Below are 241964 nucleotides of genomic sequence, written 5' to 3' on the forward strand. Positions count from 1 at the left end.
AAGTACTCAATAAATACTACCTAGTAAGTAAAGAGAAAGAGGGAGAGGGAGAGAGAGGAAGAGAGAAACAGAGTGTGGTCAGCAGACAAGGGTGTCTTGTTAGGAATATTCAGGAACTTCAACATGAGATCAAGAAACAGCAATTATGTCCTGGCACTGGTGGGCACCATTTTGACATTTATCATCTACCCTGCTAGTACTGCTCACCCCACTCTGGTGTTCCCCTGCAGACTTGCCCACTCTGACCAGCATCTCTCCAAAGCAGCTGCCCCCCTGACACATCCAGTGGGCGGCCAAAGTGGCTCCTGCCCCACCACATCTGGTGGGTGGCCACAGATGGAACAGACACCGCCTCCAAAGAAATTCTTGCTTTGCACACACAACAGACAGCCTAGACCTGTCAAGTGTCTCTCCAAAGCAGCTCTTACCTTTCATACCTAGCAGGCAACCTTGCCAGAGACTGGGTCCCCTCCAAAGTGGCTCCCACCCCACCCAGGGCACCCAAATAAAAACCACCTTGAGACAAATGAAAATGGAAACCCAACCTTTCAAAATCTATGGGACACAGCAAAAGCATTTCTAAGAGGAAACTTTATAGCGATACAGACCTACCTCAAAAAATAAGAAAAATTGCAAGTAAACAATCTAACATTACACTTAAAGAAATTAGAAAAATAAAAACAAACGGAGCCCAAAGTTAGTAGAAGGAAGGACATAATAAGGATCAGAGAAGAAGTAAAAGAAATAGATACTAAAAGAAAACAATAGAAAATATTAATGAAACTAAGAGCTGGTTGTTTATCTGAAAAGATTTTAAAAATTGACAAATCTCTAGCCAGACTCGTAAAGAAAAAAAGAGAAAGGGCTCAAATAGTAAAATCAGAAATGAAGAGAAGTTATAACTGATACCACAGAAACACAAAGAATCATAAGGGACTGCTGCAAACAATTATACACCAACAAATTGGAAAACCTAAAAGAAATGGATAAATTTCTAGAAACATACAAGTTCCAAAACTGAATCAGGAAGAAATAGAAAATCTGAAGAGACCAATTACTAATAATGAAAATGAATCAGTAATCAAAACAATCCCAACAAACAGAAGTCTAGGACCACATAACTTCACAGGTGAATTCTACCAAACATTTTAAGAAGTGTTAATACCTATACTTCTCAAATTATTCCAAAAAACTGAAGAGAAAGAAAAATTTTCAAACTCATTCTACAAGGCCAGCATCATCCTGATACCAAAACCAAAGACAATACAAGATATATATATATATCTCCAGTATTTTTGATGACATTGATGCAAAATTACTCATCCCAATATTAGCAAACAAAATTCAGCAATACACTAAAAGAATCGTACACCAAGATTAAAGTGGGATTTATTCCAGGGATGTAAGTACGGTTCAGTACCTGCAAATCAATCATTGTGATATACCAGATTAACAAAACAAAGGTTAAAAATCATATGATCATCTCAATAGATTCCTGTGTGATACTATACACAGGAAACCCTAAAGACTCCACCAAAAAACTATTAGAACTAATAAATGAATTCAGTAAATTTGCAGAATACAAAATTAAGAGAGAGAAATCTGTTGCATTTCTATACACTGATAATGAACTAACAGAAAGAGTAATTAAGAAAACAATCCCACTTACAATCGCATCAAAATGAATAAAATAGAGGACTGATGTCAGTATCTTGGTGGCATGAGATGTTCCCATTGTCTCGCCCCTTCTATCCACAATGAGTAAAACATCCATAACTCAACAAAGGTACCTGTGCCCAACACACCAGGTCATGAGAAAATCCTGCACATCGTATATATAAAGGTGGGTGAACTGGACCACCCAGAGGAGGTGGGACCATAGAACAATGGAGGTGGTGCTTGTAATCCCAGACCCCCAGCAACATTGGCTGAACTTGCAATCCCAGAGAGCTGGGCAGCTTCAGGGGAGGCAGCACACACCACACTGACCTCACAGCCAAAGTGGTACCTGCAGCCACGGGGAACTTGACAGCAGTGGCAGTGGAGTCTGCAACTTTGTCCCTCCAGTTGTGGAGGTGCCCATGACTCCACCCCCTCCTGCTTACAGTGGCAAAGCCTGTGAACCTGACAACCCTGCTCATGGCTGAGACACCTGCAATACTGGCTCCCTCTCCTTCTCTTCCTCCCCTTGCAGTGTCAGAGTCTGTGACCCAGGAGACCCCAGACAAGGTGGAAAACACCCACCATCTTGGTGCCCCAGGCAGTGACACCTGTGACACCAGCAGCAGCGAGGCACCAATGACCTGGTATCACAAGCAGCAAGGAGGGCGCCAGGCAACACATCTGACAGAGGTGGTAGAGGGTAAAAGATGCCAATTCTAAAATATAACCAGAGGCAGCGCAGGTATGAGAAAATAAAAGCTTGTGCTATAGCACCACCTACCGGAAAACAAAAAACGCATCCAATTACTAATCTGTTGAGTCAGTAGAATCAAGTTTAAAAAAACAGATACATTTAAGAAGAACATTGTTCACTACTTCAAATATGCTAGCACAAGAACAACTCATCAAGCACAATGAAGAACCCGTGGAACACAGTGTCACAAAAAGAAAATGACAGTTCTCCAGGAACCAAATTTAAACTCATGGAATATTGCGATCTGAGAGAGAATTCAAATAGCTGTCATGAAAAAAATCAAAGAGCTACAAGAAAACTCAGAAAGGCTGTTCAAGGAGAATATTAGTGAGCAGAAGTAATACTTTATTAAAGAGATTGAAACTCTAAAAGAGAACCAAACAGAAATTTGGGAGCTGAAGAATTCAATAAGTGAGATGAAGAATGCACTAGAAAACACTGGAAGTATTGCAGACCATATGGAATTAGCGAGCTAAAAGATAGAAATCTAGAAATTATACAGGTAGTAGAGGAGAGAGAATTAAGATCCAAAAAAACATGAAGAAATTCTATGAGAACAATCCAACTCTATTAGAAAGGGCAACATTAGTATGCAAGGAGAAGGGAGGGAGAAGGGGGCAGAGAGATTATTTAAAGAAGTAACAGGTGAGAACTTCCTAATCCTGGGGAAGAAACTAGATATACAAGTCCGTGAAGCTACAAAAACAACTAATTACCTCAATGCAAAAAGACCTTCTCCAAGACATATTAACAACTGTTAAAGTCAATGGCAAAGGCACATTATATGAAAAACTGTCAGTGACAAAGGAAAAAATTTAAAGGCAGCCCGGAAAAAAAGGGTGGCAACCTACAAAGAAATCACCATTGGGCTATCAGCTGATTTCTCTGCAGAAACTCTATGGGCTGGGAGAGAGTGGGATGCCATGCTTAAAATATTGAAAGATAAAAGCTGTCAGCCAAGACTATCCAGCAAAGTTATTCAGATATGAAAGAGAAATAAAAGCTAAGGGAGTTTATCAACACTAGACCTGCCCTACAGAGAAAAATATTGTTGAAAGGAGCTCTTCTACCTGAAAGGAAAAGGCAGAAGTACACAAAACTTTGAGTAAGGTGATAAATAGACAGAATTAGAAAATTGCAACTCTAACAAGTTATTAAACAATTAAAGCACGAAGGCTAAAGGGTATAGACAGTAAAAATCACTACAGCTGCTTCAATTTGATAACAAACTCACACTATAAATTGGAATAATTTGAGACAACAAAAACCCAAAAGGGGAGGTCAAAAAGGATGGAACTCATATAAGCAAATGAAGATAAAACACTATCATGACAGGAAGAGGACTATTTTATCTATGAGATATTTTACAGAAACCTCATGGTAACCACAAAATATAAATCTACAGCAGAAGCACAAAATGTAAAAAAAAAAAAAAAAAAGACAACACTGAGAAAAACATCATAGAAAACCACCAAACTAAAATGGCAGACAGAAACACGGGAAAAAATGGAGATACAGAGCAACCAGAAAAAAAACAAAAGATAAAATTGGCAGTTCTAAACTGTCATTTATCAATAATCACCCTAAATGTAAGTGAACTGAATTCACCAATCACAAGACAGAGTGGCTGAATGGATTAAAAAACAAGACCCAACTATATGCTGCCTGGAGGCGACTCATCTCAGTTCTATAGACAATCACAGGCTCAAAGTGAACAGGTGGAAGATTACTCCAAGCAAACAGCAACCAAAGGTAAATGGGTGTAGCCATGCTCATATCTGACAAAATAGGCTTTAAGCCAATAAAGGTAACAAGAGACAAAGATGGACATTATATAATGACAAAGGGGGAAATTCGTTAAGAAGGCATAACAGCTATTTTAATATATGTGCACTTAAGACAGGAGCAACAAAATATATAAAGCAATTATTAACAAACCTATAGGGAAAAATTGACAGCAACACAATAATAGTAGGGGACTTTAATACCCCACTTACATCAATGGATAGATGTTCCAGACAGAACGTCAACAAGGAAACAGCAGCCTTAAATGAAACATTAGACCAGATGGACATAATAAATTTGTATTGAACATTCCACCCCAATGCAGCAGAACGCACATTCTTCTCTCTCAAGGATAGACCATAAATTGGGACACAAAACAAGTCTCAATAAATTTAAGAAGACTGAAATCATATCAAGCATATTTTCCAATCACAATGGTATGAAACTAGAAATCAATTGCAAGAAGAAAGCTGGAAAAATAATAAATATGTGGAGACTGAAAAACATGCTACTGAACAACTATTGGGTCAATGAAGAAATCAAAGGAGAAATTTTTTAAATACCTGAAGACAAATATAAAGGAAAATGCGATATAGCAAAATCCATGGGATGCAACAAAAGCAGTACTAAGAAGGAAGCTTAGAGCAATACAGAAAAACCGAGAAACAAGAAAAATCTCAAATAAATATTACAACCTTACACCTAAAGAAACTAGAAAAAGAACAAACAAAGCCCAAAGTCGGCAGAATAATAAAGTTCATAGTGGAAATAAATAAAATAGACACTAAAAAGACAACAGAAAATATCAATGAAACTAAGAGCTGATTCTTTGAAAAGATAAACCAAGTTGACAAAACTTTAGCTAAACTCACTAAAAGGAGAAAAGGCACTGAGAAGTAAAATCAGAAACAAAAGAGGAGAAATAATAATGGATTCCACAGATATACAAAGGTTTATAAGAGAATATAATGAACAGCTGTAAGCCAACAGATTGGACATGTGACTGGTGTCCTAATTAAATCATCATATGAAAACTGAATCATGCTGCCTCAAGGCAGGGAACTACCAGAAGCTAGGAGAGAAGCCTAGAATAGATCCTTCCCTAGTGGCTTCAGGAAGAATAAGACCCTGTGGACACTGACACTGGACTTCCAGTCTCCAGAACTGTCAGGCAATAAATTTCTGTTAAATCACTTTTTGCCTTCTTTGTTAGAACAGCCCTAGAAAACTAACAGAAAGATGAACAAAGTCATAGCCAAATTTGGTCGTTTAAAAAAGTAGCTGTGATGAAAGCCAGAGAGAAAGTGAAATTTTCCAGTATTGGAAATAGTACAGATATGGACGTCCTAAGGTGGAAAGGCAATAGAAAGACACCAGCAGACACCAGACTTACAGACGTTGCCAACCTTCTCTTTGTCCCATGCATAAACTCTCAAGGATAATAAATACCTAATCTTGCTTCCTTGATTTACCCAGGCCAACTTGCTAATTACTGTTAACTTATGATATCAATTTTTAAATGCCAGCTAGTCAATTTACCTATTAAATTTATTCCCATGCTGTTCTTTACTCATTTCTTCCTCTAAATTTAGCTTGCCTTTTTTAATGACAAAGGTTCCACAAGAGATGAACTGTATGTGCACACATGCCTCTGAGTTATTCATTGACCTACAAAGAAATAACAGTATGATCAAAATTACTGAAACTAAAGTGCTTATACTGTATGTTGGGAGCTCAGGGGTTGCAGATAAGGAATATAGTCAGATTTATTCAGATTGAAGAGTAATTAGAATTAAAGTTTGATGGAGATGGTGGAGCCACAGTGAGGAGAGACTTTAGCCAGTTGTCATGGTCTACAGAACTAGGAGAATCTTGTTGCTAAGCAGCTAGATCTAGAATTTAATCAAATTAGAGACAAAACAGAAAGGGGTTTAGATCGCTCTTTGTCATGTGAGCTCTGGAATAAAAACTTTGTTCACAGAAATAGGCAGTACAAACTCTATGAATATGGCTATAGCTAGAAAGGACCATGGGAATTACTAATTCATCTGGTAAGTCATTCAAAGAATTTAACTGTAAAGGACCCAAGCACTAGCATTTGTGTATGTCTGAAAACACACACACACACACACACACACACACACACACCCCAAGAGTCTTTACCAAGTATTCAGATCTTGAGAGGGAACTATGACATTTATTATTTCATATTCTACTCTAATTTGCTTGGTTGAGAGCCACAAAGTTATGTTACTCATCTTCTGGATAACAGTGAATGAAGCTATAAATGAAAGTGAGAAGGGACATGGTAATTAGGGTACAGAGATTGATGACTCTGATGAAACTGTAGGGAGATAAAAAGAATTTGTAAAAGATGATGTACAACAGTCTACTTGGCAGTCTCTGCACCATTGTACACTATAGCACGTTATTAATGATAACGTTATATTCTCTCAGGAGGTGTAGCCTCTGTAGTCATTGTAAAAATAACGTAATGGGGGTAAATGTAGTATTGCTTTAGTATTCTTTGGAGTTTGTTTTCCTATTACCTGCTTGCAAGCTGAGATCTTAGGAATAAATTCTGATGATATCATGCTGTTTCAGTTTACTCTCAACAGTACTCTATTATTCATAAATAATTCTTTTTCTTATCACAATAACAATTCATACTCCATAACAATTACCAAATATATATCAAGAGAGACATGGAGAGTAAATCCTTATATTAGGATTATTCTAATAATCCTAAGAGGTATTGGCCTCAAAATGTTCATTTAGTGACCTTGCTGTCTTCTCCTGGGCTCTTAACATTTTGTGAAACAGTCCTCCCATTTAGTCCTAGAAAAGTACCCAAGTACCCTAGGAACTCAGGTCACTTTAATGGTGATGATAACGTTTGTCATGAAACAAGTCTCCCACCAAGTAACTGCAACAATAAAACAAACACAAAGTAACATACCAGATCCTGTGTTAAACATCACAAAACGGAGAATTATTGGAATTACAGTTGAAACTAACATTTTTGAAATTTAATAAAAACAACTTGAGAAAACAAAGATAATGTAGTTTTCAACTGAGGGCCCTATGCATTGATGAATAAATTTAGAATCAGAAAGTTAAGGAAAATGTGGACAACATAGCTCAAATTACTACAAGCATAGTATGTTGAAATAAAATATCTGTTCAGGACTTCATCCTTCATCCTAAAGTATCAGGCTATGTCATCCCAATTGGTAGTTTCCTCCTTTTATGCATTCCCCTGCAAGTACTCAATTTATTTTCCCAACAGTGTTGGCAGTTTGTTGTAAGAATGGAGAAAGCAAGCAAAAAGGGTTAATCTAGCTTGAGTTGAGGATTTTAGGTGACAGTGGTTGAAATGATGCAGTCTAGAACTAGCTGTGAAGGTTAAAAGTAAGATAAACAAAACCTAAAATGTGCGGGAAATTGCAGAAAGAATATTTAAGTCCTTTATTAACTTGAAGAGTAAATATATTAAGAATAATAGTTATGATTAAGTTTTACATGTAAGCATGAATGTAGTCATGGGTTCTAATAAGATAAAGTTTATGGTTAGAGGTGAATGGCTACACATTGTTGAAACTGAGTTCCAAAGGTAAAATAACCTGAGTGTTCTGTGGGTTGTCCACATACTTGCTTAAAACACGAGATGGCGAAAATTATCGCTGGAGAATAAATTAGTAAATCAGGTGCCCAGACTCTGAGGCTTCCACAGGATTGATTGGGAGTGGGTATAAGAGTGAAAAAGAAAGATAGTGGTGTAATGAGATGGCTACTTGTTTAGTGGACTGAAAAGTGGCTTAGGTAATCCAAGCAAATTGCAACCAGAGATCCAGTGTGTATGGCATATGGGAATTCTGAGAATGAAAATTTTCCTCTTTGCTGGGCTTCACATTGTTGACAGGTTTAAAAGAATTAAGTAGGAATAAGGATAGAAGTGTGAGGAGAGAGGAGGTTTTTGTTGCTTTCCATGAAAGTAAGATTCCAAAAGGGAAAGAAAAGTGATTCCAGAGAAAAGAGGTCAAGGTATATAGAACCAAGATTTTTTAAAAATTGAGCAGACATGGGTACATGGTCCAGGAGATGATAGGTCCTGAATCAGGCAATTATCACTTTTATATGACCTACTATGGAATCTGCATTTGGTCAGGGTGTTCTACATCCCTCAAAGGTGACTTCACTTTCTTCTGTTTTTTCAATTTGTCCAGTTGTTCTTGATGTCATTGCCTTAAGCACTCTCTGTACTTCAGTGATTTGATGAAGACTGTGGATATTCATTAGATGAATAAAAATAGGCATTTTATACATAAAATGTTGAATGCGATTTTACAAATACCTAATGTGTATCTTTGCCCCAACCAGTATGTCCAAATTTGTACTCAGGACCATCAAATTATTTAAGCCTGTTTTACTCCTTTATGTTTCCTATGTGTGTAGAACAATGATTGCAGATTATGTGGTTTATTAATATGTTATTCAAGGAAGAATGTAACGCATCAGTGTTGGCAGACAGGCATTGTGCTAGCACCAATTTCTCATTTTCACAAATGTGTGATAATACGTTTGTATCATTCCCATAAAATTTTGTGTATATGTATTTTTCATATAGGATACGTTCTTTTTATGAAATAGGTACATGTGAAGGTTGAACTTGGGAGTTGGCTGCCTTACATCCTAAAAATGAGGGAACTTATATGTCTTCAACCTTGTAGGAAAATATAACCTTCCCCAACATTTTCCTCCCTTTTTTTTGTGATTGATTGATTTTCTCTGCCTTTATTTTGCCTTCAGTATATAGTCACCCCTTGTTATCCATGGGGGACTGGTCCTAGGATCCCCCATGGATACCAAAATCCACAGATGCTCATGACCCTTATGTATAATGGTGTAGTATTTGCATATAAGCTACTACGCACATCCTCCCGTACACTCCAAATCATCTCCAGACTACTTATAACAACTACTACAAAGTAAATGCTATGTAGAGTTAGACATAGAATGTGAATGTTATCTAAATATTTGCCTGTGTGCAGCTAAAGTTTTGCTTTTCAGAGCTTTCTCTGAAAGCTCTGTGGATTTTTGATCCACAGTTAGTTTAATCTGGAGAAGTGGCACTTGTAGATACAGAGGGCCACTGTACTCCCATCTCTTAACTCTCACTTTCCCAGCTAGTTTGATTTCCTTCAATTTTATATTTCCAGATGATTTGAAAATGTTATTCTTCTTAAGAGAATAATCAAATATAAACATATCTGAACAACACCTGTAACGATCCATGGTCTTCCCACCTCAAATATAAAATTGCCTATTGTTGAGTGAACATACTAATATATGTGTAAGACAATTGATACTTTGACCCTTGCAGTTGGACAGAATTAAATGAAAAAGGGAAACAGTAAGAAGGTAGGACAAGTAATAATTAGTTACATGAATGGGACAAAATTATGATATATGTGAGTATTTTTAAAATATCTCTAAGTAATGTGTCTAAATAATTTACCACTGGAAATTGAAAAGAATCACTACAAAGTGGTAATTAATATGTATAAATGAAAACTCCCTCTCAAAACAGGATATATGTTCCCCTTTCCAGTAAGAACCTTTTGTCTTACCTATTTCTATGGAAATGTCCACACATTTTCATATATTTAGAGAAAAGAACAATGTGTCCTTCATCTAGGTTCAACAAGTGTCACCCTAGGCCAATCACCATTCCTTTGGACACCCATGGTCTCTGTCTCACCAGTACTTAAGAGCAAATGCAATGCAGTAAACTCAGCCATGTCTTTAGCCAAACACTCATCCATTTTAACCCACGCCCTTCTCTTCCCCCTCTGTCTTGGTTTGCTCATGACTCCCAGCCCTGTCTCTGCTTTTTTTTGTTTTAGTGCTACGGCTCTGGCAGTGTGACTCTGACAGAAAACAGATTAAAGGTCAGTGCTGCATACAGTCAGCTTACAGGGATGAGACAGAACAGTGATGCGTCCTGCTCTACACACTTTTGCTCTCACCACTGGTTCCATATCGTGGCGCCATAATGGCCGTGGATAAGGCCTTGGTGTGTGTGAGGATCACTCTCCTGCTGCTCTGGTTTGGGGTGTTTCTGCTCCTTTCTGGATCATTCTATGTTGGGCACTCCCAACACCATGGTCCTCCAGAAGTGGTCATACCCTTGAGGATAACACACATTGGCAGAGGCATGAAGCCTCCTGGCTGGCTCTCTTACAGCCTGCGTTTTGGGGGCCAGAGACACGTTCTTCACATGAAGGTCAACAAGCTTTTGTTCTCTAAACACCTCCCAGTGTTCACCTACACAAACCAGTATGCTCTCCTGGAGGACAAGCCTTTTATCCAAAATGACTGCTACTATCAGGGTTACGTGGAGGGGGTCCCAGAATCCCTGGTTGCCCTCAGTACATGTTTGATGGGCTTACAAGGAATATTACAGATAAATAATGTTGTTTATGAAATCAAGCCCAAAAGTCTTTCTACCTCATTTGAACATCTGCTGTATCAGATGGAATATGGAGAGACAGAATTTCCACCCAGAAGATGTGGATTAACAGATGAAGAAATAGCACGACAACTGAAGTTTCAAGAAAGTGTTAATTACACTTTGAAGCAAAGTGGGTATGAAGGCTGGTGGACGCACAGGCGTTTCCTTGAACTGGCAGTGGTGGTAGACCACAATCGATATCTTCATCACCAAAGTAATACCTCAAATGTGCAGTATGAAGTATGCCTTGTTGTCAATGAAATAGGGAACTTTTTACAACTACTGGATGTTAATGTGGTTTTGACTGGAATCGAGATCTGGTCTAAAGAAAACCTCCTTCCAACAGAAAACATACGTAATCTCTTGCGAGAATTTTGTCAATGGAAGAAAAAGAGTTTTAATACCCGCTTGCCACATGATATTGCACATGTTTTTGTAAAGGAAAATTTTGGTACCCTACTTGGCTTAGCCTATGTTGGAACCGTATGTCAACAACGTTATAATTGTGGAGTTGATAGTTTTACAGATGATAAATTGTATGATTTTGCATATATTGTGTCACACGAGATTGGTCATAATCTGGGTATGCAACACGATGAAAACACATGTACGTGTGGGGCTAAAGCATGCATAATGTTTCCAAGTAAATCTCTGGCAACTCGATTCAGCAACTGCAGTTATGCTGCATATTGGAACACTGTTGCAAAAATAAAGTGTTTGCACATTTCACCAAATCCAGAGAATATCTTCACACAGACACGCTGTGGGAACAGTGTGGTTGATGAAGGAGAAGAGTGTGACTGTGGTTCCATGTATATGTGTGCAAAAGATCCCTGTTGTCAGCCAGACTGCACTCTGAGACTTGGGGCTACTTGTGCTTTTGGCCTTTGTTGCAAAAATTGTGACTTGATGCCAGCAGGTTACATGTGTAGAAAAGAAGAAAATGAATGTGATCTTCCAGAGTGGTGTAATGGGACATCCTATCAGTGTCCAGAAGATGTGTATATGCAGGATGGGACCCCTTGCACAGGTGGTGGTTACTGCTATGAAAAGAGATGCAATAACCGCAATGAACAGTGTAGAAAAATTTTTGGCAAGGAGGCCAGGAGCACAAACGAGACTTGCTACAGGGAAGTGAATACCCGAGGTGACCGTTTTGGTAACTGTGGTCTCACAACCACTTCATATATACAATGCAGAATCCCAGATATCCTGTGTGGGAGGATTCAGTGTGAGAACGTGAGAGAAATTCCCCTCCTGAGAGATCATTCTACTGTGCATTGGACTCACATCAATGGAGTCGACTGCTGGGGTACAGACTACCATCTTGGGATGACCATACCTGATATTGGTGAAGTGAAAGATGGTACAGAGTGTGGTACAGAACATATCTGCATCGGAAGGAAGTGTATTTTTAGGCCCAGTTTTGAAAGTGGTTGTTCACCTAAGAGCTGCAATATGAACGGAGTCTGTAACAACAGACATCACTGCCACTGCAACTCCGAGTGGGACCCACCCAAATGCCTGGTAAAAGGTAGTGGAGGCAGTGTTGATAGTGGCCCACCCTCTGGCAAAAAGGAAGAAAACATGAAAGGCAAGAGTTACCTGCTGCTATTTTGCTTGAGTCCTTTTTTTGTTTTATTATTTTGTTTGTTGCTTTTGTTGTTTAAGAGACAAAAAAGATCAGCTAAGCAAAAAGGGAAAAGAGCTCAGACTTAACCTCAGTAAGAAGGGCAAAATGTTGAGATGTTACCTAAGGAAAATGTACAAAATGTTCTGATTTCACCTAAGGAAAAAGAGAAAAACGTTCCAACTCCATCTAAAAAGCCAAAATTTGTGATTTCAAAAAAAAATCCAAAACCTATGAAATTTCTCATGTTTTAAGTTTTAGTTTCCTGGTGGTAGACATGTTACAGCATGTGTCACAGATCACTGACAGAAAACCCCAGAGATGTTATTCTGGATCATAAACATTACCAATTAAACCATCAGTAAAATATGTTAATTCCTAGAACACTTTTACTTTCCGTTATTTTAAGCAACTTAGTGGTTAATTTTTCTTGAAATTACTCTGTGTTTCCTGAGCAAAGGCACAGCTCATGAAGGTGTGTGTATGTGTGTGTGTGTGCACTTTTAATTTGCTATCTCTCAATTCTAAACATCCTTCCCCTTTGTACTTTGTCACACCGGGAATGGGAACCTACAAATCCCATTTCTTCTTTGCCAGTCCCCTTATTATTTGTTTCTGCTAACAGAAAGAACTAGAGGGAGACTAGATACATGGGAAATATTTTGTCGCTGTTCATGTCAGTGTTGCATCATTAACAGCTCTCACCATGACAAGAAAGTAAACCTCAGTCTGCATATTACTATATATACATACATACACTTTTGTCTTTACATACAATTGTATATTATATATACTCCCTAATGGACATTACTTTTCAGCCTCACAGATACTGGCACAGCTACCAAGCATCTTAACTTTCTTAGTTCTGAGTCCCAGGTCCTTGAGTCTTCTACCAAATCCCTGAGTCCTAGCCTGAGTCCTAGATCCATGGGACCTATTCAAAACCTGTAGGTTTATTAATGCCACCTCTTTCCTGCAAGCCCCAGCCCTAGGAGTAATAGCTACATCTTCATAACTCATGATTATCCTCATAGTGTGGGTTCCTCTCTTGTGACTGAACTCTGACTGATACAGTACTTAACTTGGCATAAAGGAGTCTGACATCAGAAGGTTTGAACTGTTCACACCACTGCCCTTACCATCTCGGGGATGTGATTTAAACTTAGAATTACTTTAAAATCAGAAAAGAGAGAACAATTATATGTGCCACTCAAATCCTTCATAATTTTTACTTATAATATGTATAAAGAATATACTTATACGTCTCTTTAGGATATGCAAGTCATAGCAACCTTCTTTCCTCTGGAAAAAACCTAAACAATACTAATTATATTTTAAGAACCAAGTTTAGGGGCACCAGAGAATTAAGGTAACAATATAGAGTAGAAGAACTAAAATTTCAGGCATCAAAATGAAATTCTGAAAACTGTGAACACCTGCCACCTATTTTTTCCCCTGAGTACTTACTGATGTTGCATTTGATTTAAGCATTAGGTTTGGCCCAGTGAAAGGACCTCTGCTGTTAGTTTTTGTTATTCTCTAAGTGGAAAAGAAGAATCTATAGGAAAGGGAAAATCCCACTAGGAAAGGCAAATATTATATAAGGACTGAGGACCAACCACTTAAATATGCCAGTACATAGATTAAAAAACAAAATAATGTAAAAGCAACAATAACTAAAATTAACAGTCAAGGAATAAGCATGAAGATGTAAAATATGACATCAGAAACAAAATGTGGGAGAGGGGAGCAAAAAATATAGATCTTTAGAATGCATTTGAACTTAAAATAACTACCAGCTTAAAACAAGTAGATATAATTATACACCAACATATATGAACCACATGGTAACCACAAATCAAAAACCTGTAACAGATATGCAAAAACTTTCTATTTACAGAAAGGAACACAAGCACAGTACTAAAGAAAATCATCAAACCACAAGGGAAGAAACAAAAAGAAGAAATGAACAGAGAAGAATTACAAAAACAAGTAATAAATGGAAACAAGTACATATCTCTCAATAATTATTTTACTTTACTTTTTATTGAAGTAGAGTTGATTGATTATATTAGTTTCAGTATACGGCATACAGATTCAGTGTTTTTGCAGATTATACTCCATTATAAGTTATTATAATGACTATAATGCCCTATGATATACAAAATATCCTTGTTGCTTATCTATTTTAGACATAGTAGTTTGTATCTCTTAATCCCATACTCCTAATTTGTCCCTCCTCCTTTCCCTCTCCCCTTTGGTAACCACTAGTTTGTTTTGTATAACTGTGAGTCTGTTTCTCTTTTGCATATACATTCACTGGTATTAATTTTTAGATTCCATATATAAGTAATATCACACAGTATTTCTCTTTGTCTGACTTATTTCACTAAGCATAGCATTCTTGAGTCATTCAACATTGTTGCAAATGGCAGAACTTCATTCTTATTTATGGCTGAATAATATTCCATTATACATACATATACCACATCTTCTTTATCCATTTGTCTGTTGATGGACACTTGGATTGTGTCCATGTCTTGTTTACTGTAAATAGTGTTGCTGTGAACATTGGGTGCATGTATCTTTTCAAATTAGTGTTTTCATTTCTTGCAGATATATACCCAGGTATGGAATTGCTGGATCATATGGTAGTTTTACTTCTAGATTTTGGAGGAACCTCCATACTGTTTTCCATAGGGGCTGCGCCAATTTATATCCCCACCAACACTGTCCAAGGGCTCCCTGTTTTCCACACCCTTGCCCACATTTTTTATCTCTGTTCTTTTTTTTTTTAAGTAATCTTATTTTATCTATCTATTTATTTATTAGCTGCGTTGGGTCTTCACTGCTGTGCGTGGGCTCTCTAGCTGTGGCAAGCAGGGGCTACTTTTCGTTGCAGTGCGCAGGCCTCTCATTGCAGTGGCTTCTCTTGTTGCAGAGCACAGGCTCTAGGCATGCGGGCTTCAATAGTTGCAGCATGTGGGCTCAGCAGTTGTGGCTCTCGGGCTCTAGAGCGCAGGATCAGTAGTTGTGGTGCAGGGGCTTAGTTGCTCTGTGGCATGTGGGGTCTTCCCGGACCAGGGCTCGAACCCATGTCCCCCGTGTTGGCAGTCGGATTCTTAACCACTGCACCACCAGGGAAGTCCCAATCTGTGTTCTTATGATTATAGCCATTTTGACAGTTGTGAGGTGATATCTCATTGTGGTTTTGATTTGCATTTCTCTAATAATTAGTGACACTGGGCATCTTTTCATGTGCCTGTTAGCCATCTATATGTCTTCATTGGAAAAATGTCTATTCAGTCCTTTTGACCAGTTTTTAATCGAGTTCTTTGATTTGTTGACTTGTATGTGTTCTTTGTATACATTGGATATTAATTTCTTATCAGATGTATCATTATAAACTATCTTCTCTCATTTAGTATGTAGCTTTTTCATTTTGTTGATAGGTTCCTTTGCGTGAAAAACTTTAAAGTTTGATGTAGTCCCTTTTTATTTTTTCCCCTCTCCTGAGGAGATATATGCAAGAAAATATTGCTAAGGTCCTCTGGTGCAGAGTGAGCTGGACCAGGGCTTTAGTTCAAATAGGGCAGGGAAGCACAGCAAGGCAATCAAGGGTACCCTTGCAAAAAAAAACAAACAAACAAAGGGTAACCTGGCAGACACTAGGGAAGGAATCTCTCCACCCGGCCTGACAGTAACCCAGCACCCACATACTCCTCAGGAGTTGAGTCCAACTTTCTCAAGCCTATCTGTCCCACTGGTTCTCCACATACCACAGAGCTTGTCTCCTATGTGTAAGACCCCAGTACTGGGAGGCCCAGTCTGTGGCTCAACCTGCTCACAACCTGGGGTGGGGGAAGCGGCGGGTAATTCCCCCATGCAATCTCCCTTTTCCTCTCAGCCCACTGCCAGGGGCACAGATCCTATCCCTATTGCTTTTCCTCCCATCCTACACAATTACATGTATATCTTTTCTACAGCCTTATTTGTACAGTAGTCCTTCAGCCAATTTGCAGTAAGTTTCAGTGAGAATTGTTCCACATGTAGATGTCTTTTTGGTTTATTTGTGGCGGGAGTTGAGCTCCACATCCTTTTACTCCACCATCATTAATTGCTTTAAATGTCAATGGATCAGGTGGCAGAGTAGAAAGACCTCCTCTCATTGGCACACCAAAATTATAACTATTGGCAAAACAACTCTGGATGAAAGAAACCAGAACCTAACAAAAAAAAAAAAAAACTTCTACAATTAAATATATAAAGAAGGAACCACAACAACATATGTAAGAAGGGCAGAGTAGCCGGACAATCAAGTTCCATAGCCCCAGGTGGCCAACCCACAAACAGGAGAATAATTACAATTGCATAGGTTCTCCCCAAGGAGTGAGGGGTCTGAATCCGACATCAGGCTCCCTACCCCAGGCATCCTGTTCCAGGAAGAAAAGCCTCCACAACATTTGGCTTTGAAGGCCAGTAGGGCTCATCTCTGGGAGTGCCTGAGGACTGTGTGAAACAGAGACTCCATTCCTAAATGGTGCACACAGGTCCTCACACACTCTGGGACCCAGGGCAGAAGGAGTAATTTGAAAGGAGCCTGGGTCAAACCTACCTGCTGATCTTGGAGCGTCTCCCAGAGTGTCAGGACAACTGGAGCTCACCCTAGGCACACAGACATGAGTGACATCCATTTTTGGATGGATGGAGCTCATTCTACAATGTGGACACCGGTACTGGTAAGTGCCATTCTGGTATGCCTCCTCTAGATTTATTAACAGCAGGACCCAGGCCCACCAAAGCCCAAGAGCCTGTTGGCAACAGTGTTGGGATGCCTCAGGCAAAGCAACTAACTAGGTGGGGACACAACCCCACCCACCAGCAGACAGGCTGCCTAATACCCTCTATCCCACAGATGACCCTGATCAAGATCCTGTCCACTAAAGGGCCCAGGTGTCATCCCCACACACCAGTGTGCAGGCACTAGAACTGGGACACCAAGGGCAATGAAGCCAAACACCCAGGGACTCATCCCCAAACACAAGGGGCCAGGCACCAGCCCCAGAATCCCAGGCCCTGCCCAGCAGCAAGCCTTTCTTATCCTCAGAACCACCTTCACCCACAAGTGGGTGGACACCAACCCCAGGAAACCACAGCCTGGCAGCCTGTAGACCCAGCCTACCCACCAGCAAGCCAGCAACTGCTCTGGGACCTGCAAGGTGTGGGCCCTGCTCACCAGTGAGCCTGCCCTAACCTTGAGACCAGCCTTACCAAGAAGCTGCCATACACCAGCCACAGGGCAAAGAAAACCAAAACACTAAATCAAGAAGATACGTACACCCCAATGTTCACAGCAGCCAAAGTAAATGTCCATCAACAGATGAATGTATAAAGAAGATACGGTATATATATACAATGGAATACCACTCTGCCATAAGAATGAAATTGTGCCATTTGGAACAACACGGTTGGACTTGGAGGATATTATGTTTAGTGAAATAAGTCAGACAGACAAAAACAAATACTATGTTATCACTTATATTTAGAATCTAAAAAATACAACAAACCAGTGAATATAACAAAAAAGAAACAGACTGGAAGATACAGAGAACAAACTCATGGTTAAAAGTTGGAGAGAGAAGCAGGGAGGGGCAAGATAGGAGTGGGTGATTAAGAAGTGCAAACTTTTATGTATAAAACGAATAATCTAGAAGGATATATTGTACAGCTCAGGGAACATAGCCAATATGTTGTAACAACTATAAATGGAGTATAATCTTTAAAAATTGTGAACCAGTATATTGTACACCTGAAACTTATGTAATACTGTAAATTAACAATAACTCAAAAAAAGTCAATGGACTAAATGCTCCAATCAACAGACACAGAGTAGCTGATTGGATTAAGAAAACGAAGACTTTCAATATGCTGCCTACAAGAGGCTCACTTCAGAGCTAAAGAAACACAGAGACTGAAAGTGAGGGCTTGGAAAAGATATTTTATCCAAACAGAAACAAGAAAGTGTGTGAAGCAATACTCACATCAGAAGAAATAGGCTTAAAAACAAAGATTATAACAAAAGACAAAGAGAAATTATATAATCATAAAGGGATGAATACCAGAGGGATATTACACTGAATATATACACACCCAATACAGGAGTATCTAAAACAAATCCTAACTGAGATAAATGGAGAAGTCATAATAATACAATAACAGTAGGAGACTTTAACACTCCACTAACATCAATGGACAGATCATCCAAACATAAAATCAGTAAGAAAACACTGGCCTTATATGACACAATAGATCAGTTGGACTTAATTGATATATACAGAACATTCCTTCTGCAAGCAACAGAAGTAAATGAAACAGAGACTTAAAAAAACAATATAAAGGGATCAGTGAAACTAAAAGCTGGTTCTTTGAAAAGATAAACAAAATTAATAAACCTCTGCCAGACTCATCAAGAAAAAAAGGGAGAGGGACAAATCAATAAAATCAGGAATGAAAAAGAATTTACAATCAACACCACAGAAATACGGAAGATTATAAGAGTCTACTATGAACAACTATACGCCCCCAAAAAATACACAACCAGAAGAAAATTGACAAATTCCTAGAAAGGTATAACCTCCCAAGACTGAACCAGTAAGAAATAGAAAATGTGAACAGACCAATTACCAATAATGAAACTGAATCAGTAATTTAAAAACTCCCAACAAACCAAAGTGCAGGACCAGTTGCCTTCACAGGTGAATTCTACCAAACATTTACAGAACAGTTAACATTTATACTTCTAAAACTATTCCAAAAAATTGCAGAGGAAGGAACACTTCCAAACTCATTCTATGAGGCCAGTACCACCCTGACACCAAAACCAAAGATATAACAAAAAAAAGAAAAATATAGGCCAACATCACTGATGATCATAGAAGCAAAAATCCTCAACAAAATATTAGCAAACAGGATCCAACAATACATTAAAAGGATCATACACTATGATCAAGTGGGATTTATCCCAGGGTTGCAAGAATTTTTCAATGTCTACAAATCGACTGATATGAGCACCACATTAACAAAATGAAGAATAAAAACTATGTGATCATCACAATAGATGCAGAAAATGCTTCTGATAAAATTCAACATCCTCTTATGATTAAAAAAAACTTTCCAGAAACTGGACATAGAGGGAACATACCTCAAAATAATATAGGCCATATATGACAAAAACGCAGCTAACACATTCAACAGTGAAAAGCTGAAAGCATTTCTTCTAAGATCAGGAATAAGACAAGGATGCTTGCTTGCTTGCTTGCTTATTGACTGACTGATTGATTGATTGATTGCTGTGTTGGGTCTTCATTGTTGCGCACGGGCTTTCTCTAGTTGCGGCGAGAGGGGGCTACTGTTCCTTGCAGTGTGCGGGCTTCTCACTGCAGTGGCTTCTATTGTTGCGGAGCACAGGCTCTAGGAACGTGGGCTTCAGCAGTCGTGGCTCGTGGACCCTAGGGCACAGGTTCAATAGCTGCGGTGCATGGGCTTAGCTGCTCCACAGCATGTGGGATCTTCCCAGACCAAAGATCAAACCCATGTCTCCTGCACTGACAGAGGGATTTTTAACCACTGCACCACCAGGGAAGTCCCAAGATGCCCACTCTTGCCACTTTTTATTCAACATAGCTTTAGAAGTCCTAGCCACAGCAATCAGAGAAGAAAAAGAAATAAAAGAAATCCAAATTGGAAAGGAAGCAGTAACTGTCACAGTTTGCAGATTTCATGATATTGTACATAGAAAATTCTAAAGACACCACCAGAAAACTACTAGAGCTTGTCAATGAATCTGGTAAAGTTTCAGGATACAAAAATAATGTACAGAAATCTGCTGCATTATTACACACTAACAATAAACTGTGAGAAAGAGAAATCAAGGAAACAATCCCATTTACCATCACATCAAAAAGAAAAAAATACATAGGAATAAACATACTTGAGCTCCCATATGCTCCAGCAATCCCACTCCTGGACATATATCTGGAAAAGACTAAAACATTAATTCAAATAGATATATGCACCCCCAATGTTCATAGCAGCATTATTTACAACAGCCTAAAACCTGTACTTGGATAACTATAAGACACTGATGAAAGAAATGAAAGCCAATACAAACAGATAGAAAGATATATGGTGTCCCTGGACTGAAAGAATAGTACTGAATAGTATTGTTAAAATGACCATACATCCCAAGGCAATCTACAGATTCAATGCAATCCATATCAAAATACCAATGGTATTTTCACAGAACTTAGACAAATTTCAAAATTTGTAAGGAAACACAGAAGACCTCGATTAGCCTAACAATCTTTAGAAAGAAATTCAGAGCTGGAGGAATAACAACTCTAAGACTTCAGATTAGACTATGAAGCTACAGTAATCAAAACTGTATGGTACTGGCACAAAAAAAACCAGACACTGTAACAGAATAGAGGGTCCAGAAATAAATCCATGTACTTATGGACAATTAATCTATGACAAAGGATACAAGAATATACAATGGAGAAAAGACAGTTTCTTTAATAAGTGGTGTGAGAAAAACTGAACAGCTACATGTAAAAGAATGAAATGAGAATATTCTCTAACATCACATAAAAAATAAACTCAAAATGGATTAAAGACCTAAACATATGACTGGATACCATAAAACTCCTAGAGGAAAACAGGCAGAACACTCTTTTTGACATAAATCGTAGCAATATTTTTTTTTTGGATCTGTCTCCTAAAGCAAAGGAAATAAAAGCAAAAATAAACAAATGGGACTTAATTGAATTTAAAAGCTTTTGCAAAGCAAATGAATCCACTGACAAAATGAAAAGACAATCTACAGAATGGGAGAAAATATTTTCAAATGATATGACTGATAAGGGAGTAATATCCGAAATATAGAAACAATTCATACAACTGATCAGCAAAAAAAAAAAAAACCAAACAACCCAATTAAAAAATGTGAAGAACTGAATAGATATCTTTTCAAACAGAACACTGTGACAGCCAACAGGCACATGAAAAGGTGTTCAACATCACTAATCATTAGGGAAATGCAAATCAAAACCACAATATGATATCACCACACACATCAGAATGACTATTATTAAAAAGAATACAAATAATAAATCATTGGTCAGGACATGGAGAAAAGAGAACCCTCGTACACTGTTGGTGAGAATGTAAATTGGTGCAGCCACTGTGGAAAACAGTATGGAGACTTCTCAAAAAACTAACGAGGGCATTAAGAGGTACAAACTATCATGTATAAAACAAGCTACAAGTATACAATGTACAACACAGGGAATACAGCCATTATTTTATAATAACTAAAAATGGAGTATAACCTTTAAAAGTTGTGAATCACTATATTGTATACCTGTAACTTATATAATATTATATATCAACTATATCTCAAAAAATAAGGAAATAAAATTAAAAAGTAAATAAAATTAAAAAGTTTAAATGAATCTTCAAATATTTGTAAGAGTGGTAAAATATTTTTCTCCCAACTGGCTTGTTTTCATCACAAAAAAGATCACATTATGTGTTTCAAGCATGCAAATCTCAATCAATTTAGATAAGCAAGATAAACCAGAATTAAATGTCTCCATATAATTGTGAATTTATTCCGAGTGTAGTAGATTTCTATTACTGAATTTTTAAAGAAAAAGAAAAAAAGAGAACACACAACCCTCTGATAGTGTGAAACAAATGACAAAACATTAAGAAAATTCTCATTATTAACATGCACGTTAATTCTTGTTTGTCTTAAAAGGTGAATAACAAATGTACCCATACAGTGGGCTCTATGTGAAGCCCTTCATATAAATTTTTTCATTTAACTTTCACTATAGCCTCATGGGAAGGTAATTGTTTTCACCTTCTGCATGTAAGGAACCTAAGGTCTAAAGAGGTTTTACTCCTTCCTTAAAGTCATGCATTTACTAGGTGGGAGCTCTGATATAGCTGATTCCAAAGCCTAAGCATTTATTCATCACCTACTACTTTTCTAAATAAAGGACTGTAGCACTGGCCTCAAAATGCTAGGCTAAAAAAAAGTAAACCTAAGGGAAATTAGGGGGCAGGAAATAATAAAAAGAAGCAAATATTAATGAAATGGAGGCTAAATAAACAGAATAGAAACGATCAACTGGATGGAAATATATTCATTTAAAAAAAAGCACAACAGGCCAACTTCCAGAAATATAGATGAAAAAGAAATAAAACCACCAGTAAAAATATGTCATGAAAAATTATAATATTTTTATATATATAGTGTAGCATATATTTACAGCATTATAAATAAATGCTATGAACAAATTACTTAGATGGAATGTGTCACTTTAAGTAAAAATATAAATGAATAATATCAATTTGTAAAAGATAAAAATCTGATTGACCAAATGAAATTAATAATAGATGTATTATTTTCCCTATATTTTACCCAAAGAGTACATATACTCAGTTTACTTTTCTCCCCAATAGTAAACTGTTGAGCGTTGAACCTTAAGGAATAGATCATAATTATTAACATGCAGAAATTATTTTATAGGAAAAAACTAAAGGAAAAGGTATTCAACTAATATTATGGGTCTAGTAAAAATTTGGACAAGAACCAATACCAGAAAGAAAGACTGATTTCGCAGAGATTGATACAAAAATCATAAATAACAAGTATAACAAATACAGCAAAAATGAGGAAATAACATTTTAAGCAGGGGGAAATAACATTTTCATAAAGTATGGTTCATTTTTAAAAGGCGAGGGTAATTTAATACCAGAAAATATAATTTCTTACTGGATTAAAGGAAATAAAACATATGCTCATTCCAATACATGCAAAAAAATAATTAAATAACTTTTAAGCTCTATTGACAATGAAAAGAATTTCTTAGCCAAGTAGGAATAAAAGGAAACTTTCCTAACCTGATAATAAATATTGTTGAGAAACGTAAAACTGAACACTTTAAAATGAATTTTTCAGAGTTCACAGTGAAATTGGGAATAAAGCAATGTTGTTCTTTATCACCACTTAATATTAACTTTTTGTTTGAGGACCCAGACAAATTACATTGAGAAGTAAAAACTATGGAACTGGAAAACAAATATAAAAACTGCCATTAAATGTAGCTTACATGAATTTCTACATATAAAATTCTAATATACAAATTCTAAAAGCTAAGAAGGAAATTTAGAAAATATAAAATATTATAAATAATAAAGGATTCTTACAAATCAATATAAATGACAACCATAAATTGGTTTGTCATATATATTAAAAATCAATGAGTAGAGAAACAAGAACTCACGTTAGAGAGAAAGGTAAATGCTTATAACCACTTTGGAAAAGTATTTGGCAATATCTCAAAGCTGGACATATGCATATAAGCCATATATGCTAGTAATTCCAATCCTAGCTATATATCCATCCAAAATGTGTATTTATATTCTCCAAAAACATGCACGTGACTGTTCATGGCAACACTATCCATTACAGCCAAAAACAGTAAAAACTCAAATATGATCTATACAGATCTTCCTCAACTTACAATGGAGTTATGTCCTGATATACCTGTTGGAAGTTGAAAATATCATAAGCCCAAAGTGCATTTGATACACCTAACCAAATGAACATTATAGCTTAGCCTAGCCTACCTTAAAACGTGCTCAGAACACTCACATTAGCCTATAGTCAATCAAAATCATGTAACACAAAGCTTATTTTATAATAAAGTACTGACTATCTCATGTAATTTATTGAATGCAATGCTGAAAGTGAAAAACAGAATGGCTGTCTGCGTACAGAATGGTGTAAGTGTATTGGTGCCTACCCTAATGATCACATACATGGCTGACTGGGAACTGCAGCTCGTTGCCACAACATGAGAGAATATCTTACCATGTATCACTAGCCTGGGAAAAGATCAAAATTCAAAGTGCAGTTTCTACTGAATGTGTATTGCTCTCCCACCATTGTAAAGCTAAAAAACTGTTAGATTGAACCAATGGAAGTCCAGGACCATGCACCCCAACGTTCACAGCAACACTATTTACAACAGCCAGGACATGGAAGCAACCTAAATGTCCATCGACAGATGAATGGATAAAGAAGATGTGGTACATATATACACAATGGAAAACTACTCGGCTATAAAAAAGATGAAATAATGCCATCTGCAGCTACAGGGATGGAACTAGAGATTACCATACTAAGTGAAGTCAGAAAGAGAACGACAAATACCGTATGATATCACTTACATGTGGAATCTAAAATATGACACAAATGAACTTATTGCAGCTACAAACTACTATATATTAAATAGACAAGGTCCTACTGTATAGCTCAATATATATATCCAATATCCTGTAATAACCCATAATGAAAAAAAATTTTTTTAATGTATGTATAACTGATTCACTTTGCTGTACACCAGAAACTAACACAACATTGTAAATCAAATATACTTCAATTAAAAAAAAAGTCAGGGACCGTATGTATAACAAATGATGTTAGAGTAGTTAATGTCCATACAGAAAAACAAAATATAAGAAAATTAGAATTCCACCTAAGCCATACATAAAATTAATTCCTGGTAAGTTAAAAGACTTAAATTTGAGAGAGAAAAAAAGACTAAATCTTGGGGTTTTTTTAAAAAAAAAAAGTGGGGGGGGGGAGAATATCTGATCGGTCTTGGAGAATGGAAGCATTTCTTGAAAAAGATAAAGTAAAAACTAAAGATGTATAAATTAGACTACATTAAATTAATGCATGTTCAACTAAAGACACTCTAAGATTAAAAGTTAGTCACGTGGGAAGCAGCCACATAGCACAGGGACATCAGCTCGGTGCTTTGTGACCACCTAGAGGGGTGGGATACGTAGGGTGGGAGGGAGACCAAGAAGAAGGGGATATGGGGATATATGTATACGTATAGCTGATTCACTTTGTTATACAGCAGCAACTAACACACCAGTGTAAAGCAATTATACTCCAATAAAGAAGTTTAAAAAAAAAAAGCTTAGTCACAAAGTAGAACAAAATGTTTGCAAGAATTATGTTATTATTGAGACTATATAAAGCATTCACATACATCAATAAAAAAGACACACAATCTAACAGGAAATCATCTCCAAGTTTTGGACAGAAATATGCAGAAAGAAAATTCTCATACACTGTTGCTGAAAGTTTGAACTGACACAACTATTTTGTAGAGTTATTTAGGAATAGCTACCAAAAGTAATGGTTTGCATTCACTTTGATCTGGCCATTTAATGTATAGTACATCAGATAAATTGTTGCACATGTGCATATAAAAAAAGAGTATTTATTATAGAATGTTTTAAAAAGTTGGAAACGTTTTAATTGTCCATTACCTGGAAGGAAATATACACATTTTTGAATACTTATATAATGCAACTTTGGTAAATAAATTAGAGGTGCATGTAGCGGTAACGCTAAATGTCTGAAATTACAGCATTGTATGAAAACGCAAGTTGCCAATAATTTGTACAGTATTCTGTCATCTATACACAATTTGAAATACACAAGTCTATACTGTTTCTAAATACATACCAGTGTACCACGGAATAATATGACTCCAAGTCACTATCAAATTCTTAATATTAGTTACTTCTGAAAAGGCAGAACACAGTGTGATGCAGTGAAGTAAGGGAGTGTCAGGGTACAGTACTCTGGAAATTCAGCCATCTCTAACTTATGTTTGTGTTTAAAAACGTGAAGCAATGTGGTAAAATGTAGAAACTTCATGGAAATATAGGAGATGCATGTTTTATATACAATCTACATTTTCCGATAAATTAAAATAAATTCATCACTTTTTTAAAGAAGTATTCTACTGAGATTTCAAGTAATTATTTGACTCGGGTCAGAAGGAACATAAAATTGTGTTACTGAAAACAACTACAAAACAAGTAATTATAATTTGGGGTGATATTAGAACAATTTATTTGCATCAGTCCAGCTTCAGTTGTGAAATAGAAAAACTTCTCTACTACATTAAAAGGGAATATTTAATACTAGGAATTGGTTGCTTACAAAATTCACAGGAAGGGCTAGAGAAAGAGAGTCTAAGCTTGAGCCTAAAGTGACTCACGGACCATAATCATGAAGCTGGGTGTAATAGGCAAGGCCCTCCTGAGAAACAGAACCAAGAGGAGATACAAATATGAGTGAACCAGAAAAGAAATAAACATACTCTAGAGCTAGAGACAATAACAAATGGAATACCTAAACTTTTCGTTTTTTTGAGGTAGGCCTACCTTCACAGTGGACGCGAAACAGCCGCTCTCCTCAAAACTCAGCCCGCGGTTTCCCACCGGAAGTTACACTTCCCGCTCTCAGGTTCTCGCGCTCTTTGACGGCAGAGCTCGCGGAATTGGTTACGTGAGTATGGAGAGCGAGAGGTCCCAAAATCTGCAGTCCGCAAACTGGAAAACCGAAGAACGAGCGGGAGAACCCTTGGCTGGGGTAACTTCCGGTTGGGAATTCAGCCTGCTTGAGAACAGAGAAGAGCTGGTGTTTCAGTTCCACGACGAAGGTAGGACAGCCTCAAAAATAAAAATCAAATATCCGGGTCACTCATAATCTCACCTTGATAACCTGCGTTCTCAGTACCAGATTATAAAGTTCACCACCGCCAACTCGCCGTATCTCAAAGTAGGAGAGAAGAGAAAGGAGGAAAAAAGGAGAATGCTGCTTAATTTATAATATATACAAGGATACCTAACACGGGGAGATATGTATGTGTATTAGGCTGAAAGAAATTCCTTCCGTTTCCATTTCTTGTTCTGCGTTCTTCTTGCCCTCAGCCTACGTCTCTTGGCTGGGACCTCTACGTCATGGGGTGACTCGCTCAGAATTTTTTAAAAAGCCAGTTTTTGTCTGATGAAACAGTAGAATTTATGAATTTTAGTGCATATTTATTCTTGAGTACACATCTTTTTATTATTTGGGGTGATAAAATGGGAAGATCATGTAAAGCATTTCTGCTGAACACTGAGGTATGATGGTTATCTTAAACAAACAAAGCACTCGTGTGATTGAATTGCAAGCTGAACTAGCTACTTTTTATAGAATTCAGTTTTTACTCGGAAGAACAACAGACAAACAATGGTTTATTCAGTCCCAGTTATCTGGCGGGTATTTTCTTTTTAAAATGAACAAAGCCTATCACTTCAATGACAGCAACTGACAGTAATTTTTGCTAATGATAACGTTTGAGCTTTCAAATAAATATTAAAAGTTTGGAAAATTTGGAACCACCACATCTTCTAACACAATGGCTTCCCTGATGAGATTAGTTGTGAAATTAAAAAATGATTTTTTTCTCATTTTATTGAAATGTATCAAATGTGGAAGTTAATTACTTAGTGGAATATTTTCCAAAGTGGTAAAATATCCATCCAAAATGTAAGATATGCCAATAAATTTTAATGTAACAGGATAAAAATGGTTATTGATATGCTTTCAGCTTCATTGACTGCAACTAACATTTAAGAAACTACCACTCGTTGAGTTTTGAAATAGTACTGGAGAAAAATATCTATAATTATCCAAAAATATTAAGATACTCCTCTCTTTTCCAAATGCATATTTCTGTGAGGCTAGATTTTGTTCATATACTTTAACCAATAAATCATATGGCAATAAATTAAATTCAACAGCAGATGCAAGAATCCATCCAGTGTCTCTTCTATTAAGCCAGACAATTAAAAATGTTACTTTTCTCATTTCATTTTTGCTTTGGAAAATATAATTGTTCTTCATGAAGTATATTAACATGTAATGGGTTTATTATTGTCATTTTAAATTAGCTAATACATATTTTTAATTCCTTAGTTTTAATTTTATTACAGTAAATATCAATATATATATGTAGCCCAGTGTTCTCAAATACATTAATTTTATATTATTTTTCAATATAACCTAAGAAATCTGTCAGTAAGGATTAAATTCAGCTATTATAATTAATAGAGAGCTGAAAACAGTGGCTAAGATATAAGTTAAATTTCTCTTTCATGAAATATTGGGGATGTAAGCAATAGAGAGTTAGTATAAAGGACCCACAGTAGTTTTAAGACTGGCCGTACCAGGTCAAGCTTATGGTATAGAACTTACTATCATTATGATCTGATATGGAGTTCCAGCTATTAATTTCTATTCCAAGCATCACCTTGAAAAAACGGGGAGAAAAACAGCGAACACTCATACCAGCTACCTTTTAAGAAAGTCAACCAAAAGCTATCACAGGTCACTTCCTCTTCAGTTTCATTGCCGGGATCTAGTTACATGGCCAGCCATAGGTGACTGCTTGGAGGCTGGAGAACGTAGAGTTCATTCTGGAAAGCCGTATGTATACAACCTAGACATTCTGGGGATTAGTAATTTGAAAAGGATTCAAATTGCAGGTTAAAACCCTGTTCTTTCCCTAATTTGCTACATGACCTTTTTCCTATTACTTAAACTTTCTGAAGCCCCTCCCCTCAGGTCCTCCTCTCAGGCCCTCCTCTCAGGCTCTCCTCTCAGGCTAATAATAGTACCTACCTACTGGTATTATCAGTATGATAATACTTGTAAACAGCTTGGAAAATTGTATAGCACGTTATATTCACTATTCAAGTATTGTTATACTTGAATATATGCAAGTTTTGTTATTACATACAAATAACATGTTTTAAGAATTTTAAATAGGATGGTGTTCTGGGAGTACTGCAGGATAACCGAGATGACTAAGATCCATGATATTCCTAACATATTTTCTTCTTATTGAAAAATCTGTTAAAACACATTCTAATGAATTTAGGAAAAAAAGAGAAAGAGAAAAATCTCCAGTTATTATTTGTAAGAGAAAGGACTTTGGGGAACAGACATATCCAATATAGAGTTTTTGCTGTGGACTGTAAGATGTAAAACACCTCTGTTAATTCTTGTGGATTATTTAATATAGTTTGTGTTTGTCATTTAAAATAAAGCAAACATATTCAAAACCATTCTAGCCGATGGAATGAATAGGGCATCAGCATCCTGCATCTGGGAGTTCGACCTTCTTAAACTCTTAATCTGTAACCTATGTTTGAGCTAAGAGAGGAAACATGAGGGATTTAGAGATGCCAGAGTACTGCAGGTTGAGAGCATCTGCAGATCTATCATTAAGTTTTTGTACACAGATTAGCAGGCATATAGAGCTTAAATTTGTAAGGTTAAGCATAATGAAGTGAATAAGTTACTTTTGTTAAATTTCAGTCAGAAAACAACCTTTTGGAATGAGGTCACCAACATAAGCTTCATGGACACAATTTTTTTCCAGCTTTATTGAGGTATAATTGATAAATAGAAATTGTATATATTTAAGGTGTACAATGTGATGATTTGATATATATACATTGTGAAATGATTACCACAGTCAAGTTAATCAACACATCCATCACCTCACGTAGTTATCTTTATATGTGTTTGTGTGTGTGTGTAGAGAACATTTAAGATCTACTCTCAGTGAATTTCAAGTATACAATACAGTATTATTAACTAAAGTCACCAAGTCACCATGCTGTACGTTAGATCGCCAGAGTTTGTTCATCTTATAACTGAAAGTTTATACCATTTGACCAATAACTCCCATTTCTCCTCACCCTCAAGCCCTGGATAACCACGATTCTGCTTCTGTGAGTTCAGTTTTTTTAGGAACCAGGCTGTGGTTCTCTCTGTGTCTAGCTTATTTCACTTACCATAATGTCCTCCAGTCCATCCATGTTATTGCAAACGACAGGATTTATTAATTCTGAATAATATTGCATTGTGTGTCTGTGTGTATAATCACATCATCTTTATCAATTCATCTGTCTGATTATAGTAGTACATTATGAGTAGGATTTAGATAAAAAGAGGAAAGAAATTCATCCCAGAAAATAAATATTATCAAAATCATAAGAGTAGACAATGTGTAGAATTTGTCCCCAAAGAAAATTTGAGTTGTGGAATAATTTGAAGTGATAGGGTATACAGTTGGGCTTTCAAATCTTGTATGACAAACTAGCGAGTCACGTGTGCCAGTTACAGGCATCAGAATACTGTTACAATTATTGACTATATGAGCAAGCAAGTTGCGTGGTGTAAGCCATGTTTTCAGTGTATCATTCTAAAGCAATATGAAGCAGGAAATGGAGGATTTTTTCTAAAAAGGCTATAAGGACACAGAATAACAAAGTATGATGTGGACATGATCAGAAGTTAAGGGAATATTAGTTTCAGGATAACTGCTACTGTCAGAAAATTTTGGAGACTATCCCTCAGGAGTAACAAAGTTTTCCCTGTCATTTCAATGTTCTAACAGTGTAGTAGAGAGAATATATCACTAGTTTTAAAACCACTCATAGGGTAAAATTCTTTCTTTCTGTATTTATTTTTTAACACAGGCTGTCAGCCTATTCCCTTGGACCACTAAATCCAGAATGGAGATCAGAAATCTGTGTTAAATCCTCAGACAATGTTGGGGGGGGGGAGGGTTTGTTGTTGTTGTGTTGTTTTGTTTTGTTTTTAACCTTAGCCATGTATGAAATTGGCCTGATTAAATCATCCTTAAGTGTTCTTGCAACTCTTAATTTTAGTAAAAATATAAAGGCACTCTAAAAAATTATCAATTGAAAAATACAGTATTTTTCAATTTATTACCAAGCGTGAATTTGCTATCTCCTAAAGCATAAATCACTAGTATCAAAATACCAAAACATAGATCTTTGTAACTGGGCTCATGGATGTATAAATCAGTGATTAATTATGAATTTGGTTGAAATATCATAACATAAAGTCAATTTGTACACATGTCCTAGGGGTACATCAAATCCTTTGCCAATCGGCTACGATTCATCCATAAGAAATTATGTAACTTGAAGGTTTTTCCCACACTATGTGTATTTAAATAACATATTTTGATTTGAGATTTAGCTTCTACTAAGAGAGCTAATATTATTTATTTCTTCACCTCAGAATCTGTCCTATTTATTGTTAAAAACCACCTGAAACATATTATCTATATGGTATCTTAATCTTGTCATGTTCCATACTTAAGTTATAATTAGTTTAAAAATGGACTTTAGTAAATCTGTAAAGTATTTTTATCTGACCAGCCTTGTTAATTTTGTCTATCCTTAGGTCATCTTGGAGTCTATTATAATTCATTTTTGTATAGGCTCAGTTCAACAAAGTAAATATACCGTTCATAGTTTCAAAAAATTTAATATTCAACAATGTGCAAATAGGTTAAACTGCATATAAATGAGGGACAAGATCACTTTTTAAACTGAAACTTGAAAAAAATCTGAAATGAGAATATCACCATCAGTGCAATATGAATAAACATGTTTCATTCACTATTATGACTTTGTTCAATTAACATTTGTTTATTAGAGCCCAGGGTACCACATAGTGAGTTGTGGTTCAATAACAGACCACAAGAGAAATTAGAATAGAGAAGTTTATTACTCACAGGTCCTGAAGGAGGTACAAGGCACTCCCCAAGAAGCCACCTACATGGGGAGGTCAGGATAGAGAGCCAGACAGGACCTGGGGCATGTCCTAAGGGGAGCCTAAGGGGAGCGCAAAGGGGTGAGGCTGTTGGGGAAGTCCTATTAAGAACTTATATTTGCTTGTGACTCTTCAGGCTGTTATCTGTGGTGTGGGCTTGCACGCACTTGTCAGTTTAAGGCCCCCTCAGACCACGTGGCCAAACAAAATGGACGCTGAGGTGGCAATATTATGGAGTAGCTTAGCTAAACTCTCGACATTCACTAACTACAGTTTTTAGACTTCAGTGTTGAGAGAGCTGAGCAGCAATTTCATGAGATCATTTTAATATCTTGTTCAGACAATATTATGAACATTGGCATTCAGTGAGATAGCCCGTCTTCTGACAGGACACCTCACAACAGGAATGCCTAATTTGATGCTTGTATCAGCAGAATGAACATAATAATGATGTCACGTATCATTTGCAAATGACTTTACAAAGGACTTTTTAATGCGTTACCTTTCATAATGAGCTAAAATGAAGGAACATTTTAAGGGCTTACTGAAATGTTATTTAATCATACTGGTTAATGAACAATATAAATTACAGAGCCAAGACAAGACATGGAAATCAGACTTTTAACATGTAACAGAATATAGGAAGGTAAGAAAATGTTAGATAAGTGGATTTGTTGGCTTTTTTTTGTTGAGGTCCTTTGTATACATGGCTACAAAGAGTGTACCAATGAGTTATCTTTGAACATAAAATCTGATATTGGTAGTAGCAGAGACTAAGCACGAAGTTCTTTATGCGGATTGAAATATTATAACTGACAGAAAATATACACTTCTAATTTTTTATTAAATATCAACCAAGTTAATTCCTTAAGAGTCAGCAATGTCAAAGATTACAGACACTAAATACTTTACATTCTATAATAAAGTTTTAAATTTTCCCTTGATTCACTCCATCTACAAAGGTAGTTTTCCACGTTCTAACCTTAGTTTGAACAAAACAATCAGGCTATAAATGATGCCAAGCGAAGGAAAAGTAGTCAAAACAAATCCCTAAGTGTTTAATTAGCATGCTGGCTTACTAACTCAAGAAGACACCAAATAACCTATTGGACTTCATTATACAAAGAACTCATTTAAGGAATCACTTCTGTAAGCTACCTGCTGAAGCTTATCCTAATTTTATGTCTGCACACATTGGTGATTGAAGAATAAGTCCTAAATAGCTTCAGATAGTAACTATTATAATATTATCAGTCCCTGTAAGGGGTGGGGAGGGGCGCTCATAATATTCAGATAACTGGGATCCTATTTCCCAGAGGTTTTTCCTCTAGAGTAATGAACAGTTTTCACACAGCTCACACAGCTTATGACACAAACTGCTTAGCTCAAACAACTTAGCAAGCCAATCTGAGCCAGTCTTAAGAAGACAGCTTGGTCCCAGAGGAGCCAGGTCAAAGGCTTGTTTTTAGCCAGTCTCGAGAGGACAGCCCTGCCAAAGGGAAGGCCAAAGGCTGAAAAACTGGCAGTCTGATTTGAAGCAACCCCTTCCTGAAAAAATTGGGTCAAAGGCATTTTCAGCCAGCTTCAGTTGAAACAGTCTGATCTCAAGATCAGACCCAAGTGCCAAACAAGGACTTGCATACAGAACAAGGCCTTAACCAGACAAACCTGTAAATGGAATCCGAATACAGCCTGAGAGCTTTAAAAGCAAAGAAGGTGTGAGCTCTCAGATCCAGGAGAAAGATACACCTTCAAACTCCAGGATGGCAGGAAAAGCAGTGAGCAACAGTGGGTCAGTTTGGGGTACCGCACCTGTTGGTTCACTGTTGGGGGCCTTCTCTGGTTCCCATAAGGGCCACCAAAATGGTTACCTGAAACAAATAAGAGTGCCAGATATTTCTCCAGCAAACCTGGTTATACTGGGGATCAGCAGAGACTTGCAATTTGGGGTCTGCATCCATGGTGAACCACATGGAAGTCCCCACACAGCAAGGGAAGGAGAGCACTTTTATAGAGAGGAAAAGGAAGTTGGGAGAGCTATAGTTAACAAAGAGCCCACAGCTTTTCAGTCAGTCTTTGCCAGAAAAGGAGAGAAGTCTCTCTTCTTTCTTTTGGGCTTGGCTATACTGCAGGGCATGAGAGCTTCCCCTTCTGGTCTCTCAACTCTATTTAATTGAGGTTTCTGTTTATTAATTTTTTTATAGGTCTTTAATTCCAGAATTTTAAAAGTGCATATGCAGTAGGTTATTAGACATGTTGCTGGCCAGAAGTAAGAAGATCTTATTTATAAGCCCAGCTATACATAGTATCTCACAGTGCAGCACAGGACAAGCCTTCTACTGCTCTGATCTTTCATGCTCTCTACAATAAAATAGAGTTAATGATCTTTACGACACTGTCTTGTTCTTCTTCAGAATGATATAATATATAATGGTATATGCTAAGTAGGTGTGCCTAATTGTTGTAAAATGGCTGAAAAGGAACAAGTTAAGGAAAAACTAATCTTTAAAGTTTTTAACTATGGTCCCCAAATTGTACTGAATATACTATGAGGTTCTATCAAGATTCTTTCCTCATCAAGAGGCCACGCTTTGCCCCACATGGTCCTGCTATCTGGCCATGGGTAACTGGATCAAAATCCAAGGTAAACTCAAATAAAGTGAATCCTCTGAAAGTGAAACACATGGAGATTTTCGTAGACAATAAAGAAGCACAGAAGTAGACAGGCACGGAAATAGGATATAGTAAACAGAGCCGGTAACATTTCAACAAAGAGTCAGTAGTAAAATAAGGTGAATTCTATGATATCAGAGGCTAGACTGGGTTTCGATTCAAATTTTAGGATTCAAAAGTCAACTAAGTGAAATAAAATGGGTTCATTTCAAAAGAAACTTTTTGATTGGCACTGTTCAGAGTAGCGGAGAGTAATCCCTTTTCTATAACAGTGCTTTAGTGCTGGACTGAAAATTCACAAGTATACTCAAATCATGCATTTTCACCAAAACAAGTCAGTAGAAATAGTTTCAAACTAATTATTTAATTGTAATTATTTCTGCCCCCAGTGTTTCCCATTCCTGCAAACATGGGGAACCCATGCAATGGGAGACCTTATCAATTGACCTGGGACACTAAATGAAGACACATTTCTCAGAAATTCAGTTTTAATAACTTGTAAATCAATAAAACAGATTCCAAGTTTCTCTTGACACCAGAAGAAATAATATAAGAATATAGGCCCGTGGTGTGCTTGTAATTTTAAACTAGTTTCTTTTCCAGAGCTACCTCTTAAGAAATAATTACATTCGGTAGCATTTTGTTTTCTTTTTTTGACAAAAACTGTTGTCAAGGACATTGGCAGCTACTGAAGATCTTTTTGTTTACAAACAGCTGGCGGTGCTTAAGTACCTCCTTTGCATAAATATGAAACTATCTTAACACGCTCGTACTGGAAGAGCACAGACATTTCTCAGCCTTTAAGTCCTCTCCTTCCCTACAATCTGTCTGAAAGAGCTGACTTTCAATGCAAGAATTCAGTCTAATCAAAATAATTGGGTTTCTGTTGCAGATGGGTAATTCTGCCTAGTAAAGAGTACACAAAGCAAAAGGCATTACTGAATGTAACACATCCCGAAGATCACAATAAGGAAGAAATAATTGTGATAATCATTTTTAAAGTACAATTAACCACATAAACTCAAACTTAGAAATGCTCTGGTTTGTGACAACAAAGAGAAGTCCCCAAATCAAATATTACTCCTGTATGTCCTTGTGTATCAAGGATTTCTCATCATTATCAAACATCAAAATTTTCTGTTCTTATTTGCCATCCAGGAAGTGTAAGTACGTAGGTAACTTAGAAGCATTTATAAAATACAGAAATACGGAAAGTGTCTTACCACAGGGTATTTCTTTTGAATAAAGCATGACTTCTATAATAAAATAGTATTGTTTAATCCCTGATAACTTCCTACCTTTATATCATTCTCAATATTTACAAAAGCTGGAAAGATGAAGAACAGCTATAAAACACCTCTGCCCCGCTGGTGTAATAGATCCAAGGTGGAATTTCCCTCCCAATCAAATCAGAGCACAAATTTTTAATATAATCAACAGGTTTTCTTTTTGTTTCATATTTTTACTACAGATTTGCATTTTGTGAGTCCTTTCCCACTTTATGATTTTTGCCTGAATTTTTAAAATTTATGTATTTATTTTAAAGAAACTAATGCTCTGTTGAAGTAAAAGTTGTTTGGATCTTTTATTCATATAACTAATTGTTAAGCATATGAAGTTATACAATTCTTGTACGTCTCTCCTAGAACAGAAATAGTAAGCTACTAACTTCAAAATCTCCATTTCTAATGAGATTCTCACTTTCATGCTGAATACCTTAGGCCTTTTGAGGTTTCACTGTAAACAAATTAAAATAACAAACAAATAGTCCACAATGGGACTTATATGTAATTTTGTGTTCATACATACGTTTACATCCTTCTAGTGATGACTATGCAATGAATACATGAATGAACAAACTAGGTGAATACAAGTTTCCCACTGCGGTATGCTATGTGACGTTCTAGACACAGTAAACAAAGTTTTCACCCAAAGATTCTCTGAATTTGAATTTTGCTGTTTTCAGTTTTGGAGATAAGTTCTTTGCCATTCTTGTTTAAACATAGCTTTGACTTTCTAAAAGTATACAAAATATTTCAGAAATAAATTACATTTACTCGTAGCTGTTTCATGCTACAAGAATAGCTCTAATTATTTCTTCTCTGGTAGTTAAAAATCCTTTCAACAGCTGGCTGAGAAAAATCAAGTGCATCTTAATTTCAGTTTTTCACCTTGGTATCCATTTATGGATTACATTTCAAAAGAACGTGCTTATAATGAAGAAAAACCATGCCAGTGTCAAGATTTATTCTTTCAGCTGATAGTTAATTAAATAAAGTCAACATTCATGTATTTTCATCAGTGAGGAAGAAAAAACAATTAGAAAGCAGCCCCAGAGGAGAAGGCATGATCCTGTATACATCAGTGTCAGCTCTGCAATACTTAGTTGTTTAATGTCTGGTGAACATACACTTCTTCTGAATTTTAGTTCATCTGTAAAGAAAGTCAGGATGGACCGTATCTTCTCAAAAAACCCTCCTGGTTTAATACCGTGTATTTTAAGTCAGAAAATTGAAGAGCGTAAACCCAATTTGAACACTCTGAAAACATGTCATATAAAATGAGCCTGAACACCCAATCCACTGCAGATGATTCAATTTACATAATGTGGCAGGGAAACTTCTCCGTAACTCTGCAGGCATGGTCACGCATTGTTTGTTTACACATAGATCAAGGGTTTCCTGCTGCACTTTGAAGAAATGGAAGGAGGCAAGATTGCTGGTTATGAAATTCTGTAAGAACCTTCTATAAACCTTTCCTGATTCAACATGCAGTGTTATACATAGCTAATGTAAAATCAATTTATGAAGTGTATGTTTAGCAATGTCCAGACAGGTAGCTTAGGTGTCTGGGCTACAAGAATACATGCCTAACTTTAATGTCTTTCTGCTGACTTCTTGATCTCAGAGAAAAGATCTGACTTTCAATGTGTTTTTAAATTGTAGGTCTCTGAGACAGAGACCTCCTTCTCATACTCTGATCTTCCTCCAAGACTTTAGAATGTCAACCTGAAACAAATCATTCTGAGTTTTTAGAGGCAGTTAGCTGTCCACTAAAAATCCCCATGCTCCTTCTGCAGTGTAGAGCTGTGTCTGCAAAATGACTGCTCAGCCCATCTGTATTTCCCAACTCCTCTTCCTGGGGAACTGTACTGTGGCCACATAACTAATTCCGGCCAGTGCACTGTGAATGGAAGTTACACGTTACACCTCTAGGCTGACACGGTTAAGAAGAGCATTTGCCTTGTCCATCCTCTCTTCTTCTATTTGCCAGCTGAGAGCAAAGGACTTCAGTGTCCCAGGAGGTGGCAGAATCACAAGAGAGAAAGCTGGCTTTCTGAATTACCAGATGGAAGGCAGACCTTACACATCCCAGAGGACTGTCACGTGAGTGAGAAATTAATTACTATTGTGTTAAGCCAAGGACAGGCAGGGTACTGGGTCTTTTTTTTTTTTTTTAGCACTTAAGACTTCCTTGATTCAAACACTATAGGCAAAGACACTTGAGGATATACTTTTCATATTCATTAAAAAAAACAATTGATATTTATTTTCATTTTGTAAATAAGTTATCCTGTAGAGATCTTCCTTATATCTAACATTGAAGAATTTTAAAATACCAGCCCTGTGCCTCATATTGATATGTATTTACTCAATATTATACCTATGGTTGTCTGCATTGCTTAACCTGTTATGTTCAGTGGTAAGCCATGACACTTTGGACAGAGATAACATGACACCTTGGACAGGAATAAAAGTAAGTGAAAAATTCATGCTCCATTCCTGTTAAGGCTACCCTTTAGGCAGCCACTTTTCTCCCTCTTTTCAGCTCAATTACTTCCCTGATTCTGAGTGTGGTAGGAGGTATTCCTCGTGGAGTAGCTTTCGCTGAAGCAATCCTGCAGTATCTCTAGAAAATTTTCTGGTGAGGAGTGGGTGGGAAAATCAGTGTTTATCAAAATGTGTACTTATTTTTTTAACTTATTCTCACATCTCAAAACAAGATACAAGTATTATATATGGCCAAGCACTGCAGAAAATGTTTGTCTAAATTTTGGTGTATATATATTTAAGAGACTTCCTCGGGGGCACTTTCCCGGTCATTACAACAGCAAAATCAACAACAACAAAAATCTCAGCTTTAAAATGATTTCCTTCAGTAACCTCTCCATTGTGATTCCAACCAGCTTGATGGTATGAAGTTATGCTTTTCACTCTTTTACAATGCTAGCATTGCACAGATGCTCCTTTCAGGTGGAAAGCACAGCTGTCTATTAACATTAACATTTCCTCCAAAAGTACAAAGATATACACTGCAGGAAAGCCTTTTACAAAATTATAAAAGAAGCTTCTTTTTTCCCCCAACTCTAGGATATATGAAGTTTCAACCTTAGCGACTATAAAACAGTAATTGCTTTATAATTGTTAGGATTTTCTTGTAAACCAAGAAAGGATCAGATGAAATTTCAAGAATATGCATAAACCATTCCCTATAACAATACTTTAAGAATTGATTTGTATATGTGTTTAGTGACTTCAGTTTTCAAGACTCAGATGTCCAAGTAGAATACTAAATCCAAAAGCATAAATTTAGTTGCAATTCTTCTTGTGAGGATATTGCCAAAGGAAACAATTCTAAACTTAAATGCACTTGTACATACCATTACATTGAATGGATCAACTTGTTTAACATTTTCTGAGTACTCCTGTGTGTAATTACTGTTTTGCATGAAGAAGCAGAGACCCTTCCTGAAAATATGCAGCAACATTTAAGTATTGTATTAGAAGAAATACATACAGGAATAATGTTTGATGGGCCACTGGATATACTATATTTACTGAATATCTATCCTGTAAATTCCATTCCCTCTGCACAAAATGTGTTTCCTTCATTTTCTCCTGCCTCATCAATGGTAGGTTTTGTACCAAAGCCTCTGATACTCATCTGTGAATTAATATTGAGACCCATCTGGTTCCTTCTGTGACAGTATTTCAGTTCCCACAATTTAGATCCACTTGCACACTCGACTCCACCTCATATTCTGGGGAAAACCTCATGGCTAGTCTGGGAAATGTAAAGGGAGGTACAGACTTTAAATTGGCTCAGTACTGTCAGCCCAGCTAGACTCATTCTTTATTGCTGTGTGTGAGCAAGCCACGACTCCTTCTACCAGATCTCACCGGACAATCTCGTCTTCTGCCCTTCTGTATGAGTCCTGTCTTCCATGGTTAGCGACACAGTCTGACTGGGCTTAGGGTCCTACCCTATAAACTCTAGTTTCTACACATGGGACTTTGCCACATAATACCAAAATTTCTTAAATACTTACCAACTACTGGGGTCTCAAACTTCATCTCCCTGGGAGTTAGGTGGCTGCAGCTCAGCAACCTATTTGAGAACACGAGAAAAGGTCAGGAGACTTGCAGAGAGCTGGCCCTGACACTCCTAGCCGGAGAACCAGCACCTTGACTGCCTATCCCCAAACATCTCGCACGTGAGGATTCACCCTGATGTGTGAATTGGCCATTCTACTGTGTCTGTTACTAACAGCTAGCTCTAGCCAGCTATTAGTAACACATACAGTCCAAGACCATCTTGCTTTCCTCTGAGAACTGACATTTTTTTCCCTTTTGATAATCAGAGCAAAGCACTTAACCTCTTGCTCTGGCTGCCAGAAATCTTAGTGCCAACTTTTGATAGTTAATCACAGCAACTGTGGTGCTCTTTATCATTGTTTCACATGTTCTCTTATGCACTCTTAACTGTTTTTCTCTTCCTATCTCTCTCTCTCTGAAAACTCTCTATAAACTTATTTGAAAAGAGAAAAGACGTACGGATTTAATTTTTAATGGATTTATTTGCAGCTCTTCATAAGAATTATATAAAATCCCCTAGATTTGTAACTTGATCCTTTTTATGGTTGATCCTCTTATTGTTCTGGATATCAGATGTCATTAATCATTAAACTAAAGAAACATTTTAAGCATGTATGCTTCACCAGGCCCCGGGCTAATGTCAGGGAGAGGGAAGTAAACGACAGTTATGGACCTACTGCTCATACAGTTTATAGGATCAAGTACACCTTACAAATAATTTGTTTTACTTTTATCAGTTAGAACAATTAAGTGAATATTTAAACCAAGATCTCACTCAAGTTTACTTTAAATTGATGCTGACTATTAAATACTTGAAAAATAAAAATGAAAGTTGTTTTTTTTTTTTCTGAAAACATCAGAAGGTAGAGCTCCCACTTGTATCATGATTTCTTCTTCTACCACCTTGATTTCAACTTTGGTCTCATGAATGCTAATGATTTGGGGTTAGCTTTCGTGAACTCACATCTTTATTAATATTCAATGCCATATAACTCCAAAGATAAAAACTGGAAACTACTTACTGAAAGCATTTTAAGAGAACTGTCTGAGCTGGTGATCTACACAGGGACAGCATTCCCTGTGTACCTTGTTACTTGAAATGTACCCTGAAGTAGGAAGAATATACATAAAAGAGATGATTTGTTCTCCAGAGTAATGAAATGCTATTGTTTGAAAATAGGGCAGTAAATATAAACTAAATGAATGCACAAATAAAAATGCAGAGTGTTAAAAAAAAACTGCAGTTAATCCAGAACCCAAATAAACAGATAATGCAAAGAGCCAGAAGTTGGATCTTAACACTGTATAATGATAATGTTTTCAGTACACAGCAGAATACTCAGGTTTCTTTGGAGATACCAAACAAAGATTAAATTGGGCTCATTAAAGAGTTGTAATAAGCATTTCTTATAAAATTTCAAAAGTCTATTTTTTGAAAGTTGGTAATTCATGTGATAAATACTTTTCAATAAACCAGAATATCAGTTCTGTAAGCTATCTCTATTTTTAAAGTTTACATTCACTGCAAGAACATTTACCTAAACATATCCTAGAAGATCCACTGTTTTCTTTTTAAGCGTAGCGAACACAGTCATTTCTAAATGGAGAAGGCAAATACCTTGCGTGAACACTTGTCCCCTTCAAGGGGGATCGGGCACATGTCCCACCACAGCTTCTTAGAAAGCCGCACGTCGTCTGGCCTTTTTGCCGCCTCTGCGTTTTGCTCAGTAGAAACAGGATCTGCTCAGTTGTTCCTAGATTGCTGAGGAATGTGCTTACACAAGTCTGGAGAAGAACAAAGCTTCTTGTGTGCCCTCTCAACTGGGGGTGAGCTAGCAGCCCTCAGTACTTTGATGCTTGAATAGGAAATTGCATATTAACTGATGGCAGGGGACATGTTCCATTCCTAGAAAAGGATAGAATATGCAAATCATCCTGTTTAGTGTAGTGTGGTGAAAAGAGCACAGGGCCGTGGAGATGACTGACCTTGTTTTTAGGGCCTGCTCTGTCACAGAAAATTATGTGACCATCCATCAAATAGAAATGTCTCACCTACATTACAAAACTAGTGGAAAATGAGATGTGGTAAAGAGATGAGGACAGATCTTAAAGATGCAGATTCCTCTGTAAATACTAACTGACCACAGGGATCCCATGGAACCTCATCCTTCACACAACGATGGCTTAGAAAACCACACTTTCCAAATGAGTTTTCCCTCCTTCACCTACTTTCCCCTAGATAAATCCTCAAACTGATTTGCCTTGAAGGTTTAGACACATTCATTGTCTGACCCCTTTCTCTCAATGTTTCACAAACTCTCCCTTGTCTTTTCACCTGCCACTAATATATTCCAGATACTATAATGACCCAAGACATGCCCATTTAGTCAGAATATTGTAGATGCTGACTTCAATTCAGTTCCAGTTATTTCCCAATAATTTAATCATTATCTTTTGTCAGTATAAGAAACTCTTTAGACTATAAGAACCTTCAGCTCCCAATTACTTACTGCCCTTTTATGCCTAAATAAGTGGTTGTCAACCAGGTTTCCTTTCTTAGTGATGGTTAAGGTTTTTTAAGATACATGGGCTCATAAGACTGAAAGGCTGGAGGACATCTATCTTTTACCTAAGTGTCAGTTCATCATTTTTAAGCAATATCATAATAGATATAATCAAAGATTTGACATGGAGACTTCCTGCCTGAGTTAATACTAATTAGTTTTCATATTTGAATACTGAGGAATGGGGTTCTCAGGGATTATATTTGGCCAAACACAGAAAAACAAACAATTGTTACTAACATCGCTCCTTTAAACACTTTCACTCATTATCTCTTACTTTTCATTTAAACAAATTATATTGAATATATCTCAAAGTCTCAGAGCCTCAATAAGAAGGGTAGAAAAAATACTGTACAAAGATATCCAGAGAGTAATTGTCACATTGATGACCTCGGAAGAAGCCTACCTTGGGCTTTTCAGGGAACTTAGACCACTGCTTCCTGGGTCAAGGTGTCCTTTTAAAGGCAGACTGAGGCAGAGGAGTTCCTCTACTGCTTTAATTTCTTTCTGTCACTGCCTCTCCCATGGGGCAATCATGCTCCACTCTCCTGACTGCTACGATTATATCTTTGAATGCTACCAGGTCTCACCTGAGGAATCAGTGTATCCTGGGAGCATTTCTCTACTAGGTACCCTGTTGGGACAGGAGGTAAGAAAAAGAAAAAGGAAAGGAGCTGATTTACAAATGGTTCCCTTCACAAGAGATTAAGTTCAGATATAACCTGAAACGTGAAGATCTCAGTTTATTCAAACTGACAGACCTTCCACTGTAGCATTTTTGTATGCTAATAACTGGCCAAATTATCCTTATGAAAAACAAAGGAGCATTTCCACTTAGATAAGTCAAATCTGTTGTGTTTGTGAAATTTCCAGAGAGTTAATCATGCCTAGATTTAGCTATGCTCTTTTAAATAATGTATGCACAATAACATAAAATTAGCAGAAGGTGACAAATTCAGCCAGCAAATTGATGAACTCTACCCAGGTGCTACATTTTGCATCAGATATTACTTTGAAGAAAACTAGGACAGAAATATTGAACCAGGAAATAATATTTTGCAGAAGATTATGTATGGAATAAAATCCATGTTGGATTACTTAAACCCAAACCATTTGTATTAGTACAATATTTATATTAGCACAATATTCAGTCAGGCAAAAGATTGTTGTGTCTAAACTGTCAGCTGTTTTGCAATGAAGTGTGGCCATATGTAAAAACATTGTTTGAGATTCCAAAACATTATTTCTCTCTTTTGCATCAAGTTCCAAATGCACCCTATCATCTGTGCATATGCTTGAGCATTCCTACCTCCCAATATGATCAATATCATCCCATCAAACCAAACTATGCCTTACATATCATTTGTAGTACATTTGATAAAATATACCTTTATAATTCCAGTCTTCATATTATTTCATATTAACAAAAAAAAAAGAACAGGAAAAAGAAATGATCTTTTCAAATGACTTACAGTCAAGAAAACATGCCCCTTTTACCAAGTGGAAAGTATAAACAAAGAAACCACACCCAATTTCATAACCTGTCAACAGCGCTGATACCTGCACCCATGCCTTTCTTTATACCTTGTGAACATTAATGGGTGAGGAATGTATAGAGTGAAGAATGTATAGAGTGTATAGAGTGAACATTAGCTCTCTGAGAACAAAATATATTTTAATAGCTATTGAAAGTAGAACAGGAAAAGTGAAGGAAATAGGTTATGCAGAAGAGATTAAATTTCATCAAATTTCTCGGTTATCACATATAAATAACTAAATCCATTTTATGTAAATCAAAGTCCAATCTGAAATATGCTTCTTTATCCATTCATCTGTCAATGGACACTTAGGATAAACAAGATGTGACACATATATACAATGGAATATTAGCCATAAAAAGAAATGAAATTGAGTTATTTGTAGTGAGGTGGATGAACACAGAGTCTGTCATACAGAGTGAAGTCAGTCAGAAAGAGAAAAACAAATACTGCATGCTAACATATATGTGGAATTTTTTTTAAAAATGGTTCTGGGACTTCCCTGGTGGCACAGTGGTTAGGAATCTGCCTGCCAATGCAGGGGACGCGGGTTCAATCCCTGGTCTGGGATGATCCCACATGCCATGGAACAACTAAGCCCGTGCGCCACAACTACTGAGCCTGCGCTCTAGAGCCCACGAGCCACAACTACTGAAGCCCACGTGCCTAGAGCCCGTGCTCCGCAACAAGAGGAGCCACTGCAATGAGAAGCCCGTGCACCAAAAGGAAGAGTAGCCCCCGCTCACCGCAACTAGAGAAAGCCCGCGTGCAGCAACAAAGACCTAATGCAGCCCAAAATAAATAAAATAAAATAAATAAATTTATTTTTTAAATGCTTCTGATAAACCTAGGGGCAGGACAGGAATAAAGACGCAGACATAGAGAACGGACTTGAGGACATGGGGTTGGGGGAAGGGTAAGTTGGGACGAAGTGAGAGAGTGGCATGGACATATATCCACTACCAAATGTAAAACAGCTAGTGGGAAGCAGCCACGTAGCACAGGGTGATCAGCTCGGTGCTTTGTGACCACCTAGAGGGGTGGGATAGGGAGGGTGGGAGGGACATGCAAGAGGGAAGGGATATGGGGATATATGCATACATATAGCTGATTCACTTTGTTATACAGCAAAAACTAATACAATATTGTAAAGCAATCATACTCGAATAAAGACGTTAAAAAAAAAAAATGGAACACGCTTCTCTCCCAGAGTCTACCATATATTGTCAAGTACATTCAAACACAGAGGAGATAACATGGTTTGATTCTTGGTGTACTCTATATCTGTAAAATCTAAGCAGCACATGAAATGTGGAAAATGTGCAGGTAAGATGTCATGATTGAATGCAGAGGCAATCACCTGGGCTTAGTACTCAAGTCCCTACTATGGAGAAAGTGGTTTTTTTTTTTTTTTTTGCACTTATTTAAAGGTTTAACGTGACTGGCAATTTTGAATTTGTTTAAGTCATGAGTAAATGCTTCTAGATTCCCTATCCCAGTGCATTTCATGGTAATATACTGGCATTCATTAATCCTGTGTTTTAAAATTTTCCTTTGTGCCCATTTTTCTAAGGGTATAGGGATGCAGAGGGTAATTACAATTAAGGAAGTAGGCAAATTAATGTACTAAAATAATCAAAGCCCTCAATATTTTGTTATACATTTTCCATCTCAGAATCCCTTGAAAGCATTGTCCCTCCTTTCATTGTCAATAATAGTCATTTTATTTTCCACACTTTTCTATGAACTGCTGACAGATAAGTAAACCAAACAAGGTTTTTAAAATATTCTGAACTTCAGTTACTATTTCCCAATTCCAAGCTATGAAATGAAGTTCTTGCTTGAGGATCATGAATTTAATAACTTCAGTGTACCCTGGAATGCCATCCAGGAAAAAAATTAAAGTGTGCATTGCATCCTGAAAGCCAAGGAGGGCCTCTCAATGCTCTAGATAAAGCCAAGTTCAATTTCCAAAAATCCAAGTTAGTTAGGCTTGGTATAAGCATGCCAAACCTCTTAATCTTCACGATCTTTGGGGATTTTTTTTTGTTGATAAATAGAGAATTAGTGAGACAGTGTCTGAATTGCTACAAATCCTTTCTACAATTCAAAAAATAGCTAAAAGCAAATAGTATCAATGATAAAAGTGGGTCAGTGACGCTATTCTTGATCGTGAAGGACTATAAATAAATACTATTTTGCAAACATTTTCTCTCTATTGTGAAAGAAAATTGAATGTCTGTTTGCTGAAGTTTAAAGCAATCTGAAATTCAATTTGTAGGCTATAGATCTGATTTAGTAGCATGTACACGAACACCTTTAGGCCAGGATAAAGATTTATTTCAGTGTGCGTCCAGCTAACTCGTTTTCTTTCCCTTGACAAATTGTAGTTTTGCACTGACTTTCTGAGAATAACTGGGATGCAAAAATTAGTGTTTATCTGGGTAGTGAATTGACTCTATCACTGAAAATAAATGGCCTACTTTTCTTGTTAAAGTCTTCACAGATCTATACAATAAAATATGTTTATAGGTCACTGAGTGAATGGTAGATTCCCTGTGAAATCTCAGAGAGTTAAAAAAAAAAGTGACTTTTCTCAAAATAAGTATTGAAGTTCAAAAGAGATACACATTTTTTTCTTTAATTGTTTTTAGAGTATATTTGATTTACAATGTTGTGTTAGTTTCTGCTGTACAGCAAAGTGAATCAGTTACACATATACATGTATCCACTCTTTTTTAGATTCTTTTCCAATATGGCATTACAGAGTACTGAGTAGAGGTCCCTGTGCTATGTAGCAGGTTCTTATTAGTTATCTATTTTATATAGAGTAGTGTGTATATGTCAATCCCAATTTCACAATTTATCCCTCCCTTTCCCTTTCCCTTTCCCTTTCTCCCCTGGTAACTATAAGTTTGTTTTCTACGTCTGTGACTCAACTTCTGTTTTGTAAATAAGTTCATTCGTATTGTTTTTTAAGATTCCACACATGAGAGATATCATATAATGTTTGTCTTTCTCTGACTTACTTCATCCAGTATGACAATCTCTAGGTCCATCCATGTTGCTGCAAATGACATTATTTTCTTCTTTTTAACGGCTGAGTAATATTCCATTGTATGTATGTACCACATCTTCTTTATCCATTCATCTGTCATTGGACATTTAGGTTGCTTCCATGTCCTGGCTGTTGTAAATAGTGCTGCAGTGAACACTGGGGTGCATGGCTCTTTTTGAATTATGGTTTTATCTGCATATATGCCCAAGACTGGGATTGTAGGATCATATGGTAGCTCTATTTTTAGTTTTTTAAGGAACCTCCATACTGTTCTCCATAATGGTTGTACCAATTTACATTCCCAGCAACAGTGTAGGAGGGTTCCCTTTTTCCTACACCCTCTCCAGCACTTATTACTTGTAGACTTTTTGATGATGGCCATTCTGACTAATGTGAGGTAATACCTCATTGTAGTTTTGATTTGCATTTCTCTAATAATTAATGATGTTGAGAATCTTTTCATGTGATTTTGGCCATCTGTATGTCTTCTTTGGAGAAACATCCAAAGATTTAGATCTTCCGCCCATTTTTTGATTGGGTTGTTTGTTTTTTTGACATTGAGCTGCATAAGCTGTTTATATATTTTGGAAATTAATCCCTTGTTGGTCGCTTCGTTTGCAGATACTTTCTCCCATTCTGTGGGTTGTCTTCTCGTTTTATGGTTTCCTTTGCTGTGCAAAAGCTTTTAAGTTTAATTGGGTTCCATTTGTTTGTTTTCATTTTCATTACTCTAGGAGGTGGATCAAAAAAGATCTTGCTGCAATTTATGTCAGAGAGTGTTCTGCCTATGTTTTCCTCTAAGAGTTTTATAGTATCTGGCCTTACATTTAGGTTTTTAATCCATTTTGAGTTTATTTTTGTGTGTGGTATTAGGGAGTGTTCTAATTTCATTCTTTTACATGTAGTTGCCCAGTTTTCCCAGCACCACTTATTGAAGACACTGTCTTTTCTCCATTGTATAGTCTTGCCTCCTTTGTCATAGATTAGGTTGCCATAGGTACTTGGATATATCTCTGGACTTTCTATCCTGTTCCATTGATCTATATTTCTGTGCCAATACTATGCTGTTTTGATTACTGTAGCTTTATAGTATAGTCCGAATTCAGGGAGCCTGATTCCTCCAGCTCTGTTTTTCTTTCTCAAGATTGCTTTGGCTGAGATACACATTTGAATGTCATTTTAAAACCAGGAATACATAGATATTATCAAAGGCTTCAATTTAGTTTTGTTTTCCATTAGAAATGGACAATCTTTTTTTTTATAACATCTTTATTGGAGTATAATTGCTTTTTTTTAAAATAAATTTATTTATTTTATTTTTGGCTGCATTGGGTCTTCGTTGCTGCGCACGGTAAGGACGGGCTACTCTTCGTTGCGGTGTGCGGGCTTCTCAGTGCAGTGGTGTCTCTTGTTGTGCAGCACAGGCTTTAGGTGCACAGGCTTCAGTAGTTGTGTCTCGCGGGCTCTAGAGTGAAGGCTCAGTAGTTGTGGTGCACAGGCTTAATTGTTCCACAGAATGTGGGATCTTCCCAGACCAGGGCTTGAACCCGTGTCCCCTGCACTGGCAGGCGGATTCTTAAACCACTGCACCACCAGGGAAGCCCGACAATCTCTCTTTTAAACAAAAAATCAAACTGAGACACTGAAGCTTTATACAATGATAGACTTTAGTATTTTAATTTAGTGTGTGTTTGATTGTTTGCTTGTTTAATGTGGGAAATTGAAACCTGCTAGGAGAGGTCAGACGAGAAAGTCGATGTCACTGGGAGAGACTGAACAAAAGCTAAAGTAGTGGTACCCCAGCACCAGAGGCTCACAGGAGAAACAAAGGAAGGTAAAGAGAGAGAGAAGGAAAGCAAAGCAAAGTCACTGAGGATGATTCAAATTAAACCTCTAGGTTTCTGCTCTATGAGAATTGTTCTAGCTGAAGTACACAGAAGGAAGCCAAATGCACTTACTGGTGACCCAGACACAAGGTTGAGTGTATTAAAAAACACATCAGGCAAAGTTGGGGTCTTTTTACTGTAACCTGATTTTTACCTACTGGCTGCAGCAGTTTTGGACAAGTTGCTCAAACTCTCTGAGCCTCAATGGCCTAATTTATAAAAAGGAGTGTATGTGGGTATAAAATTAGCCATCTGGAGGATGCCAACAGCATTGTTATTAGGCTTGTGTTAGAAAATGGAGAAAGAGCTAGCCAGTGTTACCTACTCTTATTAATAACATCAGCGGTTAAACTCCTTTCCTCTCTTTTCCTTCTTTGTTGGTGAGAAGCTTCTTCCGTTTCCTTTGGTTTCTGTTTGTCAGTTTACACCTCTCATAGGTGTGACAATCTCATGGTGACAGTATTCACGTTCTCTCCATTTTAGCCACCCATACTTAGAACAGACAGTCCTTCTAAAACTGTGGTCCTGACTGTTGGCGTCAGAAATCACCCAGATGTGTGCTTTCAGTGGGTATTTATGTGGCCATCCCAAAACGACTGAATCTAAATCTCTGTGGGTGAGACTTCGAAATATGCTTTCATAACAAATCCTCGGATTATTTTAACTGCAGTTTGGAAACCACATTTCACTCTCTGACTTGTCCTTTGACCTATCTGACCTAATCCGACCTCATCACTTATCCTTTCTTCACTTTGAATAACTATTCATAATATATATCTTCTTCACCTTTTGCTGGCAATTTCAGCACATAGACTGCTCTTCACCCTTTTTCCAACCATCTCATGAGAAATCCGACTCCTGGCCAGAGTAACTGTGTGTGATTTTTCAGGCCTGAACAGAGGCAATTACAGAGGCTTTCCTGACAGGCCTCACAGGGGAGAGCTGCCCTCCCCCACCAGGCTCCATGCATAGCCTGTGCACTGCAGGCTCTGGAGGGAGTGGCAGGCCTTCCTGGCTGGCCTTGCTCTTCTGCAGATCTGCATTCCTGGCCCAGTGCCTTCATTTGAGGGCCGCTTTATTTGGGGCCTTCCACAGAGGCCGTACTTAGACATCTCTGTGAAAACCTCCTTACAGGAGAAAGTGGGGAAAACTTGAAGACACATCTCTGTATTCTAGCTCAGGGCTCAGGACTGCTAACTCTATCCCCTCTCTCTCCCCTGGGCCCCCAGGTTAAGAAAACCTCTGGAACCTTTTGTTTGAGGCTCCCTCAGCAATGAGGTGATCATTACTTTTGCGCTGACCCACCTGCCCTAAACCAGGGGCCCTCAAACATGGGAAAAAGGGAGCAGGGTGGGAGTTGGAGCTTTCTCCAGGTTAGCCTCTTGTGGACACTATCACAGTAAATGATTAAAGGCTTGACTGTTACTTTCATTTTTGGCTCATTTTTAATTGGCTGCTCTGACACCTGGCAGCTCATCTCTCTCTCCAGTTCAGCTGAGCTCCTGATACCACCATGCTCCAACTCTTTTGCAACTCTTCCCAAATCTGTTATTTAGTATTAGAGGACATCTGGGGAAAAACAAAACTTTAAAAAAGAATTAATCCTGGTGGAGCCTAACTGTTTTCCTTCCCAGAGCCTACATGGGGCTGCTGACAGCTGCAGGAAAAGCACACCACTGTCCAGACCTTTGAAACTGCAACTTGATCAGCACCACCCTCAACCAGGGCATCAACATGGCCAGCAATCCTGCTACTTCCTCCTTAGTCCTGCTGTGTCAGCCATCATCACCTGGTTTATATTTTCCACCATATCTAACTTCTAACCTCACTGTTTCCCCTGTGGGTCCCAGAAGATTCTGTGATTCACAGCTGATAAAGAAAATAGGAACCAAAGGATAAAAACTTCCTCAACTTCCTGCCTCCAATCTTAAAACCCATCTTTCCCACCTTCCCTTATTTATAGTGAAGTCTCCTTTCTATTTTCAACACGTAATATCTTTATCTGTGCTCTACTCATTATTTCCCACCTTCTCAAGGACTTTATTATATTGATATTTCCCCCTCTTTCCTGCGTTGACAAACCTCTTGCACTCTGCAGGCTGCTTGACATTAACCTTTAAACATCCTCAGATTTCTTCCCACTTTAAAAATAAAAATAAAAAATAAGCAGCCCCATATCTCCCCCTAGCTAGAAGTAATTCTTTCAACTATTTGAAAATTCTAGCCTATAGATAGCTCTGCTTTCTTGCTATTTAGTACTTGAAATGTAGCTGGTGCAACTGAGAAAGTAATTTTTTAAATATTATTTAATTTTGATTAATTTCTGCTTCAATTTAAACAGGCATAAGTGGCTAGTGGCTATCATATCAGACAGGCAGACCCAGATAAACACTGAAACTTACATTTCAAAGCTTATCATGACAGCATAACTAGTAATAACAGTAATATCTCAATATAAACAGAAGTTATCTCTTAAGACCTTAGTTATGATATGAAACAGACATAAAATGAGAAATTGACAGTAACACAATAATAGTAGGGGACTTTAACACCCCACTTATACATCAGTGGACAGATCATCCAGACAGAATATCAATAAGGAAACACTGGCCTTAAATAATACATTAGACCAAACGGACTTAATTGATTTTTATAGTGCATTCCACCCAAAAGCAGAAGAATACACATTCTTTTCAAGTTCGCATGAACATTCTCCAGGATAGATCACATGCTAGGCCACAAAACAAACCTCAGTAAATTTAAGAAAATTTAAGTTATATTAAGCATCTTTTCCAACTACAATGCTATGAGAGTAGAAATCAACTACAAGAAAAAAAACTGCAAAAAACACAAACATGTGGAGGCTAAACCATATGCTACTAAACAACCAATGCATCACTGAAGAAATCAAAGAGGAAATCGAAAAATACCTAGAGACAAATGAAAACAAAAACACAATGATCCAAAACCTATGGGACACAGCAAAGGCAGTTCTAAGAGGGACGTGTATTGTGATATGAGCTTACCTTAGGAAACAAGAAAAATCTCAAGTAAACTATGTAACTTTACACCTAAAGCAACTAGAGAAAGAATAAACAAAACCCAAAGTCAGTAGAAGTAAAGATCAGAGCAGAGATAAATGAAATAGAGACTAAAAAAACGGTAGTAAAGATCAATGAAACTAAAACCTGGTTCCTTGAAGAAATAAACAAAATTGATAAACCTTTAGCCAGACTCATCAAGAAAAAAAGAGAGAGGGCCCAAATCAATAAAATCAGAAATGAAAAAGGAGAATTTACAATTGACACCACAGAAAAACAAAGGATCATAAGAGACTAATATGAGCAACTATATGCCAATAAGATGGACAACCTAGAAAAGATGGGCAAATTCTTAGAAAGATACTATCTCCCAAGACTGAACCAGGAGAAATAGAAAATATGAACAGACCAATTACCAGTACTGAAATTGAATCAGTAATTTAAAAACTCCCAACAAACAAAAGCTGGGACCAGATGGCTTCACAAGTGAATTCTACCAAGCATTTAGAGAAGAGTTAACACCTATCCTTCTGAAACTATTCCAGTTTAATTCATTTTTATGTCATTCTCTCCCACCTTCCAACTCTTGTCTCAACAATCTGTACAGAAAATAACTCCAGTATTTGCTCAATGACCCTATGACTAGCAATGGCTATGTGATAATTAACAATAAGCATGAAATAATTTTAAAAAATCATAATCAGATATCTTACTAGGAAAATGGAATACGAATTGCATGAGCAAAGCTGATGCTGTGCTATTCATGAACTTGGGAAGAACAGTAATCCTGAGAAGAGCTGCCCTGAGATGCACTCAGCAGAGCAACTATTAACAAACTACACATAAGCATTTTCCCACCATCAGACATGGAGGCCATTTTGTGAGCAGCACTAAGAAGCTCATTGAGAGTTCAGGGGTATTTTTCAGAACTGAGTTCACGCTATATCACAGCATATACTCTATGAGGACCCTTGGGAAAAATTCCCTTCAGTGTAAGAACCAGACGTACTTCTGAAAAATTAGTTTGCTTTTCTTTTATGGACATTAAGTATTGTGTAAATGATCTTGTTTGCCCAGTTTTTTGTAAGAAATCCTGAAGCCAGTTTCTCAATTCACCATCAGCAGACATAGCTGCCCCGCATGTTTTATTTTTGTGATAAAAGCACATTATGGGGCTTCCCTGGTGGCGCAGTGGTTGAGAATCTGCCTGCCAATGCAGGGAACACGGGTTCGAGCCCTGGTCTGGGAAGATCCCGCATGCCACGGAGCAACTGGGCCCGTGAGCCATTATTACTGAACCTGCGCGTCTGGAGCCTGTGCTCCGCAACAAGAGAGGCCACGATAGTGAGAGGCCCGCGCACCGCGATGAAGAGTGGCCCCCGCTTGCCACAACTAGAGAAAGCCCTCGCACAGAAACGAAGACCCAACACAGCCATAAATAAATTAAAATAAATAAATTTTTAAAAAGCAACACCACTTATAAAAAAAAAAAAAGCACATTATGGTTTTATCTTATTTTTTAACAAAAAAGAAAGATTGATTTTTTTCTTGATTTCCCCATTTCCTTGGTTAATTTTGGATGTCATAGTATCTCACTCTGCATAGTCTCTCAACACACAATCCAATTTAAACATACATATTTCTCTTCTCTTCTACTAGAGACCCATAGTTCATAACCCATTTACATTAATTAAATATTTCAGATAAATAAAATAAATCAATGATGCAGTTATTTTAACATTCTGTTGCACTAGAAAATATACAAACAGTAAAATAAATGAGTTCAACCCTGATAAAACTCTTATTGTGTTACTGCTAGTGCAAAAGCAAAACAGAAAATGCTACCCACCAGCATTTATGCATAAATATCATCTATTCATTAGGTAATTTATTTCTCCAAGTGCTTTGCCTAAATAAGTTAACTGAGCTCAGAAAACCGAATAGTTTGAGAAACAATTCAGGTGTATCTCTTAGGCATCAAATACCATACAAAACAAAACACGCTTAGGCTAAGCAAACCAAGAGCCAGAGGCAAGCTCTTGCGAATGAATTTCTCTCTGTGCCAAAGGAAGGAAAAGATTTTCTTTTAAGCACTGTGATGAGGGGAAAGGAGGGTAGTAAGACAAGCTTACACGTCCCCAAAGATTGTTCAACGTCAATGAGAATTATGCCATGCCTAGACAGTAATACTATCTCTATGCCTTCAATGCTTTCAAGTACTACAAAGCTGGAGAAAAATATTTACTAAAATAAAACATGAGAAATGAAAGATATTTGCTCAGTTGTGTGACGATTAAGTTACTCAACACATTGATGGTGACAATATGTATCTTGAATGTTGCACTTTTCCCACAATATATGGAAAAGTCTTAGGGAAGTCAATATTTATATAAATACTCTCTTCTGTGGAGTACCACAGAGGAAAGGTAAGCAGGCACAGCTTTCCATGATCAAATTTTCCTTGTGTCTTCTCTTTTATTTCTAACAACTGCTGCTACCACCACCACCTTCCCACGAGGGCGATCTTTTTAACTAGATGTATGTAAATTCCATTTTTCCTTGGTTTAGCTAAGGAAGACTTAGCTAAGGAATTCTCTAAAAGATTCTTACTATTAAGTTCAAGGAACATAATACAAGATGAAATAAAACAGAATTACAAAAATAATAAAACAAACAACAAACTTTAGAAGTCCAGAAACATAACTGTTGACAAAGAATCTATTTATTTTCATTCCATGATAAATAAAGTTCAAGCAAAAATCAAAAAATGCTCTGGCATGCAGAAGTTTACAGGTTTATTTCCCTCCTGAAAATCTCTCCAGGGGTTTCACTCAGTACAGTCAAACTCCTTCATAGGTTTTTCATAAGCTGGCCCCAATACACCTTTCCAGCCTACCCCAACTGTGCCGTATTTGTGTGTCACTTTCCTTGCCTTACCAGCTGTTCCTTCCCTCATGAGAAATCCCGACATCTACTCTCACCAGAAAAAATGTCAAGTCCATAGCACCTTATGTGAGATGCTTTCCTTGAAATTCCATGGCAGAGGTAACAGCTTTTTTATGTCACCACTTTTTGAATATAATTTCCATATTTATTTACCCCTCATTATAATGCATTTTCCTCAGCAGTTGCTTTGAAGATTGTCTGCCCTACCAAACTATAAGCTCATTATCCTACATATGAATTATCTTTCTATTCTCAGGAATTAACAAACTAGCTGATCCACTGTAACATGTCCTAAGTCTTTACTGAATTAGTAAAATTGAAATGTAGGATGCTTCAAATCCCAATACAATTTTTTTAATCTTACTAATATTTTCCTGCTCATCACAATCATGTACTATTGAGTTTTGTTCCTCTTCCACTTCTTTTTACCAATTTTATAAGGAAAATGTGTATTTCAATGATCATTAAAAGATAGGCACTGAATATAGCATATCATGCTATTTCAAAGTAATTCAGGTTAGGTATTTTTCACCTTGATGTTACTTTGATCTTAAAAAGCTAATAAAAGGCCATAATATCTGTAAATTGTATTTATTATAGAAAAGCAAAGGAGCAATATTATCTTTTTTTTTTTTTTAAACATCTTTATTGAAGTATAATTGCCTTACAATAGTGTGTTAGCTTCTGCTTTATAACAAAGTGAATCAGTTATACATATACAATATGTTCCCATTTCTCTTCCCTCTTGCATCTCCCTCCCTCCCCCCCTCCCCATCCCACCCCTCTAGGTGGTCACAAAGCACCGAGCTGATCTCCCTGTGCTATGCGGCTGCTTCCCACTAGCTAGCTATTTTACATTTGGTAGTGTATATATGTCCATGACACTCTCTTACCCTGTCACATCTCACCCCACCCCCTCCCCATATCCTCAAGTCCATTCTCTAGTAGGTCTGTGTCTTTATTCCCGTCTTGCCACTAGGTTCTTCATGGCCTTTTTTTTTTTTTTTTTTTCCTTAGATTCCGTATATATGTGTTAGCATACTGTATTTGTTTTTCTCTTTCTGACTTACTTCACTCTGTATGACAGACTCTAACTCCATCCACCTCATTACAAATACCTCCATTTCATTTCTTTTTATGGCTGAGTAATATTCCATTGTATATATGTGCCACATCTTCTTTATCCATTCGTCTGTCGATGGACATTTAGGTTGCTTCCAGGTCCTGGCTATTGTAAATAGAGCTGCAATGAACATTGTGGTACATGACACTTTTTGACCTATGGTTTTCTCAGGGTATATGCCCAGTAGTGGAATTGCTGGGTCGTATGGTAGTTCTATTTGTAGTTTTTTAAGGAACCTCCATACTGTTCTCCATAGTGGCTGTATCAATTTACATTCCCACCAACAGTGCAAGAGGGTTCCCTTTCCTCCACACCCTCTCCAGCATTTATTGTTTCTAGATTTTTTGATGATGGCCATTCTGACCGGTGTGAGATGATATCTCATTGTAGTTTTGATTTGCATTTCTCTAATGATTAATGATGTTGAGCATTCTTTCATGTGTCTGTAGGCCATCTGTATATCTTCTTTGGAGAAATGTCTATTTAGGTCTTCTGCCCATTTTTGGATTGGGTTGTTCGTTTTTTTGTTATTGAGCTGCATGAGCTGCTTGTAAATCTTGGAGATTAATCCTTTGTCAGTTGCTTCATTTGCAAATATTTTCTCCCATTCTAAGGGTTGTCTTTTGGTCTTGTTTATGGTTTCCTTTGCTGTGCAAAAGCTTTTAAGTTTCATTAGGTCCCATTTGTTTATTTGTGTTCTTATTTCCATTTCTCTGGGAGCTGGGTCAAAAAGAATCTTGCTGTGATGTATGTCATAGAGTGTTCTGCCTATGTTTTCCTCTAAGAGTTTGATAGTGTCTGGCCTTACACTTAGGTCTTTAATCCATTTGGAGTTTATTTTTGTGCATGGTGTCAGGGAGTGTTCTAATTTCATACTTTTACATGTACCTGTCCAATTTTCCCAGCACCACTTATTGAAGAGGCTGTCTTTTCTCCACTGTATATGCTTGCCTCCTTTATCAAAGATAAGGTGACCATATGTGTTTGGGTTTATCTCTGGGCTTTCTATCCTGTTCCATTGATCTATATTTCTGTTTTTGTGCCAGTACCAAACTGTCTTGATTACTGAAGCTTTGTAATATAGTCTGAAGTCAGGGAGCCTGATTCCCCCAGCTCCATTTTTCGTTCTCAAGATTGCTTTGGCTATTCGGGGTCTTTTGTGTTTCCATACAAATTGTGAAATTTTTTGTTCTAGTTCTGTGAAAAATGCCAGTGGTAGTTTGATAGGGATTGAATTGAATCTGTAGATTGCTTTGGGTAGTAGAGTCATTTTCACAATGTTGATTCTTCCAATCCAGGAACATGGTATATCTCTCCATCTATTTGTATCATCTTTAATTTCTTTCATCAGTGTCTTATAATTTTCTGCATACAGGTCTTTTGTCTCCTTAGGTAGGTTTATTCCTAGATATTTTATTCTTTTTGTTGCAATGGTAAACGGGAGTGTTTTCTTAATTTCACTTTCAGATTTTTCGTCATTAGTGTATAGAAATGCAAGCGATTTCTGTGCATTAATTTTGTATCCTGCTACTTTACCAAATTCATTGATTAGCTCTAGGAGTTTTCTGGTAGCCTCTTTAGGATTCTCTATGTATAGTATCATGTCATCTGCAAATAGTGACAGCTTTACTTCTTCTTTTCCGATTTGGATTCCTTTTATTTCTTTCTCTTCTCTGATTGCTATGGCTAACACTTCCAAAACTATGTTGAATAATAGTGGTGAGAGTGGGCAACCTTGTCTTGTTCCTGATCTTAGTGGAAATGGTTTCAGTTTTTCACCATTGAGGACAATGTTGGCTGTGGGTTTGTCATATATGGCCTTTATTATGTTGAGGAAAGTTCCCTCTATGCCTACTTTCTGCAGGGCTTTTATCATAAATGGGTGTTGAATTTTGTCGAAAGCTTTCTCTGCATCTATTGAGATGATCATATGGTTTTTCTCCTTCAATTTGTTAATATGGTGTATCACATTGATTGATTTGCGTATATTGAAGAATCCTTGCATTCCTGGGATAAACCCCACTTGATCATGGTGTATGATCCTTTTAATGTGCTGTTGGATTCTGTTTGCGAGTATTTTGTTGAGGATTTTTGCATCTATGTTCATCAGTGATATTGGCCTGTAGTTTTCTTTCTTTGTGACATCTTTGTCTGGTTTTGGTATCAGGGTGATGGTGGCCTCGTAGAATGAGTTTGGGAGTGTTCCTCCCTCTGCAATATTTTGGAAGAGTTTGAGAAGGATAGGTGTTAGCTCTTCTCTAAATGTTTGATAGAATTCACCTGTGAAGCCATCTGGTCCTGGGCTTTTGTTTGTTGGAAGGTTTTTAATCACAGTTTCAATTTCAGTGCTTGTGATTGGTCTGTTCATATTTTCTATTTCTTCCTGGTTCAGTCTCGGCAGTTTGTGCATTTCTAAGAATCTGTCCATTTCTTCCAGGTTGTCCATTTTATTGGCATAGAGTTGCTTGTAGTAATCTCTCATGATCTTTTGTATTTCTGCAGTGTCAGTGGTTATTTCTCCTTTTTCATTTCTAATTCTATTGATCTGAGTCTTCTCCCTTTTTCTCTTGATGAGTCTGGCTAATGGTTTATCAATTTTGTTTATCTTCTCAAAGAACCAGCTTTTAGTTTCATTGATTTTTGCTATTGTTTCCTTCATTTCTTTTTCATTTATTTCTGACCTGATCTTTATAATTTCTTTCCTTCTGCTGGCTTTGGGGTTTTTTTGTTCTTCTTTCTCTAATTGCTTTAGGTGCAAGGTTAGGTTGTTTATTCGAGATGTTTCCTGTTTCTTGAGGTAGGCTTGTATTGCTATAAACTTCCCTCTTAGCACTGCTTTTGCTGCGTCCCATAGGTTTTGGGTCGTCGTATCTCCATTGTCATTTATTTCTAGGTATTTTTTGATTTCCCCTTTGATTTCTTCAGTAATCACTTCATTATTAAGTAATGTATTGTGTAGCCTCCATGTGTTTGTATTTTTTACAGATCTTTTCCTGTAATTGATATCTAGTCTCATAGCGTTGTGGTCGGAAAAGATACTTGATACGATTTCAATTTTCTTAAATTTACCAAGGTTTGATTTGTGACCCAAGATATGATCTATCCTGGAGAATGTTCCATGAGCACTTGAGAAAAATGTGTATTCTGTTGTTTTTGGGTGGAATGTCCTATAAATATCAATTAAGTCCATCTTGTTTAATGTATCATTTAAAGCTTGTGTTTCCTTATTTATTTTCATTTTGGATGATCTGTCCATTGGTGAAAGTGGGGTGTTAAAGTCCCCTACTATGATTGTGTTGCTGTCGATTTCCCCTTTTATGGCTGTTAGTACTTGCCTTATGTATTGAGGTGCTCCTATGTTGGGTGCATAAATATTTACAATTGTTATACCTTCCTCTTGGATCGATCCCTTGATCACTATATAGTGTCCTTCTTTGTCTCTTGTAATAGTCTTTATTTTAAAGTCTATTTTGTCTGATATGAGAATTGCTACTCCAGCTTTCTTTTGATTTCCATTTGCATGGAATATCTTTTTCCATCCCCTCACTTTCAGTCTGTATGTGTCTCTAGGTCTGAAGTGGGTCTCTTGTAGACAGCATATATATGGGTCTTGTTTTTGTATCCATTCAGCCAGCCTGTGTCTTTTGGTGGGAGCATTTAATCCATTTACATTCAAGGTAATTATCGATATGTATGTTCCTATTCCCATTTTCTTAAATGTTTTGGGTTTGTTATTGTAGGTGTTTTCCTTCTCTTGTGTTTCTTGCCTAGTATTATCTTATTTTTACTGGACACTACTTTTTAAAAAAACCGAAAGGAATAATAATTAGCAAATGCTGATCTCAGCTTCATTTTATCTACACGGACTTCCATAAAAGTCATATAAAATTATAAAAATTTATATTTGATAATAGTTAAGATGGAAGACAATGTCATAGAAATAATTTTAAAATGTAATCATTGTATCTCTTCAGGGTTTGGGAAGTGAAGTTATAAAAAAGTATATAAAATATCATGTTAAAATGAAAATCATTTTAGATAACTACTACTCTTTTTCCAGATGAAATAATGAAATGAACTAAAAAATATACATTTTGTTCATCTAGAAGTCAAGTTTCTCCCCACGTTCTATTTATTCCATTACTTTCTGAACAGCCTTATCTCAATTTCAGGAATATAATTTATATTTTAAAAATGAAAATGCCATGAGAGAAAGCATTCATAAATTGTATACGAAACAATAAGAAAATATTTGTACAACATTTTCTACTTTGACAGATATGCAATATTTGAATATTGTCTCTATGCTATCTCTCTTTTTAACATAATCCAAGGATAACACTTTTAAGGTTAGAGCCATAATGCATCAGTTTCGATACTGAGAAAACAGCGAAGATCATATTGTAGTTTTATATTTTAAGTCGGTAGATCCCCCCAGTCCAATTCTCCTAAGCTGAGACTCAGCCAAATCCATGTTTAGATAATCCTTCCATTTCTTTAAGATGTAATAATGATAGCCTTGGACAATTTTTAGGCTGGCATTAAATCTTATAGTTGTCCCTAGTTACACCAATAAAAGTGGAGAGGAAGGTAAAATAAAAAACTGAGCATCTTTAGCAGAGATGATTCTAGAGTTACTGATCAGTGTAAGTCTAATTACTTGCTGTGATACAAAACCACATGCAGTTTTCTGTCTACCTGGGACAACTGGATATCAATGACATCATCATTGATGGCTTTACCTTCCCACATAAATACTGTAAAATTTTAGGCATTCCAAAAATATTCAGTAGTTGCTCCTTCCTCAATTCACACATTATTGACCTGGTAAACCTTTTTAGACAAGAGAAATTGTTTGTGTGCTCATTAACTATATATTCAGGCTGCACAGTTGAGTTAAGGGATACATTAACTATGAAGTAAACACTTTTGATCTTGCCCTTAAGGTGTCATAATAACTCTGCTGTACTAAATACCTAACCAGTTGTTTGCTCCCGCTTTATAATTTTGTCAATTGGCAGCACTGACCAGCATTGTTGCTGCAGTTGTTTTCTGATACGTTTTCAGCATAAAACTTTGTTCAGAATGAACATATTTCTACCAAGAAACCTGAAAATGTCTTGATCCACACTTCCTAAATGTCCAAAATGTGCACTGAAATTTTGATACACAAAGTTTCCCCCTCCATCCCCTAAAGCTTAAAAAATTAAATCACAAGAGAAAAAGATGAGGGCTGATCCATTTTTTCACATCAGGAGTCTCGTATTTATTCTATTTGCATGTTTGTTCATTTATTCAGTAAATATTTATTGAGTTCCTGTTATGTACCAAACACTGGACTAGGTATCAGGGATATGGTGCTGAACTAAATGCAAATGCCCTCCCCCCGTCCAGCTAAGTTGCCATCTGATTAGATAGAGGTACTAAATCACTAATTCATCAAACCAAATATACAATTTAAAATGATGGATATATTCTAAGAAGAAAAAAATTAACAAAATAAAGAGGTATGGTTTAAATTTAGGGCTCAGGGAAAGCGTCACACATACAAGTAATTCCTACTCTTGTTGAGGGTCTCTATGTATACACACGCTGTGCACACACACATATTTGTGTGTGTGTTTTAAAATGTGTAGAGATCATATATATAAATATGTATATATATATAATATTTATGTACACACATAGATAGTTTAACATAAGTAGGAGTTAGATGAGCAAAGGTGGAGAGAAGAGGGAGGAAGGAAGATACAGAATATGCAAGAGCCCTCGGGTCAGAAAGAATTGACAGAACAGGAAGAGCCCACAGGAGGTAAGCCCAGGATGGAGTACAAGGCCAGATGATGCAGAGCCTTATTGGCTGTATTAGTGATTTTAAATTTTATACTAATGCAATGGGAAGGCTCTGAAGGGTCTTAAAATAGTAGAGCAGCAGGTTTCCTGTCACTGTAATGTATTAAATTATTAGGGTGGGCCTGGGAGGTAATTATGCAGGTGGGGAAACCAAGTATAAAATAGTAGAGACAAAACCTGCTGGTAGATGGCCAAGTTTTTTATACAGAAAGAGTGAATAGAAACCAGAACTTTTTGAGGTAAAGACAGGAAATTGTTACGGATTGGTGAGAGGTGAAAGAAAAGTTTCTGGCAAAAGCAAGTGGATGGGTGGATTTTTGAGGAAATACAATGGAGAAGGGAAAGATTTGTAGGGACACCGTGACGAGTTGAATACATCCCTGTTCATTAATTTGAGATTAATGTGAGCCGTCTGGTAGAGATGTCGAGGGGGAATTAAATGTCTAAGTCGAAAGTGCAAAAGAGAGGCTTGAGATTTACATGTGGGTTCTTCTGATGATGTTTAAAGTCAGGGAATAGATAAGATTGCCAAAGCTGAGAGTACTGATTGCAAGTGAAGACCCACTATCAACTATAAAGGAACCTAACATATAGAATAAGGGTTCTCATGCAAATCAAAACTACAATGAGATACCATCTCACACCGGTCAGAATGGCCATCGTCAAAAAATCTACAAACAATAAATGCTGGAGAGGGTGTGGAGAAAAGGGAACCCTCTTGCACTGTTGGTGGGAATGTAAATTGATACAGCCACTATGGAGAAAAGTATGGAGGTTCCTTAAAAAACTAAAAATAGAACTACCATACAACCCAGCAATCCCACTACTGGGCATATACCCTGAGAAAACCATAATTCAAAAAGAGTCATGTACCACAGTGTTCATTGCAGCTCTATTTACAAGAGCCAGAACGTGGAAGCAACCTAAGTGTCCATCAACAGATGAATGGATAAAGAAGATGTGGCACATATATACAATGGAGTATTACTCAGCCATAAAAAGAAACGAAATTGAGTTATTTGTAGTGAGGTGGATGGACCTAGAGTCTGTCATACAGAGTGATGTAAGTCATAAAGAGAAAAACAAATACCGTATGCTAACACACATATATGGAATATAAAAAAAAAAGTTCTGAAGAACCTAGGGGCAAGACGGGAATAAAGACACAGACCTACTAGAGAATGGACTTCAGGATACGGGGACGGGGAAGGGTAAGCTGGGACAAAGTGAGAGAGTGGCATGGACATATATACACTACCAAACGTAAAATAGATAGCTAGCGGGAAGCAGCCGCATAGCACAGGGAGATAAGCTCAGTGCTTTGTGACCACCTAGAGGGGTGGCATAGGGAGGGTGGGAGGGAGGGAGATGCAAGAGGGAAGAGATATGGGGACATATGTATAACTGATTCACTTTGTTATAAAGCAGAAACTAACACACCATTATAAAGCAATTATACTCCAATAAAGATGTTAAAAAAAAAAAAAAGAATAAGGGCTCTCAGTTTTTTTGTGTATAAAATTTCCCTGGGTGTATGATAAAGTACAGTCCACTCACAGAAAGTCTGGTCCAGTAGTTTTGGAATGGACTCAGAAATATGCATTTTAAAAATATTCCTTATAATTCTGAGGTGGTTGTTTGATTTTAACAATTCTGAGGTAGTTGCTGCATTGTTTTCAGCTTGAAAAAAACAGGAGGTTAAAAACAACAAAAAAAAAGGATCCTGCACAGTTCTATGTGGTATCTCTTATTTTCAAAAAATGAAAAACTAAAAGTCAATATGCCTGAAGCATGGAGAAAAGTGACAAAAAAATAAGGTTGGAGAAACATGCAAGAACCAAATCGTGTTGGGTCTTGTAGGCTATAAAAAGAATTTGGGACTTTATCTTTAGGATCAGGGGTAGGCATAAAAGGCTTCAAACATAATTGATATGAGCAGATATATGTTTTAGAAAAAAATAACTGGTTGTAGAGATTGGTTTTCATGAAGAAGACTGAATGGAGGGTCCAGCTAATAGTTGCAATTGTCTTGGTAATTAGAACTAGGATGGTGATGGTGTAAATGGAAAGAATATAGGTTTGAGGGAAATGTGGGAAGAAAAATGGCCAGCATTTACTGATGTATATGATATGAAAAGGGGTAAGAGTGAGGGAAATGTCAGGGTCAGTTCAGCAAACCCAGTTTTGGCTTATCTATGTGTTTGGAAGATGGAACCCATCATGGTCACAGGAAATGCTGGAGGAGAAACTGGCTTTGGGGATGTCAGGTGGTGGAGGGAGGACCATGTGTGTTGTTTCTCATATGATGAGCTTGAATGAGACACCAAAAGAAGGATGTTAAATGGGCCCTACAGTGGAGATGCATAAATATATGAATGTGCAGATAGTAGCTGAAGCTGTGGGTGTGTATATGACCATCTGTGAAGAAGAAATGGCAAAATAGGAACCACTCTCTGAAAAAGAAAGGGATTCCTATGGTGTCACCATCAAGAAGAGCATTGCTTCCCTGATAAATACCTATTATAATGGACTTATTTGTTTAAGAAACAGGAAAGCATTAGAAAGGACAGCCATAGAAATCCTCAATTATAACTAATGTATATGACAGCGATGTGAATTAATACTAGGAATTTTATCAGAATCATTCAAATCCAGCTACCTTTTTCTTAAGTAACATTAATTGACAAGGGAAAAGTTACAGTTAAAAAACTTTATTATTTTTCATCTATTTTAATGTCTATTTATCTGAAGTGCAAAACTTTATAAATCAGGTTTATATTGACCTCCCCCCAGATTACCATAAAACATTGTAAGTATATATTACATTTTATTACAGTTTGTCAACCCCTTAATTGTGGCTTGTGTGTCAGTTTATCTCCACAACTTGAATATATATCTATTATACCAAGAGCCAGATTATTTGGTTCTTTGAATCTTTTTAAACACTTGGCTCAATGCCGATTATATAATTAATATTCAGTAATTTTTATTCGTTTCTAAATAAAAACTATTAGAATTTTTAGTGCACTAAATGGAAAATGATGTGAGCTTCTCTTTTGACTTAATTTTATAAATTTAAGGAACCGACAGCCAAATTATCCCCTATTGTTAAAGAGAGATATATCTACTGAAAAAGGGAGAAACATTTTATTGATATAGATACATTTAATTTTTATTAAATTTAATACATGACAGGCACCATGAATGATTACTAAGGAATTATACTCTTTAAGAAAAATGGAAAAGCCTTTCTTTACCTCTAGTTAGGAAAAAAAGAAAGTTAATCTCTCACAGCACACACACAAACACAACCATACACACTATTGTAGGTTATGTGTTTCCTATTTGGGTTTTAAAAATATTGAGCAAATCACTGTATCTCTCAAGACACCAAGACAAAAACCAAATTATGGGGTTTTTCAAGATCCTAGAACAGCTCACTCTTAATTCATTATTTGGAGCCTGTGAAGAATAAGGTAAAAATGCACAAGTCAGAAATATAGAATTTTCTACCTCATAGGAACTCCAAGAACAAATGGCCATGGAAGAAGGGAAATAATAATTTTTTAAAAAAGAAAGTTGGAAGAAAAAAGGGAAGAAGGATGGAATGAAGGAAGGATTGGAGGAGAAAGGGAAGGAGGGAGGGAGGGAAGAAGGGAGAAAGAGAAGGAAAGAAGGAAGGAAACTGGACCCCTGTACCCCTCCCATAGTTCTCACCCTTCACAGAGAAGGTCACATCTACCACCGGCGCTGGTGCTTTGTAAACTCCAGCTGAGGAACGCAGTTCACATGTTGTTTCTTTTGGCTCGCTCCTTCCTGATAATTCACTATCCCTACTCCCTCAACCACTCTCTCCCATTTCAATGCTGGGTATTCAGAAGAGACAAGGAAAACAGAATTTCCAGGAAGCTATAGCTATGTCCGAGTCCCTTACTGCCGATGAAAGGGACAGAACATAGTAACCAGGGGAGAGCTAACCTTTGTAAAGAAAACATGATAGAAAAATCCAGCCCCACAGTGTACATGAAATGGTCCTTTTTATGTTTCCTCCACATTAGTTCTCTCCTAGAGCAGTAAAGTAGTATCTGGTGGCTCAGACTAGTTGAGAATTTCTAAGCACACCAGCTGCTCCTTAAATTCTTCTAAGAAACCCCTAGGATAACATTAAGTTTAAAGCTCACAATTCCCTTGTGCGCAGTAGCCAACAGTGCAGAGTTTCATCATCAGAGCCTGTTTGAACCTGTGGGAATATCCATTAACATGTGGAAAGAGCAATATATATTGACTACAAATTGACAGCGACCGAAGTTACAGCTTATAGAGATCAAAGGGAAAAAATCAGGTTTTTTTTCAGCAGGTTGGTGCCAGAAAAAAAAAAACTAAAGAACATGTGTCTCCACATTCTCTTTTTAAAGATAAGGAAAAGTATCAGGGAGATTAAGTGCCCGAGGTGAGTTGACAAGTTGAGACCACAACAGTGAAGAGCCTCCTGTGATTCTCAAGTTAATATGCTTTCCACTGTATCACACTTCTCCAAACCTAATAATTTTTTACACATTATCATTGAGGAACTGCAGAAAAGACTATTGTCCTCTATCATCATCATCATTACTGTGTTAAATACGGGTTGAGAAAAAATATTACAGAAAATAGTTGTTAATTGCCTACTAGTTGCTAGATGCTGGGTTAGGCTTTTAGAGGTGGGATGGGTAGGAAGAGCATTAAAATCATCAGATAACAGCTTATTTGGGAGATGAGAAACTGATAGCTAGAGGATAAATAATAATTCCAGAAGGTAAAGGGAAATCCCTAAGTGACCATTGTCTGTAGTTCCCTCAACTAAAGTCCAGAGAGGACAGAAATCACTGCGGTTGGAATTGTCTTGAAGGACTTCATGGGCAGGTTGAGCTCTCTGTACTCTGGAAGGCTGGGGAAGATTTGGATAAGCAGTGGTATTTACATAAACATGGCTTAATGAGTAAGGATGATACATGCAGAGACTTTTTTATTAAGCCTTCTAAGACCCTGACACTTGTGGATTTGTCCACATATATCAAATGACAATGTAGAAGTGAAACTTTTTAAATGTTATAGTTCTTATCTATATAAAAAACAAATAAAAAACAACAAAAGAGAGCAGAGGACATTTTTAGACCGGATAATATAAGAACTTGGTGGTAGAATATTGCCTCAGAGAAAGAGAGAACCTTTTATGCAAAGGCATTGAGAAGCTTCTAGACAGTGTCACTGGGTATTCATATCAACTTGAGAAAGGATGTGTAGAGAAGAGGCCCTTCTATTCCCTCGATCTATTTAAGCAAACGACAGAGGAATTCTTTTGTACACTAGGAGAAAGGGCATTCTGGTGGCTTCAGAAATATGTGGGAAATAAGGGTTTTTTTCTCAAAATGACTGAAAACATTGCCTAAAGCAAAATAAAAATAAAAGTCAACTGGCTGCCCTGGTTTTACCCTTTGAAAGCAAATGAGCTCACAGTCTCTCTCTTGATCTCACTCCCTAGCTTCTCCTTTGTTCCTTCGCATTTCCCTTTCATTCTTTCTTCTTTTCTCATAAATTTATGTATTATGTAATAATGGAAATTGCATATTTAGAATGGTGCTACCATCAAGATAAATGCATCCAAATGCCAAAAAGAAAAAGAAACAAGAGAGAAGGAGAGAGTATAACACAATACAGCAGCGACAGCAGAGGCAGATAAATTTTTATATGCATATTTATATGCAGATAAATCTAAATGCATATTCCCATTCACCTACATTCGATTTGTGTGACTTGAGGCTAGTTAATTAATCTCATTGAGTTTTCTACTCAACACAGGATGGTTACAAGAGGCCTCATGCAGTTCTGGGCTAGTACAGTAACAAAAAATTTTAATTCTTATTCTTGCCTCCTCACTAGAAATCAATAAATAGTTCACATTTTTTCCTTTATGATAAAAAAGTAGATCCTTGTGAAATTTTGCTACATATTAGGTGCCAGTGAAAAGCTGTATTTTTAAACTAATCCACTGACATCAAAAGAAGACGTTTTCCCAGTGGATGAAACACGGTTAATTCTTTTCAATGCGTATAAGTTAGTTTTGAATCAATGACACTATTTTCTGGGATCCTTATTTTTTTATTTTTAGAGAAGAATGAAAACATGCAGCTGTTTTAACATATGCACATAGGCACTTGAACTAAACTCACACATCTCATTGAATGTTAATGTGAATGTGAATATAAATGTAAATATTACAAAAAGCCGAGTTTAATTTTCCAAACATGCTTTGCCCAAGATACTCCTAAATTCAAAACAATGTCTATGTCATATGACTTCACTCTGAGTAAAAATAAAACCCAGAGTAATAGTGTCAATATCACACAAAAATTTTTGAATAGTCTTGTGAACAATTTCAGTTTTGGAATAGTGAGTCCTCAGTATTATCTTTCATATGACAAACGTTCCATTTTTGTGAGCTTTTAGAAAGTTTAGATATCATGGAATTTCACCACCAATAAAGAATATAAAGTGTCAATATCTCAGAGCTTTGTAGCTACTGGTATACTTTATATTCAGGATGATGGTCAAACCAGAAAGACCTGGGAAAAACAATTAAGTAGAAAGGAAAATCTGAAAAAGAAATGAGTCAAATATATATAGCTATATAGATATATCGCCATTCACTTTATCCAGGCAACCAAAAATAAATAAAACAGTAATAATTTCTAATTGAACTATATTTTAGAGGAAACAAAGAAATTAACATTAAAATGGGAAACAACGATGCTGTAGGTTTGCTATTCTTTATCTGGATTCAGAGCTCCATGAATTGGATAAATGAAATTTTCTGATGAAATCAACCACATTTCTTGTTCGTCCTTAAACAAATTCTACCACAAAATTTAAAAATCTCATTGTGCTAACCCAAATGATACTTTGCTTTAAGCTCTAAGGTATTACATATCTTTCTAAAGTATTAACAACTGAATCTACAACTACATGAGAATAAAAACCAAATGACTCAATAAAATACAATATGTCAGAATAATAGTGTTTTTACAAAGTCTTTATTTCATTGTACTTGTATACACCCCAGAGGTAACATGCACAGAAGTGGCCTGTAATGTAAAAAGCAATGTAATGATATTAACCATCATTTAGCCTAGGTGTTCTTTCTTTTTTATACTCCTTATTTTTCTTCTCTTTCTTTTTTTCTTTCTCTCTCTCCCTTTTCTTATTTATTCGGCACATATTGAATACCTACCTCCAGGTAGAGAACAGGTGAGAAAGCTGTGCATTTTACCTTTAGAGATTTATTTCATCACTATACATATTTTCTACTACTGCAAGGCCTCTTTTGGACTTGTTTTCAAAGGTAGTTTATGAGCCTTACAAGGAAATGACAGTGATAACTTGAGTTTGATCAAAATCTTATCCTCTAACATGATTCTGTGTGTTTTTTGGATATTTCAAAAATTAAGATGCATCATTAAAGATCAGGCATTTTCCAACTTAGAAAATATGAAAGGTAATGTACAACAGATTCTGAATACAGTTCTATGTGAGTGATTCATGAAAACAAGTATAAATGTGTTGTTCAAATGACTGATGTTCTGCACTGAATAATTATACCTCAATGAATTATATCTTACGCCTTTGATGATCTATGCCTTTCTCAAAATGGAAGAAAATATTAGCAGTAATTATGTAGTGATTTATTACCACGTTTCTTTTTTAATTAAGTATCTTCAAATTCACCCAAACTCCACTCATTCAAGCCGGTGGCCACAGAAACTCACCATTTTTCTTTGCTCTTCTTGACCTCGTCATCCTTCTTTTTACATATACTGTTCCTTGTTCCTAGACTGTATCTTTCCTGCCTTTCACTCAGAAGCAGTCCAGACTACGTGGGCCAGGGCAGGGGGAAGAGAAAAAGAGTAAAGCTTCAGAGCTGCTGCTTTTCTACTTTCTCACACCTGGTTCATTTCTCCAGGTATCTCAACATATCCATCGCATAGACCTTTTCCTGTTATTCCACTCAGAATCCTCACCTCAGCCTCACAAACCACAACCTAGGCTGTGAAGACTCTTGAGGTGTGGTCCCCTCACTATGCTACAACTTTGCTATCTGCCTCATTCCCCCTCCTCCTAAAGCATTTATTGCTCTACTTGCCAACACCTTAAACCACGGACTTGAAGGGTTTCGGGACTACATTTCTGTTGTTATTTTATCTTTAAAAAAATTATTATTTTTCAGTTTTAACCTACAAACTGCTTTTAACAGTCACTCCTTCAAAAATGTCATTGAAATGACAAGGGTTTTTATAAAAATAAAATTAAGTCCAAACCAACATTGGAAGACCTGGAAAGCTGCAGTGCAGTTACAATACCACAGGGTTAGAAACAGAGCTGAGAAAGAAGTGGGTCAAGGGGAGTCAGGTGGGCAAATAGACAGACTGTCATCAGCTACACTCCACATGCCCAAAGCCACACCTCAGGGGATGACTGGCTCTGTCTTTCAGTTAGAATCGGGAGACAAACTCTCTTGAGTGGGGTTTCTGCTGTAGAAGACTAGTAAGTTGGGCTTTGTGGAAAGATGGCCAAGTGACCAGAAAACCTATGATGACAATAAGAAATGGAAGATCCCTGCACGCCTTAAAGAAAGCCTTACCTCTTCTGCAACACCTCAAATCAGTAAGAAGATTTATGCTGTATAAAAGCAGAGAGGTAAAGGATATGAAAAAAGAACTCTACCAAAAAGTTGCCAATAAAAATAAGAGGGATACTTCAACAAGTAAACAAGAACATAATACTGCTATTACTATGACTACTATTTAGTTTAAATTTACATATAGAATTTATTAGTGCCAGACATGGTACTAAGCATATTATAAGCATGAATTCATGTAATTATCACAACAATCATAGGTATTGTCCCCATTTTATAGATAAGGAAAATGAGGTCTAGAAAATTCTAATACCTTCACCAATTTCTTATAACAAATACATGAAAGAGCCACAGTTTGAGCCACAGTTTCGCTGGCCTCTAGCGTATTTGTTTTCATGAATAAGTAATTTCTACATTAATATCTGCAACTCAGCAGTTTCTAGACTCTAGAAGCTTATATAAGCAAACAACTCCCTTGCTAAATCTCGTTTTAAAAAACATTTCTGCTAGCTATCCAGAATTCTCATATGTGATCTAAGTCAGTGCCTGAGCCTGAACTTTATAAACTTCCTCCAATGACTCTCCTAATGGGGGCCCTGAAACCCAGCCTCAGAGACTGAACTCTCCCATCCTAAGGCAACCTACCATACTTGACAACGTATGTGTATGCAACTTGATTTTTGAATAGGGTTTGATATTTTAATTTCCAGGTTGCCTTAGTCTGCTCAGGCTGTCATAACAAAATACCACAGACTGGGTAGCTTAAACAACAGAAATTAATTTTCTCGAAGTTCTGGAAGCTGGTAAGTTCAAGATCAAGATGTTGACCAATGCAGTTCCTGGTGAGAGCTCCTTTGCTACCTTGAGGACAGCCATCTCCCTAGTGTGCCCTCATATGGCAGTGGATTAGAGCACACCCTATGACCTCATTTAAATTTATCACCTCCTCACAAGCCCTATCTCCAAACACAGACACATTGGGCTTTAGAGCTTCAACATATGAATTTGGGGGGAACACATTCTGTCTATAACACAGACCCTAAACAAATTAGAACAGGCGAACAGAAATTCTCAAGAAAAACTATTAGTGTCAGCTCTAGCCTTGTTGACACTCCTGACTTTGGAGAAACACAACCGTAGGTGCAGTATCATGGCCATGACTGTGCTGCAGATTTGACTCTGCTTCCCTGTCTCCCAATTCAAAATGGGAGGAAAGATCAAAAATATTTCAAGATAGAGTATACTCAAAATGTTCTTTTTTTGAGATTCAGTGGAGTTCCTTGATTTTCTTTTTTTTAACCTTCCCAAATAAACATAAATCCTTGGATCACAGGAAATCATTGTTTTTAGATATTTCTTAGAACTTTCTGACATTTTTCTTGCTCAATTAGTGATCCAATATGCATAATTATTTTTATACAAAAATGACTAAAACTTGCCCAAAAGTTTGAATTTAAGCAGTCGATATATAATTTTTTATCCATTTGTTAACTTGTTTACAAAATAATGTGCTGTTTTACTAAATTCAACTAGTTTTGTTTTGTTTTTTAATTTGCTTGCTTGTTTAACCACTGTGTGTGTGCAAACATAAAGACAGAAAAATCAAAAAGGGTAGAATAAAATCCATTTTAAATGCCCTAGAATTTTTCCAGAGCCTCTAAAGGATTTGAGTATAAGAGAGAAAAATTGTATTTGTATTGCTTGGAAGTAGCTGCAATGGCAAATTTAAGCAAAATAAGCCATTCTCTGTCTCTTCTCATTATGTGAAAGCAAAAGGAGTTGGGGGAAAAAAAAGATGTATCTCATGGAGAAGAGTCTTCTCTTTTCTCCTCATTATTTTAACAAGAATATCATTTTCTCATGGTGACTGTGAGAGCATGACCATGTGTTACCTACCACTTCTCATTATATATATTTTTTTTTTTAATTTATTTTTGGCCGCGTTGGGTCTTCGTTGCTGCGTGTGGGCTTTCTCTAGTTGCGGCGAGAGGGGGCTTAGTTGCTTTGCGGCATGTGGGATTTTCCTGGACCAGGGCTTGAACCCATGGTTCAAAAAAAAACTATATAATGAAGCAGTGTTTTATTTTTACATAAAGCATTTTTTCTTGCTCTCTACCTGCTCTTTTGCCAAAAAACATTTTCCCTCACTGAAAACTCACAGTATAGTGTTCATCCAGGAAAACAGCCTCAGCTATTTTTATACTTTATGACTGTGAATTCTCCAGGAAAACAGCCTCAGCTATTCTTATACTTTATAACTGTGAGTTCTATTTCACCAGGTTTGTTGTTGTTTTTTTTTTTTTTTTGGCTGGATTGTGTCTTCGTTGCTATGCACGGGCTTTCTCTAGTTGCGGCGAGCAGGGGCTGCTCTTTGTTGCGGTGCTTGGGCTTCTCATTGTGGTGGCTTCTCTTGTTGTGGAGCACAGGCTCTAGGCACACGGGCTTCAGTAGTTGTGGCTCGCAGGCTCTAGAGCGCAGGCTCAGTAGTTGTGGTGCACGGGCTTAGTTGCTCCGCGGCATGTGGGATCTTCCCGGACCAGGGCTCGAACCCGTGTCTCCTGCATTGGCAGGCAGATTCCTAACCACTGCACCACCAGGGAAGCCCTCACCAGGTTTGTTTTAATCTATTCAGACAATATACATATTATTGTATAGGAATGGCAGGGAGGCCACTCAGAATAAAAACCATGTCATGTGGAAGCTTCAGCTCCCTCTGTAAACAACAAGCCATTTCACTGCCTTGGCTCTGGACTCAATGGTTTGTGGTCTGTACTCATGCTTGGTTTATTGCTTTGTTTCCCAGTTCATTCACTGCCCAGTCACTTGTTCTGTGCCTCAAAGTCTCAGTCCATTTATATGAGTGAATTGAAGGCCCACAAATCTGCTGTTGATTCCCTCTTGTGTATTTTCCATTTCAGTTATTGCATGCATCAGCTCTGATTGGTTCTTTTTAATATTTACTCTTTGTTGATGTTCTCACTGTGTTCCTCCATTGTTCTCCCAAGTTCAGTGAGCATCTTCATGACCATTGCTTTTAACTCTTTATGAGATAATTACTTATCTCCATTTTCTTAAGGTTTTTCCCTGGGGTTTTATTGTTCTTTCTTTGGCACAGATTCCTTTGTCTTCTCATTTTGTTTGACTTTCTGTGTCTGCTTCTATGAATTAGGCAATAGAGTTGCCTCTGCCAGTCTTGAAGGCATGGCCTTGTGCAGGTGCACCCGTACGTAGACTGCATATGCCCAGTGGTTTGGGCAACAGGGCTGGAGCTGGAGCCTGACATGGGCCAGGACTTTTCCTGGGGCCCGCCAGGGGCCGCCACCTTGGCAGAAGGGCTGGAGCTAGAGCCAGCTGTGGGCCAGGGGGCATGCTAGGGTGGTCCTGGCAGGCTGGCTAGAATGCCAGGTTCTTTTCCATCTGCTGCCCCTGAGCTGGGACTCAGAGCAAGTGAGTTTGTGCGTGAGGCCATACAAGTACAGTCTCAATTTCCTATAGCTCTCTGGCTCTCTCCCTAAGCCCCACTTGTTTTCAAAGTCAATTATGGGGGCTCATCTTTCCAATGCTGGTTCCCAGGGATGGGGGTACTCATTGTGGGGCTTGAACTCCTTGCTCCTTAGAAAAGACCTCCAAGTTTGTAATATCACCCCCTGCTTGTGAGTTACTTTGCCGTGGGTGTGGGTCCTGACTAGATCATGTCTCTCCCCTCCTACACATCTAAATGTGTTTTTTTCTTTATATCCTTAATTGTAGAAGAGCTGTTATGCTAGTCTTCGGGTCATTCTCAGAGACAGCTGTTCTATATGTAGCTATAGTTTTGGTATGTCTGTGGGAGGAGGGGAGCTCAGAATCTTTCTACTCTGCCATCGTGATACCACCTTTCTTAGGATATACTTCTCATTAAGACCATCCAAGTTCAAAGATTTAAATTTCAAAAGAGAGAATGAAAAACATTGTCAAGGCATTGCTGCTTAGATTATAGAACTGTGCAGTCTAAACACTGGCGCCACTATGTTCTAGTCATAATGCACATCTACCCATGTGCCTTTTTACTGAACTTTAACATTTATAACAAGGAGCAGCTTCCAACATACACACACAAAAAACTCTATAGCAGGCAAACAAAGAGTTCAGTCCTACAAATCAATATTTGCATTCAGGCTCTACAGTATATGAAATTAAGTTCAACAAGACCAATTTCTTTCCAAAGTGATTCTTAAATGTTTAGTAATAATAACAGCTAATATTTGTTCAGCACTTCTAGGCAGACCTTAGAGATATTGCAGGTTCAGTTCCAGACCACCACAATAAAGTGAATGTCACAATAAAGCAGATCACACAAATTTTTTGGTTTCCCAGTACATATAAAAATTATGTTTACACTATACTGTAGTCTATTAAGTGTGCAATAGCATTATGTCTAAAAAATGCACATACCTGAATTTTAAAATGCTTTGTTGCTAAAAAAAGAAAAAACAAGTGCTAACCATCATCTGAGCCTTCAGTGAGTTGTAATTTTTTTTACAATAGTAATATCAAAGATTACTGATCACAGATCATCATAACAAATATAATAATAATGAAAAAGTTTGAAATACTGTGAGAATTACCAAAATGTGACAGAGACACAAAGTGAGCAAATGCTGTTGGAAAAATGACACCAATGGACTTGCTTGATGCAGGGTTGCCACAAACTTTCAATTTGTAAAAACTACAAAAAAAGAGTATCTGTGAAGCTCAATAAAACAAAGAACAATAAAATGAAGTATGCCTGTATTTTGTGCAGACATTGTTCGAAGTACTTTAAATGTATTAAGATATTTAGTCCTTACAATAACTCTATGAGATAGGTACTTTCATCATCTATTTTTTATAGTTAGGAAAACGGAAAATGGAGAGAAGGAGAGGTAAGTAAATGTTCCCAGGACATGGGAGCCAATATTCAAATCCAGGCAATACGACACTAGAGTCTTGTGACCTCAACCACTAGACTGAGAGGCAAGAGAATGCCTTTCAAACCTCATTAGACTTCAGTAAAATGAAGTTCAAAACTGTCACAACAATTAAGAATCACCTGTTATTATGTAACCTTATTTACACAAAAGCTAATAAAGCACAGAGTTGTCAGATGACACGGGACATGTACTGTCATTTATAATAGTGCACATCAAGATCAGTGCATGCAAAATGCAGAGAGATTTGGCTTGCATTCAGTAGACAATTCATTTTTTTAAAAAATCAGTAATAACAATGCTACACTAAAGAGAAACATATGATGCTCCAGGTGACTCCCGTGCCATCCTTGTGAACACAAGGGACTCTCCTGAACCTGGACGAATGGACCAGGGATTAAAGCCCAGGCCACATTTGCAGCAACATGGATGCAACTAGAGATGATCATACTAAGTGAAGTAAGTCAGAAACAGAAAGACAAATACCATATCACTTACATGTGGAATCTAAAATACGGCACAAATGAACCTACCTACAAGACAGAAACAGACTCGCAGACATAGAGAACAGACTTGTGGTTGTCAAGGTGGCGGGGGGAGGGAGAGGGATGGACTGGGAGTTTGGGGTTGGTAGATGCAAACTATTACATTTAGAATGGATAAACCACAAGGTCCTACTGTAGAGCACAGAGAACTATATTCAATGTGCTGTGATAAACCATAATGGAAAAGAATATTTTTAAAAAATGTATATATGTGTATAACTGAGTCACTTTGCCGTACAGCAGAGATAGGCACAACATTGTAAATCAACTATACTTCAATAAAAAAAAAAATTTTTTAAAGCCCAGGCCATAAGCAGGAATCCGTAGGATAGACAAAGGTTTTTAAGATTACCTGGGCAATAACTCTGTCCCCAAAGAAAAATAACCAGTATGACTACTCAGATACCTTCTCTTGGGGACCCTGAATGTGAGATACTTGAAAAATTAAAAGTAGTTATTTGGTAGGCAAGTGAAAGAAGAGTTATTTCAAGAAAGTTATTAGTTTCCTACCGCTGCTGTAACAAATTACCACAAACTTAGTGGTAAAACAACACATATCTATTATCTTACAGTTCTGGAGGGTCAGAAATCCAAAATGGGGTTCATTGGGCTAAAATCAAGGTGTTGACAGGACTGGTTCTTTCTGGAGGCCTTCTAGGGGGAGGATTTATAAATCCACGTGTATTAGGGTTCACTTACAGATACGTAATAATGTTTAGCCAAATGTTTAGGTGCTTCATGGCCCAGTCAAGTTGACACCCAAAATTGACCATCTTACCACATAAGCAGGAAAAAATGTTATCCCTAGCAAATTGTGGTGGAATTGTTAAGGGCAGAGGGTGATTCATGTTTCCCACCACTCTGGGAATAGCTACACGTGCACTCTGACTCATTTCATCAAAATACTTGTGAGAGGAAGAAGTTGTGGAAAGATCCAAGGACATAGAAAGCAGAAGCATCACTCCCTTTCACAAAGGTCTGCTGACGCAGCAAGTTCAGGTTAGGCACTGTATACGTCATTCTGTGTGCAGTCATGCTCTATGTCACCATGTCCTCAATTACAGAAATAATGAACAATTGCCTGCTGCTTATCAGTGTTCTTTGCTAGGTGGCAGGAAATGCTGAGGACAGTTGCAATGTCTGTATTTTCATTATGATTCCCCAGTGCCTGGTGTGTAATACTAGATGTTGAATAAGTTCAATCAAAGGAAGGAAAATATAGTTAGGGTCATTAAAATCAATTTAAACTGGTGAAAGAGCTAAACACAAGGAATTACCCACACAAAAGTGTTTAGAAAAATAGAGTACCTTTGGTTAGAGACAGGCAAGTACCGGAATAGGTGATATTATAATAGATGGAATTATTATTTATATTAAGTTATGTTTATATAGTTTATTATTTATACAAACTTTATATTATTATAAACACAGGATGAAAGTACAAAACTAAAAAAGCTATGTGCTGAATTTTATCGGGTGCTTTCAGATTGGTCTGAGCTGCCATCAAAACTAGTGGACCTATTGAGTTTTGTGAGCTCCTGTTGGGCTTTTGGTCTCCTAGTTTTCTCTTGATTACCATATCATTTTTAGACTAAGAAATACCTCCTGCTGAGGGGTTATTTTTATGATGCTGAGTACTAGAGTGGTCAGACTTGGGTCAGAAGAATTGGTAATTGCAAAACTCAATGCTGCTGAATTAGAAGGAATGATTATTAGAGTCAATCATTTTGTTTTATTTTTATATGCAGTTTCCGACCTTCAATTTGCCATTTTCACAAGGGTTCACCAGGAATGTTCCAGCCTTTGAGGGTTTGATTTGCTGGTTTGTGTTAACCTAAGGACTTAATCGACAGCCCTCCTAGAGGACAGCAGATTGTGGTGGGTGGATGAGCTTCATATCTGAGCATGTTCTGAAAAAATGTTTAGCTACTATGGAAAGTTCAAGTATGCAAATACAGAGGCTCCAACACATGTCCTGATTTGGAAGAGTTTAAGGAACTTTGAGGGACTTTAACCTGATCCACAATTGGGGTTCACCCTTGAATAGATGAGGTCTTAAAGAAAGTCATACTGTGGGATAGGAAAACCAGCTTGTGAGGAAAATACCCCCAAAGAGTCATTATGAGTAATGACAAAGTAAGGAACCATGGAAACTAAGTTAGACTGACAAGCTTGGTCTGGTTCTTAGAGAGGAATAGGGGCGGGCTGTGCATTGCTATCCCCCTAGCCAGACTCTGCCTCTCTCCCCAAATGTTGACGTTAATGGCAAGATGAGGTCTGTGGCATGGGTAAGGGCTTCCAAAACCTCTGCTATGAGAAGCTCCCTTGAAAGAAGAAGTTGTTCACCACTAGGTCAAGGAGAATCAGGAGAATAAAGTGAAGCCCTGGGGAGGGCCTGGAGTTTGGCTACAGTGCTGGCAGTGACTAAAATTAGCTCTATTTTTCAACATGTGTTGGTGATTGCAAAAGAACAAGAATGCAGATGCAAAGAAATGAAAATTGTTTACTTATACTTGCTATTCATTTTTAGTATAGGCAAATCTAAATGTCAAAAATGGATATATGATCTTTACAGTGAAAGGGCCAGAAACCCTTACAAGATCAACCATAAGAAATAAATTAACACTGTAGTCATGGAAATACATGTTGCATTTTCGAAACTAAATATGTACATTTGACTCTAACAGTGAAACTAGGAGCTGTGTTGGGTTGTATCCACAAGAAGAACTTGTTAAAAAAATGTGATACAATTTTCTCTTCAGCATCAGCTGGGGACAGTCTTGGAGCATGAAGGTTATCAGAGAGGAAGAGCCCTCTCTAGCAATTATCCTCTGCCAAGCTGCCTCCACATTATTATTTTTTTTAACATCTTTATTGGAGTATAACTGCTTTACAATGTTGTGTTAATTTCTGCTTTATAACAAAGTGAATCAGCTATACGTATACATATATCGCCATATACCCTCCCTCTTGTGTCTCCCTCCCACCCTCCCTATCCCACCCCTCTAGGTGGTCGCAAAGCACTGAGCTGATCTCCCTGGGCTACAATGCTGCTTCCCACTACCTATCTACTTTACATTTGGTAGTGTATATATGTCAGTGTTACTCTCTCACTTTGTCCCAACTTACCCTTCCCCCTCCCCGTGTCCTCAAGTCCATTCCCTACATCTGTGTCTTTATTCCTGTCCTGCCCCTAGGTTCATCAGAACCTTTTTTTTTTTTTTTAGATTCCATATATATACATTAGCATACGGTATTTGTTTTTCTCTTTCTGACTTGCTTCACTCCTTATGACAGACTCTAGGTCCATCCACCTCACTACAAATAACTCTATTTCATTTCTTTTTATGGCTGAGTAATATTCCATTGTATATATGTGCCACATCTTTATCCATTCATCTGTCGATGGACACTTAGGTTGCTTACATGTCCTGGCCATTGTAAATAGTGCTGAAATGAATATTGTGGTACATGACTCTTTCTGAATTATGGTTTTCTCAGGGTATATGCCCAGTAGTGGCATTGCTGGGTCATATGGTAGTCCTATTTTTAGATTTTTAGGGAACCTCCATACTGTTCTTTATAGTGGCTGTATCAATTTACATTCCTACCAACATTGCCAGAGGGTTCCATTTTCTCCACACCCTCTCCAGCACTTACTGTTTGTAGATTTTTTTGATGATGGCCATTCTGACCAGTGTGAGGTAATACCTCATTGTAGTTTTGATTTGTATTTCTCTAATAATTAGTGATGTTGAGCATCTTTTCATGTATTTGTTGGCAATCTGTATATCTTCTTTGGAGAAATGTCTATTTAGGTCTTCTGCCCATTCTTGGATTGGGTTGTTTGTTTTTTTGATATTGAGCTGCATGAGCTGCTTGTAAATTTTGGAGATTAATCCTTTGTCAGTTGCTTCATTTGCAAATATTTTCTCCCATTCTGAGGGTTGTCTTATGGCCTTTTTTAAGGTTTCCTTTGCTGTGCAAAACCTTTTAAGTTTCATTAGGTCCCATTTGTTTATTTTTGGTTTTATTTCCATTTCTCTAGGAGGTGGGTCAAAAAGGATCTTGCTGTGATTTATGTCATAGAGTGTTCTGCCTATGTTTTCCTCTAAGATTTTTATAGTATCTGGCCTTACATTTAGGTCTTTAATCCATTTGGAGTTTACTTTTGTGTATGGTGTTAGGGAGTGTTCTAATTTCATTCTTTTACAAGTAGCTGTCCAGTTTTCCCAGCACCACTTATTGAATAGGCTGTCTTTTCTCCATTGTATACTCTTGCCTACTTTATCAAAGATAAGGTGACCATAAGTGCATGGGTTTATCTCTGGGCTTTCTATCCTGTTCCATTGATCTATATTTCTGTTTTTGTGCCAGTACTATACTGTCTTGATTACTGTAGCCTTGTACTATAGTCTGAAGTCCGGGAGCCTGATTCTTCAGCTCCATTTTTCTTTCTCAAGATTGCTTTGGCTATTCAGGGTCTTTTGTGTTTCCATACAAATTGTGCAATTTTTTGTTCTAGTTCTGTGAAAAATGGCATTGGTAGTATGATAAGGATTGCACTGAATCTGTAGATTGCTTTGGGTAGTATAGTCATTTTCATAATGTTGATTCTTCCAATCCAAGAACATGGTATATCTCTCCATCTGTTTGCATCATCTTTAATTTTTTCATGAGTGTTTTATAGTTTTCTGAGTACAAGTCTTTTGCCTCCTTGGGCAGGTTTATACCTAGCTATTTTATTCTTTTTGTGGCAGTGGTAAATGGGAGTGTTTCCTTAATTTCTCTTTCAGATTTTTCATCATTAGTGTATAGGAATGCAAGAGACTTCTGAGCGTTAATTTTGTATCCTGCTACTCTACCAAATTCACTGATGAGCTCTAATAGTTTTCTGGTAGCATCTTTAGGATTCTCTATGTATAGTATCATGTCATCTGCAAGAAGTGACAGTTTTAATTCTTCTTTTCCGATTTGGATAGCTTTTATTTCTTGTCCTTCTCTAATTGCTGTGGCTAAAACTTCCAAAACTTTGTTGAATAATAGCGGTGAGAGTGGGCAACCTTGCCTTGTTCCTGATCTTAGAGGAAATGGTTTCAGTTTTTCACCACTGAGAACGATGTTGGCTTGTCATATATGGCCTTTATTATGTTGAAGTAGGTTCCCTCTATGACTACTTTCTGGAGAGTGTTTATAATAAATCGGTGTTGAATTTTGTCAGAAGCTTTTTCTGCATCTATTGAGATGATCATATGGTTTTTATCCTTCAGTTTGTTAAAATGGTGTACCACATTGATTGATTTGTGTATATTGAAGAATCCTTGCGTTCCTGGGATAAACCCCACTTGATCATGGTGTATGATCCTTTTAATGTGCTGTTGGATTCTGTTTGCTAGTATTTTGTTGAGAATTTTTGCATCTATGTTCATCAGAGATATTGGCCTGTAGTTTTCATTTTTCATGACATCTTTGTCTGGTTTTGGTATCAGGGTGATGGCGGCCTCGTAGAATGAGTTTGGGACTGTTGCTCCCTCTGCTATATTTTGGAAGAGTTTGAGAAGGATAGGTGTTAGCTCTTCTCTAAATGTTTGAAAGAATTTGCCTGTGAAGCCATCTGGTCCTGTGCTTTTGTTTGTTGGAAGATATATAATCACAGTTTCAATTTCAGTGCTTGTGATTGGTCTGCTTATATTTTCTATTTCTTCCTGTTTCAGTCTCTGAAGGCGGTACTTTTCTAAGAATTTGTCCATTTCTTCCAGGTTGTCCATTTTATTGGCGTAGAGTTGCTTGTAGTAATCTCTCATGATCTTTTGTATTTCTGCAGTGTCAGTGGTTACTTCTCCTTTTTCATTTCTAATTCTGTTGATTTCAGTCTTCTCCTTTTTTTTCTTGATGAGTCTGGCTAATCATTTATCAATTTTGCTTATCTTCTCAAAGAACCAGCTTTTAGTTTTATCGATCTTTGCTATTGTTTCCTTCATTTCTTTTTATTTCTGATCTGATCTTTATGATTTCTTTTTTTCTGCTAACTTTGGGGTTCTTTTGTTCTTCTTTCTCTAATTGCTTTAGGTGTAAGGTTAGGTTATTTGAGATGCTTCTTGTTTCTTGCGGTAAGATTGTATTGCTATAAACTTCCCTCTTAGAACTGCTTTTGCTGCATCCCATAGGTTTGGGGTCATCGTGTTTTCATTGTCATTTGTTTCTAGGTATTTTTTGACTTCCTCTTTGATTTCTTCAGTGATCTCTTGGTTATTAAGTAGTGTATTGTTTAGCCTCCATGTGTTCGTATTTTTTACAATTTTTTTCCCGTAATTGCTGTCTAGTCTCATAGTGCTGTGGTCAGAAAAGATACTTGATATGCTTTCAATTTTCTTAGATTTACCAAGGCTTGATTTGTGACCCAAGATATGATCTATCCTGGAGAATGCTCCATGAGCACTTGAGAAGAAAGTGTATTCTGTTTTCTTTGGATGGAATGTCCTATAAATATCAATTAAGTCCATCTTGTTTAATGTGTCATTTAAAGCTTGTGTTTCCTTATTTATTTTCATTTTGGATGATCTGTCCATTGGTGAAAGTGGGGTGTTAAAGTCCCCTACTGTTATTGTGTTACTGTTGATTTCCCCTCTCATGGCTGTTAGCATTTGCCTTATGTATTGAGGTGCTCCTATGTTGGGTGCATAAATATTTACAATTGTTATACCTTCTTGGATTGATCCCTTGATCATTATGTAGTGTCCTTCTTTGTCTCTTGTAATAATCTTTATTTTAAAGTCTATTTTGTCTGATATGAGAATTGCTACTCCAGCTTTCTTTTGATTTCCATTTGCATGGAATATCTTTTTCCATCCCCTCACTTTCAGTCTATATGTGTCCCTAGGTCTGAAGTGGGTCTCTTGTAGACAGCATATATACAGGTCTTGTTTTTGTATCCATTCAGCCAGTCTATGTCTTTTGGTGGGAGCATTTAATCCATTTACATTTAAGGTAATTATCAATATGTATGTTCCTATTACCATTTTCTTAATTGTTTTGGGTTTGTTTTTGTCGGTCTTTCCCTTCTCTTGTGTTTCCTGCCTAGAGAAGTTCCTTTAGCATTTGTTGTAAAGCTGGTTTGTTGGTGCTGAATTCTCTTGACTTTTGCTTATCTGTAAAGTTTTTAATTTCTCCTTCGAATCTGAATGAGATCCTTGCTGGGTAACCTTTGTTGTAGGTTTTTCCCTTTCATCACTTTAAATATGTCCTGACACTCCCTTCTGGCTTGCAGAGTTTCTGCTGAAAGATCAGCTGTTAACCTTATGGAGATTCCCTTGTATGTTATTTGCTGTTTTTCCCTTGCTGCTTTTAATATTTTTTATTTGTATTTAATTTTTGATAGTTTGATTAATGTTTCTCAGCGTGTTTCTCTTTGGGTTTATCCTGTATGGTACTCTCTGTGCTTCCTGGACTTCATTGACTATTTCCTTTCCCATGTTAGGGAAGTTTTCGACCATTATCGCTTCAAATATTTTCTCAGACCCTTTCTTTTTCTCTTCTTCTTCTGGGACCCCTATAATTGAAATATTGGTGCGTTTAATGTTGTCCCGGAGGTCTCTGAGACTTTCCTCAATTCTTTTCATTCTTTTTTCTTTATTCTGCTCCCTGTCAGTTATTTCCACCATTTTATTTTCTAGCTCACTTATCCGTTCTTCTGCCTCAGTTATTCTGCTTTTGATTCCTTCTAGAGTATTTTTAATTTCAGTAGCTGTGTTGTTCATCACTGTTTGTTTGCACTTGAGTCTTCTAGAGCCTTGTTAAATGTTTCTTGTATTTACTCCATTCTGTTTCTGAGATCTGGATCATCTTTACTATCATTACTCTGAATTCTTTTTCAGGTAGGTTGCCTATTTCATCTTCATTTATTTGGTCTTCTAGGTTTTTACCTTGCTCCTTCGTCTGTAACATATTTTTTTCTTGTTTCATTCATTTTTTTTTAATTTTTATTTATTTATTTATTTATTATTTTGGGGGGGGCTGTGTTGGGTCTTCGCTTCTGTACAAGGGCTTCCTCCAGCCGCGGCAAGCGGGGGCCACTCCTCATCGCGGTGCGCGGGCCTCTCACCATCGCGGCCTCTCCCGTTGCGGGGCACAGGCTCCAGACGCGCAGGCTCAGCAATTGTGGCCCACGGGCCTAGTCGCTCCGCGGCACGCGGGATCCTCCCAGACCAGGGCCCGAACCCGTGTCCCCTGCATTGGCAGGCAGATTCTCAACCACTGCGCCACCAGGGAAGCCCCATTTTTTTTTTTTTTGATGGGTGGTGCTGTATTCCTGTCTTACTGGTTTTTTGGCTTGAGACATCCAGCACTGGAGTTTGCAGGCATTTGGATAGAGCCGGGTCTTGGTGCTGAGATGAGGACCTCTGGGAGGCCTCACTCTGATGAATATTCCCTGGGGCCTGAGGTTCTCTGTTAGTCCAGCGGATTGGACTCAGAGCTCCCACCACTGAAGCTCAGGCCTGACCTCCAGTCTGGGAACCAAGAACCTGCAAGCTTTGTGGTGCTGTGAGAAAAAAAAATAAGAAAGATAGAAAAAAAGGAGCAGTACGATATCAAAGAATAAAAAACAAAATAAAACTGGACAGATAAAAAATATATTGGGAAAAATAAAACTATAATTGAAACAACCGGTCGCTGGGGTTTTCTCCCATCCCCTTAGGTGTCCGTGGTTCCCCACCGGTGCCTAGTAGGTGCCCTAGTTGTGCGGAGACACGAATTCCGTGTCCTCCTAGTATGCCATTTCCTGACTTTTAGAAAACATGAAATAAAATAAAAGAACATTCCTTGAAGGAATCCAGACAATTACGTTTTACTATTTCCAATCTTCACAAGATAATTCCTAGAAATGAAACGGATTCTGGCAAACCAATGGAAAGTTTACAACTATATTACATTTCTTTTACAATGAGAAATCTTTGACAATGTTTTTCCTTACAGTGGAGATTTTTTCTAAGAAAAAAAATATACACGCATGGTAAACCATCTTTTTAACCACATTTCAATCCACTTACATCAAATTTAAGTAACTTTTGATTATTCCACTTTCCCCTACTAAATGGAAAATATCTATTCCTAGAGAGATTAGGAACATGCATATGTTAATTCTAACTTAATTCTCTGTGCCTACACAATTCATTAATTCATGAATCCTGGATTTACTTGTAGCTTTAGTATGAAAAATAAAAAGTCATCTTATGAAAAAAAGACATAAGCAAGGTGCATTAATTTTTTTACTAACATCTTTACTTTTTAGTATAAATTCTGTTGAATTTTCGTTCTAGATATTCACTGAACCAGATTAAATATCTGCATACTGAATTGAGGCAGTGGTGAAAAAATAGTTGAGATATTTTTCTTTCTTTCTAAGAACTTTCAATATTTTTGTATACCAATATTTACTTTTCCACATATGCAAATGTAATTATTATTGCTAAAGTGTACTAATAACCACTATGTTTAAAACCGTATAAAACTGAAAATGAAAGGCAAAAAAGCAAGCATGCTTTATTTTAATAGTACTTTTAGAGCTACTCTCTGGAATGCAAATATCAAATTTAGAATGCACCCTCACCTTGAAAAAAGAATAAATGAAAAGAAATGACGTGAATGAAATTCATGAAGTGAAAGTGAAAATGGAATTTGAGCTTTTAGCAGTCCGATGTGTGTTTACAAAGATGATGTTCAGTGATCTGGAAGAGCCTGGCTAGAAGCTAATTCCCTGGGCTGCACTCACCTCTCCTCATCCTATCGAGAAGCAACTTAATAGGGTAAAGTTATTTGCCTTTTGAAAAGGCAGAGAAAGAACTGTGTAAAGCAGCAAAGCAGTCTCACCAATGAATGAAATATTCAACTATATTAAAAAAATAAATTAAGTAGTACTTGTTAAAGTATACTTGGCAAGAATAGTCCCCTCAGGAGATGATGGACTGGATGGCACTGCTTAGAAAAGATGAATAATTGAGCTGAAAGAGACCTTTCTGACTTAACCATTCTAAAGGTGTAAACCTCTCCTCTGAAGAATATTTTGGAAGTCTCAAAGTTTAATATCAATTATTTGCAACAGACTGTTTGAAGTTTCAAAAAAGCAGGATTTTAGAATTGAAAGTTCTCTAGCACATAAATTTGGTGGAAAATCTATAAATTAATACCATAACTATAATTATAAATACATATAGCTATAAACATACATATAATTATTCCTATTTAATTATAGCAAAAAGTCAGGAAAATTATATGTGACTATGTTAATGACATCAGAAAAATACCAACTCTTGAAGAAAATTCAGTTGAAATGATGAAATGTAGATCTTTTTTACCATATATATTAAAAAGGCAAAACTCTTTAATAGCCAATTGTGGCAAAATAATAGTGAAAATATTCTTCTATATTTATTCTTTCCCTTAGTATAAATAAATAGTATAAATAGACTTAATTAACTGATTTTAGGTAGAGCCTCTTAAATTGCAAAATTCAACTGTACACAAAAATTGATGAGCATCATCAGCTTACAAAAAAAAAGCTATAATGCAAAGTGTCAGACAAGATCATTGTTCATACACCTGAGATACTCACTTATAAACCATAACAGAATACATACTTGCTTGATTTTTCTATCTTAATTAACCATATTGATTATATGTAATATTGCCCATGTACCAAGAGTTTAACTGAGTATTGGAGATTCAAAGAAAAATAAGACTCTCTCTCACCCTTAAGAAACACAGTCAGACTGTTGGGTGGGAGACAAGATGGTGAGTAGAAGGAGCTGAGCTCACCTCCTCTCACAAAAACACCAAAATCACAACTAACCACTAAACAACCATTGACAAAAAAGACTGGAACCTACCAAAAAAGACATTCTACATCCAAAGACAAAAAAGAAGCCACAACTAGATGGTAGGAGGGGAATATTCATGATACAGTCAAATCCCATACTTGCCAGGTGGGCAACCCACAAACTAGAAAATCATTATATCACAGAGGTTCTCCCACAAGAGAGTTCTAAGCACCACGTCAGGCTCCCCAGTCCTCGGGTCTGGCATTGCAAGGAGGAGCCCACAGAGCATTTGGCTTTAAAGGCCAGTGGGCCTTGATCACAGAACTCCACAAGACTGGGGAAACAAAAACTCTACTCTTGGAAGGCGCACACAAGGTCCTGGGCACACCAGGACCCAGGGAAAAAGCAGTGACTTCATAGGCGACTGGGCCAGACTTACCTGCTGGTCTTGGAGGGTCTCCTGGGGAGGTGGGGGGTGCCTGTGGCTCACTACAGAGACAACGACATTGGCGGCAGAGGTACTGGGGAGGACTCATTGCTGTGAGCTCTCCTGGAGGCTGTCATTTTGTCATCAAGACCTGGCCCCATCCAACATCCTGTAGGCTCCAGTGCTGGGACGCCTCAGGCCAAAAAACCAACAGGGTAGGAACACAGCACCACCCATCAGCAGACAGGCTGCTTGAAGTCTTCCTGAGCCAACAGCCACTCTAAACACACCCCTTGACACAGCCCTGCCCTCCAGAGGGACAAGACCCAGCCCGACCCACCAGTGGGCAGGCACCAGTCCCTCCCACCAGGAAGCCTGCACAAGCCTCTTAGACCAGTCTCACCCAACAGGGGAGCAGACACCAGAAAGAAGAGGCACTACAATCCTGTAGCCTGTGGAACAGAGATCACAAAGACAAAAAGTTAGACAAAATGAGACGGCATAGGAATATGTCCCAGATGGAGGAAAAAGGTAATACCCCAGAAGAACAACTAAGTGAAGTACAGTTAGGCAATCTACCCAAAAAAGAATTCAGAGTAATGATAGTAAAGATGATCCAAGATCTCAGAAAAAGAATGGAGGCACAGACTAAGAAGATACAAGAAATGTTTAACAAAGAGCTAGAAAATGTAAAGAACAAACAGAGCAGAACAATACAATAACTGAAATGAAAAATACACTAGAAGGAATCAAGAGTAGAGTAACCGAGGCAGAAGAACAGATAAGTAAGCTGGAAGACAGAAAGGTGGAAATCACTACCATGGAACAGAACAAAGAAAAAAGAATGAAAAGAAATGGGGACAGTTTAAGACACCTCTGGGATAGCATTAAATGCAGCAACATTCGCATAACAGGGGTCCCAGAATGAGAAGAGAAAGAGCCTGAGAAAATATCTAAAGATGTTATAGCTGAAAACTTCCCTAACATGAGAAAGGAAATAGTCACCCAAGTCCAGGAAGTGCAGAGAGTCCCATACAGGATAAACCCAAGGAGGAAAACACCGAGATGCATATTAGTCAAATTGACAAAAATTAATGAGAAAACGTTAAAAGCAACAAGGGAAAAGCAGCAAATAACATAAAGAGGACTCCCCATAAGGTTATCAGCTGATTTTTCAGTGGAAACTCTGCAGGCCAGAAGAGAGTGGCACAATATATTTAAAGTGAGGAAAAGGAAAACCAAGAATACTCTACCCAGCAAGGCTCTCATTAAGATTTGATGGACTAATAAAAAGCTTTACAGACAAGCAAAAGCTAACAGAATTCAGCACCACAAACCAGCTTCACAACAAATAATAAAGGAACTTCTCTAGGCAGAAAAGAAAAGGCTAGAACTAGAAACAAGAAAATTACGAATGGGAAAGCTCATTAGTAAAGACAAACATACAGTAAAGGTAGAAAACCATCCACACACAAATATGATATCAAAACTAGCAATCATGAGAAGAGGAGAATACAAATTCAGGATATTGGAAGGACATTTGAAGTTAAGAAACCAGCAATTTAAACCAATCTTGTATATATATAGACTGCAATATCAAAACCTCATGTTAACCACAAACCAAAAATCTACAATAGATATGCACACAAAAAAGAAAAAGGCATCCAAACACAACACTAAAGTTAGTCATCAAATCACAAGAGAACAAAAGAGGAAGGGAAGAATAAAAGACCTACAAAAACATATCAAAAACAATTAACAAAATGGCAATAAGAACATACATATTAATAATTACCTTAAATGTAAATGGATTAAATGCTCCAACCAAAAGACAGAGACTGGCTGAATGGTTACAAAAACAAGACCTGTATATATGCTGTCTACAAGAGACCCACTTCAGACCTAGGGACACTTACAAACTGAAAGTGAGGGCATGGAAAAAGGTATTCCATGAAAATGGAAATCAAAAGAAACCTGGAGTAGCCATACTCATATCAGACAATAGAGACTTTAAAATAAAGTCTGTTACAAGAGACAAAGCAGGACACTACATAATGTTCAAGGAATCAGACCAAGAGGAAGATATAACAATTGTAAATATATACGCAACCAACATAGGAGCACCTCAATATATAAGGGAAATGCAAACAGCCATAAAAGGAGAAAATGATAGTCACACAATAATAGTGCAGGACTTTAACACCCCACTTACATCAATGGAAAGATCATCCAGACAGAAAATCAGTAAGGAAACAGAGGCCTTAAATGACACATTAGAGCAGATGGACTTAATTGATATTTATAGAGCATTCCATCCAAAAGCAGCAGAATACACATTCTTTTAAAGTGCACGTGGAACATTCTCCAAGATAGAGCACATCCTAGGCCACAAAGCAAGCCTTGGTAAATTTAGCAACATTGAAATAGTATCAAGCATCTTTTCTGACCACAAGGCTTTGAGATTAGAAATCAAATACAAGAAAAAAAACTGTAAAAAACACAAACACGTGGAGGCTAAACAATATGCTACTAAACAACCAATGGATCACTAAAGAAATAAAAAAGAAAATCAAAAAATACCTAAAGACAAATGAAAACGAAAACATGATGATCCAAAACCTATGGGATGCAGCAAAAGCAGTTCTAAGAGGGAAGTTTATAGCAATACAATCTTACCTCAGGAAACAAGAAAAATCTCAAATAAACAACCTAAACTTACACCCAAAGGAACTAGAGAAAGAAGAACAAACAAAACCCAAAGTTAGAAGAAGGAAAATAATATAAAGATCAGAGCAGAAATAACTGAAATAGAGACAAAGAAAACAATACAAAAGATCAATGAAGCTAAAAGCTGGTTCTTTGAAAATATAAACAAAATTGATAAGGGAGAGGGCTCACACCAATAAAATTGCAAATGAAAAGGAGAAGTTATAACTGACACCACAGAAACACAAAGGATCATAAGAGACAAGCAACTATATGCCAATAAATTGGACAACCTTGAAAAAATGGATAAATTCTTAGCAAGGTACAATCTCCCAAGACTAAACCACGAATACATAGAAAATATGAACAGACCAATCACAAGTACTGAAATTTTGATTATAAAACTTCCAACAAACAAAAGTCCAGGAACAGATGGCTTCACAGAACAATTCTATCAAACATTTAAAGAAGAGTTAACAACTATCCTTCTGAAACTATTTCAAAATTGCAGAGGAAAGAACACTCCCAAACTCATTCTATGAGGCCACCAACACCCTAAGACCAAAACCAGACAAAGGTACCACAAAAAAATAAAATTACAGGCCAATATCACTGATGAACACAGACGCAAAAATCCTCAACAAAATACTAGCAAATCAAATCCAACAATACAATAAAGGGATCATACACCATGATCAAGTGGGATTTATCCCAGGGAGTTGAAGATTTTTCAATATCCTCAAATCAATCAGTGTGATGCACCACATTAACAAATTGGAGAATAAAAACCATATGATTCTCTCAGTAGATGCAGAAAAAGCTTTTGACAGAATTCAACACCCATTTATGATAAAAACTCTCCAGAAAGTGAGCATAGAGGAAACATACCTCAACATATTAAAAACCATATATGACAAACGCACAGTTAACATCATACTCAACGGTGAAAAGCTGAAAGCATTTCCTCTAAGATCAGGAACAAGACAAGAATGTCCACTCTCACCACTTTTATTCAACATAGTTTTGGAAGTCCTAGCCATGGCAATCAGAGTAGAAAAAGAAATAAAAGGAATCAAAATTGGAAAAGAAGTAAAACTGTCACTGTTTGCAGATGACATTATACTATACATAGAAAATCCTAAAGATGCTACCAGAAAACTACTAGAGCTCATCAATGATTTCGGGAAAGTTGCAGGATACAACTTTCTATACACTAGTTTCTATACACTTTCTGTACATTTCTATACACTAACAATGAAAGATCAGAAAGAGAAATTAAGCAAACAGTCCCATTTACCATCACATCAAAAAGAATAAAATACCTTGGAATAAACCTACTGAAGAATGCAAAAGATCTGTACTCTGAAAACTATAAGATGCTGATGAAAGAAATCGAAGATGACACAACCAGAAGTAAAGATATACCATGTTCTTGGATTGGAAGAACCAATATTGTCAAAATGACTATACTACCCAAGGTAATCTACAGATTCAGTGCAATCACTATCAAATTACCAATGGCATTTTTTGCAGATCTAGAACAAAAAAATCTTAAAATTTGTATGGAAACACATAAGACCCTGAATAGCCAAAGCAATCTTGAGAAAGAAAAACAGAGCTGGAGGAATCAGGCTCCCTGACTTCAGACTATACTACAAAACTGCAGTAAACAAAACAGTATGGTACTGGCACAAAGACAGACTTATCGATCTGTGGAACAGGATATAAAGCCCAGAAATAAACCCACACACCTTTGGTAAATTAATCTATGATAAAGGAGACAAGAATACACAATAGAGAAAAGACACTCTCTGCAATAGTGGTGCTGGGAAAACTGGACAGCCACATGTAAAAGAATAAAATTAGAACATTATATATCATCATACACAAAAATAAATTCAAAATGGATTAAAGACCTAAATGAAAGACCCAATTCTATTAAACTCCTAAAGGAAAACATAGGCAGGACAGTCTTTGACATAAATCGCAGCAATATCTTTTTGGATCCACATCCTAGAGTAATGAAAATAAAAACAAAAATAAATAAATGGGATCTAATTAAACTCAAATGCTTTTGCACAGCAAAGGAAACCATAAACAAAATGAAAAGACAACCCACAAAGAATGGGAGACACTATTTGCAAAGGATGTGACCAACAAGGGACACAAACAACTCATGCAGCTCAAAAGCAAAAGAACAAACAACCCAATCAAAAAGTGGGCAGAAGATCTATTCATAAATGGACATTTCTCCAAAGAAGACATACAGATGGCCAAAAGGCACATGAAAAGATGCTCAACATCACTAATAATTAGAGAAATGCAAATCTAAACTACAGTGAGGTATCACTTCACACGGGTCAGAATGGCCATCATCAAAATGTCTAGAAATAATAAATGGTGGAGACAGCGTGGAGAGAAGGAAACCCTCCTACACTGTTGGTGGGAATGTAAATTGGTACAAGCACTATGGAGAACAGTAAGGAAGTTCCTTAAAATACTAAAAATAGAGCTACTATATGATCCAGCAATCCCACTCCTGGGCATATATCCAGAGAAAACCATAATTTGAAAAAAATACATGCACCCCAGTGTTCATTGCAGCACTATTTACAACAGCCAAGACATGGAAGCAACCTCAGTGTCCAGTGACAGATGAATGGGTAAAGAAGTAGTGGTACATATATAAAATGGAATATTACTCAACCATAAAAAAGAATGAAATAATGCCATTTTCAGCAACATGGATGGACGGAGAGATTATCATACTAAGTGAAGTAAGTCAGACAGAGAAAGACAAACATCATATGATATCACTTATATGTGGAATCTAAAAAATGATACAAACTTTTGTAAACTTATTTACAAAACAGAAACAGACTCACAGAAAACAAACTTATGATTACCAAAGGGGAAAGGTAGGGGGAGGGATAAATTAGGAGGTTGGGATTAACATATACACACTACTATATATAAAATAGATAACCAGCAAGGACCTATTGTACAGCACAGGGAACTCTACTCAATACTCTGTAATAACCTATATGGGAAAAGAATGTGAAAAAGAATAGATATATGTATATGTATAACTGAATCACTTTGCTGTACACCTAAAATGAACACAACATTGTAAATCAACTATACTCCAATACAAAATAAAAATTAAATTAAAAAAAAACAAAAAACAGTCCAATAAGACAGGCCAAAAACAGACTTTGCTGTGCATTCTAATATCCATGATGATGATAATGGTGAGGATGACGATAAAAACAATTACAAGCTGAAATGTAACAATACTCGAATCCTATTAGATTGGCAAAAATTAGAAAACAAAAGAATAGCACGTATTAAAGGGATATGGGGAAATGCAATCCAGTACATACTAAAATTAAGAAGTTGTAAACCCTATAATGCAGCAATTCCACTCTCTATCCTCAAGATATTCTCACAATCATGAGTTGCCAATACAAGACATTAATTAATTACAGCAGTGTTGTGAGAGTGGTAACTCTGAGGTTCATCATAAAGAGAATGGATAAATAAAATATAGCAGATATGCCCTATGAAAAACTATGTAGCAGTTAGAATGACCGAATAGATGTACATGGATCTATCTTATAAGCACAGAGTTTAAAAAAGGCAAAACCAGAATGAAGTATGTAACACAATACTATTTATACAAAATAAAAAGACCCCAAAACATATGTTTTCCAAGAATACATAAATATTCAATATTTCACTTATTCACTCATTCTTTAATTTAATAAATATTTATTAAATTTCTATTCTGCATATTAGTTGCTGGGAATATATTGATGATCAAGAACAGACACAATGTACACCTTCCTGGATTTGAATCTAGTAGGGTGTTATGAGCTGAATTTTGTCCCCCCAATATTTATATGCTGAAATCCTAACCCCAGTACCTCAGAATGTGACTGTATTTGGAGGTAGGACTTTTAAAGATGTGAATATGTTAAAATGAAGCCATTATGGTGGGCCCTAACATAATCTGACTGGTGTCTTTATAAGAATAGGAAATTAGAACACAAAAGAGAAACACCAGGGGTGTGCATACCCACAAAAGGACAACAATGTGAAGAGGCAGCAAGAGATAAGACAAATGTAAGCTAAGGAGAGGGTCTAGGTAGTATCTCAGACATTTTAAAAATTTTTAGTAATTGTTTTATGTTTCCTGTATCATATGCAATATGGAGAACTAGACAATCCAGTTTACAAAAAAAAAAAAGGGGGGGGGGTCAGAACGTGCATTAACAAACTCTCCCAGAAAAAACAATTAAAAATTCCAGGATGCTGATATACTAAAAGAAAATTGCTTGAAAGCATCAGATAAAGAACAAAAGTGGCAAAAACTGAGGAAATTTGACACTGGAGGGATCTGCACTGGATAAGATTAGTATTTACCCTTGGTCACTCCTCAGGGCATTCAAAGAGAATGATGCAGTCTTACTGGCTTAAGGAAACAGAGAATGAATAACCAGCTGGAAATTAAGGAATACTTAGAGCAGGAAAAAACAATCTAATTAAAAAATGGGAAGGGGACCTGAATAAACATTTTTCCAGAGAAGACATGAAAAGATGCTCGATGTTATCAGAAAGAAATGCAAATCATCAGAGAAATGCAAATCAAAACCACAGTGAGATACCACCTCACACCTGTCAGAATGGTTATCACCAAAAAGACAAATAGCAAGTGATGGCAAAGATGTGAAGATAAGAGAACCCTTGTGCACTGTTGGTGGGATTGTAAATTGGTGCAGCCACTATGGAGAACAGTGTGGAGTTTCCCCAAAAAATTAAAAGTAGAACTACCATATGATCCAGAAATTTCACTTCTGGGTATTTACCCAAAGAAAACAAAAACACTAAAATGGAAAAGATATATGCACTCGAAAGTTCATTGCAGCATCATTTACAATAGGCAAGATATGGAAGCTATCTAAAGGTCCATCAATAGATGAATGGATAAAGAAGATGTGGTATATATATTTATATAATGGAGTATTACTCAGCCATAAAAAGGAACGAAATCTTGCCATTTGTGACAATATGGATGGATTTAGAGGGTTTTATGCTAAGTGAAATAAGTCAGACAGAGAAAGACAAATACCATACAATCTCACTTTTATGTGCAATCTAAACAACAAAAGAAACAAACAAAACAAAACAAACACAGATTTATAGATACAAAGAACAAACAGGTGGTTAACAGAGGGGAAGAGGGTGGGGAAGGTGAAATACATAAATGGGGACTAAGAGCTAGAAATGTCCAGTTATAAAATAAATAAGCCACAGGGATGTATAATATACAGTATAACATACAGTATAAGCAATATGGTCAATAATATTGTAATAAGTTTGTATGGGGACAGATGGTTACTAGACTTATTGTGCTGATCAATTTGTAATGTATGCAAATGTCAAATTACTATGTTGTACATCTGAAACTAACATGATATTGTGCATCAACTATATTTCAATTAAAAAAGAAATAGAGCAGGAATTGAATGCAGGTGGAAATATACTTAATGCAATAAATACAATTACAAATGCTCCATATTTTTATGAGAATCACATGAAATAGAATTTATCAGAATTCCTGTGTATGTAGGGAACAAATTTTAAACAGTAACAAAACAGCAGGTATTTCTGTGTGTGAATATTTATGTTTTATTCATGCCAAGGTATTGGATTGTATCTTAGCAAATCTGACACATGTGGTCCTGACAACCTCTGACAGTGCTAGATGAAATGGCCTTAGCAAACAAATGTCCAAATGACAAAATGCACACATATTCATGAATAATGCAGTGTATTTTGAATAAAAGTAATCTGATTACACAATTATACAGCTCAGTAAAACACAGCAGCAATTTTAAGATGAGCAATTTGTGCAAAAATAGGGCACACCCAAAGGGCAGTAGCAGCTTCATCTGGTGAATACATACATTAACTTGATATGCACTGTGGTCTTTCATTATGGCTTGGTACAATGAACCATAATTCTATTCAGCTCTCTTACTGAAAGGCAGGTTTTTTTTTTTCAAAATCACACTCCCAATAACTTTTATAGAAAATTACATAGAACATACAATTGACATAATGCTTCTCAAACTGATACATTTTTAATTCAATGATCAAAATGTTTTGAGATCCTACACGGGGTGGGGGAGGGGAAGGCTAAGCCTGGACAAAGTGAGAGAGTAGCACTGACATATATACACTACTAAATGTAAAATAGATAGCTAGTGGGAAGCAGCCACATAGCACAGGGAGATCAGCTCGGTGCTTTGTGACCACCTAGAGGGGTGGGATAGGGAGGGTGGGAGGGAGAGGCAAGAGGGAGGGGATATGGGGATATATGCATATGTATAGCTGATTCACTTTGTTATAAAGCAGAAACTAACACAACATTGTAAAGCAATTATACTCCAATAAAGATGTTTAAAAAAAAAGAAATGTTTTGAGATCCTAGCTAGCCTATTCCAGGACTAAAGGCTATATAGCAGTTTTGTTCTAAACTTTTTTCTGTAAGAGACTTCTAAACCTGATGAGTTATCAGACCAAAATATTTTGAGACCCTGCAAAGGTCCAGAAGAGTCCAGAGAGCATGAGAAGTTTATGTTTACTTGGAATGCATGTAAATCAAAAAATGAACTAGGTCAACATCTTCTCAAATAGCAAGAAAGAATATTCAGTGTTATTTTAAAACACTGTAATAAACGTAAAAAAATGTAATAAATAATAAAAAATGTAATAAATGTAAAAAAAGAATAGTTACATTTATTACAGTTTTAAGTTGAAGAGATTTGCCTGTCAGAAGTTACCAAAAAATGGTGTTCTCAAATTACAGAAATTTTATAAAAATTATCCAGTCCATTCCAGTTGTGGTCCATTTTATGGGTCAACAAATGTTTATATGAGTTACATCAAGGGGATTGCACAGAATTAGTCAATTCTTTCTTCAATTCTGTGTTTAGTGTCAAGTTGGTAGCTTGAAATCAAAACTGACATAAGCTACAAATGGCCAACAGGTACATGAATAGTTTCTCAACATCACTAATATCAGGGAAATACAAATCAAAAGCACAATGAGATATCACGTTTTACCTGTTAGAATGGCTGTTATCAAAAGGCCAAGAGATAACAAGTGTTAGCAATGTGGAGAAGAAGGAATCCTTGTGTACTACTGGTGGGAATATAAACTGGTGGGGCTACTGTGGAAAACAGTATGGAGATTTCTCAAGAAATTAAAAATAAAACCACCATATGATACATCAATTCCACTTCTGTGTATATATCCAAAGGAAATGAAATAACTATCTTGACAAGATTTCTGTACCTCCATGTTCATGGTATCATTATCTACAATAGTCAAGACGTGGAAACAATCTACATGTTCGACAGATGAATAGATAAAGAAAATATGGTATATATGTATACAATGGAATGTTTTTCAGTGATAAAAAGGAAGGAAATCCTGCCATTTACAACAACATGAATGAAACTTGAGGGCATTATGCTAAGTGAACTAAGACAGACGGAAAAATACACAGATTTCACTCATATGTGGAATCTAAAAAACCCAAAGTTATAGGAACAGAGAATGTATTGGTAGTTGCCAGAGATGAGAGGTAGCAGGGAGGGGGAAATGGGTTGGTTTAAAGATACAAACTTCCAGTTATAAGATGAATAAGTTCTGGGGATGTAATATACAACATGGTGACTATAGTTAACAATACGGCATTGTATATTTGAAATTTGCTAAGAGAATAGATCTCAAAAGTTCTCATCACACACACAAAAAAGGAACCATGTGAGGAGATGGATGTGTTATCTAAACTTATTGTGGAAATCAGTTCACAATATATACATATATCAAATCATTATGTGTATACCTTAAACTTATACAATGTTATATATCAACTATATCTCAATAAAGCTAGAAAGAGACAGAGTCAAAAATTATATAAACTTCAGGTCCCTCAAAACTGGGATTCACCCTTACAATGACAGTAGAACCTTTAATGTTAATCACACTCTTACTCATGTGCTTTTGTTGTCGTGTATTTTGTGTACTTTAATTTAAAAATGTTTTTTACAAAATCTCACAAAACATTAAAGTAAGATACAAAATCGTGACATAATTCATTTTTAGATTGGAAAACCCAGAACTGAAATGTGGCCAATTCTTCCCAAGTTGATTCAATGCAATTCCAATAAAACAGATTCAGTTCAATTCCAATGAAACAATTTCAGTTTAATTCCAATAACAATTTAACTGACAAATTTAGGAGTTGGATGGGTTGTTTCAAGAATGTAATAGTGTAGGGACTTCCCTGGTGGCACAGTGGTTAAGAATACACCTGCCAATGCAGGGGACATGAGTTCAATCCCTGGTCCGGGAAGATCTCACGTGCCACGGAGCAACTAAGACCCATGTGCCACAACTACAGAGCCTGCACTCTAGAGCTTGTGAGCCACAACTACTGAGCCCATGTGCCACAACTACTGAAGCCCATGTGCCTAGAGCCCGTGCTCCACAACAAGAGAAGCCACTGCAATAAGAAGCCCGCGCACCGCAACAAAGAATAGCCCCCGCTTGCCACAACAAGAGAAAGCCCGAACGCAGCAACGAAGACCCAACGCAGGGAGGGAGGGAGGGAGGGAGGGAGGGGGGGAGGGAGGGAAAGAAGGAAGGAAAGGAGGAATACTGTAAAAATAAAAAATGTCCAACACATACTTAAAGCTGAAAAACACATTGGGGGTAACTGCTCTCTACTGAATATCAAGACTTATGAATCTGTGTTAAGACATAAATTAGTTGCTTCCTTAAGGATGGTACCTAGATCAATTAAATCAACTAAGAAGACCAAAATTATGTCAGATTGTTAGATTGGATCAGTGGTAAAATGATGACTTCAATAACTGTTGCTTGAACACTGGGTTATCCATGTGGGAGAAATTATCCCTAATATCACCATTATTAAAAATCAAATCCAGTAATGTCCCTAATCTCATTATACACAAAAATAAATTCCAGGGGTACTAATTAAAAAATAAAGATGAATATAATTTTAGGAGACAACTAGAAGATTATGACATCAAGGCAGAGAAGGGAAGCTTAAAACACAGCACAAACTACAAAGCTAAACATTAATACATTCTAACACATTAAAATTCTGTTAATGAGGAGACAATATAAAGACAGTGAAGAGATAAGCTACATTTCGATAGAAGATATTTGCAAAACACCCAGTAAAATGGGCAAAATGGCATTTTTTTTATTTTTTACAAATAACGAACCAAAATTTTTCATAACAAAACATTTAAAGGTGGAAAATATCAAGTCCCAATGAGATCTGGAACAATAGGAACTCCCTTTCTCAACTGGTGCAAGTGTACCTATGTTTAAGTTTTTTGGAAAACATATGGTATTACCTAATAATACTGAACATATATTTACCCCACAGCACTCCTGGTTCTAGTTATCCCTGCACAGAAGTCTCTCTTATCTGACTCCTGTCCTTAATTTTCCTCAATTCCACTCAGGCAACAGCTCAGACCGTTGTCCATGTCCTGGGTTCTAGTTGCGTTGATTTAAGGGAAACTAGGATTAGTGTTGCCATCTTAAGTGGATTTTTTTTTTTAAGTTTACTTACTCTACTTTGGAGAACTTAAATGCTTCATACTTAGACTATTTCTGAGTTCACAATTTGGGAGATTTAAAGAAAGAAAAATCAGCTAATTAATAGTAGAAACACAAAAAGAGCATAGAATTTATAAGGAGGCCAGATGATGCATGTTCTAAAATCAGCGGTAAGCAGAAAATTGTTTTACTGATGTGGGCCGATGTCAGTGAAATGTGTTACAGCTGTGAATTCACTGGAACAGGTGGATTATTTTTTGTATGGAATAATTTTTAGCTTCTTTAGATTTCATCGGCCATATACAACTTTTTTTTAAAGTGTATCAGTATAGGCTAAGGGGGGAAATCAAATAACTAAAAAGTTTATGTTTTCAAGTAAGTACTTTAACACTGTAAGAGTTAGCATTCCCTCAATACGAACATCTTTGTCTCAAAAATATTGATTCTTCTTATTCTTCTTACTGCAGATACTAGAATTCAGTATTTTAAAGAAACAGACAATGAGAAAAGAGAGAAAACATGGAATTTCTGACCACCTTAACATTTGATGGTTCCAAGTTCAGAATAAACTAATTTCTGTTTCAATTTCAATGTTCAGTGTCCTCCAAAGTCCTTCTCTTCTCCCTTACTTTTTCCCTCTTTTGTTGTACTTCAAGAGTACAAAGTCAATATAAAAGGGGCTATAATTCATTTCTTTCTTTTTCTCTCTCCCTTCACATCCAATTTCCCACAAGATACTAAATATCTCTCAAGGTTGTCTTTTTTTTTTAAGTGTCAACATTCACAAGCCATTGCCTGAGCTACTGAAATAGCCTGTGAATTTGTCTGCCTGCATCTGATTTTGTTCCCATCAAATTCATGCAAAACAGTGCTGCTCAACTGATCTTTTCAAATGCAGAAACAATATAATTCACATGATTAAAATGTCTGTTTGGCTTTCATCAGCTACAGCACGAAGTGTGAGCTCTTTATCATCACATCCATCATCTGGTCTCTGCTTATACTTTCAGCCTCATCTCTAGCTATTCTCGGCCTCAAGATTTATACATCTGTAATTCCATAAACTTCATTCCCTTCTTCTCCTGATCCCCCTGCCTCACATTCTTCAAAAGGAGCTCAGATACCTCTCTACTAGGAAGATTTTCCTGCCCAGACCATCTCTCCAAACTGCCCCCAATGACATATAACATTAGAGGTTAACATTTTTTGGTTTCTTATATGTGATAATTATTTTTTCCCAAAGTAGCTTCGTTTCTTTTTCCTTATTTTGGCATTGACCTTATGGAGGTTTATTATTTTTATTTTTTGTCATAATGAAGATTAAATTTTCATAGGTCAAACTCAGGTACTTTATTTTTGGAATCCTTGGTTTCATAACATAATCAAAAAATGCTTTGTTAAAAATACTAATGTATATATTCTTCTCAGACTTATATGATTTGAATTTGTATATTATATGTTGAATGTGTTCTGGTGTAAGGAATTAGAGACCCAGCTTCCTTTTCTTTCCCATTATTTTAGTATCCTGATATATTTTACCAGCAGGCTGTGTTCACTGTTCTCGGTGTTAGTCCTTGTCTCCTCATCCTCTATGGCTAGTCACTTATTTTTATTCTTCAGATGAACTTTAGAATAGTTCTGTGAGGTTTCACTCCCGAGTCTGAAAAAGAATCTTGATCTTTTTATTGGGTTTACATCTTCTCTGCAGACCCTTTTAAGGAAAATTCATCTATTTAAAATATGGAGTTTTCAAGAATGAGGTGGTTCCTTCAATGTATTCAAGTCTTCTTTTAAGCGCCTCAGCTTATTTCAAAAGTTATATTTGCATAGGGGTTCTACGTACTTCTTATTACACTCATCACTGGGCATAATATTGTTCATATTCATAGTGTGAATATAATATTTACTTCCTTATATTTCCTTACTAGCTTCATTCTAGTAATGCTTTGATTCTGATATATTGTCGATGTAACTATGTTAATTATCTTCCTGTTTTTTTTCCATTTTTTAGTGAAGTCTCTTGGAATTCAAAGTGTTCTGTCATATAACCTGCTGATAATTTTATTTTTCCTGTGGGTTTCCATTATTTATATCACTCATTGTATTCTCTTTTCTAAGCGCATTCGTTGACTAATATTTCGAGGACAGAACTAAGTAAGTTTTGGAACAGAAGCAAAACTTAGAATTAGCTTCAGATACAACATTGTTTATCTGCAGCAGTAGAGAAGGACACTAAGCTGAGGTTTCTGCTCATTTTTCCTCTGGTCACCAGTACCTCTAACCGGTTCTTAATTTTCTTATTCCCTTTGTCTTTGCTTCCTCCATTCTCTGAAGTCTCAGTTTGGTAATCAGAAATAGGAACTTTGAAATTTACCAGGCCTCTCCCACTTTCTTCCTTTTCAGAGAAAAACAAACTTGCTAAACCCTGAAGTTCCCTGACCCAGGTTAAGTGCTATTCACCTGTACTGGTGGTCTGTGGCTTACATTTTGCATTTGTCCCTGTTCTGCCAACTTACTGCCACCCCACAGCCCTGTGCTGGATTCTTCCTTCTAGACCTCTGTTTTCCTAGGTGTTTTAAGAAATGTGTCCACTCCTTTTTCTCCCACTATCCTATTTCAGAAGGAATTGGAGAGGAATCAGCAATTCATGGAAAATTCTGTCTATGGATGACAATTTTCAAAGTTTATGGAAAGAACTTGTACCCTTTCTTTCATTTGTGTTCTACTGCTCCTACCTTTTTTTTCCCCAACTTACTGAATCTTAGGGAAGAAAGTTTGTTGATCTGTTTTATGCAACTATACTTCCCCAGAGGACGAGGGTTTGGTTTAGGAAAGATGGCTAACTCTAAGAGAAAAACTGTTGACCAGCTATGGCCATAAGCCAACTGAGACATGATGGAGCAGATGAAGAAGAAAGGCTGCATGAGGGCTCATCAAGACTGAATACATGCAAAACAAATGCATCTCTGGTTCAGATACCATCTGCTAAATACATGTCATGTGATGTACAAAATGCTATTATTGATTTTACATGAAAACCCTGTGAAGTAGTTAATAGTATGTATAATTCTAAGACGATGACCCTAATCCTCCAAAAATATAATTAATTCACACCCTCATAGCTTCATAAATATATAGTAATTTCAGCCCAGGCCTCCAAATAATGGACACTATATGATTTGAACCTTATATTGGTACAGCATTTTCTTCAATTAATTGTTTTGGTAATCATCTTTTCTAAGCAATGAAAACTAAAAAAGCCTTTTATTGCATCAGATTTTCTTTTGTTCCTGTTAGTACTCTATGGACCTGAAACAAGGCTTGAGACAATCAGTAATTTTGAAACTATATAACCAAGATAGGGTTTCCTAGCAACTGACAATGCCTAAAAGCTTCCCTCTGTTTCAAACATGTTTACAGTCTACAAATATTTTCTCTCATATTTTAGTTTTACGTTTATCTTTTCAAAAACGTTTTATTTTAAAAATTCAGTTATTATTCAGTGTTCAAAATATTTAAGACTGAAGGTCATTACATCTGTATATAGCTTCACAGGAGGTAATGTACAAAAAGGATTGAAAATTCACATTTAAAAACAAAATATTTCATGGTTGAGGTTGAAGTATGTGCAAATTTCCTGTGTAAAGAATCTCAAAGCACTCAGAGCTGCTATTAGAATGAGTAACATGGGCAAACTCTAGTGGGTGATTATTTTGGTCCTTAAAATGAAATAGAGATACAGTAGCAGGGACCCCTCAGCAGCAAGGCAGAGAGAAAATAATAAGAAGTGTACACTTGTGACTTCTAAGAAACAGAAATGAGGACTACGGGAATAGCTCACCAAACCAGAAATGGATGGCAGGAAACTACCAGAACACAAGGGGGCTAGGAGCAGAGATTTGAGAAATTTAGGTTCCAATCAAGGTTCTGCCAGTTAATAACATGTGTGTCTCTTTGAAAATTATTTGGTAGTTCTGGGCTTCAATTTTCTTACCTGTACAATGGTCACTAGTTGTTCTTTTAGACCACTTAGCATCTGAGTCTTCCAAGCTTGATGAAAATTCCCCACCATACGATCTTGATGGGAAACAGAGCCTCCTCTCAACGCGGGAACTTAAAATGCCAGATACTGCCCTGCCTACTTCGATGCTAGCGACAGGCACCTGTTCTGGACTAAGGACCTCCGATGATTATCTCCGGGGGTGGAGGCAGTTACAACCAAGTCCTGTTCCTCGTTCCTCGGGGAGCAGTGGCAATGCTCAGAGGGCAGCAGTGCCCAGAGCCCCGGCCATGCAACGTGCAGCAGCTCCTGTGTGCCAGTGGTGCTGGCCATTTTATCACTGCACCAGTTACCTGGTATTATCGTAGGACCTAAGGCTACGTAAAGCTTTATTCCTTCATATATATCCTCCAAGACTGGATTTCTAGGCACCTGGGGAATTCTGTCAGCTCTCCAACATCACTTTAATTCATTTATTTTTTTGCCTAAGTCAAAGTCTACTGTCAGGTGCTATCATTGATGATTCAAAATCGTCTTTCATACAGCACCATTATGAAAACTGGGTAAGATAATGCAGGTTATATAATTAACACAGGAACTGGAAAGAAGCATGTGTTCAAAAAATATTAATGTTATTATCAATTAATATGACATTATTCCTTGGCCATTTAAGTGCTATTTTCCAGGAGATAAAAATATCAGTCATATACTAAATAACTGCAGCCCCAATTCTTCCGAAGGTTTATAGCAAAAGAGAAAAGCCACAGTTAAAAAAAAAAAAAGCATCAAGGTGAAGCAGCAAGAAAATGAACACTGGAGGCAGGTCGAGTTTAATTCAAATCTGCTTTTTTTACTTTCTCGTAGTTTGCCATCTGTTAACTGTGTATAAATAATTCCTAACTTTAAGGCTGTAGTGAGGGTGATAAAAATATACTCAAGACATTTAGCATGTTGCCAAATTTGGATAATGAGACTAATAAATGGTAAGCTATTGTTGTTGCAAGAATTTTCTTTTCCTTCATTTAACGTATGCAATACTCTCACACACCCTGCATAACAAGTCAGGAGTTGTAAGGGTTTCTGCTGGATATTAGTCTCTTCATATAGTTTTCACTCGAATGTTTATGTACAAGTGGAAAGCTTAGTATGTCATTAGATACAGCAGGATATCGCAAAAACTTATAGTATATATATATTTTTTTAAATTATGGTTGCAAGTCATATGGGGCATTTGTTTGACAGAGTAACCCAGGGGTTATTTAATTATATATACATGTCACCTATGTGTGTCTTTGCTGTAAATTATTTTAGAGCTCAGATACTGTTATCTAGTATTCTTCTGTTCAACCAAAAAGGTAATCCCAAAGATTACCATTTTATTGCCATGTAGGGCACTGACCAGTTTGTACATATTAGCTAATTCATTTCATCATGTCTTTGAATGACTATGTAAGTCTCCATTCTTGACTTCTCCTTAGAACATTTTACCATCTTACTGATACTTCATCAATTAATGAGCGAAATAAAATCTTTGGCATGTGTTCTTTCTATATTTGCATGAGAGTCATGATTTTAACTTTTTGAAAAACATGCTTTAGTATACTTTAATGGATCTTAGAAAACATTATCTTTCAGCAAACATTGAATCTCATAATGTGTGACCATACTAAAAGCAGCAGCTATTTATGTTATCCAGGTGTTTCAAAACTTGTCAAATGAACACTGTGGTGATAATGTTTGTGGCTGATTCTTATTATGGCCAGACAATTTCATTAACAAGTAGTAAAAATTCATTCATTTAAGTGGATTCCAAGATGAATCTCCTTAATCGCTAGTGTGCTGTGTGATTTGGGTAATCAACTTAACCATTGAGACTTCAGATTCTTCAAAATAAAGGGATTAGACTAGGAAAATCTAATCCCTCTTCCATCCAAAAATCATATTTTTAAATATAATTGCTATTAAGTAGCATTTTGGATTACTATCAAATTTTTTATGTATTTTCAATGAATGATATGATGAGTTAAAACAAATCAGAAAACATCTTAAGATTGTAAAATAGAGACAGAAAAGTTGCAAAAATTCCTAAACTCTATCCACTTAGAAATTTTGCTTGAGTAGAAACTCAGGAAAATACGAAAGAAACTTATTCAATGAAAATGCATATATTGAATCCTAGGACATGCTATTCCCAGTGACTAGCAATCATAGACCCTGAACCCTCATAGCTTGGTTACCTGGCCTGACAAAGACAGTTTTGGTAAAGTTACAGGAAGAGTTCATCTTTTCTACCTCTCCACTTACCTCACGTGTTCCCTCTCAGAGTGCACTTCCTCACAAGTCCCCTGAGTTCTTATTTAATCCGTCATTCAACAAAAATTTATGTAAAAGCATTACTATGGCATGATACCATAAGCTAAAATCAGACCAGGATAAGATGTGCTTTTGCCCTCAAAGAGCTAGAGTTTCCTGAGGAAAAAGAGACAAGTAACTGGTGTAAGTAAAATGCAATGCATTGTGATGGAAAGGATAAGAGTAGAGAAAGGGGATCTGGCAAAAATCCAGAATGCTCTCTGAAAGAGGCAATACTTAAACTGAAATCTGAGAAAGAATTACCGTAATAAATGAGGTGAAAAGGGAAGAGCCTTCCAATCAGAAGAAATACCACGGATAATGATAGAGAGTGAAAAAGCATTATACATTTGGGGAACTGCTAGTATTTCATTATAGCTGTATCAAAAATAACTGTGGCAAAAGTTAAAAACAATAATAATTGTGGCAGTAGCAGAAAGTCAGCCCAAGAAATAGGATGGAAGAGATAATGAGGAGCTTAAGTGAGAAACTTGATTACTTTTAAATGCATCTGATATGAATGAACAGCATGAAGAGGTCTGAATAGGAAAGTGAAGCGTCTGTGTTTCCACTTATAAAGCTGCCTACAGAGAGGCAGGGCCAAGACGGACGGGTAGGAAGACCCTGAGCTCACCACCTCCTACAGGTACACCAAGACTACAACCGTTTACAAGTAACTGTGAGAACAACCTAAAGACTAGCAGGAATAATCTTCCAAAACTAAAGATACAAAGAAGGGCCCACAAGGAGACAGACAGGAGGGGCAGAGAGGCGGCACAGTCAAGACCTACACCCCTGGGTCAGGAACCCACACATGGGAGAACAGCTGTAACTGCAGATGCTCTCCCCAAAGACTGAGGGGTTCAAGCCCCAGATCATAAAATATCAAAAGAGAAATATGTCACTTGTTTTTCATTGTGATTATTCATAAGGCAAAAGAATCATATATCGATAACAGTCCTCCATTTCTTGTAATTCTGCAATGAATATTATTCCAGATTACTCTCAAGCGCAAAGGAATATACGTTTAGTTCTTCCTGTGCGAGGACATGTATGTCTAAGAAACTCTTCTCGTTTCTCCTAGATTCCTTCCACAGTAACTACTCAGCAGTGTTGTAGACTCAAAAACAAACTGTTCCGTTCTTGTTCATACATTTTAGTTGCTTCTGTTTCTCTTGTTCTTCCAGCTTGCCAAGAGCAGTTGCTGAGCATCTGTGACCTTCACAAGGGACTGTGAAAAAATAAATGCGCATACAAAAGTATGGATTTATGAATGTGTTAATGAAGTTGTAGTAACATGGCCTGTCGCTCTACTTTCTCAACCTCATTTTCATTTGGCACTCCGACACTATTAAGATCTTTCCTTAGATGTTGTTCATCTGTTGGCTGTCAGAGCAGGAGGCCGTATAACGCTATATCCCAGGGCAGCAGTGCTCAGACCACAGCATCCTGGGGGACTGGAAGGCAGAGGTCCTCTTTAGCGGCCTCAGGCTGCTGTGCGCTGGGCAGCCCCTGGGCCTACTAACACAAGCCGTGGCACCACCCAAGTACTACAAATTGCAGAAATGAATCCACATTTGGAGAGAGCCTTGATTTATTTGCTTTGTCATCTAGATTTTCTTAAAATAAACTGACAGCAGAGGCATCATATTAAACTTCATTAGCCCACCCTGATCTTTTCTTTCTTCAACATATCCTGCTAAGGAATAAGCTTCTAAATTTTTTTTTTCTTATTATTGCCCGCTTTACTTCAGTGTGTATCTTCCCTGTATGCAGCAAGGTCAGGATAGCAAAAGATGTAACACTGGACTTTATACTCAGCGTTGCCTTTTACTGTTTGCTCATTTTTATTTCCTTTCTATTTCATACTCACGTTTTTGCTTCCACTCATCACTATATTAACCAGTTGTCTTTAATCATGTTTCCTCAATGCCTCATATTCTCTTGTAAGGAAACTTAACTCATTCCTTTAATTAAAAATCTGCCTGAAAAAATATCCACAACTCACTCATTCCATAAGACAGCTTTTCAGAGCTCATTTCCCTTGACTAGAAGCTGCTAGTGTAAAACCACAGAAATGTAATATTAATAGTGAGCTGTCCAGTACAGATGGCTTTGAGCTCATATCTGCAATTTTGTAACAGACTATTTTATATATTATAATTGATGGAATAAAATTCACATTTTATGGCAAGACGAGAAAAATTTAAACATAAAATTTTTCTTTGCCTGTTCAGGCCTCCTCCCTCCCCTTTAGTGTATATTGTGCATCTGTGCTAATCAAACCTCCTTAGGAGATAATATTCTTTCTTAATTTCATCAAGGGTCACAACTTCTTAGGAGGTAACCTTCCTTTTTAATCTCGTAAGGGGGCCACTACGCGCTTTGTGCATGTAGATCTGGATTGTATAACCTGTCAATAATATGTCATTTAACGTATAACCCTCTGTCTCAAAAACTTATATAACTTATATAATTGTGCTTTGACCTCTAATAATCCTCAGTCTGGCTCAAATAAAATTTTCCATTTCGTTTTTAGACTGGTTAATTTTTTTTGTTGACATAATGTACAAATAAGATTGTACTAAGGTACTCATGTACTAATATGTACATGAAGAAAACATATTTTTATTTTATTATTTTTTTTTTTTTGGATTTTTTCTTTTTTTAATTCAGACAGAAAGTCACAAAAATTATACTCATCCTCATCAGTTCACTCAGTCCCATGTAATTAATTTTTTTTTTCATCTTGATCTTTTGTTAGCACTTTTATGAGTTCATCAGTTTTTCATTAGAGTTCTGAAAATTCAGTTCTGCTTATTCATTCAGTTCAGCAGTACAGTCAGTTACCAGATACTCTGATAATAATATTACCCTTATAATAATTGGGGTAACCTTAGACAGTCTGTTATTAAAGGTAACTGACTTATCCTTAGCCCCTTTTTCATTGCATTTCTGTGCCATTATATGCTAAGTAGCATTTGGTAATTCATATAAACATTATCAGCTTCCATATATTTTTTAAATTTGGTGGTATTTTTTAAATAAAACGAAATATTTATAAAGAAACTATGATATAGCATTTAAAGGTAGACATGAAATGGAACTCACATTTAGGTCATTTCTTCCTTTTGAATACTACAAAAGAAGAAAAAACAAATTGTAAGATAGTGCTTACTGTGATTCCAAGAATTTCTAAAACACTGTAGTGGTATCAACAATTAGCAAAGCCTTCCACTCCTATCCCCTAAAAAAAACACATCATCATATAAACTTTGATCAAGAACTTCAAACCCAACAGTCAGCATTTTTTTCAAATATAAAATAGGACTTTGCTCTATCATTAAATGACTCTTTACCCTTCATAAATTAAGTGAATTTGATTTTTATAGAATAAGTGTATTTAGAATTATTGTGTTTTAAAAAGTTATACGATCACACAAGTGACTTACATATAGGAGCTTTTATGCCTACCAAGGAAATAAAAGGCTATCTTTCACTAGCATAAGGCTATTAGGCCAATCAATTCTAATGTAGATGCAGGAAAGGCAAATTTTGCCTCTGATGGGTTTAGTTGACATCATTACATGATTTTTTTAAATTTTTTATTTATTCTTTTCTAAATTGAAGTATAGTTGATTTACAATGTTGTGTTATTTTCTGCTGTACAGCAAAGTGATTCTTTTATACATACATATTTTTTTCAGATTCTTTTTTCCCTTATAGGTCATTACAAAATATTGAATATAGTTCCCTGTGCTACACAGTAGGTCCTTGTTGGTCATCTATTTTATATATAGTAGTTTATATATGTTAATCCCAAACTCCTGATTTACCCATCCCCACCTCTTTCCTCTTTGGTAACCATAAGTTTGTTTTCTATGTCTGTGGATCTATTTCTGTTTTGTACATAAATTCATTTGTATCATTTTTTTTAGATCCCACAAATAAGCAGTGTTGTGTGATATTTGTCTTTGTCTGTCTTATTTCAGTCAGTATAATAATCTCCAGGTCCACCCATGTTGCTGCGAATGGCATTTATTTCGTTCTTTTTTATGGCTGGGTAATATTCCATTGTGTAAATATACCACAGATACATTTATCCATTTATCTGTCAATGGACGTTTAGGTTGCTTCCATGTCTTGGCTATTGTAAATAGTGCTGCTATGAACACTGGGGTGCATGTTATCTTTTCTGGATATACGCCAGGAGAGGGACTGCAGGCTCATATGGCAATTCTATTTTTAGTTTTGAGTTTTTTAAAAAACCTCCATACTGTTCTCCATAGTGGTTGTACCAATTTACATTCCCACCAACAGTGTAGGAGGGTTCCTTTTTCTATACACCCTCTCCAGCATGTATTACTTGTAGACTTTTTGATGATGGCCATTCTGACCAGTGTGAAGTGATAACCTCATTGTAGTTTTGATTTGCATTTCTCTAATAATTAATGATGTTTAGCATCTTTTCTTGTGCCTTTTGGCCATCTGCATGCCTTCTTTGGAGAAATGTCTATTTAGATCTTCTGCCCATTTTTTGATTGGGCTGTTTGTTTTTTGATCTTGAGCTGTATGAGCTGTTTGTGTATTTTGGAAATTAATCCCTTGTTGGTCGCATCTTTTGCAAATATTTTCTCCCATGCCATAGGTTGTCTTTTCAGTCTGTTTATGGTTTCCTTTGCTGTGCACAAGCTTTTAAGTTTCATTAGTTCCCATTTGTTTACTTTTGTTTTTATTTCTATTACTCTAGGAGACAGATCCAAAAGATATTGCTGCAATTTATGTCAAAGAGTGTTCTGCCTATGTTTTCCTTTAGGAGTTTTATAGTATCCAGTCTTACATTTAGACCTTTAATCCATTTTGAGTTTATTTTTGTGTGTGGTGTCAGAGAATGTTCTAATTTAATTCTTTTACATGTAGCTGTCCAGTTTTCCCAGCACCACTTACTGAAGAGACTGTCTTTTCTCCACTATATATTCTTGCCTCTTTTGCTGTAAATTAATTGACCGTAGTGCATGGGTTTATTTTAGGGCTTTCTATCCTGTTCCGTTGATCTTTATTTCTGTTTTTCTGCCAGTACCATACTGTTTTGATTACTGTAGCTTTGTAGTATAGTCTGATGACAGGAAGCCTGATTCCTCCAGCTCCATTTTTCTTTCTCAAAATTGCTTTGGCTATTTGGGGTCTTTTGTGTTTCCATACAAATTTTTAAAAAATTTTTGTTCTAGTTCTGTGAAAAATGCCATTTGTAATTTGACAGGGATTGCACTGAATCTGTAGATTGCTTTGGGTACTATAGTCATTTTAACAAAAATATCCAGAAAGTGGGCATAGAGGGAACATACCTCAATATCATAAAGGCCGTGCATGACAAACTCACAGCTAACATCATACTCAACAGTGTAAAGCTGAAAGCATTTCCTTTAAGATCAGGAAGAAGACAAGGATGTCCACTCTTGCCACTTTTATTCAACATAGTTTTGGAAGTCCTAGCCACAGCAAACAGAGAAGAAAAAGATATAAAAGGAACCCAAATTGGAAAAGAAGAAAAACTGTCACTGTTTGTGGATGTATGATACTATACATAGAAAATCCTAAAGACGCTACCAGAAAACCACTAGAGCTCATCAATGAATTTGGTAAAGTCACAGGATACAAAGTTAATACACAGAAATCTTTTGCGTTTCTATACACTAACAACAAAAGATCAGAAAGAGAAATCAAGGAAACAATCACATCAAAAGAAAAAAATACCTAGGAGTAAACTTACATGATTTTTTTAAGATAATAATACATCAATATATTTTTAAAACATAAAAATTACTTTAAAATTCATTTACTTTATCACATTTTTATAATTCAAAGTTATGGGGATATTCTTTTTTTTAACATCGTTATTGGAGTATAATTGCTTTACAATGGTGTGTTAATTTCTGCTTTATAACAAAGTGAATCAGCTATACATATACACATATGCCCATATCTCCTCCCTCTTGTGTCTCCCTCCCACCCTCCCAACCCACCCCTCTAGGTGGTCACAAAGCACCAAGCTGATCTCCCTGTGCTATGTGGCTGCTTCCCACTAGCTAGCTATTTTACATTTGGTAGTATATATAAGTCCATGCCACTCTCTCACTTCTCTTGTTTTTGGATGGAATGTCCTATAAATATCAATTAAGTCCATATTGTTTAATGTATCATTTAAAGCTTGTATTTCCTTATTTATTTTCAATTTGGATGATCTGTCCGTTGGCGAAAGTGGGGTGTTAAAGTCCCCTACTATGACTGTGTTACTGTCGATTTCCCCTTTTATGGCTGTTAGCATTTGCCATATGTACTGAGGTGCTCCTATGTTGGGTGCAAAAATATTTACAATTGTTATATCTTCTTCTTGGATTGATCCCTTGATCATTATGTAGTGTCCCTCTTTGTCTCTTGTAATAATCTTTATTTTAAAGTCTATTTTGTCTGATATGAGAATTGTTACTCCAGCTTTCTTTTGATTTCCATTTGCATGGAATATCTTTTTCCATCCCCTCACTTTCAGTCTGTATGTGTCCCTAGGTCTGAAGTGGGTCTCTTGTAGATAGCATATATACAGGTCTTGTTTTTGTATCCATTCAGCCAGTCTATGTCTTTTGGTGGCAGCATTTAATCCATTTACAATTATCGATATGTATGTTCCTATTACCATCTTATTAATTGTTTTGGGCTTGATTTTGTCGGTCTTTCCCTTCTCTTGTGTTTCCTGCGTAGAGAAGTTCCTTTAGCACTTGTTGTAAAGCTGGTTTGGTGGTGCTGAATTCTCTTAGCTTTTGCTTGTCTGTTAAGGTTTTAACTTCTCCGTCAAATCTGAATGAGATCCTTGCTGGGTAGAGTAATCTTGGTTGTAGGTTTTCCCCTTTCATCACTTTAAATATGTCTTGCCACTCCCTTCTGGCTTGCAGAGTTTCTGCTGAAAGATCAGCTGTTAACCTTATGGGGATTCCCTTGTATGTTATTTGTTGTTTTTCCCTTGCTGCTTTTAATAATTTGTCTTTGTATTTAATTTTTGATAGTTTGATTAATATGTGTCTTGGCGTGTTTCTCCTTGGATTTATCCTGTATGGGACTCTCTGCACTTCCTGGACTTGGCTGACTATTTCCTTTCCCATATTAGGGAAGTTTTCAACTATAATCTCTTCAAATATTTTCTCAGTCCCTTTCTTTTTCTCTTCTTCAGGGACCCCTATAATTTGAATGTTGGTGCATTTAATGTTGTCCCAGAGGCCTCTGAGACTGTCCTCAATTCTTTTCATTCTTTTCTCTTTATTCTGCTCTGCAGTAGTTATTTCCACTATTTTATCTTCCAGGTCACTTATCTGTACTTCTGCCTCAGTTATTCTGCTATTCATTCCTTCTAGAGAATTTTTAATTTAATTTATTGTGTTGTTCATCATCGTTTGTTTGCTCTTTAGTTCTTCTAGGTCCTTGTTAAACGTTTCTTGTATTTTCTCCATTCTATTTCCAAGATTTTGCATCACCTTTACTATCATTACTCTGAATTCTTTTTCAGGTAGACTACCTATTTCCTCTTCATTTGTTTGGTCTGGTCAATTTTTACCTTGCTCCTTCATCTGCTGCATGTTTCTCTGTCTTCTCATTTTGCTTAACTTACTGTGTTTGGGGTCTCCTTTTCACAGGCTGCACATTCGTAATTCCCGTTGCTTTTGGTGTCTGCCCCCCAGGGCTAAGGTTGCTTCAGTGGGTTGTGTAGGCTTCCTAGACTAGTGCCTGTGTTCTGGTGGATGAGGCTGGATATTGTCCTTCTGGTGGGCAGGACTGCATCCGGTGGTGTGTTTTGGGGTATCTGTGACCTTATTATGATTTTAGGCGGCCTCTCTGCTAATGGGTGGGGTTGTGTTCCTGTCTTGCTAGTTGTTTGGCATACGGTGTCCAGCACTGTAGCTTGCTGGTTGTTGAGTGGAGGTGGGTCTTAGCATTGAGATGGATATCTCTGGGAGAGCTTTCACCGTTTGATATTATGTGAAGCTGGGAGGTCTCTGGTGAACCAATGTCCTGAACTCAGCTCTCCCACCTCAGAGGCACAGGCCTGACACCCGGATGGAGCACCAAGACCCTGTCAGCCACACGGCTCAGAAGAAAAGGGAGAAAAAAAGAAAGAAAGAAAGAAAGAAAAGAAAAGAAAAATAAATAAAGTTATTAAAATAAAAAAATTGTTTAATTATTAAAAATTTAAAAATTAAAAAGTAATAAAAATAGAAAAAAGAAAGAAAGAGAGCAACCAAACCAAAAAACAAATCCACCAGTAATAACAAGCGCTAAAAACTATATTAAAAAAAAAAAAGGACAGACAGAACCCTAGGACAAATGGTAAAAGCAAAGCTATACAGACAAAATCACACAAAGAAGCATATACATACACACTCACAAAAAGAGGAAAAGAAAAAAATATATCTATATATTTTTAAAAAAGGAAGAGAACAAGCAAATCAGTAAACAAATCTACCAATGATAATAAACTCTAAATACTAAACTAAGATAAACATAAAACCAAAAAGAAATCAGATGCAGAAAGCAAACCCCAAGTCTACAGTGGCTCCCAAAGTCCACTGCCTCAATTTTGGGATGATTCGTTGTCTATTCAGGTATTCTACAGATGCAGGGTACATCAAGTTGATTGTGGGGATTTAATCCGCTGCGCCTGAGGCTGCTGGGAGAGATTTCCCTTTCTCTTCTTTGTTTGCACAGCTCCTGGGATTTAGCTTTGGATTTGGCCCTGCCTCTGCTTGTAGGTCGCCTGGGGGCATCTGTTCCCCACCCAGACAGGATGTGGTTAAAGTAGCAGCTGATTCGGGGGCTCTGGCTCACTCAGGCCAGGGGGAGGGAGGGGTATGGTAGTTATAATTGGAATGTGGGGAGAGCCTGCGGTGGCAGAGGCTGGCATGAAGTTGCACCAGCCTGAGGCGCGCCGTGTGTTCTCCCGGGGAAGCTGTCCCTGGATCACAGGGCTCTGGCAGTGGAGGGCTGTAAAGGCTCCCGGGAGCGGAGGTGTGGATAGTGACCTGTGCTTGCACACAGGCTTCTTGGTGGCTGCAGCAGGAGCCTTAGCATCTCATGCCCGTCTCTGGGGTCTGCGCTGATAGCCGCGGCTCACGCCCGTCTCTGGAGCTCATTTAGGCGGTGCTCTGAATCCCCTCTCCTCGCACACCCTGAAACAATGGTCTCTGCCTCTTAGGCAGCTCCAGACGTTTTCCTGGACTCCCTCCTGGCTAGCTGTGCTGCACTAGCCCCCTTCAGGCTGTGTTCACGCCGCCAACCCCAGTCCTCTCCCTGGGATCTGACCTCCAAAGCCCAAGCCTCAGCTCCCAGCCCCCACCCGCCCCAGCAGGTGAGCAGACAAGCCTCTCGGGCTGGTGAGTGCTGGTCGGCACCCGTCCTCTGTGTGGGAATGTCTCCGCTTTGCCCTCTTGCACCCCTGTTGCTGCGCTCTCCTCCGTGGCTCCGAAGCTCCCCATTCGCCACCCGCAGCCTCCGCCCGCGAAGGGCTTCCTAGTGTGTGGAAACCTTTCCTCCTTCACAGCTCCCTCCCACTGGTGCAGGTCCCATCCCTATTCTTTTGTCTCTGTTCTTTTTTCTTTTGCCCTACCCAGGTACATGGGGAGTTTCTTTTGCCTTTTGGGAGGTCTGAGGTCTTCTGCCAGCGTTCAGTAGGTGTTCTGTAGGAGTTGTTCCACATGTAGATGTATTTCTGATGTAGTTGTGGGGAGCAAGGTGATCTCCATGTCTTACTCTTCCGCCATCTTGAAGGTCTCCCTTATGGGAATATTCTTGATTTATTATTCTTACATCTTCTTTTACTCCTAGAGATACAAGTATCACAGTGAAATTTTTTGCTGACAGCTAAAATTCTTGCTTAATATTCTATTTCCTGTAAAAAGGGATTAGATTATATAAATGTGACATGTGTCAAAAGGTAATTTCAAACATTAAAAGTATCATCTTAACTGGAGGCTACCACCTACCTGAGTTTAAAGAATAAAGTTTTTAATCATTTAATAATATTAAACATTTTCAATTTCAATCATTTTAAATTTTATATCAAAAGCCATCTTTTCAATGTTTGATATAAGATACAAATGTGTGAATGCTGTTTTTCAGCATGTTACCAGACGCCAAATCACATTTTGTCCTTTCTGGGTTTGGATGTTGGTAGCACATAGTTTTTATCAGAATTAGAACTCCAAGTCTGTGTTCCACATAGTACCAAATCTGCAGAATAAACCATTCCAACACATAAAATGCACTGATGACCTGTCTATCCCTGACAGCGATGATTTTGACAGAGCAGAAATGAAGACAGCTAGGGCTGTATGCCCGTTAAAAGCAGTCAAAATTGTTCAACATCAAGAGAAAAAAAAACCCAAACTGTCACAACGCAAATGTTTATTTCAACTTAAACAGTCTACTATAACCAAATACACAAATAACTGACTTCATTTTGTGTATATAGAAAGGTAGGCAGTCTTTAGAAAACACAAAGAATTGATAGTGTTAACTTACTGTAGAAAATCAGAATCGATGAGATAAAGGAAAATAAATAAATAATGTTAAACCAGTTTCCTTACCAACTAGCCAACTGACATTAAAAAGAAAAGGATTTTTTTTTTGTCTGCTCTGAACTATATGCTGCTCCATAAGTTACTTTTATAGACTCCATACAGAGTAGTATCTGATTTAGGGTTTTTTCATTACCTCATTGTCCAAAAGTCATGGGATTTTATCAGCATGTAAAAATCATTTAAATACAAATGTCTCTGCATCCATTATTTAGAGTAAGTCTATAAGAAACATAAACAAAACCAGAGAATTTCACTGGATGGTCAACATTATACTGAAATACATGATTTATTTTTGTATTCTTTATTGTGTGGAATTGCATTAATATAAGAAAAGTCATGGAGAGAATGTCTGGAATTGTATTTGTATGAGAAAGGTGGTGGGCAGATAATTTTGCAATATTGATAAAAATAAAATATCTTAGTGACAAAGCAGCGAGCCAGAATCTGTTTGGAAGTGCAGAGCGAGAAGTTTCTCCATGCTCCATGGAGACTAACAGTGGACATCCAGAAGGACATTCAACCCCCAAAGCAACAGACAGTGATATACATCTGTAGAACATATGGCATAGAAAATAAAATAAAATCCAGGGATGCAATCAGGTGCAGAGCATGTGGATACAGAATAATGTAAAAGAGAAGGACTAAAAGATTGGTGGTTTTTGATGCTGGATGAAACATGGAATTCAGAGGAACATCATTTGTATTTTGATTTGCTGTCAATGTTTCTTTGCTGTATGGCTTTTTTATTAGCATCCTTAACCTTAGAAATACAACTACCAACATGATTTCATTTTAAGAGCCATATTGTATTTAAGTATCAATTAATAGCTTATATAAGAAAATTACTTTTTGTTCAACTACATGATGTGTAATTTAATTTTATTATATATGTAATCTAACACACAATGAAGGTTAAAAGTGAATTGCCAAACCACACTTTTGATCAAAACCTACAATCATCTGGGGCCCTTGTTAAAAATAAAGGTTTCTAGGGCCTCTAAAGGTCTGATCAAGTAAGTTCCTTGGAAACCACTGACATCAACTGTTTGTAAGCCCTCTAGCATCTTTCTGTGTAGAATATACCACTGCACTTACTGTCAGTGTGCAGACATAATTTCGAGTTACACTTTTCATTTGTTACTTCGTGTAGGCCTTTGTATATCTGTATACAGTGCTTGACTTTTTTTTTTTTTTTTTTTAAATCTTGGGAGATGAAAAAGAAAATGTAGGACCTCCCTGGCGGTCCAGTGGTTAAGACTCCGTGCTTCCAATGCTGGGGGTGCGAGTTCGATCCCTGGTTGGGGAGCTAAGATCCCAAAAGCTGTGTGGCATGGCCAAAAATAAATAAACAAAAAAAATTTTTTTAAGCCAAAGATACAATAAAGCAACATTATAAAAACAAAAAGAAAGAAAGAAAGAAAGAAAAAGAAACTGTAATGGTGGCTTTCTGTGAGGCAAAATCAACCACAAGTGGATGAAGCTGACTGTTAAGGCAGGTGTAGTCTACCAGGTGTAATCTTTGACTCAGGTAAAAAATTTCTGCTTTCAGGATACAAAAATAATAGGGACTGGTTTACACTGAATTACTGGATAAATGTTTAAAATTTTGCCTTGATCCTAGGGATATGGAATTGATGGTCACACCTATACTCCATTTGTTTCAGGATTCCATCACTGTGGAAATGTCATGTTGGCCTCCTTAACATTCATTTTGAAGATTAGATACATTCTAACTTAAAAAATTATCTATGCCGATTTTTGAAAACACCTGTGTTTTCAAACACTAAGCTCTATAAATTTATTCCATACTATACAAAGTACTACCATGCTCCAAGAGCTCTAGTATAATGACATCACCATACATTGGGGATTATTATTTAAAACAGCCTTTGAAACCCTGTAAGATTACTGTCCCAGAGGTTTGGGGAAACACTTTTACACAATTACTTCTTTAGGTTGAATGGCAAGAGAAATTCCTGCAGAATCATACCTCATATTTCATCTTGTGAAATTGCTTGCATTTATTTTCTTATACTGTGATTTGGTTACTAGCCTGAATTCCTCAGTCTCATCATTGCTAGTCACCTTAGAGCCAAACTTGTACCCCTCTCATAGTCAGTACAGAGGTTATAACAGTGGGGGGGCGGGGGGGCCTCATTCTTAAATACTCTGTTGTACTCACCCTTATTCTACTGTCTCCCTTTGTCTCACCTCAAATAATGAATTGAGGCATTAATTGGTAACACTAGTTATAGTAATACAGAGTAATAAACATGCTGCAAAATCTCACCAATCTCACGCTGACATGAACAGTCTAGGAGAGATGTTTCTGGTAGTCTGAGTCTACCTCTATGTGGTCATTCCATAAGCCAGCTGACAGAGACTTCGCCGTCTTCAACACGTGGCTTCCAATGTCATCTTTATCCCACTATATAGAAGGAACAAAGAACATGGAGGAATATACACAGAAGCTTCTTATGGGCCAGCCCTGGAAGGGATACCCATCACTTCTGTTCTCATTCCCCGTCTGGAACTCAGTGGCATGGCCTTGCCGACCTGCATGGAAGGGGTGGGATGTATAGTCTAATTATGAGCCCCAAGCAAAATTCAATGGCAATTTTCTTTTAATAGCTAGCAAGGAGTATCTGCTACAGACATATACTGTCAAGTCCCAAACCCTTACTGGACAGGCAGAGAAGATTAAATAGAAGTACCCATATGGAAGAATGGTTTTAAAATATTTATGATGCAAGCATAATGTGTTAGGTAAAAATGTGAGTTAAATACTGTAGGATATAAAAGTAGTTAAAATTTCAACATTCCTAAATTTCAAACTTTTGTTACATTTGCAGAAAATTAAACATTTAAGAAAACGAGTAACAAGTGTTGTTTACATTAAGTAAATGGAAACTTTGTTTTTTATTTAGATTAAGTAAACTCGGGAAGAGAAAACATAACTAAAACTGAATTGAAGTTATTGTATAGGGCTTATATTTGTAGAACATATTTTTTTTCAGATTTAAGGTTGACTTTGTTGATTCATGTATACAGAAAATTTTACAAGAGATGAGCATAATATTTTGTTAGCAAAGCCATCTTGTTACACTGAATTACGTAACATTTTAAAGAACAAGTCAAATAAAGAACAAAATCTTTTTTACATAGTATCAACAGGGAGATAGATATATTTTATAAACCTGTATTATAATATATTTTATATACCTATAGTGTATGAGTTACTTAGAATAGTCAAAATCATAAAGACAGAAAGTATAATGGTGATTGCCAGGACTGGAGGCAGGGGAGAATAAGGAGTTATTCTTTAATAGGTACAGAGTTTCACCTCCATTTCAAATCTACATGATGAAAAGAGTTATGGAGATGTCTTCACAACAATGTGAATGTATTTAATACCACTGAACTGTATACTTAAAAATGGTTAAGATGGTAAATTTTATGTTATGTGTATTTTAACCCAATTTTTAAAATTTTAAAAAGGAAAAGCACACAAAGGATATCCGAAAGGATAGCACACAAGGAAGAAAGAAATGATTAATTTGGCAATTAAAATAAGGGCAAAACTCCTAAATAAACATTAGCAAAGTGAGCCATGAACACTCTGTATTGAAAGCCTAGTGTGCTGTGACCAAGAGTTTGTCCTAGAAACACAAGACCGCGGTTTATTAAGACAACTATTAAGGAATGAATGTCAACAGATTAAAGGAGAGAAATCTCTGATCATCTCAATATACACTGAAATAGCAATTGATAGTACTCAGCATACGTCCCTTTAACAAAATCCTTAATCAGATAGAGATAGAAGGAAACGTCTTTAAGTTGCTGAAAGCGTATCTGACATAAGCTCACGGGGGTGGCAGCCATGTACTTCCTGGCATTATCACTGTCAACACATTTCTCACCTCCAGACCCGTCCAGTGCTTGGGCTCAATCCCTGTGAGCTACCCTTAATCCTCACCGTTGGTTGAGCTTAGCCACTGGGATCAGTTTCTTAAAAAGAGGAAGCATTAGTTGATGCTTCAATTATGTAGTTCCTAGAATTCAACACAAAGCCACGTTCAATCTCTGATGGGAATCATATCATTTCAAGGTCACTGCTTTGTCTGCTTGTGACATTCCTTAGGCATTTATTACAACTAATTTTGAACTATCTAACTGGGAAAACCCTGTGCCTTAATATTACCTTTCCCTTCGTCTAATAACTCTTTTATCTGTCAAAACTAATTTTGAACTATCTAACTGGGAAAAAACCCTGTGCCTTAATTTTACCTTTCCCTTCGTCTAATAACTCTTGTATCTGTCGATTCCTTTGTTTAGAAGAGCATATGCATTTTTCTCTTCAGTGTACACTTTTACTCCCACACATTTGAAAATGCAAAATTCATGGACAGGGGTGTGCTGAGAAAATAGACCACGAGGTACACCACCACCTTCTGTAAAACCAAAGAGACGTTTCCAGCAGCTAGCCTGGTGAGTTGTAAAAGCCAGGGAAGACATAAAAACTTGAGAATTCTGCCAAAAGAGAAAAGCAAGAAGAGTGGGAAAAAAATGTGCCGATACAAAGACAGAGAAAACCTCAGTTAATAACAACACGAACAGAACACCCCGTCTGAAGGTAACTGGCAAGGACTTGAGGAGGTGTTTGCAGCTTCATGTCTGTGGGGAAGAAGGAGGGAGGGAAGGAAGCCTAAAAGAGTTTCAAAGGGCATTAAAGGGACACAGTCCCTGCTGGCTGCTTCAGGACTTGAGCAGGAAGTCTGCTGCACGCAAGCCTCTGGGAGTTCTCCACCCAAGGGTCTCCCCACCAGGATCGTGGGCACCCCAACACCCTGAGTGCTAAACCCACACCTCCCCCCACTCTGCAGCCAGACCCTTGAACTTGCTCCCGAGTGCTGCAGGGAGAGCAGGTCCAGTGATTAAAGTGCTCGCAGAAATGCAGATCAGCACAAACTGGAGCTTTAGCGCCACTTTCCGGAAAACAAAAACAAGTTTCCAGCAGCCAGCCTGGTGAGTTGTAAGAAAAGAGAAAACATAAAGGCTTTAGAATTCGGCCACAAGAGGGAGCAAGAAGCGTGAACAGGTCGGCCCATAAAAATCCTAAAGAAGCCCAGACACAGCTGCACCAATGAGCAGTTCCCAGCTCAAGACAACCAGAGAATTTTTAAAATCATCAAGGAAATACGCCATCACCAAAAAAGAAAATAGTAATTCTCCAACAACCTAGCTCAAATCCATGAAATACTGTGATCTAGATGATAAAAAAATCAAAATAGCTGTTTTGAGAAAACACGAACGCAAAAAGACATCTGCACCCCCATGTTCACAGTTTAACCAAGCAGGACGCTATGGGGTCTTCCTAGGACAGACTCTCCTATGTCCTATACCTGCCTCGTTTGTAGAACAGCTTTAGTCTCCCAGGCCTCCCCTGTGTCACAAAAGGCTGGCTCAAGAGTTAATGATTGAGAGAATGTGAACATGTAGTAAAAAAGACGGCAGCTGGGCCAGGAGAACTGGTAACAATTTAAATGATAGATCAGCCATACAGCAGTCACAGAATATTTAGTTCCTCCCTGAAGGACACAGATAACAGTATCTAACACATATTCCTGAGTTGTTCTGCAGATACTAAAACCTCCACCAGATGGAAGACGCCATGTTGCTGCATGACAACCATGAGCATGCAGCCACCAGACCAACTTACCAAGAATACTCTAACGGGCGAAGTCATGCTTCAGTCATGAAGGAGAAATAAAGACTTAACTGAGAGACAAACGCTAAGGGAGTTGATCACCACTAGCACTGCCTTGCAAGAAATGGTGAAATGAGCTCCTCAAGCTGAAGTGAAAGGATGCTAATTAGTAACATGAAAACATACGAAAGTATACAACACAGGGCAAGCAACAGATCAACAGAAGCGCTCTTCATGGGTGAGGGACATCAAGAATAATGAAGAAAGATAATGAACATCAACCATGGCCTCAAGACCAACTGCAAGTAGCAAGGCCTGTAACCTTCCTAACCCTAGTGTTTCAGTATTTTTGAGTTATAACTAGCCACAATCTTAAAAACTCAGGGACAAGACAAAATAGGTTTAACATGGGGCAAGAGGAAATCTGAGTGGTGCAAGGGGTGGACATTAGCACACACTGTTGCTGTCCTGTTCTTATCCCTTGGCTTTCTTCTCTACACAGAGGGGGGTGCTTACTGTGACTACCCAGAGCCTTTTTCCTTAGGGCTTTTGGAGAACCACAGTGTACCAGAAGCAGTTAGTCTCCTTGGAAGCAGTTAATCAATGATGTATAAGGAGTTGTGTAGATAAATACCCCTGCTTCCTCTTCCTTCACTGGCACAACTCTGTAGGATCATCTACACTTCATTCCAGAGTTCACCACGGGAATGATACACAGTAGCCCCAAATGGTAACTGTCTTCAAAGTCATCCTTTTTCAGTTTCTTCTCTTCCTTGTCTCATTTCCCCACTCTTCTATGGGTGTTTATTGGGATCACCTTCCTAAAAAACTACTAGCATTAAAATCCTTGTCTCAGAGTTTGCATCTGAGAAAAAAACTAAGAATACCATTAACCATGTTTATCCTTAATTTGTGAGAACTCTCCTATTTTATTGTTATCACACAAGGTATCTTTTCTTAAGTAATCATGTGTGTGTGTGAAGTGTTCCCCATTACTACAAATATATTCTATGAAGGCAAGAATTCTTTTATTGGAAAAAAATTTTTTTATTGAAGTATAGTTGATGTACAATATCATAAGTTACAGATATATAATACACCATTCATAGTTACCATAAAATATTGGCTATATTCCCCATGTTGTACAATATACCCTTGTAGCTTATTTTATACATAATAGGTTGTACCTCTTAATCACCTACACCTATAGTGCCCCTGCCCCCTTCCCCCTCCCAACTGGTAGCCACTAGTTTGTCCTCTATATCAGTGAGTTTGCTTCTTTTTTATTATATTCATTAGTTTATTTTTCTTTTATTCCACACATAAGTGATATCATATATCTGTTCTTCTCTGACTTATTTCACTTAGCATAATACCCTTCAAGTCCATCCATGTTGCTGCAAATGGCAAAATTTCTCTCTTTTTATGGCTAGATAATGTTCCATTGTATGCATGTACACCACATCTTCTTTATCCATTCATCTGTTGATGGACTCTTAGGTTGTTTCCATACTTTGGCAATTGTAAATCATGCTACTATGAACACTGGGGTACGTGTATCTTTTCTAATTAGTGTTTTTCTGTTTTTCTGATATATACCCAGAAGTGGAATTGCTGGGTCATATGGTAGTTCTATTTTTAATTATTTGAGGAAACTCCATATTGTTTTCCACAGTGGCTGCACCAATTCCCACCAACAGTGCACGAAGGTTCCCTTTTCTCCACATCCTCTGAAGGCAAGAATTTTCTCTGCCTTGTTCACTACCGTATTCCCAGGACTTATGGCAGTGCCTGGCACATATTAAGTGCTCAAAACATGGAATAACTTAGTGTATTAAATAAATCGATTTTCTAATGTTGGCTCATCCTTTCCTTCCCAGATGAACACTACTTGGTCATGATGTGTTATTCTTTCACTTTGAGATTAAATTCAATTTGATGATAGTTTCTGTAGCATTTGTATCTATGTTCATAGGTTAGATTGGCTATTTTTATCTTTTGCTGTCTGTGGTAAGTAGCTTCTAAGATAATCCTCAACTATTCCCGCCCCTAGGTCCACACCAATGTGCAAACCTGTCCCCCTAAGTGAGGCCTGGACTTACCAACTTAGATATGATGAATAGAGTGTATGATATGAGATGGGATACCATTTTCAAAATTAGATTATTACAAGGCTGACTTTCATTTGGCGTTTGCTCTCTCACTCCTTCTCAGATCACTTGCTCCTGGGCCAGCCAGCTGCCATGCCACGAGTAGTTCTATGGGGAGGCCCATGTGGTAAGGGACAGGTCTGCCAACAACCGCGTGAGTGAATTTAGAAAGAACCTTCTCCCAGCCTTCAAAGGAGGATGCAACCTCAATGACAGCTTTGTCTGCAACCTTCTGGAAGACCTTGAGCCAACAGCACCCAGCTAAGCCACACCCAGATTCCTGACCCACAGAAACCGTGAGGTAGTAAATGTTTGTTGTTTTAAGCCACTACGTCTTGGGGTATTTTGTCATGCAATAATATATAACTAATATGTTGCCTTGTGACATACCTATGTTGTGGCTATTCTGTTTCATAAAATGTGTTGCACTTCCCTGGTGGTGCAGTGGCTGAGAATCCGCCTGCCAATGCAGGGGACACAGGTTCGAGCCCTGGTCCAGGAAGATCCCACATGCCGCGGAGCAGCTGAGCCCGTGCGCCGCAACTACTGAGCCTGCGCTATAGAGCCCACAAGCCACAACTACTGAACCTGCGTGCCACAACTACTGAAACCCACGTGCCTAGAGCCCGTGCTCCACAACAAGAGAAGCCACCGCAATGAGAAGTCCGCGCACCACAAGGAAGAGTAGCCCCCGCTCGCCGCAGCTAGAGAAAACCTGTGTGTAGCAACAAAGACCCAACACAGCGAAAAATAAATACATAAATAAATAAATAAATTTATTTTTTAAAAATGTGTTGAGTAGCCATCCAGCTTATTCTATCATCTGAATTATTATCACAAAATAGAAATTATCTATTCCTTGAAGGTTGTGCATAAAATCTTGCTCATTCTAGCACCCTTTGAAAATGAAAAGATAGAACTTCAACTACTTGCAATTTTATTTTATTGGCCAACTTTACTGACATATAATTCCCCAAAAGTGTCCACTTCATTCAGATACTTGGTATAGGGAGTTCATAGTATTCTATAATATTTGAACTCTTCTCTATCTGTTATTTTAATGGAAAAGAAATAAACCAAAAGAGCAATGATCTTTTAAGTGGTAAAATAATGCATTATATTTATTATCATCTTAGTAATTTTATGGGTTTTTCCAATTTTAAAATTAAAATGTATTATTTACAAATGAGAATTCAAAAATAAAATACACATATAGTATATAGGTATCTATGTACATATTTATGTGTGTATGTATTATGTTTGTTTTTATACAGAGGGAAAGTTATTAGCGATTTAACAAAAGTATACTCAGTAGAAAGATGAAAGATGTCAGAAACCTGTAGGGTAAGAAGTAAACGAAGAGACTTCCCTGGTGGTCTAGTGGGTAAGACTCCACACTCCCAATGCAGGGGGCCCAGGTTCAGTCCCTGGTTGGGGAACCGCATGCCACAAATAAGAGTCCGCATGCCGCAACTAAGACCCAGCGCGGCCAAAATAAATAAATAAATAAATATTTGGGGGGGGGAAGGAGTGAATGGTGAATGGAAAGAACTGGAAACAGAGAACATACTACTATTTTCCTGAGACAAAAGGGGGAAAGTTAGGGTCTTATGTAAAAAGTAAACTAAAGAGAGGAATGTTATTGTATCTTTTGCTTTCAAAGCACAGGAACTTGAGGATGTTTACAGACTGAAGGTAAGGAAACAATAAATTTAGAAAGATTGCAGCAACAAGAAGAAAAAGAAACAACTGATGCTGCAATGACTCCAAAGCTTTCAATACTCCTGAGTACAGGGAAGGAAGGTAAACAATGAACACTCGATTATAAATTATCTGAGTATCTACTGACTTTCTGGAGAGCTAAGTCCAATAGTAAAACCCAATAATTCCTAAGTCTAATTTATTATCTCATGGAAAATTAACTCCTTTCTCCTTCTGTTGTAACAATTTGTACTTTGGTAGCTTGATAGCTATCTGATTTTCTCCTCTGTGTTCTTTTAAGGAAAGACCTTTGTCAAAGTGCTTTATCTTTCTCTACTGAGGCCCTGAGCAATCTGGTGATAAGCTACCTTTCAACACTCACCTGGTGCCCACCAACCCACCCCCTGAATGCAGTGAACCTTCCTCTCACCTTTCCTTTGATGTCCCTGTCTACCAGCCCATGAGTCACCCAGTGTTCTTGGGCTCCCTGGGCAGCCTTCCAAGCCCATCTCCTGGCTCCAAATCTGCCTGGACGAGAAACAACTTTATAGAAAATGTCAAAGCATCGATGAAAATTCAGCCCTTACTGTTCCATAAGGGAACTCAACGATGTGTGCTCATAAATGTGATTCCTTTGCAATGTAACCTATGCTTCCAAAGCTTTTCATGATCAGAGGTGCGAAAGGTCCCCAGCCAGTCAGATTTAAGTAAACGGAGTAGTCATCGGGAACCAGCACATTCCCCAATGACCCGAAGACCCCTCTGTGAGTTTTTAGGGTACTGGGAGAGGCTTGTTCCCAGATGCCACTGCCCCAGCAACCTCAGAGGAGAAAAAAACCTGAACCCAGGCTTAGGGAAAGTCATCCCCAGAGCTTCCAGCCCCCTCACTGGCCCTCCTTAGGCTAAGTCTTGTGAAGTTTGCCTCTTCCAGGACCTCAATCCCCCGTCCCTCCACCAATCCTCCATCCCTGATTTAGCTCAAGATGTCATTTGCAAAGCCTCAATAGCCAGGGAGGACCTGCTCAAATAATTTAACTACATGTTCCATTAGGAGTGGAAGGGGTACCCAGAGGAAGCAATGGCAGAAAGGAGCTTCCTTCTTGGTCCTGACAAAAGTTACTCAACCCAGAGTAAGAGCGTCTAAGAAATTATGAAGACCAAATAAGATCATGAATGTGAATGCGCTTTGCAGTCTCTAAAATTGGCATTCTTACTCATGTCTTTTTTATTAAAACAAGCAAAAACTATTCACTGAGCAAGTAATCAACAAGTGCAACAACAAGTGCATATAAATATAGTAACACAGCGCGAAAGGAATGTGTAAGTCATCACCAAATGAAGCAAAGTGTTTTAGACTCAGAAGTTACTCGGTAAGTATTTGTTGAATTTAATTACATGGGTATCTTCCTGAATTGCTTTGATCCTGGTTTGGAAAGTTAGGCCAATTTCTTTACAAATAGGATAGGGGAGCAACTCTTGGGGTGGTGAGTATGAGCCCAGAATAGCTGACTATTTTTCAGTGAGTCTGACTGAAAAATACTTAATGAATCGTAGGTCAAATGTGACACTAGTGAAAAGAAGGAAATCTTCTCTGAATTCTAGGATAGCTTCAAGGCAGGCTAAAAGACTTCTGAAATACAGAAAATGCGACTTTTACCAAAGAAGTCACCATGCTTATAGCAAAACCAGGGGCTATGCACACCAGCCAAAAAGTGCTTGCTTCATGCTGTAGGGACCCATTGTGCTTATTGAAATGGACATTCCAAGCTCCATTTCACACATCCTGCATCATGTTGCAGCAATGAAATTTTGGGAATTGACTGTTCTACCACCCAGTGTTGTGACTTGGTAAGTCTGTTCATTCCTCTTGCCTGCATCTGGCTCGGATGTATACTGATTTAACCATTTTCAACCCACAAAATGTATAGAGAATTTTGCCAGTGGAGCCAGCTCACGTCTTCTTTAATCATTCCCTAGGCCGCCCAAACTTCTCCGGTGTTCCTCTGTGTTCATTTCCTTAGTGTCTACAAGGTACTTGTGCCACTTTGTCAGACACATGCTCAAGTTGTACTGCCATGGTCTTTTCTGTATTATTTGCTTTCCCAAGTGCATCTAAGGTCCACTCTTCCTTCCTGGACTCCCTCACACTGCATATGACTGTGATGTGTAAACAGTGTGTGTTCACTAAGACTTTAGATATAAAAGTCAGTTGATCTCATTAGTTGGTTGGACAAAGAGGCAATCAAACAAAAGCTTTTCTATATCTCACTAGCCTGTGTATGGCTTCAAATACGGTTTCATTGCTGAAGTCTGCTAATGTACATTCCCCAAAATTAATAATATTAATAAATAGGCATGCTATTATATCTAGTGCTTCCCTTCCTATTATTGGGGAAATAAATTGAATGTTTTTACTCTATAAATGTTGCCTTAACCTCCAGGAACCGTAAGACAATGATTTTTCAACAGAATATGTCTCCTTCCTTCACCGTGGCTGCTCTTTCTCTGTAAGTGCTGTGCATCCTACTGTCTTCGCCTACACCCTGCCAGCACTTGACAAATGTACGCTGAATAACTGATGGTCATGTCCATTGCATGATATCTCCTGATAATGAAGGCTCATTGGAACACAGAAATGTTCTTACCACTGTAAGGTTCAATAATCATACGGCAACTCACTTCTTGAGTACTGAACACAGAAAGAAGTTCTCTTCATCCCAGTTACGGATTCTCTCTGACTTATTCGACCATGAGGGTCTTGCTTTCCATCCTTGGGGTCCTTGCCTTGTTGTCCATAGTTCCTCAAGGTAAGCAGGAAACCTTTCATTTCAAAGTTATGAAAATATAAATGAAAAAGAATACAAGGTCTTCCAAGAGTTTGAAAATAAATTAGACAAGGGCAGATTGTACCATACGACGAAGAATGTGAGAGGAGTGGAGAATTGATTGTTAGGGCAACAGCCATAGGTGGTGCCCCCCAGGGATTTAACCTACTATAAACTCTTACTTGAAGACTGTGTTTGATCTAAAGAAGGTAGAAGGAGGTTTATAGAACACAGAAACTTTGGGGAACTGATAAAATGGAAAGTGTGTGGTGATTAGAAGAAGGGCCAGGGTGGAAAGGAGGCTGCTCCATCATCATCTGTGGTTTACAGAGCACTCTGACCTATGCACGGGCTTATGTGGAAATTACTTCACGTATGGTGGGAGCTAAGAGTCCATCCTCACACTTAACCAAGTAACCAATTATAATACAGGCATATTTATTGAATAATCAATCTAACCCTCCCAAATTAATTTTAAAATCCACCAATATTATGTAATAAATATACATTAATTGTTGGGCTTATCACTGGGACTTGTATTACTATCTAGTGACATCTTTTCTGATGCATGTACTACCTCAGATCACCTTGTAATACCTGGAAATTCAAGACTTCCCTCATTGTTCTTGGTTTTTTTATTGAGGTAAAATTCACTCTTTTAAAGTGTACCATTTCAGTGGTTTTCTGTATATTCCTAAAGTTGTGCAACCATCACCACTATCCAATTCCAAAACATTCCATCACCCCAAAAAGAAACTCCGTATTCATTAGCAGTCATTCGCCATTCTCCCCTCCCCTCAGATCCTGGCAACTATTAATCTACTTTCTGTCTCTATTGATTTACCTATTCTGGACATTTAATGTAATCAAACAACATGTGACCCTTTGTGTTTTCTTTCACTTAGGCCAAGGTTTTTCAAAGTTTATCCATGTTGTAGCATGCATCAATACGTAATCCCTTTCAATTGATGAACAGTATTCTATTAAATGGATACACTACCTTTTAATCATCCAGTCATCAGCTGATGGACATTTGGATTGTTTCTGGTTTGGAGCTATTATCAATGATGTTGCTCTGGACACTTACATCCAAGTTTTTGTGTGGATATATTTTCAGTTCTCTTGGATATATACCTGGGTATATTGCTGTGTTTTATGGTTACACTATGTTTAAATTTCTGAGGAATTGCCAAACTATTTTCCACAGCTTCATCCTTTATTTTACAATCCCACCAGCAGTGCTTGAGGGTTCCAACTTCTCCACATACTCACATACTCCGCTATGGTCCGTATCTTTTATTATAGTCATCCTAGTTGGTGTAAAGTGATATCTCATTGTAGTTTTAATTTGTATTTTAATTTGCATCTAATTTGCAACATTAATGATGTTGAACATCTTTTCAGTGTTTTATTGGCCATTTGTATATTTTCTTTGTAGAAATGTCTACTCAAATCCTTTACTTACTTTTTAATTTAGCTGTTTTTCATTAGTGGGTTGTCAGTTCTTTGTATATTTTGAACACTAAACCTTTAAGAGATATAGGTTTGCAAATATTCTCTCCCATTCTTTGAGTTGTTTCTTTTTAAAAAAATATTTGACTGGACATTGCTGTACCAGTGAACATGTTTCCAGGTTTGAATGAGAAAACAACTCAGACTCAGTTATCTCTGTGGGCAGAGGACATGATTTTATATGTGGAAACCCTAAGATGCCAGCAAAACACTTAGACCTAGTAAAAAAAATTCAGTACATTACAGAATACAAAATCAATAAGCAAAAACCAGTTGCATTTCTATATACTAACAACAAACTATTCAAAAGAGAAATTATGAAACCAATCCCATTTATAATAGCATCAAAAGAACAAAGTACTGAGGAATACAACTTAACCAAGGAGGTGAAAGATTTGTACACTGCAAACTACAAAATATTGATGAAAGAAATTAAAGGAGACGCAAATAAATAGAAGGCAATCCCCGTTCATCGACTGAAAGAATACTTCTAAAATGTTCATAATTCCCAAAGCAAATTATAGATTCAGTAAAATCCCTGTGGAAATCCCAATGTTATTTTTTACAGAAATAGAAAAAACAATCCTAGAACAGTTTTTAAAAATTTTTAAACAGATAAAAAAATTTTTAAAGAAAGGAAAGAGGGAAGGAAGAGAGAGTCCTAAAATTCTTATGGAGCCACGAAAGTCCCTGAACAGCAAAGCAATTTTGAGCAAGAAAAACAAAGCTGGTGGCATCACAATTCATGACTTCAAAATATATTACAAAGCTACAATAATTTTAAAACTATGATACTGGCATAAAAACAGACATGTAGAACAGTGGAAGAGAATAGAGAGCCCAGAGATAAGCCCACAGAGAGAGAACTGATATTCAACAAGGGTACTAAGACTACACAATGGAGAAAGGATAGTCTCTTTAACAAACAGTGTTCAGAAAACTGGATAGTCACATGCAAAAGAGTACATTTATAGAAAAAATCAATTCAAAATAGATTAAAGGTTTAAACATGAGACCTGAAACTGTAAAATTTCTAGAAGAAAACATGGAGGAAGAGCTCATGACATTGGTCTTTGTAATGATTTCTTGGATATGCACAAGCACAAGCAACAAAGGCAAAATTAGACAAGTAGGACTACATCAAACTAAAAAGCCTCTGCACAGCAAAAGAACAGTCAACAGAGTGAAAAGACAACCTATGGAATAGGAGAAAATATTTGCAAACCCTGTACTCAGTAAGGGTTTGTAAGTTCCTCGCAAAACACATGAGGAGCTCACACAACTCAATAGCCCAAAATAATAACAAAGCAATTAAAAATGGGCAAAGGACCTGAATAGATATTTTTCCGAAGAAGATATACAAATAGGCAAAAGGAATACAAAAAAAGGTGTTCAATGTCACTTATCATCAGGGAAATGCAAATCAAGCCCACAATGAGATATCACCTCATACCTGTTACAATGACTATTACCAAAATAATAATAATAACAAATATTGGTAGATATATGGAGTAAAGGGAACCCTTGTACACTTTTAGTAGAAATGTAAATTGAAAGAGCAATTATGAAAAAGATTATCAATGTTCCTTTAAAAATTAAGAGCTAGAACCACCATAAGATCCAGCAATTCCACATCTGAGTATATATCCAAAGGAAATGATGTTTAATCAGGATGTTGAAGAGATATCTGTACTCCTATGTTCATTGAAGCATTATTCATACTAGCCATGATATGGAAACAACCAAAGTGTCTGTCAATGGATAAATGGGTAAAGAAATTGTGATATATATATACACATACATATATGTGTATATATATGTGTGTATGTATATTCACACAACAGAATATTATTCAGCCTTAAAAAGAAGGAAACTATACCATTTGCAATGACATGGACAAATGTCCTGAAGGACATTATGCTAAGTCAAGTAAATGAGACACAGAAAGACCAATACTGTATGATCTCATTCATATGTGGAACATAAAAATGTAAAACTCAAAGAAGTAGATAGTATAATGGTGATTGCCAAGGTATGGGGGGTGGGGGAATGGTGAGATGTTAGTCAAAGGGAACAAACTTCCAGTTATAAAATGAACAAGTTCAAGAGACTTAATGTACAGCATGGTGACTATAGTTAATAAAAAGATAATAATACTGTATTACATACTTGAAATCCGCTAGGAGAGTAGATCTCAAGTGATCTTACCACACAATAAAAGAAGATAACCATGTGAAGTGTTGGATATGTTAATTATCTCATGGTGGTAATCAAGTCAATGTATATTATATCAAAACATCGCATTGTATACCTTCAATGTATACAGTTTTTATCAGTCACTCCTCAATAAAGGTGAAAAACACAAACACACAGGAAGAAAATGTGATATATATCAATATACAAAATAAATTCAGCCTTAAAAAAGAAGGAAATCCTGCTGTTTGTGACCCATGGATGGACCTGGAGGACATACGCTAAGTGAAATAAATCAGACAGCGAAAGACAAATACTGTGTGATCTCACTTATATGTGGAATCCAAAAATGTCAGACTCATAGTAACAGGGCCTGACGGGTGGAGGAAGCGGGCAGACGTTGGTCAAAGGGTACAAAGTTTCGCTTATGCAAGATAAGTTCTGAAGTTCTGCTACACACAGTACCTACAGCTAACAATACAGAGTTATCTATTTAAAATTTTCTGAGGCTAGATCCTATGCTAAGTATTCTTACCACAAGTAATAATAACAACAACAATAATAAAGGAGGTGAGAGGAAACTTCCGTATGTGATGAATATGTCTATGGTCTTGATGGTGGTGATGGTTTCACAGGTATAAACTAGTCACCGAACTTACTGAGTTGTATACATTACAATTAAACACTGAAAAAGACACATAATTACAGTATCACCAACATACAACGCCCATTGTATTAATGAATCTAGTCATTGGGCATCAGTAGCTGCTATTATCTCTGAAAGATAGACAACCAGACATTATGGGCCTCCTGATACAACACACACACACACACACACACACACACACACACACACACACCACCAACTACAGTACAGACAGCTAAAGGACTCAAACATGAGTCAGGTCAAGCCTCTGAATCCAGCTGCAAATCTGTGAAAATACGGAGGACACATGCTAATTTCTCCAGAAGTAGGGAAACACTCCAGGTTAAACACCCCAAGTTCTTCAACATAAAAACTGTAATAAAAGGTTTTGGGAAGGACCTGTAGATTTAAAGGGAATATCAAAAACTGTAATGAGAAAAAAAACTATAGTGTCTAGGGATGAAGTTCAGGTAATAAAACTATTTTTTTAAGTAAGGAAGTGGAAATGATTACTATTAAACTTAGGATAGGTTTCCTTGGGGAAAAGGGATAGAAGGAAACACCTATTAGAACTGGAAACCAAGGTGAGCAATTATGGCGTATGGGATCCTGTGCAGATCTCAAAAACTTCCTCAGTAAAGGAGATACGGCTTTGAGCCTAAATACACTGGAAAGTTAGAGCCAAGATCCAACTTGCCCATCCCATTCTCAATTGATTTTTTTTTCCACCAAGACAGGAAAAGCAACAAGTGACAACATCCCCATTTTCCCGCTACCATAAACCTTTACCTAATTTTATCTTAGTCTGCCTTCTCTTCATACTGATTTAAGGCTAACCCCTCCACTTGTATTATATACTAGATTTCATCCCCGCTCATTTAGGGACTTCACTTCTGAAATTAAACATTCTTTCCTGAATCATGAATCCCCACCGCTAAATGGATCATTAATTTTAGTCAGAAATATGCTGTGATAGTTCTTATCAGAAACGCGGTCCCTTTTCAACCACTGCCTCACCTATTACGCTACAGAAGAAACCCTCATTTTTCTTTATTCAGTACCTCCACTTTTCTCTCCTGCATTCCTTTTTGTCATTTTTTTCTGGGAAGGTTCTCTATCGTTGTTTTATTATGAAACACTTCAGATATTAACATATACAAACAAGTAATATAATGTTTTCTCTCTTCAAAGCCAGAAGCTTCTTTTTTCCTGAAGGATGTCCTGCAGGATACTCTAATTGCAGAATGAAGTGCAATACTAATGAATATGCAGTTAGATACTGTGCTGACTGGAGCATCTGCTGCAGAAGGAAGAAAAATGTGTTTAAGGAAAAAAAGAAGTGGTGAAAAGTCTAACTCCATCTTCTTCAGGCTCCCAGAAAGGAAACTAAAAATGTTTAAAACTCCCTTGTCTAAGTAAGAATAACTAATATGATGGCTAAAGGAAACTCAATGATAATTATATGTGTAGGTGGTGAGGTTAAAGTACATATTTTATAGAAGCTTACACTCTGTTTTCATGTGTCTACTTTTACATTTATTTCCCCAACTTATATCCCCACATTGTTATTTCATCTGTAGTACTATATCCCAGCCCCACCATTTACTAACTGTTTGTCCTTGGGCAAGTTCTTTAGTCTCTCTCTACCCTCAGTTTCTTTAGCTATATAATGGGATGACCATGTACCTACATCATGGTGGGTGTTGTGAGGATTACACGAGTTAGTCATATGTAAAGTTTTTTTTTTTTTTAATTTCACATGTGTTTTTTTTTTAGAAATTCACGTTTTGTTTTGTTTTGTTTTTTTTATGACTGTGTTGGGTCTTCGTTTCTGTGCGAGGGCTTTCTCTAGTTGTGGCAAGTGGGGACCACTCTTCATCGCGGTGCACCGGCCTCTCACCATCGCGGCCTCTCTTGTTGCGGAGCACAGGCTCCAGACGCGCAGGCTCAGTAATTGTGGCTCACGGGCCCAGTTGCTCCGTGGCATGTGGGATCTTCCCAGACCAGGGCTCGAACCCGTGTCCCCTGCATTGGCATGCAGACTCTCAACCACTGCACCACCAGGGAAGCCCATATGTAAAGTTCTTAAGCAGCACCTGACCCCAAGTAAGCTCTAAACATATTTACCAGAGAATGTGATCTTAGAGCTTTTGTGAATGTACTGAATCATTCTTTGCTGTCTCAGATAAAATTGATATTTGTTAAAATGTCATGTGGTTTTGAAAGTAAGGTATACTTTCTGTTTATGAGAGGTATAATCTTATATAAAAAGAGTATATTTATGCAACATTATCATATTCCAGTCATCTAGGACTGGAACACTGGTGTGAGGACTAAGAAGAAAGAAGAGACTCAAGATGGATTTCAGAAGTAGGACGGACAGAATGCAGTGGGCCTGTGATACAATGAGAAAAAGGAATGAAAGATGATACTGGTGTTTCAAAGCTGCAAAAGAGATGGTTAGCAACGCGGGTCACTACAACAGGCCAAAAAGAGAAAGTAGGCTGCGAGTTCAGGGAGTCGACCAAGAAATGTTTGATGTAAAGGAGTTTGAGTCACGGACAGGATATGATTATTAGTCCACTAGGCACATTTGCAGAAGTGTAACTTTATTTTTTATAAATGAACTTAATTCCTATTACAAACCTCATTCTACCTGGTCACAGAAATGTAAACTCAGTCGATTCAGAGTTGCTTCTTTCTTCTCCAAGTTACTTGCAAGTTTCAGAGGAGTTAGGAGTGGTGAGGCATCTGGGAGGGCACTGATTATGTTAACATTACTAGGACATTCTCTTTCTTACTTTGTCACTAGTCACTAGTCAAGGTACAACTGCTGAGTTTCCTCTTATTCTTAATAAAATTCTTAGAACTCTTTGGGGGAGGCTTGTTCTTTAGTGTACGGGATAATTCTGCTACTCATTTATCATTCCAGGTTGGCAGAAAGTCAGGCGGGAATAGCTGTGTCTTCACTACTTCCATGCTGTTCTCAGCCGTACAGGGATCCTACTACTGCTCCCCTCCCACCCTGGGGCAACCTGTGCGAGGGAAGCGGACAGAACAGATTCTCCCGCACGATCTCAGAAGGAAACAGCCCTGCCAAAACCTTGATCTCAGATCTCCAGCCTCCAGGACTCTGAGACGGTACATTTCTCTTGTTTAAGCCATCCCGTTTGTGTTACTTTATTACGGCAGCTTTAGGAAACTAATACACCATGCTTCTTGAAATTAAGAAATATATACCTAAATAATTCTTCAGTCAAAGAAGAAATACTTGAAAACTGGACACATTTTGCATTGACTAAAAAACAAAAATAGTCTATTTCAAAAACTGTGGGGTACAACTAACATACTATTCAAATAACAATTATAGCCTTAAATTAGAAGACTGAAATCAGAAAATAGGTTTGCTCCCTTCACCTCTCAAATAAATAGAAATCTGAAAGAAAGAAATGATGAAAAACATATTAATGGCAATTTAAAAATTTTAGATTAAAATGACAAATCTATAGAAAAAACAACTTAACCAAACTAGCACAAGAGAAAACAGAAAAACTAAATAGCCCTAAAACTCTTTTTAAAATTGAATCCTTTAATTAAAAACATTCCCACAAGTAAATTCCAAGCCTAGATTAACTTCTAGGTGAGATATATAAAGAAAAATACTAATTGCATACATTTCTGCAAGATACAGAGAAAAGAGGGAAAATGTACCTTCTTGTTCCTAAAGCTAGAATAAACTTGAGGCCAAACCTGAAGGACACTATGAGAAAGGAAATTTCAGGCCATTACACTCATAAATACACAAGCACAAATTTCAAACAAAACAGCAAATTAATCCAGTAATATATTAAAGTATCCAGATGGGCTTATTCCAGGATTTTAAGATTCAGTTTTTGGTGACCAAAAAGGTAACGTGGAGGACCCAGCCTCTGTCCCCCAACAATGATGAATAATTAGATAGCTATCCATGAACAAAAACAGCTCTGGGAGAGTACTGGAGTCCGTGTAAGAAATTTTAGTAACACGGTGAAACAAAAAAACCTGAGAATAACCACACAAGAAAAGATATGTTGAAGCTTAATCCCTGATGTGATAGTATCTGGAGGTGAGGCCTTGGGGAAGTGATTAGGACATGAAGGTGTAGCTTTAATGAATGGGATTAGTATCTTTGTAAAAGAGCCCCCAGAGCGCTCCCTTATCCCCCTCCGCCATGTGAGGACACAAGGGAGAAGCTGTAAATGAACCAGGGAGGAGGCTCCCTCCAGACACTGAATCTGCTCATGCCTTGATCTTGGACTTCCCAGTCATCAGGACAGTAAGAGATAAATAATGTCTTGTTTATAAGCCGCCCGTCCTATGGTATTTTTGTTATAGCATCCTGAACAGAATAAAGCAGAAATTGGCACCGAGAAGTCGGGGTGCTGCTCTAACAAACCCTTAAGAATGTAGAAGCAGTACTGACTTTAAGTAATGGATAGAGGGTGGCGGAGCTTTGTAGTGCATGCGAGAGACACCCTACGTCGCTAAGAACCAAACTTTAAAGGAGATTGTACTGACAACTCAGAAAGGAAAGAGGAGAGTGATAGAGAAAGCCTCAGTCTTCACAGAGAATACCTAAGTAATGAATAGAATGTCGGTATAAATATGGATGGAAAAGGCCATTCAGATGATATCTCAGCCAGAAATAAGGGATGTGTTATTGGAAACCGGAGGAAAGGTGGTCTTTGTGATAAGTAGCATAGAATGGGGCGGAACTGTGTTCACGTCCTGGTGTACTGTGCAAGGCAGAACTCGAAAGTGATGACATTGGAATTTCAGCTGAAGCAAAACTGAAGCAAAACGCTGAAGATAAGCTTGGTTCCTCCTGACTGCTTATCGTAAAATGCTAGAAGAGAGAAATGACATGACAGAATTGATAACAGAAAGGAAAGAGAACTTAAAGATTTTGAAAATTATCAGCCTATCCATATTATAAAAAATGAGAAAGTAGTCAGAAGAGAACACTAAGGGTGTGGCCTACTTAGCCAGAAAACTATAAAGGAAAGCAAGGAAATAATTATCATGGTACTGCTTTCCTGACGGCAAGGGAAAATGAAATTGTGACTGGGAAGGTGTTACTACAATACTTTTTTAAAATAATAAAAAAAAATAGGTGGAAATCTGTATTTCATACAATAGAGGGGATAGGATGGTGTTTCTATGTAATTCTAAATGGTGCTGTAGAAAAAAACTTAAGGACAAGGAAATATGTTCAAAATATACCACTAAGTGAATGTAACAGAATGTGGGGCTTCCCTCGTGGCACAGTGGTTAAGAATCCACCTGCCAATGCAGGGGACACAGGTTCGAGCCCTGGTCCAGGAAGATCCCACATGCTGCGGAGCAACGAAGCCCGTGCGCCACAACTACTGAGCCTGCGCTCTAGAGCCTGTGAGCCACAACTACTGAGCCCATGAGCCACAACTACTGAAGCCCACGCGCCTAGAGCCTGCGCTCCGCAACAAGAGAAGCCACCGCAATGAGAAGCCCGTGAACCGCAACGAAGAGCAGCCCCTGCTCGAACCAACTAGAGAAAGCCGGCGCATGGCAACAGAGACCCAATGCAGCCAAAAATAAAATAAAATAAATTTTTTTTTAAATGTGTCCTTTGGGATAATTCCGGTCTTTAAAAGATAGCTCTTTCAATTTTCCATAACCTTATCAATGGTTCGACCTAATTAGATACTCTTTGAAACATTAAAAAAGGAGTTAGGACAATTTTGTCACCAAAAATAGAAGGGTGAAAATGGCATATTAATGATTCATATCAACTTCAGGATGATAGTAATCACCAAAGAAGGAAGAAAAAGGCATGAAAAAGTGAAGCTTTAGCTATATCTGCAATGATTTGTTTCTGTTTTTTAAAAAAAAGCCATGTCTTAACTTTTTACTTTTCTATATATTTTTAAATTTTTATAGAACTTAGAAGTATACAAACATAAAAGAAAAGGAGAATATTATATAATTCAGATTTCAAATTGAAGTGGGACATCTTAAATTAGAAAGAAAACCCAGATGTCTTAAAGGGTATTGTTGACAGACATGACTATATTAAAAGTTAAAACTCTATTTGATGAAAGTCACAAAAAATTAAGAATAGAAAGGCATTCCAGTAGAAAAATGCATAAAAGGTATGAAGAACCAATTCAGCAATAAAAGACATACAAATAGCCAATAAACATTACCAAAAAAAAATCCGTAATGTCTCTAGGCAATCACAGAAACACCAATTCTATCACAGATGACTTTTTAAAGTTCTGAATTTGGCAAGATTTTTGTTAAAGGCTATTACCCAGTGCAGGTGGACCTATGGAGAAATAGGTACTCTCAAACCTCATTAGTGAGACTATAAATTGCTAAAATCTCTTTAGAAATAATCCAACCATGACTAATAAAATCTAAAATGCACCTGTCTTATTGTAGAGCAATTCCACTTAAGAATCTGTCTCATGGGAATAAGAACACAGTACACTAAAATATCATGCGCAAGAAAGCTTATTGCAGTGTTGTTTATAATGGAAAAAACCTAGAAACTGTAATCAGAAAGGATTGGCACATTTATACCATGAAAATTATTCATCTATTTAAAAGAATAAGTTAGATATATTTTAATCATCCTGAAAAGACATCCATGATAAATTATTAAATTAAAAATAGCACATTACAGAGTATGATTTTATTACTGGAAAAAATAAAGTGTGTATAGATAGATAGATAGATAGATAGATAGATAGATAGATAGATAGATAGATAGAAAAGAAAATGGAAAAGTAACAAAAGGATACTCATCAAATTGATGGCAAACACATCAAAAAAGTTGGTACCTCACAGGGAATGGATCACAGGTGAAGAGGCAATTATTAATATTTCCTTTGTATGTCTCTGTTGTTTCTGCATGTTATAATAACTGGAAATTATATGTATAACAAAAATTAAACATAAAAATTTAAGTGACTATGATTATTATAACTTTGTAGGAAAAAATTAGAAATTTTAAGATAAAGATCATTCAAGATGTACGAATATTGTCACAAAATGAGCATAAATTTCTCACATAAGTTTAAATAAATCTCTCTGCCCCTTGGCCAGGAAGATCATGTGAAGAAAGATGAGTCTTTCAAAGAATTAAAAAAAAAAAACCCGGTTGTTCTGTATTTTTCTGTTCTCTCTTCCCCCTTGAGTATAATCTGGAAAAAAGCTGCCAAACTGGCAGATTTTATGTGCCCAGTTGAGCGCCTCTCTTAGACTCAAAGAAATCTCTCACTGCCCCCGCTTGGGCTGCTCAGCTGACTACGCAGCACGTGCTCTTAGGGGCGGTCTAGTGGAGCCCGCATCCACCCGCGCTACTTCTCTCCAACGTATGTTACCGAGAGAAGAGACTCCTTCCCGTTACATGACCCTCGAGGGAGTTAGCTGTGGGTATTTTGGCACAGAAAACGGCAATGGTGCACCTTTTGCCTCCAAAGCTAACTTTTTTTTAGGGAGAATTTGAAGAACACTTCTGTGTCATCTGAGCATATCCAGGAGGACTTTCCTATAAACAGTCCAGCAGTTTCTTATTCCAATTTAATCTTATTTACCATTCAATAACACCTCTTCATGATTCTCTCTGCAGAAACTTTGCCATTCGAAGGGAAGGCATCCACTGTACCTCCTAATCCATCCTAATACCTCTGCCCGGTTCTTTAGTGGGTATTTGACTCTTCCATTCCCTCTATTCTGAGATGACCAGTGAAGCATTTCTCATGTCCTGCTGCCCTACTTCTCAAAAAATCAAATCCTTGTAAAATTAAATATTTCCAACATGTTTTATTAAATCTATGTCTTCCCTATAGGGGACAGAGTACAAATCGTTAGTACCACAGTGGGGATAAGGATACCCTAAGGGTACCCTAAATAAGACACAGCTCCTGCTCCAAGAAGTACAGGACGTAGAAGGGGAGGCAGAGAAGCAGCGAGACAACTGCGTCCTCGGTCATAGAGCGCTCCTGGCGCACCGGCCACCTCTAGATGACGGGCTCCTGCCTGCCACCATGGACTCACCCGTGATCTGCGTCTCTTTACCAACTATGTCTCCTATCTAAAGCACAACTGAAAATTTTATGGTTCAATATAAATATTCATTCAACTGGCAATGTGCTGCTTAACATCTGGGGGGACAAAGACCACTTTGAGAATATTTATGAAATATTTACTTATGAAAAAATAAGGAATTTATGAAAACTCTACCAAGAGAAGACTTTACATAAGTAAAACAGTTTCCATTGTTTTGTGACTTCCTAAGGACTCATGAACTCAGAGTAAACATCCACATTCGGGATCACACGAAGACTTGATCCTGGTACCAAGTCAAATCACATAAAAGCAGTATAACAAAATTACGTTACTTTAGAATCCCCAGGGGAAAGTCCCTACAGGTTACGACTGAGCATCATGCCCTTGACTTGAATTTGGAACTATTAATAAAAATATCCAGGGACTTCCCTGGCAGTCCAGTGGTTAAGTCTCCAGATTTCCAATGCAGGGTGCACAGCTTCGATCCCTGGTCAGGGAACTAAGATCCCACATGCCGCATGGCCAAACAAATAAAAAAGAGAGAGAGAAAAGAAAAAAGCATATCTAGATTTAAATATTTAGTCCAACTAAAGTTGGACTTTAAAAATTATGATCAAAGACATCCAATATTTTCATCAAGATCTCTTATAAAAATGTGCAACATAACTTCCTCTCCAAATCCAAAGATTTCAATGAGGTTTAAAATTAAGGGTATTGATAACCACTGAGTGGAAGAGTTGGAAGGAAAAAAATTGTGGCCACAGAGTCGGAACGGCTGAATACAAGACTCCAAAGGTGACGCAATTCTAAGTGTTGTCAAAGCGCACAGTGTGAAGTGAAGATGAGCATCGCAGGAGGTGAGAGAGTCCATAAATGAAGAGGGTAGGGTGCCTGATGGTGTTTTTGTGGATGCTGAAGTCACTGAAGATGTTGGGAAAACAAGAGGTGGACAGAGCAATCCAAGCGTTAATAGAGAGACAGGAAAATGGAAGGATTTTACACTTTGGATGATATGAATGAGACGTGGGTACAGAACTTTGTAGTGGCTACAACCCAACAGACTCCTAGCAGACGGGGACACCTAGACATCTGAGGAGCTCACTGCAGCCTGAACTGCTTGTACTTCTCAGAAAGCCTAGCCTCTGCTGGACTGGGAAATGCTGGTCTCTCTTAAGGAGCACAGGCTGATTGGTTGAGTTAAGCTTTCAGAGAGGCTCATTTCCAAGGATGCTTATACTCAGCTCCCAAAAAGGCTTACTGGCCTGTTCTCAGCAGTGAAACTAGCAAAGAGGGGCTTAGGGGATAAGAAGTCTGAACTCCGTCCAGCCAGGCAGTGGGATGCCAAGGAATGTGCAATAGAGCCAAGAAGTGGGTTGATGAATGCACGTGTGTGGGGATGAAGGAGGGATGGAGTCTCTGCTCCCAGAGCGTTCCTGAAAAGATTTAGCAGCGCTGACTCTGCCCTGGGAAGCTTGCAGCAATCTCACTGAAGGAAGCGATCTAATCTGATGGCTAACTTTGTTTTCTCAATGTGGGGTAGAATCTGTCCTCTTTGGGTTCTGAAACACTATCGCTACAAAGAAAATGAGTTGAGACGTGCTCCTGGTTAGGTACCAAATGACTTCCAGTACCCACATTCAAGTTCAGATGCCCCCAGTATCACTAGAAGTGATTGCTTATGACAATTATTAAAACCTTGATTAGTGCCTAGATTCAAGTTTGGGTGAACATGTCACTGAACTAATGCCCAGACGCCTGAGGAAGCAAGGGGGATAATCAAGGGAGAACAAAACTCACCTAAGAGAATTCCAAAGACTGATCTAGGGGTGAGGAGGGACAGCTGTTTAGAACTCTGACCACTGTCCTCCCCACTCGACCACAGCCAGACTGCACAGGAGAGCTCTGCCACGTGGGCACAGAGGTACACGACTCATTCCCCAGGGAACACGGTGGCCAACCTGTTCTCTTCGGTGTGTGCACGGAGCGCTCCTGAGGCTGTAAAGACGGTACTGCTCCGGCCCTTGGGCATATAATGGCCAGCTGACAGCTGAAATGGTACTGTCCTAAGAGAAAGGTCCCTCCTCAGGCCACCAGCATCAACAGTCATCACCAGATTCTACTAACAGAGCCTCACTTCTGTTTGCTCAGCAAGCCTTCTCTAAGAGTCTCTTACTAAATGCAAATCTTCACACAGGGGACTCAAGTTTCACAAAACTTTGAAAACTGAAACCCACACCAGGAACATAACTCTCTATATTATTTTGCCCCATAGTAGCTGAGGTCAGCACAAATTCAGAACAAGACAGAATCTGCCACTTTTACCCATGTAGGTTCTCATCAGCACAAGCCCTGCCTGGTTGCAGCTGACCCCTTATCAGGTTAAAAGTTCTAGTTTCTGTTTTTCTATATATCGATCACCATAGTGACCTTGACAAACCTATGAAGGAAAAGATTCAATAAGCTCACCCTGCCATTCCTATGTAATTCTTCCCCTCACTGGCCATTTATTTGTTGGCGTTTTGGTCTTTCTTTCATTTTCTGTGAAGTCTTCTTCTCTCCCTCTCTCTTCTCCCTTAATAATGTCTTCTTATCACAGAAAAGGACAAACTTTAATCTTATACTGATTAGAATGCTGAGTGCCATTTTAATCTGTTCAGGCTGCTATAACAAAATACCATAAGATAGGTAGCTTACAAACGAAAGACACTTGTTTCTCACAGTTCTAGAGGTTGGGAACTCCAAGATCATGGCACCAACAGATTCAGCAAGGAAACTAAGGGTGGTTTACTTCAAAAGATAAAATTGACAAACATTTAGCTAGACTAAGAAAAAAAGAGAATAGTCAAATAAAATCAGAAATGAAAGCGAAGACATTACAACTGATACCACAGAAACACAAAAGGTCATAAGAAATTACTGTAAACAATTATATGTCAGCATACTGGATATCCTGGAAGAAATGGATAAATTTCCAGGAACAAACAACTTATTGAGAGTGAAGCATGAAAAAATAGAAAATCTGAACAGACCAAAAACAGGTAAGGAGATTAAATCAGTATTCAAAACCTCCCAACAAAGAAAAGCCCAGGACCAGAAGGTATCACTAGTGAATTCCACCAAACCTTTGAAAATAATTTAATGCCAACTCTTTTCAAACTCTCCCAGAAAACTGAAGAGGAGAGAACCCTCCCAAATTCATCTTATGAGACAAACGTTACCCTGTTACCAAAGCCACATAAAAACACTACAAGAAAATAAAACTACAAAACAATATCCCTGATCACAAAGATGCAAAAGTTCTCAATAAAATGTTAGCAAACAAAAGTGAACAGCACAATAAAAGATCATACATCATGATCAAGTAAAATTTATCCCTGGGATGCAGGGATGGTTCAACATATCAAATCAATAAATGTGATATACCACATTAACAGAATGGTAAAAATCATATGATTGTCTCAATAGGTGCAGAAAAGGCATTTGACAAAATACAACATCTTTTCATGATAAAAAAAAAAAACTCTCAACAAATTGGTACACAAGGCGTGTACTTCAACATAATAAAGGCAGTATAGGACAAGCCCACAGCTAACGTCATACTCAATGATGAAAGATTGAAAGTTTTTCCTCTAAGATAGAAACAAGACAAGTGTGCCCCATATCACCCCTCCTACTCCACACAGTACTGAAAGTCCTATCCAAATCAATTAGGCGAGAAAAATAAAGTCATCCAAATCAGAAGAGAAGAAGTAAAACTGTATCTGTTTGCCGATGACATGAGCTTATCTATAGAAAAGTCTAAAGACTCCACCAAAAATGGTTAGAACTAATAAAAAAAATTCAGTAAAGTTGCAGATACAAAATCAACATACAGAAAAGCAGTTGTTTCTATACACTAACAATAAAATACCTAAAAAAATAAACAATTCAATTTACAATACCATCACAATAAAAGATATAAGAATAAATTTAACCAAGGACATAAAAGATCTGAACATTGAAAACTATAAGACTTTGAGGAAAGAAACTGAATAAGACACAAATAAATGGAAAGATATCCCATGTTCTTAGTTAGGAAGAACTGTTAAAATGTCCATACTACCCAAAGTCACCTGTACCTTCAATTTAATCCCTAGCACAATTCCAGTGGCATTTTTCACATAAATAGAAAAAATGATTCTAAGATTTGTATGGAATCACAAAAAACCCCAGAGACCCAAAGCAATCTGGAGAAAGAAGAACAAAACTGGAGGCATCACACCTCCTGTTTTCAAACTATACTAAACAGCTATAGTAATCAAAACAGTATCATACTTACATAAAAACAGACACATAAAGTAACTGAACAGAGTCGAGAGCCCAGAAATAAATCCTCACATTTATGGTCAATTAATATTTGACAAGGGAACCAATAATACTCAATAGGGAAAATGGTCTCTTCAGTAAACTGTGCTGGGAAAACTGGTTAATTACAAACAAAATAATGAAACTGGATCCCTACCTTACACCAGTCACAAAAAATTAACTCAAAATAGATTACAAATGTAAACGTAGGAAATAAAACTCCTAAAAGAAAACATAGAGGGAAAGTTCCTTGACATTGGTCTTGGCAATGATTTTTTTGATATGACATCAAAAACACCCGCAACATGAGCAAAAAATAAACAAATGAAACTACATAAAACTAAAAGCTCTTGCACAGCAAAGCAAACCACCAACAATATGAAAAGGCAATCTATTGAATGGGAGAAAATATTTGCAAATCATGTATCTGATAAGTGGTTAATATCCAAAACATATAAGGAACTCATAGACCTCAACAGCAAAAATTAATAATAAGAATAATAATCTGATTTTTAAATGGGCAGAGGCCCTAAATAAACATTTTTCCAAAGAAGATATACAAATAGCCAACAGGTACATGAGAAGATGCTCAACATCACTAATCACTAGAGAAATGTAAATCAAAATTACAATGATATATCACCTCATACCTGTTACAATGGCTATCATAAAAAAGACAGGAGATAAGTGTTGGCAAGGATGTGGAGAAAATAAAATCCTTGTGCACTGCTGATGGGAAGGAAAATTTGTACAGCCACTATGGAAAACAGTATGGAGGTTCTTTCAAAAATTAAAAATAGGGCTTCCCTGGTGGCGCAGTGGTTGAGAATCTGCCTGCCAATGCAGGGGACACGGGTTCGAGCCCTGGTCTGGGAAGATCCCACATGCCGCGGAGCAACTGGGCCTGTGAGCCACAATTGCTGAGCCTGCGCGTCTGGAGCCTGTGCTCCGCAACAAGAGAGGCCACGATAGTGAGAGGCCCGCGCACCGCGATGAAGAGTGGCCCCCGCTTGCCGCAGCTAGAGGAAGCCCTCACACAGAAACAAAGACCCAACACAGCTGAAAATAAATTAATTAATTAAAAAAAAAAAAAAGGAAAAAACTCAAAAAACAAAAATATAAAAAAAAATTAAAAAAATTAAAAATATTACTACCATATGATCCAGTAATCCCATACCAAAAAGAACTGAAATCAGAATCTCAATGTGATATCTGTACCCCAACTGTTTATTGCAGCATTGTTCACGACATTCAAGATATGGAAACAACCTAAGTGACTGTCTACAGATGAGTGGGTAAAGAAGATGTGGCCTATATACACAATGGAAAATTATTCAACCATGAGAAAGAGGAAAATCCTGCCATTTGCAACAGCATGGATGGACACCAAGGGCATTATTCTAAGTGAAATCTGTCTGACAAACAAAGGCAAGTATTGTACTTTATGATATCACTTACATATATGTGGAATATATAAAAGCCAAACTCATTGAAACAGAGAGTAGAGTGGTGGTGGCCAGGGGCTGAGGAATAGGGTGATGGGGAGTTGTCAAAGTATACAAACTTCCAGTTATAATATGAATAAGCTCTGGGGACCTAAGGTACTCCATGGTGACTACAGTTAACAATACTGTATTACACACTTGAAAGTTGCTAAGACAGTAGACCTTAAATGTTCTCACCACACACACAAAAAAAATGGTAATTATGTGAGTGATACATGTTAACTAATCCTACTGTGTAATTATTTTGCCATATATATATATATATGTATCATTGCTTTGTACACCTTAAATTTATACAATGTTATATGTCAGCAATACCTCAATAGAGCAGGAGGAAAAACCCTCAACAATAAGAAAATGAACAACCCAAATACGAAACAGGCCCAAAACCTTAACAGACACCTCTCCACAGAAGTAGAAATAGCAAATAGGCATATGAAAAGATGCTTCATATCACATGTCATCAGATAATTAAAAATTAAAACATCACCTATTAGAATGGCCCAAATCCAGAATACTGACAACAGCAAATGCTGACAAGGATGTGGAGTAACAGGAATTGGACGAACAGGAAGAGAAAAGATGTGCAAGATCTCTTCACTAAAAGCTACAAAGCATTGCTGCAAAAATAAAAGAAGACCTAAATGACTGGATATGCTATATTCATCATGAACTGGAAGACTCAATACTGTTAAGGTTCAATTCTTTCTAAAATGACCCCGTAGATTCACTGCAATCCCAGTCATAAGCCCAGCAGAATTTTTGTAGAAACTGACAAACTGACTCTAAAACTGATATAGAAATGCAAGGGACTTAGAATTTTTAAATGATACTGGAATAGAAAAAAAAAAGCTACATAACTAACACTGTATGAATTTAAGACTTACTATAAAACTATATTAAGAAAGGCAGCATGATACTGTTTAAAGACTGACTAACAGACTAATGGAACCAAATAAAGAACCCAGAAGTTGATCAACATTTACTGTCATTTGACTTTGTACAAAGTTGCCAAGGATATCCAAAGGGGAAAAGAAATCTCTTCAACACATGCTGCTGGAACTGTTTAATATTCATACAGAATATGGATATTTATTTACTTTGTTCATATGAATATAATATTCATATCCCCTACCTCACACCATACTCAAAAGTTAACTCTAGATATATCATAATAGAACGTAAAGACTAAGGTCACAGAAGAACAGAGGAGAATATTTTTGTGACTTGGGGGTAGGCAAAAGTTTCTTAGGACACAAAAAGTAACAACCACTAAAGGGAAAACACGTATAAATTTGACTTCAACAAAATTTAAAACTACTGATCACCAAAAAATACCATTAAGAAAAAAAAGAAGAAAAACAAGAATTAGGAATTCAATAATAAAAAGGAAAAAAAAAGATAAAAAGGGCAAAAAATTGAATAAACACTTGACAAAAGAAATATAGAAATTGCCAAGAATCACATTAAAAAGTGACTGTCATCAGGAAAATGCCAACTACAATGACGTGAGATACCACTACACATACCCACTTCAATGGCTAAAAATTAAATATGCTGACAATACCAAATGCTGGCAAGGATGTGGAGAAACCGGAACTCTCATGCATTATTGGTAAAAGTGTAAACTGTACAACCACTTTGGAAAAAGTTCTGAAGTTTTCCTATAAAATTAAATATACATCCATACAACAGACTATCAGGCAACTTAAAAATGAAATACTAATACATGCTACAACGCGGATGAACCTTGAAAAACTTATACTAAGTGAAAGACACCAGTCCAAAAAAGCATATATTGTATGATTCCATATATATATGAAATGTGCAGAACAGGCAAATCGTCAAAAAGTAGATTAGTGGTTGCCTAAGGCTGAGCGCGGATGGAAAGATATGGAGAGTCTTATGGGCTAAACTCATGTCCCCAAAATTTCATATAATGAACTCCTAACTCCTAGTACCTCGAAATGTGACTTTATTTGGAATTAGATCAATTGCAGATATAATTAGTTAAGATGAAGTCATTAGGATGGACCCTAATCCAATATGACTGATGTCCTTATAAAAAGGGGAAATTTGGACAGACATACACACAAGAAGAATGCCATATGAAGCTGATGGCAGAGGCCTACAAGCCAAGGAACACCAAAATTTCCTACAAACCCCAGAAGACAGGAGAGAGAGAAAAGGAACAGATTCTCAAAGCCCTCACAACCAGCCAACCCTGCCAACATCCTGATGTTAGACTTGCAGCCTTCAGAACAATGAAACAATAAATTTCTGTTGTTTAAACCACCCAGCCTGTGGTACTTTGTCATTGTAGCCTTAGCACACTAATACAGGTTTTGCTATTGGAAAATGGGGTGTTGCTATAACAAATACCTACAAATGTGGAAATGGCTTTGTAACTGGGTAATGAGTAGAGACTGGAAGAATTTTGAGGTGCATGACAGAGTCTAGATTGCCTTGAGAAGAATCTTGGTAGAAATATGAACATTAAAGGATATTCTAGGGAGGGCTCAGAAAGAAAAGGGGAGATCTGTAGAGAAGGCTTCAGTCATCTTAAAGAATACATATGTCATCACGAATAGAAGGTTAGAAATGATGGATGCAGTTCTGGTGAGGTCTCAGACAGAAATGAAAAACACGTTACAAGAATCTGGAGGAAAGGAGATCCTTGTTACAAAGTGGCAGAGAACCTGGCTGAATTGTGTTGTTAAATGAAAATTAGAACTTGCAAATAATGAACTCAGGTGTTTAGCAGAGATGATTTCCAAGCAAAATGTTGAAGGCATGGCCTGGTTTCTCCTTACTGTTTATATTAAAATGCAAACAGAAAGAAATAAATTAAAGAGAGAATTGTTTAGGAAAAAAAAAGAACCAGAACTTGAAGATTTGGAGAATTCTCTGCCTACCCATATTGAGAAAAAAAAAAAAAAATGAGAAGGCACGCTATGGAGAGAACTCTAAGGGTGTAACTGGACAATAAGTGCTAAAGAGATCAGGTGTGCTTCCATTAGCCGAGGAATGCCAGCAAATGAGAAGCTAGGTGAGAGGCACAAAACAGATTCTCTCTCACAGCCTTCATAAGGAACCAACCCTGCTAACATCTTGATCTTACGATACAATAAATATCTGTTGTTTATGTTCCCTGGCTTGCGGTACTTTGCTGTGGCAGCTCTAGCACACTAATACAGGGAGTGACTGCTACAAGAGTTTTTTTGGGGAGTGATGAAAAAGAATGCTAAACTTGATTGTGGTGATGGTTGCACAACTCTGTGAATCTATTAAAAACCACTGAATTGTACACTGAATATATTAAAAACTACTAAACTGTACACTTTAAAACCACTGAATTGTACACTTCAAAGGGGTGAATTTTATGGCATTTTGGAACGTGAATTATAAATAAAGTTGTTTACAAAGAAAACTAAACCTAAGACTAACCTATGACTGAGAAATTCCACTCATAAGAATTTACCCAAGAGAAATAAAAGCTTATCTTTACAAAAAGATTTGCACAAGAATGTTCACTGTAGCTTAATCACAATAGCCAAAAACTGGAAACAGTCCAGATGTGCATTAGGAAGACAATGGATTAAAAAACTGCAGTAAAGTCACACAACAGAATACCACTCAGCAATAAAAAGGAATGGACTACAGATACAAGCCAACATCATGGAAGGATCTAAAAATATTACCTCAGGGAGGGAAAATCCTTACACAGCACAGTACACACTCTAATTAGACACTATACGTATGAAGTTCTAGAACAAGCAAACCTAACCTGTGGTTAATATAAAACATAACAACAGCTGCTGCTCAGAAAACAGAAACTTGGTGGCAGATATCAACTGGAAAAGGACATCAAGGAACGTTCTGGAGTGATGTAAATATCATCTTGGTAAGGTTCAGACTACAGGTGTATGCATTTGTCAAAGCTCTTTGAATGGCACACAAGACATGTGCATTGCATGATATATAAAATTTTTAACGTAAAAAGAAAATATTAAACTCTAACAATATCATTCTGAATTCTTGAGGACAAGTGTACTGATGCTTGTAACTTACTTGAAATGCATCAAAAAGTTAGATGGATTGGTGGATATATTTTTTACATTGATAGAAATAAGTACTTTGTGCAGAGTTGGAGGGATGATATTGGCCTTAATCTACTGGCAAAAGTTCAGTTGTATGTGGGGAAAGGGACAAAAAGGAAAAAAATTTTTGCAAAGATTCCTGGAAGGAGAGAGGAATGCAGACTCAATAGAATGGTATCTCTTTTCCTTCCAGGCCACATTAATATCTGCCTGAGTCCTGTGTGGAAAGAGGTTTCAGGAAATAGCAGTAAATGATGTTTTCAAAAGGGAATCATATGATCATCTCAGTATCTGCAGAAAAAGCATCTGACAAAACTCAACATCCATTTATGATAAAAACTCTCAGTAAAATGGGTATAGAGGGAACATAACTCAACAAAATAAAGGCCATTATGACAAGTCCACAACTAACATCAGAGACAACGGTAAAAAGCTGAAAGCTTTTCCTCGAAGATCAGAAACAAGACAAAGACGACCAACCTTGTCACTTTTATTCAACATAATACTGCAAGTACTGGCCAGAGTCATTATGCAAGAAAAAGAAACAAAAGGCATCCGTATTGGAAAGGAAGAAGTAAAACTGCCACTATTTGCAGACAACGTAATATAAATATCACATATAGAAAACTCCAAAGAGTCCATCAAAGGAGTTTGGGATTGACATCTACACACTGCTATATTTAAAATGGATAACCAACAAGGACCTAATGTTTAGCACAGGGAACTCTGCTGAATATTATGTAACAATCTAAATGGGAAAAGAATTTGAAGAAGAATAGATACATGTATATGTATAACTGAATCACTTTGCGATACATCTGAAACTAGCACAACATTGTTAATCAACTATACTCCAATATAAAATAAAAATTTTTTTAAATAAAATTAAAATCAAAAATTACAAAAAAACTGCTAAAACTAATAAAGAAATTCAGTAAATCTGCAAGGTATAAAAAAATCAATATACACAAATTGGTTGCATTTCTTTATGCTGATAATGAACTATACGGAAGAGAAATTTAAAAAACAATCCCATTTACAACTGCATCAAAAAATAAAATAAAATACCTAGGAATAAATTTCACCAAGGAGTTGAAAGACCTATATAATGAAAACTACAAGACACTGATGAAAGGAACTTAAGAATACACAAAAAACTGGAAAGACATTCTGTGTTCATAGATTACAAGAATTAATATTGCTAAAATGTCCATACTAGGGGACTTCCCTGGTGGGCCATTGGTAAAGAATCCACCTTCCAATGCAGGGGATGCAGGTTCAATACCCAGTTGAGGAACTAAGATCCCACATGCCATGGGGCAACTAAGCCCACATGCCACAACTATTGAGCTCGGGCACCTCAACAAGAGAGCCCACGTGCCGCAAACTACAGAGTCCCCGCGCTCTGGAGCCCATGCACCACAACTAGACAGAAGCCCGAGCACCGCAACGTACATCCTGCGTGCGGCAACTAAAACCCAACACAACCAAAATAAATTTATTTTTTTATTTATTTAATATGTTTTAAAATGTCCATACTACCCAATGCAATCAACATCAAAATTCAAATGGCATTTTTCAGTGAAATAGAATAAGCAATCCTAAAATGTGTATGGAACCACAAAAGACCCTAAGTAACAATCGTGAGAAAAAAAGAACAAAGCTGGAGGCATCAAGTTCCTTGATTTTAAACTATATTACAAAGCTACAGTAACTAAAAGATTATTTCATTGGCATATAAACAGATACACAGATCAATGGAACAGAATAGAGAGCCTAAAAATAAACTCATGCATATAAGGTCAATTAACTTACAACAACAGAGCCAAGAATATACAATGGGGAAAGGACGATCTCTTCAATAAATGGTGTTGGGTAAAATGGACAGCCACATGCAAAAGAAGGAAACTGGACCACTATCTTACCCCATACAAAAAAATTAACCCAAAATGGATTAAAGACTTTAATGTAAGAATTGAAACCATGAAACTCTTAGAAGTGAACACAGGGGATAAGCTCTTTGACATTGGTCTTGGCCATGAGTTTCTTAATCTGACACCAAAAGCAAAAGCAAAATTAAACAAGTGGGACTACATCAAACTAAAAACCTTTTACACAGCAAAGGAAACCATCAACAAAATGAAAAGGTAACATACTGAATAGGAGAAAATAATTGCAAATCATATCTGATAGGGGCCAACATCCAAAATATATAAAGAACTCTTACAACTCAAAAGCAAAAAGCAAACCATCCCATTTCAAAATGAGCAGAATATCTGAATAGACATTTCTCCAGAGAAGACATACAGAAGGCCTACAGGTACGTGAAAAGATCCTCAACATCACTAATCATCAGGGAAATGCAAATCAAAACCACAATGAGTTCTCACCTCACACCTGTTAGGATGACTGTCATCAAAAAAACAAGAAATAACAAGTGCTGGCAAGGCTGGGGAGAAAAAGGAGCCTTCTGCAGTGTTGGTGGGAATGGAACTTGACACAACAACTATGGAGAACAGTACACAGATTCCTCAAAAAATTATAAACAGAACTACTATGTGATCTAGCAATTCCACTTTTGAGCACTTACCAGAAGAAAACAAAAACACTCATGCAAAAATATATATGAACCTCCAGGTTTCCTGAAGCATTATTTACAAAGCCCAAGCTATGCAAACAACCTAAGTATCCACTGATGGATGAATGGATAAAGAAAATGTATTATGTACCTACGGTGAAATATTAGTCAGGCATAAAAAAGAACAAAACATTGTCATTTGTGACAAAATGGATGGACCTCAAGGGCATTATGCTAAGTGAAATAACTCAAAGACAGACAAATATCATATAATCTCTCTTATATGTGCAATCTTAAAAAAAAACAAGGTCATGGATACAGAGAACAGACTGGTGGTTGCAACAGGTTGGGGGTAGGGAGGGTGGGAAAAATGAGTGAGCTGGGGATTTTTTAGTAAAAATAAATTTATTTTTTTAAAAATAATGCTATAAACAGGGCTCTCTATGAGACCTGAGACCATGAGCAGCATTGATTTGATACTCAGGTGATAAAAAAAACAGAACAGGAATATTTTCCCTATCTCAATATGGATCATAGCACAAGGCGGGCTCAGTGAAGCCTACAGGGAATGTGGCAGCCCTTTCTTTTGATGTCTCCCAAAATACTCAGAGACATCAGAATGAATAGGACAGCAACAATCCCAGTGGCAACCACAAAGGGAAGATGCCACCTTCCGGTCAAATTTCCAGTAGCAGACACCCCAACAAGAAAAGCAGGGAAGAATTTTTGGGGAGGTCACAGAAGACACATCCAAGGTTTCTCAGCAGTAAGGAGTGACGTGAGGCGGACACGATGAGGAAGCACAATCTTAGCTCCATCACTATTCAGAGGCCTGAGGAAACGCATGTTATCACAGATGCTATTCAGTCAGAAAAATGAAGGCTAGCCTATTCCACAAACACATATGGATGACATGAGCAAACAACAGTAAACACTGAAAGAAGACAGAGAAGGGCAAGGGGAAGGGGAGGAGGAGGAGGAAGAGACAGAGAAGAAGAAGAAAGGGCCCTGTTTATTGGTGGTGGCAGATAAGGAAGGAACCACCCGTACTACTTATTCTCCCCATCTGAGCAGGACACTCTCAAGAGGAATGTAGCTGACAGTAGGAATGATGTTAACGACACTGAAAGATGATTTGGCTGTGCATATAATCACCTTTGTCCTTTTCTCAGAAGAGCCAAAAGAGTCTAGTCCTAGCTCAGTCTTACAACGCAATCTGCTCAGGATGGGTACTTCACCCATCACGGCAGGGTTTGTTTACAGCTCCAAACTTTGACAGTGTTCCCTCCAGGAGTCCATCAATCAGGAGCAGATCTATTCTTCCTCTCCCCATCACACTGGAAGCACTGCCTCTCTCTCATCGACCTAATTCCTCCTAAAACCTACTCAAAAAAGAAGGGGGTTGAAGTGTCATTAACTCAAGTGATTTATCTTGCTTAGGTTAATGAAATTTAAAAATACTTAAGAACTGAAACATTTTGATGGCCTGGTCATACTAAACAGTACAAAATTTCTGTAACTGTGCCTTGTAAACTATAACATACTCCATATTTAAACATCAATATTTTCAATACGAATTTCACTTTATTATTGCCAATGTCAAATAATGAGTTCCTTAGGAGGTTCCCAAGTAGAAAAAGTTAGACAATCCAGTAGAAAAATAGATGAAAGTCTTGAACAGTACATCACCAAAAAAGGATTATCTAAATGGCCAATAAACAAGTGAAAAGGGGTTCAGCTTCACTAGCCATCAGTGAAATGCATATGCCGTTACTATACACCTCCTAGATGGAAAAAGGGGGAAGATAATAATAGTTGTGGAAAAGGATATAAAGCAACAAAAACTCTCAGACACTGTGGGTGGGAGTTGTAAATTGGTACAACCAATTTGGAAAACAATTTGGCCATATCTACTAAAACTGAATACATGTACAGCCTATGACAGGAAATTCCATTCCTGGGTATATACCCACAGAAATGCTTGCATATAAGCCTTAAAAAACATCCACAAGAATGTTCATCACAGTGCTATTTAAAAGAGCCAAAACCTGAAAACTACACAAATGACCGTCTATATTACAATTTTCAAATACACTGTGGCCTATTCTCCAATGTAGTATTATACAACACGGAGAATGAATAAATTACAGTTACATCAAACAATAAGAATAAATGTCATTGAAATAATGTAGACCAGAAGACGCCAGATACAAAGGAGTACCTACTGTATGATTCCATTTACATAAAGTTCAAAAACAGGTGGCAGAACTCATGCTATTAGAAGTCAGGCTACGGACTGTCTTTTGTGGAATAGTGACTCGTAGTGACTGGAATATTATTACATTCTTTTTTTCATCTGGGTTCAGGTTACATGGACATGCTAAATTTGTGAAATTCATTATGAGGTTCACTTATGATTTTTACACTATTCTGATTATATGATTATTTCCATGGGAGAGACAATGAATGCCTCTAAATAAAGAGAAACACAGCCAACACAAAAACATCAGCTAAAGCCATCATTTTAATAGGATGGTACATCTGAGACGGTCCCCACAGGAAGTCAGCAGGGGCCTCATATACAACTATTTCCCAACCATTACAGGCAAATACTTTTTGTCAATGCAGCACAGAATTGCCACTTCACAGAAAATATGAAATATTTCACCCCTTCCACATGATCTCTTGCAAACACCTTTTGTTCGCCAGCATGTATGAAACAATCTTCTTATGTATGCATTCGGTCCACTTCTAACTGCCAACAAAAACAAAAATAAATGCACAGTGCTTGCAGGGTCATAAAGCTATGGATAAATTAGATTGAAGGCTACACTTTAAAACTTTTTAACGGTAAACTGGACAGGATCCAAAGACCCGTCATGTTATGGCTGAGTGCCCCTTTTTCAGTTGCTCTTCAGTTATTTTCCACAGACCCTATTATGAATCCTTAGTTCCCATGGTCCCGACTCACATGAATCACGAAACAACTATGTACAGGTAAACAGGGCCCAGCAGATTCGCTTGGGAGTATTTGCTATGGAAGAAACATTTACACCTCAAAGTAGACCAGGAAGTCTGTCGAGGCCCCATACCAGGAGACATGCAGGGTCCAGGATAGTAGCAAGGTAGTCTGAGATTACCAAGTGTCGGCTTGAAGAAGGAAAGTACACTAACACAGAATCACAGAAGCCCATGGTTCCAGGCCTGCCTTCCCAATAACATTCTATTGGACTTTTTGCTCCGTGCCTGACTACCTGCCTAGGCTTACTCACAGGGTAGTTGAAAGCATCCCGTGGGGTAACGAGTGTGAAATGGTTTGAAATACCTGAAACATGTATCTAAATCAATTGCTAGTATTTTTCCTAACCTTAAGACCGGGGTGCCTCTGGAAGCTGAGGGGTCGGGGAGAAGCGGTAAGGCAGGCAGTTTAAGAGGGTGAAGGTGGCTCTGAGTCCCCCTACTGAGTGACCCACTCTTCTGTGCTAAGCCTTATCAGTCTCTCCACCCAGCTGGCCCATGGGTGTGAGAGTAATCAGTGTGGTATGAGCAAAGGCCACCGGCAAGCAAATTTGCCTTTCACATGCCCATTAGCCCTGGGGCACCTCTCGGAGGACAAAGGAGCCCAGTGGAGACGCCATGTGTCCAGAGGTCCTGCCATCCAGGACAGTGGCGGAAATCTCAACACAATCCTCACCTGTCCTTTGAATACTTCACCTTTGGCCCCCAAGTGATACCTTTAGAACATGAAGCTTCGGGGCAAAGGGTAAAAGCTTTCTGCAGACTTTAGCAAACCACAAGCAAAGTCTGAGAACCTCCACTGCAGTGCCTTAAGGGGACCCTCTTCAGTCGTGTCAAGCTGCTGGTGTCTGTCCAGAGGGCATAAACTCTGACCCCTCAAACTGACGTTCCATAGGATCCGTCATGCTTTAAGGTGACACACTGGAACAACTTGCTCTGTTGATTCTGCTCAGCATCAAGTCTGCCTTGGTTTCTAAACGTGTGTGAAAGAATAATTCAGGTAACTGACTTGGGAGTGCAAGTTCTAAGAGTCCTAAAGGAACAGCTCCCTTCCCACTCCCAAAGCCCACCTGCCCTCTAAAGGTCTCACGCTTCTGCGCTGCCAATACCATCAGTCCAACTTGCCCTGCAAACTTCACAGATTCCCCAGACCAAAATCCAGAACCGATTTCTTCTTGGAAACTACTATGTGTCCTTAGCATTTCTCTCCGTCCCCTGGAACAGCCTGGAGCATCCAACTCTGCTCACATCCCTCCCTGTTGCAACTGCCTTCATCCAAGTCCAGCTTCCTCCTCACGCTTATAGGACCTCATTCCCACTTTCCCTTAACTGTTCATAATTCCACAGGGAGGGGATTCCGTTTTACCTGGTGGAACACAGGAGAGCAAGACTAAGACCACAAGGACCAAGAGTAAGCTCCTCATGGCTGAACCAATCAGCAAAGAGACAGCTGAGAGCAGGGGAGAGTCACTCTATATGCAGCTCTCGTGACACAGGAGCTGCATGACTGGTGAACCTTTCAGGAACAAGAACATCTGCTTGCTCCACTGAGCAGTTCAATAAACTACAAGTCTGACTTTGAACATGATGTCTCACCATTAAAATACACTTCCTGAGCGCCACTTGCAAACTGCATTCTCACCGTGGGAACAGCCCTAATGGCCTGGGAGATGCTGTGTAAGCTTCCTTGTATCTTCATTGTACATCCATTTAACAAACGCCTATAGTGTGCAGAGAGCTGTAAGGCTACTTTATTTAGCTGACAAAGTGTTTTCAACAGTTGTTTTCAATCTCTCGCCCTGAGAAAAAAGAAACCCCAGGTAGCTATTACTCTCCCATTTTAAAAGCAAAGAACATGAAGCTCAGGTGGAAAAAATGACTTGCTCAAGTTTATACAGATCATAAATGACAGCAACACAACTTAACGTGACTCCTGCATACAGAAGAATTAAAGTATGCTCCAGCCCCGTTCTAGTGTGGCTACAATCTATTTAGGGAAATCAGAGCTTCCCAAAGAGCAGGGCAAAGCCCTATAATACCATCAACATGAGTCTTCCATGCTGGGCAACGTGGGATCTACAGAGAATTCGTGTTAGAACTCTTGCTTTGAGGGACTGAAGGTCAAGAGTGCTTGACAGTTTACTTGACAGTTTTCAACGTGTTTTAAGCTTAACGAAACCTCTATCTGACCTTTATAAAGAATATGGAACCCAGAATCAGGCAATCCGAGTTCAGATCTGGACTCAGCTTGATAAGCTTTCAATATGGCACTGCTTTGCCTCTCCAGACATCACTTCTCTCGCCCGTAAGACAGGCCGTGCACCACCCGTGCTTCTACCGCAAAGGCCCGTGGTGGGACCAAACGAGGCAGTGCTTGCGAAGCACCCTCTATAAGACGTGCACTTACGGGGCTGTCAGGTCCACAGAACACAAGAAGACGTGTGAGGCTGGAGACGCTAGAGACGCAGCCCCTCCAGCTAGAGCAGAGGAGACGGGGCAGCAACCCACTCTTCCATCCCTCTGTCCCACGCGCTTTTCACCTCATGAAAACTCACCTGCACGTGTACCGCTATGGTGGCCTCGTGCTTTCCAGCTTCAGGAAGCCTGTGATGTGACTGCCGTTACAGAGCTGTGCAAGACCCTAAAAGGACTGCAGAGCAAAACAATCATTCAGTACAGAAAAGGTGGAAGACATGAGTTTGGGGGAATGATCAAGAGAGCATGGGTGCACTCAGGGGACATGAGAACCGCTTTCCAGACCGAAGCAACAGGTACAGCCAGAAAGGCATTCTTTCACTTCATCTGGCTCTCATCTCCTCTTCTCCAGCCATCCTCCTTGGCCTCCAACTCCACTCTTACCACGGTGCCCTCCAGAACCCCAATTCCTTCCACTTTATACCTTCTCCCCAGCACACCCTTCCACCTCTACGTTCCAGTGAAACGCTGGGTTCTCCTCTGGAGGAGGCTGCTTCCCAGCAGCCTTTGGTGACCGGAGGCCATCCATCTGTTGAGGCCCCACACACCATGGAACAGGCAAGAGCATTTGCTAACAGCCCCATGCAGTTTCCAGAACAATCCCCGACATGATCTGACACCTCTTCTCCCTCACCCCACCCACACCGCACCGCTCAACAAACCTCACCCATCAGCTCACCCCCACCCACCCCTCCCTCTGCACGACCACCACGCAGCTTGAGGTATCACCATCTGTCGTTCGACTGAGTAAATGGCCTCTTAACCGGTCTCCTGTGTCATTTTTACGTATTTATCATTCCTCCTTCACGTAGTCATCAAAATGACCTTTATAAAACTGAAACTGGATCACGCATTTGCCACGCGTAAAGCCTTTCACCGTCTTCCTAATGGGCTGAAGTACCAGCTGCTTACGTGGACGCCAAGCCCCCCGACTGGCCCCCGACTACCTCCCCAGCCCTACTCCTCTCATTTGCCCACCCCCTCCCCTTGGTCCAACCCCTGGACTTCACTGTTCTCAAACACACCCCCTCACAGCTTCTACCCAAGCTATTCGCACATCCTGGAAATCCGCATCGCCGTCCCCCAACCTTCACCTAACATTTACTCATTTAAAGAGATATTCTCGGTCTTTTCCACAGAATAAATTCTCCTGAATGTTCCACACCTAAATCATATTCTCCCTCGTTAATTTTTATCACAGGATCCTTTTCCATTGTTAGCATACTTACGTTTTTCTTGATTTAATATTTGCTCCCTCCACTTGACTACAAGCTCAATGAGAGCATGCACCACGCACATCACATGTATATGACATCACATCAACCAAACCCAAATTTTTTTCTATGGCACTACATTAATTCCCTAGGGCCGCCATAATAAAGCACTACAACCTGGGGGGCTTAAACAACAGAAATGTATTGTCTCACAGTTCTGGGCTCTAGAAGTCTGAAATCAAGCTGTCTTCAGGGTTGTTTCCTTCTGAGGCTTGTGAAGGCAGGATCTGTTCCAAGTCTCTCTCTTAGCTTCCAGTAGCCCCTGGCATTCCATGGCTTGGAGATGGTGTTCTCCCTGTGTCTTCACATTGTCTTCCCTCCGTATGTGTCTGTGCCTGTGTCCAATTCTGCCCACTTATGAGGACACAGTCGTATTGGATCAGGACCCACCTTAACTCGATCATCTGCAGAGACCCTATTTCCAAATATGGTCACATTCACAGGCACTAGAGGTTAGGACTCCAGCATCTTTGCACAATTTAACCCATGACAAACATTAATCTTTCATCTTCCTGGGTAATATCTATGACCCAAATGACATCACATCAAACAATTTTTTTCTAGGACACTAACTGTTATTTTTTTTTCTTCTATCACACTACACAGAAGAAAAGTCAGCCACAGAGCTGCTTCTACTCCTGGGCTTCTGAAAGCCACTGGAGAATATCACACAATCCTGCAAGCAAGCTGAGGGTAGAAATTAGGTCATTCCTTTCACTTCAGATGCTATTTGACCTCACCGCCCACCAGAGCCTGTCCTACTCTCAGCAGGTGATCTGGTTTCTGCTCCAGAAAAAAATAAACGTCAGAGGGTCTTAAATCATTTACCTTCGCACCCTATTCCCACCCACCTCACTCAATAAGCAACCATATACCTATAAATATATATGTATTTTTCCTCTTTTCCTTCTTCTTCAGAGGAATAAGTGTCAATTCTCCTGCCAAGTCTTATCCTTCCAGCCACGCTCCTAGCACATTCCCACCCATCTCTTAAGTTATGCTGCTTTGTCATTAATCCCCTCTTCTAAAAAAGTAAAACTGTTTTTTTTTTTTTACTTTTATTTGCATTTATTTTTTGCAGCATTTCTTCAGTTTCTTCTGGGATATCTTTTTCTTCTGTGCAAGCTGCTCTTCTGCTTTAGGAAAAATCTGTTCTTTTTCAGTAAGGATCATCTCAGTGGGGCTGGGAGAGCTCATGTATGGGATGATCCGACCATGAGCTCTGTAAGTCCTGCGCCACATCTTGGCAGCTTTGTTCACCTGGATGTTCTCAACGACCACAGAATCTACATCTAAGCCCTTAACTTCAGCATTACTCTTTGCATTACTGAGCATGTGCAGTAAAAATTCAACACTCTTTTTGGGCCACCGAACCTGCATCCAGCCCCACTGTTTGGCCTGGACACACCTACCAACTCCACCATTGTAATGACGGAATGGCACACGTTGCCTCTTTAAAGTGACATCCTTCAGATACTTGGTGGCTTTTCGGATATGCATACCCTTAATGGCCTGGGCAGTTTCACAAGTGTTCTTAAAGTGAACACAAAGATTTGAACCTCTTGACTTGCATGATTTTGTGGGGTTTTCTGGGTCAAGTGAATAGCGAACCACTTTTAGAGGTCACCTCAGGCCGCTTACCGGAAAAGGAATCAAAAAAATAAAACTTTTGGTTGTAAAATACATAAATAACACATATACAAAAAACCCACAAGACAAATGTAGGGCTTCACAAATTATTATAAGCTTAACCCTATAGTAAACACCACCCAGATGATAAAACACAACTTTGCAGCCACCTAAGAAATACCTCCCTATATACCCCCATCCCAATCATAACCCTCACAAGTTACCACAACCCTTGACTTTTATTGTAATCATGTCCCTGAATTTCTTTCTATTTATGCCAACCAATTGAGCAAACTACAATTTACGAATCTTACAAAACTAAAATTTCATTTTGCTCATTTTTTATTTGATATATCTTTTGGTCTCTCTTTATCTGTGTGTTCTTCCTCCTGCTCTCTTACATTTTACTTGTTGAATAGCCTAGGATACCTGACCTGCAGATTTACCCACAACCTGGATTTTCTTGACTGTGTACTCACTCATGGTGAGGTTGAACTTGTACCTCTGTCCTCATATTTCCTGGAGATTGGCAGCTGGATCCAGAGGCTTGGTCAGACTCAGGTTCAATCCCTTTACCAGAACTACAAGTTTTCTTGTGTCTTTTCATCAAAATCTCATAATAGGCCTTCCCTGGTGGCGCAGTGGTTAAGAATCCGCCTGCCAATGCAGGGGACGCGAGTTCGAACCCTGGTCTGGGAAGATCCCACATAACACTGAGCAACTAAGCCTGTGCGCCACAACTACTGAGCCTGCGCTCTAGAGGCTGTGAGCCACAACTACTGAGCCCACGTGCCACAACTACTGAAGCACACACTCCTAGAGCCTGTGCTCCGCAACAAGAGAAGCCACCGCAATGAAAAGTCCACACACTTCAACAAAGAGTAGCCCCTGCTCACCACAACTAGAGGAAAGCCCTCGCGCAGCAATGAAGACCCAACACAGCCAAAAATAAATAAATGAATAAATAAAATTTTTTTTAAAATCTCATAGTATCTGGTTGTGCCTCTTTTTGTGCTTTCAGTAATCATTGATACTTAACTCCCAGATCCATTAATTCATCAAGGGTTGAAAAGGGGTGATATTCTAATTGCCAATGGCAGTTTTTACAGAATAAAAGTAACAATTCTAAAATTCATATGGAACCACAAAAGATCCCAAATAGCCAAAATAATGCTGAGAAAGAACAAGAAAGCTGGAGGCATCATGCTTCCTAATTACAAACTATATTATAAACCTATAGTAATCAAAACAGTATGGTACTGGCATAAAAACAGGCACATACACCAATGGAACAGAAATAAGAGCCCAGAAATGAGAGCCCATGCATATATGATCAACTAATATTTTACAAGAGAGCCAAGAATACTCAATGGAGAAAAGATAGGGAGATGCAAATAAAACACACAGTAAGATATCACTTCACACCTGTCAGGATGGCTATCATCAAAAAGACAAGAGATAACAAATGCACATGAGAATGTGGAGAAACGGGAAGCCTGATACCCAACTGATGGAATGTAAATTGGTGCAGCCACTATGAAAAACAGTATGGAGGTTCCTCAAAGATTAAAAATGGAACTAACAACCCTAATATTCACAGCAGCATTATTTACAATACCCAACATATGGAAGCAAACTAAGTGTCCATCAACAGATGAATGGATAAAGAAGATGGGATGGATACACATACACACACACACACACACACATATACATATATAATCAATGGAATACTACTCAGTAATAAAAAAGAAATGAGATTTTGCCATTTGCAACAACATGGATGGACCTGGAGGGTATTATGCTAAGCAAAATAAGTCAGACAGAGAAAAACAAGTATCGTTATATCACTTATATGTGAAATCTAAAAAATAAAACAAACAAATGACTATAACAAAAAAGAAACAAGACTCACAGATATGGAGAACAAACTAGTAGTTACCAGTGTGAGAAGGAAGCGGGGAGGGGCAAGTCAGGGGGAGGGGATTAAGAGGTACAAACTACTATGTGGAAAATAAATAAGCTACAAGGATATATTGTACAACAGGAATTATAGCCAATATTTTATAATAACTATAAATGGAGTATAACCTTTAAAAAATTGTGAATCACTATGTTGTACACCTGAAACTCATATAATGTGGTACATGAACTATATTGTAACTAATAAAAATCATCAGTAAACCTATTACTAAAAGATGCACTTCATAAAGCAGTAAATTAAGCCCAGAGACAAGAAATAAGATGAAAAAAGCATTAATAAGGAAATTATTTACATCAGAGAATACTTATGAGCAACAACTATTAAAATAATAAAATATATAAATAAGTAATTTAGAGGTATAAAAATAAGGTTAAATTAAAATATTAAACACAACATGAAAGGTGAGCAGAAAACTACTGCAGTAAAACATTCCAAAGTCTATTGGAAAAAGATGAAGATAATGATTAACTTTAGACATTTTTTAATCAAGTTTACTGGTTAAAAATAAATCATCTCTATAAGAATAAAAATAGAATGTGTAACTTCAAAACCAAAGGAAGCACAATCAATACAAGCAAAAATCAACCAATAATCACTTAATCAATAAAACGGTAAATAAAAAGCACAAAAAAGAAATAAACTGTCACTTATCAAAGCAAATATAAATGGATGGTAATTATCAGTTAAAAGACTGAGGTTTTAAGATTGAATTTTTTTTAATCTGGCAATAACCTATTTATAATAAGAGTGAAAACAACACCAAAAGACAAAGAAAGGTGGGCTATAATAGTTGGGGGAAAAAATGTCAATTCTAGCAAAAACTGCTGATTTTACATCCCAGTATACTTTCTCCTATTTTTCTTTAGTAATCAGCCAGAGCACAGGGCCACTGGGGACTTTCATTCTTTAGTTGCAGCTGAGCAGTCCATTCACTAATGAGCTTTATGATTTCATATCTCTTAGCAGCCATAAATAATGAGGCCCGCAAATTAGATGCACATTGCTGGGCAGAAATACCTAAGACCCTCCTGGTTTACAAAGATCAGGGCTCTGATATGTGCTTGGCTGTGTCCTTTAGCTTTGTTTTTTAATGCCATAAAAGTGGGCACCTACAGTACGTTTAGAATTATTATATCTTCCTGTTTCTTATCATTATGTAGTGACATTCTTTGCCTTTTTGCCCATAAACATTGTTACAGTTTTTTGCTTCAGATCCTCTTTTTGCTAATGTTCATGTAGCTTTACCAGGTTTCTATTAAATATAATTTTCCTGTGATGACACTTAGGATCTGGTATAATGTAAATAATGGGAAACCCCAAAATAAAAGTGACTTAAATAAGATAGAATTCTCTCTTATATAAAGGAGACCTAGAAGGAAGTTGAAATGGCTACCAAACTGAGTAGCTGAAAAATACTAAATGCCCTCATATCTCTGATGCCACCAACAAATCACGTTCAGCTTAGCCTAGGAGGAGACTATCTGCATCCCACAGCACCAAGTGGCTGAACACAGTGAGGAGACTTTCTGTCTTTAAAAGATGATAAGATATAAGGTATGGACATGTACTCCATCTACCACATAAGCCTCAAAGTTAATATTATTTCAACTTTAGGAAGCATGTATTAGGACACAAACCAAGGAAAACCAATGTAAGATGTGCAGACTTCAAACCCGTATCAATAAAATGCATTATTCTCTGGCCACCCCTCATCAGTGTAATCGTGATCATAAAATACTCCAACCGTGTCCATCCTCCAGCAGTGCATGAGGGGCTCAAAGTACTCTTGCTGCAACCCAGCTGACATGGACTATTTCAACCCTGTGATGACTGTTTCTCATCATAAATCAATATATTATGATACATGTTTTGTAAATAAATCTGATGAGCCTGGTTTATGTGAATCTAGACCCTGGGGGATGGATATGCTTTGGGAGAGTGGAAAACCAAGACACAGACCCTGGATTATGGCAAATACACAAGTGTAATGAGTACCCCAGAGTCAGACCACTCTTCTTCACATACTGACATTACCTCTCCCCTCAACATCTGCATAGGCTTCGCCTGTACAATATAACTTTCTTATTAATAGTTCTATAGTGGACACTACCAGCTTGAGCAATGTTTCAGTGTAAGGGATAAGCCAACAGAGGCATTGCCTAATGAGCTGACTGAACACTTGAAACAACCTTCTAACTTCCTTAACTCTAATCAGTGCAATCCTTATCATACTACCAATGCCATTTTTCACAGAACTAGAACAAAAAATGTCACAATTTGTATGGAAACACAAAAGACCCCAAATACCCAAAGCAATCTTGAGAAAGAAAGACGGAGCTGGAAGAATCAGGCTCCCGGACTTCAGACTATACTACAAAGCTACAGTAATCAAGACAGTATGGTACTGGCACAAAAAACAGACATATAGATCAATGGAGCAGGATAGAAAGCCCAGAGATAAACCCACACACATATGGTCACCTTATCTTTGATAAAGGAGGCAAGAATATACAATGGAGAAAAGACAGCCTCTTCAGTAAGTGGTGCTGGGAAAACTGGACAGCTACATGTAAAATAATGAAATTAGAACACTCCCTAACACCATACACAAAAATAAACTCAAAATGGATTAAATATCTAAATGTAAGGCCAGACACTATAAAACTCTTAGAGGAAAACATAGGCAGAACACTCTATGACATAAATCACAGCAAGATCCTTTTCGACCCAGCTCCTAGAGAAATGGAAATAAAAACACAAATAAACAAATGGGACCTAATGAAACTTAAAAGCTTTTGCACAGCAAAGGAAGCCATAAACAAGATGAAAAGACAACCCTCAGAATGGGAGAAATATTTGCAAATGAAGCAACTGACAAAGGATTAATCTCCAAAATATACAAGCAGCTCATGCAACTCAATATCAAAAAACAAACAACCCAATCCAAAAATGGGCAGAAGAGCTAAATAGACATTTCTCCAAAGAAGATATAGATTTCCAACAAACACATGAAAGGATGCTCAACATCACTAATCATTAGAGAAATGCAAATCAAAACTCACACCAGTCAGAATGGCCATCATCAAAAAAATCTACAAACAATAAATGCTGGAGAGGGTGTGGAGAAAAGGGAACCCTCTTGCACTGTTGGTGGGAATGTAAATTGATACAGCCACTATGGAGACCAGTATGGAAGTTCCTTAAAAAACTAAAAACAGAACTACCATACAACACAGCAATCCCACTACTGGGCATATACTCTGAGAAAACCATAATTCAAAAAGAGTCATGTACCACAATGCTCATTGCAGCTCTATTTACAATAGCCAGGACACGGAAGCAACCTAAGTGTCCATCGACAGATGAACGGATAAAGAAGATGTGGCACATACATACAATGGAATATTACTCAGCCATAAAAAGAAATGAAATTGAGTTATTTGTAGTGAGGTGGATGGACCTAGAGACTGTCATACAGAGTGAAGTAAGTCAGAAAGAGAAAAACAAATACCGTATGCTAACACATATATATGGAATCTAAAAAAAAAAAAAATGGTTCTGAAGAACCTAGTGGCAGGACAGGAGTAAAGACGCAGACGAAGAGAATGGACTTGAGGACACAGGGAGGGGGAATGGGAAGCTGGACGAAGTGACAGAGTAGCATGGACACATATACACTAGCAAATGTAAAATAGATAGCTGGTGGGAAGCAGCCCCATAGCACAGGGAGATCAGCTCGGTGCTTTGTGTCCACCTAGAGGGGTGGGATAGGGAGGGTGGGAGGGAGATGCAAGAGGGAGGGGATATGGGGATATATGTATAGGTATAGCTGACTCACTTTGTTATACAGCAGAAACTAACATACCATTGTAAGGCAATTATACTGCAATAAAGATGTTAAAAAAAAATAGACATATAGATACATTTATGTATCACTTAAATACTTCCCTGTATACCCGAAACACTGTAAATCTACTATACTTCAGTAAGTCTTAAAAAAGAATCTGAAAAATACATATTTGCATAACTGAATCACTCTGTTGTATACGTGAAATATTGTAAATCAACTGTACTTCATTAAAAAATAAAATTAAATAAATTTTCACTCATGGTCCTCTGTAACCTGGCTCTACCTCCTTCTCCAGCCTTATCTGTAACCACCCCCCACGTTCTAGTGATACATAAATGTGCGTTCATATCGGCACACACCGAACTTTTCTATACCTCTCTCCCCTGATCCTATGGATCTACTGATTGTTCCTAGAGCCCTCTTTCTTGTACTTCCTGCATAATCCCTACTTACCCTTAAAGATTCTACTCCAGAGTATCATCTCCTCCAGTTCTTCCCTGCTTCCCTCAAAGCTCAGTTTCATGCCCCAAGTTTCCATAGCACCCTGTACATAAATCCTGTAGCACAGCTTTTACCTCATCATATTAAAGTTATAACCTATGGCCCATGCAACTGTGAGCGCAGAGGCTTCTCTCTTCTTTACGTCCCTAGAACCCAGCACAGTGCCAGGCATAAAGTGCCACTAATGCTGGCCACACTGAACGGAACTGAATCTCCCCCTTTTCCTGCTCTCTACAGTGCTCTACTTCCACGCCCCATGCTACATTTCTCCTCCACACCCATAGTGATCCTGGCCCTTCCGTATTTTCCCACATTGGGTCTGTGCCTCACTTCTTACAGATATGAGTCTGAGTAAGGGAAGGGTGGGCTGGTGATCTGCCCATACTTATGAGTAAGGCTGAATATTTGTCACGTGCCAGGCGCATGACCAGTGTTGCAGAACTGCCCTTCTCCACAGCCCCTCATAGAAATCCATGGAGACAAGGACAGCCCGGTTAGCTACAAGTGTGCTAAGAAATTTGAGGACGGGGCAGAGACTTCAATGCCCAAAGGAAAAAATCATGTTCTCTAGGCAATCTGGCAGAAGCTAAGGAAGAAGGCAAACTAGCCCTGGGGACTTCTGGGCATCAGTCCCAGTGGCATAAGGCCATCTGATCCTGAAAGAAGGTACTGAGAACATTCTTCCCTGCGTGTGGCCAGGGACCAGTTCCCAGCCAATATCTCCTCACAGAATGTCCTAAGACTCCAAACATAATCAAATGTTGCTAAAGGCAATAAATTGATTCACCTGATCACACAGCCCCTTCCAGGCAGATGTGTCTCTTTGATCACTTGGGACAACCAGACCTCACTTTCCTCTCTGAACTTCTCCAGGTCCAGAGAGTGATTTCTTCATTATCCTCATGTCGAAGGAGCTGTTATATGTAACCAGCTGGATTTTCCTACTTGGGTTTGGACTTGGGTTTTGGTCTGAAGCTGTCTCTCAGAGCTTGCAGGGTGTTAGAGACACTGAAACTATGATCTTAATCCTCACTCTAAGTCCTGCCCCAGCAAACAGTTAGAGGAACATGGTAAGAGTGGAAGGTTCTGGACCATGCCCTAGAAGAGCCTAGATTTAGGTCAAGTTTTGCCAGTAATCAGAGGAGCTGCTGTGCTCAGACCCTTTGTTCCTGTTCCTCTGCCCCCCGTCGCTGCAGCTTCCGCTGCTTTGGGGCCTACCAGCCTGAAGAAAAAGTCTGAAGTCGCCCAGTTGCTAAGGAGAGGGCAGCAATGCACTCCTACCCTCTGACTTCCATGGAGTCTCCTATCAGCTCTTTATGGCAGAATGGGTCATACTGAAGCCCCAACAGTCCAGCCCAGCTTGAAACAAGGGTCTTCCCATCTTCCACTGGGAAGTTCTAGGGTCTGAACCATGTCCCTTCATCAGATATGGGAGGCCACCTCCTTGCATTGACCCGGATCTTCCTCTTGACACGTGTGCTTCCAGATAAGGGGATGGGTGTAAATTAAGCTGGGACACAGGAATAGGTCTCAGGCCTTCCCCGGGACTGACATCTCCACGGATTCTCTAGGGATGAGCTGGACGTGGGGCAAAGATCCTGCAAGAGGAGGCTGGTCTAGGGAAATACATCTTTAAACCTTGCGATCCAGTGCTCTGTTGTGAAACCTTGGGCTCCTGGTCAAAACCTCAGGCACCATCCCTCCCTACTCCCGCGTTCCTAAGCCCCAGAGATTAACCACAGAAGTTAAAAGGAAAGGAGCTCTGTGTGCCCACTGGTATCTTCTGGGATTAGTGAGATGGGGGGACTTTTTTTTAATCCCAGGGATATTCACTATAGGAAACAGAATCTCTTCCCACTTGATTCTGGGTAAAGTATTCATTATAACATGAATATACTGAGCATTATGCAGTCCACGAAGGCAGGTGTACAGCAGATTGTACATCACAAAAGAGAATCATCAAACAAGCAAGGTTGTAGCAACATAAGGGTTCTGTTGTTGAAATAGGGACGGAATCCCTTGGGGAGCCCTGGCAAAGCAGTACCCTCATAAGCACACCTGGGAAAGATACTTTCTGAGGGCCATCCATCCCTGACCCTCACCTAAACTTTTCCAGTGAAAAAGCTGTGTGCCTGCTAGAACAACCAGACTTTCAGCTATTCCATCAGGGTCAGGCAAGTGGAGGCCAAAGAGGCGTTGCAGAAGGGATGAAACTGACAGAGAAACCCAGTTCTACAAGACTTACTGAAGGGCCACACTGCAGTAGGGAAGGGCCAGCCTGCCAAAGTCACTCCTGTTCTTTTCCCATCCCCCTTCTCTCGCAATTCTTTTGACTTTTATACATATAAGGCCAAGCCACTTTCCACTCTTTTTTTTCCCTTTTCCTGATTAAAAAAAGGAAGAACAATCAACAAGAACCCACAGTCCCTGTATTTTATATTTGTCATCTCCATTTACCTCTACACTAACCTTATGAAGAAGTACATTTATTTTCATTTTACAGATGAAGAACCCGAAATTCAGACATATTAGGTAACTTAGCCAGTATCACATAACTCGTAAGTAGCAGAGCCCAGAGGCCAACCCATTCTAGCAGAAGCCAGGGTCTGTATTCTTTCCACTATACATGGCCTGCCTTTGCATCGGTACAAAAGTTTGGGTAGGAATCGTAAAAGAAACCGTTCTCTCTCATTTATTTCCATTTGGAGCGCCCAATTTAAGTATGGGACCCCACATACAGAGTGAGTTTTCTTTGAGCTTCCCCATCCAACGAGACTCAATTTCCACGTCTTTCATGGGCCTCAAGCTCTGCCGTGCCACAAACCTCACGCAACTTTTATGGCTTCTTTAGTTTATGTGCCTTATTTTTTTTCTTTTTAACCTCTTACCTGTATTGAAAAACCTTCTCTTGTTCCTGGGTAGGGTGACTACCCTATGATACTTATTTCTAACAGAAGGTCACCCTCCGTAGGAGACAATAATAGCAAATAACTGATAAGAACGTATACTTTGCACTCTCCGCCCCCGGTCGCGGCAGCCTCCCCTGCTCTCAAGCCTAGCACCCTGAAGAAAAAAAAAGAAGAAAAGGTTTTTTTAAAAACCCTAAAACGCTTTAAAATCTAAAAAAAGACGGGGGCGGGAGAGCGAATCCTCCTCGGAGAACCCGCGGGGAAGTCACTTTTGCACGCTTCCAGCACCTGGGCGACCGCTGGTCCCCGACCACGAGGCTAGCTGTGAGCCGCCCGCGTGCCCGCCCCCACGCGCCTCCGCCCGCGCACACCGCGTGTCCGCGCCCCAGGCGTCCGCCCACCATGCGTCTGCGCACCAGATGTCCTCCCACCGCATGTCCGCGCCCCAGGCGTCTGCCCACCACGTGTCCGCGCACCACGCGTCCGCCCACCACGTTTCCGCGCACTACGTGTTCGCTCACCAAGCGTCTGCGCACCAGACGTCCGCCCACCACGCGTCTGCGCACCAGATGTCCGCCCACCACGTTTCCGCGCACTACGTGTCCGCTCACCACGTGTCCGCGCACCACGTCTCCGGGCACCAGGCGTCCACGCACCACGTTTCCGCGCACTACGTGTCCCCCCCACCACGCGTCTGCGCACCAGGCGTCCGCCCACCACGTGTTCGCCCACCACCTGTCCGCGCACCACGCCTCAGCGCTGCTTTGCTTCTACGTGGGAGGCGGCTTGCCCTCGCCGAGTCGGCATTTACGTATGTTTGGTTTCCCTCTTCCCCGGGCTGCTGTAATTTTAAACCCCGGGAGCCCAAAGCCTGTGTTTATACAGAAATGCGTTTCTCGAGGCCACCGTGCGTACCCGTCAGTTGCCTCTTGAAGTATTTGTGTCGTTTGCAGGGGAGTCCCCGTTTTAATTTTGTGTGTGTGTGTGTGTGTGTGTGTGTGTGTGTGTGTGTGTGTGTGATTCAACGCATAATGACATGTATTAAAATTTTTAAATACACACAGGAAAACAATGCTACATCTTTTCAGAAGCCCCCCTCATACTCAAAGACATACCAGACACATTAGAATGGAAGGGAGGGAACAAGAATGGAGACAAGGGACGAGAGGAGAGAGTCCTCGTTCTGATTAGTGATTACAAGTTGCTGTGAAGTCATTGGGAAAGAGTAGCTCCATTCTGGGATCTTGAGAACAACAGTATAAACGGACAGTCAAATGGATTAATAATGTAAGTTGATCAGGAAGGAGCTCCCTGAAGAAATGGCATTTCACTTGAGACTTGAAGAATAATGGTTACTGATCTCAGGTGGTACATTTTCTTTCATTTCTTTTTTTTTTTTTTTTTTGGAGTAAAATTGTTTTACAATGTTGTGATAGTTTCTGCTATACAATGAAGTGAATCAGCTATATGTATATCCCCTCCCTCTTGGACCTCCCTCCCACCCCCCCATCCCACCCATCTAGGTGGTCACAGAGCACAGAGCTGTGCTCTACAGCAGGTTCCCACTAGCTATCTGTTTTACACATGGTAGTGTATGTCAAACCTAATCTCCCAATCCGTCCCACCCTCCCCTTCTCCCCCATGTCCACATGTCCGTTCTCTACATCTACATCTCTATTCCTGACCTACAAATAGGTTCATCTGTACCATTTTTCTAGATTCCACATATATGCGTTAATATACGATACTTGTTTTTCTCTTTCTGACTTAATTCACTCTGTATGACAGACTCTGGGTCCATCCACATCTCTACAGATGACCCAATTTCATTCCTTTTTATGGCTGAGTAATATTCCATTGTATATATGTGCCACATCTTCTTTATCCATTCATCTGTCATTGGACATTTAGGTTGTTTCCATGTCCCGGCTATTATAAATAGTGCTGCAATGAACACTGGGGTACATGTGTCCTTTTAAATTATGGTTTTCTCAGAGTACATGCCCAATAGTGGGATTGCTGGGTCTTATGGTAGTTCTATTTTTAGTTTTTTAAGGAACCTCCATACTGTTCTCCATAGTGGCTGCACCAATTTACATTCCCACCAACAGTGCAAGAGGGTTCCCTTTTCTCCACACCCTCTCCAGCATTTATTGTTTGTAGACTTTTTGATGATGCCCATTCTGACCGGTGTGAGGTGATACCTCATTGTAGTTTTGATTTGCATTTCTCTAATAATTAGTGATGTTGAGAGTCTTTTCATGTGCCTCTTGGCCATCTGTATGTCTTATCTGGTGAAATGTCTGTTTAGGTCTTCCACCCATTTTTTAATTGGGTGGTTTGGTTTTTTGATATTGAGCTCCATGAGCTGTTTGTATATTTTGGAGATTAATCCTTTGTCCGTTGCTTCAGGCCAGGACAGCTGAATATTAACAGACTCCCGGGGAGGGCCATATGAGCTTTGAGAGCCTGCGGTTTGGCAGTCTCTTGGGAGCCAGCCCCGAACTGCTCTCTCTGGTCCTCGGAGCCCCCTCCAGCTTCTCTGAACTTCAGGCCACGGCTCCGAGCAGAGCCCCTGTTGTCCTGTGTGGTCCCGCTAAGAAGTCCTCCTGGCAGGTCTGGGAGCGGTCGGGGCTGGGGAGATGAGCGCTGCTGCCAGCGGCTACCCCACGGCCCCCCGTGTTTGGGTAACCTGCACTCTCACATCACTGAGGCCTCGCTGTGAGCAAAGTTCAGCCCTGCGGGGCCTGTGCTGTCCGCCCACGTGGGCCACTCCCTGGGTTCTGCCTGCGTCCACTTCCAGCAGCCGGCTGAGCGGGCCTTGGAGACCACGAACTTTGATGTGAGTAAGGGAAAGCTGACCCGTATCACGTGGCCTCAGAGGATCCCTCTTTGAGAAAACCTGGCGTGGGAAATGTCTTCATCAAGAACCTGGACAAATCTATACGTATCAAGGCACTTCGTGATTCTTTTTCTGCTTTTGGAAACATTCTGTCCTGCAAGGTAGGGGGTGATGAGACCGGCCCTAAGGGTTATTCCTTTGACCCAAGAGGCTGCCGACAAAGCCATCGAGAAGATGAAGGGCATGACCCTCAGTGACCACAAAGTGTCTGTGGGCAGATTCAAGTCTCGAAAAGAGCGGGAAGCCAAGCTTGGAGCCAAAGCCAAGGAATTCACCAACGTTTACATCAAAAACTTTGGGGAAGAGGTGGATGATGAGAGACTGAAAGAGCTATTCAGCCAGTTTGGTAAGACCCTAAGCGTCAAGGTAAGTGAGAGATCCCAGTGGGAAATCCAAAGGCTTCGGCTTTGTGAGTCACAAAAAACACCAGGATGCCAATAAGGCCTTGGAAGAGACAAATGGAAAAGCAATCAGTGGGAAAGTCGTTTTCCTCGGCTGTGCACAGAAGAAAGTGGATCGGCAGGCCCCGTTAAAGCGGAAGTTTGAACAGCTGCAACAGGAGAGAATTAGTCGCTATCAGGGGTGAATCTCTACATTAAGAACTTGGATGACACCAGTGATGATGAGAAGTTCAGGAAGAGTTTTCTCCTTTTGGATCAATCGCCAGTGCTAAGGGGACACGGGAGGATGGGAGAAGCAAGGGTTTGGCTTTGTCTGCTCCACGTGCCCCCAAGAGGCAAGCGGAGCAGTCACTGAGCGGATGCATCGTGGGCTGCAAGCCGCTGTGTGTTGCCCTGGCCCAGAGGAGGGAACAGAGAAAGGCTCACCTGACCAACCAGTGTAAGCAGCGGGTGGCCGGGATGAGGGTGCCCCCCACCAATGCCATCTTAAATGAGTGCCAACCTGCCGCTGGGGGCTACTTTGTGCCAGCAGTTCCACAGGCTCAGGGAAGCCCTCCGTGTCACACACCTAACCATCTAGCACAGATGAGACCTCATCCACGCTGGCAGCAAGGCGTCCAAGGAATGCCAAGCGCTATAGGCCAGTCTGGGCCTCGTCCAGCTCTTCGCCATCTGGCTCCATCTGGGTCTGAGTGCCCCTACTGCTTGGCTATGGACTTTGGTGGCTAGCGCTGCCTAGCAAGGTCTGGCTGACAGCTGCCCATCTGGAGGCGTTCCCCCGGCTCTGCAGCTGCCCATCTGGAGGCGTTCCCCCGGCTCTGCAGAACGTACCACCTCGTGCTGCTGCACCTTACAAGTCCACCTCAAGCGTATCCCTCACCCTGCCATACAGCCTCTGCAGGCACCCCAGCCTGCAGTCCACACGCAGGGGCAGGAGCCGCTGAGCGCGTCCACGCGGGCCACCGCAGCACCTGCGCCCCTCCACCCCGCCAGGAACGGAGGCAGATGCTGCGCGGGTGGACGTTTGTTCCCGCTTATCCAGACCGTGCACTCAGAAACCCCCTTATGAGGGAGGGAGTGGGCAGGTCACTCAGTGGTGCACTAGGACCGTCGGTGGTGCTGGAGAACATCTGTTTCCTTGATCTGAGTGGTGGTTACGCAGTGTTTGCTGTATGTTCAGTCACGAAGCTACGTCTATGATTTGTTTATTTTTCTTTATGTGTATTAAATTTCATCTTTTATCAATAGTTTATGTTAAAAGTTTAAAAATAAGAACCACGGCAGAGCACAGAGAATTTTTAGGATAGGGTAACGATTCTGTATGATACTACAGTGGTGGATAGATGTTATACATTTGTCAAAACTCACAGAATATACACAACCACAGGTGAAACTTAGTGTAAACCATAGATTTGGAGGGATACTGTGTGTCAATGTAGGTTCATCGTTTGTAACAAACGTACCACTCTGGTGCAGGGTGTCGATGATGGAGGTGGTTGTACACGTGTGGGAACAGGAGGGAGCTGTCTGCTCTTTCTACTCAATTTTCCTGTGAACCTAAAACTGCTCTAAAAAATGGACTTTATAGATTCACAGGCATAGAGAACAGACTTGTGATTGCCAAGGGTGGAGTGGGGGAGAGATGGATTGGGAGTTTGGGGTTAGCAGATGCAAACTATTACATATAGAATGGATAAACAACAAGGTCCTACTGTATAGCACAGGGAACTATATTCAATATCCTGTAATAAACCATAATGGGAAAGAAAAACAAAATTTTAAAATGGAGTTTAAGTCATTTCACTCAGGAAGGGTCTGACTAGTGAATGAGGCAACTGAAAAGGAAGCGTGCTCCTTAAACAGGGTAATTCATTTAGGGTTACATAGGATGTGCAGTGGATGTTTTTTCTCAAAGGTAAAGATGATAATAAGGAGGGCATGAGAATTCTAGCAAATTAAGATAAAGGAAGAAAGCACTAACAGAGCAACACTGAATCCATTTGTGTTTCCCTGGCAGCTTAGCCCAACAAGACCTTGGACAGAAGGTGGGAACACTTGGCTCACTTAGGAGAAACTCCTGCCCAACGGTCGGGACGGTAGTTTAATCAGGACATCTGTGGGTGGAAAGGAAAGAGTCTGTTCTGAACACATACTGACCCCCAGACACATATTAGATCTGCTTTTCCAGAACTGTGTGTAGGAGGGACTAAGAAATATTTAGAAAATGTTAGGTTCATAGTTCCCATATTCCCTAATGCACAATTGAACAATCTAAAATATATGGAGGACAGAGTTCCAAACCGAGTGTTAAGACAGCTGAACATTTGATGCCAGCACAGCCCACAGCTTGCTTCTTTCCTTTGTGCAAGCCCATTCACCAATCTGAGCCTTGTTTCTTCCACCTCTAAAAGAATAAGGTGTCAGTACTAGCCTATGCTATGTCTATGGCAGCAGATGGTCAGGATATGGCCTGGGCTCCGTGGGCGGGAATCATATGCCCAGTGCAGGGTCTCCTGGGAGCCTTTCCTGGGGACTGCAAGGGAATGCCCAGCCCTGATCTAGCACCGACCTCCATATTTCTACTCCACTAGCCCACCATCTCTCTCCCACTCCCATTCCAACCTACAGCCGTGCTCTCAACCATACGCATTGTTGGAACCCAGAATAAAACTTTCCCAGCAACATTTTGCATTCACTAAGAAGTCTCTTGGAGAGGGTCTGCAGAAGAGAAAGAAACACAGCTATAGTGGTGGTGGGATTTAATACAGAATAAGTACGAAGAGTAGCAGAAAGAGGAGGAGGAGGAGAGGAGAAGAAGGAAATCTACACCAGAATGAGCATGATGCATTTTTCAAGCTCTATCTCATTTCATCATCAAAAAAACCTCTTACAATGCACTTTTGGAGAAAAGGAAGCTTATCTGGGAAAAAAAAAAAAACCAGAAACACTAATTTGAAAAGATACATGCACACCAGAGTTCATATTCATAGTAGCACTATTTACAGTAGCCAAGAAGCAACCTAAGTGTCCATCAACAGATGAATGGATAAAGATGTGGTGTATATATACATACAATGGAATACTACTCAGCCATAAAAAAGGAAATTTTGCCATTTGCAGCAACATGGACACGGAGGGTATTATGCTAAGTGAAATAAGTCAGACAGAGAAGGCAAATACTGTATGACATCATTTATATGTGGAATCTAAAAAAAAGTACAACAAACTAGTGAATCTAACAAAAAAAGAAGCAAATTCACAGATTTTCAGAACAAACTAGTGGTTACCAATGGGAAGAAGGAAGAGGGGAGGGGCAGTATAGGGGTAGGGAATTAAGAGATACAAACTATCAGGTATAAAATAAGCTACAAGGATATTGTACAACACAGGGAATCTAGCCAATATTTTATAATAACTATAAATGGAGTATAACCTTTAAAATTTGTGAATCACTATATTGTACACCTGTAACTTCCATAATATTGTACAGCAACCATACTTCAATTTAAAAATAGTAAAAAAAAAAAAAAAAAAGAAAGAAAGAAAGAGGAAGCTGACGCTCAGAGATGCTAAATAATTTATCCAACAGCCTGTTACTGCAAAACGGCATGTAATCAATAAAACTATGCTCTGTTGCCACTTTACAGACTCAGAATCCTACAGTCGTGGGTCAGGCGGGTACAAGCCTGCCTCAGGGGCAAGAATAAACCCTAAGTTCGTGTCTTCTCAACTCTCGGTCCCCCACCTCCCTCCAAGGAGGCAGACCTAATGACCCTTCCCCAGATCCACGTCCCTGTAGCTCCGGGGAAGCGTTGTTCTACTCCACTCCTGACAGAGGGCAGCCAACCCTGAACGTAGCACTGAACTGGCTCTTCCTGTAGCACTGAACTCCCCTTCCTTCAGGGGCCAGGAGAGGGTTCTAACCCACCCACTCCAAAAAGAGAATCTTTCTCAGAACCCTCAAGGTTGCCAAATTTCCAGCCAACATTTTATATCAGCCGTTTGGAAAATGAAGCCCCTCAGCGACGTTTTCTGGGGGAAAGATTCCCTGCAGCATGGGCCTCCAACAGGAGAATAAATCTGCATCCGAAGAGAAGGCTTTCCCTGCTCCACCATGTCTGAACACCTACCTAACTCTTGGTCAGGCCAAGACACCTTGAGATCCTTTGCTTCTTGGAACACTGTAAATTCTTGCCGACTTCTTTTCTGGCCTGAAATGAAGCCTGTATTTTATCACATCACCTCTCTGGGCTCCTGTGTTCTCAGTTGGACCGGAAAAACAAGCAGACATTTTCCTGCCATTTTTCCGTCAGTGTACCCTTGAAGTTACAGGGAAAGTGCCCAGGCCTGGCACGAGGATGCCTAGTCTCTGCTCCTGTTCTGCCTTGACTGAGTCGCTTCTGCTCCCATGATTTGTAGAAGAGGAAGTAGCACAGAATGGCCTAGGGACTGTTTTTCCTCTAACCCTGAAGAAGCCTGTCTCCCCTGGGTGTCCTTCCAGATAGAATGAGGCCAGCGTCCAGCCCCACCCAGCCTTGCCCGGCGCTATAAAGGAGCCTCCCAGACAGGCTCCCCCAGGAAGTTGCAGCTCTGTGCCCTCCTAAACGATGAGGCTCTGTCTCTCTGGGTTACTCTTCCTCTTGGTGATCTCATCGTCTTCAGGTAAGATGATGGGTACAGGTCTGATCATGCACATGAGGATCTTCCAAGGACTGAGGCACTTGAAAAGCCCTATTGGTGTAAGCCCAGCAGGGAGACACCAATATCAGATAAATCAGAAGACTAGGGCCAAGAGGTGGGTTAGTGGTGTTCGGCCCCCGCCCTGCTCATCTGTCGCTACATCCTGAAAATCTGCCAAAGCTTAAGAGAGGGGAGCCCATTTCACCACATGCAGAGATCACTTTCCAGCTATCCAAATTCCTGTTTCCCTCAACTTCCTCCGATTAGCGCTGGACTCAGCGGCCCTCGCCGAAATGTAACAGCAGGTGAGAGGGTAGAGTCCTTCACCAGGAAAGAGAGGACAGCCCTAAGATCTCCCCCAGCCTCTTGAAGACTGATTTTTTCTTTCTTGTGTGTGTGTTCTTTTCCCCTTCAGGGAATGGCTTGTTTGGAAATGATGGAGTGGAAGTTCGTACTTGCACTGCGCTTGGGGGCAGATGTTTCTTCGGCTGTAGAGTAGGTTGGAAATGGGTTGCCTACTGTCACAGTGTATTGTCTTGTTGCCTAAAACTGAAGAGACATACTCCCCCTCAGGTCTATGAAACATGAGCCTACCTCATGGGTCCGCATTAAAAGGATACACAAATGGCTAAAAGGACAAGACCTCCAATCTGTGCGTAAGGATGGCTAACGAGCTATGGGTAGCAAATGGGCACCAGATTCTAACCAATTTACTGGCGAAATTCCAGATGTGTTTTTCTAAAGGGGCATTGTGGCAAAAGGCATTCCTATTCTACTTTCTGCACTCCAATCTCCAATCAATAATTCCTATATCCCATTCAGGATCAATTGATCAATACGTGACTACAGGCCCAAGGATATGACATCCACTGAGCCTAATAACGATAACTTACCACATGCCAGTCCCACTTTTAAGTGGTTTACATGTATTCAATCACTTAATCCTCACCCAAAACTCTTATTATTTCTCCCATTTTGCAGATGAAGGAACTTTTCCAGGGTCACACAACTAGTAAGAGTTAGTTAGCACTGGATTTGAACCCAGACAGTCTTGATCCAGTGTCTACACTATTAAGGTGTACCACCTTTCAATTACTAAGTAGAGGAATCTAACAGGATGTATTTTTTTTTTACTGAAGTATAGTTGATTTAGAATGTTGTGTTAGTTTCAGGTGTACGGCAGTGTGATTCAGTTATGTGTGTATGTGTGTGTATATATATATACATATATATATATATACACACACATATACATACAAATTTTTCAGATTCTTTTTCCATTATAGATTACAAAATATTGAATATAGTTCCCTGTGCTATACAGTAGGTCCTTGCTGTTTATCTATTTTATATATAGTAGTGTGTATCTGTTAATCCCAGACTCCTAATTTATCCCCCCGAGGCTTCCCATCTTCTCTTTCACTACCCAGTTCCCAATTTTGTATCTCAGGGGCTCCAAAAACCACACTGGGAGAAATTGTCCTTGGTGGGGTGGGCAAGTGGGGTGCGAGGCTGGAAAGGTGGGGAGCAGTTTTGCATCAAGGGGCGCCTCTGTGGCATCCTTCTCGTGTTCTCTCTCTGGCCAGCAGTCGAATCCAGGAGTCAGAACTCCGCGCAACAGAACCGGGTCATAGCGTCCCCCTGAGGTGTTTATTACATCCACCACCACTGGGATTGTGTCAGACTCTGAAAAAGGAAGCATTCTGTGAGCAAGACGATGTGCTCCCTACCCTTGGGTGCTCAGAGTTCCAGCCGAAGAGCAGAAGCCCCAGACCAACCTTTGGCAGGAATCACATGTCTTCTGTCTGCACAAGGACGGCCAGTCATGCTGGGCACACGCCCAGAGACCCCAGCAGACAGGATTGCGTGCGGCGTGGCGGGGTGTCACGGGGCCGGGCCATTCCGGGGCTGTGTTCCCCACCCTCTTCCCCCTCCGGAGTGACAGCAGAGCAGCAGTGAGCGCCACCTGCCAGGTCCAGGTGGGCTATCCTGCCCACAAGGTCCAGAGACGGCCTCTGCTTCTTAGCTCTTCTCCACAAGCCACCAGCAGAGAGGTTCTGACTCCATAACACATGAAGCACCTTGGAATCAGCCTGTTGGGACAATAGTGCCTCCTGCGTATGCTGGTGGTTTGGTTTGGATACGAAACTGTGCAACTCAGATTGGGACTTGAACCCACACGCCAGAACTCAAACCCAGACAAAATCCAAATTGGGTCATGAATCCACGGTCTTTTAGTTGAGATCACACACCTGGTCTCAGGACTTAGTGAAGCTCAGGTTCTTGATGTCTCATTGCAGAAAGAATTCAGTGAGAGACAAAGTGATAGGTAAGAAGTGGATTGATTTAGAGAGAAACACATTCCACAGACAGAGTGTGGGCCATCTCAGAAGGTGAGAGGCCCCAAAATATGGCAGAGTTAGTTTTTATGAGCTGAGTAATTTCATAGGCTAATGAGTGGGAGGATTATTCCAACTATTTCGAGGGAAAAGGCAGGGATTTCCAGGAACTGGGTCATCACCCACTTTTTGGCCTTTTATGGCTAGTCTAGGAACTGTCATGACACCGGTAGCGGTGGCGTTTAGCATATGCTGATGTATTTTTTTTTTTTAATTTTATTTATTTTTGGCTGCATTGGGTCTTCGTTGCTGTGCACAGGCTTCCTCTAGTTGTGGCGAGCAGGGGCTACTCTTTATTGCAGTGCGCGGGCTTCTCATCATGGTGGCTTCTCTTGTTGCAGAGCACAGGCTCTAGGCACACGGGCTTCAGTAATTGTGGCACGTGGGCTCAGTAGTTGTGGTTCGTGGGCTCTAGAGCGCAGGCTCAGTAGTTGTGGCTCACAGGCTTAGTTGCTCTGCGGCATGTGGGATCTTCCCGGACCAGGGCTCGAACCCGTGTCCCCTGCATTGGCAGGTGGATTCTTAACCACTGCACCACCGGGGAAGGCCCTATGCTGATGTATTACAGTGAGCTTAGAATGAGGCTCAAGGTCCGCTGGGAGTCGAATCTTCCACCATCTTGGATCTAGTTAGTTCTAACCAGTTTTTGTCATGTCCTATGGCTATGTCATTCTTTTAAAGGTTGTGCCCTGCCCTCTTCCCTCCTGTTTCAGGCACATGAGCAGTTCTGTTCTCAAACTGCAGCTCATCTTACAGAGCCGAGGCGTGGTTCTGAGGAGAACAGCAATGCACCATCCCGGAGCTGGCAGGGGTGGCAGTTCCTTAAGCTCCCCCCGCAGCCCCCAGATACTCAAAAGCTGCATTACAGCATATTTCACAAGCAGCACCAGGTCCGGCGTGTGAATTTGCAAAAGGCCAGTTGAAGTGACAATGACGACTTTCAGACCTCAGGTCGCCTCTGGGTCTGAAACCTCTGAACTCAGACTGGACGCAGTACCAGCGGGAAACACAGAAAGTGATTGCTTACGAGCTCCACGTGTTCACACGAGTCCCAGGCCCTGATTTGTAAGGTTGTGTGCAAAGAAGTCTCGAAGTTCAGTTCTCGAACCTGGAGCAGGTTACTCAACGAATAGCCGGTCAAGCGAGTGACCGGATATTCTAAAATCCTTCACAGCCTAAGGAGCAGGTGTAGAAATGGACACGCAGAGCAGTTGAGAAATGTTCACGAGACCACACAGCAGCAGACCGCAAAGCTGGAGCCCCAGGCACGGGTGCACCCTCTCCCTTCCGGCGTCCTGCTCCGTGAGATAAAGCCCCCAGGCTCTCTGAGAGTCCTGCTGGCCCAGAAGAGGGGAGGACTAACCCTAAAATTTCCAGAGACGGTGAGAAAAGGTTAGAACAGCACAAACCAGGACTTCAGGGGAAACCAACCCCTCGAATAGGACCGTAAGCCAGGAAGGCTTAGGCTCATACACTTCCTTGGAGACGACTCTACGGTTTGAACCGCTTCCAAGAAATTCCCTTCCCAATACCCAGGGCAGGCGACTTCCAGCTTCTGGCTGGCTGGCTCTCCCCACAGACTGGTCCCACACTTCAGCTCAGGCCGGGAGCTAAACGAGGATGGAATGGAGCACAGGAGAAGAAAGTGGCCTTTCCACTGGCCACGCGTGTCACTCCCAGAAGGACAAAGACCTTGACCGGAGGTGTCTTCGCTGCATCTGGTGGGCTGCGCTCCCGGAGCTGGAGGCCTGGTCTGCTCCGCCCAGAGCCCTGACAGGTGCAACCAGTAGCTTGATGGCCTTCAGTGAGCCTGGAGGAAGGCAAGCAAGAGGAAGAAACAGGGCTTCCTGCGCGGGGAGAGGCGTGCATTTGATCTGACAGAACGTCCCTGGAGAAGGTCCTGACACTCCTCACACTCTCCACCTGTAGTCACGAGGCCTGTCACCCGCGGTTGGTCTCCTGACACCAAGCAGGTCTCCTAGGAGGGGTTACGACCTCCACACACACCGCAAATACGTCAACTGGCTTTCTGACGTTACCAGCAGTTGTCTTGGGGGGTTGGTTACAGCAACCTAATTGCTTCTGGAGAAGCTGGCCAAGTCGACTTCCTGAACTTCTATTTGCTCGGTTAATTTCACCCCAAATTCTGAGGACCCGGAAGAGATGAGCCTGAGAGGATCTGCACAGCCTTGCGGCTTCCTGCACCGCTGCTCACTTCTGGACTGGCCCCGGGGGTCTCAAGGTCCTCTCAGGTCTGTAACGCCCTGCTGCAGGGTCAGCGCCTTCAGTTATTCTGGAAAGCAGCAAGGGCTTAGTTTTCGCCCAAAGTTAGTTTTTTCTGCTTTCGATGTCCTTCACAGGAAGACGGAAAATAACTGAATCCGTCAAACCTGAATTGAGGGAGAAGGTGATGTTTCCCCTTCACACCTGTAAGTGAAGGTCTGCTGGGGTGGGTGCCTGACCTAAAACCTTCTTGCTCCAGGCATGAAGATTCTCCCCTCTGTCTCTCTGTCTCTCCCTGTCTTTTTCTCCTTCTACCCTTGGCCCACTCTCTCCTAGGTAAAGCAGAATCTTGGGAGGAAACAAAGAAGGTAATTATTAATAAATCCTGGGTTCTGCTGGCCTGGGGTCACCTAAGGCCAGGTCTGGCCCGAGCTCTTCTGGAAGATCATGGTCACGCCCTGACTTTCTGCTCCTGCCGTTGGTAAACTACCACACGAGGACTGCTTCTCCCCACCTTCGATCAGGGACTACAGGACACCTGGGGTGGGACCCGAGAACAGTCTGATGACAGAATGGATGAGAGGCAGTGAGACAAGTTCAAGCATAAGGACTCATGATGTTCCTGGGGCCACCGGCCGCCTGGCTTGGATCAGGGGCCCTGATGCCATCAGGACTCATTAATGGGAGCAGGGTCGTGTACTCATGCAGAATGGGCCTCAGTATCAGACAACCTGGATTTCAATCTAGGTCCTTCCAGAACCACGTCTTAGCTTGGTGACCTTGACCAAGTCATTTAACTTCTGTTAGCCTCCATTTTCTCTTCCCTGGGAAAGGAGTAGTAAGGGAAAAGAATAAGAAGGAGGAGGAGGGGGAGGGGGAGGAGGAAGGGGAGGGGGAGGGGGAAGGGGAGGGGGAAGGGGAAGGGGAGGAGGAGGGGTGGGGGAGAAGAGATTGGAATAATAAGAGAAGTTACTCCATAGGATGGTTGGGGACTTGAGTAAGCTAAAAAGTTCTTAACACGGAGCCTGGCACACAGTAACACCGGATAATTATTAACCCCTAGGTAAGCACTCAATAGGGACTAATTTTTTTTTTTCGGATTAGTTATTGTTGCTGCTGCCGTTAGTGTTGGAGCTGGCCCATTGCCCCCTGATTTCTGTCAAGTTCTCTTCTCACGGCAATGGGGCAACAGATCAGGGTAGCAGCCCCAAGAAGCCTCTACAACTCACTAACAGAATGATTTATTCCTAGAGGTACACACTGCTGGAGAGGACAGCCTTGTGGTCCAGCTGCTGGGGAGATACTCCCACAGCCAGCACGTCTCCCCCAGCCATGGCCACACCCCACCCTCACCACCTGCCTACTAGGAAACCACACGATTTGCACACAAAGTCCTGGCCGGGGAGCCCGGAAGCTGGGATTTTCCCTGCTCAAACACTAACCATCTCTATGACCCTGGACACATCACTTCAACTCTTTGCACTAGGAAGGGTGGGCTGGATGTACCATGGTTCTTCCTATGGAGGAGGGTGCCAGTCTAGAACGCAGCCTGGAGACAGTAGCAGACGCTACTGTTCATGACTAGCTTGGTGGCATCACAGACACACAGAGTGTCCCTTGGGCAGCGTCCTACCAAGGGCAGAGAGGCAGTGGACACATCCCCTCAGCAGGCATTAGGGGGAGGGTGCACTGTCTGAAGAGGATTTAAAACGATCATAGGGACTTCCCTGGTGGTCCAGTGGTTAAGACTTCGCCTTCCAATGCAGGGGATGCAGGTTCGATGCCTGGTCAGGGAGCTAAGATCCCACATGCCTTGCGGCCAAAAATCCAAAACATAAAACAGAAACAATAGTGTAACAAATCAATAAAGACTTTAAAAATGGTCCACATCAAAAAACATAAAAATAAATAAATAAAAACAATTATAAAGCCAACTAACAGCCAGTCTACTCTTTATTATCACCACATGCCAGCAATTCTAAACAATGCCAATGATAAAACACTTCTGGGGACAGGGAGGGGGTACCACTCCTATTGCCCTAGATCCACAGCTCCCATCTCCTAGCCTGTATATTTCCTAAAATGCTCCCTGTCAGCACCCACCCCCCTTTGTCCAGAATAATGTTCTGTTTCTCTGTGCCCCAGCTGCTGACGTCCCCCCGCCACTGCAACCCCTGAGATCACCCAGATTTGAGACCCTCAACCTTGAAAGCCCCAAGTTGCCCTCACCTTTGCTGTGCTCCCTCCCGGCTCTGTACCTGGCATGGAATCCTGACCAGCAAAAGAGAACATAAGCTTGAATGTAAGTTGTATCACTCTGCCACCTTGGGCAACTCAGGTAGCCTCTCTGAAACCTCAATTTCCTCAGCTGTAAAATGGGGATAATACATAGTACACACACTTGTGAGTATTGACCAAGATACTGCACATGCAAGCATTTGAAAGATTTACATAAGTTTGAGTTGCTTTTGTCTTGTTTTGTTTATCCATCACCATTTTTATTATTTTGCTCAGCTCACTTCCTCTGAGCCACAGGACGTGGGTCAGAGCCCTGTGAACCTCTGCTCTGCTCTAAAGCTCGGTGTCCCAGGCACAGTTTTTCAGGCCTGCTCTGGCCAGCATAGAGACACCAGCAGCCTCCCCTCCCTGATTCTAGATTCCAAAATCCCACGAATGCAGCCTGAAACCAAATTCCCTTTGCAAGAATCGGTGACCACCAGTTTGAATGCTCCATCTACAGGACGCACTTTTTCTTTTTCTCTGATGCTGTAATTAATCTTCATCCTCCCAAAACGGATACTTGTGTCACTGATTTTTTTTTTTTTTTTAATTTGGCTGCGTTGGGTCTTCGTTGCTGTGCGCAGGCTTTCTCTAGTTGCGGCGAGTGGGGGCTACTCCTCATTGTGGTGCATGGGCTTCTCATTGCGGTGGCTTCTCTTGTTGCGGAGCACAGGTTCTAGGCGCATGGGCTTCAGTAGTTGTGGCACGTGGGCTCAGTAGTTGTGGCTTGCGGGCTCTAGAGCACAGGCTCAGTAGATGTGGCTCACAGGCTCTGAAGCGCAGGCTCAGTAGTTGCGGCACACGGGCCTAGTTGCTCCGCAGCATGTGGGATCTTCCCGGACCAGGGTTCAGACCCATGTCCCCTGCATTGGCAGGTGGATTCTTAACCACTGAGCCACCAGGGAAGCCCTGATTTTTTTTTTTAATCTAAGGGCACAAACGTACATTTATTCCAGTTTGCCTTTGTTTTGTTAGATTTGGCCTCTCAACGCCAGTCTGTTGAGATCTTTCCGGATCCAGATTCTGCCACCCTGGCAGAAGGCAAGAAGCTCTTGGGGGGGAGGAGAGGGGGGGCGGGTCAAGCCTGAAACCTCCCCCAGGAAGACAGGGGGCCACAGGCCAGGCCCAGGGAACATCTGCGCCCCAGACTCCACTCCTGGGATCCTTGCCTTCTGTTTTGAGAGTATGTTCAGGGCAGTAATGAACAAATTATGAGGCGGAGGATGTTGATATTTGAAACCTTCCATCTTTCTCTTTGCTGTCACCTTCCTTCTCCTTTGCTAGACCACTTATTGCCTCACTTTCAGCAAAACTCATCCCAGAGTGTCCAAGGCAATTGACTCCATAAAGGGAATCTCAACTTGAGGAGTCAACACACTTTTTCTGGAAGGATCAGAGAATATACGTATTAAGCTTTACGTCCGGGCTTCCCTGGTGGCACAGTGGTTAAGAATCCGCCTGCCAATGCAGGGGACATGGGTTTGAGCCCTGGTCCGGGAAGATCCCACATGCCGCGGAGCAACTAAGCCCGTGCGTCACAACTACTGAGCCTGCACTCTATAGAGCCCACAAGCCACAACTACCAAAGCCCGCGCACCTAGAGCCCATGCTCCGCAATAAGAGAAGCCACTGCAGTGAGAAGCCCGCACGCCACAACAAAGACCCAATGCAGCCAAAAATAAAAAATAAAAAATAAATAAATGTATAAGCTTTAGGTCCATGTGATCCCTGGCACAACTACTCAGCTCTGCCTTTGCAGTGTGAAAGCAGCATGTTTCAATATAACTTTATTTATAAAAACAAGCAGTGGGTGGGATTCCACCCACAGGGCTTGGTTGGCCAAGCTCTGCTCCAGGGGATGTTTCAGCCCCTTGGCCGGCTGTGGAAGCCACGGGAAGTGCCGAGGGCCAGAGAGCCTGGGCCAGGGCGTCTGCCCTCAAGGGGCTTATAATCTACATGTATTCATGACAGATGAATAAGTACACGAATGGAAACATTTCATGGTATCTATCAGTATCACCGCTGCTTTTTCATTCGCTCCTCGAATATCTGTTGTTCACCTGCTACGCGCCAGGCACTGCGCTAGCCTGTGGGGGACGTGGAGGTGGAGCCCCCGCACTGCCCTTGGAGCCCCTCCTCCCACTACCGGCTGAGTGAGCAAGGCTTCTGGACTTCTACCCCAGGGCTATGTCAGGGATCACATGGTCGAGAGGGTAGAGGACAGCAGCAAGAAGAAGCAGGGTCCCCAAGTCGCCCCATATACCTTCCTTCTTCATCCGTCAGTGTGACTTTGCACCAGTCACTGAACTCCAAACCTCAGCTTCTCCTCCTAGTGAAGAAAAAAAAATTATTAGGGTGCAATGGAGTCAGAACTATTCAGCAAAGAAAAAGTTCAAGTGCCACGACTGGAATACTAAAGCATGGACAAATGCTTCATGTGTACTGAAAATGTCAATTTGGGATTAAAAACATTTAAATGTCAAAAAAATAATAATATTTATCTCAAGGGATTTTATTAAGCTTAAATGAGACATTTGCAAGGCACAGGGCCTAACACATATTAGATGTTTAATAAATGATAGTTACATTGATTCAAAAAACCTTCCTTATAAACACTATTCCTGACCATTCTATGCTATTCTGAGTCATGTTTACTCCTTCCAGGGCAAGAAAGAAGCATCGCAAAATACAAAAACTCATTCGTGTCTTCATTCGTTTTTTGTATTCATTTATTCATCTAACAAAAATAAAATTCTTGGCTACTATGTGAATAGGCACACACACACACACAAAAAGGGTTGTGATCGCCATCTTCTTTGACTTTATAGCATACTAGAAGTGATAAACCAAAAGTAAATAAATAAAAAAGCAAGTAAGTCAATAATCACAAAAATGATTACATCATATCTTTCTAAATGTTTATTGGGTTATCATTTTAAAATGTTGCCTTCATCATTAGATTCTGTAGGAAAATCATAGTAAAACTGTCTTTATAAAAATCTATTCCCCCAAACATTTTAATGGAGCTTATATGACTTCATCAATTCTCACGAAATTGAAGTGAAAATTACTACTGCCTTGTACTAATAAAATATATTTTGGTGAAATTACTCAGTTAACAAAAAAAATCACAAAAATGGTAATTGCTTTGAAGAAAGGGTGTAGGGACACATTAATATATATGTATGTGTACATACATGTGTGTATGTACATATATACATAAGTGTGCATACGTAGTACACAACCTATATAACCACACCCCGATCAAGATATAGGATATTTCCACCACCCCCAGAAGATTCTCTCTTGCCCCTTCTCAGTCAATAACCCCTTCCTTTACCATCAATTAGTTTTGCCTATGGTTGAACTTCATGTAAATGGACTTATACTGTGTGCAGTCTTATGTGCCTGACTTTCATTCAACACAATGTTTATAAAATTCATCCATTACGCTACATGTAACAGTAGCCCATGCTTTTTTATTACTGTGCAGGTACCACAGTGTATTTATATACCAATTTCTTCGTGAATACTGACAGTTTCCAAATAGGCTGTGCCAGTTTAACTCCCATCAGCAATGTGAGAGAGTTCAGGTTGCCCTGCATCTTCACAAACACTTAGCATTGTCAGTCTTCACATTCTCACCATTCTGGTGGATGTGTCTACTGTGTCTTTGTTATTTTAATTTGCACTTCTTTAATAAGCATAATGCTGAGCATCTTTCACATGCTTATTGGCCACCTGGAGAGCCTCAGTTATGAAGCGCCTATTCATACCTTTGGCCAATCTTTTATCGGGCTGTTTGTCATTTTTTTATTGATCTGTAGGACTTCTAAAATATTTGAGTTGACAAATATGTCGACAGTAATGAAATGATCTTTATCTGCTTTAAAATCGAGCTCGACAGCCCTGGTACCATAGCTAAGCCATGAGCGCATCACTAAGTTAATGACGGAGCCCAGACAAGAGCTTGGGTCTCCTAACTTCCACTGTGTCGCCTATTCCTCGGAGTATTGTAATGTTCACGCACGCAAACCTGATACCGGGAAGATGAGATGGGATGTGGGGGGGAAATGAGCGCCACAAAATGCTATTAAATTGTTCCTTTTTAAAACAATGAACAGCTGAGTTGTCACCCTGGACCAGGTCCCGGAGGGTGTACCTTACTTGCTTATCACCTCTCGTTATGATTAAATAAATAATTGTGACCTGTCCTACAGACCAAGTCTAAATATCGATAGATCACGGGGCTGAAGGAAATCAATCCGTACCAAGGCAAAAACAACTTCATTTATGGAACAGTTCCTCCTGCTCTCTGTCCCAGACGCGTGGCCAGCCAGCTCTTCCCTTTCTGCCCAGCTTGTTCGGGGGAGGCGGGGGGGGGGGGGGGGGGGCGGCGGGGGAAGCTGCACAGAGCACCCCTTATGGAGCAGTACTCTTTCCTGCCACCAGGTGGCAGACTCTGTCTGTTTTGCTCCCTCTGCAGCCTTACGACTCAAAAGAGTCCACCGGGAGCACCCGCTGACCACCGCCGGACGTCTTCTCCAACGTCCAGCTTAACAACCAGCTCCTTCGTGTCCTTTGAGGTCCTCATGGTCAGCGCGATACTGGGCATAGAGTCAGCATTCGGTCAAAAGCACAATCAATGAATAGAAGCAGAGCCCCCTCTGTGCTGTGATTTCTCCGCAATACTGTCCACTGTCCACTGTCCAGAGGGCTCTGTTTACGGGACATGACAGTTTACAGAAACGAGGGCACAGACAGGTTAAAGCTGCGGTCCCAGCCACACAGCAAGTGAGAGTCAGACCCCACATGAAAATTTAAGCCAGGGACCACAGCCACTAGTGTCCTAACGGTGGGTTGGGGGCGGCAGCAGAGCGGGGTGAGGCTCTTGCCCTGCGGGGTCTGACGCAAGCACAGGCCGGTGAGGCAAACCCCTCTTGTCTGAAAGACGCACCGACGCCTGGGTCTGGAAAGGCCCTTAGAAATCATCACCACAGGTGAGAAAACAGAGGCCCAGAAGGGGAAGGGACGCCACTAGTGAGGCCAGAACCCAGGAAAGACGCCAGGTCTTCTGAGAGGCAGTCCCGTGCTCCCTGCTCCACACCACGTGCATTTAGGGAAGGAGCTGGTCAAAATGATGGGCCACCATTTACATTTTTTAACCGTGCCTGTTTGGGAAAATTGATACGTGCCAACTTGTGTAGGACAAGAAAGAAATTGGACCGAAATTAAATGCAATCCGATGGTCCAAAAGGGACTCGAGTCGCTGAAAAGCCCCTAAGGGCTTTTGCTCTGCGCAGGTGAGAGTGACCGTGGGCGGGAAGACCCCGCCCACCCCTCTCCGGGTGAGCAGGTAGAACCTGTTCTCACCACCAGGGGGCGCGGCCTACCTGCTTTTCCCGCTCGGGCGGGCGGCGGAGGTGTCAGCGCTTCTCTCATCCTCATGGGGGGCGGTCTTTGCAGAGCCCAGACGACCACTCTCGCCACTTTTCCACCTGTAGGAGGCAACTTTCAACAACTTTTGAAAGAGTGGGACAGAAAACTGGAAGAGTGTGAACTTGGATATAACCTCACATCACACAGTAAGAACCAGAGAAATGAAATTGTACGTTGTTTGGTTTTGGGGTTTTGGGGGGGTTTTTTGGGGGGGAGGGGAAGGGGGATTGGAAGGGGAGAGTGTTTGTTCCAGTTTTGTAACGAAAGTCAATTTCTGACTGTTTAAGACATGGAAATCGTTAGCAAATATAAATTGTTAAGATGTATCAATTGGCGGTGAAGTTTTTTTAATTGTACGGTAAAATGTATATGAAAGGAAAGAAACTAATTTGGGGGAAAAAGAGGAAGGCAGAGCAAATGTAATGGAGAGTCAGTGACGAGAACAGCACTGAAGTGTTATAGACTCAGATGCAGCCTCCCTGCGTTCAGGCCCAAGTGTCACCTACTAGCTGAGTGATATTAGGAAAAGCATTGAACCTCAGTTACTCATACGTAAATGGAAAATAATAATCACTCAAGAGGCCATACATAAGTTCATGTGGTTGGCACCGTGTCATGGTATGAGTCAATAGATGTGGTATCTATTTGTTGATAATAAGAATCAATGGCACAGGTCAGGTCTGTACCCAGATTCTGTTTCACAAGAGGTGAGAAGAGGCATTTTCCAAGGTACATAAGTGTTTTCTTATATAATAGTTCTAATTTTAATATGACCTTTGAAGTTCTCTGAATATGTATTTTTCATATCCATTTTTATACTTCAGTATACTTCTTCCTTTTATTTCACCGTATAATGTTCAACTAGTTTATAACAATGAGAATGGATTTTTGAATCCATAGGAAACATTCCAAAAGAATGATGCTCTGACTTTTGAAGGTGTGTTTCAAAATAATGATGGAGCTCTAATTTGAGAATAGTCACTGTCAGCTGGCTGGGTATCACTTAAAGAGCACGTCAGCTGCAACTAGTCAAGAGCAGCTGAAAAAGGTAAAGACAGCTTCAGGGCCACACCTTAGAGCACCGCCCTGCCCCCGAGCCTCACCTAAGGCCTTGCCCTTCCACTGCTTACCAGCCACACCTTAGCAGGATGCCTGGCACTTGGGCACCGGTGGCACCACCTCCTCCAGCGGCCCCAGGGGCACCTGGTGTGTAACTGTCAGGTGGGCTCTGCAGCGGGCTCAGGCGGGTATCAGGGATGGGCCCCCTCTCCTGCTGTGCTCTACATACTAACAGAGCAGCCAGCTCTGGATGTGGGCGGTCCACAGGGAGCTCAGAACCAGCTCCTGGGGCCCCACCCTGCCCGGTGTCCTGATGAGGCTGTGCTGTCCCAGGCCCAGCCCAGGGCTAAGGGCGTCAGCTTGACAGCTTAGCCTGTACCGGCTGCTCTAACAAGATACCGCAGGCTGGGTGGCTTACAAACAACAGAAATTCACTGCTCACAGTTCTAGAGGCTGGAAGTTCAAGATCAAGGCACCAGCAGATTGGGTGTCTGGTGAGAGCCCAGTTCCTAACTCACAGCCTTCTTGCTGTGTCCTCACATGGTAGAGGGGCTAAGGAGCTCTCTGCGGTCCCTTGTAAGGGCACTAGCCCCCCTCCTGGGGGCTCCACCCTCATGACTAAGCACCTCCCAAAGGCCACTCCTTCTAACACCATCACCTTTGGGGGTTGGGATTTCAACGTGTGAATCTGGGGGGGACACAGAATTCAGACCACATCAGAGGGTGTGAGGCTCTGGGTTCCAGGCTTTCAGCTTCCCTCTGTTTCTGACCCCCTTCCCTGAGTACATGCGCATCATATCCCATGCCTGAGGAAGAGCACAACGTCTCTGTCTGCACAAGCATCCCAAGATGGGCCATCAGTCCAGTCCAAGAGACCCAGCCAGCGCTGGACTCAGTTTCCCTCGTGCTCCACTAATCAAGAATAATGGCTGACACGGTGAGTCTTCCTCTGTGGCTCTTTGCTTCCGCTTCCAAGGCTCCGCCTGCTCTTGTCCACCTCCCGTCCAGAGCTTGTCTCCAGCCTCTCTGTCCCCTAAGAGACACATCCTTCACCGTGCCTGGGCCCTGGACCCTGGGGCACAGATGGTCCTTCTCCTGGTCTTGATTTCTTGATACTTGGTTGGTTTGGTCTTACGCCCATGGGTGCCCTTGCCCTGAGTGGGCTCACACTTCTGTCATCCTTGTTACCTTGCCCTGCAACATTCTCTGTTGCTTCATTTGGGCGCGAGGAGGTAACTTCCAGCACCATCTCTCCAGGGCGCCCCTCCCCCTCTCAGAGAGCTGGATTGGTCCACCCCTTCCCCGCGACCTCGGCACTTTGGAATGTCCTTTATGTTCTTTCCTTCTTCTGTAGAGTGGCACATGGTCAAAGGAGTGCTTACATCAGATCACGATTGAATCATTCCCGGTATCAGCCAGACAAACTTTGCAGAGACCTACAGATGCCCCGATCCCTGACATTTCCACCAAACTCTCATTTTCTCTTCCAGATTTGCTGACAATACACAGGCCTTCCCACCCGGCCCCCTGCCCTCCTAGGGCCCCCATTCCCACCCACCATCGCCTCCCCGCAGCGGGCACTGCCTAGATAAGACTCAGGCTTTCCAACCCGTGGCGCCAGCCTGGGGAAGGCAGACAGAGCGGGGGCCCTGTGGCCCCTCCGCCTGCTCCCCCAGCCCTTCCCTTCCCTGGCACCAAAACAGATGACTTCATGGCAGAACCCAGCTCCTATCAGCTCGGCCTCCCTGGGACCGGAGAGGGGAGGGAGCCTGGAGGCAAAGGACAGCCCGAGCTCTGGTTACTTTGGCACAGGCTGGGCCTCTGCGGACTGTCAGCCGCAGCCTTCAAATCCGCGTGGCCCCGGCCTTTTTCTGGGAGTTCCTGCTGCCCCGGCCATCAGGGCACGTGGCCACCTCTCCCAGCTCAGCTTCCACCCCCCTCCAAGCTGCACTTGGGAACAAGGCCAGCTGCAAACAGAGCCACCACTTAGCCAGGCACGGAAGGGCAGAGGGAGTCTCCCCTTGTCCCCTGAAATAAAAGTCCATGCTTGCTCCCAGGTCCCCACGACCCAGGCCATTTATTTCCATCCCTGTTGGCCGTCTCGGTCCAGCCCAGCGTGGCATTCATCCAGCTCAGGAATTAAAGTCTCCGGCACGGTTCAGGCTCAGCACCCACCGTCCTCCTCCGGTGTCGCGTGAGGCTATGGAGAGAGCTGTGGGGAGCTGGAGCCCAGGGAAACGGCCGTGTCCTGCCGGCCGTGTCACTGCTTTGCTGGCTTCACAGCTGGGGTCAGTTTCCAGTCTGGTCCAGCACTGCAAGGGCTGGTTTCTACCCCGGCCAGGTGGGGCTCGCCTTGTCACCCCCGGAGGACGGGCCTGGAGCTGGGCTTCCCACGGCCATGTGCTCTGAAGTAGAGGCAGTTCCCTGCAACCCCAGTTGCCACATCTGTAAAATGGGAGTGTAACTGTTACTCCTCAGAGCGTGTTGCAAGGACCAAATAGACTAATACATTAGTACTTCATGCCCGACGGGCAGCAAACACTCAGGAAACATGTTCTTTTCGTCCCGTCTCTGTGAGATGGCGGTCCGCCCCCGCTGGGCTCCCTCAGCCCCCAGCAGTCTGCCTGCACCACCTTCAGGTGTACAAATGAGGGTTCCATGACTCCCCCCAGGGGTCCCTGGGCCCCCCTCTTGCTGGATCACAGGCCTCCAACCTCTCCCCCCAGACCAGGACACACAGTGATTCCTGGTGCCCGGGCACTTCAGCCAGCTCCTGACTTCAGGAATCGCTAGATGGAGAAGGGGACATTTGTCACACATGAGGGGAGAACTGCACCGTGCCTTCCCCTACCCGACACGGGTGAGGTGCCAGTGATGGAGAATGTGCCATCCGTACACATCCCCGGGCCTCTCTCTCCCTTTTGCTCACTTCCTATGCCCTTCCGGAAGCACCAGGCCAGTTGACTCTCACGAACGTTTGTGCAGACTCTGAGTGTCCCTTCTTGGCCAGGAGTCATCTCCCAGGTAAACCCTGCACCTCCCTCCTAGAGGTTGGATGTAGGGCAGATGGTCAGGGAGCAGAAGGGGCCTAGAACAGTATTTCTCATCCCACGTGCCACCCAGATCTCACACTGTTGCCCATCTCCCTCTTAATACCTCCGATAGCTTGCTGCATTTTTGTGAGACTTTTATCTTTCCATACCTGAACTGAATGTACCTCAGCTCTCCGACAACAGCTCCACCTATTGGAAACGTGGTTTTTCTGTCTCTATCTTGTGCTCAAGAACATTGAGAAAGGAGAGAGCCAGTGACTTGCCCAAGGTCATACAGCTGGTTCCAGAATAGGATCTGGACCTTCTGGTTCTGGTTCTAGAGAGCAGGCCTGTATCTGTCCGGCTGCCCCCAGGGAAGAGGCTCGCTCCCTCCTTTAGGGATGGCGGGGCCAGGACACCTAAGGCTTGGCCTCCAGACTCCCCTCCCAGGCTTGCAAACCCTTCCCCTAATCCGGGTGATAACTGTGAATTGCTAATGCTTACTGAGGGTCTTCCACGTGCTGGGCACTTAAATTCCACCAGACAGTAAGACCCTCCAGGACCACAGTCTCATGAGATCCCATTTTTTAGTTGTAATATCAAGTACAGCAAGTCCCCTACATATGAACCTTCAAGTTGCGAGCTTTCAAAGGTGCGAACGTGCACTCGCATGTCATCACATAAGTTAGCTCACGTGTCTGATGTACATTGTCACGTGGCGTGCATCCTCTACAAGTGGTTGTGCTTTTGTGTACTGTACATGACTGTATAGAGTACAGTAGTACAGTATCTTTATTTCAAACCCAGGCTGTCTGGAAGCAAGCGTAAAAGCAGCAGTGATGTAGCTGGTACTGCTGTACTTTTCAAGGTACTGTATTGTAAGCTAAACAATTAAAACTTTTTTTTTTTTTTAATTTATTTTTGGCTGTGTTAGGTCTTCGTTTCTGTGCGAGGGCTTTCTCTAGTTGTGGCGAGCGGGAGCCACTCTTCATCGCGGTGCGCGGGCCTCTCACTATCGCGGCCTCTCTTGTTGCGGAGCACAGGCTCCAGACGCGCAGGCTCAGTAGTTGTGGCTCACGGGCCTAGTTGCTCCGCGGCATGTGGGATCTTCCCAGACCAGGGCTTGAACCCGTGTCCCCTGCATTAGCAGGCAGATTCTCAACCATTGCGCCACCAGGGAAGCCCCCCAAAACATTTTTAAACATTAAAAATGTTTATTTTTTGTGTTTGTTTTTTTATGTATTTTTTTGTGTGAAAAGTATTATAAACCTATTACGGTACAGTACTATATAACCGATTGTGTTAGTTAGGTACCTAGGCTAACTTTGTGGGACTTACAAACAAATTGGACTTACGAACGCACTCTTGGAAGGGAACTCGTTCGTATGTAGGGGACTGACCGTATGGGCAAGAGTGCTGGTCAACAGGAGCTGTCACCCCTTGCTGGGAGCAGTGAAAATTGAAACAACCATTTTTGGGGGGAGATCGGGCTCCACGGCTCAAAACACGTTAAAACCATGACCCCCAAATACTCCAGTTCTTCTCCCTGACCCTCCCTTCTGCTTCCAAACCTCTTCTTGACCCAGCTCCAAATCCCAGCTCCACATTAAAGCTTTACTCTTGCTTCTGGCCCACTTTGGCATTTGGCTTTCCCACTGTTTGATATTTAACCCTAGATTCTTTTATAGAATTCCTCCTTGGACCCCAGCGTTTGACTCTTCCCAGTCCAGACAGGCTGTGCTTGGACTTGCGCAAGTTGTGGCCCTCACATCCAAGCTCAGAGCCCCGTCACACGGCTGTCACTGTGGCCAGGACACCGATGGTCGGTAAATCAGCAAGTAAAAAAGTCTGAGGGTTTGGGGTCTCAATCTAACTGGAGAACAAAACGCTCAGACTATTTCTAAGGAAAAAACCAGCAGTTTCATCAACTAGTGCTGGGAATATTAGGCTTATACACACACACCCAGCCCATAAACCCCTCAAGCCCACCCTTAATGTTTAATTTCCCCTTCTTAACCAAGTTATACCTGGAGGCTCACGTTGGGGGCTGAGCAGGGCATAAATGTGACTTGCTCTGTCTCCCGTCTCCCTAAGGATGCACACAGGGGCCTGGGCCCCAGGAGAACACAAGGGATGCCCCCGCCTCCTCCACCGAGAGGGCACTGGCCAAGCTCCCGTGGATGTGACCCGTGGCTGGGCCCACATTCCCCAAGTCCAGAGACCTGGGTTCTTCCCTTCCCAGCTGTGCCGCCTGGGGCGAGTCATTTAGCCTTTGCAGGCTTCAGCTTCTCGTCTGTAGCGGATGTGAGGAGCCCTGCCCCTCCTTCCCAAGTGGGGGGACCACAGACATCATCAGGACGGGCCCCCTTCACGCTCAGCACAGCCTGACAACATCTCCAGGCTTCCAAGCAGAGTCTCTCGGGCTCCAGCCTCTCCTTCCGAGCCCTGGAGGTGGGGACGTGGAGCAGTGTGTTTATTCCTCTGGCCTCAGGTTGGTTCGTCACTGCTGGTCTCCCATGTGCCCGTCTCCAGGCTTTTACTTCACAAATAGCAGTAAGGACTCAAAACGGGCCTCGTGAGCAGCTAGGTCGGTGGCATCGAGACCGTAAACGTCGGACACAGCAGCAAGGAACACGGGGCAGGGAGACATGGTCTAGGATTATAAAGTAATTATAATGCCAGAGGGATCCGAGACACGTCTCCAGACCATGAGGTACTTGAGGGCAGAAGTGAGCACTTAACTGTGTTTCGTTTCCTTTAGGACGAGCAGAGTCCCTGGCACTGGCTAACCTATCGCAGAAGCCGCAGCGTGAAGGCTGACACGGCTGGGAAAGGAGGGAACATCGGCAGCAGGGCCTTCCCACCCAGAGTGCCTGGTAGGTAGAGCGGAGGAAGGTTTACACGCCTGTTGGACGCACCCCTCAAGCTTGGCCACTTTGCATCCTCGCTTCCAGGCCACGGTGATGATGTGGGCCCCTGGGGTTACTCTCATTACTCTGATTGGCTGCCACCCTTCCCAGGCGATGCTGGGCACCGGGCATCCCCAGCCACGCCGCAATCGTGGCTGTGACCCCTGCTCCTAGGTCCTCATGGCTGCCCACCCATCCGATCTGCTCAGGGCTGCTGGCCCAACCCAGCGCGGGCACAGCCGTGACGACGGTGACTTCTCAGGGCGGGCGGGCTGAGGGCTGCAGAGACGCTGTCAGCTGGGGTATTATTGTCCAGATGTGGGAGGCCACTTATCTGGGACGCCCACACGGGGAAATGAGATAGTTTGCAGCACTTTTCCCACCAATAGTCTTATCTTGACTGGAAAGAAGATGGCATTTGTGTGTGAAGACGTGTGTGTGTGATTTTACAAATTCCCGTGGATGCCTGTTTGAGTGATTTTCACTCCATGACTTCTGACCATATGGATCATGTTTGTGTGATTTTATGACGTGAATACAAACTATGAGTCTCTGAAGTGTGTCTGTGTTTGGTGTGTCGGAAGAGAAGTCGATGGCACAAAGGGATGGAGAAGTGGGAGTGTAGTATGAAACAACGTCAGGGAAAACATTTAAAAGAGGAAAACAACTGGTTTTGGTGAAAGGATGAAGAAATAGGTATTGTTATCATTCTTTAAAATTGATATATAGTTGACGTGCAGTGTTATGTTGGCTTTTGGTGTACTACAGAATGATTTGACATTTGCATATATTATGAAATGATCACCACAATGAGTCTGGTAATCCTCTGTCATACAAAGTTATTACTATGTATGTGTGTGTGTGTGTATATATATATATATATATAAAATTTATTTATTTATTTATTTATTTTTTGCTGCGTTGGGTCTTAGTTGCTGTGCATGGGCTTTCTCTAGTTGCGGTGAGTAGGGGCTACACTTCGTTGCAGTGTACGGGCTTCTTATTGCAGTGGCTTCTCTTGTTGCGGAGCATGGGCTCTAGGCGTACGGGCTCAGTAGTTGTGGTGCACGGGCTCAGTTGCTCCGCGGCATGTGGGACCTTCCCGGACCAGAGCTCAAACCCGTGTCTCCTGCATTGGCAGGCGGATTCTTAACCACTGCGCCACCAGGGAAGTCCTGGTATTACAGTATTAATAGCCACATTCCTTATGCTGTATATTAACATCGCTATGACTTATTTATTATGTAACTCAAGGTTTGTACGTCTTATTCCCCTACACCTATTTCACACACACACCCCACTACCCTCCCTTTTGACAACCACCTGTTTATTTTCTGTATCTATGAGTCTTTTTGTTTTGTTTCTTTGTTTTGTTTTTTAAATTTTTATTTATTTATTTATTTATGGCTGTGTTGGGTCTTCGTTTCTGTGCGAGGGCTTTCTCTAGCTGCGGCAAGCGGGGGCCACTCTTCATCGCGGTGCGCGGGCCTCTCACTATCGCGGCCTTTCTTGTTTCGGAGCACAGGCTCCAGACGCGCAGGCTCAGTAACTGTGGCTCACGGGCCTAGTTGCTCCGCGGCATGTGGGATCTTCCCAGACCAGGGCTCGAACCCGTGTCCCCTGCATTGGCAGGCATTCTCAACCACTGCACCACCAGGGAAGCCCTGTTTTGTTTTTTAGATTCCACATTTAAGTGAGATAATGTGGTATTTGCCCTTCTCTGTCTGACTTATTTCACTCAGCTTACTATTCTCTGGATCCATTCATGTTGCAAATGGCAAGGTTTCATTTTTTATGGCTGAGTAATACTCCATCGCGCATATATATATATATATATATATATATATATATATATATATATATATATATATATATATATATCTGAGTGTGTGTATGTGTGTGTCTACCACATCTTCTTTATTCATTCAGCTCTCAGTAGACACTGAGGTTGCTTCCATATCTTGGTTATTGTAAATAATGCTGCAATAAACATTGGAGTACATATATCTTTTCAAATTAATGTTTTTGTTTTCGGTGGGTAACTACCTAGAAGTGGGATTACTAGATCATACAGTAGTCATATTTTTAACTTTTTGAGGAAACTCCATACTGTTTTCCATAGTGACTACACCAATTTACAATCCCACCAACAGTGCACAAATGTTCCCTTTTTCTCCACATCCTTGTCAACACTTGTTATTTGTTTTCTTTTTGATGATAGCCATTCTGACAGGTGTGAAGTGGTATCTCATTGTTTTGATCTGCATTTCCCTGATGATAAGTGATGTTGAGCATCTTTCCATGTGTCTGTTGGCCATCTGTATGTCTTCTTTGGAAAAATGTCTATTCAGGTACTCTGCTCATTTTTTAGTTGGGTTGTTTGGGGTTTTTTTCTATAGAGTTGTATGACTTCTTTGTATATTTTGAATATCAACCCCTTATGAGATATATGATTTGCAAATATCTTCTCCCATTCAGTAGGCTACCTTTTCAACTGTTGATAGTTTGCTTCACCGTGCAAAAGTTTTTTGTCTTTTTTTTGGCTGCGTTGGGTCTTCGCTGCTGCGCATGGGCTTTCTCTAGTTGCGGCGAGCAGGGGCTACACTTTGTTGTGGTGCGTGGGTTTCTCATTGCGGTGGCTTCTCTTGTTGCGGAGCACGGGCTCTAGGCACGCAGGCTTCAGTAGTTGTGGCACATGGGCTCAGTAGTTGTGGCTCGCAGGCTCTAGAGCACAGGCTCAGTAGTTGTGGTGCACAGGCTTAGTTGCTCCACGGCATGTGGGATCTTCCCGGACCAGGGCTCAAACCTGTGTCTCCAGCGTTGGCAGGCGGATTCTTAACCACTGCGCCACCAGGGAAGCCCTAAATTTATTTTTAAATCCTGTTTAGGACTGTGTTTATTGAATCTAAGGCTACTTGTCTTTCATTAATTCTGGAAAATTCTTAGATACTACCCCTTCCAATATTGCCTCTTCAAATAATGCATTTTTTTAAAATTAAGGAACATTTCTCTTGACTTTTTTTTTTTTAATTTTTTTAAATTTTATTTATTTATTTATTTATTTATGGCTGTGTTGGGTCTTCGTTTCTGTGCAAGGGCTTTCTCTAGTTGCGGCAAGTGGGGGCCACTCTTCATCGCGGTGCGCGGGCCTCTCACTATCGCGGCCTCTCTTGTTGTGGAGCACAGGCTCAAAAATTGTGGCTCACGGGCCTAGTCGTTCCGTGGCATGTGGGATCTTCCCAGACCAGGGCTCGAACCCGTGTCCCCTGCATTGGCAGGCAGATTCTCCACCACTGCGCCACCAGGGAAGCCCAAATAATGCATTTTTTGCATTCCCACCTTGTGCTTTAGTTTAACCTGAGAGAAGGATTTAGGTGCAAGTAGTTTATTCAGGAAGTGATCTCAGTGACCAGAAATAGTGAGGTATGGAGAGTGAAGCAGGAAATTCAAAAAAGTCTGCATTATTAAACTAGTTACCACTGTGACCAACTGGGACTCAATCCTGCAGCAGATTCTTTGGAGAACTTTATAGCATACACCCCCAATTGTTTCAACAAAGGACAATTTAATTGAGACATTTATTTACTTACTCCCATCCTCCACTGACTGAGGGCTGCTACTGGAAGTGTTAGTACCTTCAAACTTCCAGCCTGTGCTTACGTGTAAACTGAGTGGGCTTTTGCAGTGTTGGTGAAAGCCCAGGGTCAGAACAGAGACAGTGGCACATGGTTGAGAAAGGATGTTGGCACTGTGCTTGGAATTACCCACCACCGCTGCTCTAAATCAGGTGGGTCCAGGGACTATCACAGGGCACCACCAACATCATCTTCAGATTTATAGTGAAACTTCTCATTCCATCTTTCATGCCTCTTAAACTCACTTTTATATTTTCCATCTCTTTTTTGTTCTGGGCCTCATTTGTCAAAGTTTCCTCAGACCTGTTTTCTCATTTGCTAATTTTCTCTTTACCCATATCTAAACTGCTATTCTTTTGTATATAGTATGTTTTAATGGTTTCTAGTTCTTCTTTCATCTCTAAGATATTTATTTTCTTTTAGATTGTCCCATTATCTCACTCTCTTGGGTGGTAATCCTGCTGTTTCTCTATCATGGTCAGTGATTTTCCTGTGTTTTGTAATTTATTACTATGAAACTATTTTCAGTGAGGATTCACCCTACCCCATCCCCTGTCTCTCCACTCTACTGTGGGAACCAATGCACTCTGAGAAGAGGATTGTTCCTCCAAGTAGAATTTTATTTGATTCTGCCAAACGCTCCAGGGGTACCATAAACTTGGGACAAATTTTTTTTATTGTGGTAAAATATACATAATATAAAATTTACCATTTTAATCATTTTTAAGTGTACAGTTGAATGGCATTAAGTACATTCACATTGTTGTGCAACCATCACCACCATCCATCTCCCAGAACTTCTTCATCATCCCAAACTGAAGCTCTGTCCCCATTAAACACTAATTCCCTACTCTCCCCTCCCCTCTGCTGCTGATAAACACCATTCTATTAGTTTGACTCTATGTCTCTATGAATTTGACTACTCTAGGCACCTCACAGAAGTGGGATCGCACAATATCTGTCTTTTTTGTGACTGGCTTATTTCTCTCAGTGTAATGTCTTCAAGGTTCATCCACATTGTATCACGTGTCAGAATTTCATTCCTTGTACAGCTAAGACTAATACAATGTTATACATTGATTACATCTCAATTTTAAAAATAAAGAGAATATTGTTCCTTTTTAAGGCTGAATAATATTCCACTCTATGTATATGCCACATTTTTTTATCCATTCACCCATGGATGGATAGTTGAGTTGCTGGGGATTGAATTTTAAGTGAATTTCTCAGCTGGAGTTTGGATTACCCTGGGAGATGTTTTCCCACCTAGAGCCCCAGGCACACAAAGTCTCCCTCACCAGTGGGTAGGCGATTTCTAGTCCCCCCTTTCACTGAGCAGGGGTCTCAAGTCCAGCTCCCCTTTTTCACAGGCCTGGGGCCTCATCACCTGTCCCCGTGAGAATGTTGAAACCCAAGCCTTTAGCCAATCAGACCCATTTCCTGGTCAGAATCCACCCACCCAGACTCTAGGGCCCACAGCACCAGCTTTCACACCAGCACTCTGGCTTTCAATTCCCTCTTCACCCCCAGAAACTTGGCATTTCCCTTTCTTGCTTTGAAGAAGTGGTTTTCAACCTTGGCTTATGTGAGAATCAACTGGGGACATTTTAAAACTCCCAGGACACAACCAGACCCATCACATTCAAATCTCTGGTAGTGAAAAGTGAGTTTATTTCAATAAAAATATACTGTGTAAATAAACTACAAGAGGTACCCAAACATGTAAAAAATTATGAAGGTGAACCCGAATTGTCAAAATATGGTGATCCCTGCTGTAGCCCTGCTGACTTTGTTAGGCGACTTCTGGGTTATCGTCGCAACTGTGGGAAGCTGGGGTCTGTGATCCTCCCTAGGCTGCAACGTTAATCTGGAGATAGTACTGACTGTCAATTGTAACTACCTCCTTCAGCCTCCTACATGAGACCTTACGTGCAAATCCCAGATTCGATGCCAGTAACATTCTGACGTTTCACACCACATCTCCTTATGGAGACTGGACCATTCTTCAGCAACAACAAAGAAATGAGTCTGTTCAGTATCAAACCAGCAAATGCATGTATCATCTTCATCTCATCACCTCTACTGAAGAGCGCCATTCATCTTTAGCCCATACATGAGTCTTTGGTTGCTTTTCAATTATTTGCATCAACTGCGGTAAACCTGTTAACTATAATAATAGCAGCCAGCGAGTATTAACAACTTTTGCTATTTAAGCTGCTCTGCTGCCATCAGGGCCAAAAACCTGGACCCCAAATTTTACATTCTTATTTTTTATTGTCCTTACACACATGTAATTATACGATACACAGTGAATATATAACTTTACTATATAATATAGTACAATAAACATATACTATATAATAATCATTACTATTATTATAACCTATCTTAAACGAAGAGGTAAGTGCAGAAGAACACTCCATTATTACCTCATCCAGGATTTAATAGATGTTGGCACTTTTTCATATCAGCTTCAGATTTCTTTAAAGGAAAAAAATAATTATTACATATAGAGCTAAAACCCTTACCACACTCTCCATCTCTACCCTCCCCAGAGGTAACTTCTATCTTGAAGTTATGCTTGTCATTTGAAGGCATATTTTATACTTTTTCTGCATGTGCTTATATTCATGAATAACGTATGAATTGCATGCTTTTAAACTTCTTTACACACTAAATTGTGTTGGAATCAAAGAATGACTCGTTGCCCGGCGCACATGCAGTGCCTACACATTCCGGTAGATGTCGCTAGCGCTCCAGTCATGGGGATCCGGTTTCTCCGCTCTCAGCGCCGGGCTTGGGATTTCCTTCTGCGCAAGTTTTAACTCTCGTTTGCAGTTGGAAGCTGTCTACAGGCAAGATACCGAAGCAGCAGCACCGTAAGCAGTGAGACCTCCGATGATTTCTTTCAGTTCTTTCCCTAGAGGGAAGGCCTGTGAGCTCTGGGGTGCGCAGAATGCTTTCAGCAGCGCCAACCTGGTCAGGCACGTTTGGTCCCTGGGCGTCGGTGCCAAACTCCTCTCACCACCCCCTCACCCCACCCCGAGAATCAGGGGTAGCAAATCGCTGCATCTCCCTGAGGCACTCCTGTCCTTTGATAGAGGCTCCCTGGGGGCTGCTCTGGGCAGAGGAAGGAAAGATTCCCTAATGCACGAGGACAGAGGGGAACTGGCCGCCTGCAGCCCGGTGTTCGCCATCCCAGAGGTGATGAGCTCTGGGGGGTCCTCCCGGCTCTAATCCACCTCCCACCCTCCCCAGGTGCTGTGTAGCCGCCCCCGGCGACTCGCAGGCCTGGGCCGTGACCATCTCCCACCGTGGTTACACGGGTTTCTATTTATCATTTTCTTTTTGAAGTGGCTGGGGCTTGAGTCCCAGGAAGGCTTAGCTGAGATGAAACCTCCTCGGTGGCGGATTCAGGGTCAGAGCACAGAGGTTGAGAAAATGTTTGGAGCATGACCAGGCCTTGGCTTTTCCTGAAACCACCGCCCAGATTAACCCCGGGTACCCTCCCACCCCATCCACAGCAGGGCCCTGAACACGGAAGAGCCAAATCGGACTACATGCTGGATCTGGTTCTTTTACTTTAACCTTTGCTTTCCGCTGCTTTTGTTCACTGAAAAGATACTGTGTATACATAATGGCCTGCCTCGGGGAACCCTGCCCCTCTGCCTGAATGTAGAACCAAAGTGCCTTTGTTCAGGGAAGCATCCGGACCCTGTCCCACCTGTGGATGGCTGCAAGAAAGAAGAAACTAACACATCCCCTCCCCGAGGCTGACGATTCCAGGGGATATTTGCAAAACTTATGGCCTTTTTACTTTAACTTCCTCATCTCCTCCCCCTCTCTGTGCTATAAAAGAAACTGACATCCAAAGCCCGGTAAGATGGTTATTTGGAGACTTTAGTCTGGCATCTTCTCGGTCCGCCGGCTTTCCCAATAAAGTCGTCTTCCTTGCCTCGACACCTCGTCTCCGATTTATTGGCCTGTCGAGCGGCAAGCAGAGCGAGCTTGGACTCGGTAACAAATGCCCGAGTCTACTCCCCCACATACTAAGATCTGCCAACAGATACAGCAAATCGCGATGAAAAAGGAAAAAGTCCAGGGAAGGAAGTGCTGCCAGTTTGACATCTTCCCAGGAGTTACTGTGGCCAGTGGTCTTCCCAGCACACATCCGTGCGTCCTAACAACGGTTTGGCCCAGAGGCAGGGGCTCGGACCAACAGTAAGGCCCTGAGCCCAGGAGGCCCGGGCCCCTGTGGGATCTCCTGAGGGCCCCCTCCCGCTGGCCCCTCCCTGACCTGCCCCCTCTCTGGCCTCAGGGCCCCGGGGGAAGCCTGCCCAGGCCGTGGGAGTTTGGCTACCATTATCCGGCCCTTATCTGGGCGCACTTAGTTCAATGACCAGGAGCCGACCTGAGGGTCACGCCTGTCTCCAGGGAGCCAGTGCTATCTCGGTGACCTGCAGAAACCCCGGCGTGAGCTCATGTTTTCTGACGACAGAGAGGACCCCGCCGTATCGCTACCCTGCATGCCCACCCCCAGCGTCTGGCGGGAGCCCGGCGGAGGCTCCACGGCTCCTCACTGAAATAGCAACGTTGATAACTGCGGCAGACAGAAACACATTGATGAATTTCCATTGAGAAAAGTGCCCCCTCCCCGCTGTGTTCACGAGGTCCCACTCCGGGGGACATTCGGGGCTCACAGGCGGGACCTTTTTCACAAGTGTCCTCAAAATTGTCCCCACCCCTGCCACCACCACCACCATGAAGTTGTGCTGCGACCCCAAACCCCTAGAGAAAGGATGTATCCAAGAATTCGTGCTGAAACGTACTTGTTCCTCGTTTAGGATAAGTAAGGATAGAAACTTTGTTTTCACCCATCTGTATGTTCCAAACTCTTGACACCAGCCAGCACACAGTGGGCTGCTCAGTACTGAGAGGCTGGGTTTGATTGGACTGGGTAGGGAGGGAAGAACACAGGACTAGGAAGCAGGGTGCTGCCTCCTTCCCCACCCCCCGGACTCCCTGGGGACTTGGGTAGGTTAGTTTCCTCTTTCTGGTCCACACAGAGTTACTTTACACAGTCTTAAACCCTTTGTTAACAGGAGCATTTAGTGCATTTACATCTAATGGGATTACTAACATATTTGAGTTTACATCTACCACTTCTTTTGTGATTTTCTTTTGTCTTGGCTGCTCTAAGTTTGTTTTTCTTTCTCTTCTGGGCATCACTTGACTCGATTAATTTTATCATTCCTTTTTTTTTTTTTTCCACTCTACCACCTTGAAAGTTATAAGCCCTAATTTTATCATGATTACCCTGGAAATCACAGCATGCAGAGTTAACTACTTATCAAAGTGTAAAGTTGAACAAAATGTTTATATCACTCCCAGACAGTATAACATTCTATAACACTGTAATTCCACTTACCCCTCCAGCTGGCGTGCTATTGCTATATATGTCCGTTTTCCCAGTTCTTCTTTCAAATTGGTATTGTTGTTTGATACAGTGTATGTTCATTTACATTAACCCATATTTTCACTCACTTGCTTGGATCTCTATTATTGCAGCTCAGTCCTTCCATCTGGGATTGTTTTACTGTCAGCCTGTAGAATTCCCTTACATGGGTCTAATATTGAAAAATTCCTCTGGTCTTATTTATCTGAAAATGTCTTAATTTTGCTCTTATTCCTAAAAAAAAATTGTACTGTATAGAATTCTAGATTGGCAGTTATTTTCTTTCAGCACATTGAAAATATTGGATTACCTCCTAGATTCCATTATTACTGGTGTAATCATCCCTGTTTTTACTCCCTCTGGTGACTTTTAAGATTTCTTTTTCTTTGTCTCTGGTTTTCTGCAGTTTTAGTAAGATGTGTCTAGTGTGGATATATGTTTTCTTTATCCACCTAGGGATTTATTCTATTACACTTGAACCTGTGGATTGGGATCTCTTACCAATTCTGGGAATTCCTTAACTATTATTCCTTCAAAGATTGTCTCTCTTCTATTCTCTCTTGTCTCCTTCTGAGACTCCAGCTATACATATGTTAGACCCTCTTATTCTATCTTCTATATCGCTCACCCTTTCTTCTCCATTTTCCATTGTTTTGTCTCCCTGTGTTGCATTCCAGATGATTTCTTCTGGCTAATTTCCTATTCTTCTACTTCGTTGTGTCTAATGGACTGTTATTTCCAGCCACTGAACTTTTAATTTTTGGTTATTGTACGTTTCATTCATAAACGTTCTGTTTGGTTCCTTTTAAGATCTGTTATGTCACTTTGGAAAATTTCCTGCAGATATTTTCAAGCTTCTCTTTTATTTCTTTAAGCGTATTTAGTATACTTTTTGTGGGGATATACTTGGAATATTCAGACAGAGAGGAGAGCGACGTATTTGTGTGTCTGTTTCTATTATCTGTTCTTTATGCTGGTTCTCCTCATGGTACCTTGTTTTCTTTTGGTGCCAGTTTATCTTCTATTGTAAGCTGCTCATTATACTTGAAAAAATATTTAAAGCAATAATTTAAGATCTGGGGTCAAACTACCATTCTCCAAAGAGGATTTTGCTTGCTTCTGCCAGGTATGTAGGGGCTATGCACCTCCAAAGCTGCCTTAAACTAAGTTCAAAGCTTAAGGTTCCTTGGACCTCCCAGACAATGGGAATGCAATTTCTAACCCCCAGTAGGAAGGCTGTACATCAAGTTCACCCTTACTCTAGGGATGTAGCCCTTTGTGATGCCAGCATATTGTGGGAGAAATTTTCTATTAGACTTTCCAATTTACATGGGCTTGGACTTTTATTTCTGTCCTCTATTATCCAACCCATGAGGCTGTCAGAGGAAAGTCCAGATTTGCCAGGATCAGCAAATGCCCTCAAGGCAAAAGTGGTTTCCAGATTCTGCTTACATCTCTAGGTACTTGTTTATACTTCAGTTTTGACCTGATAATTTGTTGCTGTTATATCCATACTCAAATGCTTTTAAGACTTTTTTTTTTTTCATTCCAGAATTTGTTGTTTTCGGGGGGGTTGGTATTTGGCCCAAATAACTTATCAATAACTTGCCATGGCCTGATGTCTTGAACTTATTTAACATTCATTTAATGAACGGTGGTTTCCGTCAACCAAAGAACATTCTGTCTGTCTCAGAGGACTATTTAAAGACAGTTAACTACCTACATCTTTGAAAGGACAGTTTTTGTGACTTCGTTCAAGATGTTTAAAACTAAAAGTAGTGTATCTTAATCTTTAACTTAACTGGATAATATGATTCCCAAAGTTTTTCATGTTATTTGATGTACATCAGTGTTTGCTACCTATTGCCACATAACAAATGATCACAATCTTAGCGACTTAAAAAAAACCATGTATTTATTATCTCAAAGTGTCTGTACATTGAAGTCCAGGAACAGCTGACCTGAGTCCTCTGCTTCAGCTTCTCTCAGAAGGCTGCAATCAAGAGGTCAGTCGGGGTGTGAGGGCTGACGCTGCCTTTAGATACAAGGGTACCTGGAGCAAGTCAGGTCACCTGTCTGCGCCTCTGTTTCTCCATCTGTGCTGAGATCCTTGTCCCACCCACCTCCCAGGGGAGGACCTCCTGCTAGAGGGTAAATTTGAGCTCCTTGTAGCTAAAGCATTTTATAACGCGGGTTATGTTCCCCTCCTGTTCCCCAGCTCCTCCCTGCCAACCCAGGCAGCTGGCACGACCCTCCGGGGACCTCCAGAGACTGCATGAAGGATGCTGGCCAAATCCGAGTCCCATCCCCATTTTCAACGCGGTAAGTGTCCCCTCTCGTAGCACCCGCTCCACCCTTAGACTTACTGAACTGCCCCAGGAGCCTGTTTCAGGGTTCACGTCCTACCCGTTCATTCACTGAACTGACACTCTGGATGTCCACTGGGTGTCTGGCCCCGTGTTAGGCCTCTGCCACCAAGGGAAGACACAGCTCACAGGGCCACAGTGGTCAGGGCAACCAAGTGAAGAAGTGCAGGGTCTCTAGAGCACAGGGGAGGGTGTCCCACCACCTTGCCAGCCAGAAGAGGAGGACAGGCGGTGCTGCCCGGGCCCAGGAGGGTGGCAAGGGCCCGTGAGGGGACTGGTCTGGGCCGTAGGAGACGGGGGAGGGCCCGGGGGTGGAGCTGGCCCACTCTCTGAAAGGGGGCCACCCCCCGCCCCCTCCCAGGGACCGCGGCCCTCTCCAGCGGCAAGGATGTAGGATGCTCAGAGCAGTGACAGCAGCGCTGAGACGCCACCAGCTGAAAATCTGAGACCCGGGCTCCCTGCCAGGTGAAACGCTCAGATTGGTCCCCCCAGATAGGCTTTTTTTTTTTCCTTTTCCTCTTATCTGTGTCAGTACCCACACACGTTCCCTCGTCCCCCTTGGCTGAGACCAGGTCCAGCGACCTCTGAGGCTTTCCTTCCTCGGCACGGCCTCCCCCCTGCACCCCCCACCTCAGCCCTGTGTCTGCAGCCACATCCGACACCCGGGTGTCCCTGAGGACAGTCAGACGTGTGCGGAGACCTTGGGGAGATCAAGGGTGCGGGTGGGAGAGGAAAACAGGAAGGTGGAGGTGATAAGGAGAGAGTCTCGAGGGAACTGGAAAAACAAACTTGAAAACAGCAGGTTTGGGGAAATCCTGGCCTGAAGAGTAGCAGTCCCTGGTCATCAGAATGACAGCAGAGCTGGCCCAGGAGCACTCTCTGGCACAGGACAGGGAAGGAAGAGCCTGACCCCTTCATTTACCCGATATAACATTTATGGGGACTTCCCTGGTGGTCCAGTGGTTAAGACACCACATTTCCACTACAGGGTTCGATCCCTGGTTGGGGAGCTAAGATCCCACATGCTGCACAGCACAGCCAAAATATATATATATATATGTGACATTTATGGACAGCCTGTTATGTTTTGCACAAACACAAATGTGGCAGGTCCCTGTGGGCTGAGGTGTCTTTTCCTGAACATGCCAGGTACACTCCCACCACAGGGCCTTTGCATGTGCTTTTTCCTCTGCCTGGAACGCTCTTCCACAGATATTCACATCACTCCTTCCCTCACCTTCCTCAGGTCTTCAGGAAAATATCACCTTCTCTGTGATGCCTTCCTGACATCTGATCTAAAATTGCAGCGATGCTCCCCCCCCCCAAAAACGTCCCTCTCCTTATCTTCCTGGGCCTGCCCCTAACATCTGTGGAGCCTGCAGCAAGAGTAAAATGGTGGTCCCCAAAATGCAGCCCCTCCTTCCTCCTCCCACCCCCATTTCCACCTGGCCCCTCAAGGTCCTCACCCACACATGTGAGCATCCCAGCTGTGTCCCCAGCAAGCAGCCACCTCCTGATCACAGCGCAGGCTTAGGGGTACGCACACCTGTGTTCCGTTCTAGCCACTAAGATCAGACCTCAGGGAGATCCGTACAAGCCCTCGACGTGGACTCTGCGCCATTTGGGCAGGAACTTCTGAGACTCTGGGTAACCAGGGTGTGGCCTAAAAAGGGGGTTCAGGCTCCCAGGGGTGCACCTCCTTGGCTTGGCAAGCTCCTCCCCCTGGAGGAGGCCGGGCAGGCCTCTAAAGTGTGGGGCTTAGGGCAGGGGTCCTTCTAGCCCAGTCTAGGGATGGGACTGTCCCTTCCCTGCTTTGTTTTTCTCCATTTGATACAGTATATATTTTACTTGTTTATTTGGCTTATTGTCTGGTTCCCTCCAGTAAAATGTAAGCCCCAAAGAAGGCAAGGATCTGTTTTGTTTGTTTGTTAATTTTTTTATTTTTATTTTTTGGCTGCATTGGGTCTTTGTTGCTGCGTGCAGTCTTTCTCTAGCTGTGGTGAGCGGGGGCTACTCTTCGTTGCGGTGCGCGGGCTTCTCATTGCAGTGACTTCTCTTGTTGCTGAGCACGGGCTCCAGGCCCACGGGCTTCAGTAGTTGTGGCACGTGGGCTCAGTAGTTGTGGCTCGTGGGCTTAGTTGCTCCACAGCATGTGGGACCTTCCCGGACTAGGGATCGAACCCATGTGCCCTGCATTGGCAGGCAGATTTTTAACCACTGCGCCACCACGGAAGTCTGGCAGAGATCTGTTTTGATCACTGTTATATTCTCTGTACTTACAATAGTATCTGTCACGTAATGAGCGTCCAATAAATGTTTCTTGAATAAATAATGGATTTGGGGGGTATGAGATACCAGGATAGAAGCCAGGCTGGGGCTCCCCTGTCTTCATAAAGCTCCTGTGTCCTACAGAGGGCTTCTGGCATCAAGGGTGATGTGATGCATGTTGCCAAACTCCTTCTTTTCAAGTCTACAAACTCTGGAGAGGAAATTATGAGTTTTGCTCTTAGAGGGTAGTTTAAAAATTCAGTGGCTTATTTTTAATTATGTGCATGATATTTACTTCAGTACATACATACTCAGTGGATATGTTTTGTGACAAAGACTCTCTCCTTGACCAAATATTACAGTCAGGCTCCTCTGAGCCCTCCTCTCAACTGGGTCTCGACCTTGGCCCCCATCCTGTCCCCAGGCCACTTGACTCAGTTTAGCAAGAATGCCCCCACCCTTGATAACAGACCACCCTGATATCTGATCACCCTGGGTATCTGATCAAGTTCCTCATGCCCCACCCTTGCTATCTAAGTCCTTGTCCTGTCTTTAGCAAGAATCCTGTTAGATCAGTTCAGCAAGACTCTCCCCTACCCTTGACATTTTCTCTTAGTAATTTTCCATCCATTACCCCCACTCTGCTCCTTGAATAGAAATCCCCACTTGTCATTTTCTTGTGTTTTTTTTTGGCCAGGCTGCATGGCTTGCAGGATCTTAGTTCCCGACCAGGGATAGAACCCGTGCCCCCTGTAGTGGAAGTGTGGATTCTCCCCAACTTGTCCTTGTTGTAGTAGGAGTTGAACCCCATCTCTCGCTCCTACTGCCAGAGTCATAACCCCCTTTGCAATAGTCTTGAATAAAGTCTTTTTTACCATTTTTTTCATTTTCATTTTTTTAAATTGCAGTATAGTTGATTTACAATGTTGTGTTAGTATTTTTTAACATTTTCACAAGTATCAGAATAATCTCTCTTTATAGGTAGGAATACAAAAATCTATCAGACAGGGTCCCAGCCTCAAAGAGTTCCAGCCAAGTGGGGAAATCAGTTGCCTAAACCAATAGCCAAATGCAAGATAATAAGTATGGAAGTAAAAGTATGGTCAAGCTGTCGTCAACACCCAGATGAGAAAGCAGTTAACACTGCCTGTGTGAATCAGAGAGTCCTTCAGACAGGAGTGACATGGGCTGGGCTTTGAAGGGTGAGTAGGAGTTCATGCTTTCTGGAAGCTCAGTAACTAGCTTCAGAAGCATAATTATTTTTTTCAGAAGCATAGCTTTTGCACATTAAAAGATGGTTAAGGGACTTCCCTGGTGGCTCAGTGGATAAGAGTCCATGCTCCCAATGCAGGGCGCCCAGGTTTGATCCCTGGTCAGGGAACTAGATCCCACATGCATGCCACAACTAAGAGTTCGCACGCCACAACGAAGGAGCTGGCAAGGCACAATTAAGGAGCCCGCCTGCCACAACTAAGACCTGATGCAACCAAATAAATTAAAAAAAAAAAAGATGGTTCATAGATATGATCTTATGTTTGTAAAATACATGTACTTTCACAGAAAAAATTATAAGTCTAGAGGAATGTACTAATTAAAAATTAAAAATTAATAGTAGTTATATCAGTGTAGTAGTTTAATGGGTGATTCTTACTTTTTCTTTAAATGTTTTGTACAGAACAGCACACATATCACCCTTCTAATTAGAAAAACATTAAGATAATTAACAAACCGTGTCCACACGTCCAATATGAGCTTTTGGTCCTGGAGCTCGGGTGGCAGAGACTCTTGTCAGATGTCTGTGAAGGCTCAGGGAGCAAGCAGAGCCTGTGTGGATGTGCAGATTTCAGGCCAAGGGAGCTGAGCTGCCTTCCAGGGGGAGACACTAGTGGGAAATTATGGGAATGTTCTGGGGGAACAGCGAGGCCACCTGCCTGGGAGGTGAGGCTGGAGGAGTAGGCTGAGCCAGAAGATGGGGTCTGGGATTCCGGGGGCCAGGGGGGGGGGGCTTTTGTCCCCCGACCTACAGGCTCAGGGCGCTCCACAGCAGAGCTTGGAGGGTGCGAGCCAATCAAGGAAGCTCTGTTTTCGACCGTGAGCCTCTCCTGCCCCACGTGCCCTAGGACAAGATGCTCACACGGGGCACAGCTGTCTCTGGATCCCAAGTCCCTTGACTGCACGCCTTGGGTCATTCAGCGGCAGACACCTGCGTGTCCAGAAAACGGAGGCGTTTAATGAAAAAGAGGAAGGAAGGGGAGGAACAGGAGGGGACAGGAATTCCCAGGAGGCCTGCGGGGAAGGCGAAGACAGAAACCCGCGCGCCGCGTGCATCTGTGAAAATGCTGCAGGTGCGGACGGGAGCGCCCCCCGACAGACCCAGCACAGGGCTCCCCCCAAGTCGCAGCCCTGGGCACACACAGAGCCCACTCCGGGGACGGGAAAAGGGGAAAACCTTAAGTCACGACAGCAGAAGCAACGGAGGTGGCTCTAGCTGGCTTGTGTGTCGCCGTCCGTCCTCCACGGGGAGAAGGCCCCCGCCCCGGCCTGGGGTGGTTTCCATCCGACCCAGCGAATCGGGACCAAAGCGGGGCTCCCCCACCGCTCCGCGCCCGGAACCCCCCTCCCTTTCTCCGGGCGGTGGCGACTGTTCCCAGGTGAGCCGCTGGGTGGCGCTGTCGGCAGTAACGGAGGATGCCGCGGCCTCGCAGCGGCTGGAAAGGCGGCCTGCGGCTGACGTGGATCCTGGAGCCTCGCCGGGAAGACCGAGGTTCGTGGGGTTCCAGGGACCCACCCGCAGGCTGAATTCGAAACGAATACAAACCCAGGGCGCCAGCTCTTGGCTGGCTTCAGCGTGAGGCTCCAGAAGGGGGTCTGTCCAATCTACGTACGACGAGGGGGCGCGAACGGCGGCGGCCCGTCTGCGAGCCTCGGGGAAACTGGTCCCTTGAGATTATAGGATTTACTCGGGTTCCTGTGGCTCCGGAGTCCAGTAAGTACACTTGTTTCTCATTTCGTTATTGGTTCGGTGAACAGTGTATGTTTGTTCAATAAATAAAAATGGGAAGGCGGGATCCACAGGGAAAAGAGAGAAGATAAGGTACCCCTGAAGCAGGTAGACTCTGTGGGAGGCCACAGCCATGCGATGCTGAGGCTGCCCCGGGAAGGACTCCACAGGCCTCTCTGGGCTGGAGAAGGGGTCCTGCCGCCGTCACTCCCAGCCTGTCAGACCCTCAGTCAGTTTCCCTGTAAAATGGGCACACTGACCAATGCCCTGCCCGTCTCAAAGGGAAAAAGGACACTAGGCAAGGACAGACTTTTTATTTTATTTTACTTTATTTTTTTAAATTTTTTTTATTTTTGGCTGTGTTGGGTCTTCGTTTCTGTGCGAGGGCTTTCTCCAGTTGCGGCGAGCGGGGGCCACTCTTCATCGCGGTGCACGGGCCTCTCACTATCGCGGCCTCTCTTGTTGCGGAGCACAGGCTCCAGACGCGCAGGCTCAGTAGTTGTGGCTCACGGGCCCAGCTGCTCCGCGGCATGTGGGATCTTCCCAGACCAGGGCTCGAACCCTTGAAGGACAGACTTTTTAAATTGTTGTGTGCTCAGTAAGTGTAAAGAATTATTAATATCCTCACCCCAGTCATCATTACTGGCAAATCATTGCCCTGTGATCCACAAAACCTCCCTGAGGCAGCAGAGCAAAGACCACCAAACCCACATCCTGGCTGCTTCGGCTTTACGCAGACATCAGTTTGGAGATAAGATTAAGCTCTGGTGTTTGCGCTTTGCAGCCACATTTCCTGGAAATTTGTACGTCCGTAGTTTGAGGGGATTTCAACCTGGAGCCATATAGGGGCTGAGATCAAAAAAGTGGGAAGGGGTGCCCAGACGCAGTGACCTTTCCAGATACATGGACCCTCTTTCAGAGGTTATGATGCCATAAGATGCCCGCCAACCTCACCCCACCCCCGTCCTCTGCATGTGACCCTGTCGGCTGCATTTGCCCAGGTCCTTATAGTTCCCCTCTACCACCACCACCACCACTAGATGTAGGCAGCAAGCTATAAAAGTCAGAAGGAAAACTAGGCAGGGCGCACTGTCCCTGTGTAAATAATTTACATGTTCGTAGCACTCTCTATACTTTGCATTTCACTCACTCAGAAGAAGACAAATGGCCCAATTTCAAAAATGGGCAAAAGGCTTGGATAAACATTTCACAAAAGAAGGTATATGAATGGCCAATAAGAACATGAAAAAGTGTTTAACATCACTAGTCATCAGCACATTAAAACCATGACAAGATACAACTGCCTGCCCACTGGACTGTTACGCTAAAGGATGACCACACCAGGTGCTTGTGAGGATGTGGAGGAGCTGGAACTCACCCACTGCTGGTGGGAGTGTAAAAAGGTATAACCACTTAGAAAAACAGTTTGACAGTTGCTTGAAAAATTCAGCATACACCTACAGGTGATCTAGCCATTCCGCTTTTAGGTATTTGCTCAGCAGGAATTAAAATACTGATTCACACAAAGACTTGCGCTCAAGTGTTCATTGCAGTTTTCTTTATAATAGCCAAGAAATGGAAACAACCCAAACTTCCATCCATGGTGAGTGAATAAAACAAACTGTGGTCTATTCAATGGAATACTACTCAGTAATAAAAAAAAAAAGTGAGCATGTACCTACAGAGACGAATCTACATATAAGAAGCCAGACAAGGGACTTCCCTGGTGGCGCAGTGGTTAAGAATCTGCCTGCCAGTGCAGGGGACACGGGTTCGAGCCCTGGTCCAGGAAGATCCCACACGCCGCGGAGCAACTAAGCCTGCAAGCCACAACTACTGAGCCTGTGCTCTGGAGCCCGTGCTTCGCAACAAGAGAAGCCACCACAATGAGAAGCCTGCACACTGCAACTAGAGAAAGCCCGCGCGCAGCGATGAAGACCCAGTGCAGCCAAAAATAAATAAATAAATAAATAAATATATTTTTTAAAAAAAGAAGCCAGACAAAAAGGAGCCCATACGATATGATTCCACGTATATAAAATTCTAGAAAATGTAGTTGAATCCATAGTTAGAGCCAAATCAGTGGTTGCCTGGGGCCGGGGGGCGGGGGACAGAGAAAAGCAGCAGTGCCCCCAGGGGCACAAGAAAACTTTGGGGAGTGATGGATGTTTTCATTATTTTCATTAATGTGATGGTTTCATTGTGCATATTCATGGGTCAAAATTTATCAAAGTGTATACGTTAAATACATGCAGTTTATTGTATGCCAGTTGTACCTCAATAAAGCTGTTAATGTTGTTTAATTTTTAAAAAGGAACAAACTCACAGGGAACTCCACTGTACTGTAGAAACTAACACAACATTGTAAAACAACTATACCTCAATAAAAAAAATATATTTTTTAAAAAGGAACAAACTATTGATACACATAATAACATGGATGATTTTCAAAATCGTTATGTTGAATGCAAGGAGCCAGACATAAAAGAGAATGCCCTGTGTGGTTCCAGTAATATAAGATTCTCGAAAATGAAAATACTCAGTAACAAACAGCTTATCAGTGGTTGCCTGGGGACAAGGGTGAAAGCAGGGATGAATTACAAAGGGGCACAAGGAAACTTTGGGGGGATGGAAGTCTGTTCCCCGACCAGGGATGGAACCTGTGCCCCCTGCATTGGAAGTGTGGAGTCTTAAGCACTGGACCGCCAGGGAAGTCCCAATGTAGGCATGTGTTGAAACTCATCAGCCTTATTGGTGATCTGGAAAGCGTTTAGTGGTCTGGATAGAAGATCAAACCAGCCACAACGTTCCCTTAACCCAAAGCCTAATCCAGAGCGAGGCCCTAACTCTCTTCATTTCTTTGAAGGCTGAGAGATGAGGAAGCTGCCGAAGAAAAGTGAAGCTAGCAGAGACGGGTTCATGAGGTTGAAGGAAAGAAGCCGTCTCCACCACGTAAAAGTGCAGAGTGAAGCAGCAAGTGCTGATGTAGAAGCTGCAGCAAGTGACCCAGGAGATCTAGCTCAGATAATTCACGATGGTGCTATGTAATAAGGAAGACCCTTTGTATTCTATTACAAGTTAATCACTGAAAGGATGTTTCCCAGAAGCTTAAATGATACATAATGGCCCATCCCTGGGAACCCTGCCCCCCAGGTAGTGAGCACGAAGCTAAAACACCTGTGTTTAGCTCCCAGGAAACACCCTGACCAGGCCCACCTGCGAATGGCTGCCGGCAGGAAGAAATGAACGCATCCCCTCTGGAGGCTGACTGAACCAGGACTTTACTCCCACCCCTTTCAGTATAAAAGAAGTCTGAATACTAACTAGGGGAAGATGGCTCCTTGGGACACGAGTCTACCATCTTCTGAAGCCAGCCAGGAGCCTTGCTGCTTGTGGCCTGCAGGCCCCAGATCGCGGAATTTTCTGGTAAGGCCCGGACAGCTGCTGGGAACACTTGTCCTGAGACTCTTTGCTTCAAAATTCCCTGAAGCAGCGCTGGCTGCCACTTGGCAAGTGGAGCAGGGAATTGACATCTGGGAGCTGAGAGGCTCAATACCGTAGGGTAAGTCACTCTGGTGTATGGCCAGAAATTTTATTTCCTCTGTTTTGGGCTTTTTTTCTCCAGAATAAGCCAGTTTGCTTTGTATTTGAGTGGGGTACCCTGTTGGAGAGAGGAATGAGTTGCTAGACTTGTACCTGATCTGTGAACCAGTTCGTTTGTTTCTTTGGATGCTAGCATTTGTGTGTGCCATTTGTGTTTTGTTTGTCTGGTATTTCTGTCTTTAAAAATTGGGGAACTGGGCTTCCCTGGTGGCGCAGTGGTTGAGAATCCGCCTGCCAATGCAGGGGACACGGGTTCGAGCCCTGGTCCGGGAGGATCCCACATGCCGCGGAGCAACTGGGCCCGTGAGCCACAACTACTGAGCCTGCGCATCTGGAGCCTGTGCTCCGCAACAAGAGAGGCCGCGATAGTGAGAGGCCCGCGCACCGCGATGAAGAGTGGCCCCCGCTTGCCGCAACTAGAGAAAGCCCTCGCACAGAAACGAAGACCCAACACAGCCATAAATAAATAAATAAATAAATAAAATTAAAAAAAAAAAAATTGGGGAACGTTTCAACTATCCCTAAAGAAGGTCCTCTGGGGTGCATTTTGGACAAGTGGTCTGATTACAGCTATGAACCCATGACTGACAGGAAGATGACATTTTATTGTAACAATGTATGACTACAGTGCCTGTTAGGATCTCCAGGAGTGGCTTAGGCAGGGTTATCTTGGGACCCTGTGCATCATGTACTGTCACCCTTGCTCTGTTAATTACATTGTTTGTGGTCTCCTGTATCGTTGGCCTGGCCAAGGAGTCACATTGCATGGGGGTTGGGTTGACGGTTCTTGTGATATGTAAAACCCCCGAGACAAAACTTGAGGGTTTATTTAGGGTTTTCTGTTTGTTCTTTGGGTTTCTTATTTCATTTTATTTTGGTACCATTTCTCCATTTACAGACTGATGTCAAATTGAGGAAAAGAACCAACATACCTGTCTGCTCTTTTCCAAAAGTGGGACATTCCCAGGGAAAAGAGAAAGTTTCCACTTGGTTCCTAAAATCACCAAAAGCCGCATCCCAGAATTCAGCCCAGTTGGTTGATGCCAAGGCAAAAAGGCGTCCTTTTAATGGTTAGAGATGATCAATTGCTATTTATGGTTTCACGGTGGCCTTGAGTGGCTCTATAGCTATTCTGTGAAGACGTGAGGAAGAATGACGAAATCCTCTATGTGAAAGCATTTGTGCTCTTATATCCGGGTGGGAAAAAGTCAGACAACTGTCACCTTATGGTAAAAGAAACCCAAGGGAAAATCTGTCATACAGGAAGAAGAGAAAGGGAACAAGGTTTAGGATATGGTGCTCCAACCTCTGGCCAAGCTGGCTGTCCCAACTGCTCCAGCTGTTATGCCAATATACCCACCCCTCCCACTGCCTCTCATTCCCATCCAGCCCCAGTTCCCGACACTGGGGCTCAGGAAGCTGTGGTACTGGCTCCCCCTCCTCGTAGGGATCAATTAGAAAATCCTGTGTTAGTTCCTGGGACACAGGGACCTGGTCTGGTATCGCCATCTAAGACCCAATAGGGCACCCAATTTGGGCCAGGAGCCACTCCCAGGGCAGGGCAGTTTCCCTTCCGTCATTGTCCTATAGGGGCCTAAATGCAGTGCGAGCTTGGAATCCATAACAGCTACACTAAAGAACAGATTTTCAGTGTAGATGAAATGCCTTATATTGGAAGAAGATGCCACCTAGGACTTTCATAGCTAGAGAGGAGAAGTCAATGCCTGGCTTCAGAGATTCTAAGGACAGGCAGACTGTCTCATTAGGTTAATGCAGCTGGTGACTTTAAGTTGAAACCAGTGCTCACTTACCATTCCCAAACTCCTAGGACCCTTAAGAATTATGCTAAATCTACTCTGCCTGTGCTCTGTAAATGGAACGACAGGGCCTGGATGATATGACATGTTTAGAGCATGGTTTACTGACTATTTTAAGCTCATGTTGAGACCTACTGTTCAGAATAAAAGATTCCTTTCAAAATATTACTGCTCATTGACAGTGCACCTGGTCACCCATCATCTGATGGAGACATACAGTAACATTAATGTTGTTTTTGTGCCTGTTAACACAATGCCTGCAGACTATGGATCAAGGAGTCCTTTCGACTTTCAAGTCTTACTACTTAAGAAATACATTTAATAAGGCTATAGCTGCCATAGATAGAGATTCCTCTGATGGAACTGGGCAAAGTCCATTGAAAACCTTCTGGAAAGAATTCACCATTCTAGATGCCATTAAGAACATCCGTGATTCATGGGAAGAGGTCCAAATATCAACATGAACAGGAGTGTGGAAGAAGCTGAGTCCAGCCTTCATGGATGACTTGGAGGGGTTCAAGACTTCAGTGGAGGAAGTCACTGCAGATGTGGTGGAAACTGTAGGAGAACTAGAATTAGAAGTGCAGCCTAAGGATGTGACTAAATTGCTACAATCTCATGATAAACCTTGAATGGGTGAGGATTTGCTTTTTTTTTTTTAATTTATTTATTTTATTTATTTATTTTTGGCTGAGTTGGGTCTTTGTTGCTGTGCGCATGGGCTTTCTCCAGTTGCAGCAAGCAGGGGCTACTCTTCGTTGTGGTGCGCGGGCTTCTCATTGCGGTGGCTTCTCTTGTTGCGGAGCACAGGCTCTAGGCGCACGGGCTTCAGTGGTTGCGGCACACGGGCTCCGTAGTTGTGGCACACGGGCTTAGTTGCTCCGCAGCATGTGGGATCTTTCTGGACCAGGGATCAAACCTGTGTCCCCTGCATTGGCAGGCGGATTCTCAACCACTGCGCCACCAGGGAAACCCCGAGGATTTGCTTCTTATGGATGAGCAAAGAAAGTGGTTTCTTGAGATGGAATCTGTGAAGACTGTTGAAACAACAACAAAGGATTTAGGATATGACATCAACTTAGTTGATAAAGCAGTGGCAGGGTTTGAGAGGATTGACTCCAATTTTGAACGAAGTCCTACTTTGGGTAAAATGCTATCAAACAGCATTGCCTGCTACAGAGAAATCATTCATGAAAGGAAGAGGCAACGGATGAGGCACACTTCACTGTGGTCTTACTTTAAGCAATTGTCACGGCCACCCAGCCTCCAGCACCCACCTCCCTGATCAGCCAGCAGCATCAACATCGAGACGGGACCCTGCACCAGCAAAAAGAGTGTGATTTGCTGAAGGCTCAGATGAGGGTTAGCATTTTTTAGCAAGAGAGTATTTTTTAGTTAGGGTATGTACATTGTTTTATTTTATTATTATTATTTTCTCTTCTGGCTGAGCCGCACGGCTTGTGCGATCTTGGTTCCCCAACCAGGGATTGAACCCAGGGCCCCGGCAGTGAGAGCACAGAGTCCTCACCACTGGACCGCCAGGGAACTCCCCGTACATTGTTTTAGACTTAATGCTGTTGCACACATAACAGACTGCAGTATAGCATAAACATAACTTTTATATGCACCGCGAAACAAATTCATGTGACTCGCTTTATTGCAGTATTCGCTCTATTGTGGCGGCCTGGAACCAAACCCACAGTACCCTGAAGCAGGCCTGTACTAAGTTTTGGTGTAATCGGTTGCTCATAATGTAGTCAGCAATGGGCAAAAGCACTCAACCTGAGACCCAGGGCTGAGTTTCAGTTTCTGCTCTTCCCCTGGTTTCTGTGTCACTCTACACTGTGAGCCTGGTCATCGTCCTAGACAATTCAGAATCAATAACAAGGATCCCATAGACTGGGTAGCTAACCCAACATTTGCTTCTCACATTTCTGGAGGCTGGAAACCCAAGACCAAGGCGCCAGCAGATCCAGTGTCTGGGTGAGAGGTGCCTTGGCGCTGTGTCCTCATGTGCTGGAGAGAGAGCTCTGATCTTTCTCCTATGAGGACACTCATCCCATCATGGGGGCCCCAATCTCCTAATTTTATAAAAACTTAATTATCTCCCAAAGGCCCCGCCACCTAATACCATCCACTGGGGGTAAGGACTTCAACATGTGAATTTAGGGGGTGGAGGGAGGAACATAACAGTTGTCTTTTTTAAAAAATAGCATGAAAATACTACTTGCCTCACAAGTTTGTTTAAAGGGTCAAGCGTGTACAGAGCACGCAGTGCCGGGCAAGGCCCAGAGAAGAGTCTTAATAAATAAATGCCAGCATCTTCTCTGACCACACTTTTCCCACCCCATTGTCCCACTTGGCAATGGACCATCCCCTCCGTCAAATGGACTTGGAGTGCCTGCCTGCCCGCAGGGTTGCTGCAGGAATCATATGGGAGTGTGTCTGGGGAGGCTTTGTAAACCAAAGCAGCCCGTGAGGGCTGTCATTAGCGGGTCAGGGCCTGTCTCAGGACAGTGTGCGCTGTGGGTTCCTCTAAGGAGGCTCAAATCGGGGCGCCCCAGGAGTCACTGTGCTCACATGGACGGATAGAGAGTGACGGAGAGACTTGTCCACACTGCTGACATCAGGCCCACACGTTACCTATTGCCAAAGAGCTGGGGCTTTATAAAGCTCAGACTCCAAGGTAGAGAAAGGCATGTGACTCCACAGTCAGGAGACGCTGAGGTCACTTCATGGGCCAAAGCTGCAGAGAGGAAGCAAAAATGCCAAAAATAAAAGACCCTTCCTAACCACTTCCGAAGAAAGCAGCGGAGTTTCACTGCGCCGTGAGGTCTGCGCCCTGCCCTGAGCCGTCCAGGGGCTCTGCCCTCGAGTCTTCCTGAAATGGGAGCCGGGCTGGGCAGGCTCAGGTCCGGTAAGCACGCAACCCTCTGAAATCATGTCCTGGCAGCAGGCGAGGAAATACGCAAACCGGGAGGGAAAGAGGAAAGAAAACAACCATGACTTGGTCAAATCATGCCACAGGTCCCTGTGTGCAGAGTTTGGCTCTCTGAAAATTTTGTCTCAAAATCTGATTTTCCTTTTTCCCCACCTGTATTCCTTTATTCCCAAATACCTGGACAAAGCCATAAACGAATACCAACGAATTCAAACGAATCATTTGAAAAGCAGGCTATACAGCAACGAAACTGAGTGAAGAACAGCTATATAAATCAATATGGATCAATGTTAGGCGTATAACATTGAACCAAAAAAGCATGTCACAAAACTAGGATGTACACCATTCTAATAAACCTCAAAATAAATAGGACTGAACAATTACCATTTACAGATTCATAATTCACAGCAATACTATTTTTAAAAAGGTAAAATAGTGATAGAAGTTCAACTTTGAATATGTATTACCTCTGGGAGGGAGGGGGTAGATAGGGAAAAAGTATACAGGTGATGTACTTTCATGGCTAACACTGTTACTCCAGAGGTGGGTAGTGGGGTCACAGACTCATGTCATTATTATGTTCCATCACCTACATGTTTCACATACACTCTTAAAATCTGGATTCCTTTTATGCAATTTTCCTATAATATTTTCCACAGAAGTGAATATAAACATATTAAAGAATTTTGAAAAATTAAAAGGGAGAAAATCTTCCACAGTCCTACTATTTCAGCTTTCCCTCTGCAATGGGTCTCCTTTTTACCCAGTCATAATCAGACTGTACATAATTCTGCTTTCTGTCCTTAATTTGGAAAACTGTTTATAATAGTACCTAAAAATCTTCAAAATCATCCTTCTTCATGGCTACATATTGGAATATCTATACTTCATGAAAATTCCAAGAATATCAATGACTTCTGTATAGTATACATAAATTTAATAGAAAATAAAGATGCTGTTGTGTGAGTCTTCTAGGGCTGCCGTATCAAATTACCACAAACTGGACTGAAAACAGTAGAAATTTATTCATTCACAGTTCTGGAGATCAGAAGTCCAAAAATCAAGGTGTCAGCGGGACCATGCTCCCGTCAAAGGGTCTAGGAAAGAATCCTTCCTTGTTTCTCTCGTAGCTTCTGCTGACTCCTGGCAGTCTTTGGATTCCTTAGCTTGTAGCTGATCACTCTCATCTCTGCCTCTGTCTTCGTATCCCCTTCTTCTCGGTGTGTCTCTGTGTGTCCTCCTCTTTTTTTTTTTTTTTTTTTCCCCTGGCTGTGTGGTGTGGCTTGTGGGATCTTAGTTCCCCGACCAGGGATCAAACCCAGGCCCTCAGCAGTGAAAGCACCAAGTCTTAACCAGTGGACCACCAGGGAATTCCCTTCCTCTTCTTATAAAGACACCAGTCATTGGATCTGGGGGGGCCAACCCTAATCCAGTAGGATCTCAACCTAATTACATCTGCAAAGACCCTCCTTCCAAATAAGGTCACACTCTGAGGTTCTGGAAGGGCGTGAATTTTGGGAGATACTATTTGACCCACTTCGGCTGCCTTCTGCAAAACTCTGAAATGCCCAACACTGGCTTTGAAGCAAGGTGTCAGTGGGCTGCCACAAGCCAACCAACCCAAGTGTGCTGGCTGTCGTCTCTTAATCATATCGTAGAAAGTTGGCACCAGAAGAGACCTTGGAAATCTGTCCAAACTTCTCATTTCATCAATGAGGAATTTGAGAGTCAGTGGAGAGGTGATTCATCCCAGGAGACTCCAGTTTCCAGGTACAGTCGAGGAGTCTACCTCAGGCCAGTGTTAACTGGGCCCAGAATAAACTCCAGCCTCCATCTCAAAGAGCTATTTCAGGATTGTGTTATTTACCTACTGCCAAGTAACATTAGCGCACCATTCCTTAAAACGCATCTACTGTCACACAGCTGCTGTGCGTCGGGAACCTGGACACAGCTTTGCTGTCCTCTGCTCAGTCTCTCTCACAAGGTTGTAGTTGGCCAAGGCTGAGGTCTCGTCTGAAGGCTCAGCTCAGGGAGGAACCACTTCCAAACTCACTTCTGTGGTTGTCAGCAGGATTCAGTTCCTTTGGGGCTGTTGGACTGATGAGGGCCTTAGTTCCTAGCTGGCCTTTGGCTGGAAGCCACCCTCAGTTTCTTGACTTAAGCAATAGAAATTAATTTTTTCACAGTTCTGGAGCCTGGAACTCTGAGATCAAGGTGTCAGAAATGTTGGTTTCTTCTGAGGCCTCTCTCCTTGGCTTACGGATGGTCACTAAATTAGGTTCCTGAACCCAATTCTAACTGGGGGGGGGGGGCGGTGGTATCCCATACCAACAAACAATCCTCAGACACCACCAGGGTATCCTACAATTCAACTCAATTCTAACATGTCTACCCAGAGATAGCATCCGATCCCACAGGTTAAGGATTCAGTCCTACAAGACTGCCCCTCTCCCCCACTTCAGACACAGTTAATTTGCTAGAGCAGCTCACAGAACTCAGAAAAACATTTTACTTACTAGATGACTGGCTTATTACAAAAGAATGTAGGTCAGGAACAGCCAGGTGGAAGAGATGCACAGGGCAAGGTATATGGGAAGGGATGGGGCCCTTCCATGCCCTCTCCAGGCACACGGCTCTCCCTGAATTTCCTCGTGTTCATCAACCTAGAAGCTTTCCAAACTCCATCCCTTTGGGTTTTTTGGATACTTCATTACATAGGCATGGTTGATTAAATCATTGGTGATGGCAACTGATCCAACCTCCAGCCCCACCCACCTCCCCAGGGGTTGCGGGTAAGACTGAAAGTTCCAACCCTCTAGTCACTTGGTTGGTCTCCCTGGCAAACGGCCCCCATCCTTAGGTGGGATCCAAAAGTCACCTCATTAACATCTATCACTCTCAAGCCTTAGGAAGTTCCAAGGGTTTGGGGAGCTGTGAGTCAGGAACTGTGGACAGAGACCAAATATATATGAGGAATATATTTTGGTCATCTGGGTGACCAAATATATATTTTTTATATATCACAGTATCACAGTCTCCTTCTCACCATGTGCTCATGTGGTCTTTTCCCCTCTGTGTCCTCTGCCTGGTCTCTACATTTTTTTCTTCTTATAAGGACAGCAGTGAGATTGGATGAGGGCCCACCCTAAAGGCCTCATTCTAACTCAGTCACCCCTTTGAAGACCGTATCTCCAGATACGGTCACACTCTGAGATACGGGGGCTTCAACAGATGAATTTGGGAAGGGGCACAATTCAGCCCATAGCGGGGACCTGGCCTCATTTCGCAGCCCTTACCACCCCTGGCTCTCACCAGAGCCCCGGCCCCAGCGTCTGCCTGACAGGATGGCTGGACCAGCAGCCCCGGAGCTCAGGGGAGACCCTTCCCCTGGGGGAGAGTCCAGCGTACTCTGGAGATCAGCCCCAGCATCCGGGGCCCGCAGGGGACACCTCTGGACAGCTGTTTATCCTCCTCCACAAATTCCCACTCACTCCTCAGGGCCGCTCCCCTCACACCCTGGCCCTCCCTGAACTGCTCCTGAACGCAGCCCCCAGCTCCACGCCACTCTCTGGCCCACCAGGGACCCTCACCCGGCAGGTCTGTGCAGCGAGCGACTGTGTAGAGCTGCTTGGAATGCATTCTTCGTGGGATTCCCCGAGGACACACCCTGCTGGTCCTTCTCCTCTTTCCCACGAGAACCAGCTCAGTGCTTGAGGGCTAGTAAGGGCACCACTGTATCCAAGCTGACTCATCCCTTTTTTTGTTTTTCATTCTTTTTTTTTGACTGCACCGCGCGGCATGTGGGATCTTAGCTCCCCAACCAGGAATCGAACCCACGCCCCCTGCGTTGGCAGCGCAGAGTCTTAACCACTGGACCACCAGGGAAGTCCCCAGATGGACTCATCCCTGAGATCAAATGTCCCAGCCTTGCTGTGAGGACAAAAATGTGTTCATCAAGAAATTATGATATATATATGTGTAACTGAATCACTTTGCTGTACAGCTGAAACTACGACGTTGCAAGTTAAGTACACGTCAACTTTAAAAAATGGTTAAAATTTTTTAAAAATTAAAAAATAAAAAGAAATTATGAACGACAGGGTCCTACTGTAGAGCACAGGGAACTATATTCAATAACCTGTGATAAACCATAATGGAAAAGAATCTGAAAAATAATGTATATACATGTATAACTGAATCACTTTGCTGTACAGCAGAAATTAACACAACATTGTAAATCAACTATACTTCAATAAAATAAATTTAAGAAAAAAAAAAAGGAAGTTATGGAACCAAAGCAGGGAGGATGGTGCCATCATAAGAGGAAAATCCTGCAGGTCCTATAGGTGCTGCCTGGCCAGACAGCCTTCAGAACTGCAGTCTGCTGCCCGAAAGAATGTCTCCCTCACTCTGATGACAGTTTTCTTTCTCTGTGTGGGCGATGAGAACTACTCACTTCTATGGCCAGAATCTTCCAGAACTGAGTAGAAGTTATCCCTTTCTTTAAGGCTTACATGCTCTATTTCTCCCAACTCCTCACCACCCTCTTAGTTTCTCTCCAACACTGAGGCCAAGTGTTAGTTACCACTTCGTCATAATCCCTGAATTGTTTTTTCTTCTAATAGAGAAATAGTTCTCTGAGCCAGACTCTTCTCAAAAACGGGAAAAGGACCTCAGAGCCGCCAACTCAGGGAAGCCTCTGATGGACTCTGACGTGACAAAGACAGGGCATGCGATGCAGAAGGGGGCCCACGAGGTGGTTGTGTACCTTTGTGCATTCACCCCCTCACGTCTGTGAATGGCTCCCCCCAGGGTTGTGCAGTGAACAATCTGCACAGCTGTTCAGTGTTTCCTGGAGAAAGATAAGATACAGCAAGAAGGATACAGATGTGGCCAGCGGACGATGGCCCCCAGATGGGGCTGGGAAAGTGCACTAAGGCTGACCAAGGAGCCCTTTCAGCTTTACTAGGATAGAGAAGAGGAATGAGGAGGGCTTGGGATGGCAAAGCACGGAAGGAAATGAAGGCCTTTCATGCCTTTCTCCTTTCATCTTCACCAAAGCGCGTGAAGCTCAGCAGGGAGGGGCAAAGCAAGCACCAGGAGGCCTCTGGTGTGCCAGGTCAGCGATGGGCGCCCCGCCTGCCCTTGTCCGCGCAGGGGCTGGGGCCGTGGAGGACTCTGGGCTCGGGAGTGAGCCCGGCACAACCGGCCTCCCTGGGTGAGGCCTCACCTCCACACGTTCTGTCACAGTGAGAAGCAAGTTTCTGGACAGTAAGAGACGGAGACCAAATGGCTTTGTGTTCCCTTTATTTCCTGACCTCCGGACTCTCCCTGGGCCACAGGGTGAACCTTGATGGGTGCCCAGGACCTGCAGCCAAACTCTGGGGCAGCACACCAGAGACTGGCTTGGAGCCCCTCTGTCCTTCCCCTGGGGCAGGCAGGGGGCCCACAGAGATGCGCTGTCGTAATTCCGCTGCATCTGTAATAATGAAGGGCAAGTGTCCTGGGTTTGAGCTGTCCAACAGAAACATTAAAATGCCAGCGAACTTTGTAGACCCAGAGGGGCTCCTGCAAGAGATCCTGCCGGCAGGAGGCAAGGTGTCCTCCTTCGCTGCCTGGCACGTTTGCTGGGAAAGGGGAACACAAACCGTGTGAGGGTCCAGACTAGACAGGGGTCCAGCTTAGCTCCGTCTGCCCCCGGAGGAGAGAAGCTTATTGCACAGTGAGTGCCGCGGCCCCCTGGGGCCGGGGGGGTGAGCGGCCAGGGGGCTCCTGGGGCAAGTCCGCGGACTTATTCAGAGGAGGGGCTGGGATAAGCACCACGTGCAGGGACAGAAACGGGGTCCTGGAAAGGGAAGAGGTGAGCAGGGCACCGTCCCTGCCTCCCAGGGCTCGCAGTATACTTACCCCGAATGACCACAAGGCATCAGCTCCAGTAGCTCGGGAGGGTGAGGTCCTTCCCGCCACGGGATCAATAAACGCTTCAGGGAAGAAGTGCGTTTATTCTTAGCCTGGAACTCAGGTGGAAATAAAGAGGGGAGACCACTGGAAGCAGAGGGCACTGCGAAGACAAATTCCGAGTTCCAAAGGCACGACAGGGAAAGAGCGTATGTAGAAATTCTTCGAAACAGAAGCCGTGCTGGGTCTACCGTCACCCCAGTCTAACCCCTGCTTAGCCCCCTCCCCCAGGCCCCAGGCCACACCCAGCCCTCCTCAGGTTGTGCCTGCCTTGTCCCTCGGCCCAAAGCTTTGTTCCTGCTGTTCCCTGCCTGGAGGGATCTGCGGCCTCTGCTGCCCAAGTCCCTTCCTCCTTTTCAGACTCTACTGTCGTTCAAAATCTAACTCAGAGGTCACTTTGGTAAAGCTGTCCCAGATTCTCTCAGTCAGAACCCCAGTCCTGCTCTCTTTCTCCCCCTCCTTTGCCGGACACGGACGTGTGTGTGTGTGTGTGTGTGTGTGTGTAGTGTACGTGTGGTATGTGTGTGGTGTGTGACGTGTGTGCTTGCGGTGTGTGTGTACACGTGTGTATTTGTGTGTGTTGAAGTACAGTTCATCTGGCTCCCCAGTAAAATGCCACCAGCCGGTTGGGCTGCGCTCTGGGGCCCCCCTGCTTTCTGCCCGCCACCTTCCCCCGGCACCTGGCTCTAGGAGGGCCCTTGGTGGTGTTGGTTACTGGTCCCGGCTTTAGTGCTGACTGGCTCTGGGTCCTTGGACAGGTTACCTCACTGTTCTGCCTCAGTTTCCTAATCTGTTAAAAGATCTTACAGGGTCGATGTAAAGACTGAATGACATTGTGCACTGAAAGTGCATGTAGACTATTATTATCTTTTTTTTGGCCATGCGTCGCTGCTTGCAGGATCTTAGTTCTCTGATCAGGGATTGAACCCAGGCCCTTGGCAGTGAAAGTGCGGAGTCCTAACCACTGGATTGCCAGGGAATTCCCTACTATTATCATTTATATTTACTTGTTATGTATGTATAACATATATTTTAAAATCTGTCTTTGCGAATTCCAAAGTCCTTTTCCTCTGGAACCCAGAGATAAGAATTTGCTTCAATGACTGCTGTTGAGCAAAAGAGGCTGGCCTGTCCTTGGGCTCACAGCGACCTGGGACTGTTCTGGAAAGACAAAGGCATACCTGTCATCCTCTTTGCAGCTCAAACCACAGGTCAGGCTCTTAGAAATCCATAAAATATTTAAGGCAAGGCCTTTGTTACACCATAGCTGGTCAACATTACTATAAATAAATGAACATTATCATTCATAACAATAAAGGGGATGAGAGACAGGTGACTTGATTATGTAGCCCTAACCCAACCCTAACCCTAACCCTAACGCAGAGAAGGGAGAAGTCAAGTGATTTAATGAAGAGTCTGAACATTAGGAATTTGAGAAAAAAGACTCTTGCCTTTAGAGAAACCATCCATGACTGCACTGCTTGTGGAGAAAATGGCCCTTGGGTCTTGGTGGGGAGGGCTGTCCCCCATCCCACCCCAGGCACTGCACTGCTCTGGGTTGGGTCCATTCTGGAGGCCATGCTTTCAGGGAGATAGTGGTCAATGGTAAGAAACCCGAACAGGATGAGGTCAGGTCTGGGAACCGAATCCCAAGGGCATGAGCTGATGGAATCGAGGCCATTTGGCCCAAATCAAAGGATGTGGCAGCCTCACCTGGGCAGAAAGTGATACTTGAACCTGGGGGGGGTGGGCAAGTAGGACAGAGATCTAACTCCGTATTCAGACGTCAGGGGGGCCTGGTGAGGTAGCAAGCATCCTGGCACCCTCACTGTTCAGGCACAAGGCCAGTGACCACCAGCCAGGGTTCAAGTTACCTATAGAAAGTACTACTGCCTTGTAACCTTTGGCAGTGGATGTATGGGCTATTGTAAACAGTTGACCTCCGCGAGAGCAGAGAGCCTGTCAAGACCCTCTCTGTATTCCCAACATCCAGGACAGTACCTGGCACGTACAAGGCCCTCAATCACGTTGAGGTGCCTTTCAATTTTAAGATTACTTAGACTTTTTCAAGGACAATAAAAATAAATAATAATGCTACTGGACTTCCCTGGTGGTCCAATGGTTAGGACTGCACGCTTCCACTGCAGGGGGCATGGGTTCGATCCCTGGTTGGGGATCCCGCATGCCATGCAATGTGGCAAAAAAAAAAAAAAAAAATGCTACTAAGAGAGACCTCACCAAAAAGGCTCCACTAATGTGGATGTAGAAATATCCTCTAAACACCCTTTCTTCATTTATGCAGCAAACAGCCCATCACAAAAGGCACAAGAGGTGGGTTGTAACCCCAGCATGTTTTTGACCTGGGAGTAACACATTTTCCACATATTCAGAACCAGCAGACAATTTCTCTACTAGTAAGACTAGCCCAAGGGAAGTCCCTGAGGGTAGACCGTAAAGCAATGCTGAGCAGGCTTTTCACATTTCCTCTCTTCTTGCTATTAATTAGTTTTTACTATTAAGCTCTGTGAAAAATACTACTGTCACCCCCTGCATAATTATCAAAAGCACAAAAACATTCCAGATTTAGGAGCAGGGAGAAAGAGGCTGGGGAAAGAAATGGCAGGGTCTCATAATAATGAGGACCTGTGGAGGCCACTACTTGGCTAGAAGCTTTCCCTGGTGTTACGGGCTGAATCGTGTGTTTCCCCCACCGCCCAATATTCATATGTTGAAGCCCTAATCCCCAGTACTTCTGAATGTGACTGTGTTTGGAGATAGAGCCCTTAAAGATGTGATTAAGTTAAAATGAAGCCAGGCCTTGAGGGTGGGCCCTAATCCAGCCTGACCTGTGTACTTATGAGAAAGTGAAATTGGAACACAGAGAGACACCAGTGGTGTTCAAGCACAGAGGAGGGACCACCACAGGGCTGAGAGAGATGGCGGCCATGTGCAAGTCCAGGATAGAGGCCTCAGAAGAAACCAACCCTGCTGACGCCTTGATCTCAGACCTCCAGCCTCCAGAACTGTGAGAACGCAAATTTCTGTTGTTGAAGCCCCCGAGTCTGCGGTTCTCTGTTGCAGTAGGCTGAGCAGACGAATGTACCTGGGATACTCCCTTTCACCCTTATAACCACTCTGATTATTTTGCAGAAGAAATCGAGGCTCACAGACATCAGTTAACCTGTCCCAGTTCGCACAGCGAGTGAGTGGCAGAGCCTGGATCTGGCATCAGGTTTGTGGGTTGCAAAACTCACATTCTGGGCTTCCCTGGTGGCGCAGTGGTTAAGAATCCGCCTGCCAATGCAGGGGACACGGGTTCGAGCCCTGGTCCGGGAAGATCCCACGTGCCGCAGAGCAACTAAGCCCGTGCGCCACAACTACTGAGCCTGCGCTCTAGAGCCCGCGAGCCACAGCTACTGAGCCCACGTGCCACAACTACTGAAGCCCGCGCGCCTAGAGCCCGTGCTCTGCAACAAGAGAAGCCACCACAGTAAGAAGCCCGCGCACCGCAACGAAGAGTAGCCCCCGCTCGCCACAACTAGAGAAAGCCCGCGCGCAGCAATGAAGCCCCAATGCAGCCACAGAAAAAAAAAAAAAAAGTGAACCCTAATGTAAACTGTGGACTCTGGGCAATAATGATGTTCAAATGTAGGTTCACCACTTGTAGCAAATGTACCATCTGGTGGGGGATGGCGGTACCGGGGGAAGCTGTATGCTTGCCGGGGGCAGGGACTATACGGGAAATCTCTGTACCTTCCCATCAATTTTGCTGTGAACCTCAACAGGCTCTAAAAAATTGTCTATTAATAAAACAACTGAGGAGTTCCCTGGCGGTCCAGTGGTTAGGACTTGGCGCTCTCACTGCCGTGGCCCCAGGTTCAATCCCTGGTCGGGGAACTAAGATCCCGCAAGCCCTGTGGCACAGCCAAAAATAAAAAATAAAAAATAAATTTACAAAAACTGAAGAAATCTTCAGGGCAACCTTGGTAGGTGTGTCTGGAACATGTTCCCTTGCCTGGGAGGGCTTCTGCAGCATGAGCGCCTCACTCGTGCCAACTACGAAGGAGCTGCACCTCCACCCGCCTCCCGCCGCTGGGCTCCCCTGGGGCACCTGGAACCCGGGAGGCCAGGACAACGTGGAGTCTCCACGCGCGCTCAACCCCACAGCAGTCCTGCCCTGACCCGCTTCGTGCAGCTGAGCAAGGTTGGGATTTCCAAAAGGAACTTTCCTGGAGAAACAAAATTAAAAAGAGAGAGCACAGCTGAACCCAGAACTGCAACCGATACAGGGAGGATCTTGAGCTAGGCCAGGTTGGGACAGATGAGACCCTGTGGGGTGGATGAATGTCCGCAAGGACCCCGACCTCAGAGGAGGGGGCAGGCAGCTGTACGTGAGGCAGGGAAGGAGAGAGGAGAGGTCGGGGTGACATGAAATGCAGCACGGCGGGGTCCGCAAAGAACATCTTCTGGAAGGAGATGCCTCGTGTTCTGGATGCCTTTCTGCAAGGTACAGCCCTCCTCCACCTCATGGCCTCGAGCTGCCCATCCTCACGGTCTATTCCTAAATCTCCAGGAGGGTTTACTAAACTCACCAGGTTCAGTGTGAGCTTCAGAAATGGAACAAGCGTGGTGGATCTTCTCCGGCGGTCCAGTGGTTAAGACCTCGTGCTTCCACTGCAGGGGGTGAGGGTTTGATCCCTGGTCAGGGCACTAAGATCCCCCATGCCTCACAGTGTGGCCAAAATAAATACAGAAATACATAAATAAAGTAATAAAGAAGTTGAACAAGGGTGGAGTTTTACGTCTTCAGAAAGCAAGCACGCCCTCCTCCCCCAGTATCCTCCTTCACCTGGAGATTTGCAACATCTAGGGACACCTTTAACATCCAAAGACCGTCAGAATGGAAGTTTTCCATCCATTTTACCTGAATCTAAAGGGAGGGGAGGTCCCAGGTGAAAACCTAAAGTGCAAGAAAATAGCAAAGCGTAAAAGGGAGCAAGGATATTTTTGCTAACAGAGCACAGACATTTTTGCCTTGATTAACTCAGACTTGTCTCAGACACACAGACCCTGGTTCCCCTCCTGCCCCTGGGCTTGAGCTGATGTGCTGGTTCACGGCAACGGCTGGCTGCAGGCTTGAGCTCAGCCTGTCCTCCTGCCCTCGGCTTCCTGATGGACCTCTGGCCCAGCGCTACCAGCAGATTGCTGACAGCTAGAAGCCGGCCTCCTACAGGTCACATTCCCTCTGCTGGCAGGAGGCACCATTCTTTTTTTTTTTTTTTTTTTTAACTTTATTTTTGGCTGCGTTGGGTCTTTGTTGCTGAGCGCGGGCTTTTCTCTAGTGTGGTTAGCGGGGGCTACTCTTCGTTACGGTGCGCGGGCTTCTTATTGCGGTGTCTTCTCTTGTTGCAGAGCACAGGCTCTAGGCATGTGGCCTCAGTAGTTGTGGCTCGCGGGCTTAGTTGCTCCGCGGCATGTGGGATCTTTCCGGACCAGGGCTCGAACCCATGTCCGCTGCATTGGCAGGTGGATTCTTAACCACTGTGCCACCAGGGAAGCCCAGGAGGCACCATTCTTTTATGGGTTCACGAGCCTGTTACCCCAGCCATGAGCGTGTGTGAAGCTCCGGCTCCAGGACTGAAGGCCACTTCTGGCTGAACTGAAGGCAGAAAACTGAGCTGGGATTCAGGCTGTACCCTGCCCCCAACGAATGCTCAAGCCCTTCTCAGCTCTTGTTGCAAATTCACCAACTTCCCCCACCTACTCCCTGATGACTAATCCACTACTTCCCTTCACACACGCAAATTAGATGATTAACAATCAGAAGATACTTTATTCATCCAGTCACAGATCAATGCCAATTAGAGGAGGTTTTCTCACCTCCACAGAACCCAAGACAAACAGACGAGGATGGGGAGCTCACACAGGTAGACATCTGGAGGAAACAAAGGATTTCATATCTCACCATGGATTTCTTTTCTTTTCTTTCTTTTCTTTTTTTTTGAATTTTTTTGGCTGTGCTCTGCAGCATGTGGGATCTTAGCTCCCTGACCAGGGATCGAACCCGTGCCTCCTGCAGTGGGAGCATGGAGTCTTAACCACTGGACCTCCAGGGAAGTCCCCTCACCATGGATTTCTAAAATCTAAAGACATCCTCAAGCAAAAGAAGAATTCATGAGAAATAAAAGCTCTTCTCTGAAGATTAGTTGATTTTTGAAAAGTACTTATTGGCCATCTACAGCAAACAAGCCTTCTGAAATCGATAGAGAAATTAGACCATCCGTCCTTGGTGACCTCACTGGTCTCTAAAATGAGCCAGAGCAATGACTATGCATTTAAATGGGAACAGTTTACTCTTTACCTTCCCTTAGCAAAAAGAATCTCATACTCAGAAACGATTTCTTCTGGTGTACAGTAATAAAACTTTTCTCCCATTTGAGCCCCAAATGATGGAGAACCCTGAACTGGGGTACTTCCCTATTGTCACTCTTCCTGATGACTTTGCTGATTGTATGTTCTGTATTCACTGCTGACGGCATGGAGCTGCTTTTTCACAGAGAGCTAAGTCAACAGATCTGTCTCTAGGGGAAACTTAGTACCTAGGACAGAAACAGTCTGACAACATTCCAGGAGACCCCCAAGTATGGGACACAAAGCAGACTTGTCAATTCTCTGTAACTCAGACCCCTTTGCGAGCTCCTAGGCAGCCTTGGAGTGGGCCCAAGGGGACACATTTTGCTAAAGGTGGTGCCGGTGACCTGAGAAGAAGAGACAGGAAACACATGGGCTGAGTCAGGAGATTTAGCTGCTTAAGTGCGCGTGACTTTGGCAAATGGCCCAGCCTCTCCTGGGTTTTCTCATCTGGAAGAAGCCTCCCTCACAGAGTGGCTAAGAGGCTCCAAGTGGGAAAGATTATGAGGGTGAGACTGCTTTGCAAAGTGTAAGGAGCTATATGAGTACAAACATACTCACGTGTGTTGTCAGCACTCTTGATCTGGAGCGTGTTTCCTGTGCTGGGCGCTCGGTGCCTTACACGTATTAACTCCCTGCCGCGGACTGAATCGTGTCCCCCCAGATGTCACATGTTGAAGCCCTAACCCCCAGTGAGATGGTATTTGGAGATGGGGTCTTTGGGAGTTAGCTAGGTTTAGATGAGGTCCTGAGTGTGCCCTTATCAGAAGAGACGCCAGAGAGCTTGCTTCCTCTCTCGCTCCACTTTTAATTAAAAAAAGAAAAGAACCCCCATTGCTTCACATCCTTGCCAACATTTGGTATTGTCCATGTTTTAAGACCAGGACTTTCTATATATCTTGCTCTGGCCATTAGAAAGTGGGAGGAGCTTTGTAAACTTGAAGAGTGTATTTGTGGGTGTTACCAAACCAAACTTGTTTCCGCTCACCCAGATGTGCAGCAAAGCCAATATATTGACACCGGGTTGTGGTGAAGGAAAGTACAGCATTTATTGCAGGGCCAAGCAAGGGGAACGGACAGCTCACGCTCAAAAGACCTGGACTCCCCAGTGGCTTTTAGGGAAGGGTTTTTAAAGACAAAGTGAGAGGGAGGGTCTGGGGTGCGTGATCAACTCATGGACATCCTTCTAATTAGTTGGTGAGGCGGTAACAAGGTGATCTCAATTATCAATTTTCTGGCTCCAGACGGTCTGGGGTCTAAGTGCTGCTGGTGGTCCGCATGTAGTTAACTTCTTCCACCTGATGGGGGGTTTTTGTCTCTGCAAAACAACTCAAGGATATGGTTCAGGATATTATCTATAGTCCTTGAGGAGGAACTAACGGTCCTTGACTTTGTCTTATTGCTAAACTATTATTATTTTGTCTTGTTTCACTGTTTTCCTTTGTTTCTGCATTTTTAAATTTCTCTGATTAAATCTGCTCTTTGGAACTTGGGGAAGATCTAGGAAGTTAAAGGTTTTTTTACAAACAAGAGGTGGGGAATATGGGAGCAGTTTGTCCCCAGGAAGGCCCCATAGTGTCCTGCTCGGTTTCATGGGCACTGTGGTTGGTGCACTACACAGAATCTAACTTAAATTATCCCCTCATAACAACATGTTTAGAGGCTGGGAAAAGTGAAGAAACTGTGGAACTAGAAATCAAACCCAGGTTATTCTGGCTCTGTTTTTTTTTTTTTTTTCCACCCTGGCTAGGACCAGTGGGAAAAAAGAGTTTTGAGAAGGGAGATTGTAAGCAGATAGGGTAGGGGGTCCTGGAGAAAGGGAACCAGGAATGGCTTTCTTGATACAAAAGAACCCATTTTGGCCTTTTGGGATCTAAGCCTGGCCACAATGCTTGCCCTTGAGTAGTCTCAGTAATTAATGATTTTAAGGGAACAAAGGAACGCAGGAACAGAGAAAAGGCAGTCAAACAATAGTGCAGTGATAAAGCAGAGTCCTAGTTTCTCCTCAAGGCATATACATAATAATATATCCTTTTTTAAAATTTATTTCTTTTGGCTGAATGGCATGTGGGATCTTAGTTCCCCGACCAGGGAAGTCCCCCCAATATATCTTTGAGTTCTGCGGGAACAAGGTCCCCATCCAGGTGGAGGACAGAATGATGACATTGACCTTCTCGACTTCAGTCAGCTAAGACTTGGACTCTGTCGACCTTAGCCCCAATTCTGTGCTAATAGTCTTCTGCTCAAGCCCCTTCATTAATATGTATGTACCCTTAGCTTAAACCTTCCCCAGTTTTGCTGTTTGGGGAGACACTGCTTTGGGAAAGATCCCCAGTGTTCTCCTTCCTTGCTGCAAGTAATAATACATCCTTCTCCTGATCTTTGACTTGGTTGTGTCTATTGGCTCAACGTCCACCAAGAGGTGAACCCAGCTTTCAGGGAACAAGATCTCTGTGCAGGAGACTATTATCAACTCTTCCCATTGGTCAGAGCCCTCCAGGAAGCTCAGAAGATTCCGGTTCATGGTAGAATCCAGTGCTTCTGGCCCTGTAGGCTTGAGTGAACTGGGGGCAGGGCATAATGGGGGAAAGAAATCCTCCTTCTAATACTTCCTTCCTTCCACCTGCTAGAGGTCTCAGGAGATCACGCTCTCAGGCTCATAAAAGGCCTAAAGTAAGAATTAGGGGCCCAAGGAGACCTTCAAAAGGTCTTATCTGTGGGACTTCTCTGGTTGTCCAGTGGCTAAGACTCTGCGCTCCCAATGCAGGGGGCCTGGGTTCTATCCCTGGTCAGGGAACTAGATCCCACTTGCATGCTGCAACTAAGGAGCTGGCGAGCCACAACTAAGGAGCCCGCCTGCCGCAACTAAGATCCCACACAACCAAATAAATAAATAAATATTAAAAAAAAAAAAAGAAGGTAGAGAGAGGATTCGCTCTTATCAGGTGTCACTCTGTTGGGTCAACACCTGGGAGGAAGAACTAGCCGATGCCCAAACCATCAGACTCCACAGTCAGCTACTAAAGAGCCCAGTACATATCGACAGACCATCCATTAAAAATCTCTCCACCACCAGCCTAACTCCCCTGGATTTAGAAGCTGGCAGAAAGAGGTCAGAGGAAAATGAATTTACAAGTGTTTACAAAAGAGGGAAAAACAGATCAGATATTTCTTCAGAAAAGGGACTTTTTAAAGGACAGCCAGAAAAAGGGGGGGAGGATTGTTTCTACTTTAGCCTTTTCCAGTACTTCCTTAATCAACCCTGTTTTTAAATTTTTTTTGAATAGTTTTATTGAGATATAACTGACATACCAAACTATTTACTCATTTAAAAGTGTACAATTCAATGTTTTTTTTTTTTTACTATGCTCATAGGGTACATATATATCTATCACCACAATCAATTTTAGAGCACTTTTATTACTCAAGAAATCCCATACCTTTTAGCTATCACCTCCCAAATCTCCCATCTCCCTGTCTGCCCCCTCAGCCTGAGACAATCACTAATCTACTTTCTATCTCTATAGATTTGCCTCTTCTGGACATTTCATATAAATGGGATCATATAATACGTAGTCTTTGTGACTGGCTTCTTTCACTTAGCATAAATGTTTTCAAGGCTTATCCATGCCGTAGTATGTACAGGTATTTCATTCCTTTTATAAATGAGTACCATTCCATTGTATGGGCATATGGCGTATTGTGTATCAATTCTTCAGTGGATGGGCACTGGGTTGTTCTACCCTTTTTTATTGTGAATAATGCTGCAATGAACATCTGAATCGAAGTTTTTGTGAGGATATGTTTTTATCTCTTTTGGTTGTATACCTAGGCCTCTTTTCCAGAAGCTCAACAGGCAAACATCTTCTGCACATACAGGCCAAGGCCCTTGTACATTCTGAGAGCTATTCCCTGGTCCCAAACCTGGCAAGTTAAGCCAAAATTCTACGAAACCTTCAAAGTCCATTTCATTCATTTATGAATTCACTCAATGAACAAGTGTTCGTTCTCTACCAGGTGCCAAGCATGCTACTATGTGCTGGGGATGCAGAGGGAACAACACAGGCAAAATCCTGGTCCTCCTGGAGCTTAAGAACCAGTGAGAGCATAGAGGGAAGTAACATAGATCCTGTGGCATGTTGCTTCCTCCATGAAGCACTCCTGGATCTCCCAGGAATGGTTCAATTCTACTCTAGTAGTACCTGTTTTTCTTTTGCTCTATTTCAAAAGGGATTTCTATCTCTATAATGGCACCCATCCAAAATTCCGTAAAATTGAGAGAATGCATGGAAAGCACTTGGCACTCCCCTTGTCATGCTGTAAAGAAGAAAGAGGGAGAGAGAGAAATTTATCATGATCATGGGTGTGTCCTCCTACTTGTGCCTCTTATGCGCACTATTATGGAATTCAAGAATGACTGATGTCATATGAAGGTGACTTGGCAAAACACTGACTTGCAGTCTGGAGTCCAAGGCTGGAGTCTCTTGATCCCCAATGCTATTGTAAGTTCCTTGGATATTCCACGCACTTGAGGATGCAGCAACCATGTGTGGCCTGAGTCTTTTTTCCTTCCACTCTTACCCCTAATTGGGACTAAACAGGTGCGAGCACATGTGTCCGGAGAGCTCTCTGAAGGGCCCTGGCATGCACAGGGACTGTGTCACAGCTCATGGCCAGGCATCTGCAGGACACAGCAGACAGCCAGGGCCTCCTGGAGTTGGCCAGACCTACAGCTTTCTTACTACAGGAGCACCAGGATAAAATACCAGACTTTTCTGAGCCCGTTGAATAAAACTGGGATCATACCAACCTCGCAAGATTGTCATGCGTATTAGAAACATCCAGGGGACTTCCCTGGTGGCGCAGTGGTTAAGAATCCGCCTGCCAATGTAGCGGACACAGGTTCTAGCCCTGGTCCGGGAAGATCCCACATGCCACGGAGCAACTAAGCCCGTGCGCCACAACTACTGAGCCTGTGCTCTAGAGCCCGCGCGCCTACAGCCCGTGCTCCGCAACATGAGAAGCCACCACAATGAGAAGCCCGCGCACTGCAATGAAGAGCAGCCCCCGCTCGCAGCAACCAGAGAAAGCCCGCGCGCAGCAACGAAGACCCAACGCAGCCAAAAATAAATAAATAAATAAATTTATTTAAAAAAAAAAAAACATCCGGGGAATCATGGAACCAAGTGGGACTTGAGCCCCTCCATCAGCCTCCATAGGGACCCCCACCCACAAGTAAACTTCAAGTACAACAGTGTGCTTGCTGTGTACGTCCTCTTCAGGACCGGCCTCCTGGCACCCCTCTTCCAAACAGATTTCTGCCTCTCAGGTCATTCTCTATAGAAATCCTGATGCAGCTCCTGAAATTAGTACTCAGTGGTAATTAACTACTACCTTTTTTTTTTTTCTTACATAGCTGGACTATCTGATAGGTACCCTTTCTCAGA

At 40.8% G+C, this 241964-nt stretch overlaps 4 protein-coding genes, 2 long non-coding RNA genes and 2 pseudogenes across 10 annotated transcripts in view; 7 read left to right on the forward strand and 1 right to left on the reverse strand.

The window, feature by feature from the left end:
* The window catches only part of LOC309634049 (disintegrin and metalloproteinase domain-containing protein 29-like), a 23633-nt gene extending 17834 nt beyond the window's left edge, over nt 1-5799 (forward strand). Inside the window, exon 1 of the mRNA XM_082403573.1 lies at nt 1-5799. This exon is cut by the window's left edge and continues 17834 nt beyond it. The gene's annotated coding sequence lies outside the window, so the exon portion shown is untranslated.
* A 3306-nt stretch (nt 5800-9105) lies between these two features.
* On the forward strand, nt 9106-18160 carry LOC309634051 (disintegrin and metalloproteinase domain-containing protein 20 pseudogene; annotated as a pseudogene). The gene has a single exon. The product of its transcript is annotated as a disintegrin and metalloproteinase domain-containing protein 20 pseudogene (transcript).
* A 90-nt stretch (nt 18161-18250) lies between these two features.
* LOC309634065 (uncharacterized protein) lies at nt 18251-149097 on the forward strand. 3 transcript variants are annotated; one of them, XM_082403605.1, is made up of 3 exons: nt 18251-26948; nt 37877-37989; nt 147152-149097. In XM_082403605.1, the coding sequence occupies exons 1-3, from the start codon at nt 26801-26803 to the stop codon at nt 147212-147214; spliced, it is 324 nt and encodes a 107-aa protein (XP_082259731.1). In that variant the 5' UTR covers nt 18251-26800; the 3' UTR covers nt 147215-149097. The 3 variants fall into 3 exon arrangements, with proteins under 3 accessions (XP_082259731.1, XP_082259732.1, XP_082259733.1); XM_082403606.1 differs by lacking the exon at nt 147152-149097 and adding an exon at nt 124665-130421; XM_082403607.1 differs by lacking the exon at nt 147152-149097 and adding an exon at nt 107309-108746.
* DEFB135 (defensin beta 135) lies at nt 149095-172003 on the reverse strand. Its single transcript, XM_082403612.1, has 3 exons — nt 171075-172003; nt 158483-159766; nt 149095-156853 (listed from the first exon to the last, which is right to left on the reverse strand). Exons 2-3 carry the CDS (start codon nt 158538-158540, stop codon nt 156684-156686), a joined length of 228 nt encoding a protein of 75 aa, XP_082259738.1. The 5' UTR covers nt 158541-159766; nt 171075-172003; the 3' UTR covers nt 149095-156683.
* Nucleotides 172004-172370: 367 nt separating this feature from the next.
* On the forward strand, nt 172371-199928 carry LOC309634072. The gene is made up of 3 exons (XR_014247834.1): nt 172371-172549; nt 186489-186645; nt 191110-199928. It is a non-coding gene; the product is annotated as an uncharacterized lncRNA (long non-coding RNA).
* LOC309633758 (polyadenylate-binding protein 4 pseudogene) lies at nt 174193-175911 on the forward strand (annotated as a pseudogene). Its single transcript, XR_014249550.1, has 3 exons — nt 174193-174354; nt 174470-175811; nt 175846-175911. The product of XR_014249550.1 is annotated as a polyadenylate-binding protein 4 pseudogene (transcript).
* Nucleotides 176049-181490, forward strand: DEFB136 (defensin beta 136). Its single transcript, XM_082403370.1, has 2 exons — nt 176049-179703; nt 180137-181490. Exons 1-2 carry the CDS (start codon nt 179649-179651, stop codon nt 180307-180309), a joined length of 228 nt encoding a protein of 75 aa, XP_082259496.1. The 5' UTR covers nt 176049-179648; the 3' UTR covers nt 180310-181490.
* A 15560-nt stretch (nt 199929-215488) lies between the features above and the next one.
* Nucleotides 215489-235526, forward strand: LOC309634071. Its single transcript, XR_014247833.1, has 3 exons — nt 215489-215772; nt 218654-219349; nt 233257-235526. It is a non-coding gene; the product is annotated as an uncharacterized lncRNA (long non-coding RNA).
* Nucleotides 235527-241964: the final 6438 nt, after the last annotated feature.

This window comes from Balaenoptera borealis (genome assembly GCF_965194805.1).
Source record: "Balaenoptera borealis genome assembly, chromosome: 8".
Taxonomy (NCBI): Eukaryota; Metazoa; Chordata; class Mammalia; order Artiodactyla; family Balaenopteridae; genus Balaenoptera; species Balaenoptera borealis.

What these genes read in the sequence shown, in the direction of transcription:
- LOC309634065 (XM_082403605.1), top strand. Translation starts at nt 26,801, where the DNA reads ATGGAGAGCGAGAGGTCCCAAAATCTGCAGTCCGCAAACTGGAAAACC. An exon ending in GTTTCAGTTCCACGACGAAG is followed by an intron (nt 26,949 to 37,876) that starts GTAGGACAGCCT and finishes TCTATTTGCCAG; the next exon opens with CTGAGAGCAAAGGACTTCAG. An exon ending in ACATCCCAGAGGACTGTCAC is followed by an intron (nt 37,990 to 147,151) that starts GTGAGTGAGAAA and finishes TGTTTATTGCAG; the next exon opens with CATTGTTCACGACATTCAAG.
- DEFB135 (XM_082403612.1), bottom strand. Translation starts at nt 158,540, where the DNA reads ATGAGGAGCTTACTCTTGGTCCTTGTGGTCTTAGTCTTGCTCTCCTGT. An exon ending in GCTCTCCTGTGTTCCACCAG is followed by an intron (nt 156,854 to 158,482) that starts GTAAAACGGAAT and finishes TTTTGTTGGCAG; the next exon opens with TTAGAAGTGGACCGAATGCA.
- DEFB136 (XM_082403370.1), top strand. Translation starts at nt 179,649, where the DNA reads ATGAGGCTCTGTCTCTCTGGGTTACTCTTCCTCTTGGTGATCTCATCG. An exon ending in GGTGATCTCATCGTCTTCAG is followed by an intron (nt 179,704 to 180,136) that starts GTAAGATGATGG and finishes TTTCCCCTTCAG; the next exon opens with GGAATGGCTTGTTTGGAAAT.